Below are 215,596 nucleotides of genomic sequence, written 5' to 3' on the forward strand. Positions count from 1 at the left end.
GCAGACAGGAGAGTGGGGCTGGAGAAACTGACCTGCTTGAGAAACGAGTTTCCCTGAACCTGCAACCTCTCCACCCACCATGCACACACAATTCAATCAGCATCCCAGCAACTTCCCCTTCTTTAGTGTATAATGTACCAGACAGATTTCCTGGGGCACAGCCCTCCCGCTCCTTTCCATAACCTTCCACCAGCAGCTTATTAGGTTGGGACTTGGGAGTCAGACGCTGAAGGTTCTCACTCTAGTTGCCCTCTCTGCAATGCGGAAGCAGCAATGCTGTTCAGAGAAATCTTCTCTGGGAAGCCCCTGACGCTCTGGGGAACAGATGACTGTCTGGTGCTGGGACATGCTGCTGCCCAAGGTCTCTGAAGTCTCAAAGTCTCCAGAGCAGAGCTACCCAACAGACACAGAATCTAAGTCACACATGTAATTTCAAATTTTCTAGTAGCTACTAAATTAAAAAATCAAAATGAAACGGATACATTTAAATACTTACTTTATTTAACCCAATATACCCAAACTATTATCATTTCAATATATTATCAATATAAAAATCAATCATAAAATATTTAACATTTTTTCATATTAGGTCTTTAAAATCCAGTGTATATTTTACACTTACAGTACATCTCAACGTCACAATTCAGTTACTAAATTTTCACCAGAAAAATCTATATTTCATACAGGTCACTGTTGAGAAAGTGGATTCACACATGTAAGTTTTTTCAAACATAAAACATTTTCCAATAACTGAATCGAATCTCTGTCTTAAATTTTAAATTAAATAAATTTAAAATTCCATTCCTCAGCTGTACCACCTACCTTTACAAGCATTCAATAGCCACATGTGGCCAATGGCTACCATATTGGACAGCAAAGCTTCAGACATTGCAACCTGGGGCATAGACTAAGGTCTCCTTGGCAGTGGTGGGTGGACAAAGTATCCCTCAAGAAACACATTTAATCTCAAGGAAATGCCTATGGAGTTAGTCCCATCACAGCCCCTTAGTCTCCTTTCACAGCTTTACCAGAACACTTTTGAGGGGTGAAGCCCATTCAGGTAACAAGCTTACTATGATGAGCACTTCCACAGCTTGTCCAAGCGTTAGCATGCCAGTCCCTCATCTTACCTGTCGGGAAGACTGCCCTCAGCTCAGCTGTGATGGCACAGGCTGCTGTGTGTGTGCTGATGAGTGTGCAAATGCAGCCAAGGACATGAGTGGGTGGTGTGTATGCAGAAGTTTTGTGGCCCATGTGCAGGGATGTATGGTACCACATCATGGGGACAATCTAATGGAGGCTCTGCCCAGGGTGGGACAGCAGTTCAAAGAGAAGAAAATAACATTTATTGAGGGCCTATTCTACGTCAGTGGCTTTATATATATTTTCTTATTTAATCCTTACATCAACCCTATAAAGTAGGGAGGCATCTTAGCTGGTGAAACTAAAGGTCAAATAGAGTAAGTGCTCAAGTGCACAGAGCTAGTTAGTAAATAGTAACTAGCTATTTGAGCTCATGGCTGTCTGATTGAAAACTCCCCCTTTCCATCACACTGCCATCCTCACTGCCACGCCCTCACGGCTCTCTCTCCCGGGGCCTTTCAGTTGCAGGACACGACCTGTAAGAAAGGAGAAATCTTCCAATGCATCCACTCTGAACTTTCAGGGGGGACTGGGCTAAGTTATTGGTCCTTACATTCTTCATTAACTCTAATGCACCTGATTCAGGATGTTGGGGTTTTTCTTTGTTTTTACTCTTTCTTCTCAGTCCCCTCTCCCAATGTCCTTACAGCCTCTGCCTCAGGGACTGATAGAAAGGAGCAGAAATTCCAGGGAGTAAATGGACTTCAGTGAAATGCCTGGCTTCCAGCAAAGGATTCTCTGAAATGGAGGCTTCACATTTCCTAGTTCTTTTCTGGGTTCTAACCTCAACAACCTCCTAGGTTAGAGAGAGGTTGCACAGATTGGCGGAACAATCTGTGAGCTACTTCAGATTGGAGAAGAATTTGACTCTGCCTACCTTCTGCCTACCCCTGCTTGACAGAACCTTTCTGAGGACATTCCATCCTGCTCTCCTTCTACCCCTCTCTCTTCCATCTCAGACATGGTCTTACCTAAGCTGAGAGAGAACTCTGGACCCAAAGATGCTGTGGCACCATCTCAGCACTTCACATTTCCGTCCCCCATACAATCTTTCTCTATTTCTGACTTCTATTTCCTGTGCTGTGCTGGATCCCTGATTCAGGAGATGAGAGCCCGGCTAAGCAATGATCCTCAACTTTTTTGAGTCACAGATCCCTCTGAGAATCCCTGATGCAAGCTATGAACAAAAATGTTTGTAAATTATCCAGTTATTCTGAAGCCATCACAGACTCCATAGAATATAGGTTTAAAATTCTGCTATAAGAAGCCACAGGTTGCAGCGAAAACTCTGAGGCCTCAAGCCACCTTTGCTCCCCAGGGTCCATTAGAGGCAAAGAGAAAAGGCTGAGAAGGACTACCGTTCAAAGTGGATGTTAGCACAGGTAAGAGCAGGTATTACAATGGGCCCAGCAAGAAAACACACAAAAATGCTCCATCATTCTCTCCTCCCCTGTCCCCTTCTCCCACCAGCACCCATCTGAGGGAGAGGCAAGAGACTTTGGGTGGAACTCTTGCTGTAAGAAGTCAGTACGGTGGTGACTCAGGCTGGAGAGTATCTGAAAACAGGGACTCCTGGGTCCTGTTCCTCCAAATTGCTTCATAAGGGGAATTGAGTAGGAAGATAGAGCTGGGTGGTGGTGGTCAGAGAGGCTGAGGAGAATTCTCTCCTAGGGCATCTGCCACAATTAAATCTGGCCTAAAGATTGAATAGTAGCACCAGCATAAGTGAGGACACTAAGGCTCTGCTCCCAGTCGCTGGTTTCTGGTGAAGAGACTTAAGTGGGGAGGAGGGGGTGACTCCGACGATGGGCAACAGGAGAGATGAGTGCTGTTTTTCAGACTCAGACAGCTGAACAGCACTTGAATGAATCATTCGTATGTTGTACAGGGAGGGAACTCTGTGGGCAGCCAAGGCTCCGGAGCCAGGCTCCTTGTATTTGAGAGCCCCTCACTGCCCAGATCCCTAGCTAAGATCTACTTTCCTGCTTCAGTTTACTAAAGGGAACACCTGCTCACTGAACTCTCTGGGCAACCCAGACCTTATCTTAACTCACTCCACCTAATGCCTCCCACAGCCTGTTCAGAACACCCTTCAGGGAAAGAGAATAGACTCTTAGGACTGGAGATGAGAATAAAGAAATTACAATTCACTCAATTCCAGCATCTCACAATTCAATCTTTCAATCCTGATTTGGGATCTGAGAGGAGAAATGAGATGACAAATCCCAAATGTACAGTGACTTGAGGGTGAGTTTGGCATCAGCTCACTCGAAGTTATTTCTTCTGCTCCCCAGCCTCCCTACCCAGCAAGTTAGAATTCAATCTGATTTTAAAATAAGATCAAATAAATCTTATTTTAAAATAAGATCACAGTGGCTCACACCTGTAATCCCAGCACTTTGGGATGCTGAGGCAGGTGGATCACCTGAGATCAGGAGTTCAAGATCAGCCTGGGCAACATGGAGAGACCCCATCTCTACTAAAAATACAAAAATTAGCCGGGTGTGGTGGTGTGCACCTATAATCCCAGCTATTCAGGAGGCTGAGGCAGGAAGATCATTTGAACCCGGGAGGCAGAGGTTGCAGTGAGCCAAGATCATGCCACTGCACTCCAGCCTGGATGATAGAGTCAGACTCCATCTCAAAAAAAAAAAAAAAAAAAAATTCCGGGAAAAGTGATGCCACCTGGCTTTTCACTGCTCTGATTAAGAAATTCCTCCTGTGAGGCTGAGCACACTGACTCACTCCTGTAATCCCAGCACTTTGGGAGGCTAAGGCAGGTGGATGCCTTGAGCCCAGGAGCTGGAGACCAGCCTGGGCAACATGGTGAAACCCCATCTCTGCTAAAAGACAAAAATTAGCCGGGTGTGGTGGTGCATGTCTGTAGTCTCAGCTACTTGGGAGGCTGAGGCAGGAGGATCGCTTGAGCCCGGGAGGTGGAGGTTGCAGTGAGTAGAGATCATGCCATTGCCTCAAGCCTGGGCAACAGAGCAAGACTCTGTCTTAAAAAAGAAATAAATTCCTCTTGTGGTTTAACTATAAAGTGTAACCTCCTTTTTGGACTTCATTTCCTCTTTTTTGCCCATCCCACCTTCACTGGAGCTAGAAGAAGATGGACCCATAAAGTAGGTCTGTATTTTTATAGCAACACTGGACACATTCTTCCTTGGATTTGAACTACCATTTTACTTTTTTTAAAGTAAAACAAGCTATAGCAATCAAGGCACTCAATACCTAGGAATAATTTTAATAAGAAGTATGTAAATTCTACATAATGAAAACTAAAATTCTACTGATGGGGTACCAATGACTTGAATGTATAGGAAGATAGGAAGATTCTTATCATACATTCTCCTTTAGATAATCTAAAAATATGTGATTCCAGCCAAAATAACAGTAACAGAATAGAAAAGTAAATTATGGTTCAATATAGCCTCACAATATTATACTACACAGTAGTCAGAATGAAGGGACTAAAACTATACACAATATGGCTGAATCTCACAGAAATAATTTGAACAAAGGAAGCCAGACACAAAAGAGTACATACTCTGTGATTCTCTTTATATAAAAAGCAAGAACAGGCAAAATTAGTTTATGGTATCAGGAGTCAGAAGAGTGGTTGTCCTTGAGAAGAGCAGTGACTGAGAGGGAACATACAAGTGGCTTCTGGGGCACTAGCAATGTTCTGTTTCTTGATCTGCTGCTGGTTACACAAATGTATTCCATTTGTGAAAATTCATCAAGATATATACTTGTCATTTGTGCATTTTTCTGCATGTATATTATAAATTAATTTTTTAAATTGTGGTAAAAAAAAAACATAATGTACACAATTTAAAAAATTTTTAGGCCGGGCGCAGTGGCTCATGCCTGTAATCCCAGCACTTTGGGAGGCCGAGGCGGGCGGATCACCAGGTCAGGAGACCAAGACCATCCTGGCTAACACGGTGAAACCCCGTCTCTACTAAAAATACAAAAAATTAGCCAGGTGTGGTGGCGGGCACCTGTAGTCCCAGCTATTCGGGAGGCTGAGGCAGGAGAATCGCTTGAACCAGGGAGTTGGAGGTTCCAGTGAGCCGAGATCGTGCCACTGCACTCCAGCCTGGGTGACAGAGTGAGACTCCGTCTAAAAAAAAAAAAAAAAATTTTAATGATCAATGGAACAAAATGAAAAAAATCCAGAAATAGACCCAAATACATATGGCAATGTGGTATTATAAAGGTAGCATTCAAAAACAATGGAGAAAACATGGGTTATTCAATAAGAAGGATTTGAATAAAACAAAACAAAGTTGGATCTCTATCTCACACCTTTACACCAAAATAAATTCCAGATGAATCAAATATTTACATATACAAAGACACTATCAAAGTACTTTTTAAAAAAACATAGGAGCTTTAAGAATAATCTTAAGTAGTGGGAGACTTTACTAAAAATTATATGAAACACGGAGGTTGGCCAGGCACAGTGGCTCACGCCTGTAATACCAATACTTTGGGAGGCTAAGGCGGGTGGATCACTTGAGGCCAGGAGTTTGAGACCAGTCTGGCCAACATGGCAAAACTCCAAGTCTACTAAAAAATACAAAAATTACCCAGGTATGGTGGTACATGCCTGTAATCCCAACTACTCAGGAGGCTGAGGCACGAGAATCTCTTCAACCTGGGAAGCAGAGGTTACAGTGGGCCAAGATCATGCCACTGCACTCCAGCCTGGGCGACAGAATGAGACTCTGCCTCAAAAAAAGAAAGAAAGAAACCCAGAAATTATCAAAGAAAATATTGATTAATTCAATTACATAAAAATTTTTAAAATTTGCAAAGAATAACCATAAACAGGCTGAGGGCAATGGCTCAGGCCTGTAATCCTAGCACTTTGGGAGGCTGAGGCAGGCTGATCACCTGAGGTCAGGAGTTGGAGACCAGCCTCAAAATATGCAATATACATAGAACAAACCTGGAAAAGGGAAAATACTTGTTATATGTATAAACAATATACATAGAACAAACTGGGAAAAGGGACATACTTTTTTTTTTTTTTTTGGAGACGGGGTCTCGCTCTGTTGCCCAGGCTGGAGTGCAGTGGCAATCTCAGCTCACTGCAACCACCGCTTCCCCAGTTCAAGCGATTCTCCTGCCTCAGTCTCCCAAGTAGCTGGGATTACAGGCGCTTGCCACCACAACCGGCTAATTTTTGTATTTTTAGTAAAGACAGGGTTTCAGCATGTTGGCCAGGCTGGTCTTGAACTCCTGACCTCAGGTGATTAGCCTGCCTCAGCCTCCCAAAGTGCTGGGATTACAGGCGTGAGCCACCACACCTGGCCGGGAAAATACTTTTAACTTACATACAAACAGCAAGTATTAAGAAATGACCCTATAACCAATAAAAATATGAACAGAATATAAAAACAGAGAATTTACAAAAAAATTGCCATTTAAATATATTAAAAGATGCTCAACTTTACTTATAAGAGCAATGAAATTTTATCTTGCAGTGAGATAGCATTTACACTATCAGATTGTCAAAAAACAGGAAGTTTAACAGCACCAGTGTGCTATCAAACAGGTTCTTTTCATACATTCCTGACGGGAGACAAAATTGGTAAAATTTCCAGGGAAGGCAATTTGGTAATACTAACTAAAGTCATTTTCAAAAATTGCTGGTGGGATTAAAATTATAAAAATCTTTGTGGGAGGAAGGGAATTTACAAAATTTTATCTATCCAAATGAAAAAACAATGCACACATTTCTTTAACTTGGCACTTGCATTTCTAAGTATTTATCATACACATATGCAAGAGGGAAATGAAGTATCCTTGCATATCAATCAAATGTTAAAGGACTGGTTAAATATATCTTCATATATCCCTCAGGCATACTATGAAACTATCACTATGAGGCAGATACGTATATGCTGCTACGGAAACATTTCCAGACTGTATCAAAGAAAGTTGCAAAATAGTATGTATGTTATCAACTGGGTTAAAAAATATATGTGTGTGTATATATGTGCGTGTATGTATATATATATATACACTTTATATATTACACATATACACACGTTAACTATAGAATATCTTGTGAAATTTTTCACAAGAAACTGGTAACCCTAGTTGCCTTGAAGGAAGGAAAATTTATTCACTATAATAACCTTGTTTCTTCTGAATTTTGTAGAATGTGAATGTATTACTTATTCAAAACGCATACACATTTTTATATTAATAGAAAGCAAAACCTGAGGCCCAAAGGCATCTGCCTAATTGACAAAAGATACAACCTTGCGTTCTTTCAGCAAATATTTATTGCTCATCACCTGCCAGGTATTGTGATGGAAGCTAGTGCGGAAGATCCCCCAATGACCAGGATCGCCCGACCCCTGTCCCCAGGGTGAGCCCCTAGCGCGGAGCGGGGACAGGGTGGACCGAGTAGGGCGCAGCGCTGGTCTCGCGAGGCTCCCCGCCCCACGGAGGCGGTAGCAGGACCCAACCGTTCCTAACGGTCCAGGGACCAGGACAGCGTCTGGAATAAAATCTTCCAAACTTCCGCCTGCGGAGACCCGCTCCCTTCCTCACCCCCACAGAAACGCCCCCCGCCACCACCCCCTCCCCCGGCGTAGGCCTTCACGCTGTCGCCTCGACCCGTTTCTTCGAATCCCCAGGGAAGGGTGGGCCCCTGGCGCCCCTACGGCCCGCCGCCCCCTTACCACCGCGGTCGGAGCCCGGGTCTCACTCTCCTGCCGCTGTTTCGGGCCACACCGTGTGTCCGTGCCTCCGCAAAGGAATAGAAGAGTGGGTCCTCGCTCTCTGCGGCGCACCGCTTGTCCCTTGACTTCCTGTCCATCTACAAAGCCTATTTCATGTTTTCCAGAAAGAAAACATTTTCCGTGTCTCTTGAGTCCTCATCGCCATATGCGGGGCCGGACCGATCTATGCAAAAGATCGCAAGAGAAAACTGATGGAGCATCGGCCATCATGAGGCTGCTCTCCCGATGGTCACTGAGTTGTGTTGTGGCACTGTCTTTGTACAAAGACACCAATTTTTGCGAACGGTGCCACTCATGATTCAACGCTCTTATGCCTCGGTCCCACCTGCTGCAGCGCAGATTTTCCCCCAAGGGTTAGAAGATAGAAAACTCCTCGGTAATTGGCCTAGAGGTGGTCTGCGAGGACGCCGGGAAGCTTGTAATTGGCTGTTTAATTCTCAGCAGGTGCGGTCTCAGTTAACAACATCTGCTTTTCCTGGATCTTATTGGCTGACAGGGTGGGCCTGCTTTGGATTCCATCCGGGTAATTGGGCAGCGGCTAGCAGCAGCCACGTCGCTCAGGGGCAGCCCGCGGAAGGATTGGTTGTGACGGGAGAAGGCGATTGGTCGGACTGCGAGCAGGGTGTTGATTGGTGCTGTCGGGCTGCGGGGGCGGGGAAGTGGCGGCTGAAGCGCCGCTGGCGGGGCTCACTGTCGTGGTGTGAGTGGGAGGCGGCGGCGCTGGTGGCTGCAGCTGGGGTGAGGCGCGAGGCGGCGCACTCGACGGCTGACTGGAGCAGCGGTAAAGGCGGGGATGGAGACCGAAGGTTTGGGGAGTGGGAAAGACAGGGTCATGGGCAGCCCTGGCCACTAGGAGATAGAAATGCGGGAGCGAGGGAAGGGAGGGGTCTGGCGTGCCCCGGGCGAGGGAAGGATGTGGGGCGCAGCGGGGGAGTCAGAGCCCTGGGCTGTGAGACGCCGCTCGGGGGCAACTTGACCCACTGGGAACTCGTAACTGTATCTGAGGAAGATGCTCCAGTCACCCGCTTACGCCACAACGGACCCGGTGCGGGAGCGTTTGTGTTTGCCCTGAGTCAGTTCAGACTCTTCCACTGGGCCTTTTTGAGACTGAGAGCTGCCATCCATATATCACTTTGCCTTTAACTTTCCCCAGCTTTTTCTTTAGTTATCGCTAATAGGATGGCTGTTTACAGTCGTCAGAATAATACATTGGGGTTTTTGTTTTTCCAGTATCCCTCATTCCTTAATCCAGGTATCATCGTGGGGGTTGGCTGGAGACCCCTATTTCAAAGACTGACTTTTAGACCCTTTCCTTGTTTTGAGAGAAAGGGGTTGACACTTTTTTTTTCTCCTGAATTTAAAATAAACGTACCAAGGATGAGAACATTGAGCTGCTTCGATTCAAGCATGTCACCATGTTGTAGGTTCTTTGTAGGTTCTGGTTATTAGGAGATACTGGAATGAGTTATCTATGCTTTCATGGAGCTAACAATGTGATTTGACTTCTGATCACATCCTATTTGACTCCTGTCATTTTAAATGATAAAGTAAGCCTTAGCGATGCATATCAGATAGTTTTTGGCAATTGTTCAATACAAATGTCAGGAAATTTCAAAGTTAGCTTTTACTGAAAACCATTATCTAACCACATTCCTCACTGAGCAATGATCCTCATCTTCTATTCTTAGCTTTCCCTAGAAACTGTGGTCTTAACTTCTAGTATTTTCCTCCTTCCCATTCAATTTTTAAGTAATAAAATCAAACACAAGCTAGCAGTCAGTACTATGCAGTTATCCCCGTTTACATTATATTATTTTCCATTTCTCTTTAAGAGAAACTTATAACTGAAAGGATATGAAAATTGTGAACAAAACCATAGTGACAGATCAAGTAGAGTCTCATTTTTTGAGACATCAGCTGATAACTCAATTAGCACAAATTCATTTGTAATGTTTGAAGAGGAGTTAGTGAAATTTACCTTTTGCTTCAAATGGAAGTCGGCCAAAACCGCACCTATAATCTCAGCTACGCCGGACGACTGCGGGAGTTCAAGGCTGCAGTGAGCTATTATCATTCACTGCATTCCATCCTGGGTGACAGACCAAGGCTCTGTCTCTAAATAAACAACAACAAACTCTCCAATTCATCTGTTCTCCATCTCCATCATTGACACCTGGACTAGGCCCTGATTGGTCTCCTGCAGCCACGGTTGCTGCCTTCAATTCATTCTCCTCACCACGGACACAGATGTTAATCAAGAATGACAAGCATGGCATGTGTTATCAAGGGATATTGGGGATTCTGTGGAAGCCCATAGCAATGTAATTCAACCCAGTGTAGGGGGTCGAGATTGAGGGGCCTTGGCTGCAGAGGCCCCTCTGCACTTGATAGTGTCAGAACTGGAAAACAAAAGTGCTGCTAGTCCTTTGGTCCTCTGTAAAGAGGTGTGATTATGACTGGCCATCAAAACAGACTTATTTCCATTGCACAGTGTATTGTGTAGAAATGACTAATGAGCTGTGTGACCTTAGATCAATCCTTTTCTATCCCTTAGCCGCAGTTTCCCAAATTGCAACGTTATTAATGGAATCAAATAAGTTCTGTAGTCCCTTCTAGTTATAAAATCTTGTGATTTCTATGCCCCATAAGCATCAGTTATGGCCAGTTTTTAAAAGCAGACAGCATGAAAATACAGATCCAGTTTATTCGTGTTCACAGGGCTAGATTTCAGTTTCCCAAAGCCCTTAAGACCTAAAGACTCCTGCCTGTCAAGATCTTCCTTGCCAGACAGGAAACTCCATGAAGGCAGCTGCCAAATCTATCTTGACTGTTGTGTCCCCAGGGTCAAGCACACATCAGAACTCGATATTTATTGGCTTGAATAAATGTCCATTTAGTGCAGTTCATTCATGTAGTATAGGTTTGCAGAAGAAAAGTGAGTTGTATTTTAATGAGATGATTTTCAACTATACACCATCTAAGAAATAAACCTTAAGGTTCTAGCTACTTTCAACTGTCGCATTGACCAAGAATTTATACAGTTGTCCCTCCCTTCGTTATTTGCAGGGGATTGGTTCCAGGAACCCTGCAGAACCTAAATCCATAGATGCTCATGTCCCTTGTATAAGATGCATATTATTTGTATATAACCTACACACATCTTGCCCTATACTTTTTTTTTTTTTTTAAACCCCTTGAGACAAATTCTCACTCTGTTGCCCAGGGTGGAGTGCAGTGGTGTCATCAGTTTACTGCAGCGTCCACCTCCTGGGCTCAAGCCATCTCCCACCTCCGCCTCCTGAGTAGCTGGAACTACAGGTGTGCAACACCACGCCTAGCTAATTTTTTTTTTTTTTTTTTTTTTTGTAGAAACAGAGTCTCACTATGTTGCCCAGGCTAGTCTTGAATACTTGGTCTCAAGCCGTCCTCCTACCTTAGCCTCTCAAAGTGCTGGTATTAACAGGCATGAGCCACTGTGCCCAGCCTGTTTTGGTGTTTATGTTTCCTAGACTATGAATGTTTCCAAGTAGAAATTCTTCTTCCTCCTTCTGTCCCCAATGTGCTCAGCACACAAGAAAGAGCTAGCACTATTTAACCAAGACGCATTAATAATGGAAACAAGCTTTGCACTTTAGTGGTCACATAAGAAAATACCTAAGCCAGGCGCAGTGGCTCATGCCTGTAATCCCAGCACTTTGGGAGGCCGAGGTGGGCGGATCATGAGGTCAGCAGTTCGAGACCATCCTGGCCAATATGGTGAAACCCTGTCTCTACTAAAAATACATAAATTAGCTGGGCATGGTGGCAGGTGCCTGTAGTCCTAGCTACTCATTAGGCTGAGGCAGAAGAATCGCTTGAACCCGGGAGGCAGAGGTTGCAGTGAGCTGAGATCGTGCCACTGCACTCCAGCCTGGGCAACAGAGTGAGACTCCGTCTCAAAAAATATATATATCTAAAGTAATCGGGACAAAAGAAGTCAAATTCTTTCTAGACACCAAGAATAAACCATCTCAGTGTAGGAAAGTAGCAGTTTGGGAGGTGTGTATTCAAGAATTATTTAAGTCAAAAATCTCCTTTATGAAACAACTTGTTTCCTTTCCTTTGGTATATACAACAATGCTTATATAATACCATCCAAACTTTCAGGATGGTGAAAGCTTTTATTTGCAGTGTATTTAAAAAAAGAGAAGCTTATCCAATGAGTTGGGGAAAGAACCTCATAAATGAAAACAAACAGTCTACATTAAACTCAACCCTTTCTGTCCTACATTCTAAAAAGGTCGGGAGAGAACAGTATTCCCTCAGATTGATAGTCTCTAAAAATGATATACTGAATTCACTGAGTAACTAATGACCCAAAATAGACGACACCCTTGAAAAGAGGTACCCATCCCCCACCTCGGGTAGTAAAAGGCCGTTTTATTTTTTGCTCAGGCTTTTGAGTCCGGGCAAGAAGGTGGATTAAATTTGTTTAAAACCAGGATATAGAAAAAATAGATTTGGCAAACTTCTGGTAGTTCTCTGAAGAACTTTATTCAGTTCTATTGATCAGTAAAGCTGTGAGGCCAGATGCAAATTCTGGTCATCTGTATGACAGTGTAGTAGTCTCCCCTTCTCCGTGGTTTTGCTTTCACTTACCCATAGTCAATCCTGGTCCAAAAAGATTAAATGGGAAGTTCCATAAGTAAACAATTCTTAAGTTTTAAATTGTGCACCATTCTGACTAGCATGGTGAAATCTCCATCCTGGCCCAGACGAGAATCCTGCCTTTGTCCAGCATATCCATGCTGTATATGCTACCCGCCTCTTAGTCACTTAGTAGCCATCTTGGTTATCAGATTGAAAAAACCTATAGTTTTCAGTACTCCAAGACATCCACTGGGGTTCTTGGAACATATTCCTCGAGGATAAGAGAGGATGACTGTTGTAAGAAATCTACCTCCAGCCTCCCTTACCTGACTATATCTGCTCCTCAGTGAGATTTCAGTGCTAGATGTTCTCCTTTCTCTCTTTACTCTTCCAGATTGACTGTGCTTTCCCTGAAAGCCTAAGTTTTATTCCAGAGTAGGTTTTGTATTAATGAGTATGTTTTTAGCCTTACCAGGATATAGCCAGCTTTTCCCCCCAGGGTGAAATACATTTTTGTTTATTATAATTATTTGGGTTGAATTTTTGTACCTGAAGGTAAATTATGGCATAAGTTACATTTACTCATTTTTAAGCAAATCTCATTTAAAGCCAGCTTGCTTTGTTCTACTAGATTGTAATATCTGGAAATACAGGTATTTAGTTTTCAGTTTTTTATCACCTATCTTTAGTTTTTTAGTCTTCAGTGTTTTTTTAACCACCTACAGTACTTTCTACCAGTATTAATTTTGAATTGAATATGTTGATCAAAATAAAGAATGAAAATACAGGTGCTGTTACCCTAAGAGTTTAGGTAAAAGGAAGAGTGGGGAAGGAGTTCTAAAATCACTTTACAAGGTTTTTTACAAGCAAGAATAACCCAGACTCTGGGTTAGAGATTAGATAACCTCTTCAAGCATGGGTACTCTTCTATGGGATTAATATTTCCTGCCTTACAGGGTTATATGACTGTAAAATAAAATTATGTAATTTGCCTGGCATAGTAGCTACTCAACACATTTATCTCTTCATTTTTGTGTCTTTAGTGCCACAGTAGCATCTAGCACATAGTACTTACTCCAGCTCTTGTGTTGAGAATAAACTGAATGGACAATGGCAAAGGCAGGAACGTAATTAAGCAATGCAGTAATCTAGGGGAAAGATAATGGTGTTTTAGAGCAGGGTCATAGAACTACAAAGAGAAAAAGTGGTCAGATTCTGGATAATTTGAAGGTAGAGCAAATAAGATTTGTTGACAGGCTAGGTGTGCAGTGTGAGAGAGAGGATGACTAAGGGAGTAAGAGAATGCAGTCGAGGCAGAGCACAGTGGTTCACACCTGTAATCTCAGCACTTTGGAAGGCTGAGGTTGGTGGATCACTTGAGCCCAGGAGTTCGAGACCAGCCTGGGCAACATGGTGAAACCCTTTCTCTACAAAAAATACAAAAATTAGCCGGGCATGGTGGCATGCACCTGTAGTCTCAGCTACTGGGAGGCTGAGAGATGGGAGGATTGCTTGAGTCCAGAGGTTGTGGCTGCAGTGAGCCATGGTTGTGCCACTGCACTCCAGCCTGGCAACAGAGAAAGACCTTGTCTCAAAAAAAAAAAAAAAAAAGGAATTGCCATTTGCTGAGATGGCAAAGATTATGGGAAGGGGGTGAATCAGGAGCTCAGTGTTAAGTTTGAGATGTCTATTAGACATCAAATGGAGATCCATGTAGGCAGTTGAGAAAGGTCCTACATGGATCTATTAATTTGGAAGTTATCAGCATATAGATAGGAGTTAAAGCCAGTCTGTGAATGAGACTTGAGATCACCAAGAAAGTGAGGTAGAACAGAAGAGGGCGAAGGACAGATCCCTGAGGCACTCCAGTGTTTAGAGGTTAGAAAAATGTGAAGAAACCAGCAACTGGGAGACTGATGGAATAGCCAGAAAGGAAAGAGGAAAACCAGGAGGGTGTGCTATGGAGAAAGTGTTTCAGAGAAGAGGGAATCATCAGCTGTGCCAAATACTGTGGGGACATCTGGTAAGATGAAAACTGAGAATCGATCTTTGGATTGAGCAGTATGAAATCATTGGTGACTCTGATGTGAGCAGTTAGAGTGGATTTAAGAAGAGAACTTGAGGACAGATATATTGACACTCAAGTTTTCCTTTAAAAGGAAGAAAAGAAATGGGAAGTAGTTGAAGTGAAATCCAGGAAGGGTTTTCTTTAAGAACAGAGAATGTTTGTCTGCTGATGGGACTATCCAGTAGAGAGGAAAGAAAACGTTAATCATGCAGGAGAAGCAAGGAGAACTTGTGGAGCAGTGCTTTTATGAAAGACTTCAGTGCTAGGAGCAGAGACAGTTCATCTGTGGTCACAGGAGAGAACAGCAAGCATTTAGGCACAGGTGGAGGAAGGTGGGCAAATGTGTAGAAGCTTGTGGATATTTTCTCTGAATGCTCTCCTTTTTTAGTGAAATAGCAAGGACCTCAGTTGAGAGAGGTTGGAGGAGGCAGCACGAGACGTTTGAGTGGAGAGGGAGGCTGAGAAACTATGTGGAATAAGGAAATATAATGAGGAACATGTTAAAATTTGCTTGGCAGCAAAATGAAGATACAGTGTCAGAGAGAAACTCAGCACAAAAGCCTGTAAGAAGTCCACTGCAGTGGTCTAAATAAGATTTGAGCTTCTGAATCAGGCCAGATGCAGCATTGTTGATGTCATTAACATATAGGTAGTAATTGAACCCACATATGTGGATGAAATGGTCTAAAGAGAGCAGAGTGACATTAACAATTGATGGCACAGGATGAGAAGCCCAAACTTGGAAGGACCCTCCAGGGAAATAAGAGGAAACCAAGAGAAAGAGGGCACAGAAACCAAGGAAAGAGTTTTGTGGAGGGAGTGGCCACCTTCCTGCTACCGCAGAGAGATGGGTGAGTTAAGGCTCCATGCATGACCTCTAGGTTGATAATCTGGGAAGTTACAGTTTGGGCGATGGAGCAGGGAAGAACCCCATTTCACTGTTTGTTAAAGAGTAAATAAATAGAAACCAAAAGTAGAGACAGTAAATGAAGACTGTACTTCCAACAAAGATAAATAGTAAGGCCTTTACTAAGCCTGGAATGGCATTTCTTGCAGAGGCAGCAGCTTCTGGAAAGCCCTGGAGGCATAAAAGGACTTAGATAAGTAATTTTAAATAATTTAATATGAAATCTAAGTATATATATTTCAAATATTTGATTCATTTAATTTTTTTTGTCTTTTAAAACTGACTTGGGTGGGGAAAGTGAAGTATGCTTCTATTTAATTCTATGTGTACCTTAGCTAACTTTTAAAAAATACCCTGAGCCCTTTTTATATGAAATAAATTTTGAAATTGCTGAAGCTCTTGAAATTGGAAGGTAGGCAGTAGTAGTCTTTTCAGTAATAATGTGCTCCCATGCCTCTCTGCTATTCATAAAAGGATTAGATGAAACCTCCCTCTTTTCCCTGCTTTGCTTGTTTCAGGATATAAGTCAAAGAGTACAGCAGAAAATGTCTACTGAACGGACTTCTTGGACAAGCCTGTCCACCATTCAGAAAATAGCCCTGGGCCTTGGGATCCCAGCCAGTGCAACAGTTGCCTATATCCTATACCGCAGGTATAGGGAAAGCAGAGGTACGTGAACCCTATGACTGTGTGTGTGAAAATGTTCAGACATGCTCCTGCCTTGTTAAATTGAAAAAAACTCTTTCCTTGCCAGGTATTGTGTGTGTTTTGTTTTGGGGTTTTTGTGGGGTTTTTTTGAGACAGGGTCTCACTCTGTCACCTAGCCTGGCGTACAGTGGCACAATCTTGGCTCACTGTAGTGTCGACCTCCTGGGCTCAAGCAATCCTCCCACCTCAGCCTCCAAGTAGCTGGGACCACAGGCCTGTATTTTTTGTAGAGATGGGGTTTTGCCATGTTGCCCAGGCTGGTCTTGAACTCCTGAGCTCAAGCAACCCACCTGCCTTGGCCTCCCAAAGTGCTAGGATTACAGGCATGTGCCTCCATGCCTGACCCAGGTATTTTAATTGACTTTCTGTGAGGAATCTTTGACTAAAATTATTTAGTCTTTTTTTTTTCTTTGAGACAGAGTCTCACTCTGTCGCCCACACTGGAGTGTAGTGGAGCAATCTCGGCTCACTGCAACTTCTGCCTCCCGAGTTCAAGCAGTTCTCCTGCCTCAGCCACCCTAGTAGCTGGGATTACAGGCGTGTGCCACCACTCCTGGCTAATGTTTGTATTTTTAGTAGAGACGGGGTTTCACCACCAGGGTGGCTGACCTCAAGTGATCCACCTGCCTCGGCCTCCCAAAGTGCTGAGATTACAGGCGTGAGCCACTGCACCTGGCCTAGTCTTTGCTATGTTCTTACATAGCAAAGTAAGCTAGTCTATGAAATGAACTCATTTTATAACTCCACTGATGTGCTTTCTTCAGCAACATCAACACAGCAAAGAGTTCTTTTTTAATTTCTATACTCATCTCTTTTATATATTCCTTTTCTCTAATTAGTTGTTAGTAGAAGGCACTTACCTCAAAGGCTGGATCTAGAGAATAGGACCTAGAGAAATAACTTATGTACCTATCAGTCAGGAGAAGTTCTGAGCCTAATGGACCCCTCAGGTAACTTTTGGCCTTCATTCTTCTCCAATAATCATGTCTTGGGAGAAGTAGTTTGCCCAAACCCCAGCACCTCTTTATTGCAGAATCTGCTTTTCCCATTTTAGCATCTGAAACAGTGTCCCAGAGAAAATGCCCATCTCTGATCCTTTGGGACCTTCTAATTCCCATTCAGATGCCACTTTTCCTTGTTGTTATGGTTGAGATCCTCACTTTATCTCTTGGATCAGTGTCTCTTTGACAGCCAGATTCTGGGGAGGACTGGTAGTTATAATAGCTTTGGGTGTTATCTAAGTCTGATCTGATGAACAATGATCTGTGCAGAAGAGCGGCTGACATTTGTTGGGGAAGATGACATTGAGATAGAGATGCGGGTTCCCCAGGAGGCTGTGAAACTCATCATTGGCCGGCAAGGAGCCAATATTAAACAGGTAAGTGTGTGAGTAGGCAGTCTGCTTTCCCAAGGATTGATTCTGTTTATTGATTTCTTGTTTCCTTCCACTGACCCCATATCACAAAACATTCACATGCTCTGTGTGTGTGTGTGTGTGTATATATATATATAAAAATATATATATATATATATTTTTTTTTTTTTTTTTTTTTTGAGATGGAGTTTCGCTCTTGTTGTCCAGGCTGGAATGCAATGGCACTATCTCGGCTCACTGCAACATTCGCCTCCTGGGTTCAAGTGATTCTCCTGCCTCAGCCTCCCGAGTAGCTGGGATTACAGGCACCCGCCACCACGCCCAGCGAATTTTTGGTATTTTTAGTAGAGACGAGGTTTCGTCATGTTGGCCAGGCTGATCTCGAACTCCTGACCTCAGGTGATCCGCCTGCGTCAGCCTCCCAGAGTGCTGGGATTACAGGTGTGAGCCACTGGGCCCAGCCACTATGTATATTTTTAAAAGAACAAATAGAGGAACTTTTTAGCTAACTAAACTTTTTAGCTACTTCCCTTCTAGAGAAGAGTACTTCTCCCTAGAGAAAGGATGACTTAGCTTGAAATATGGGTTTTTGACTTGGTGATTGTCAGCATGGTATAACTTGAATTATCCTTTTTTTTTTTTTTTTTTTTTTTTGAGACAGAGTCTGGCTCTGTCACCCAGGCTGGAATGCAGTGGCGTGATCTTGGCTCACTGCAAGCTCCGCCTCCCATGTTCACACCATTCTCCTGCCTCAGCCTCCCAAGTAGCTGGGACTACAGGTGCCCGCCACCACTCCCAGCTAATTTTTTGTATTTTTTGTAGAGACAGGGTTTCACCATGTTAGCCAGGATGGTCTCGATCTCCTGACCTCGTGATCCACCCACCTTGGCTTCCCAAAGTGCTGGGATTAGAGGCGTGAGCCACCGCGCCTGGTCAAATTATCCTTTTCTACTATGGAATTAATGAACTCTCATTAATTGACAGTAAATATTGAATGGCTACCTGGTTCTTCTTACCATCTTCCATTGTTCAGCTGAAATGTCAAGAAAACAAAATATTTGATTCTCTAATCCAAATAAAATTAGTAAGGGGAAAGGATTCTAAACACAAAGATAAATGGGTTTGAATTCACTGCTATTTGGGGTTACATTTGTTACTAATCTCCTTCCATAAAGTGAGGACTGGTTGTATAGATAGTAACTGAGGTTGTATATAAAGTAAGATAGTAACTGAGGTTGTATATAAAGTAACTGAGGACTGGTTGTATAGATAGTATTAGCTGATTCCTTTGGCTAATTCTATCTACCTCCAGGGTTTGTTTTAGAGTATCTGTAGCTGGGCTCAAATGGGAGCTTTTCCAGAATGTAGTGCCAAATGTCCTTTTCTTTGCAGCTGCGGAAACAGACAGGTGCTCGGATTGATGTGGACACAGAGGATGTAGGCGATGAGCGAGTGCTGCTTATCAGTGGTTTTCCTGTTCAGGTGTGCAAGGCCAAAGCAGCAATCCATCAGATCCTGACAGAGAATACCCCAGTGTCTGAGCAGCTTTCAGTTCCCCAGAGATCTGTGGGCAGAATCATAGGTACCACTGGATGGCTTCCTCTATTGTTTCCTTTATTCTTTACCTTTGCCCCTCTTTCACACCTTCCCAGGGTTTTTTCTGGCCTAGTTCCCCTTCACCATGTGAGGGGAAAAAAAGGGACATTGAGACCAGAGGTTTACTGTTTGTAGAACTGGTGGTAAAACCAAACCTGTTTCCTCAAGAAGTTGTATGATCTGAACCTTACAAATTCATTCTTTGAGGGTTCTAGTAGATGTATTATATTTACCTTATAATTGATTTTTAAAGGGAAGCTTGGGATGCTCATGTTATCTCAAGTCTTTCAAGACAGTGCTCTAGAGGGTACCTTTTATGCTTTCCCCTAGAGCATTGCTTAGTGCTGCTGTTAGAGGCAGAGAAATGTCCTGTCCTGGATCCGGTGTTCTGACACACTATGTAGCATATCTTCTTGTGACCTGATATGGCCATGCTGAGTGGTCAAAATGAAGATGACATGAAGTTAGCCAAAGTGTAGAGTTTAAATAAAATGGAAAAAGGAAAGAATATGGTATTCTCCTTTTCACAGTAATGATTTCAGTAGCTCCTGATTTCCATTCAACATCTTGTATTTTGTTCACTTTGGAAATGAGAACTGATTCTCTTCTCCTAGTATATACAAAACAGTGATTTCTCCAGTAGCTAAGGTTGGCCAGGAGGGAAGGGCAGGTTTTTATATATTGTTTAATGTAGGGAGAGGCGGCGAGACAATTCGTTCTATCTGTAAGGCCTCTGGAGCCAAAATTACCTGTGACAAAGAATCAGAAGGGACATTACTACTATCAAGACTTATAAAAATCTCAGGAACACAGAAGGAAGTGGCAGCAGCCAAGGCAAGTAGCTAATAGACTTGAATTATACCTGAGCATGAGAACATCCTTTTACTCTATCCCAGGTCAGAATATCATCCTTTCTCTTGTTTTCCACAGCATTTGATACTGGAGAAAGTTTCAGAAGATGAAGAACTTCGGAAGAGAATTGCTCATTCTGCAGAAACCAGGGTCCCACGCAAACAGCCAATCAGTGTGAGAAGAGAAGACGTGACAGAGCCAGGTGGAGCTGGAGAGCCAGCTTTATGGAAAAACACCAGTTCTAGCATGGAGCCGACTGCACCCCTGGTGACTCCTCCACCCAAAGGAGGAGGCGACATGGCTGTGGTAGTGTCAAAGGAAGGTTCCTGGGAGAAACCTAGTGATGACAGCTTTCAGAAGTCTGGAGCCCAGGCCATCCCAGAGATGTCCATGTTTGAAAGTATGTAACAAAGAGGGATCCCATTAATCATTGAAGATAGAAATACTGGCTTAGATATTGGAGAGATTAGAAGGAATGCTTTCTCAGTCTGAGCAGCCAGTATAATATGGCTGGGGTCAGGACAGAAGATTCAGTAAGATATTTTGAAGATGGGATGGAGGTAGAATCCACACCAACAGTTGCTGGACAGTTTGAGGATGCAGATGTTGATCACTGAAAATGATTTATGCAGGTATAAGATTCTGCTCCTAATTGTAGGAGAGAACTTGGTGCCTCTTCCACTCTGAAGCAAAGTTGATGAAAGTCTTCTTCCTTTTCCCAAACCCAACCTGAACTACTTCTTTCTTGAGACAGACTATATTGAGACAAGTTGTCACCAGCAAAAGATAGATACATGACCTTTATTAACAAAAATGAATTAACCAAGAGGATATTTGTAGTTTATTATTTACCCCAAAACTTTCTGTGTCTGGGTACCCTCTGAGTAGGCCTATAATTCCTGCCTTCACTATATGCATTTTCTGTAAGCTAGCAGACCTATGTGGTGAGAATGCACAGGAGCTTGGAGGTATAAGTAGACAGGGTGGGAAAGAGAGAGCTCCTTTCGCCATGTTTTACCAGCCCGCTCTGTTATAACCTCTTAGGTTATATCCTTTAATTTCCAACCTTTTAGGTTAGTTTCTGTAACAGAACAAATGAGTCTGGGATAAAGTCCTCAAAGTACTTCAAATGGTAATTGTTTTGTTTTTGTAACAGCTTAACAAATAACCTAGGTTTTCTGTTTAAAAAAAAAAGAAATACTGGCTTAGGGCATGGTGGCGCAACCTGTGGTTCCAACTACTTGGGAGGCTGAAATGGGAGAATCACATGAGCCCAGGAAGTCGAGGCTACAGTGAGCTGGGATTGCAACGTTGCACTCCAGCCTGGGTGACAGTGAGATCCTGTCTCAAAAAAAAAAAAAAATTAACTATTTTTTTAAAAAGAAATACTGGCTTAGATTACCCAAAATAGGAAGCAATAAAAAGTCTTTTTTCATGAATACACTTATGTCTATCATCACAGATATTCCTTACTGGTAATAATATTTTACTTGAATTAATACTAAACATAAATATTTTTCTAAATATAAAACAGCTGATGAAAATGGCAAAATAATGCTGACACAGGAAACAAATGAGTAATGCATCAAATAATTGGATTTACATGATATTGTTCCTCTAGACATACTTTTTTTTTTGAGACAGAGTCTTCCTCTGTCTCCCAGGCTGGAGTGCAATGGTGCATTCTCGGCTCACTGCAACCTCCGCCTCCCAGGTTCGAGTGATTCTCATGCCTCAGCCTCCCGAGTAGATGAGACCACAGGTGCACACCACCACACCCAACTGATTTTTGTATTTTTTAGTAGAGATGGGGTTTCACCATGTTGGACAGGCTGGACTCGAACTCCTGGCCTCAAATGATCCACCCACCTTGGCCTCCCAAAGTGCTGGGATTACAGGCATGAGCCACCATGCCCAGCCTAGACATACTTTATCAACAAGTAAAATTCTCAGCCAGATTTTATATTGCCTTTTTCATTACTGTTTTTAAAAATCATCACTATTGAAAAAGAAAAGGCTGTGAGCTTTCTCTTCTGTACATAGGTTTTGGCGTGGGCAAAGAGGACCTGGGTCCCCAAGAAGCTCACAGACTTGTCCAGGGTCATGTAAAGAGTCAGTGGTAGAATGGGATCTGGAACAGGTCCATGTCCGTCACTGTCCATGTAAAGATTGCTGTCCATATTACCATTTTACTGATCCATGCTGTAGCTAGCATATGGAGGTTTACCTTCTGTACAATTGGTGACTGATTTGAATATGTAGCACATGACAAAGAATGTAAGTTGTTATTACTCAGTTACATGGAAAGGTACAAAGGATAGCTTAGTATCTTTCTTTAGGATATTCTTGTTTGATTCATCCAGTTGCCTCTCCTGCCATTTTAAAATGGTAACAGCCATTGGTATTTGTACCTCTCACTACCCTGGTTAGTCTCTTCATTCCAACCAGAGATGGGTCTGATGTGGCCACCACCCTTATCTCTGTGTTCAGTCCCCAGTCCTGACTTCAGTTTTCATGCTGATGAGTACCTAGAAGTCTACGTTTCTGCTTCTGAGCACCCTAACCACTTCTGGATCCAGATCGTTGGCTCCCGCAGCCTGCAATTGGATAAGCTTGTCAATGAGATGACCCAGCACTATGAGAATAGTGTGGTGAGTTGCCATAGGGACAGGGCTGGGGTTTAATGAAAAGAAGGCATATCTTTTTCATTGTACTCTTCCTTTCCCTGTGGAGCAACTACTTTTCTTTCTTCCTCCTGCAATTCTGTTTATGAGCCTACCACTTTGTAACTCTCTGCCTTTCTCCTCCTTCCCACATACAGCCTGAAGACTTGACTGTGCATGTAGGAGACATTGTAGCAGCACCTTTACCTACAAATGGTTCCTGGTATCGAGCCCGGGTCCTCGGCACCTTGGAGAATGGGAACTTGGACCTCTATTTTGTTGACTTTGGAGATAATGGAGATTGCCCACTGAAGGACCTCAGGGCTCTCAGGTCAGTGCTGAGGTCAGCTCAATCCCAACTGCTGACTCAGTTCTCGCCATAGGGTGGTGAGCTGTTGGCAGTTGTCAGGGGGATTTGGAAGGGAACCTGTTTACAGAGAGCAGATGGTTATCGTCTCATGTTAGTTGGTTCTTTCTGAAAGCAGCAATATAAGAAGATGTTTTTGGCCCCAGGATTCTAATTTTAGTTTCTTTTACTTCAGGAGTGACTTCCTAAGCCTTCCATTTCAAGCAATAGAATGTAGTCTGGCACGGATCGCTCCCTCAGGTAAATTGGTCATGCCACCTATTGAGCTTACCTCCAAATAGAATAACTTCATACAGTTCATTGGAAGGAATTCTCACATTCCCAGGCTTTTTAAATTCTGGGGACTCAGGTGCCTTTTCCTCACCAGCACTAGCAGCAGCCAGAAACTTGCCTGGCAGACCCAACCCAACCAGAGAAGACACAGGTGCCTTCCTGAGTAGAAAAGGGTAGTTCCAACTTCCCTCCAGGGTATAAGCCCCACCCCTATCAGCAGTAACCCCTACAATCTTTTGCCAGGTGACCAGTGGGAAGAGGAAGCTTTGGATGAGTTTGATAGACTCACTCATTGTGCTGACTGGAAGCCTCTGGTAGCCAAGATCTCTAGCTATGTCCAGACTGGGATCTCAACTTGGCCAAAGATCTACTTATATGATACTAGCAATGGGAAGGTAAGACTGGCATTCACTCACTGCTTGCCATATCTTCAGTATATTTATAGCCTAATTTACTTTTTCTTTCTCAGAAACCCTTATCTGATATTACTCTTACTGTAAGATCCTTCTCACCATCTCACCAAAGGAATGTCTTTAAAGTATCAGTCCTTCTGCCTTGTTTCCTCAAATTTGCCCTTGCTTACTGAGAGAACATCATTCCCTTTTCATTTTTCTTCTCAGAAACTTGATATTGGGCTAGAATTAGTACACAAAGGATACGCAATTGAGCTTCCTGAAGACATAGAAGAAAACAGAGCTGTCCCAGACATGTTGAAGGACATGGTGAGCTATTGTAGTTATATAGGGTGCTGCTTCCAGGCAAATCTAGCACATAGACCCTAAGGGCTTCTAGTCCTGATACTGTGTTAGCTTTCCTAAGGACTTTGAGCTCCTCCAGTAGTTGACCAAAGGAGCATTTTGTCCCTCTTGGTAGCCAAATGCAGCTGCCTTAACCAGGTCCTATGAGAAGAATGAAAGGGTGGCCTCTTTTTTCCTAAAAGCCAACATGTTCCTCCTTTTTTCCTGTTTTCATCCACTCAGGCCACAGAAACAGATGCCTCTCTCAGCACGTTGCTCACTGAGACCAAAAAGAGCTCTGGAGAGAGAACACATACCCTGTCCTGCCTCAGCTTATCAGGTACAAGCAGTATTTCCTCCCTAGAGCATCTTTGGAGATTAACTTTTCTCACTCAGTCTTTCCAGAGTAGGGAGGTTAATTGAAGGCTTGGTTCCTAGTCAGGTCATTGAGTACCAAGAGGTCCATTTTTCTTTTGAGCCTCGCTGGCACTGCCTGCTAGAATAGGGCAGTGTCTAACTTTCTCCTTCTTATTTATCTTCAATAGAAGCTGCTTCCATGTCTGGTGATGATAACCTTGAAGATGACTACTTACTCTGAAGTCTGGGCTTCAGCTTGCTCAGCCATCTGCTTTGCTGTGTGAGTGCAGCTATCATCTATCTGTAGCAACAGGAAAGTAATGAGGGTGACAGTGGGGCACTTGCTTTGATTCCCTCTTTCCCGTGCCCTGTCTTAATATACTTCTCTGCAGCTGCTTTCCTGCAGCTTAACTTGCTCTCAGATTGAGCACTTTCAAGCTTTTTGTGTATTTCTGTCTTTGGCAGGATTTGGCATAGGAATTGGTGCGTGGAGGAGAGGAGTGTATGATAAAGGATCCATGCAGTCCTTCCTTTATTACACATATAGTCTGGCTTGCTGTGGACCAAATTAATATTCTCCTCCCATCAGACTACAAAAAAATTGGACTACCACACTACAAGTGTGTCTCCCCCATCCCACCTCCTGATCCCTCCCCAACCCTCCAGTGTTTGAATACTGCTGTGTTACTTCCAGGCTGTTCAACGTCAGGCTCAGTCCCCTCTACCAGTCATGATGCACATTACTACTAGGCTGTATCCTTTTCGAGGCTGGGAAACAGTCAGGCTTTCGTCATTGGAAGTGATTCTGCAGACTTCTGACTCACCTTATCAGGTGACTCTGGTTAAGGAAAGCTTTTGAGTGGTGAACTCAAAGACTCCAGTTGAATCAGGAGGCAAAGGCAAAAATTAGCATAATTATATTTAAAAGCCTCAGGAAGTGGGAAGAGAATACTGCCTCCCAGCCTCAATTGCTGATATGTTATTGGAGACAGGCTTTTGAAACTGCTCCAGCTATTTCTCTGTAACCTTTAGTTAAAATACAAGTAGAAAGGAGACAGGAGGCTCAGGAAATTTTCTAAATTGCTAGTATAATATCTATATGTATACACACATATACACCCGTGGAGAGAGAGGAAGAGTATACAGTCCTGTTTGAATCATTTGGAGGATTTTTTTGCTGAATAAAGTTCTCAAGAAAATTTTCTAAAACCAAATTCTGATTGAATCACAAGGTGGAAGCAGGCTGTGAGCCTAAATCTGGTGAAAACTGCCAACTGCCTCACAGAAAGGATCACATCTATGAAACAAGTGTCCCTCCCATATACACATTCATATTCTTTCTCTAAAGTCACTTCAGAAATAACCATTCACTGGCTGGGCACGGTAGCTCACACCTGTAATCCCAGCGCTTTGGGAGGCTAAGGCAGGCAGATTACTTGAGGCCAACATGGTGAAACCCTGTCTCTACTAAAAATACAAAAAATTAGCCAGGCATGGTGGCATGCACCTGTTGTCCCAGCTGCGTGGGAGGCTGAGGCAGGAGAATTGCTTGAACCTGGGAGGTGGAGGTTGCAGTGAGCTGAGATCGTGCCACTGCACTCCAGCCTGGGTGACAGAGCGAGACTCTGTCTCAAAAAAATGCAAAAATACAAAATACAAAAATTAGCTGGGCGTGGTGGCAGGCACCTGTAATCCCAGCTATTTGGGAGGCTGAGGCACAAGAATCACTTGAACCTGGGAAGCGGAGGTTGCAGTGAACCCCGATTGCACCACCACACGACCTTGTCTCATAAAAAAAAATTCACTAGGAACCAGAACCAATTTAGGTTTAGGCTGTGTGAGTAAGACCCCACCTATACTATTCAAAAGAAAAGGCCCAGATTAAGATTCTAGAAACCTGGATTCTAGGAGCAGCTCTGGTAAGTAGCTCATGTAGTCTTGGAGGAATCTTTAAGGAGTAGATCTCCACTGTAAACTTTTTGCAAAATTTTAACGTGTTTCCTTATAGCATCTTTCTGACAGTACTGTGAGGCTCAAATGAGAGGCTTGAAGTACTTGAGGTGCTTGAAAGTAAATATAAATGTATAGTAATGTGGATGGTAGAAAAATGGCAAGTGAATTTTTTTTAAGGATAAAGCAAGATAAACTAGAAAATTTAAAACTAGCACATAAGGATGCCTTACACAGGTCTTTTTTTAAAATTTAGGGATTCGTAATGTCTACCTCTATACTACATGGCAACTATATTTTCTCACAACCACGATTCTCAAAATTTATTTTCTCAGAAAAATCTCAGTATTAGCCAGGCACCAGTGGCTCACACCTATAATTCCAACACTTTGGGAGGCCGAGGCGGGCAGATTGCTTGAGCTCAGGAGTTCGAGACCAGCCTGGCACCATGCTGAAACCCCATCTCTACCAAAAATACAAAAAAATTAGCCAGGCGTGGTGGTGTGTGCCTGTGGTCCTAGCTACTTGAGAGGCTGAGGTGGGAGGATCGCTTGAGCCCAGGGAAGCAGAGGTTGCAGTGAGTGAGCCAAGATTGCACCACTCCACTCCAGCCTGTGTGACACAGCAAGATGCTGTCTCCAAAAAAAGAAAAGAAAAATCTCAGTCCCAATTAGCAGAAAGGCTCTAGTGAAGGAACAGTTCTGGTGAGTAGTTCAGGTACTCTTGGAGGAATCTTTAAGGAGCTTCCATTTATTTGATGTTTCAGATGTTGCCTGCAGTGAACTCGCTGAAGCATGCTCAGCCCTGGAACTGGTGCTACCAGAGTTCCGTAGGGAACCTTTACTCTTTAGAGGTCCCTGATATAAATCATTCATAAGACTTCCTACCCTGGAAAATGAGTAATGTCTCATTCTTACCTGCAGTTTGTTACTATGTATAAAAGTCTTTTTCTTTAATATGCCTTTAAGTCTTACCTGTTTACAGCCCATTCTGATGGGTTCTTTGTCATTCTGTTAGTATAACCCAGTACTTTTCCTGCTGCCTGGAATGCCCTCTTCTATGTTACCTATTCTGTCCGTTGAGATCCCCCAACTTGGGCCAAAGCCAAGAGATCTATGTGCCTTCTCTGGTTTTCTCCACATCTATAGCACCTCAACTGAAATATATGGATAAAAACAGCCTAACAAAGCTCAGTCTTTCTGAACTAGGGAGTTCACTGATTAGTGCTCAGTAAATGGTTAGAATAAATGGGGAAATAGTTTGGGGCATGGAGGAAGGCAAAGGGAACCAAAAATCCTTAGGTACTTTCCCTCCGTAGTTCAGGTCCCTGTGATCTTTTCAGTGAATTTAGCTCTGTAAGGTGTATGTCCCTCTCCAGTCAACCCTATTACCCACCCCTCCAAGAAACCGTGAACACTTGATGATTGCACTACCCTTTATTCCTAGGATGGAAAGTGTCCTGAATCACATCCCAGGCCCCTGATTCCATGTGTCAAGGCTTCCAGCCCCTCAAAGCATTGGAATAAGCATGTTCAAGGAGGCTCACTGGGCAGGTGGCCAACATCCCTTTCAAGGGGATACACCATAAAGATGACATTGTCCAAGGGAGGGAGGGCAGGGTGACCTGGTCTGACCACCTCAAAGCCCATGTAGCTGAAGGCCCGCAGCAGGGCACCTGTGAAAGGATAGAACAAATGATTAGAACATGCTTTAAAACTCAATACATGTATGCCCCCAGATTTGATTTCTTCCACTAGGGAGTGGCCCTGGGAAGCAGTGTAGTGCAGGCATATAGGATGTGCTTTAGTCCGACAGACCTAGGCTCTAACTCTGGTTTTAACACTTGTTCTGTGAGTTAGTCCTGCAGAACTTCAGTTTCCATCTATAGAATTTTCCATTTATAAATCATAGAACCTTCCTCCTCACAGAATTTAAGATGAAATGAGATGTTCATGAAGTGCTTAACACTAGAGATTAGTGAGGTCTACCTATATACTAATACAATGATGGCATAGTAAGCTCTGAAATAGTATCTATCACTTATGAATGGTTATTCACCATCCCTTATATCCAACAGAGTTTGAACTCCTTGAGGCAAGAGGCTTTGGTTTCTGTAACATATGCTCCAGGCATCCGGTTAAATATGTCCCCGTTCCCTTGGCCTTATGTCTGACCCTTTCACATTGTAGGTGCTCCATATGTTTGAGATCCATTTTGTCCTGCTGGCCACATCCCTTGAATGGATTCTGTGTAATCTCACCAGTGCTCCTTCAGTCTGGCCCCTAACACCACCTGCAGGGGCTTCCTCAGAGTCCAGTTGTAACTTGATGGAACAAGTTACAACTTCCCACCTTCGTGGTGGGTGGGAAGAAAAGAATCCCTGAAATGCCTGAGGGTGCATTTTTAAAGACAGGGGAAGAGGGTCTCCTATAAAGGAAAAGGAGTTATCCAGCTGCCTCAGCGCGAAAAGCAAGGAAGAACAGCAGATCCCCACCTCTGTCATTCCGATCATTCTGGAAGTTCACAAACACAGAGTCCACATTTGTCTTCTCTTCCACGTACTCCAGGGTTGCGGTCAAACTAGGAGCCACAGAAAAACAGTTAAAATGTTTGGCCGCTCCCTCTCCCTCTCCGTCTCCCCATGGTCTCCCTCTCCCTCTCTCTCCACGGTCTCCCTCTGATGCCACCAAAGTTGTGAAAGCCGAAGCTGGACTGTACTGCCGCCATCTTGGCTCACTGCAACCTCCCTGCCTGATTCTCCTGCCTCAGCCTGCTGAGTGCCTGGGATTGCAGGTGCGCGCCGCCACGCCTGACTGGTTTTCGTATTTTTTTGGTGGAGACGGGGTTTCGCTGTGTTGGCCGGGCTGGTCTCCAGCTCCTAACCGCGAGTGATCTGCCAGCCTCGGCCTCCCGAGGTGCCGGGATTGCAGACGGAGCCTCGTTCACTCAGTGCTCAGTGTTGCCCAGGCTGGAGTGCAGTGCGTGATCTCGGCTCGCTACAACCTCCACCTCCCAGCCACCTGCCTTGGCCTCCCAAAGTGCCGAGATTGCAGCCTCTGCCCGGCCACCACCCCATCTGGGAAGTGAGGAGCATCTCTGCCTGGCCGCCCATCATCTGGGATGTGAGGAGCGCCTCTGCCCGGCCATCATCCCGTCTAGGAAGTGAGGAGCGTCTCCGCCTGGCTGCCCATCGTCTGGGATGTGGGGAGCGCCTCTGCCCCGCTGCCCCGTCTGGGATGTGAGGAGCGCCTCTGCCCGGCCGCGACCCCATCTGGGAACTGAGGAGTGTCTCTGCCCGGCCACGACCCCATCTGGGAGGTGAGGAGCGTCTCTGCCCATCTGCCCCGTCTGAGAAGTGAGGAGCCCCTCCGCCCGGCAGCCGCCCTGTCTGGGAAGTGAGGAGCGTCTCCACCCGGCAGCTGCCCCGTTCGGGAGGTGGGGGGCAGCCCCCACCCGGCCAGCCGCCCCGTCCGGGAGGGAGGTGGGGGGCAGCCCCCGCCCAGCCAGCTGCCCCGTCCGGGAGGGAGGTGGGGGGCAGCCCCTGCCCGGCCGCCGCCCCATCCGGGAGGTGGGGGGCGCCTCTGCCTGGCCGCCCCTTCTGGGAAGTGAGGAGCCCCTCTCCCCGGCCGCCACCCCATCTGGGAGGTGTACCCAACAGCTCATTGAGAACAGGCCATGATGACGATGGCGGTTTTGTCGAATAGAAAAGGGGGAAATGTGGGGAAAAGATAAAGAAATCAGATTGTTGCTGTGTCTGTGTAGAAAAAAGTAGACATAGGAGACTCCATTTTGTTCTGTACTAAGAAAAATTCTTCTGCCTTGGGATGCTGTTAATCTATAACCTTACCCCCAACCCCGTGCTCTCTGAAACATGTGCTGTGTCCACTCAGGGTTAAATGGATTAAGGGCGGTGCAAGATGTGCTTTGTTAAACAGATGCTTGAAGGCAGCATGCTCGTTAAGAGTCATCACCACTCCCTAATCTCAAGTACCCAGGGACACAAACACTGCGGAAGGCCGCAGGGTCCTCTGCCTAGGAAAACCAGAGACCCTTGTTCACTTGTTTATCTGCTGACCTTCCCTCCACTATTGTCCTATGACCCTGCCAAATCCCCCTCTGCGAGAAACACCCAAGAATGATCAATAAATACTGAAAAAAAAAAAATTTGGCCAACTCAGAATCCAGAAAGACACCTACTTGGAGCAGAAAAAATCTTATTGGTCGTTTTCTGCCCTCCACCCACCCAAGCCAGGAAATGAAAGTTGCTAAACTAGTTTTGGTAGATTTTTCTTGGAAGCCAAGAGATTGCACACCACTGGATGTAAGCCACAGAAGGGGTCTGGGGAGAAAGGACTACTGAGATGAACAGCTAGAAAGTACTTCCCGTTATTCAACTATTTCTGGATCTGAGTCCAGCTTCCCATGGACTCTTATCCCTTGAACCCCAGATCCTGGCTCAGCTCACAGGCTTGTCTGCATGCCAGGTGAATGGATTGCTTATATCTAGCTCCAGAATTAGCCTTATGTACTATGACAGGATAGAAGGGTGAAATCCCCTACCTATTCCCTCCCCATTCTCCCATCCAGGCTCAGTCACCTTTCCCGGTTGCCTTGATCCAAGGCCTGATATGGGATATCCAGGAAGAGTCGATGGTCACAGAGAAGGCCGTGCCAATGGGCAGAGGTCTGGGAGGTAAGGCGGAAGTGAAAGTCTAACTGTACTGGGTCCTGGTGGAGCAGGGGGTCAGTAGCCAGCACCGTCAAGTTCCCAGCCTGGAAAAGGAGTAAAAATGCTCCTCTAGTCTTCAAATCAGACCTCAGGCAGATTGGGGTGTATCTGTTGAAGCAAGGTGGGCGTTGATGGGGAGAGCCTGGGAGAATTGGAGCCAAGATCTTAAAGATGCAATAATATCCCTTAGTCCCAGGAACTAATAGCCTATGCCTATTGTGGAGTTCTCCTTTATATCAAATAATCCAGCTGAGGCAGTATTACTGCCTGCTGACTTCAACCCAGGAGTACAATAACCATTTAGGAACTTAGAAATGTTTACATCAGAGAGCTTAGGATTTAAACAAAGCTTTATAATGTGCTTCCTTTCTCACTAATAATTTCCACTTTTTTCATTATATGGGTTTTCTCTAAATTCTTCTATTTAAAATGCCATGGTTACAACCAGGCTTGTTATTGCAATATGACATGTGGGTAAGTTCTGGATTCCAGATCCTGCTTAGCATCTTTAAGCAGGATCTTGGCATAAACAGCTTTATGTCCCAGAAGTCCTATAGAGTTTGTTTTACCTTTGTCCCCACTCCCTCTTTTCCCATCCTGATTTTCACTACCATCTGTATGACCTTGATTTTACAGTCTGTGGGCCAGAATCCTTGTCTATATAGCAAGTAGCTTTTACACATGCGTTCCAAGATTCCATCTACCTCTGTAATTCATCTTCCAACTTGCTAATGTCCCTCCTCTGCAAGGTATGCAAGAAAAGGGTTGCCCTGTCACAGCACTAGCTCACAGTCCACTTACCGAATACAGTTCTTTAAGCTGGTCGTGGTTACCCTGCTCGGTGCTTTTGCCCTCCTGGAGGCCTACTAGGGACTCAGGAGCACTGGAGGCAGGAACGGGGCTGGAGTGTCAAGTCCTCCTCTTCCTTATAAGTGATGCTGGTTGGGAAAGAGACCCAAATTAGTTTATCTTGGAATCTGAGGTGGGAAGATACACAGTACCAGGCTCTGGCATGATCTTCTGTATTTTCTGTTGTCCAGCCTGTTTCTATGTTCCTGGGCCCAACCAGATGGAAAAATTCTAAAGTTCCATGCCAGCTTTCCACCCCCTATTCTGTTGTTATTTCTTGCCATTTGGGAAATTCTTTCAAATTCTTTTACTTTTTCCTTACATTTTATATAAACAACTACAAATAGAGATGAAAACAAGTACCTTTTATAACAGCGAGGCAGCATCTTCTCCCGGAGGGTGATCCGGTACTTGTAACAATAAAGGTAATAGGCGTATGGTGACCAGATCGGGTAGAGGTAGTTACGTGTTTTTCCCCTCTTGATATAAGAAAGGGAGTAGACAGAGGGGCGACACCTCTTACAAGGCAGTTTTTCAGTTCAGTGCCTCCCTGTGGCAAAGTGAAGTTCACAGGTGGGTGGCAGAGGTTTAGGCAACCTGGTGGCATTGTGACCCGGTGGGCACTATGACATGGATAAGGGGTCAGCCCTTATGTCACCTCAGGACTCCACTCTGCTGCTTATCTACCCTAATCCCTTATCCAAGGCTCATATTCAACTAGTATGCATGTTATGGCTGTATGAATGATTAAAAAATAGAACTTGAAGACTTATGTACTGGTTGGCCAAAAGCCCTGCCTGAGCACTTGTGCCCACCCACCCTCCTCCTCTGTGGACACTCCCCTTCCCCCAAAATCCAGCAAGTAAAGAGTTGGTATCTGACCCTTCCAAGGCTCTGACCCAGTGGTGACCTGATTAGTTGGTTCCCAGTTCATACCAGTTGAGTATTTTTATTATCATCCCTACCCTTAATAACCCAGGATCCTTGTAGGGTAGGAATTGCAAACTAATTGTCTAGGCCCCTGAAGGGGGCTTATGGAAATTAGTGGAGTGGCAGGGTAGGGCTGTAGCAAAATAGGAAAGCTCACACCTTATCTAAAGGAAGTCCACACAACTCAATTCCATCCAGTTCCATGCAAGAATGCAGACTTGATGGTGCTGTATCGTATGATTTTTGAACAGAAACTGGAAAGACAGTTTTGTAGTAAATCTCACCAATTTTAAAAAATATCGACTACTGGGCCGGGCGCGGTGGCTCACGTCTGTAATCCCAGCACTTTGGGAGGCCGAGGCGGGCGGATCATGAGGTCAGGAGATCGAGACCATCCTGGCTAACACGATGAAACTCTGTACTAAAAATACAAAAAATTAGCCGGGCGTGGTGGCAGGCGCCTGTATTCCCAGCTACACAGGAGGCTGAGGCAGGAGAATGGTGTGAACCCAGGAGGCGGAGCTTGCAGTGAGCTGAGATCGTGCCACTGTACTCCAGCCTGGGCGACAGAGCGAGACTCCAACTAAAAAAAAAAAAAAATCGACTACTAAAAAAATTGTTGATAAAAAAACAACATTGTAAGCAAAATTTGCTTCTGGGACTGCCAATTTGAGACCTCTGCATATTTATCCATTCAACAAATATTTATTGAGGGTCTACTATTAGCCAGGCACTATTCTAGGTGCTTGAGATACATCAGTGAACAAAACAAATCCCTGCCCTATGGAACGTATCTTCTAAAAGTGAGAGGACAAACCTAGAAAATAAACATAGTAAATTATTTAGTACGTTAGAAGGTAACTGCTATGGGGTGGGGGGAATAGAGCAAGATAAAGGAAAATAAGGAATGTGAAGGGGATGGGTCAGGGTTACAGTAAGAAATAGGGTGATCTCTCACTGAAAAAAACTGACATTTAATTAAACACTTGGAGGATGTGAGGTTGTTAACCAAGCCAGCATCTGAGGATAAGAGCATCCAACGCAAAAGCAGCCAGTGCAAAAGCCCTGAGCAGGAAACGTGCCTGGTGTTTTCAAGAAACGAGGCCACTGTGGGTGGAGCAGTGTAAATTATAGAGGAGCTAATGGGGTCAGAGTATGTATGGCCTTGTAGACCATCTGATGGCCTTTTTCTTTTACCTTGAGTAAAGGAGGAAGTCATTACAAAGTTTTGGGTGGAAGAATGACATGATCTGACTTATGCTTTAAAAAGATCATTCTGGCTGCTATAAATAAGCTACATAGAATTATAAACTGTAGAGAATTAAGGGATATCTTTTAGGGGACTATTGCAGTAATCTAGGAGAAAGTAGTGTCTTATTCCAAGGTAGAGCATTGGAGGTGGTGACAAGTGGTTGGATTCTGGAAATACAAGTGCTCCTTGACTTAAAATAGGGTTATGTCCTGATAAACCCATAGTATGTTGAAAGTATCATAAGTTGAAAATGCATATAATACACCTACCAAACACCATAGCTTAGCCTAGCCTATCTTAAACATGCTCAGACAACTTAGCTGACAGTTGGGTAAAATCATCTAACACAAAGCCTATTTTATAATAAAGTGTTGAATATTTACTATTGATGTCCTACTGAGTGCACATCACTTTCACACCATCACAAACTCAAAAATTGTAAATCCAAGTCAGGGACTATCTGTAATTTAAAGGTAGAACCCACAGGATTTCCTGATGGAGTATGAGAGAAAAGAGTTAGAATGGAAAGAATGGAGTTTCTGTCAACTGAGAGGAAAAAGGCTGCAGATGGGGCAGTTTTGGGGGCGAGGGGGGAATAAATAAATTAGTTTGGGACAGTTAACTTTGAGGTGTCCTTTGGATACATAAGAGGAAAATGACGAATAAACAGTTGAATATTTGAGACGAGTTTGGGAGATGTCTAGGATGGAACTAGAAATTTGGGAGTCATTGGCATATAAATGGTATTGTAAGCCACGAGACTGGATGAGATCAACAGTGAGTGTATACTGAGAAGAGTAAAGGTTCAAAAACGGAGTCCCAAGGGCATTCTAAGAAGCGGGGGAGAAAAGGAGAAATCAGCAAACGAGACTGAAGAAGACCGGTGTCCAGGAGGCCAAGTAGTGTATTTAGGAGGAAGGAGGACTGGTCAGTATGTTTAAGGGCCAGTCTTTCCATAATCTCTGCCAAATGGACCTTCTTTCATCCAGTTTTTATGGTCTTCTGTCCAGTACTGAGACCCTCCCCAGAGGGAACTGTCGCGGCCTTACCATAGTTGCTTTTTTTTCTATGGTTTACATAGCTTGTGATTTAGAATTCTCCTTTATTAGCTTAAATACTGCAGTATAATGATTAAGGGTCAGGCTCCTCCTGGAGCTGGCAGAGTTTTCCAAGGGATCCCATCCTTTACCACTTTTAGGTAGATTTGAAGTAAGGAAAAGTGAGAGCATCATTCATTCTCCGGTCAGTATCCAGTCATCACAGAACGTTAGAATTAAAAGTTACCCCAGCAACTAGAGCTACAGCAAAGCCCACACTTTCAAGAGGAAGAGCGTCTTTTCCGACATCAGTCCACCTAACACTCATTCCATTATCAGTCAGTAATTCTAGGCGTCCGTCACCTCTGCCAAAAAGTAAAAATAGGCAAGCCGCGGTGCCATCTGTTCCCCGGCCCGCTCCCCATACCCTCGCTCAGCCCAGACCAAAGCCGCGCCGGCGCGCCGCAGGCAGCCCTGGCGGGGGCCTTTCCTGCCGCCCGACGCCGGGGTCCTCCGTCAGGTCTCACTCATTCTGTGCCTGTGAACATGGCGGCGCCCGTTGTCACGGCCCCGGGCAGAGCTCTGCTGCGGGCGGGCGCTGGACGGCTGCTTCGGGGAGGCGTCCAGGAGCTACTGCGGCCGCGACATGAAGGGAACGCCCCTGACCTGGCCTGCAACTTCAGCCTTTCTCAAAATCGGGTGAGGGCTGAGTCTGGGGTAGGGGGTAGATGATACGCTCGAGTATTGTTTCTGGAGGCGCACTGGGACCTGGAGGGGGCCGATGTGGGGGTGGCGGGCTTTCCTTGAGGGGCTGGCGGCCGTGGTGGAGGGAGAGGGTGTTCCTTGTGGAGACTAGCTTACCGTCGCTTTCCTGGCCGCCAGGGCACGGTCATCGTGGAGCGCTGGTGGAAGGTACCGCTGGCCGGGGAGGGCCGGAAGCCGCGCCTGCACCGGCGACATCGCGTCTATAAGCTGGTGGAGGACACGAAGCATCGGCCCAAAGAAAACCTGGAGCTCATCCTGACGCAGTCGGTGGAGAGTAAGGCCCGGGCCGAGGCGCTTCCTCTCAGGCTGGTCCGGTTTGGCATCAGCTTTTTCTAGCCCGTCCCCCTCAACTATTTGCCTTGCTTTTTCTTTGTGGAAACAATCCAACTCTATATGTGAGAAGAGGAAGCCATAAAAACTATTGTGATTGTGACATTGGCCTCCAGCATTGAAAATTAAAACATAAAGGCAGCAATATTATTAACAAACAGTGTGTGGGGAGAGGAGCCTGACAATTTGTGCCACAGATACTGAAATCCTCCATGGGACAACTCCTCCCTCTATACAGGGGATATTAAATTTATACATCAAGTTCTAAAGAAACTAATTAGCAGTCTCTTAAATCTTGTTCCTAGTGAATATGAATTAGCATTTCTTTTAGGAAAAATAAGCACTGTGAGAAAGTAAGAGGTGCTTCTCTCTTTGACATATTTTCTTTAGGGACTCCTAGATGGTTCTAATTCCCCTGTCTCTGTTCTAATTGACAGATGTTGGAGTCCGGGGTGACCTGGTCTCAGTGAAGAAATCTTTAGGCCGGAATCGACTCCTTCCTCAGGGACTGGCTGTATATGCATCCCCTGAAAACAAGAAGCTGTTTGAAGAGGAGAAATTGGTGAGCTCAAAGGAAGGACAGAGAGACTTGGAGAGATAAAACCTCTTTTCTCTCGCAGCTTCCTTCCCTTTGACATTTAACTTGAAAATGAAATAGGAACTAGAAGAACAGGAATGCAGAAGCCCAATGTCCAACATAGGAATAGTCTGATGCTATTTAACATGGGCTCATTTTTCTTTTACTGCTTTTCATCTTTAACTTTCTTTTCTAGCTGAGACAAGAAGGAAAATTAGAGAAGATCCAGACCAAGGCAGGTGAGGCGGTGAGTAGAAACGTAAAAAGTATTTATTTGTCACAAGACTTACCAACCTCACCCTGAGAGTCTCCCTGATTCCCTTGAGGTCTCCTGATTGCAGACCCAAGAGTGGGAGAAAGGGGAAGTGTTGTGGCTGCCCCACAAAACAGGTATGGAGACCTCTTGGGAGATCCCTGATGTGTTGGGTGAAGTGCCTTAAAGTACCAAGGGAGGTCCCAATCTGGGAATCAGGGAACCCATGGAATAGTCTGAGATGAGGGCTCTGCCTTCAAGGATATTTACATACAAGTTGGAGAGAACATAGACACATGAGAAGATAATCAGTACAGGCGCCCACGACCATGCCCGGCTAACTGTTGTATTTTTGGTAGAGACAGGGTTTCGCCATGTTGGCCAGGCTGGTTTCAAACTCCTGGGCTGAAGTGATCCACTTTGGGAGACCCACCTTGGCCTCCCAAAGTGGTGGGATTACAGGTATGAGCCATCTTGCTTGGCTTGCATACCTTGTGACCCTGACATGTTTCCTCTCCTTTGACTCAAACTCATAATTCCTTTCAGACAGTGAAATTTCTAAAAAGCTGTCGCCTGGAGGTAGGGATGAAGAACAATGTCAAATGGGAGCTGAACACTGAAATAGTTGCCCGCCACTTCTTCAAGAATGTGAGTGTTCCCAAAAACCACTCTACCCCTGAGGTGGAAGCTGCCTCTGGAAAGGAGGCCTGGGATTGATCCCTTTGTTAGCAAGGGGTGTGATCATCCAGTTGTAGTTAAGGGAAGTATTCTTGGTTAGTTTGCAGGAATATGGGAAGGAAATGGCTAAGGACTAAGGATGGTCACATAGAATTTGAAGATTGATAGGAAAAGGTGGTGGTTTCCATTTATTTCCTGTCTACCTAGGGAAATGCTGGGGATTTGTGACTCACTGGAGAATTGTTACTTTTGTGGATGAAGTGGTTTTGGCCTCAAGCCCTGTTTCTCTTTGTGAATCTACCTCCCTTTCTGAGAAATCAGAATTGAATTTCTCTACTACCATCTATGAAGGTGTATGCCCTTCTCTCCCATGGAATCAGCCAGAGTAGACACCCCAGTTTTATTCATCCCTGTGCAGGGAATCCTGTAACCCTCTTTATGAGGTTCCCTAGAGTGGCAGTCATGAAAACAGAGTTCATTTGAGCTGAGATTTTTTTTTTTTTTTTTTTTTTTTTTTTTTTTTTGCAGCTTGGTGTTGTGGTTGCCCCACATACATTAAAGTTACCAGAAGAGCCTATCACACGGTGGGGCGAGTATTGGTGTGAGGTGACGGTGAGTGTTTTGCATACTTTCTTTTTTCTTTTTTTTCTCCTTTTCCCCCACTTTTTCCTTTTTTTCCTTTCTCTTAAAGACAGGGTTTTGTTTCATTGCCCAGGCTGGATTCAAACTCCTGGGTTCAAGCAATCCTCCCACCTCAGCCTCCCAAGTAGCTAGGACTACAGGCATTAGCCACCGCACCTAGCACCTACCTCTCCCTTTTTTCTAATTTTTTTTTTTTTTTTCGAGATGGAGTCTCACTCTGTTGCCCAGGCTGAAGTGCAGTGGCACGATCTCAGCTCACTGCAACCTCCACCTCCCAGGTTCAAGCGATCCTTCTGCCTCAGTCCCCCTAATAGCTGGGATTACAGGCACACGCCACCATGCCTGGCTAATTTTTGTATTTTAGTAGAGACAGGGTTTCCCCATGTTGGCCAGGCTGGTCTCAAACTCCTGACCTCAGGTGATCCACCTGCCTCAGCCTCCCAAAGTGCTGGGATTACAGGCATAAGCCACTGTGCCCAGCCCTAGCTCTCCTTTTTCTGACTGGGAGAAAAGTCAGGGTGAAAAGCTGGGATTAGGTGGTGCTAAATCTTACCTACCTGACTGATCTCTGAGAATTCCCATTGTTTTGTGTGCAGGTAAATGGGCTTGATACTGTGAGAGTGCCTATGTCTGTCGTGAACTTTGAGAAGCCCAAGACCAAAAGATATAAGTACTGGTTAGCCCAGCAAGCTGCCAAGGCCATGGCCCCCACCAGCCCCCAGATCTAAATCTACTCTCCCTCCAAGGCAGCAAAGCAGAATCAGGAGCAGTGGAGCAGAAATGTGCAAGCACCCTGATCTCACTCCCAGCTCTGACCAAATACAGAATTTTAGAGAACATCTGAAGACATCAGACTGCACTGCGTATACATGTTGAATTCTTCATTTTTGCCATCTTTAACTGTCATCACTGGGGCAGGGCAGTCTTGTTCCAGAAGTACCAGGCTGTAGATTTGATAAGCTAGATGCAGTAGACCGAAACCATCCAAAACCTGTTTAGCTTCTTCCTCCATTGGAGTTTATTGGGACAAACAGGAGAGCCAGCCATTGTCTCCAGTACTTGCCTCATTCTCATCATCCAAACTGAACATTTGTATCCCAAGCAGAAATAAAGAGATTATGTTCTTTTTAAGTAAGTGTTGCTTACTGGTCTTGAGTAGATGAGACAGGACATCCAATGGAGATTTCCTTGAGCCACAGAGGTTTGCTGCTAAAAAGGAAAGAAGAGAATATCTTAGACTGCATCCCACAGTTACTGTGGTATGAACAAATTGTGCTGAACAAGTTGATGATGTGTTTGGTCTTAACACTCTTCTTAGATACATTGATGTAGTCATCAATGTGAATAAGCACAATGGATTCTGCTTCTCTAAGATCTGAGTAAGGCCCAAGGGTAATTGTTGGAAAGCTGGGATGAAAGAAGCTTAAAAAGGGAACTTTTTTCCTTGAACCAGCTCCTGAAATTCTGAAAAAGAAGTTACCTTAATTTTCTAGACCAAGATTAAGATAGGGAGCTAGTCATAAGGTAACTCTGGAATGGATGAATGGATGTCTTGATGGGAGATAAACGAAAGTAGATAGTTTTCTTTTCTTTTTTCTTTTTTTTTTTTTTTTTTGAGACAGAGTCTTGCTCTGTCACCCAGGCTGGAGTGCAGTGGCATAATCTCAGCTCACTGCACCTCCACCTCCCTGGTTCAAGTGATTCTCCTGCCTCAGCCTCCCGAGTAGCTGGGACTACAGGCATGTGCCACAGCACCCGGCTAATTTTTTATATTTTTAGTAGAGATGGGGTTTCACCATATTGACCAGGATGGTCTTGAACTCCTGACCTCATGATCCACCCTCCTCGGCCTCCCAAAGTGCTGGGATTACAGGCAGGCATGAGCCACCATGCCTGGCCTGAAAGTAGTTTTCTGTAAGTTCAGAGTTTCATTAGTAGAAAAAAACATTCATTTTCAGGTGGATTGTGCCAAGGTCACTCAAATACAATGTGAGGTCATGCAGTTTAGGGTAGTAAAGATGGGATCATTGACTCCTTTGCTATCCATACCAGACATTGGTTTCTTTCCTATTTGAGCTCACCTACCACTCTGAGTCAAACACTTTCATCCCATCTCAGCTAATGAGAAAGTCTGCCATCAGTAGTTGCACTGATAACTATAGCCAACTTCATACTTGACAGAGCTCTGTAACTCAAGTGTGGCACTGGCACTATCTGAAATTTAGCATTTCTTCCCTCCCCACCCTTTTCTTTTTTTTTGAATGGGAAAATAACATTATTTCACATTAGGGAGTAGGCAGGCATCCAGACTCAGAACTGGAATTGCTTCTTGGTGGCATTGGGGACCATGAGCGTGTTGAAGTGTACCATCTTGCTCATGCTGGTGCTTACCCAACCATGATGATGTTGCTGATCTGGACATCCCTGATGCAAGGGGATGGGTGCATGAACATGTTCTTGTGCTTCTTGAAGCAACTGTACTTACACATGTAGTGGAAATAGTCTTGGTGGATGATGTTGATCTTTTGCATCTTTTATCTTGGTCACCATGCCAGACAGGATCCACCCTCAGATGGAGACGTTACCAATGAAGGGCAATCAGTGTAAATATAGGTGCCCTCATAGCCTATTTGGGCATATTGAAGCCCAAACTGATTTTTTTTTTTTTTTTTTTTTTGAGATGGAGTTTCGCTCTTGTTGCCCAGGCTGGAGTGCAATGGCACGATCTTGGCTCACTGTAATCTCTACCTCCCGGGTTCAAGCGATTCTCCTGCCTCAGCCTCCCAAATAGCTGGGATTACAGGAGCCCGCCACCACGCCCGGCTAATTTTTTGTGTATTTTTAGTAGAGACAGGGTCTCACCATGTTGGCCAGGCTGGTGTTGAACTCCTGACCTCAGGTGATCCACCCGCCTCGGCCTTCCAAAGTGCTAGGATTACAGGCATAAGCCACTGCACCCAGCCCCAGACTGATCTTATGGTCCTATAGGAACTTCTCATTGCCAGTATCTCCCAGCAGGACCCTCTTGTTTTGAAAGATGGTTGACTGCTTTTGGTAGGTACACTCAGTCTTGGATTTAACAGAACTTCTGAAAGGTTTGAGCCTCCATTAACTTGCAGAGACCCCAGTATTTAGGAAGCGCTAATCTAGATTGAAGCAGATGCATACACTTCTGTACCCCAGTTAATCCCTAGTGAGTTGGGGACACCCAGAATTAACCCCCAAACTGAAGCACAGAGTTCTGCCATCCTGGACATGCTCCTGAGGTTTGGGGAGGACCTGCAGCCTCGGCATGAGCCCCAAGCCCACTGAAATTTGCCATTTCAATGATCCCCATTCCTATTGTCCTTGAAATGGTAGGCTAATTAAACACACACAGCATCTCTCAACATGACCATCACGAAACTCTCTGAAATTGAGCAACGAGCACACATTTCACACAGCTAACCTTAAAAAGCATTTAAATACCTGCCATAGGTTGAGTTCTTGGCAAAAACACTCTGTGTTGGAGATTCACATGCAGGAAGTTTATTGGGAGGAGTTATCTGCATCAACACCTATTGGGGAGTAAAGGCAGTAGAATTGGGTAGAGGGAGAAATTGAGCTGATGCAGTCTTAACAAACGCCTCAGTCAATCAGGAGCTCAAACTAGGATGGCTCTGCAGGATGCCCCAGTAGGGTAAGTGGGCTGGACCTTATCTCCCCACTTGACCAGGAAAGGGGTATGATCTTGAGTGAGGTGGCTAACTTCAGCCAAAGGCGGTCCCTGGATGGGGCACAGGTGACAGCTGTCAGCGTTCTTAGCAGCTTCAGTCCTCAAGGGGAAAATATGGGCAGCACACCACAGTCAACAGTACAGTCCACCCTTTGCACTGCTCAGACTGATTTGTTTCATTAGTTCTGGAATGGTTTCTTCAAGATTCTGATGGATCTCTTTCTGGGGAAACTTAAAAGAGGAAGGTCTGGAACAGGCCACAGCCTCTGCTGCTGTAGCTTGAGTTTGCAACTGGCATTCACCTCCCTTCTCTACTACCTATTGTTGATCTTTCCCCAACCCCCCTGAGGGGGTTGTACCTCTGGTTCATGTGGGTTACCAGATGAGGTACCTGGCCATCATGCCCTTCTCAGACTATGACTGCACTTGTTCATTTATCATCAAAATTGGGCAAGGAGAAACATACTCAAGTGGATGATCTGGGTGCCAGATATATTCTTCCCTGTCCCCACTGTGTAATAGCAGCCCCACCTCCTGATAATGACTCATTTCCTTGCCTTGTTTCTTGGTAGTGATTTGGAGTAATCTAGTGCCTGCCATAGCTTAAAGTTTAGTGAGATTCAGTGTGTTCACTGGTGCAAATATTCCCCTTCTGGGAACCAGGACTTCTAAACCCTTAGAGACCAGAGTTGGGATAGAAGGCACAGTTTCTTCAATTGGGTCACTGGGAGTGATGATAATGCGGGCTGCTCCTACACCCACCCTTTGTTCCCCAGAGCCATATATTTTCCTTAAGGATACACTATTCAATGGCTATTGGTCTCAGGTATGTACTGCATCATGAAGGATGATGGCTTCTCCTTACAGGTTATCATCTCCAATCCGGTGCCTTAGCTGTGCTTTTAATGAGCACTCTATCAGGGAGCAGCTTCTGCATAGTATGGTATGTGATTAAAGCCAATCCTACCATCATGTGCCCAGCATTGTACCTCCTTGCTATCAAGTGGGTCTCTTGGTTTGATGCAATGTTGCACAAGATTTCAGGCCAATGGATCAAAATTTTGTAAACCTTTGGATGGTGTTGCTGACCGAGGCTGTGCAGGCAGGAAAGGCAAACCAGTACCCATAATATACATCAGTGCCCCTTCAAGATAGAACACTTCCCCTTCCAAGGTAGCAAGGATACAGTGTAATCAACTTACCACCAAGTGGCTAGACGGTTTCCTTGAGGAATGGTGACATCGGGCTAAGTGTCGGTCTTTGTTGCTGGCAAGCTGGACATTCACTGATGCAGTAGTTAGATCAGACTTGATGAGTCCATGATGTTGAACACTTGGATTTGCTCCACCATGGCTCCTCCGTTCATTGATCATTTTGCCAGCATTGGGGTGCCAGCAACAAAGCCTGGTTAACATTATTTGGCTAAGTCATTCCATCTGCTTGGTTGGTACCTTTTCTGTGGTGGATGTTATCTGATGGGAATTAACCTGCAATACAAAAATCATCACACTGTATACCCATTCTCGGGTATGTTATGTTCCTTTTCCCCACACTTCCTTGTTTTTAATCTTCCAGTTTGCCTTCCAGGCCCATGAGTCTATATATATTCTTACTTCTGGCAGGTACACAGGCCATCTAAGTGGGGCCATAGTGCAGCCACAGTGTATTTCCAGCCTACTTTCACCTAATGAGACAACCAGTACATTAACCAAGCTCAGCCTTTTTCCTCTTCTGTCATCAGGTCATGAGGGATCTCCGATCCATGTGGCTACAGATGTAAACTGAGAAAGCACCACCAGTGCATCAATAGTGGGTGACAGGGGATCTGGGCACCTGCTTATGTAGCTCACTTTTGCCTTCCAGCCCTGCTTGTTCCCAATTCTACATATGCCACTTTCATTTTATGAAGGATGACCGGTCAACCCACCCAGCCTTATGACTTGTGGGTTTGACAGAACCCAGGTTATAATACATCATGACTTAACGTCCCATAGGTAAGCACGTTGTCTCAACTAGGACTCAGTAGCATTCCAGGAGCTATCTTTTGAAAGGTGTATAATGCTCTGTTTCAGATGGCATGGCATTGCTCCAGCACTATAGGGGGCTGTGTGTGACTTACTATTGGGATTTATCACGAACAGTGTATGATCTTTTCTCACCACTGACACCTCTAATATAATATGGTGTCTTGTGATCCAAGCCGCAGGGCCATTTGTACCACAGTCTTGACCTGCTACAGAGCTTTTACCTGCTCTGGGACCCACTCAAAGTTGGCAGCCTTTTGTGTCACGTATGATATTTGTGTCAAAGCAACATTTCCAAGTATGGAATATGCTAGCAATAGACCCCAAGACATTTGCAAGGCATTGTGCTTTTTAGTGGTGAGAAACACGAGATGCAAAATTTCTCCTTATCATCTTTGGAGGGAATGTCCTGGTATGCTTCAGACCACTGGACTTTTAAAAACTTCACTGATCTGGCAAGATCCTGAATATTTGTAGGATTCTTGCACTACTATTTGAAGAAGATTTATCCTACCAAGGCCTCTGATACAGGTATCATTTCAGGTTCATCCTGTACAATTACCATGATGTCATCAGTGCAGTAATGGGATGTCCTATGGAATGTCCTAATGGTCCAGGTCCCTTCAGACTATATTATGACAGAGGCAGGAGAGTTTACATGGTCCAGAGGCAAAACTGGAAATGTATATCATTGCTCATCTCAGTGAAAGCAAGCTTTTATGATCTTCCTTTCTACAAGGATGAAAAAGGGTGCATTGTCCAGATCAATACATACCATGTAGGCTGCGTTAATCTTTTCCAGCAAAGATATCACATCTGGAACAGCAGATAGAATTAGCATTATTTGTTGATTGAGATTGCAGTAATCCATACTCATTCTCCAAGATCTGTGTGGTTTTAGCAGTTGCCAGACTAGTGAATTAAATGGCAATATGATGGGCACCACCACCTCTGCATTCTTTAGGTCTTCAAGCAGGGCACTAATGGAGTAATTTTTATTTATTATATTGGTCTGGAATGGTGGAGGCAGTTCCGGACACTTCATGTTGGCCTTCCTCACTATGATATTTCCTACCTCACAAACCAAAAAACCAACCTGGTTGTTCTGCCAACTGTCAAATATGTCTATTCCAACTGTCCATTAAGGACTCATGAAATAACCACTAGGTGAGTCTGTAAACCTGGTAGACCTACTGAGAGTCAGAGCTGGAGCTGGAATACAATTATTACCTACCCTCCACACCCTGCAACTCTAACAGAGGTCCATAATGGAGCTTCCAATCCTAGGGTGTCAATGTCAATGGACTCTATTCAACAGTGCTTTAAATGTTTGCATAGTCCTCTTTCTCTCCTGTGTCCTATGAAAATAAAAGGTCATAAGTCCCTGTGGGTTAGGATTGGGAAAATTACTACCTTATATATTTGTCATGGTGTCTCAGGGTCCTTTCTGCTAGAGACGTAGCCTCTTTAACAAGTTGTTTCCAGCTGAAAAATTGGCCCAAGAAGACTTCCACTTCTCCCAAGAAGGAAGTACAGCTACAGAAATTGCCTTCCCATTATACAACTATGAAACCAGATAAAATTATGAAAGAAATATTTATAGACAATGGAAAGCCAGTAGTGCAGAATTGTAACTGAGAAAAGGGAAACAAGGTGAGCCACATCATTGCCTCAGCTTAGAGGCAGTTTCCTGCACTGCAGAGAGGGGAGCCCCAATAGAGCCAGCAGTCTCATTGAGTGGAGAAAACAAAGATTAGAGTTGGTGGAGAATGCGTTGGCTAGAAATTAAGAGGGAAGGCTGGGCATTGTGGCTCACGTCTGTAATCCCAGCACTTTGGGAGGCCAAGGCAGGCAGATCACCTGAGGAAGAGAGTTCGAGACTGGCCTGACCAACATGGAGAAACCCCATCTCTACTAAAAATACAAAATTAGCTGGGTATGGTGGCGCATGCCTGTAATCTCAGCTACTTGGGAGGTGGAGGCAGGAGAATTGCTTGAACCCAGGAGGCAGAGGTTGTGGTCACCCGAGATTGAGCCATTGCACTCCAGCCTGGGCAACAAGAGCGAAACTCCATCTCAAAAAAAAAAAAGAAAAGAAAAGAAAAGAAAAAGAAAAAGGAAAGGAAAGGAAAAAAGGGAAAACACTGGAGACGAGGGAATGACACAGAGCGCTTTGGACATCTGCCAAGAGGTCCCAGACCTTAAAACTTTGGCTGAATACTGATATGTACATTAATGAGGCAAAATTCCACAAGGCAGGGGGTTAAAAACAACAACAACAACAGAAAATGAAAGGCCAAACAATTCTCAGAACTTACACAGGATTGGGAATATTTTGTTTGTGTTCCTCACAGCCCATATGAATAGATCCTATAATACATGGGGCATCATATAGAGACTTTAAAAGGACTCAGTAGTGGACACTAGAATAAAGGCTACTCTGGAGCCACCATGCAAAGCTTGAAAGCAAGCACTGATGATCGAACTGATACCAAGCATGCCAGAACCAAGTCCAACACTCATTAGAGAAATGCAACAAAACCTATCACTGAACAAAATAAAATTCCCAAGGTTTGACATTCAATTTAATATTATTGTACTGGATGTGGTGGCATGTACCTGTAGTCCCAGCTACTCAGGAGGCTGAGGCAGGAGGATCACTTGAGGCCAGGAGATTGAGGCTGTAATACAGTATGATCACACCCAAGAAGAGCCACTGCACTTTAGCCTGGGCAACACAGTAAGACCCCATCTCTTTAAAAAATGATTATAAAAAGAGATAAGAAAACATTACCCAGAACCAAAAGAAACAGTCCCAGAAATGTCAGAAATGGTGGAATTAGTAGACAGGACATTAAAAGAGATATAAATATGTGTTGTTGTTGTTGTTTTTTTGAGATGGAGTTTCGCTCTTGTTGCCCAGGCTGGAGTGCAATGGCGTGATCTCAGCTCACTGCAACCTCCACCTCCCCGGTTCAAGTGATTCTCCTGCCTTAGTCTCCCCAGTGGTTGGGATTACAGGCACCCGCCACCATGCCCAGCTAATTTTTTTTAGTAGAGATGGGGTTTCACCATATTGTCCAGGCTGGTCTCAAACTCCTGACCTCAGATGATCCTCCCACCTCAGCCTCCCAAAGTGCTGGGATTACAGGTGTGAGCCACCACACCTGGCCTGCATGTTCTTAAGAATTAAATAAAGGAAATGAAAGTAGACCCTTATTTCATACCATATATAAATATCAACTCAAAATGGGGAAAAGACGTATATGTAAGACCGGAAACAGTAAAACTACCAGAAGAAAACACAGGGGGAAAGCTCCATGACATTGGTCTGAAAAATGGTTTTTTAGATATGAGCCCAAAAGCACAGGCAACAAAATCAAAAGTAGACAAACAGAATTGCATCAAAATAAAAAGCCTCTGCACAGCAAAGCAAAAAATCAACACAGTAAAGAGACAACCTACCCAGTGGGAGAAAATATCTACAAACCGTACATCTGACAAGGGGTTAATATCCAAAATATATAAGGAACTCTAACAACTCAATAGCAAGAAAGCAAACGACCTGATTTTAAAAATGGGCAACGGGCCAGGTGCAGTGGCTCATACCTGTAATCCCAGCACTTTGGGAGGCCGAGGCAGGTGGATCACTTGAAGTCAGGAGTTTGAGACCAGCCTGGCCAACATGGTGAAACCCCGTCTCTACTAAAAATACAAAAATTAGCCGGGCGTGGTGGTGCGTGCCTGTAATCCCAGCTACTGGGGAGGCTGAGGCAGGAGAATCACTTGAACCTGGGAGGCAGAGGTTGCGGTGAGCTGAGATCGTGCCATTGCACTCCAGCCTGGGCAACAAGAGCAAAACTCCATCTCTAAAAAAAAAAAAGAGAAAATAGATTTTATGTGCTCTTACCACACACAAAAAATGATAAGTACAAGAGGTAATACATATGTTAATTAGCTAGGTTTAGCCATTCCACAATGTATACATATATCAAAACATCACGTTGTGCCCTATAAATATATGCAAGTTTTATTTGTCAATTAAAAAAAATAAAAACAGACCAAGTCAGGAGAAAAAGTTAAAAAAAGGAGTTTGTACTATTAACTTCACCAAGGCGTCAGAGGAGACATAGTATTTTAGTTCCAAACTTAAAAATATGTGAAACTAGGGGTTATAGAAATAAATATTTAGCCATTTTCCTAGTTGTCTTTTTGTAAAGGTTAACAGTTTCATACTGAATTAAATGTAAAATGAACATATTTAATCTATTTGTTAAATAATGTAAAGAAAAACAAAAATATAATGAGGAGAGAAATAGAAGGTATTTTTAAAAGACCAAAATGGAACTTCTTGAGATGAAAAATACAATATCTGAAATGGAAAATACACTGGATGGAACTTCTGCCTCTGGAAGGTTGGGGTAATGTACTTTGACCACTCCTAGAACAACCATAAACCCTGGAAATTATTTATTAAACATAAGAAGACTTTGAAAAGTGGAGAAAAGAAAGCAGACTGGATAGAAACCTCAAGACCCAAGAAACACCACAGTGGTGAGTTCTCCGAGTTTTCTTTTTGCTTCATTTATTCCACACTTGGAGCTGAAGAAACCAGCAACCAGGAAATGTCAATGGGCACAGACCAAAAAGAAAAAGAAAAGCTCCAACAAAAGCCTGTTTCTGCTAGCCAAAGGCACGGGGCAGTCTGCAAGACAGGAACTTTTAGCCATGCTACAGGGTGCCTAGATTAAACTTTATTCTGGGTGGTCTGTGAGGTGTTTCTGGATGAGATTAGCTTTTGAATCCATGGACTCAGTAAAGCAGATTACTCTCCCCGGTGTGAGTGGACATCATCCAATCTGTTGAGGGCCTGAATAGAACAGAAAGGCAAAGGGAGGACAAATGTCCCTGTTTTGCTTCCTACCTGCCTACTTGAGCTGGGACATCAATCTTCTCTTGCTCTTGGACTGGAATTTATACCACTGGCTCCCTTGGTTCTCAGGCTTTCAGACTCAGACTGGCATTACACCACGGACTTTCCTGGGGCTCTAGTTTGCAGATGGCAGATCATTGGGTTTCTCAGCCTCCATAATCACATGAGCCAATTTATACATATATTCCATTGGTTCTATTTCTCTGGAGAACTCTATTACCGTGGCCCTACCCCAACCCATGCCAAAACTAAGTGGGAAACCTAGACTTCCACTCTCTCAAGGTTGTAACAGGCCACCCCAATACCCTTACTAGAGTGGTGTCACACAAGGCCAAGTAGGGAACTGGGACTTTTGTCCCAGCCAGCCAGTAATGAGCCCTCCTCTCTGTGTGCATGATGGCAATAAAGACCGTGGTGTCAGTGGGGAACCTGGATATCCATCTGGCAGAAATGAGGTACCCCTCTGCTTTTCTGCTCAGTTGGTATCAGAGGAGGCCTAGTAGAGAGTCAGGACTTTAACCATCACCCAGAGGTAATGAGGCCACCTCTACCACAGTATCAGTAGACACCATGTGGGGCTGGAACAAGCAGCCCTATCCAGCAGTAAGGAGGAGACCTGTCCCGCTTGAGTGTCAACAGAGGTACAGTGGGAAATCTGAACTTCTACCTTCACCTGGCAGCAATGAAATGACACCCCCTCTCATGCCAATGCAGTGACAGACAAAGTTAGTTAAAACAAAAGTTTTAAATTAAGATCCAAAGTCTTATAACATAATACAAAAATGTCCAGATCTCAAACTGAATGAAAAAAGACAATAGAGGTCAACACTGAGATGGCAGCTATATTAGAATATCTGACAAAGATTTTAAAGCAGCTATGATAGAAATGCTTCAAGAAGCAGTTATGAACACACTTGAAAAAAGTGAAAAACTATACAACTTCAGCAAAGAAATAGAAAGTATAAGGAAGAACCAAATAGAAATTTTAAAACTATAAAATACAATAAACAAATAGAAAAGCTCAGTGGATAGGCTCAATGCCAGAATAAAGAGAAGAAAGGGAAGAATCAGCATACCATAAGGTAGAACAATAGAAACTACTCAGTCTAAACAACAGAGAAAATAGAGTGAGAAAATGAATAGAGCCCCAGGGACCTGAGAGATGGTAACAAGAGATCTAACATTCCTGTCACTGGAGTCCCAGAAGAAGAAAAAAGAAGGCAGGACTGAAAAAGTACACCAAGAAATAATGACTGAGAACTTCCCAAGTTTGTCAAGAGACATAAACATAGTGATTCATAAACATAGTGATTCAAAAAGATGAGGAAGGCCGGGTACAGTGGTTCACGCCTGTAATCTCAGCACTTTGGGAGACAGAGGAAGGCAGACTGCTTGAGGCCAGGAGTTCAAGACCAGACCGGGAAATATGGTAAAACCCCATCTCTAAAAAAAACCAAACCAAAACAAAAACAAAAACAAAACTACACACACAAAATATTAGCCAGGTATGTTGGCATGCACCTGTGGTCCCAGCTGTGAGAGGATCACTCAAGCCCAGGAGGTCAAGGCTGCAGTGAGCTGTAATCACACCACTGCACTCCAGCCTGGGCAACAGAGTGAGTATCTGTCTCAAAAAAGAAAAAAAAGAAAAAATGCTGAGGAAACCTCAACCAAGATAAACCCAAATAATCTGTGCCAAGACACGTTAAAATTAAACTTTTGAAATCAGACAAAGAAAAAAAACTCTTGAAAATGTCACTATAAGGAAACAAACAATTCAGTGACAATGGATTTCTCATCAGAAATCATGGAGGCCAGAAGGAATTGGTACAATATTTTTCAAGGGCTGAAGGAAAATAGCAGTCAACTCAGAATTCTATACCCAGAAAGAAATAGAATTCTATACACAGAAAGAAAAATCCTCCAGGAATGAAGAGGAAACTAAGACATTATCAGAAGTTTTCTTAGGAAAGCAAAAAGAGTTTGTCACCAGTAGACCTACTCTAAAATTGGCTAAAAGAGATTCTCTAAATGGAAAGGAAACAAAGAAAAAAGAAATCTTGGAACATTAGGAAGAAAAGACACAGTTAGCAAAAAATATCGGAAAATCAATAGACATTTCTTCTATTGAATTTTCTAAACTATGTTTGACAGTTGAAGCAAAAATAACAACACTTTCTGATTTTATTCTAAAGGTATGTAGAGGGAATGTTTTTAGAAATTATAAATTAGAGAGGGAAAAGGGACAAAGAGAGGGTTTCCATACTTCACTCATACTGGTAAAATAATGACAGCAGTAGGCTATAATAAGTTATGTGTATATATAATATAATACCTGGAACAACCAATAAGAAAGCTATACGAATATACTCAAAAACACTGTAGAAAGTGCTCACTTCAGCAGTACATATATTAAAATTGGAATGATACAGAGATTAGCATGGCCTTTGTGTAAGGATAACATGCAAATTTGTGAAGCACTCCATATATTTTTTAAATGCCATAGATAAATCAAAATAGAATTCTAAAAAATGTTCAAGTAATCTTTAGGAGGTAGGGAAAAGAAAACAAAGAAACAAAAATCGGGAAAAAAAAACCAGAACAAAAAATGGCAGACTTAAGCCCTAACATACCAATAACCACATAAAGATTAGTAGAATGAATTAAAAAGCATGACCCAAACTATGTACTCTCTACAGGAAACTTACTTTAAATATAATGATATGGGCAGGCTGAAAGTAAAAGGATGGGGAAAGTTATATCATGCAGACATTAACCAAATTAGCTGGGCTTGGTGGCAGGCACCTGTAACCCAAGCTACTCAGGAGGCTGAGGCAGGAGAATCACTTAAACCTTGGAAGCGGAGATTGCAGTGACCCGAGATTGTGCCACTGGACTTCACTCTGGGTGACAGAGCGAGACCCTGTCAAAAAAAAAAAAAGCCACAAGTGGTGGCTCACACCTGTAATCCCAGCACTTTGGGAGGCCAATGCAGGCAGATCACTTGAGGTTAGGAGTTCGAGACCAGCCTGGCCAACGTGGTGAAACCTCATCTCCACTAAAAAATACAAAAATTAGCTAGACATGGTGGTAGGCGCCTGTAATCCCAGCTACTCAGGAGATCAAAGCACAAGAATCACTTGAACCCGGGAGGTGGAGGTTGCAGTGAGCCGAGATGGTACCACTGCACTCCAGCCTGGGTGATGGAGTGAGACTCTGTCTCAAAAAAAGACAAACATTAACCAAAGGAAAGCAAAAGCGGCTATACTAATAATAGGTAAAGTAAACTTCAAAGCAAAGAAAATTATCAGAGACAAAAAGGATCATCATATAATGATAAAAAGGGTCAATCCATCAATAAGACATAACGATCCTGAATGCATATGCACCAAACAAAGGAGCTGAAAAATGTGTGAGGCAAAAACTAAATGGAACTCAAAACAGACACAGACAAATCCACAATTATATTTGGAGACATCAACACCCCTCTATCAAAAATGGATAGAACAACTAGACAGAAAATCAGCAGGTATATGGAAGAACTCAACAATATCATCAAACCAACAAGACCTAATTGACATTATATAGAACACTACACCCAACAACAGCAGAGTACACATTATTTAATGCTCTCACAGATCATATACCAAGGTGGACCATATCCTAGACCATGTAACAAATCTCAACAAATTAAAAAGTATTACACTATACAATATGTTCTCTGACAACTATGGAATCAAATTAATAATAGAAAGATAGGAGGGGCCGGGAGCAGTGGCTCACGCCTGTAATCCCAGGACTTCAGGAGGCCAAGGCGGGCAGATCACCTGAGGCCAGAAGTTCAAGCCAGCCTGGCCAACATGGTGAAACCCCATCTCTAATAAAATACAAAAATTAGCCAGGTGTGGTGGTGGGCACCTGTAATCCCAGCTACTCGAGAGGCTGAGGCAGGAATTGCTTGAACCCGGGAGGTGGAGGTTGCAGTGAGCCAAGATCACACCATTGCACTCCAGCCTAGGTGACAAGAGTGAGTAAAACTCCGTCTCGAAAATAAAGAAGATAGGAGGAAATTTTTCAAATACTTATAAGTGAAACAACACACTTTGTAAGAACCCATGGGTCAAAGAGGGAGTTTCAAGGAAATTTTTAAAAAATACCTTGAATGCCCTGAGTGCAAAGGCACAAGCCTGAAGTCTCAGCTTCTCAAGTGGCTGAGGCAAGAGGATTGCATAAACCCAGGAATTCTACTGGATGATTTAAGAAAAAAAAAAAGAGTTTTGAAATACATTGAACTGAATAAAAATGAAAACACAACCTATCAAAATTTCTGTCACACAGCTAAAGCAGTGCTGAGAGAAAAATATGGCATTAAATGTATACATTAGGAAAATCAAAAACTCCAACATCAATAATCTAAATTCTCACCTCAAGAACTTAGAAAAAGAAGAGCAAACTAAACCCAAAGCAAGCATGAGCAAGGAATAATGAAGATACCAAAAAGAACAGGAAATCAATGAGATTTATTTTTTTAAAATCAATGAACAAAATCAATAAAACAAGTAACTGTTTCTTTGGAAAAAAATTATTAAAATTGGCAGGCCACTAGCAAAACTGATGAAAAACAAAAAGATACAAATTACCAATATCAGGAATGAAACAACATATCACTATAAACATCAAAAGGATAAGGGAATACCATGGATCTATACACGTAAATTGACAGCTTAGACAAAATGGACCAAATCGAAAAACACAAATACCACAATGAACACAATATAAAATATATAATTTAAATAGCTCTGTAACTATTAAGGAAATTAAATTCATAATGTAAAACTTCTCCCACTCCCTAGGAAAGGAAATCTCCAGGCCCAGATAGTTTCACTAGAGAATTCTACCAAATGTCTAAAGAAGAATTAACACCAATTCTACGTAATAGAAATAGAGGAGGAAAGAACACTTCCCACTTCATTTTATGAAGCCAGTATTACCCTGAGGGGGAAAAAGACAAAACAGTATAAAATAAGTACAAACCAATATCTCTCATGAGTATAGATGCAAAAAGCATTAACAAAGTATCAGTAAATAGATCTCAGTAATGTATAAAAAGCATTACACACCATACCCATCTCATTCCAAAGATGCAAGGCTGGTTCAATATTAAAAAATCAATCAATGTAATCCATCCTATTAAAACTCTAAAGAAGAAAATCACAAAATAAAATCAAGTAATGCAGAAGACTCATTTGACAAAATAACACTCATTTGTGATTTAAAGAAAAAAACAACTCTCAGAAAAATAAGAATACAGAGAAACTTCCTTAACTTGACAGAGTACCTGTAAAAAGCTTACAGTTAACATTACACTTAATGGTGAAAGTCTGAATGTTTTTATATTCAACATAGTGCTGAGGTAGTACAAAGGTACTACCTCAATTCAATGAAAAGGTACTACCTCAATTCAATTTAAAAATATCAATTCACTGGAGGAAAGCTAGCCTTTTCAACAAATGATGTTGGAGCAACTGGACAGCCATAGGCAAAAAATGAAACTCGATCTAAGTCTAATACCTTCTATAAAAATTAGCTCAAAATGGCAAAAGACTTAAATGTAACTTGTAAAACTATAAAACTTATTTTTAAAACAGAAGAACACTTTCAAATTGTAGGATTAGACAAAGAGTTCTTAGACATGATACCAAAAGCACAATCCATGAAAAAAAAATTGAGATTTTGAACCTCTCAAAATTAAAAACTTTTGCCCTTGGAAAGCCCATGTGAAGAGGGTGAAAAGACAAGGTACTGGGAGAAAATATTTGCAAATTACATATCTAACAAAGGACCAGTATCTTCAGTATATTAAAAAAAAAAACCCTCAAACTCAACAGTAAAAACAAAAAAAACTGCCTGTAATTCCAGTAAAAAAAAAACAAAAACCCTCAAACTCAACAGTAAAAACAAAACAAAACAAAAAAACTGCCTGTAATTCCAGCACTTTGGGAGGCCAAGGTAGGAGGATCACTTGAAGCCAGGAGTTGGAGAACAGCCTGGATAACATAAGGAGACCCCATCTCTACCAAACATTTAAAAATTAGCCAGGTGTGGCCGTGCACACCTGTAGACCCAGCTACATAGGAGACTGAGACAAGAGGATCACTTGAGCCCAGGAGTTCCACGTTATAGTGAGCTATGATCGTGCCACTGTACTCCAGCCTGTGCAACAGAGTGAACCCCTATCAAAAAACAAAACAAACAAACAAACAAAAAACCCCACAAACAATCCACTTAGAAAATGGGCAAAAAACATGAATATACATTTCACCCAAAAGAATATTCAAGCATATGAAAAGATGTTCAACATGATTAGCTATCAGAGAAATGTTAATTAAAACTACAATGTGTTACTACACACCTATCAGAATGGCTGAAATAAAAAATAGCAACAGCACCAAATCCTGCTAAAAATGCAGATAAACTGGTCATACATTGCTGGTAGGAATGCAGAATGAGGTAGGAACTTTGAAAAAGAGTTTGGCAGTTCCTTACAAAGTTAAAACATGTACTTACCATTTAACACAGCAATCCTATTCCCAGATATTTACCAAAGAGAAATGAAAAGTTACTAATGATATGTGAAAGTTCATTGGAGTTTTATTCATAATAGTCTCCAAATGAAAACAATCCAAACATCCATCAACTGCTGCAAAAACAGTGGAATACTACCCAACAAGAGAGAGGAACAAATGATATGTACAACAGTGATAAACCTAAAAGTATAATGAAAGAAGTTGAACACAAGAGACTACATGCTATATGATTCCATTTATGTGAAATTCTTTAAAAAGCAAGACTATAGTGGCAATTTATCAGTGGTTGCTAGGGGCCAGAGCTGAGGATGGGAATTGACTGCAGAGGGTAATGAGCAGCGGTGTCCTGGGAAATGTTTAACAACTGGCTCTTGGTGGACAGGGAGCCTGGTTTGTAGCATTTGCTGATTTCCGTGGTGTAAATACCCCTCCATTGCCAATTTCAAATTACCGATGTGACATGACCGAACATTTAGTAGAGAAGAAAGGCTAGTTAACAGCTGAATCTCCCAAGGTGGCATAAGTGGGATCCAGCGCACCACTGTCCACAAGCAAATTTGGGGGCATGATGGAAATGTTGCATATCTTGTGTTAATGGCTGAACAACTGTACATATCTGTAAAACTCATTAAAGTATATATTTAAAATGGGTGAATTTTAATGTAGGTAAATTGTACCTCAATAAAGATGAATTTTTTTTTAAGCTGAGCGGGTGCAGAAACAGTAAGGAATTGTAACTTTTTATCAGGGTGGCTGCCCTCCACCTCCTAATCATCCATCCTTAATTTCTTTTTGTTGTTGTTGTTGTTTGTTTTTTAATGCATTGAACAACGTATTTGTTGAGTGCCATCTATCTTGTCCCCAGGAAGCCATGCTCTATTAATGATCGCCAAATTTCTCTGCTGGTCAGACCCTGGCTACCTCTCCAACCTTTCTGCTCAGCACAATAATTCTGCTACTTTGACTCTGGCATCCTATTGTCCCTCTGCTACTAGTAAGCCCAGCTCTGTGACCGTATACCCTATGTCAGCCCTGGCCTACAGAGAACAGCCAACCCTGAGCTTCTCTTACCAGCACATTCTTCATCAGTTCAAGAAATTGAGTATTCTTTCCACGCCCAGCCTCGCATGCCCACTCTTTTGAGCCTTTTAAAGAAAGTGAATATTCTTTGGGATGTCTGATGAAACATAAGCATTTGGTGAGTTTTCTGACTTTACATATTAATTCTAGCATACCCACTCTTTTTTTAAAAAATAGAGATGGGGTCTTATTATGTTGCCCAGGCTGTGCTTGAACTCCTGGGCTCAAGCAGTCCTCCTACCTCAGCCTCCCAAAGTGCTGGGATTACAGGCATGAGCCACCACGCCCGGCCTAGCAGGCCCACTCTTTTGAGCCATTTAACACCTCTTCCACTATATGCCACAGCACTCCTCACACGCCTACTTCACTTAATGTGGGCCATGACTTTCTCCAAGCTTCCCAGAGCCATCCTACTGTAACCAAAACAGGTTCAGTTGCTTGCTGCTTACAGAGTCCAATTAACAAAAGCAAGGTCTGGTATAAAGAAAGCGACTTTTTATTCCAAAGCTAGCTTAGGGGAAGAAGGTATAGCCTCCGGCTTTTAGGGTACCACTTCGCTTTTGGAGCAGAAAACAGGTGCTTTTAAAAGGGGACCTGGCATGCTGACATGAATGGCATGCAGGGGAAGAAGCAGGCAGCTGGGGTGCCTGCATACTCGCTTTGGTGCCTTGTCTACTGGGTGGCCGAGCTGGTGACTACTGGCACCTTCATGGGCAGGACTAGGTTACCAAAGCAGCCAAAAACTCTCCAGGTGAGACAGTCTCATAGCAGGCATACATTGGCTTGTAGATGGACTTGTAGGTTGTCTCTTCAGGTAACCTCCTGCTTGGGTGAGAGTTCTGCTCTGGGACTTCTAAACACACAGTTAGATGAACTTGCCCTGTAGGGAGTGTCTGGTGAAGAGGAGGTAAAAGGCTATAACTGCATTTCTAAATGTAGTTATAGGGGAAAAGCAGAAAAGAGAAAAAGAGAGAAAAAAATAAACTATCTCTTGGAAAATGGGGTACTCAGTTACACTATCAGAATGTTAGCAACATCTCTTAGGGTCTTTGTCAGAGTACTAAATCCCATATCCTAAGAATGGGCTCCCATAGGCCAGGCGCAGTGGCTCATGCCTGTAATCCCAGCACTTTGGGAGGCTGAGGCGGGGCGGATCGCAAGGTCAGGAGTTTCAGACCAGCCTGGCCAACACGGTGAAACCCCGTCTTTACTAAAAATACAAAAATTAGCCGGGCATGATGGCAGGCATGTGCCTGTAATCCCAGCTACTCAGGAGGTTGAAGCAGGAGAATCGCTTGAAACCGGAAGGTGGAGTTTTCAGTGAGCTGAGATCACACCACTGCACTCCAGCCTGGGCAACAAGAGTGACACTCTGTCTTAAAAAAAAAAAAAAAAAAAAAAAGAATGGGCTCCCATATCCATACACTCTCCCTTATCAAACTTTATGTCCCACCCTCCTTGATCCAACACCCTCAGAATCCAGTCCCATACATCTCCAACCTGTATTTGCTAGTTAGGTCCTCTTGAACCTCCAGGGCATGGTGCATTTTTTCTCTTAGGGGAATCTTAGCTGAGTTCTAAAAGTACTTAATCCTAGTTATTGGTTTGCAGATCAGGAGAGGAGGTGGAGTAGGTTTTGAAGGGAACCTGTGTGGTCTTGCAAGCCAGAGGCTTCTCTATCATCCTTAAGCAAGGAAGTAGTGATAGCCTTTACCAGGAACAAGTGGGCACTTTTGCAGGCCCAAAAGATGGAGAATTTAAAAATTCAAGATTTTTTAAAGCATCAACCCAGCTGCCCCCACTCCTATGTCTCAGGGTCTCACTCCTTCTTGCCAGTGTTAAGAATTCAACCTTCTTTGGAGCCCTGCTACTCTTACAATTAAATATTGGACCTTATTCTCAATTTTGGGGGGCCTCTAAAGATAAAAAATGTCTTTTAAATTGCTAAGGAGGGCCTTGGGCTTTCACTCTTAGCCTTTATTTGGTGATCAATCACCCTCAACCTTTCATTGCCTTTGTCCAATGCATTGATTGCCTCCAGCTAGCCATCCAATTCCATTGTCTTTATAAAACCTGATATATTTATCAGACCTGATATATTTCCCCCACTAAGCATTGCTTTCCCCCAGGATCCCATCCCAGTTCAGCACTAGTGAAAGCTTTGACAGTTGCACTGATACCTTGCTGGGGAATCTCCATGCTCCACCTACTGCCAGTGGCCCTCCCTGCCAGCGGCCAACAAGTATTTCCAGTTTAGAATCTCATTTTAGAATCTGCTTCCTCAGCACTCTTGGCACTGCCTGTCAGGCTGGGTTCCTCGGGAAACATACTCTCAGATGGAGATTTGAGTAAAAGAAGTTCATTGAGTCGTGCTCTCAGGATCAACAACACTGGGAGAAAGTGAAGGCCTTAGAACTGGACAGCAGGAACTCAGGAACTGTTGTGGCCCTGCAGAGTTGTCCCCCACTGAGACAAGGAAATCAGAATCATGCAGGGGAATATACTTCCACATTGACCAGTAGATGCAGACTGTCTTAGGAGGGGGCATAATCTTGAATGAATTTTCACTTAAGGGTAACTCCTGGAGGAAGCCCAGCTGGGAACTGTCAGTCACCCAAATTCTTGGAAATGCTGGTGCAACTGGGAACTGTCAGTCACCCAAAATTCCCAGAAGTGCTGGGGGGAGGACAAGGATGAGTGCTTCAGTCCTGATGGGGGTGGGTATCTGGGTGGCACAACAGTATCCACTATAGTACCTTTTTTTCTTTTCTTTTTCTTTCTTTCTTTTTTTTTTTTGAGACAGAGTTTCACTCTTGTTGCCCAGGCTGGGCTGCTATGGTGCAATCTTGGCTCACTGCAACCTCCACCTCCTGGGTTCAAGCGATTCTCCTGCCTCAGCCCCCTGAGTAGCTGGGATTACAGGCATGCACCGCCACAGCCGGCTAATTTTTTGTATTTTTAATAGAGACGGGGTTTCACCATGTTGGTCAGGCTGGTCTCTAACTCCCAACCTCAAGTGATCCACCCATCTTGGCCTCCCAAAGTGCTTGGATTATAGACATGAGCCACCGTGCCTGGCCTATAGTACCTTTAAATATAAGAATTGAGATACATTTTTTGATACTTCTCACCTAGATAAGTATTTTTTAGATATTTCTTACAGCTCTAAACAGCTACTCTTTCTCCCTAGTTGGTTTGGTTGTGGAATTTCACAAGGTTACTTTACCATGTTACTTTGCCATTGAAGGGGCATCGCAGAGGAAAAGAAATCATACAGTGTTGTATTTCAAAGCCAAACAGACACTGTGTTTGGATTTTATTCAAGATTAGTCCTGGCTAGGTGTGGTGGCTCACGCCTGTAATCCCAGCACTTTGGGAGGCTGAGGCAGGTGGATCACGAGGTCAGGAGATCGAGGCCATCCTGGCCAACATGGTTAAACCCCGTCTCTACTACAAATAAAAAAATCAGCTGGGCATGGTGGTGTGTGCCTGTAATCCCAGCTACTCAGGAGGCTGAGGCAGGAGAATCGCTTGAAACAGGGAGTGGGAGGTTGCAGTGAGCTGAGATCACACCACTGCACTCCAGCCTGGCAACAGAGTGAGATTCCATCTCAAAAAAAAAAAAAAAAAAAAAAAATTTGGCCTAACGCAGCTATAGCTATTGTATTAGTCTGTTCTCACATTGCTATAAAGAAATACCTGAGACTGGGCAATTTATAAAGAAAACAGATTTAATTGGCTCACAGTTCCACAGGCTGTACAGGAAGCATGGCAGTATGTGCTTCCAGGGGGGGCCACAGGAAGCTTCTAATCATGGCAGAAGGCAAAGTTGGGGAGAGCATCTTACATGGCAGAAACAGGATCAAGGGTGGGGAGAGGTGCTACACACTTTTAAACAACCAGCTCTCACAAGAACTCACTATCACAAGAAAGGCACCAAGGGGATGGTGCTAAACCATTCATGAGAAACCCTCCCCCATGATCCAATTACCTCCCACCTGGCCCACCTCCAACACTGGGGATTACAATTTAACATGATATTTGAGTGGGGACACAGATCCAAAAATATCATTCCACCCCTGGACCCTTCCCAATTTCATGTCCTTCTCATGTTGCAAAATACAATCATGCCTTCCCAACAGTCCCTCAAAGTCTTAACTCCTTCCAGCATTAGTCAAAAGTCCAAAGTCTATCTGAGACAAAGCTAGTCCCTTCGACCTATGAGCCTGTAAAATCAAAAACAGATTGGTTACTTCCAAGATACAATGAAAGTACAGGCATTTGGTAAATATTCCTGTTTGAAAAGGGAGAAATTGGTCAAAAGAAAGGGGCTGCAGGCCCCACACAAGTCTGAAACCAGGCAGGGCAGTTATTCAATCTTAAAACTCCAAAATCATCTCCTTTGACTCCATGTCTCACATTCAGGGCACACTGATGCAAGAAGTGGGCTCCCAAAGCCTTGAGCAGCTCTGCCCCTAAGGCTTTGCAGGGTTCAGCCCCTATAGTTGCTCTCATGGGCTGGCATTGAGTGACTGGAACTTTTTGAGGTTGAGGGTGCAAGCTGTCAGTGGCTCAAACATTTCAGGGTCTGGAAGGTGGTAGCCCTCTTCTCATAGCTCCACTAGGCAGTGCCCCAGTGGGGACTGTGTCAGGGAGCTCCAACCCCACATTTCCTCTCTGCACTGCCCTACTAGAGGTTCTCTGTGAGGGCTCCACCCTTACCAGCAGGGTTCTGCCTGGACATCCAGACTTTTCCATACATCCTCTGAAATCTAGGCAGAGGTTCTCAAGTCTCAGCTCTTGCACTCTGTGCACCCACAGGCTTAACACTACATGAAAGCCACCAAGGCCTAGGGTTTGCATCCTCTGAAGCAGTGGCCCAAGCAGTACCTTGGCCCCTTTGAGCCATGGCTGAAACTGGAGTAGCTAGGACATGAGGAGTAGTGTCCCAAGGCTACACAGGGCAGCAGGACCCTGGGCCTGGCCCCTGAAACCATTCTTCTCTCCTAGGGGTCCGGGTGTATGATGGGAGGGACTGCATGTGGAGGTCTCTGAAATGCCTTTAAGGCATTTTCCCGATTGTCTTGGATATTAGCACTTGGTTCCTTTTTACTTATGCAAATTTCTGTGGCCTGCTTGGAATTTCTCCCCTGAAAATGGGCTTTTCTATTCTACCACATAGCTGGGCTGCAAATTTTTCAAAAACTTTTATGCTCTACTTCCCCTTTAAATGTAAGTTCCAGTTTTACATCATTTCTTTGCTCATGCATATGAGATAGGTTGTTAGAAACAGCCAGTCCATATCTTGAATGCTTTGTGGCTTAGAAATTTCTTCCACCAGATACCCTAAATCATCACTCTCAAGTTCAAAGTTCCACAGATCCCTTAGGGCAGGGGCACAATGCCACCAGATTGTTCACTAATATATAACAAAGGTGACCTTGCTCTAGTTCCCAATCAGTTCCTCATCTCCTTCTGAGACTTCATCAGCCTAGACTTTTTGTCCATATCACTATCAGCATTTTTGTCACAACAATTTAACAAGTCTCTAGGAAGTTCCAAACTTTCCTTCATCTTCCTGGCTTCTTCTGAGCCCTCCACACCACACTCTTCCAACCTCTGCCAGTTACCCAATTCCAAAGCTGCTTCCACATCTTCAGGTATCTTTATAGCAATGCCCTACTCCTCAGAACCAATTTTATGTATTAGTCTGTTCTCACATTGCTATAAAGAAATACCTGAAGGCCAGGTGTGGTGGCTTATGCCTGCAATCCCAGCACTTTGGAAGGCCAAGGTGGGTGGATCACAAGGTCAGGAGTTTGAGACCAGCCTGACCAACATGGTGAAACCCTGTCTCTACTAAAAATACAAAAAATTAGCCAGGTGTGGTGGCATACACCTGTAATCCCAGCTACTCAGGAGGCTGAGGCAGGAGAATCACTTGAACCCGGGAGGCAGAGGTTGCAGTGAGCCAAGATTGTGCCACTGCACTCCAGCCTGGGCAACAGAGCAAGACTCCATCTCAAAAAAAAAAAAAAAAAAAAAACCTACCTGTGAGCAGGTAATTTATAAAGAAAAATTGGCTCATGGTTCCATAGGCTGTACAGGAAGCATGGCAGCATCTGCTTCTGGGAAGGCCTCAGGAAGCTTCTAATCATGGCAGAAGCAAAGATGGAATGAGTATCTTACATGGCAGGACCAGGACCAGTAGAGAGTAGGAAGGTGCTACACACTTTTAAACAACCAGATCTCATGAGAACTCACTATCATGAGAACAGCACCAAGGGGATGGTGCTAAACCATTCATGAGAAACCACTCCCTAATCCAATCACCTCCCACCGGGCCCCACCTCCAACATTGGGAATTACAATTTGACCTGAGATTTGGGTGGGGACACAGATCCAAAACATATTAACTATTGAATACATGTAATCAAGAATACACTGTACATCTTACATTTTACTTTTGAAACTGTACTGTAATTATCTATGTATCTATGTATCTGTCTTCACTCACTAGACCATGAGTTCCTTAAGGAGTGTGTCTTATTCCCAAAACTTTGCATCTTGAGTACATAATACGCCCTAATATTTGTTGAATGAGTGAATAAGTGAATGAATAAATGAATGAATAATCAATTTGCAAGGTTTCTCTTCAGATACTCTAAAGAAGTAAACATTGAATGGGTATGGTGGCTCATGCCTGTAATCCAAGTACTTTGGGAGGCCAAGGTGGGCAGATCACTTGAGATCACAAGTCTGAGACAAGCCTGGCCAACATGGTGAAACCCCATCTCTACTAAAAATACAAAAATTAGCTGGGCATGGTGGCACATGCCTGTAATCGTACCTGCTTGGGAGGCTGAGGCATGAGAATCACTTGAATGCAGGAGGCAGAGGTTGCAGTGGGCTGAGATATCACCACTGTACTCCAGCCTATGGACTCCATCTCAAAAAAAAAAAAAGAAAGAAAGAAGTAAACGTCTAAGGTACTCATTGAAGCAGCACTGCCCAGGGCTAAGGCCCTGGTCTTTGTAACATCTAAAGAACTTTCTATTACAGGAATCTGTGTGTTTGTTACTATTTTCCCACTCCCAGCCCAGCCTTGTTTCCTCTTCTCTCCCTCCTGCTGACATTCCACTCAGGCCTTGAGCAGGCATTCTCCAAACAGCATGTCAACTCTGCAGACATGCCCAGGAGAGGGCAGCAGAGACCAGTCCAGCTAGACTGAGAGTGGCCTGCTTTCCAGACATTGCCCTTCCTTCCCACCCCGTGGACACAGCAAGGCAACCACACACTGAGGCAATCCTTACTGCAAGCCTAGGGAGAGCTACTGCTCCAATTTTGAAGATCAGGAACCTGACACAGAGGGGTTGCTGAAGGTCACTAGGTGGCAAAGCATGCCTGCCTGTAGCCAGCTTATTAGCTCGTGTATTTGCTCTCTGGATATCAGATCCAATCTGAGCAGCAATTCCAAGACACTCCTAACTTTAGCTTAAAAGTAAAATATATCAGAAGAGATGAAAGCGTCCAATTACTGGATGCTCAAGCATCTCCCATTACAAGAAACCACCCTTGACCCTGCTTCCCCCTCCAACGACTGCCCTTTCTCCATTTCCTCTCCCATCCATGCTCCTAGAAAGCTGTCTTCAAGGGCAGTGTATATCTACTTCCATGTCTTCATCTCCCAATTGCCACCAAGTTGACTGCAATCTGACTTCTGCCTACCCCACTGAAGCTATTCATGTTCACATCACCATGACCCAGATGCAAACTCAGTGGAAAACTTTTGGCCAAAATTCATCTCCCCATTTTCCCTGCCCCTACCTGCTTCCCTTCTGTATTAGTGAACGATTCCAGCATTCCTCTTCTTTCCCGTGCAAGAAACCTGGAAGTCATTCTAGAATCTACAACTTCTGTAATAACTCCACCCCATTCAAATTACAGGTCCTGCCAATTCCCCTTCCTAAATATGTCTAGAATTCACCTCCTGTTTTCATGCCACTGCATATATCAAGGCCTCATCCTGCAGTTCAGTCTTCCAACATCCCATCGATTTATCATTCAGCAAATGTGTATTGAGCAGCTGCACGAGGTCAGGAGATCGAGACCAGCCTGACCAACTTGGTAAAAATACAAAAATTAGCTGGGTGTGGTGGCACACACCTGTAATCTCAGTTACTCAGGAGGCTGAGGCAGGAGAATTGCTTGAATCCGGGAGGCGGAGGTTACACTGAGAGTGCAGGAGAGGGCATACTCTGATTTCAGTTTCTTAAAAGATCATTCTAAAAGATCGCTCTGTCACCCAGGCTGGAGTGCCGTGGCTCAATCTCAGCTCACTGCAACCTCTGCCTTCTGAGTTCAAGCGATTCTCCTGCCTCAGCATCCCAAGTAGCTGGGATTACAAGTGTGTGCCACCATGCCCAGCTAATTTTTTTTTGTATTTTTAGTAGAGATGAGGTTTCACCATGTTGGCCAGGCTGGTCTCGAACTCCTGACCTCAAGTAGTCCACTGCCTTGGCTTCCCAAAGTGTTGGGATTACAGGTATGAGCCACTGCACCCAGCCTACAAAATTTTTTTTTTTAAATCAGTGGTGGCATATACCTGTAGTCCTAGTACTAGGGAGGCTGAAGTAAGAGGACTGTTTGAGCCCAAAAGTTTGAAGTTACAGTGAGGTACGCTGTACTCCAACCTGAGTGACAGAACAAGACTGTCTCAAAAATAAATAAATAAAACTTAAAAAAAAGAATTATCCTAGCTGTTACATGGAAGATGGATCAGAAAGTGCAGGTGGGGCAGATGCTGATTTGGGGCTGACCCAGCAGTTTCCCTCCTGTTCCTGGTCTCTGTTGAGGATGGGCCGCAAGACCCTGGTCTGGCCAGTGAGGGAGAGGTGGGAGACCTTTGGAGAAAGTTTGTCTTTGCTGTTAAAAAGGGACACAGTCAGCTGGCGCAGCTCTCTGCCCTTCTCCCTGCCTGAAATGTAAAGAGGACACCTGAGAGTGCAGGAGGCCTCACAGCCATGACGGGACAGGCTAAGGCTGGCAGAGTGAGGACAGAAAAAACCTGGTCTGGGTACTTGTCAACATCATTGACCCTTTGACTCTTGCCTACTGCTGAACTTGTTAGGTGAGAAAAATGACCCCGTATTTGTTTAAGTCACTATAAATTTGGTTTTCTGTTACCTACAGCTAAATACATTCTCAACTGAAATAGTGGACAGAGAGTCAGCAAAGAGACCAGGGTAAGAAGCAACTGAAGTGGTGCAGGTGAGAGAAAATGACAGCTTGGACAATTACAAACAAACAAAAAAACAAAAACACAGAATCTCACTGTTGCCCAGGCTGGAGTACAGTGGCGTGATCTCGGCTCACTGCAGCCTTGACCTCCCAGGCTCAAGCGATCTTCCCATCTCAGCTTCCTGAGTGGCTGAGAACACAGGTGTGCGTCACCACACCCAGCTAATTTTAGTGGGTTTTTTTGGTAGAGTCAGGGTTTCGCCACATTGGCCAGGCTGGTCTCGAACTCCTGACCTCAAGTCTGCCTCAGCCTCCCAAAGTGCTTAGGATTACAGGCATGAGCCACCATGCCTGACCAGCTTGGACAATTATGATCGTCTCCCTACAGGTCTTCCCATTTCTAGACTTAGTTTCCCCTAATTTGTCTTCCACGCTATTATACTTTCTCAATGCAAATCTCTTTATAAATTCCCCTCGGCTTACAATTCTTTGCTGGCTCTCCATTGCCTACATGATGAAAACCTAACCTCCTTTGCCTAATACACAGCACCCTTTGATTTGTCCTACCTTCTCATCTGACTTTTCCTCTCACCACCCCTACCCTTGTACTTCATACATCACCAGGGGGCACACCACTAGCAAACACCTCCCATGCACCAGGTACTGTCCATTCTTTGTCTCTAATCCAAACGACCCGGAAAGGTGGGTATTGTAGGTCTTATAGATAAGAAACCCAGTGCTCAAGGAAGTGAAGTGATTTGGACAAGGCCAGACATCTAGTAAGTGGTGGATCAGGATGTAAACTCTGGTTTGATTTTGAAACAAAAGAGATTCACTATTCTCATTTGCCAAGAAGTCTGAAGGTAGGTGGGTGATTTCTGGGCTGTTTAAGTGCTCAAAAATGCCATCAGGACCCCAGGGTCTCCCCATCTTCCCTTTCTGCTGTTTTAGAGGTCTGGCTTTCACCCTCACACTGATTACCTCATGGTCTTAAGATGGCTGCTCAGGCTGAGTGTGGTGGCTCACACCTGTAATCTCAGCATTTTGGGAGGCCAAGGTGGGCGGATCACATGAGGCCAAGAGTTTGAGACCAGCCTGACCAACATAGTGAAACCCTGTCTCTACTAAAAATACAAAAATTAGCTGGGCATGGTGGCACATGCCGGTAATCCTACTGCTCAGGAGGCTGAGGCAGGAGAATCGCTTGAACCTGGGAGGCAGAGGTTGCACTGAGCCAAGATCGCGCCCCTGCACTCTAGCCTGGGCGACAGAGTGACACTCTGTCTCACGAAAAAAAAAAAAAAATGGCTGTACAGCTCGAGACATCACATTCAGGTCCAAATCAGAAAGGGAAGGGCTATTCCAACCTAATCTGTTGTCCCCAACTCCGGTTTTTCATTAAGAAAAGCAAAGGTTTTTGTAGAACCCGCAGCACACTTTTACCTCTAGCTTATGAACAAATGGCTACCCCAAGCTGCAAGGAAGCCTGGGAAGTCAGGGAATGCCATTGTTACGGTTGGCCCAGGTCAAATTCCATCCACTACCTGGGGCTGAATCCACTGCTGCCCTCAACAAACCTGGAGTTCCGTTAGCAAGAAAGAAAAGGATAAGGGCGAGCAGGTGACAAACAGGACCTGCCACCACCATCCTGCTCAGCAGATGGAAGCACCAAGGTGCTCTTGACTACCCTCTTCCCAGGTCTCCCTGGCAAACTCTTTTTTTTTTTTTTTTTTTTGAGACGGAGTCTCGCTCTGTCACCCAGGCTGGAGTGAAGTGGCGCGATCTCGGCTCACTGCAACTGCCGCCTCCCGGGTTCAAGTGATTCTTCTGCCTCAGCCTCCTGAGTATCTGGACTACAGGCGCGCGCTACCTCGCCTGGCTAATTTTTGTATTTTTAGTAGAGACGGGGTGTCACCATATTGGCCAGGCTGGTCTCAAATTCCTGACCGCTTCGGCTTCCCAAAGTGCTGGGATTACAGGTGTGAGCCACCGGGCCTGGCCAGCAAACCCTTTCTAATCCATCACATGCCAGTTCTCGTGGGATTGACCTCACCCTCCCAGGCAAACCTGGTGCTTTTTCTTCTACCTCCCCTTATATTATGTACCTACTTCCATCAGAGGTATGTAATTGCCAATATAGCAATTGATGTAATGCGACTGCTCATTCAATTATGCAGGCATCATTTTCTCTGCAAATGCTTGCTGAGTTCCTGCTATTTGCCAAAGACTGCTAGGAGTCAGGAATTCAGTAGTGAACCAGTTAGATTTTTAGGTTTGCTCCCTGCCCTCATGGTGCTTTCAGTCAAATAGGTGAGATATTCAGACAGAAAAGAAGCCCATCTCCTCAGACTATAAACAACTCTATGGCGGGACTGTCTTTATGTCTTGCCCCCAGGACATAGCACAGCATCTCACACAAAGCAGATGCCCTATGAACATGTGCTAAATTCATTCTTTACTCAGGAAGGCATTGAAATGTACCTTAAGTGTAAATGTTTTAAAAGAAATGCATTTCTTATTTCTGCCAGGAAACCACCCCAAGAATGAACCACTATACTCTCCCAGTATTAAATCATGTGCTACAGCATCTTGGAGAACACTTTGCTCTCTCCCCACATTGTTCCAGGTCTCTTTCCCCAGGAAAGGTTCTCGCATTGTCTAATCTAACACTCCACATCAGAGATCCTTAGTAGGTGTGTGTTTTTTGCTGAAGGGTTCGTCTGGATTTTCTAAAGAAGGGTATCTTATTGTCAGTGCCATAGCTCCCGAAGTGTGACTCTGAAGGCACTAAAAATAACTCCTCAGGTTCCTATTCCATAGCTTATTATGTGTAGTTTTAATAGTTCTTTAAACACCCTGTTTTGTTGCCCTTTCTGCTACTGCAAGTGATGGCAGCTAGGAACAAGGCCGACAGAGACAAGGGAAATAAAAATAATACAACCCCTGCTTTGGTCTGGGCTTCTGTTGCTATGGTGATGTTGACAAATAACGCACAGGTGAGAGGTTCTTTCTACAGTGGAGCCAGTGCATCGTGCAGGCCAGAGGGGTAGGACATAACCATGAAAGACCGCCCCCCCGCCCAAGCTCCTAGGCCTGAAAAGGACTTACTGAGGCCATCTGGTCCACTCTCATACCTCTTACCTGAAATCAAGTGGATGGGCAGCAAGTTCCCAAAAATCCTCAAGAACAAAGCTCACAACTCCCAAATCCCTTGTTGGGCACATATTTCACAATATCCATGACCCTGAATGGGTTTTCTGTGGCTAATCTCACATTCTCTTGATGTCCTTCCAGCCCGATTCCTCTTACAATTGCTTCTATGGAAATCAAAGTTAATCATCACCTTACACTCTGTACAGTAACCCAGGAAGTAAGATAAACAAGAAAACAAAACCACAGCTGAAGCATGGACTCGCTTGTTTCTGTGCCCCCGTGATCAGCTGTGTTCTTCCCAGGGGGTGGGCACGACAGCCCACTGACCCAGCAAGAGGCCCCTGGCCGCCCTGAAAGCAGAAACAGGCCGGCTGCCTCACACGTCAAAGTGGGGCGCAGCAGCCCTCCCCTGAAGGATGGCTTCCTCCTCTTGAGTGAAATAAAGCAGAGAGAGCAGGAAGGTCCGTGTTTAATGAATATCTTTAAAAGCTTTTGCGACAGTAGACAGAGCCCAAGGCAGCTTGGAAACCCACACTGATGGCAGTAGGGCTCTCATGCCTCCAGATGACCCTGCAAAACAGAAATGGTTCCACCAAATTAGGAGTGTGACCTTTTCCCACCTCACATTTTTTTTTTTTAATCCCAGCTTTCAATATCATTTCAGGAATCATTCTGCCTGAAAAACGTGTGGTGGCCTTAATGGCACAGCCTGGCTTGAAGATGAGGCAGGAGTGGGAAAGTGCCCAATCCAAGAAGCAAGGAGGGAAACTGCTCACACCCCTTCCAGAAGCAATGGAACCGTCTCCCCTCTCACCACCAAGGTCACACAGGAAAGGCCACCAGCAGGAACATCATATTGATGCTAATGGCCCCCTCCCCATTTCCCTGTTGCCATCTTTACCCCTGAACTACTGTACTTCCACTTCCATTCCCTTAATCCATTCCACTACATTAAGAAGCTTCCTGCTACTGACATGACAGATCAACCCTGGGCCTCTCTTCACAGTCCCTAATTCCCCAAAACAGTAGAGGAAAAACTAAACATTTACATTAAACTTCTCTTTAAATTCTCCATTTGATTTCTTTCACACCCTGGACCAATAAACCAGAGCTTATTTTCACAAGAGTAAAGAAGCCTCTGTCTGTAAGTGAGGTTAACACCCACCCCGAGGCTGGATTCCGTCTGGTCTCTCCCAACAGCTGAGCATCATGATTTTGCTAATTAAGCCGCTTTCTTGTCTTTAATTAGCTGTATGTGAATCTTGTTGGGAAGTCTTGGATCCGTGAAGTAGTCTGGGATAAAAATCAAAAAGAAGACATCATCTATACCCAAAGGGAAAAGATTTACCCATGGAAGGAGACAGCTTACTCCACCAAAAAGTTAGGATGGCTTGGTACTAGCAGGACTGCTACTACTGGTGGCCCTGCTTTACAATGTAATATGGTAAAATGAACGGTCACTGCCCCCACCCTAGCAGTTCTGATTCTGCCAGCTCCAACATTCCCAGGAAGGGCTCCCAGAGGCTGGCTGCCTCCCCTCCACGCTGTGCCTGCCCCCACCTCCCACCTACCCCGAGTCGCACCGTTTGCTCCTCCGCCTGCTGACGCACAGAGAGCCATCAGAGGGCTCAGGGATTCTCTGGGTTTTCTGCTCCAGGCCCATCTTGGGGCCCAAATAAATGCCAAGTATTATTCTTGTCTCAGCTCCGCTTGCCAGCTCCTGTCTCTGAGCTATCACGCCTTCTCTGAGAATACCCTCTCAGAGGAGAGCCAAGCTCTCGCAGGATGACGCCAGATGAGGGTTTTTATACACCCAGCATACTGTGAATCAGAGGCAGCATCTGCTGCGCTAGCAAAGGCGTATTGAGATTCTGTTAGCAATGGTTTGAGGTCTGGGATGTAACCAATTCTCAGGACTAACAGGAACCAAGAAATCATCCAATCCATCCCTTTCCCTCTAAATACCATTGACCTTAAGGCATCTCGGGAAGCCAGTCCATTAGAATCACCTGGGGAGTCTTTAAAGCTATGTATGCTGGGCCCCACCCCAGACTAATTAAATAAAACTCTCTGGTGGTGGGGACTGAGCATCAGTAGTTCTAAAAGCTCCCCAGGTGATTCTGATGTACAGCTAGGGTTGAGAACCCTGCTTTAAGATTCCCAAGGGAAAAACTGCCGCTATGTTCCTTTGGGAATCTCAAAATTCTTAACAATCCTCACCATGAGGAAGTTCTGCCTCATTTCTTGTCTGTCCTGATTTTGAGGAAATGATGATGGAGGAAAGAAAAAGCTGAAAAAAGCTCCCTTTGGGGATATCAGGTGAAGGAGTACCCCAGACTCTGCAGGGAGAATCCTGGGCTTATTCAAGTCTAAACTCACAATCATGCTCCCTGCGCTGGCTTTGTCAGATACCCAAAACCGACGCTGCCTTACTCACCTGCAGCAAATTCTAGGATGTTGTCTGGTCTTTTCAAAAATATTTCTCTGGAAAACATTAAGGGATAGGATGGGAGGTAAAGTAGACTTTAAGGCAGGCTGTGGCTACTGCTTCAGGTCCTGTACTTTCACAGATGAACCTGAGACACAACCATCTTGGGAGTCAATAAATCCGCAGACTCCTGACAAAGACCCTTTCATTCATGATTTTCCTTCAACTCCGTATCTAAGGCAAGGAGTGAAGCATCCTAAATGGCAATACACTAGGATATTGCTTACGTCGAGAAAGAGCTGTGCTGCAGCCAAGTGGGGCTTGTCATTCCGTCAACAACCTTGTTTATGTGTGCATTTATTTATTTATTTGAGACAGGGTCTTGCTCTGTCACCCAGCCTGGAGTACAGTGGCGCGATCAACCTCCCTGGCTCAAGAGATCCTCCCATCTCCAGCCTCTCGACTAGCTGGGACTACAGGCATGTGCGATGGCTAATATTTTTTTGTAGTGGCAGAGTCTTACTATGTGGCCCAGGCTGGTTTCTAACTCCCAGGCTCAAGCGATCCTCCTACTTCGGCCTCCCAAACTGCTGGGATTACAGGCGTGAGCCACGGCACCCGGCCTCAACGATCATTTTCACTGAACCAGATCTCAAGCCAGGGGCAAGAGGCAAAGATGAAGAACATGCCGGCCGGCCCACGAATGGTGGGAGATATGCAGCCCCACAATGTCCTGAGTAAGCTTAACCATGAATTCAAGGGGCAGAGGGAGATACAATAAACAGAGCTAAAAGATGGACCGCAGATGGTTATTGGCCCCTCAGTCCAGCAAGGAGACACTGTGGTAACACCTGCAGGGCCAATGCCACTAGAGAGTTGAAAATGCCTTATATTGCATAGAGTTTTATGGTTCATAAAGTATGTTCACAAATATTGTCTCACTTTACAACAACCCTGTGAAACAACCATTATTATGCCCCCATTTTACATCCAAAGAAACCAAGCCTTCAAAAGATTAATGATTTGCCCAAGTTCATAAACTTGGTAAATAAAGTAAAGAGGGCCCAGGTCTTGTGACTCCAAGGTCAGTGCCCTCTATAATATGTTCTCTTGGCCAAGGCCTCCCAACTCCCCAAGAAGCCCCTCCTTCCTAACCTTCAAGAATTTTGCCCCCCTTCTCCTTCAATTCATTTTGATAATTATTGGGCACAAATTATGTGCAAGTAATTGCACTAGATATGAGTGATTGCTTTTTTCAAAATAAAATAAAATATAGCCCTACCTCAAATAATTTACAGGTAAGTAAAAAGGAAGAGGTTAGTTTCCAAATGTCCAAAAGGCCAAGGAACCTCTGACAAGTGCTAAAGAGGGGTATTAAATAGTGCTCTGGGAGATCAGAGTGGGGAGAGAGGTTACTGAGAGGGGGACCCCAACAATCTTCACAGAGCAGCTGGCATTTGAGAGGACCCTTGAAGTACACATGGGATTGTAGTAGGCAGGATGAGGGTTGAGGGACAAAAACATTCCAGATCCAGGGAAACAGCAAGAGCAAAGGCCCAGAAAGAGAAACAGTTTGTGTTCTATAGACTATGACTTCCTTGAGAGTAGGAAGTGGGTTGTAGACACCTTTCTATCTTGAGTCCAAAAGAGCACTCAAGAGGCATCTGTGCCTGAGCTCCACAGGGTCAGCAGAATGAGCAGAAATGTGGTCTGGCTTGAGTGAGGGACGCATGCAGGGAGTAGTGGGAAACAGAAGAGGTTCTATTACGGAGAGCCTTGAATGCTGGGGAGGGACATTTATACTCAATTTGAAAGACAATGGAAATAGACAAAACATGGCATAACACATGCTGGAATATTATACAGCAGTGAGAATGGAGGATCTACAAGATACGACTGAGCAAAAGGAAACAGGCACAAAAGAGCACATAGTGTAAAATTCCATTCATATAAAATACAAAAGCGCACAATAAATCCGTGCTAGTAGAAGCCAGGATTTAAGGGGAGTGACTGGGAGGGGCACAAAGGATGTGAGGTGTTGGTAAGGTTCTATTTCTTCATCTGAACAATAGTACCATGTGTATTTTCACCCTCTGACAGTTCATCCAGCTTAGGATATGTCACTTTTCAGTATATTTCAATAGAATTTTAAAAAACAAACCCAAAAAAGCAACGTTGTGGAACTACTGAAGATTTTTCCAGCCAAGGAAGGAAGGACATGATTACTGCTGTATTTGTAATCCCAGCACTTTGGGAGGCCGAGGCAGGCAGATCACGAGGACAGGAGTTTGAGACCAGCCTGGCCAACATAGTGAAACCCCATCTCTACTAAAAATACAAAAAATTAGCCGGGCCTGGTGGCAGGCACCTGTAATCCCAGCTACTTGGGAGGCGGAGGCAGGAGAATAGCTTGAACCCAGGAGGTGGAGGCTGCAGTGAGCCGATATTGCGCCACTGCACTCCAGCCCAGGTGACAGTGGGAGACTTCGTCTCCAAAAAAAAAAAAAAAAAAAAAAGGCCAGGCGCGGTGACTCATGCCTCTAATCCCAGCACTTTGGGAGGCCCAGGCAGGTGGATCATGAGGTCAGGAGATCAAGACCATCCTGGCTAATACAGTGAAACCCCGTCTCTACTAAAAAAAAAAAAAAATGCAAAATAATTAGCCGGGCGTGGTGGCGGGTGCCTACAGTCCCAGCTACTCAGGAGGCTGAGGCAGGAGAATGGCGTGAATACGGGAGGCGGAGGTTGCAGTGAGCTGAGATCGCACCACTGCACTCCAGCCTAAGCGACAGAGCGAGACTCCGTCTCAAAAAAAAAAAAAAAAATACTTTCCACAATTTCATACCTGGCTATCTATCATATCTGCAGCACAAAACCTGAGGTTTCTGTGTACCTTAAAATAAGTCAGATTCCTACTCTTTCCATTTTTTAGGTCCAAAACTCAAGGTGTTAAGAGTTTGGTATGCTGTATTTACCAATATAGGCTGGAGAATTGTGGCTGAATGGCCATAAATCATTAGGATCTAAAAAACCCAAGTGGGGAGTTTGCTTCCCAGAAAGAACCCTTCAGAGCTTCTTTTGGCTTGGAATGTATCAACAGCAGATATCTGCAGAACAGACAAGGACAGGCACGGTGCTCAGGACTCTGCCCTCACTTCTCCCTTCTTCTTTTCTCATAGGAAGGACCATGTGAGGTGGCCAGCAGGGACAGAAGCTGATTCTGGTTCATCCTGGTACCAATCAAAGGGAACAATGACACCAAACAAACAAAAGTAAACCCTAAAACTTCAAACACTAAACCCTCTGCAAGCTCCACCCAGGAAAAGAGGTCAGAAGAATTTCAGGTAGAGTAGCTTTAGGGACAGCAAAAAGAAAAACCTGGTGGCCTACCTGGCCTTGACAGGAACATGGTAAGAAAGGAAAGGAAGTATCTGGGGCTGTTCCCACAGCAGCCAGTCTCAGACACCCAGACTGCTCCTGGAAACTGTTCCTGGACAAAGAGAGAATCAAGGCCATCTCTGACAGGTGACTGAAACAACTCATTCTTATTTATCAGCCCCAAGCATTCTAATCCTGTTGTTTGTGAGCAATGCAAATGTTGATTTAGTTTCAGCTTTTAACTTCTATCCCCAATCTCTCTGCTGGAACTACTACTAACTTGGAGAGCAAGCTCCCCAGGATAGGAACAATATCATCTTATTTCCCTTTAGAAGAAAAGTTGCAAAAGGTGACGGCCTGATCCTCAGGTCTGATATTGACAGAGGATCCCTAAACTCTCTTTTGCCCAAGGCTTATCCCTGGCCAACCTTCATAACTGGATAGGTTTCAGTTTTCTCTGTTTCCTTCCCCTATCTGCCCTCTGAGAATTTGTTGCCACTTGGAGAAACGTCTATAATATGAATAGTGAGTTTTTTTAATTTTTATTTCATGAGATAGAATCTTGCTCTGTCGCCCAGGCTGGAGTGCAGTGGCGCAATCTCGGCTCACTGCAACCTCTGCCTCACGGGTTTAAGCGATTCTCCTGCCTCAGTCTCCCAGGTAGCTGGGATTACAGGCACGTGCCACCACGCCTGACTAATTTTTGTATTTTTAGTAGAGACGGGGTTTCCTCATGTTGGCCAGGCAGGTCTCGAACTCCTAGCCTCAAGTGATCCACCCCTCTCAGCCTCCCAAAGTGCTGGGATCACAGGCGTGAGCCAACGCATCTGCCTGGCCAACTTTTTTTTGTTTGTTTGCGATGGAGTTTTGCTCTTGTTGCCCAGGCTAGAGTGCAATGGAACAATCTCAGCTCACTGCAACCTTTGCCTCCTGGGTTCAAGCGATTCTCCTGCCTCAGCCTCTCAAGTAGCTGAGATTACAGGCATGTGCCATCACGCCTGGCTAATTTTGTATTTTTAGTAGAGACGGGGTTTCACCATGTTGGTCAGGCTGGTCTCGAACTCCCGACCTCAGGTGATCCACCCGCCTCGGCCTCCCAAAGTGCTGGGATTACAGGCATGAGCCACCTTGCCTGACCTCGCCAACTTTTGAGAAGACAAGGGAGGGCCCGCCTCTGGCTATAAGCACACAGTCCAGACGGGAAATGGGGACCGACTGCTTACAGCACAATACAGTGGGAAAACCAGGGGTTTGAATCCTGGTTCAGCAACTTTGGGAAGGTACTTCACCTTTCTGAGCTTAAATTTTCTCACTTATAAAATAAAAATGACAATCACCTGTCTTTTGTGGAGGTGCTGGGAGGATCAGCAAAAGTGTTCCAAGATGCCACACACTGCGTGGGCACTGGGAACACAAACACACTCCACAAGCTCGGAGCTTTGGACCAGTAACAGAAGATTGACAGCTCAATTACAATACAGTGTGGTAAGTGCTAATGTAGGGAAACAGCACAATGCCTGGAGATGGGTGCCATTATAATTATTTAAACCTTGTCTATTTGTCTATAACCAAACAGCATTTGAGATAGCTCTATTGTTTTCATCTACTGATGCTCCGTGATTTATTTTTTTAATTCTCCTTCTTCATCCCATTAGGATATGTTTCCATTCAAGCAAATGCCAGGCTGAAAGGAGGGTGGGTGAAGGAAAGAACGTATTCCAGGATACGCTGGTAAATTGTCTTCTCTTCCCCAAGAAAAGAGTGGCTTCCAACCCTTGGAATTTTTCTACAGTAATGTTTTCAAGTAGGGAAGGGCCAACCAGACAACTGATTTTTGTTTTAAGTTCAACTAGTGATTTTGTTAAGCTCCTATGGTTGAGAATAGTGTTCTACACCCAGCGGATGGCTGTTGGGTTTCGCAACGCCAAATTCCCTCTTCCAAGTGTCATAAGGTATGTATTTATCCTTACGGTTAAAGTAAATGAATAGACATATTTTTAAGAATTTAGAGATAACTGAAGGAAACCTCTAGAGATAACGAAGAAAACCCTGCGTGCCACAAATCCCAGAGCCTGGAAAACCACCTACCTGAAGAAACCACTTATGAGCCACTCTACTTCTTTGTGGGTCCTTAGGTACTTTTCGTTAGCAATCCGAGTCTGAATCTGGGGGGCAAGAACAAAGGGTCACTTCCATTAGGAGACAGATTCAGGGTTCAGCCCTGGAGATGTGAAGGGCTGCGGGAAACGGCGTGCGCATTTAACCCAAGTCTTTCCCCAGGATGCTTGAAAGTTTAAGCCACCCATCTTCTTACAGATAAAATATCATTCTGCCGCCTGTTCAGGATGAGGGGCCTTAACTAAGGTCGGATGTGTCTGGCAGTAATTTCGGCCCATTTCTCTGGCCGAGTCCCTGAGTTAGTTCTTTCTGCACTCTCAGATGCCCGTCGCGCTCTGTGCTGGGATCAGACGCCTAGAGGTCCGCCGGGGGTCTCCCCTGCGCCCTCCCCACTTTATCAGGGAACAGGCTCCCGCTCCCCTTCTCTCGGCGGCTCTCTTCCCAGTCTGGGGCCCCAGTCCTGGGGGAGCCACACTTTGGTGGACGCTGGATGGGGGCGCGGGCGCACCCACCTTGAATTTTCGCAGCTGCTCCAGCTGCGCTATGCTAAGCGCCCCGGGGTCGGGCCGCTGCAGCAAGCCTGGCAGCGTCTCCATCTTGCTGCGGTCGTCAAGGCGACCGGCCGCGAGCTGACGAGGCCCCGCCCCCGGCCCCGCCCTGCCCCCAAGCCCGGCCCCTTCAGCGAAGCGGGGGCTAGGGGCTGAGGGAACTGAGGGGTGAGCTCCGGGGCGGGGGCTTGGGGGGGTGGGTCTCTAAAGGATCGCCTTTCCCGGATTGAGGGACTGATTTCTGGACTTAATTGTATGTGGAATGAGCCCTTTTTGACCCCACCCAACTTCAGGGTTTTTTTGTTAGCTCTAGAGTAAAACAGGAAAAAAGGTCTCCCCGAATCTGCTTCCAGACTCCCTCACTTGGACAGAAGCTAGAGGAAGCCTAGTACTGGGGAAAGAGAACCCAAGCTTCTTCCCTTTCCACTGGCCCAGAAGCCAACCCGTCCCTCTGTCCTGTACACATTCGACACTGGAGCCGTGGATTCTTCAAACAACGTGGAAGCACCCCAGAACATAGAGTGAGCTGAGTTCTGCAAAGGAAGGAACGTTCTGTCCGACTAAAGATGCTGGAAAGGACCTGGGGGACATTCTGCCAGAATTTCCCCCTCTTGGACTGACTTTTTTGTGTAGATTAACTTTCTCTTCACCCTGGGCTCCTCATAAATTCTAAATTATTTTCTTCCACTCCCAACTGAATACGGGAGGAGAAAGGGAATTTGGTCTTCAAGATTTGTTCTTCTAGTATCTAATTAAGAAGAGAAAGTGAAACATAAAGCCAGAGAGCTGAAAATAGCCACGAGAAAGGGCATGAGCCTGTCTGTCAATACACACATGCCGAGCTCCTACCCCCACAGAGATCGTGCTCAGCAGAGGCCTTCTGAGAAGCAGGAGAAAAAAGGGAGGCTGTCTTCTCAGATTTGTGAACAACTGCCCTAAGGAGCAAGAAAATACCATGAGAAACAAGCTCAGCATTAGGCCCTGGCGGTGGAGGGGTTATCATTGGTCTGCTTCTGTCCTTTCCAGCAAAGACTGAGGAAAAGAAGTGAAAGTGTTGGCAGTTCCCAAGCCAGGAAAAACCACAAGAAGTAAATTAGATAGTGGGCTACAAGCCACTTCCCAGGAACCCCATCTTGGTTAGTGATCATTTTGGTTGATTGTCTTTTTTTAAGAGAGAGAGTTAATAGAGTGAGAGAGAGATAAGCTGCCATCTGTCAGAAGTGATTTTTTTTTTTCCCGGCAGGAGCAAGAGGTTAACCAGAGATAATGGTTCCTCTTGGCCAAGATCTGTCTTTTCTCCCCACACTCCCTCCAGAGAAGCTGGTGGTGGCACCTCCAGAGCTGTGCCAGCCAGTACAGTCACCACAAGCCACCTGTGGCTCTTGAACACTTGAAAAGTGGCTGTAGGTGTTAAATGTGCAGCAAATATAAAATACACACAGGATTTTGAAGGCTTGGTATGAAAAAAATCTCATTAATAACATGTAATTGATTTACATGTTGAAATAGTATTTTGGATATATCAGGTTAAATAACATTTATTATTAAAAGTAATTTCTCTTGTTTCTTTTTGCTTTTATATATGGCTATTAGACATTTTTAAACCATATATGTGGCTTGTATTATATTAGACAATGCCAGAGCCTGGACCAGCAAACCTACACACTCAAACACACACAGGCATGCACAGTGTTCTCTACCTCCCCACCTCCAAGTAGGAAATGATTGATACCCTCCGTCTGCCAATCTGTGATCTTCTTGTGCTTTGATAATCAATCAAGCCTTTCTTCACTGATCACATCCTATGACCCAAATGCCCATGTATGAGAGGGGCTACTTTTTGTTTTTTTAACAGCGTCTCAGTACTCACTATTATGTATTGTGTTGGCCTGTCTTACCTTCCACTTGAGGTGGAAGCCACTTGAGGGCAGGAAGGTTATAGAATCAATTCTTTGTGCACTCTCATAAATTCTGCTGCAGATGTCTTCACTCTGTATTCAATCAGGGAAGCCAGTAAGTACTTCATGACTAGCCACTCTGCCCACACATACCACCACATTTTGCCCTTTCTGAAAAATATCCCAATTATCCAGCATTTCTCATTTCCTAAGAATCTAAAGCCAGGATCAGAGCTCTCCCTTTATAAATTCAATAATCTTTTTATGTAGGGCAGCCTAGGTTTGACTGCAGAGGAATAAAAAAGAGGGTGAGCTTGGGGGTGGTGGGCAGAGAAAGTATCCTGGAAGCCTCTCTCTCTCCTAGAGAGAAACTTTCCAGAATAGGCATCTGAGTCTCAGGGCTCCCCTGCCTTTACCTCACAGGACTCCCATCCCATGGCCTGAAAGAACACCAGAGATGTGTTCACAGTCACTCAGCAAGGAGAGTATGATGAGTGGTACCACTCTTCTCCCCTAAACCCTGCCTCTTCTCTCAGACTGACACCTTTGGGGACCACAAACTAAGCAAAGGACTGGACGCATTTTGCTGTCTGCAGCTGTCTCCCCAATTACTGACTGGGAGGAGGAGTGAGGGGAGTTCATTTTAATTCATTTTTGTGAATGTTTAATATTTCAATTAATATGATTAGCCCCAAGCCTGAATGAGCAGCAGGGTGGCAGATCTGCTGAGAAGACATAGAGTAATGAGATCAACAGGGCCATAGGGTCTTCCCCTTCTCCATCCTCAGAGGACATGATCTGTTTAGCATCTCCATAAATACCAAGATCAGATTAGAAGGCAAGGAAAGGAGCAGTGGGGGTGGGGTAGGTGAGTGGAAAGTTACTTTCAAGATGTGTGTGCCCTTCTTGATTCCCTGGCTCTGCCGTCATTCGCTTCTTCTGAGCACCCACCACTGAGTCCTCTAGCACCTCCCCCCACTGCCACCCCATCTTAGGGGACCCTACTTGGGGGACCCGGGCATCCATGTGATGAAGTGTAATCAAGTCTACACACATACACATTCACTCAAATGCAAGCACCTGCCAGAGCGTGGCTCCAGGCCACAACAAAAAAACAGGCTAAGGAAGGATGGGAGGTGGTCCACAGAATCAAGCAGTAAAAAGAAAGACTCTCTCTCATCCAGGGCTTAAATGGAGACAGAAGAGGAAGAAAGGCCAGACTTCACCACTGCTCCCATTCTCAAGAGGAATGTTTGATGTGGGAGTTAAATGCGTGGACTCAGGAGCCAGACTGCCCAGGCTCCAGTCTCAGCTAGACCTCTTTCTAGCTGCATGGCTTTAGGCAAGTTATTTCAGCTCTGTGTCTTGGTTACCTCCTCTCTATTTGGAGATGACAAAATCTACATCATAGGGGGGTGGTGAGGGTTTAGGAGTTAGTAAATATAAAGCACTTGGCACAAAGCCTGGGACACTGTAAGAGCCATGTAAGCACTGGCTGTTACTATTATTTCCCTTCCAGAAGAGAAGCCTGCCTGCCGTGATAGCTCAGGAATGGAGGCCCCTGGGACTCAGCTGGGACACAGTTTAGAGACACGAGTGCCTCTGTGGAAACAGCAGCCCTACCCCGGGGGAGAAGAAGGGAATGACAGGAAGACAGGGTGCTCTACAAAAGCCCAGAGCCCCAGGAGAGCCCCCGTTGCTGAGCACTGACAGAAAGCAAGGGCTGCCACCACTGACAAGGTTTGATGTCCACAGATAATCCCTGCACTGAGGGCGTGCTCTGAGTGGGCCCAGTGCATGGAGGGGTCACGCTCCCTCCAGATCGTGGAGCCTGCCAATCATCCATAGAAGTATCCATGGTCAGGGGAGCAATGGTCCCCGAATGTGCCTCCCCTGCTCTTCTGTGCTACCTGGCTCAATTTGAGTCCAACTCAAAGAACCCAACTGAAGAAAGAAGCAAAGGAAAGAGTAATTGGGTTTCTGCATCCTAAGGGGAAGCTTGACAGCTGTGGTTCTTCCCACTGAAGGAATCAGGAATCCACTGTTGTCAGAGGTTGTTTGCATGGAGTGTTTGTTAAGCTCCTGCTACGCATGAGCAAGACAGGGTGCTAGACTCTGTGAACAGTAAGATGCTGAATTAAACGATGTCCTGGTCTTCAAGGAGCTTACAAGTGAGAGCGCCCGCCGCGCCGCCTCCGCGGCCTCTCTGCCCACGCACTTATACACACAAACCCCCCAGAGGGAGAGAAGGGGGCATCGGCAAATGCCAGAAAGCTATCGTTTTTCTTGGTTCCTTTTCTGGAAAATATACAGTTCTCTTTCTGCATTCTTCTCATCCTGCTCTCCCCTTCCCCACGTCCCTTTCCATTTTTCCTCTCTGCATTTTTTCTTTTTCCCCCAGACTCTGCGACCTGCTTCCCTCTCCATCTATATCTCCTTTCCCTTCAGCCTATGCAACCGTCCTTTCTCATTTTTCTTTCCCCTGATTTCTTTCCTTGACTCTCTACTCTTGGGGCTCCCCAGATGCCGGGCTCCCCTCTTTCCCCGCCACCCCCCATCTGCTGAGTCTTCCAGCACCGGGGACAGCTCCAGCCCCCGGAACAATGGACCCCACTTTAGGGTTCCTCTATAAATTCTCCATCTTAGTGCTTTGCCCAACTCCTGACTGGGGAGTAAGATGGGGGAAGGGTTATTATCAACAGGACCAGCTGCTCTTCTGGGGGCGGGAAGGGAGTCAGGGAGGATGGAGATAGAAAGAGGGCGTGGCTCGTGCCTGGATTGTGCGTCCCTCTCCAGGGTAGAGAATTTGTTTTCGACCCCTGAGAGTGACATCACTGATGTCAGGGGAAAGGAGGTGGGAGTGGGGAGGGGGGTGTGGAGGGGGGAGGTTTTTGTTGAGGAGAGCGCGGCCGGAGAGCAGAGCTCCGGGACCCAGGTGACCGGGAAAGCAGGCAGCCCCAGCGGCGGGAGCAGCCGGCAGCAGCCCAGGCCCGGGGACTGGGGTGGGGGTGGGAGGGGGGCTGAGGGGAGGACCTGAAGGGGGGCGGCAGGGCAAAAGGGACCCCTGGAGCCCTGCCGCCATCAGAGATCAAGCATCTGGCATCAGGGATCTTCGGACCCAGCAGAAGGATCCGCCACAGGGGAGGTGTCCTCCCAGGGAAGCCAACGAGAGATTCACCTGCCCCACATCAGGAGTGGGCCCCACTCACTGACGCTGCTGGCAACCATAGCAGGCCCCTTAACCCCTCAGTCTCCTCCCCATCACCCTCCTCAGGCCCTTTCCCCGCCTCCAGCTCTCATCTCAACTCCCAGTTCCCAGCCCTCTAAGCCCTAGCACCCCCGGCTACCACCTAACCCTCCAGGTCTTGGCCATACTCACCCCCATCCTGGGACATTTGCCAGATCTCTGGGAGGGAGATCGTTTGTTTGGGCGATGCCCCCTGGTGGCATGACAGCGTCTGCCTAGACCCCTGACCCCTAGCACTCAACTCCCTGGGCCTCCTTTGTGTGAAGAGCCGCCCCTCTGCTTAGCAGCGTGGTTGGGGGCCAAAGGGAAAGCCAGCCCCGGCTGGGCCCCCGGGCCCCACCACTTATCTCCTTGCTGGGCAGCTCCCCTTGGCCTTTGGGCCTCTCCCTGCTCCTCTCGGCCCCTCCTCCTGGGCCGCCTCAATGAAGGAGCCAGATGCCATCAAGCTGTTTGTGGGGCAGATCCCGAGGCATCTGGAGGAGAAGGACCTGAAGCCCATCTTCGAACAGTTTGGTCGGATCTTTGAGCTGACTGTCATCAAGGACAAGTACACCGGGCTGCACAAGGGTGAGGGGTCGGGCAGGCTGAAGAGGCTTCGGGGTGGGCTGGGAGGCTGGGGGAAGTTAAGCCAGGCTGGAGGGGTGGAGCGGCTGGGAAGGGCTGATGTGGAAGGAGAAGAGTTCAGGCCTGAGGAAAGTGGATGGAGGAGCTGAAAAAGAACTCAGCTAGAGTGATCAGGAAACCCCGGTGAAGGACTAAGGAGGGCCTCTTTTGGCTGAAGAGTTGTCAAGACGGCTGCAAAGATGTGGATCCCAGACATATGGGTGTGTTGATGTCATGGGATGAACTCAAGAAAGAATGGAGGGACAAGAGAGCTGGTTTGGGAGATAAGCAGCTGGGTAGGGGTGTGTGTGTGTGTGCGTGTGCAGCAAGACTGAGAATCTGAGCAGCCTCAGATAATATTGGGATGGGGGTGAGGACACAGGGTCAGGTGTTCAATGTGGAAAGCGTGGAGCTGGACTGGGCAGGGCAGCTCCAGGACTACAGAGAGGGACTAGGAAGCAGGGCATGAAGGCTGGAGATTGGTAAAGATCTGGAAAGTGTGGGAGGCTTAGAAAGTTAAGAGAGTGGGGGAGAAGGGAGGGTGCTCCTCAGGCCTATCCAAGGGCTGTGCGGCTAAGTGGGGGCGGTCAGGGTCAGCACTTGGAGAGCTCCACGCACCGGGGATCCCAGGGGCCACACTAGCTCCCCCTCAACCTGGCACAGGGAAGAGGCACTTCCGGCTAACTGTTCTTCCCTTCCCTTCTCTATTTCACTCTCCGTCCTCCACCTGCCTATGGTGGAGGTGAGGAGAGATGAGGAAATAGGGAAAATGGGAGAAGAGAGGGATGATGGTGATCAAGATGGAGGGAGGTGGAGGTGAGGGAGAGAGGGGAAAGGAGAACAGCTCAGCAGGAGAGAAAGCCACACTACTCTTACTTGTCTGGCGGTCACATGGTCCTTCTCTCCCTACACAAAGCCCATCTCCTGACAGCCCAAGTGTCCTCCCTCTCCCATCACCACCAGTATTTAGGCCTCCAGGTGTCTGCCCCACTTCTGGGCTAGAGTGTCTACCCCTTGGAGACACCTCTCTACCCCAGCAGGCAGAAGATGACAAGAAGGGAAAGCTTCCCAGTCGTCAGTCTTTGGAAGGGAGCCTTTCAGAGAGGGGAGATGGAGGACTCACCCCCCGCCGTGTTTCTCTGCCCCTGCCCCTCCTCAGGATGTGCCTTCCTGACATACTGTGCCCGGGATTCAGCCCTGAAGGCCCAGAGCGCCCTGCACGAACAGAAGACGCTTCCAGGGGTGAGTCCTGCCCTTTGCAGGGCCAGGGGACTGAGAAGGGCCATAGAAGTGGCAGGAGACTCACCACCCTCCTGACACTGAGCATATTTTCCACCTCCTCTCATCACCAGGAAGTCCCCCTCTCTCTCTGTAGCATCCATCTTTCTTGCTGTAGATGCATGCATTTCTTGTTACCTGGAGAGAAGGAAAGCAGCGATTAGTGGCGTAAACATGACTTTTACCAGGAGCAGATGCAGCCCCTTCCCCACTTCCCAAGCTGCCCATGGGGCAACACTAGAGGGAGGACTCGCTGGTTGGAAGGTGTGGGGAAAAGTCTCTGGACACCAAGTGTGGATCAGGGTGAGCAGGGGGGACCCAGGCACTCTTTTGTCACTCTGGAAAGGCAGGCTGGGTGGCTATGAGATGAGGGAGGAGTGCCCGGAGAACAGGCAGCTGGTGCCGGCTAGATTGGCATCTCGGTGCTGGTTCTTGAGCTCTCATCTCCCTTCTGTCTCCCAGGAAGAGTCCCAGGAACAGAGCCACAGAGCATCAGGGTAGAGCAGGGCCTGGGCAGGCCTGGGCAGGTCTGGGCTGGAGGTAGGCCTGGAAGTAGCAGGCAAGGGCAGGGACAGACATTGTAGAGGATCAGGCCTGATGCCACCAGGTATGCCCAGGGAGGCAGGGGTGGCCTCAGAGGTGGCCCCTCTCCTGCAAGGTCCTATCTCTTTGTGTCTTCTTCCCAGCCAGCCTTGCTGATTGTCCCAAGCCTGGGCTGGCAACTGAGGGCAGGAAGAAAGAATCTTGGACTGTCCCCCTCCCCCGGTCACGGAAGCTGGGGGGAAAGGATGCCCCCACTCCCTTTGCTATCTGTCTGCCCTGCCTTCTCCCAGACTGTGAATCCCAGCAAGTGCCTTCCTGAGACCTAACTCCGTCCCCACCTTCAGCAAACATTTGCTCAGCAGGGTCTGGGTGCCAGAGACACATCTGTCCTGGCCTCTACTCCTTCTCCAACATGGGAAGTGGAGAATGCTGCTGCTCACCCATCTCTTCCTAAGAGGGAAATAGAAAAAACAGATGGGGAAAGGGCAGGTGGGGACCCGAGAAAATTAGAACTGCTGCAACCACCCCCAACTTCAAACCCTGCATAGGTCCATGACCCAGCCCTTCCATGGCCTCAACCTTTGAGTACTGCTAGGAAAGCAAAGCCAACTGCGGCAAATCCACCCAAACCCCCACGCCCACCAACGATCTTATCCCAGTCGGTGTCAAGAATAGGCATTGCCTGTCACAGCCAGAGTTAAGGGCCATGCACGTGTGTGAGCTGCAGGACCCAAGGCGAGCGTGTGTTTGTGCACACAGGCATGTGAGCTCTTGACAGGCCAGATGTGTGGGGTTTGGGCACACGTATCCCTGGGAAGCCTGGTCCCCATCCAGTCCCAACTTGCCTTCCCTGCTTTTCTCTGTGGAGGCCCCTCACAAATCAACAGTTTTCATCTCCATTGCTGTTTGTCTTTTTCTGTTGTCTCCCTATCTCAGAGCCCCTGCAGAAATGAGAGGGGGTCAGAGGAAAAGGTAGATAAAGAGGACTGGAGTGGAGACATGGATGAGAGACAGCCTGGGGATGGGCATGAGCCCCAAAGGTCATGTGTACCAGCTGCAGGTGTCCACCCTAGGTCTGTGCCCCTCCAGCTGCCTGGCAGCTCAGGCAGAGCTCCATCCTGGGTGTGGAGAGGCACCACCTGCCCTTCTTGAGGAAGTCCAGCCCAGGGTGGGGGTGAGGAAGAAGGGCGCCTGGCTAATGATTGTCTAGCCCTGCTCCAGAGCTTCTAGGTGACGCTGAATTCTCCACTTTAGCCCTTGTCCCAGGGGACAGAATCCAGAGGGACCTGACACAGCTTCCAGTAGGAAATGAGGGTTCCATCCTCCAAGAGGGACCCCCATCCAAGGGGTTTGAAGGAACAGACCCAGGGCAGTTGTGGGGAGCAGATGTCTGTGACCCTTTGTCTTCCCTAAGTCTTCTCCTGCTACCTGCATTCTCCCCTCAGTGTGTGTTTGCACGTGTGTGTGCATGCAGTGTGTGTGTGCATGCATGAGTGTGTGTGCAGTGTGTCAGCTGCTGCATAACTGTTCTTCCTACTGTTTAATCTCCATGCCTTCCTACTGCAGGTTTTTTTTAAAAATCAGACATTTAGCCCCCTCTCCTTGCTCCCCATCTCTGTCACCCCAAAAATCTAGAAGGTGCTACCATACTAGGGTGATATTTTGGGCTGCAGAGAGAAAGAGAAAGAATGGGGGCTGGGCCTATAGCTGTTGAGCCCCATTTCCTTTTCTCTCCCCTAAGAGTTCCCAGGAGTGGCTCTGCCACAGGTCCCTGAATTTGTCCTCTGAGCAGGGTGTGGCCTCATGGAGGTGGTGGAGCGGGGGTTGCCCTCTGTCCAGCTCTTCCCCCTTCACCCTGAACCAAAATCCCACTTGGGGGACATGGGCCTTCCCTGTCGGTCTGCAGTCAGGAAGGTGGATTCTGGCCCCACGGAGAGAACCTGTCAGTGGTCTGGGACGCCGGGAACAAGTGTGGAGCCAGGAGTGGCAGGACCCCAGGCTGTACCCTCAAAAGAATTAGATTTTGTGAGAACTGTGAGGTCTTCTTGGAAGTGGGGTTTTTGCTATTGGCGAGAAAGATGAAGGCCTTAAAAGTGACCGTGGTGGAGGGGCTCGGCTATACTGGGTTGGGATATAAATAGCCACTCCTTCTTTGGGAGGCCCGAGGGAGGGCTTGTCACCTGGTGGGTAGTAACTAGGGAGGAAAGGTGCTGCGCCTGGTTGCCAGGTAAACAGGGCACAGCTGGACTCAGGGGAGGGGGCAGGTGTGTCTGAGCTGAGCTAACGAAGCCTGAGCTCCCCACAGGAAGTGCCAGGCCACGAAGAAGGAGGCTGGGAAGGGGACACTGGGGCGCCAAGGGTCCTGTCTGTGAGGGTGTAGGGGGAGCCTACCGTCAGCACGGTCCTTGCTGTGGTCTGTACACTTGTGTGTCTCTTTGTGCGAATCCACATCAGCCGTGGGTATTTCTCGAGATGCTATTTTTGTGCCTGGGAGCCTATGCCAGGAGGGAACTGCATCCTTTCTCTCTGGGTCCCAGGTTCCCATCTCCATCTAGAACAGCAAATCCCCAGGCCTGCTGGGAAGGGGGCTAGCGCCAAGCGTAAGAATCCCCCAACCCTGGTTCTGATTCTGCTTCTTTTGGCGTGGGTGTAGGGGTGGGTGCCTGGCTGCGGAGGTGCCTGTGAGGGAATTTCCTGAGTGCTTTGGCTAGAGCACAGGAGAGAAGGAGGTGAAAGCCCATGCACCCTGAGCATCTGCCCCCACGACACGCTTTGCTTGCGCATGCGCACCCGCACACACATGCCTAAGGAGATTGAGCCTCCGATGGGATAATCCCAGATTGGCGGGTGATAAAGCTGGGGGCAGATTGGCTGGAGGATTTGTGTGACTGTTACCCTCCCTCCTCACCAGCTGCTCTCAGATTCAGAGATTTGGGGGGCGGGGGTGGGGCCCTGGGAAAGGAGTATCAGTTGAGGTGGGGCTTAGGTTTGGTCCGAGGCCGGGAATACCTAACTGGTGGAGTCGGCCAGACTGACTGGCATGATGCGACACCTGGGTGAGGATCCAGGGTGAGAAGGGGCAGGAGCAACTGTGACTTCTGCACTTCTCGGCGCTAAATGATGCCACACACAGGATCTCCACATGCTGGAGCCTGGAGCTGACCGGAACCTGATTAGACATCGCCTGGCCCACCCCGTTGTTTTACAGATAAGGAAGTTGAGGTCCAGAGGGGACTAGTGGCTTGTCCAAGGTCGCCCAGCTAGTAAGTGGCAGGGCAGGGCTAGTCCTCAAATCCAGGTCTCCTGACTCCCAGTCCAGTACCTTTCCTGAGGGTACCTCTAGCCTCACCCTCAGAATGTAAATTGAGGTTTAATTTTTCTGGTCACTGGAACTACTGCCCCACCGTCAGATGAGTGGGGCAACCAGGTGTGGTTCCAGCTGTCAGAGTCCTCAAGAGCGAAATATTTTCAGACACTAAATACTAAGTCCTTCTCCTCTTTCTCCAGTTCCTATAATACTCCCCACCCTGGTTAAGAAAATCAACCTGCAGGAGTAATTTCCAAGTCCTCTCACCAGACAAGAACATGGAGAGTGGAACTAGGAATTTCTCCATTTCCACTGAAGACTGAACAAAGGGAGATACTGCAGGGGTCAGGGAGAGGTTAGAGCTCTGGAGGACTTCCGTGCACAGGGTAAATTGTGAAGGAGCACGGGACAGCAACTCCTCCTTTAGAGCCCTCCAGGCACCAAGGATTTGCTCTGGAGGAGGGAGGCAGGAGAAGGGATGGGATGGCCCCTGCAGGGCCTGCTCTGCAAGCCTCTCTCCAGAATCAGGAAGGTTTTCTGGGCCCCTCCCCCACCTCCCAGCCCCCACCAAATCCTCCACCCCCAGCATACCCTGTTACCACCCCCCACCCCACTCCTTCTCTGGGTGTGTGGAGCAGCAGAAGTGATGACGTCACCACGGTCGCCAGGGCGACGGGGACGGATAAATCAGGCTGAGTGGGCGGTTGCCATGGTGCGCATTCTCCCGTTGCCACGGAGACTGGGCATCTGCTCCCTTTGTGCTGCCCGAGTGCCTTCCCCCTGGGGTCAAGGGGTATAGGGGGGCAGAAAGAGAGGCAGACACACCTCTAGAGGTCAGAAGGAAGTCTGGGCCTCTGTGGGGTCTCCCTCAGTCTAGAGTCCTCCTTGGGGCTTCTTCAGAGTGGCCTCTGTTGCGCCCACTTTGTAGAATTGAGGCAATTCTTATTAAATAACTCCTTGGTCGGGCTCTCTCTCAGGCCCCGGGTCCTATGTGCAGGCCCCCTTCTCCCACTCAAGACAGCAGCACCCATCCCTGGCCAAGTCATCAGGAGCCCAACCTGAGCCTGGAGCTGTGCCCATGAGCCTCTCCCTCTACATCCTCTCTCTCTGTGCCTCTGATCCCCTCAGGCCTTCATCCTGAACAGTGTTAGGCCCTGTACCTTCCTTCCCATCAGAAACTTAGAGGGCCTGGGGCTTGCCCCTCTAGTCTCTCTGCAGGGCCTGGCCTGGGAGGGCTCTTGGGTGTTCAGAGGAGGTCCCCAGCAGCTGCCTTCTCTTCTCTCCTTCAGATGAACAGGCCGATCCAGGTCAAGCCAGCCGACAGCGAGAGCCGAGGAGGTAGGTTCTGTGCCTTTGGACTCTGTCCCTCTCCTCCCACCCCCAGGCCCAGGGCCTGGAGTTGTCGAGGGGTAGCATTTCTTGAGGGAGAAAGCCTGATGATTCTGAAGAGTTCCCAGCTGCGGTGAGATAGGAGTCAGTGTGGCCAGAGGGGGTGAGATCTGGGGCGGGTACAGATGGCAAAACTGAGGCCCAGGGTGGAGTGCGAGTCCCTCAGAGCTGGGATGAGCACCCTCTGCAACTATACCCCATTCCCCAACCATCAGCCCCTACAGCCATTGGACCCTAGGGTAGCGGAAGTAGTGTTAGGAGCTCCAGGGAAGGGCGGAAGAAGGGCTGGGAAGGCAGCCAGGAGGCCCTGAACATGCCCTCCTCCTGTGCCCTACCACCCAGAAGACCGGAAGCTCTTTGTGGGGATGCTAGGGAAGCAGCAGACAGATGAGGACGTCCGGAAGATGTTTGAGCCCTTCGGGACCATCGACGAGTGCACTGTGCTCCGGGGGCCAGATGGCACCAGCAAAGGTAGTCCACCCACTTCCCCCTTCCCCACTGGGCCCTTCCCCTTCCTGTTCCACCCCCAAGGCTCCCTAGGCATCGGGTTCCACCGCGGGGTCCCGTGGGGATGGGTGCTTACCCCTCTCCTCCTCCATCTCAACCTCTCCAGGCTGCGCCTTCGTGAAGTTCCAGACCCACGCTGAGGCCCAGGCGGCCATCAACACCCTTCACAGCAGCCGGACCCTGCCAGTGAGCCCCACTCCCCTGCCCCCGGGCCTCTCCTTCCCACCCTGCCCACCTGCCAGGCCCTGGCCCAGAGAAGCAGTCCACTCAGGATGGGCTATTTGAATTTATTGGAAAGGAATGTCCTGGCAGAAGAACCAAACTGCCTAGGGACACCCTCACATTTCAAATGGCACTTCCCCACCTCCCCACTCCTCCCCTATTCCCCATCCACCTTCAGCCAAATTCCCTCACATCCCTCTCCTTCTCCCTCCATTCCCCAGCCCTCCCTTCACCCCCATCTCTTCTCCAGCCTTCCCATATCCCCCTACCCTCATTTGCTGGGGCGCCAGGACACTTGCTTAGAGGCCCCACGTGCACCCCTCTTCCCTGCCCCTGCACAGCAGCGTTAGGTCAGTGACCAGTCTAGAGCCCACCTCTAAATTGGAACTGGCTGACTCAGAAGGCTGTGCACTTCCCATAACTCACAGCTCTCCAGCAAAGGCTGGGCAGACATTTCACGGGGACTTGGTGGAGGGGACACAGCATTGGGTAGAGAACTGTGTCCAATGACCCTATGCCCCTTCCAGCTTTGAGATTCTAGGATTCTACCATCATCCTTGCAAATGCTCCAATTTGGTTTTTATTCAGCTCAGACTAGTATTAAGATTTGAGGCACACCATGAGGACTGGGGTGTGGGGGCAGGAGTCGTGGTAAGGCACGCAGGGCAGCTACAAGGGAAGACTAGCCTGAGATTAAACATTTGCTGTGGCGACCCAGGGTGGGGATGATTTCCAGTTCAGAGTCCTCACAGAGTAGCCAATGATGCCCTTTTCATTCCGGTAGGCCTTTCACTTTCCAAGCATGTGCCTTCACATTCCTCATTTTTTCTTCTAGCCTCTTGCACATCCTAGCATAGGGAGAGAGTGGGATTAATATCTCCCCATCTTTCATACGCAAAATGGTGGCCGCCCTCTCAGAGAGGCCAAGCCATGCCATGGGGGTGGAATGGAGACCAGGTCCTGAGGGCTTTGGGGAGGAGAGACCCTGACCCTGCACCTCTGACCTGTGTGTGGGCCCGTGCCCAGGGTGCCTCGTCCAGCCTGGTGGTGAAGTTTGCTGACACCGAGAAGGAGCGAGGTCTCCGCCGCATGCAGCAGGTGGCCACCCAGTTGGGCATGTTCAGCCCCATCGCCCTCCAGTTTGGAGCCTACAGCGCCTACACCCAGGCCGTGAGCACTGCCCCTGATGCCGGGCCAGCCCTCCTGACCCCCTGTATCTTGCCCCCACCCTCCCGATGCCAAGGCCCCGGGCTGGGAGGGAGCCAGGCTGGGGCACAGGGGGCCTGCCCCACTCTCCTCTCCCCTCCCCCCAGCTGATGCAGCAGCAGGCGGCCCTGGTAGCGGCTCACAGTGCCTACCTCAGCCCCATGGCCACCATGGCTGCCGTGCAGATGCAGCACATGGCTGCCATCAATGCCAATGGCCTCATCGCCACCCCCATCACCCCATCCTCAGGTATGGCCTGGGCAGGGCCGGGCAAGGGAGCTAAGCATGGTAGGGGTAGGGAGGGGCACAGGGCATTGCTCAGGGAAGCCTCAGGGTCTGGGAGGGACTCAGGGGTCAGAGAGGCCTGCTTCCTCCCCTCTGCCCACAGACTTGCTGACTGGTTCTCTGCCTGTGTGTGTGTCTGCTCCTCTGCTCTCTCCCTGTCGCTTTCTCCTCCCCAGGAACCAGCACCCCTCCTGCCATCGCTGCCACGCCTGTCTCTGCCATTCCGGCTGCCCTGGGCGTCAACGGCTACAGCCCGGTGCCCACCCAGCCCACTGGGCAGCCTGCCCCTGATGCTCTGTATCCCAACGGGGTTCACCCCTACCCAGGTGGGACTCTCTGCCTGCCCACTTCGTCCCAGCAACCATCTAAACCACCACTCCCATTAGGGAGGCAGGACACACCTTCCCTCCCAGCTTTGGGGGTTACAGGTGCTTCCTCCTGCCCTGCCATCCTGGGCGGGGATGATCCTTCCTGTTGGGCTCGGCCAGGAAGCTGAGGTGTAGAGCGGTGAAGCGACCTGTCCAGGGTTGCAAGACAGTCAGACCCAAGTCTTCCTAACGCTGGGCTCTTTCCCCTCTTCCCACTGCTTTGTGCATTTCCGCCTTCTCACTTCACACCCCATGCCCAGAGAAGCTCTGCTCCCCACCTGCCTGGCCTCGGCCCAGAGGCCCAGAGAGGCACTGAGGGCCCCCACTCTGTGCCAGGTCCACGCTCATAGTCTGTGCTGCTCTCCCCAGCCCAGAGCCCCGCGGCCCCCGTGGACCCCCTGCAGCAGGCCTACGCAGGGATGCAGCACTACACAGGTGAGGCGCCCTAGCCAGGGCCCCTGCTCAGGTGGGAGAGGTGGCAGGAGGAAAAGAGGCCCAGTAACTGGGTCTGGGCTTCTTGGCTCCCTGCCAATCACCCTCTTCAGGCTTTACTGACAAGCCCAACTGTGGGGAGGGGTCTTTAAGGGCAGCACACCCAGGGGTCTGAGGCAGCTCCTTCCCTGACCACTTCTCAGCCCTGCAGGTGCCACTGGCCTGGGCTAGGGGAAGGGAGACAGGGTTGGCTGAGAGGGCTCAAGAAGTCAGGGAAGCCCCATCAGCCTCTCTCTTCTCCCCACCCCAGCAGCCTACCCAGCAGCCTACAGCCTGGTTGCACCTGCGTTCCCGCAGCCTCCAGCCCTGGTCGCCCAGCAGCCCCCACCACCGCCTCAACAGCAGCAGCAGCAGCAGCAGCAGCAACAGCAGCAGCAAAGAGAAGGTGCTGGCTGGGGCCTTGGGAGACAGGAATGCCCTCGTTATGGGCTTGGGGACTCCCTATCACCCCGCGCTGAGCCCAGCTCTTGCCCACGTGTCAGGATGAAAGCAAGTGGGGAGGGAGTGGCCGGAGACTTGGCCCACACTGTCAAGGACTGGGACTGGAGGGCACTCCCAGGCTCTGCTTTCCCTGGGACATTTGCTTCTGGGGTGTGTGCCTCCCAGTCACTGAGCTCTTTCTTCTGTCTCTGTCGCCACCCAGGCCCTGATGGCTGCAACATCTTCATCTACCACCTGCCCCAGGAGTTCACTGACTCAGAGATCCTCCAGATGTTTGTCCCCTTTGGCCACGTCATCTCAGCCAAAGTCTTTGTTGACCGGGCCACCAATCAAAGCAAATGTTTTGGTAAGAATATGATATGGCACATTTTTTGCCATACTCCAAATCAGGACAAGGTCTAATATATTTGAAGGCATTTATGGTCACAGTGGACCCAGTATTTGAAATACTGATTATCCAAGAGTACAAAAGAGCCATTTTGACACACCCAACATGCCACACCCAGCTGCTGCCTCGGCCCACCTCTTCTTCCTTCAGCGTTTCTCTTAAAAACTGGCCAAATTCATGTCCCATGAGGTCTGAAATAGGCTTATGGTCTGGGGATGTTTGGTTTGCAAAAGGTGGGCTTGGGGAGTCGGTTTTAGCTGCCTTCACATCTTTGAAAGTCTTCCTCAGGGGAGAAAGGGAATGTTCTTCTCTGCTTCAGAAGCCATTTAGGGTCTGGAAGTGGCCGTTTTCAAAGGGCAGGCTCAGAGCTATCCAGGCAGAGGAAGGGGTCACCGGCACAGAATGCTGGGAAGAATGTGGTAGTTGGAGTGGCTGGACTGGATTCATCCATTCAACCCATCAATCAACAAATTCCTAAGGAATGCTGCTATGTGGCAGGCAGCTTTCTAGGCATTTGGGACACTTGGGAGACACAGGGTAGTGCCAGAGGTCTCCTAAGCACGGAAGAGCGAGGTGGGGCTGGGCCGGGCCTTATGCCCCTCTCACCCCAGGCTTTGTGAGTTTCGACAATCCGGCCAGTGCCCAGGCTGCCATCCAGGCCATGAATGGCTTCCAGATCGGCATGAAGCGCCTCAAAGTCCAGCTAAAGCGGCCTAAGGATGCCAACCGGCCCTACTGAGGGCCCCCAGGTGGGTCCCGCTCCGTTGTGGCCTCCCTCCCCAGCTTCACACACTGCAGCCAGGGCCCTCGATTGGACTACACACCCCACCCCTGTCCTCCACCACCCTCAGGGATGCCCACCCCACCCTTGACCCTGGGCACTTGAAGCAGGGGGCTGGGGCAGCTCCCTCAGCTGTTTTTCAATAATCTGAGTCACTCTCTCTCTCTCTCTCTCTCTCTCTCACACACACACACCCTCCGTGACCCCAGAAAGAGCCAAGTCTTTGTATATATGTGTCCACTCCCTGGACCTTCCACAATATCTGGTCTCGTTTGTCTGGTCAGTGTCCATGTCTGTGTGTGTCTCTTTCTGGTTTTCCTTCGGGTTAGAGTGGAATTAGGGGAATAGGACTGGAGGATTAAGGGGTTGGCTGAGGGTGCCAGAGGGCCCTAGAATCCTTGGCTCCTAGAATCTCTGTTGTCCTGAGAAGTGAGGACATCAGCCCTGGTTTCCCTGGACTTCAGGTGATTTTTCCCATGTAGCAGCAGACCCATGGGGCAGCAGAGTGCACAGGACAGACTGGGGGAGCCCATTTTCAGGCCTCTTGGGAGTTGCTCTGGTTTAGGTGGAAGAGGTTGAAATGTCGCGCCGCCTGTGAAGTTTACTTATCAGGTCTCCTCCACCCCATTGCTGGCCACCACCTCAACCTCATGGCCACAGAGCTGTGAGCCTTGGTTACTTTCGCACTGTTTAATCTCCTTTGGACCAAACCCTTGAGAAAACACAACCCAAGAAAAATACCCACATTTTCTGTTTCTCCCCTTTCCCCCCAATCCTGGCTGCTTAACTCCCCCAACCCTGGGGGCCCCCCCAGCCCAGGGCCCGTGTCCATTGTCGGCCGAAGCCCCCATCCCCGGACCCCTGCTCCGGGCCCCTGTAAGTTGCATGGAACGAGCGTGTTGTCTTTGGAGCCGAATGTTTGTTCTTTGGGGAGGGGCCGCGGAGGGAAGCACCCCCAAGCCCAAGGTCAGGGCCGGGGGCAGCTCGCGGGACGTGCTTGGTCTACAGTGGTTGGTGACTGTGGTCTGTGTTCTGTGCATTTCTCTCTTGCTTTCTGTGTTCCTTTCCAAAAAGGAATGAGAGCACTAACTGGGGGCCGGGGGTGGTCTCACCCCATGAGACTCCATCCCTGAGCCGTGACCTGGGCTCTGCCCTGGCCTTCTCTGCGGATGTTCCCTTTTTCCAGGTGTCTGTCTCTTACACGCACCCCCTTCTCTGTCTCTCTCTCCATTTCTCTGCCTGCCTGTCTGTTGTCATCTCTTTGCCTCTCTCCCCCTCCAGTCTTTATTTTTCTCATGGGCTGTCTATTTCCTTCCTAATACCGTTTGGTTTCCTGTATGGTTTGCCCCCTCCCTCCTGTCTCCTCTATCCCTGCTCTCATGGCTGGGGGGTGGGGGCAGATGGGTCCGTTTGGACTGAGGCCTGATGATCTGCCTTCCTCAGGCAGCCCCATCCTAGATGCTGTCGCTCACCCCAGCCCCCTCCCCTCCCCCAGAGCCCGTGATCCGCATCGGCGGTCTCTTCCCCATGCTTCACCCATGTTTCTTCCTTCACAGGTCTGGAGATCCCAGAGGAAGGGGCGCCTCACACCCTCTTCCCACGACTGGCCCCGGCCCTCTCCGCACACCTGCTCTGGGCCTTGACTGGGTTCTGGGGCAAACGCTGCTTCGTGGCCCCCGGGCCACAAGACACCGGCCCCTCCCACCCCCCTGCCTCTCTGAAGGGCCATGGCTATGCTTCCCTGGCTCCAAGGGCCCATTTCCTCCTAGATGCCCTTTTGGCCTTTGTGAGGGAGCGAGGAACAGGCTCGAAGGTTCCGGGGTATCTGCCTTCTGCTGGGCTCCTGTGACAGGCCTTCTGTGCCCAGCGTTTGTACTTGCCTCCCCCAACAGTGGGCCTGTTCTACCCGTGCAGGCCCCAGGAGAGCCGCAGGGGCCTGCCACACACTCCCAGCTCACCCTCACCCCAGCCTCTTCCCCACATTAGGGGTTTCTTGGAAGCTGGCTCTCACTCCCCTCCACCCTCAGCTAGAGGTAGGATATCCCTGATTCCTGGGCTCTCAGCCCTAAAACTCACTGCCTCCCCCAAGGGCCCCCTCTAAGGAGGGTGTGGGGGAGCCCTGAGGGCTGCCTCTCTGCCAGTCAGCCACAGAGACCCTCCTCCTTTCACGAGGAAAAGACCTTCCCCTGAACCCCTAAAAATGTTTACAGTCTCTGCTGGTTCCCTCTGTGTAAATACCACTACCACCCGTGCGTTATCCAGCCCGCCCGGCCTGGCCCGGACGCTGCCATCTCTCTTTCTGGGAGTTTAGACAATGTTGCCCTTGGATTTTTTTCTCTCTCTTAATTTCTCCCTTTGCTTTGGGGGGTAATTGGGTATTGGGAGGAGGGGTGTGGGGAGGGGTCAAGGGGTTTATTACCTGATCATTTTCTTTAGGAAGAGGTTTTAGGGAAAAGAAAATGGGGTGGGGGTGGGGGTGGTAAGGGGAGACCGGGGAGTCAGTTTCAGACAGTTCTCTATGCTTAACTTATTTATTTATTGCATTTTAAAGAGTTGGTCTTTTCTGTCTAAATAAAGAAAAAAGTTTAAAAGCATCAAATAAGAGTCTTGGAAGGTTGAGGGTAGGGGATTGTTCCCTACCCACACTGGGAAGGGGGAGGGAGGTAGAGAATGAGGTTTAAGAGAAAATCCCATCAGGGAAGGCCGGGCCCTTGCTTTTGAGCAGCATCCAGGCCTCGTTCATGGCTTCATGATCCTGTCCTTCAGCCCTTCTTTGGGGCTTAATACTGGAATGTCCTGCAGAGTTCGGCACAAGGAGATCTCCCCTGTCGGGGGCTCTCCCCTGTATCCAGCTCTGTCCCTCTGAAGGCTGAGGACTTGCAGTCTCACATCTGGACCTCCATTTCTGCACAGAGGCCAGTGTGGATACTGGGAGCCAGTTGTGACACCACCATTTACTAACCACTGCTCCATATGTGATTCTGTTCCAAGTCCTTATTGTGCATTTCCTCATTTTACCTCCTAACAACCTTGTGAGGCAGGCTATAGTTTATTTATTTTACTTATTTACTTTGAGACAGGGTCTCACTCTGTCACTCAAGCTGGAGTGTGATGGTGAGATCATAGCTCACTGCAACCTTGAACTCCTGGTTCAGGGGATCCTCCTGTCTCAGCCTCCCAAGTAGTTAGGACTATAAGCGGCTGCACCACCACGCCCAGCTCATTTTTAAAAATGGTGTTTTTTTTTTGTAGACAGGGTCTTGCTATGTTGCCCAGGCTGGTCTCAAACCCCTGGGCTCAAGCAAACCTCCCGCCTTGGCCTCCCAAAGTGCTCAGATTACAGGCATGAGCCACCACACCCAGCCTAGGTAGGATATAATTTTATAGATGGGAAAAGGAGGCTTGGAAGGTTAACTAACTTCCCTGGAGTCACAAAGCCCAGTAAGGCATGGCTGTAGGAGTTGAACCCAGTTTGTCAGATTCCAAAGCCCATGATGTTCTCTTCTTACCTGTTCTTTGACCTGAGGCAAAGATCCCAAGAAGTAGCAAGCAGGCTTAGGAGTGAGTCCTTCAGGTAGAGGGTGGACTGCATAAGCCCTAAGTCCCTCCACTTCCTAGATTCTTCTCTGTGAGCTGCTTTAGGGCAGGCTCAGGATCACACAGGTGTCTTCTTTGACTTCATAGAACATGTGCTTCTAGGCTGCTACCCCACCCTCAGTCTTCATCATTAGTAAGCAGCACCACTAGGTACCTACTCAAGCCAAAACTTGGATTACACCCTTTCTCTCATGTCTCCTCCCCAATCCAACTGCAAAGCCCTACTAAGTCTACCTCTAAAGTATTCAGCTGATTTACTTACTCATGTCTCTGCATCTCCACAGCCATCAACACTGTCCACGTCACATTGCTCTCATCTGTCTCCATGTTTCTTTTCCTGCTCTCCTACAATTTGTTCTCCCAAGAAGCCAAGAGTCATCTTTTAAAAGTTAATTCACCAACATTTACTACCCAGTCTGCTTTATCCAGCACTGTATCCTGGTCACCCTAAACAGTGCCCCCAATATTAGACATTGCTTAGTAAATAAGAAATGACTGTTGGACATCTATACTGGATTTCCCATCCGTATCTACATCATCATAGGGCCAATGCTAAAACTTTCTCCCATAAAGTCCTGACTCATATATTTCTATTTTCTAGTCACATAGACAGAAAACCTCAAGAGTTTTTAGTACTTTCGCATAAACTCAATGGTATTAAATCATTGAAGATTTCACTTCCACAAACTTTCTCATATCATTTCCCTCTTTTCAATTATCACTGCCTACACTTATTAACTGAGTAATCATAGCAATTTCCTAATTGGTCCTTCTGTCTATGTTCTGAAGCATCAATCTTTCTAAACTGCAGCTAATAAAAAATAAAACTTCTCTGCTGCTGTTTTTTTGTTGTTTTTCATAGAACACCTCAGCCTGGCATTCAAGGCTCTTCGAAGCCTTACTTTCCACTTCATTCCTACACATACCCAAATAGAACTATGCATTGTTCTCTAGGCAAGTTTGGTCCCTTTTCTCCCATGTCTTTTCATTCCCAGTTACTACAGTGTCTGGCACATAATGGCTCAATAAATGTTTGTTGAATGCCTTCTTGTTGAAATCCTTCTCACACTAAAACAGTTCACCTTAAACACTACTTTCTTCATGAAAATCTTAACGGCCCTCATCCACAGGTCTTTCTCCTTCCTTTTCTAGTCCTTATGGCACTTAAACCTTTCACTGCTGTGTATCATGGCCATGCGTAAGTGTCTCATTCTTCTGTGAGCCTGTAAGCTGGCAGAAATGTTTCTTTCTTTGCTTTTGTGTCTGTTGCAGTATCTCAAACAATCTCCCCACCCCACCCCCAACAGCAGATACCTAATAAATGTTTGACTTTAACCACTGTAACTCTAATTCTGGAATTCCACTTTCTTCTTCTTTATGGATTCTTTGCTTAGGAAAGGTAACACTTCCCCCCTCCATTAGCACAGTAGTGTTTCTTAGATTTTAAATATCCAAAGCTAATGGGTGGGTGAATGAATGAGCCCCTGAACAATGTCTCTTCCCAAACTGCCAAACAAAGTGCCACAATGGTCCTTGGTCTTATGGTCATCAGTTAGGGAACAAAAGCGTGTGATCGGAAGTTGTAAAAATAATAATAAATGAAGCTTTATAAAAAAATTAAAATGTCTCACCCACCACAAATGCTGAGCTTTTCAGACCAGAGTCAGCTCATAAACAAATGTGCAGAGAGGAACAGGTACTCTTGAGAGAAGGTAATTAGGCCCCAGCCCCTCAGATGCCTCTGTAAAAGCAAAAGGCAGTAGGACCACCCTTCTTCTCAGGAGTGTGGGAGCAGGGGAGAGTAAGGCTACCCACAGTGCGTAGTTTTGTGCTGGACAGTTCAATAGTCATAATGTGTTCCTTTCAGTCCAGATCCCAAAGAGAAAAACCTTCCCGATTTACCTGAAAAAGTATATACCTGTTGCTGGGGGTGGAGAGGAGGGTCCATTGCTAAGATCTGTACCAAAGGCTCTGCCAGGCTCTATCTGCATGGCAGAGAAAGGAATCCTGTGAATCTTCAAAGGATTTTTGTGCAAGCTTGCAGATGGGAGGGGTAAGCTCAATCACCTCTCTGAGATCTGAAGGAGAAGAAGGAATTTTCAAAGGAGCCACTGGGAAGAGAACTGCAAACCAAGGGCCTCCTGTGGCTTCTTTCCTCACCCTTCTCCATTCCCTGCACTCAAAAAACTGCCACACTAGTTACCTGGGAAAACTGGTTAGATGTTTCTTCTTTTCAGACTGACCACTCTGACTCAAATCTCAAAGGTCCCTGTTCACTTCTTCCCACACAACCCAAAGGATTTGTAGTCTAGGAAACCAAAGAAGTGTTTGATCAATAAATCAATTTATTTAAAAGAATATGTTACAATTAATTACACTAAGTGACATTACCAAACAATTTTAGAGTGGTTAGCTCTAGAACAAGGAATGAAAGAAACACTGTTAACCATTATTGTGTCTGTGTATTTTCTCTTCACATTTCTTAAATCACAAATAAAAAATACAAGATACTGCAGTGAAAATACAATTAGAGTTTCTCTGAAATAAATTAAATGTGCATGGCCTGGGAAAAACTGAAGCCCAGCTCACTGGCTTAAAAGGGGGTCATGATATAAAATTAATGTCCAAGTTTAGCAGGCGGCCAAGTGCCCCCACCCCGTATCACTCCCCTCTTTGATTCTATTCCTTACCACAGCCCTGACCTTCCCACATACCCTAGATTATTGCTGAGGAGTGAGCTGATGCTGTCCTGGCAGCAAAGAGGCCTGGCGTGATGTGCTCAGGTTTAGGGGAACAGGAAGTCAAGAGGTGGACCTGGAAGATGGGGAGCTAGAGAAGCATACCCACTATCTCTCTTCTCCCTCCCTCTCTCTGAGTGTTCTATCACATCATCCTCCCAAAGGAAGCTACTGTGACACAATGAAGCTGGTGAAGAAACAGCAGTATGCTGGGGTCAACAGATCAAAGAGCTTCTACTGCTGAATGAATCTAGCAAAACAGTATGATGGCGAGAAGGGAGAGCACAGCAGTCCCTCCTGGTCTGGAAAATTCAGGTCAACTAGGATGCAGTCCCCTTCAAGAAAACTACCTCCTAGGAGCCCAGCCCAGAAGTTGGCAAATTCTGAGATAGGAGAGAGTTTCATCTCCTGTCAGTGCCCTATTTTGCTGCTCCAAGTGCTGGGTTTGGAGCTACAGGAAGGGATAACCCAAAGCTACTGGCCTGGGTAACTAAAGGATGAAACTAAATGGGCCAGGCATGAGGATGTTGGAATATTTATCTAATTCCTCCCTGAGAGCTCGGTCCAGGCCTAGGAGCTGCCCTGAGCACGCACATATCTGTACCTGTGTTTAGGCCTAGGGTAAGGACGGGGTGGAAAAATGGAGAATAGAATAAACATATAAAGAGCAGAGGGCCCAAAGCATGGCCCAAGGGAACCTTTCTGCAAGGACAGGTTTCTCAGGGTCTACATTTTCTCCTGGGCCATAAAAAGCTCTGAGCTTCTACCCCTGAGGATAGAAACCAAGTGTGGAGGAAGGCCAGTGAGAGACCAGGAGGATCCTGCTGGTTCTGCTGGGATGAAGCTGGGGGCACTGGGAGACCCCCTCTTCCCAGGGACAAATTGCAAAAGAAGTCTGGGTAGAAGCCTCCCTGGGCAGAAGCTGGGACTAAGAAGAACAGTAGGGATTACAGAAAGGAAGTGCAGAGGAAGGGGAGAGAGAAGAGTCACAACTAACACTGCTTCATGCAAAGAAGGGCTTGATCCTATGGGATCCACGCAGCCACAGGGAACCCGCCTCCATCACCCAAGGCCGTGCATGGGTGGAAGAGAAGAAGGCGCTGTCCTTTGGGGTGCCCTCCTTCCCCACCTCCTTGCTGCAGCTGGGTGCTTTGTTACTGGGACACTTTCAAGAAGGGCTGTTCCTAAATAAATTCTGCCAACAGGCCAACTACCTATAGGGCCCTCACCTAATCTCCAAAGCACCAAGTGAATGCTATGCCAGAAAGGGAACATAACACCATCTACCCATTCTAAGGGGCCTCCAAATCCCTATGTCTCATGTCTGAAGGTCAGCATTCAAGCTGTCGCATGGAATCCCAGCTCTGCTCATTACTGTCCCACTCTGAGCGAGTAGGGGCAAATTGCTATTTTTACAGTTTGAACAATGCTGGTGCCAAGTCTCTTTAGCATCTAGGAGTGGGAAATCAACATGTCTTCTTTTCAGGGTCCTTTGGCTCATTTTAAATTCATTTAAGTCAAAAGAAGTTAGTTCTGTGTCAAAGTCTTCAAATTAGGGATCCCTCTGCAACTTTACACATTCAGCATTCTTACGTTTTGTACTCTGTGATTTCACCTAGATTTGGAGAAGGTGAGGGAGGAAAGGCTGTCCTCTTTGATCCCATACCATGCAGGGGCAAATGGCTGCCAGCATAACAAAATAAGAAAGAAAGAAAGAAAAGTGGGCCAGGCGCAGTGGCTCACTCCTGTAATCCTAGCACTTTGGGAGGCCGAGGTGGGCAGATTACTTGAGGTCAGGAGTTCAAAACCAACCTGGCCATCATGGTGAAACCCCGCCCTACCAAAAATACAAAAAATTAGTGGGGCGTGGTGGTGTACGCCTGTAATCCCAGCTACTTGGGAGGCTGAGGCAGGAGAATCGCTTGAACCCAAGAGGCAGAGGGTGCAGTGAGCCGAGATCGTGCCACTGCACTCCAACCTGGGCGACAGAGCAAGACTCTGGAAAAAAAAAAAAAAAAAAAAACAGAAAAAAAGGAAGGAAGGAAGGGGAAAGAAAAGTGGCCTCACAATGATTTGCAACAACAAATTACAAAAAAGAGATGAAAGAAGGAAAGCAAAAGAAAGAAAGAGAAAGAACGAAAGAAAGAAAGAGAAAGAAAGAAAAAGTGGCCTCACAATGATTTGCAAAAACAAATTACAAAAAAGAGACTTTCCAACCACCCCAACACTGCTTAGTAGAATTGACTACAACCAATTATGACTGTCTCCCAGTTAGAGCAAAAGATGCCATCCTAGGAAGGTTTTTGTTTAGAAAGGGGAGAAGGGAAAAAGAAAAGGCTCAAAGATGTGTTTTAGTTGCATCTGAGCCTGACTTGGTGCTTCTTATGCATTATCTACAGAGCTTAGGGGCTGGGAATATTGTCCTACCCCAATTAGCCCTGGCTTCTGATCCTGCGATGCAGCTCTTAAGTCTCAAAGGGTCTAGCTGCAAGATCAGATGAGGAGCTCTTTAACGGACAGAAAGCAGAAAGGTTTTCCTTCAGTCTCCTTTCAATTAAAACTTGGGAGATCCAATCTAATCAACCATATTCCTACTACTCCTTCTAGGTTCTCAGCTGGCTTGGATGGGGCTATGGTTTGGTTGGCACAGACCACTGACCCACTGCAAGTTTCCCCAAGGCCTTGAAGATACTATTGGATCCCTTCCCATCACTGCTGTTTAAGGAAGTCACAGAGAATGCCGTAGTTATGGGTGGTTATTGGTCAGGAATGGAGGAGGTAAAACCTCATGTACATAGGGCATTGCTTGCTTTCTTTCCTCTATGTAAGTCCAACCTGTGTGCCTAAGGTATCAGCTTAACTCTGGTCCTGAGTACTATCCCTGCTGCAAAAAAGGCAGGGAAGGACACAGTGGCTCATGCCTGTAATCCCAGCACTTTGGGAGGCTGAAACAAGAGGATCACCTGAGGCCAGGAGTTTGAGACCAGCCTGGGCAACATAGTGAGACCCTGTCTCTACAAAAAAATTTTAAGAAGAATTAGCCAGGTGTGGTGGTGCACACCTGTAGTCCCAGCTACTCAGGAGGGTGAGGCGGAAGGATCACCTGAGCCCAGAATTCAAGGTAACAGTGAGCTATGTTCATGCCACCACATTCCAGTCTGGGCGACAGAGTAAGACCCTGTCTCAGAAAAAAAAAAAAAAAAAAAGGCAAGGAAAACAGGAAATTACTACCATGAAGTGGTTCAGGTTCAGGTTCCCATGGCATCAACCTCCTGAGCCAGGGTCGGTTGAGGGAAAGCATACCGAGGCTCTAGGAAAGCAGGAAGGAGGTGCAGAATGTGGCTAGAAAGCCAGGAGTGAGAGAAATAGATGGATCAAAAAAATTGTCACGGAATCAAGAGACCATACCAGGACTTCAGGCTCTCCCTGCAGAACTACAGCCTGTTAACCTTGAGAAACACACCTCTTTCTCCTCCCCAACACCCTCTTGGAAGATAAAGAAACTATACTCCTTGTTCCTAGACTCTATGGCAACCCATGAGCCGGAATCTATACTCAATACAAAAAAAGGGGCAAAAATCCAAGCAGGTTGTAAACTTTTCAAGTCCTTCATGAGGAGAGGTATTTTTCCCTGTAAAATGCTTTTTTTTCCTTTTTAAAGTTTGTTTCAAAAGAAAGAGAGCACGAGGGAGGTCATGGATTCTAGTGAAAGGTGTGTAAAAACACAAGCTAAAAAAGGTACTGCCATCAATATGAAATTTAAAAAGAAATATATATATGTATATACGTGCAGCTAATTTGTGTATATATAATTTTTACATACATACATATATATGTCTGAACAGTGCAAATGGATGAAGTTCATAGTTCCAGTTTTAAAAATATAGTACAAGGAGAGGCTGTTGGTATGAGGCCCAGGTGAAAGGACAAAGATACCTTTGGCAAGTTGGTTGGGCTTATTTCTTTTCCTGCCTTAACTCAGTTGACTTCTGGTGCTGACCGATCTGCTGTTCACTACCACCTCAATTCCAGAGACATGAAATTCAGAGGGGGTTATTAATAATATTTAGTTTAGGGCTTTTGAATATAACGACTTTAACTTTTTCTCTTCTTTTTTGTTAATGGTTACTCTGTCTGAAATGGGACATGAAAGGAGTAAGAGGATGGGGGTGAAGGGAAGGGAAGGGGATAAGGAAAGGCTAGGTGGCCACATCTCTCTGCTGTGACCTCGCCATCTGGAAAATGTTCTGAAAGGAAAAAAAAAAAAAGAGTTATTGGGAAGCCACATCTCCTCTTATCTGGAGACAACTCCTCAAACAGAAGCTAAAAAGGTATGCCTGGATGACTCAATCTGATTGGCCACATCTTTCTTGATATAACTTCTCATCTAGAATCATAGCCTTTTAGAGCCGGAAGGGACCTTGGATATTAATTACGTGGTTCAGTCTTCCTGTTTCACAGAAGAGTAAACTGAGAGCTAGGGAGGCTGATTTACCCAAAATTACACAGAGGGAAAAAAAAGCCAGGAGAAAACCCAGATAAAATTCCCAGAGCCCAGTGTTCTTTCTACTGTACTAAGAATATAAATTTTCATGTTCTTGACTTGACCTCCTGATTCTTTCAAAGATTTTCTTTGAGAATAAGTAACTAATTATTCAGAATCTTCCAAATTCTGTTCCAGCACTGGCACATACAGACAGCAGTAAAGCAACAGCAAACACCTTCCCTCACACAAACATTCTTGGTTCGCCTAGAAAGACTGCCAGGACTCATCCAGTCAAGACGGCTACAACTGAGGACAGCTTCCCCTGTGGGTCAGGAACAACATGGAGGGTGATCTGATTTAAAAAACTGGCAGAGGAGGGTCCATGAAGTCATGAGAGATGGAAGAGCCTGTAGCCAATGTCCACCCTCTAGACAAGGGAAGAAGCAGGGCTTTTTTGCACAGCCCGTTCACCATCCAGAGGCCAACCTTGCTGGAAGAATGTCCTGGCTCACATGAGATAATCAGTCTCTAACTAATATTCCTAGAAAGACAGAGATGGAGGTGAGGGTCCCAGGTATTTGGCCACAGGCCTATAAATTTTAAAGAAACAAAAAGATGAAAAGGTCAATTCAAGGACTGTTCAGAATTACCTCTTTTCTCCACTTGAGCTCGCAGAACACCCTCTCGAAGCACTCATGCATGTAATTGAACTGAAAAAAAAGGTGGTGACACTCACTAACTTCTCAAGAGCAGGCATCTCAGGACTGTGCCTTTGAACTCCTGTCCCCAGTCATCCCATCTTCGAAACTCAGTCTAGAGAAAAACCCTGACAAGTACCATAAAACCCAGGCCTGGTTCATCCACTATTCTCTAGCTCCTTCTAGTGGTAACTACGAGCCAAGTGGGATAGGAAATTGCCAATTCCAGTCAGGCCTAAAGCAAAAACAGGATGAATCTGGGGGCTCCAGGATTCAAAGAGGTTCGGATCTCAAGACAACTACTAGCTCTATCTCTCTCTCCATTTATGCATTTAGCTGAAAAAAAAACAAAAAAACAAACTAAGTCCCAGTTACTTTCCCCAAATTGCACTCACATATGGCGTGAAGATTTTAACCCATCGGGGCTTCTTCTCTCCTCGTGCATATTCGAAACAGAAGGCCATCCCTTCTTCATCTGTGTCCCATCGCTGCATCTCATCCCATTCAAATGCAATTACCTGGTTCTGGACAACCAAGACAAGGGAGTAAGGTACAGTCTGTGTTTCAGAGTGCTGGGGAACTGAGGTAGGGGATTCTGAACCAGGAGACAGAAGAGAAATGAATGGATGTCTGCATCGCTTCAGAGAAAGGACTGTGATAGAAGAATACAAATCAGTGGAAGCAGCCAATGAAGCTGAGGATCAGTGTGGATTCCATGCCTGTTTATTTGCCCCAGTCAAAATACAGTTTTGATTTCATTTCCTCCTAAAATGGAATTAAAACGTCACAAGCAAGTGAGCATCAAAGTATCTCCAGTCCTCGCAGCCAGAGCCCTATGCTGAAAACTCACCTCCAGCTGTCCTTCTTCAGTGCAGGCATGCAGTTTAAAGTGCGTGATGCTGATGGCTGTGATAACGTGCCCCTTCCTCCTGGAGTCACAGGCACAGTGGGGAAAGATGATTTCATTGTAGCCCTCACAAGTCCTTAGCATGTTGAGGTACTAAAAAAAAAAAAAAAAAAAAAGGAAGGAGAAACAGGAAACAGGGTTACTATGGTATTAAACACAATAAAGAGCTATTGAGATGTGGTGCAAGAAAAAGAACAAAGAGTATTCTCACCCAACAACCTGAAGACCTGGCCTCTGGTCTCACACCCATCTCTAAGTTGGGAAAGGACTCTGAGACAATTCTTTTCTTTTTATTTTTTGAGACCAGGTCTTGCTCTGTCACTTAGGCTGGAGTGCAGTAGCATGATCTTGGCTCACTGAAACCTCAACCTCCAGGGCTCAAGCAATCCTCCCACCTTAGCCTCCAGTGATCCTCCTGCCTCAGCCTCCCAAGTAGCTGGGACCACAGGCACACACCACCATACCCAGCTAATTTTTTGATTTTCTATAGAGACAGGGTCTCCCTATGTTACACACGCTGGTCTTGAACTCCTGGGCTCAACTAATCCTCCCACCTCAGCCACCGAAAGTGCAAGGGTTACAGGCATGAGCCACCGTGCCTGGCTAGCAATTCTTTATCCCACTTTCAACTTCTACTTTTTTTTTTTTTTTGCCATAAGTAAGGAAACAACACCTTCATACTTCTAACCCTCCTTTCTCTACTTCAAAAAGATACAGGCCAGGCACGGTGGCTCACGCCGGTAATCCCAACACTTTGAGAGGCCGAGGCGGGTGGATCAGAAGGTCAGGAAATCAAGACCATCCTGGCTAACACAGTGAAACCCCGTCTCGATGGAGTGCAGTGGCATGACCATGTCTCACTGCAGCCTCAAATACCTAAAAATACAAAAAATTAGCCAAGCGTGGTGGCACACGCCTGTAATTCCAGCTACTCGGAAGGCTGAGGCAGGAGAATCGCTTGAACCCAGGAGGCAGAGGTTGCAGTGAGCTGAGATTGCGCCACTGCACTCCAGCCTGGGAGACAGAGCAAGACTCTGTCTCAAGGAAAAAAAAAAAAAAAAAAAACCAGAAAAACAAAAAGATACACAGATGAAAACCAGAAGATATACTATAACCAGGACTCACAGGGCTAGAAGGGGTCTCACAATTCTGTTTAGTCTGATCCTCTATTTTCATTGTAATCAAGGGATGGGCATCTAATCTATCCTTACAATTAAGAAAGGGAGTAAATATTTCTCTTTTTTTTTTTTTTGAGACAGAGTCTGGCTCTGTCACCCAGGCCGGAGTGCAGTGGCACATCTCGGCTTACTGCAAGCTCCACCTCCTGGGTTCACGCTATTCTCCTACCTCAGCCTCCTGAGTAGCTGGGACTATAGGCACATACCACCTTCTATTTCACTTTCTCTTTTTTATTGTCCTTCCTAGATCAGTGATAAACATGGATACTGCTTAATCCTGCCATTGGCACTATAAACAAAATAAATCTCTGACTCCTATACTTTGGTAAATATGACAGGGGTGGGTGGTATAGAACAGAACTCTTCTGGGGTTATAATAAACAGCAATGCCTGAAACACAGAGGAGTGAGGAAGAGGCCCAGACTACCCTGGGCTTGAATCCTGGCCCCATTACTTCCATTACTTCCTAACTGTGCAACCTTGCGCAAGCTACTTTAAGGCAGGCAAATTACTTAATCCCAGGTGCCTCAGTTTCCTCTTCCATAAATGGGAAATAATAATAACATCTAAACCACAATGTGATTTGTGAGCATTAAATACAGAGTATTTGGCTGGGCATGGTGGCTCACACTTGTAATCCCAACACTTTGGGAGGCTGAGGTGGGAGGATCACTTGAACCCAGGAGTTAGAGACCAGCCTAGGCAATATAGTGAAACCCCATCTCTACAAAAAAAAAAAAACAAAAAAAAAAATTTGCCGGGCACCTGTAGTCCTAGCTACTTGGGAGGGTGAGGTGGGAGGATTGCTTGAGCCCAGGAGGTCAAGGCTATGATGGAACCACTGCACTCCAGCCTGGCTGAGACTGCACCACTGCAATCTCAAAATAAGTGACCTGTCTCAAAACAAGAAATAAAAATAAAAAAGATATTTAACATAGTACTCAGCCATAATTAGGCATTTAATAAATGACAGCTAAAAAAAAACTTTTAAAGTATCTGGAAATTACTTTTAAAAATTCCTGGGGTGAGCTTCAAGTCAGTAACAGTAAAACAAACAAACACACAAATCTCCTGAGGGGAAAAAAGCATGTGAGTGAGATAGAGGCAACATGAATGGCAGAAAGTCGAAGGCTATCGAAGCTGGGTAATGGATACATGGGGATTAATTGTATTTTTCTTCCAACTTCTTTATGTATTTAAAAATTTATACAGCTGGGTGTGGTGGCTCATGCCTGTAATCCCAGCACTTTGGGAGGCCAAGGCAGGCAGATCACCTGAGGTCAGGAGTTCGAGACCAGCCTGGCCAACATGGTGAAACCCCATTTTTACTAAAAATACAAAAATTAGCCAGGCATAGTGGCATGCACCTGTAATCCCAGCTACATGAGAGGCTGAGGCAGAAGAATTGCTTGAACCTGGAAGGTGGAGGCTGCAGTGAGCCGGGATTGTGCCACCGCTCTCCAGCCTGCCTGGGCAACAGACTGAGACTCCATCTCAAAAAAAAAAAAAAGTATATATAGATACAATAAAATGTTAAAAGAAAAAGAACACCCTAGCAACCAGGCCTCTGGCACTCAATCCAAGCCATCTTCCTAACATAGTCATCAGAAACTTTACATGCTCGATAAGCAGCAATTCTGCTCCAGGACACTTAACACCTCTGTAAATGCCAGTGGGTGTCGTTGACCCTTGAAACTAGTACTACTCATGTCCTTTAACAAAATAGGATTACATACAGCACATCTGTTGAGAGTTCTCTTCGTTGAGAGGTACCACTACTGTTTTGACAAATATTTCTGCCACAATCTCTAATTGGGACTTATACTATAATAGATCTTTTAAAAAGAGAGAAGCATGCCGACAAAGGCAGGGATTTGGGAAAAGAGATCAGAAGAAGCGTGGAGCTCTGAGTATCTTAAACTCTCTCTTTGTGACCTTGAGTAAGTTATTCTACCTGGGGTCTTCTCTTCTGCCATCTGGAAATAAAAGACATTGCTGCTATCCTGTCTTCCCTGATGCAGGGAAAAATATATGCACTGGAGCCTGACAAAAATGGGTTCAAATCACATTTTCAAATTCTAGTTCCACTTCTGAGAAGCTACGTCATCTTAGGTAAGAATCTTAATCTCTCAGACTTCACTTCTCTGTAAAGTAGGAATAATACCTGCAGGGTTGTTATAAGGAGAAAATGAGACTTCATATAAAGTGCCTAGACCAGTCAGGCACATAATACATGCCCTCTCCGTCCCCTCTGAATCAAAAGACTAATTTATCCCTCCATATTCAAGAATGTAGTCCTTGAAAGCAAAAGACCTTCAGGGGACTTCTTAATGGCATAAGCTCTAAAAATAACCCAAGTGAAAACTAAGGGCACCTGTGCCCTTGGTGAGCTGATAAAGGTAAAGTCTCATTGGAAGACAAGGTTTTCAGAGAGCTCAGATTGGGCAGTATTTATCAGCATTAAGTGGGCAGTCTCTACATTCTTGGGCTTGCACAAAGCCTCAAAGAAGAAACATTTAAAATTTTACAGGAGAGGATCAGAAAAAACACCCAGGTAGTATCATGCTTACTACCTGGGTGACAAAATAATCTGTACACCAAACTCCCATGACATGCAGTTTATCTATGTAACAAACCTACATGTGTCCCTAAACCTAAAATGAGTTACAAAAAATTTTTTATATAAATCAAAAATTCGTAAAAACAGGTGAATTTTTTTTTTTTTTTTTTTTGAGACAGAGTCTCACTCTGTTGCCCAGGCTGGAGTGCAGTGGCATGATCTCAGCTCACTGCAACCTCCGCCTCCCGGGTTCAAGCAATTCTCCTGCCTCAGCCTCCTGAGTAGCTGGGATTATAGGCGTGCACCCCCACACCCAGCAATTTTTTGTACTTTTAGTAGAGACGGGGTTTCACCATGCTGGCCAGGCTGGTCTCGAACTCCTGACCTCGTGATCTGCCTGCCTTGGCCTCCCAAAGTGCTGGGATTACAGGCGTAAGCCACCGCGCCTCGCTGAATTTTTGCTTTTAAGCATGTTTACATAAGGATATTTAAAAGGGTATTTGGTATTTAAAACACCAAATCATCCTGCCCATTCTCCTTCAGGGACTTCCCACTTAAAGTTGATAAATACTACCCAACCTGAGTCTCTCTGACCACCCTGTCTCCCAGTGAGACTTTACTCTGTTGTCTCACCAAGGACACAGGTTCCCTTAGTTTTCACTTTAAGTTTTGAGTAACTAAATATGTATCCCGAATTATCTTCCTTTATTCATGTATCATGTAGAAAGTGGCCCATTTAAGCCACAGAATTGGACAGGTATAGTACAGGATATTTTATAAATGTTCAATATTCAGCAAGACAAATAAATACAGACATAGGGCAGTTTGTTTTTTTTGTTTTTCGTTGTTTTTTTTTTATTTGAGACAGACTCCGCTCTGTCGCCCAGGCTGGAGTGCAGCGGCGCGATCGCGGCTCACTGCAAGCTCCGCCTCCTGGGTTCACGCCATTCTCCTGCCCCAGTCTCCTGAGTAGCTGGGACTACAGGCGCCCGCCACCACGCCCGGCTAATTTTTTGTAGTTTTAGTCGAGACGAGGTTTCACCGTGTTAGCCAGGATGGTTTCGATCTCCTGACCTCATGATCTGCCCGCCTCGGCCTCCCAAAGTGCTGGGATTATAGGCGTGAGCCACCGCGCCAGGCCGACAGTTTTTAAAGCAGAGACTCAATGTTTAACAGAGCAGAACACTTTAGGTGAATGGGTCAAGGTCCACTCCAGAGAACTCTCTGTTCTCCCAAACAACCTGCTAAGGGTCAAACCAGGTCCAAAATAGAAGTAAGGGACTGAGAGGAACTTCAAGAGCCAACTCTCCCAAAACCAGAATCAGAGTAGTGATTCTGAAGCACCTAACGTTCCAGAATCACCAGTGTGCTTTTTAAAAATAAAGTTCCCTAGGTCCTACCCCCAGAGATTCTGGCTTAGTAAATGTGGGGTGGAGTCTAGAAATCTGCATTTTAAGCAGCTTCAAAAGTGTCTTCCATGTAAGTAGACTGGAGACCACACTTTGAGAAAAACTGACATACATGCTGCCTTGTGTGAAATCAATACAAATTATGTAGAGAAACACAAAAGCTCTTTATCTGTTCAGCAAGGGCAAAATCAGGCCACTTCAACATAAGAAAAGCATAATTTACACATGTCTACTGTTTGTGTGAGGAGACAGAAAGGGAGGGAGGGAGGAAGGAAGAGAAGAGAAAACATTGTTTCTTGTATATTATATTCTCAACCATCCAAATTTGAGATTCAGTCTAACTTTGTAAGTAAGTAAAAAACAAAAATGTTTTTGATCACACTGGGTATTATAAACAATGCACAGACATGAGCTCTCTTCTGTATTTGAAGATTTGGAGGACAGGGGAACTTACACAAAGCTTATTTATCTTCCAAGAATCTTGGTGTATTTTGTCAAGATTCTACTTAATAGCTGATAATCGGAATATCCCCATTTTACAGAAAAGAAACTAAAACTGAGAAGTTCATTGTGTTGCTGCAGTTCTCACAGTGATGTGACAACTACTAATTGTAGTGACCTGGCCTAATCGTAGGCCTGTTCACCACACTTAGTTGCTATGGTTAATGGCATCAGGGCCTATGGGCTCAGAAGGCCCATGTGAGAAGTTTCAGTGTATTGACCATGACCTAATATTGGCTAGGCTAATGCCTTTGAACACTGATACTTGAATACATATTATAGTTATAAAATTCAAACTTTGATGAGCCTTTCTTCAAAATCTGACTATCATATCATGTGGCTAGTACACAAAAATATGTTGGCACTAGGTTTTCAAGACAATCTAATTCCACAAATGTTTAAGCATATTTTATACACAATGGCAAAAGACCATGGGGAAACATATCTGTCTATCAACTATACTTGAGTTTTTACCTGGGTGATTACAAAATATAAACAAGTCTAAAAATGACTTCATAATAGATTACTGTGTTTATTAAATTCAGATTTTCTATATTTTGCCACAGCACAATGCAAACCTATGTATTTCTCTCACACCTTGCACTGTGCCTGGCACGTACTTGGTACTCAACAAATATGTTTTGTTGAATACATAGATGGAAAGATAATGTGTTTGGAGTACTATAAATGCAAAGAAACAGTATGTATTCCACACTGGTATTATCAGAAGACCTTATGAAATTATTTTGATTCTATTAACTTTTCAGAAACAAGAAAACTCTGTTGGCTTTAGCAAAGGCAAAGGATTACTGCAGAAGTTGATGGCCTGTTAGTATTTGGCCCTTTTCACCAAAAAGATGCAAATGTATTGGTCAGAATCATGCATTAATATATAGAAGACAATGCCATTATCTTAAAGAACAGGTGGAAGTCGTGTTTTAAAATTCTGTCTCACACACAGCAAAATTCTCCTAACCAAAATTCTGCCAAGATTTAATTACATTTAAAAGATTTTGCATTTTCTATGTCAGCCTGCTGATACGTAGAACATTGGTAAGGTGGCTCCCTGATCTTCGGCAATTTTCTAAGGTATAGAGATTTATTACTTTTCATCACATAAATGATTAAAATAACTAACTTAGCTAGACATAAGATTACAGGCTAAGTTCAATGGCTGACTGGTTTGCATTTTTTGTTGTTGTTGTTGTTGTTGAGATGGAGTCTCACTGTGTTTTCCAGGCTGAAGTGCAGTGTTGCAATCCCGGCTCACTGCAACCTCCGCCTCCCGGGTTCAAGCGATTCTCTGGCCTCAGCCTCCTGAGTAGCAGGGATTACAGGCACATGCTACCACGCCCAGCTACTTTTTGCATTTTTAGTACAGATGGGGTTTCACCATGTTGGCCAGGCTGGTCTCGAACTCCTGACCTCAGGTGATCCACCTGCCTCAGCCTCCCAAAGTGCTGTGATTACAGGTGTGAGCCACCGTGCCCCGCAGCTGTTTGCATTCTTATTCCAACCCAATTAATGTTCATGAATCAATATTCTCTCCTGAAAAGTACACAGAAGGTACAAAAGAATTCAAATGACCTATCAGAATCACTACTAAAGAATGAAAATGATACAGATGGTCACTAACTTACAATGGTTAACTTAATGCTTTTTTGACTTTATGATGGTGTGAAAGCAATGTGTGTGCAGTAGACATTGTACTTCAATTTTTTTTTAACTTTTCTGCTGTCTTTACAAGTACCTCAAATTTTTGTTCAAAACTTTAAATAACTTTAGGCCTGGCACGGTAGCTTACGCCTGTAATTCCAGCACTTTGGGAGGCTGAGGCAAGCAGTTCACTCAAGGTCTGGAGTTCGAGACCAGCCTGGCCAACATGGTGAAACCCCATCTCTACTAAAAATACAAAAATTAGCCAAGCGTGGTGTTGGGTGCCTATAGTCCCAGCTACTCGAGAGGCTGAGGCAGGAGAATCGCTTGAGCCCAGGAGGCGGAGGTTGCAGTGAGCTGAGATCACACCGCTGCACTCCAGCCTGGGTGACACAGCAAGACTCAGTCTCAAAAAAAAAACAGTCTAAATAACTTCATTCTAAACTGGGCTTTGTGTTAGATGATTTTGCCTGACTGTAGGGTAATATGTGTTCTGATCACATTTAAGATAGGCTAGGCTAAGCTATAATGTTTGGTAGGTTAGGTGTATTAAATGCATTTTTGATTTAATATTTTCAACTTAAGATGTGTTTATTGGGATGTAACCCCATCGTAAGTTGAGAAGCATGTATAATTGAAAAAACTTCGACTGCATGTGAATCTGCCAAGAGAGAAATTTAAAAATGTTATAATGAGTAGAAATTTTTATGTGTTCTTTACTAATTTTATTTTTGACAATTTCCATCCCTGTATCTATGGCAGATACAAATTGAAAATGAATTTAAAGCCATTTAAGGAATACTCTAGGCAGCCCTGTTCGGCAAAACTTTCAGTGATGATGAAAATGTTCTATACCTGCACAGTCCAATATGCTAGCTATTCACTGTGCACATATGGCTGCTTAGCATTGAAATGTGGCTAGAGCAGCTAGAGAACTGAATTTTAAATTGCATTTAATTTAAATGAATTTAAATTTATATTTAAATACCTACATGAGTCTAGTAGCTATTGAATCAAATAGCACAATTCTAGGATGATATACTAACCAAGAGCACTACGGAGCATAAATGTTTAAGCAACTGCAGAAATGGAAACTGTAAAAACAAATGATTTTGCTATTGCTAAATCATGACTAAAATAATTCCTAATGTTAAAAAGCTAAATATCAGGTCTTATACAATCTTATCTATATCCTATTGTAATGTTTTACACAACTTTTGTTTTAGCACTTTTTAACCAAAAAATAGTTATTATTAATAATAAAATTATGGGCCAGGCTCAGTGGCTCAGTCCTGTAATCCCAGCACTTTGGGAGGTCGAGGCAGGTGGATCACCTGAGGTCAAGAGTTCGAGACCAGCCTGGCCAACATGGCAAAACCCTGTCTCTACTACAAATACAAAAATTAGCTGGGTGTGGTGGCACATGCCTGTAGTCCCAGCTACTCAGGAAGCTGAGGCAGGAGAATCGCTTGAACCCAGGAGGCAAAGGTTGCAGTGAGCCTAGATCGCGACACTGCACTTCAGCCTGGGCAACAGAGCAAGACTCTGTCCCTCCCCCACCCCACCCCCCAAAATAATAATAAAATTACGTACCAATACACAGTAATTCAAGATCTTTGTGTGTTAAATAGAGAAACACAATGGACTTTGCATCAAGGTCCCTATTCCCCTCCTTTTTTAAAATTAGTTAAGCCACTAACCAGGTTGTAATCCTTTCAAAAATGACTAGGACTATAGGTTTTAAAGGTAGGAAGGGACATTTTATAAAGGGATTATGGGGACATAAACTTACCATGACCATTTTTCTTTGTTCGTATAGCTTCTGTAATTGATAGGACTTTTCTTCTGCTTTGATGTAACCTTTCTTCACATCATCGACTGCCTATCACCAAAACAGAAGTAGAGAAGAAAGGAGCGTAAAAATCATTATTATGTACATTCTCGATGAAAACAGACACAGACGCATTTTCAGAAAATCTCTTATCCACTTGGACCACCATCATTACCAGTGAACTCTGCCACATGTCCAGGGATATGGTCTGGCTCTGTGCCCCCACTCAAATCTCATCTCAAATTGTAGTCCCCACATGTCGAGGGAGGGACCCAGTGGGAGGTGACTGGATCATGGTCTGGTTTCCCCATGCTGGTCTCGTGATAGTGAGGGAGTTCTCACAAGATCTGATGGGGTTTTTTGTTTGTTTTGAGACGGAGTCTGGCTCTGTCACCCAGGCTGGAGTGCAGTGGCACAATCTCGACTCACTGAAACCTCCGCCTCCCAGGTTCAAGCAATTCTCTTGCCTCAGCCTCCAGAGTAGCTGGGACTACAGGCATGAGCCATCACGCCCAGCTAATTTTTGTATTTTTAATAGAGATGGGGCTTCACTACATTGGCCAGCCTAGTCTCCAACTCTTGACCTCAAGTGATCTGCCCGCCTCGACCTCCCAAAGTGCTGGGATTACAGGCATGAGACACCGCACCTGGCCTAGATCTGATAGTTTTAAAAACAGCAGTTCCCCCTGCATGTGCTCTCTCTCTCGTCACCTTGTGAAGAAGGTGCTTGCTTCCCCTTCACCTTATGCCATGATTGTAAGTTTCCTGAGGCTTTCCCAAGCCATGCGAAACTGTGAGTCAATTAAACTTCCTTTCTTGCACTTTGGGAGGCTGAGGCGGGTGAATCACAAGGTCAGGAGTTCGAGACCAGCCTGGCCAACATGATGAAACCCCGTCTCTACTAAAAATACAAAAAATTAGCTGGGCATGGTGGCAGGCAACTGTAATCCCAGCTACTCGGGAGGCTGAGGCAGGACAATCGCTTGAACCCAGGAAGCAGAGGTTGCAGTGAGCTGAGATCATGCCACTGCACTCCAGCCCAGGTGACAGTGCGAGACTCCATCTCAAAAAAGCACAAACAAACAAAAAAAAACCTTCCTTTCTTTATAAATTACCTAATCTCAGGTAGTGTCTTTATAGCAGTGTGAAAATGGACTAACACATCCAGTAACAGGTATACTTATTGGAATAACTAGCATTTAAAGAATATCTGGCAAGCGCTCAAGCATTGTTTTAGGTATATGTGAGAGATCTGGTTTCTCGTGTCAGAGGACTTAAATTCCAGTTATTTTATACATGTGTAAACAATTAGAGAGCACTGAAAGACAGTATATAATGCTGCATTACAATGAAATAGCAAACATGTATGGTACAGACAGTGATATAGGCAGTCAGAATGGAAGCACTTATTGATAATTACAGTTATCAGGGAAGCCTTAGGTGGATCCCCAAAGAACAGAATGAAGAAGAGAAACTATAAGCTAAAGATAGGAAACAGGAATGAGTCTGTGCTTAAATACTTTGAGAAAACAGATTTGCCTGATTTAAATAAGGGAACAGGAGACAATTAAAGATAATGCTGGATAGGCAGACTAACACTAGATTATGAAAAATCCTAAAAAGTAGGCACAGGAATTTAGACTTAAGGAAATAAACAACAGGGAGCTAAAATAAGCAATAAGAAATGGCTCCTTCTTTATTAAAGAAAGTTTGATTTGTGTTTGAAAGCCACATGAATTAACCTGAAGAGAGAATGAAATAAGGAAGATCAATGATGTTTGGTACTCAAGGTAGAAATCACTTCCCAGAGTATTTTAAGGAAAGATAGTTGGATAGGCAAATGAGTTCAAGATTAAGTCAAGAGGGCCAGGCGCGGTAGCTCATGCCTGTAATCTCAGCACTTTGGGAGGCCGAGGTGGGCGGATCACGAGGTCAGGAGATCAAGACCATCCTGGCTAACATGGTGAAACCCTGTCTCTACTAAAAATACAAAAAATTAGCCGGGGAGAGGTGGCAGGCGCCTGTAGTCCCAGCTTCTCAGGAGGCTGAGGCAGGAGAATGGCGTGAACCCAGGAGGCGGAGCTTGCAGTGAGCCGAGATAGCACCACTGCACTCCAGCCTGGGTGACAGAGCAAGACTCCATCGCAAAAAAAAAAAAAAAGATTAAGAGACTAATTCAACTTCTAGTTCTGTCACCTACCAATGTGCACTTGCATAAGTCATGTAAACCCTTTAACTGTGTAAAACTGGAATATCTCATAGATATACAAGAAAAAGATGACAGATGTTAAGAGTTTTGTAAAGTATATATCAGTAGCTATTATTAGTATCATTTAGCTATTAAGTTCTTCTAAGAACCGTACAAGGATATGAATGTCCTGCCAGGAAGTGACTAATAGAAAGATTATGCCAGTCTCTCCCCAACCTGGCCATACAAGTGAGGGCTCACTTAGGCACCGAGGATTATAGCCACAGAGGGGATGTTCAAGAAGAATCACGATGCAATGTCAATGTCCTGAAGATCCTGAACACTTTCCTCTTCATCACCAAAACACTGTACTGCTCCAGCCAAATTTAAACCAATTATTGAAAAGCCAGCAGAGAAGTAGAGGGGGGGGGAATAAATAAACAATACTGGTCTATCCAATTTCCAAAGAAACTTACAGTGTTATTTAGCTCAGGGAAAAGGCTTTACAACTATTTTTCTTTATTTCTGTATTGTTTCGATGAGAATAAGAATATAAGAATACTGTCTTTCTGTTTTGTTTTTACCCCTAATGCCTAGAACTATGTCTGACTCACAACAGTACTAATATTTGATGAACACTTTCCCAAGGCAGAGGTGGGTCACAGTGATTATCTACTCCAGCAATTCCAAGTGAGCTCTTTTACACATGGGGCAGTAAAAATGGTCTTCTTTCATTTCTAATCAAGAAATTGCTTACCCAGGTGTGGTAGCTCATGCCTGCAATCCCATCATTTTGGGAGGTGGAGGCGGGAGGATCACTTGAGGTCAGGAGTTCAAGACCAGCCTGGCCAACATGTTGAAACCCCATTTCTACTAAAATACAAAAATTAGCCGGATGTGGAGGAGGGAGCAGGTAATCCCAGCAACTCGGGAGTCTGAGGTAAGAGAATCACTTGAACCCGGAAGACGGAGGTTACATCTCCGTGAGCCCAGATCATGCCACTGCACTCCAGCCTGGGAGACAGAGCAAGACTCTGTCTCAAAAAAAAAAAAAAAAGATTACACTGCTTGACTGACTAAGTGGAAAACATAAATATCACCACCCTAGTTTCCTTTTCTTCTTAAATTTTTTTAATTAAAGTAAAAGATGTATATAGTTTAAAAAAACAAAACATATAGTACTAAAAGGCTCCTAATAAAAACAGCAGCCTCTGATCCCAGAGCGTCATTCCACAAAAGCAACTACTTTTAGGCACTTTAAACAATTTCTTGTGATAATCCCTCCATAATTCTAAATGGCATGCTTACATTGACAATTCCTGACTTACCAATTTTAGACACTGTTGACTTACTGTGTTGAAAATATTTGGTTTTAACTCTCTTGTAGCACCCAAACACTCCCACTTCCTCTTCCCCCAACTTCTCAATAAAAAATTAAATACTCAATAACTGCATTATTATAAATATGTAAACACTATTCACAACTAAGCTATATACTATGCTATGACTTCCTTTCTTGCAAAATTTTTTATTTCCTCTGAGGTTAAATGCCTCGTGTTTTTGTTTGTAACTTCCCATGTACCTATCACCAATTTTTCCTCCACAATAACCAAATATCAAAACTCTTTTACTTAGACATTCATTTTCTAAAAACTGTCAACAGTTGTCATTTGCTGTGGTATCCTCCCTTGTTCTCTTTGTCCTTGCAAGTTTACGCTTTTTAAAATTCCAATACTGCTACTTTTGTGAGCTTTCAGGAAACAGCAGCTTAAATGTGTGTACACTTTGCCAGGTTTAGCCAGAATTTAAATATAAATGATTAATTTCTACTTTATTAATTTTTAAGGAAAAGGTTCATTATTACCATTAGCAACTAACATATAATATCTCATCAATTTAAATGAATATATTATTTCATATTTTAACATTTCTGAAATTGGGATGTATCTTACAATCAATGATGTATCAGTTTAACTGACAGCTTTTTTCTCTTATCAATACATAAAATAATGGTGCATCTTATAATTGATAACATTTTAGAACTGTGAAATTCATTAAATATTCCTACCATCAAAATATGATACAAAAATAATTGAAATTAAGTAAGAGAAATTTAATATACTTTTCAAAAGATACAGTTGTTTACTTAGTCCATCAAAAAACAGCTGCCAGGCACGGTGTTTGTGGCCAGGTGCGGTGGCTCATGCCTGTAATCCCAGCACTTTGGGAGGCCAAGCTGGGTGGATCATTTGAGGCCAGGAGTTTTGAGACCAGCCAGGGCAACATGGTAAAACCCCATCTCTACTAAAAATACAAAAATTAGCTGGGCTTGGTGATATGCAACTGTAGTGCCAGCTAGTTTTATACTTCAAAAAGGCTGAGGCATAAGAGTCATTGGAACCCAGGAGGCACAGGTTGGAGTGAGCCGAGATCATCCCACTGCACTCCAGCCTGGGAGACACAGCAAGACTCTGTCTCCAAAAAATAAAAAACAAAACAAAAAAATAAGTCACTTGAGATGGTGCAGTCACTATGGAAAACAGTATAGCAGTTCCTCAAGAAGTTGAAAATAGAACTGCCATATGATTCAGTAATCCCACTTCTGGGTATATTGAAAAAAGGATCTCAACAAGATATCTGCACACCCATGTTCACAGCAGCATTATTCACAATAACCAAGAAATGAAAGAAACCCAACTGTCCATGGATCAATGGATAAATTAAATGTGGGATATACATACAACATATTATTATTCAGCCTTAAAAAGGAAGGAAACCCTGTCATATACTACCACAACACATATGAAACTTGAGGCCATTATGTTAAGTGAAATAAGCCAGTTATTACAAAGGCAAATAGTGTACAATTACACTTACATTAAATATCTAAAGTAGTCAAATTCATAGAAACAAAAAGTAGAATGGTAGTTGCCAAGGGGGAGAGGAAAACGGGGAGTTGTTTGATGGGTACAGAGTTTCAGTTTTAATCTTTTGCAAGATTAAAAGAGTTCTGGGCCAGGAGCAGTGGCTCACGCCTGGTAATCCCAACACTTTGGGAGGCTGAGGTAGGAGGATCGTTTGAGGTCAGACGTTCAAGATTATGGTGAGCTATGATCGCAGCACTGCACTCCAGCCTGGGTGGCAGACTGAGATTCTGTCCCCTCCTTTAAAAAAAAGAATTCTGGAGATCTGTTATACAACATTGTGAATATACTTAACACTATTGAACTATACACTAAAAATGGCTTAGAAATTTAAAAAATTATCAAATTGTATACTTTAAACATGTACAGTTTATTGTATGTAAACTATACCTCAATAAAGCTGCTTAGAAATCATTTGAGGCAACAGGAAAGTTCAGAAAAGTTGCTGGATATAAGATACTGCTCCAAAAACATTAACTTTTCTAAATACTTAAATACTTTTGTCTTCTAGTTTTATACTTCAAAAAGCAATTTCACATGCTCTGCCCTCACTTAAATTTTGATAAGCATTAAAAAAAAACAGCCAGGTGTGGTGGTTCATGCCTGTAATCTCAGTGCTTTGGGAGGTCAAGGTGGGGGGATTGCATGAAGCCAGGAATTCAAGGCCAGCCTGGGCAACATAGCGAGACACCTTCTCAATTTTTTAAATAAAAAATACATTTAAAATAAAATAAACAAACCCACCTATGAGACACACCACTGTTCCCCTTTAACAGATGAGAAAACAGATCTCAGCAATGTTATGCAAAGGATTTACCCAATGTAGAGCTTATACTTGAATCAGATATTCTGACTCCTAGCTAATGATTTTTCTACTCCAAAAATACAAAGATAAAATATTCCATTCATAATAGCAATAAAAATATAAAATCCTTGGTGATTAAGGGGGCATTGATAAAACATAAAACCACGTAACTTTTTTTGAGGAAACAAAAGTCAACTTGAATAAAATAGATACTTTATGCATCTATTATTATAATACAACATTTAATTAAAATGGTGATTCTTCTTCAGTAAACTATAAATTTAACAAAATTCCAGTTGGAATAGTAATAGGATAGATACTTTATAAAGTGTTATGAAATGGGTTAAAAATTATTAGAAAACATAAAATGGGAAAGAATATCAAGACTTTTAAAAAAGGAAGGCTTAGCCTTACCAGATATTAAAATATATTATATAGAAACAATAATCAAAAGGGAATACTGAGGCAAAAATAGAAATACAGATTAAGAGCAGAGAGATGCTAAACACAGGCCATACACACACACACACACACACACACACACACACACACCAGATATAAATTTAATGAAAGACAAGTTAAGCATAATGTATTAGAAATGAATCATTTAATGTATCCTGATGTGCTATGTGGATAGCAATACCAAGAAAATTTAACTTAGACCAACCATTCATACTACACACCACAATAAACCTTGGGTAAATTAAAGCATTAAATATTAAAAATAAAATATTGTGACAAATGCACACCAAATATAAGCGTGCTATTGTCCTCTTATATTGAGGAAAGAAAACGTTAGTAGAAATCACAATGGAAAAGATAGATAAACATTGTTATACTAAATGTTAAAACTTCTCTAAAACAAAATTCCTGGCCAGGCGTGGTGGCTCACACCTGTAATCTCAGCACTTTAGGAGGTAGAGGCAGGCAGATCGCTTGAGCCCAGGAGTTTGAGATGAGCCTGGCCGATATGGCAAAACCCTGTCTGTACAAAAAATACAAAAATTAGCTGGGTGTGGTAGTGCAAGCCTGTAGTCCCAGCTACTCAGGAGGCTGAGGTGGGAGGCTCACCTGAGCCCAGGAGGCAGAGGTTGCAGTGAGCCGAGATTGTGCCACTGCACTCCAGTCTTGGCAACAGAGCCAGACTCTGTCTCAAAAAAAAAAAAAAAAAAAATTAATAGCACTAAGATAAAAACAAAAACAATGGAACAGAGTAAATATCTATTAAAATGGCAAAGACATAAAAGTTTAACAAAATACAGCAATTTTTGTACAGCAAGGTACAAAAACACAATCAATAAACAGCTGTATTCAAAAGAAAAATATATCTGGGCACAGTGGCTCACACCTGTAATCCTAACACTTTGGGAGGATTGCCTGAGCCCAGGAGTTCAAGACCAGCCTGGGCAACACTGCAAGATCCTGTCTCTATTTTTTTAAAAAAGTAAAAATTAGCTGGACATGGTGGTGAGCACCTGTAGTTCTAGCTACTTGGGAGGCTAAGGTGGCAGGATCACCTGAGCCCAAGAGGTAGAGGATGCAGTGAACTATGATCACACCATTGCACTCCAGCCTGGGTGACAGAATGAGAGCCTATAAAAAAAAATAAAAAAAAAAGAAAGAAAGAAAGAAGGAAGGGAGGGAGGGAGGGAAAGAAAGAAAGAAAGACAGACACCAAAACGTGATATTACAAGAGTTAATCACAGCATCATTTAAAATCACATACTCAAAAAACACCCTGGCTCTAGCCAGGCACACATGTAGTCCCAGGCACTCTACTTGAGAAGCAGAGGTGGGAGGATTGCTGGAGCCCAGGAGTCCCAGGCCAGCCCCAGCAACATAGGGAAAACCCATCTCAAAACAAAACAAAACAAAACAAAAAAACTCTGGAACAAATAACAGGGAATGACTAAACAACATATACTACATTAACTCAGTCATAAATGACATATAAAAAACTGTATGAAAAAGTTAAAAAGAAAAGAAAAAGGTTGTATCTGTATTAGAATTATAACTATGTAAAAATTATACATCCATATAAAGACCTAAAGCCAAATATACATGTAAATACTTGTAGGAAAAGTTCCTAAAAGAGGGCTTCCAATTAGGGATGGCAGATTAAAAACAAGTATCGACTCTTACCTCCTCCTAAAACCCCATTAAAATTTCAGTAAAGGAATAAACCCATGAGATCAAAGAGAAACAATCAGGACAAAATTTTGTAATCTGGAACACGGATATATAAGTAGTAACTTACAAAACCTGAAAAAAAAAAATGGATTCCCTACCCAGTAGTAGGAAAAGTAGAGAACCACTCAAATTTATATAACGAAATTCCCAAAAGACCGAAGAATCTGTAGCACCAGGTGGCCATCTAGGAGAGGTGGTAGATGTGGCTAAAATAAGGAGGACTGACCGAAAGCATATTTAAGAAACAATCAGTGCCGGGCGCGGTGGCTCACGCCTGTAATCCCAGCACTTTGGGAGGCCGAGGTGGGCAGATCACAAGGTCAAGAGATCAAGACCATCCTGGCCAACATGGTGAAACCCCATCTCTACTAAAAAATACAAAAATTAGCTGGGTGTGTTGGTGGGTGCCTGTAATCCCAGCTACTCAGGAGGCTGAGGCAGGAGAATTGCTTGAACCCGGGAGGCAGAGGTTGCAGTGAGCCAAGATCGCGCCATTGCCCTCTAGCCTGGCGACAAAGCGAGACTTTGTCTCAAAAAAAAAAAAAAAGAAACAATCAAATTCTGAGATCCTTTCCTTTATTCCCTGGAACCAGATGACTGCCCTCTTCAATGCCAGTAGAAGACTAGTGATTTGGCTAGGCACGATGGCTCATGCCTGTAATCCCAGCACTTTGTGAGGCTGAGGAGAGAGGGCTGCTTGAGCTCAGGAGTTCAAGACGAACCTGGGAAACATGGAAAATTCCCATCTCTACAAAAAGCACAAAAATTAGCTGGGCATGGTATGCACACCTGTAGTCCCAACTACTCAGGAGGCTGAGGTGGGAGGATCACCTGAGCCCAGGAGGTCGAGGCTGTGGTGAGCCATGGTTGTGCCATAGTCAATAAGATGTACTCACATGCTGAGCTCCCAATCAGCTGTGCAGTGTCTCAGTCTTAAATCTGAGCAGATATCTGTGTTAGAGGAACACTTCTAACATGTACAACAGAGACCAAAACAAACAAGCAAACAATAGCGGGAGGAAAAAGATAACTTCAAAATAAAAAAGTATATTAATTTTTTTTTTTTTTGAGACAGAGTCTCACTCTGTCACCCAGGCTGGAGTACAGTGGCATGATCTTCACTCACTGCAGCCTCGGCCTCCCGGGTTCAAGCAATTCTGCCTCAGCCTCCTGAGTAGCTGGGATTACAGGTGCCCATCACCACACCCGACTAATTTTTATATTTTTAGTAGAGACGGGGTTTCACCATGTTGGCCAGGCTGGTCTCGAACTCTTAACCTCAGGTGATCTGCCTCAGTCTCCCAAAGTGCTGGGATTACAGGCGTGAGCCACCACACCCAGCCTAAAAAAGTATATTATTTTTAATATCTTCAGAAAGCCAAGAAAAAAATACCATACAAAAGAACAGAATACTATATATAAAAAAGGATATTCAGAGAACAAAAGAAAACCTTTAGAAATTAAAAATATAGGCCAGGCATGGTGGCTGACACCTGTAATCCTAGCATTTTGGGAGGCTGAGGCAGGTGGATTGCCTGAGCTCAGGAGTTCAAGTACAGCCTAGGCAACATGGTGAAACCCCATCTCTACTAAAATACAAAAAAAATTAGCTGGGTGTGGCAGCATGCGCCTGTAATCCTAGATACTTGGGAGGCTGAGGCAGAAGAATTGCTTGAACCCGGAGGCAGAGGTTGCAGTGAACCAAGATCGCACCACTGCACTCCAGCCTGGGTGACAGAGAGAGACTTCGTCTCAAAAAAAAAAACAAAAAACCACACACTCACACACAAAAACTGGCATATGTAAAAAAAAAAAAACTTAAGAGGGCTAGAAGAGAAACCTGAGTAAGTTTTTTAGGAAGTACAGCAAGAAGACAAAGAAATTAAAAATATGAGAGAAGATAAGATGATGACGGGGCCGACCAAAAAACTGCACATCAAAATAATAGGAATGCCAAAAAGAGAGAACAGAAAATGAGAGAACAAATTGTCAATTTAATAATTCAAGAAAATTTGCCAGATCAGAAATACAAATTTCCCACAGAAAGCCCAACATAATAAATGAAAATAGATCCACAGCAAGGCACACGATTGTGAAATCTGAGACCCATGGAGACAAAAAGACCTCAGTTTCTGGAAAGAAAAAGAGGGTCACATAAAATGGTACAGATATAAGATGGCTTTTTTTTTTCTTAAGATAAGGTCTCACTCTGTCTTCCTGGCTAGAGTGCAATGGTGTTATCATGGCTCAATGCAGCCTCAAACTCCTAAGCTCAAGTGATCCTCCCACCTCAGCCTCCTGAGCAGTTAGGACTTCAGGTGCACACTACCATGCCTTGCTAAATTTTAAAGTTTTTGTAGAGACAAGGCCTCGCCATGTTGCTCAGGCTGGTCTCAAATTCCTGGGCTCAAGTGATCCTCCCACCATGGCCTCCCAAAGTGCTGGGACTACAGGCATGAACCATCACACCTGTTGGTGGAACATAATTCTTTAAAATTCCTGAAGTTAAATCATTTTCAACCTAGTGTTCTATACATAAATGTGACATTTACCAAGTGTGAGGGTAGAATAATGGCATTTCCAGGCATTCAAGATTTTTAAATGTTGTCTTCCCATGTACCCTCTTCTCACAAAGCTCTTAGAGGACTTGGTTCTTAGATGGCATTTCTGGACTTGCCCTGGGCCAAAGTGGAGCCCACTACCCTGAAGGGAGAGTTCCAGGCCAGGCAGCATTCACCACAAGCTGACTGAAGAGCCCTTGGGTCTTAAGGGAACATTGTCAGGAGTCTGGCAGTACTCCCCATGGGCCTGAGGTGGCAGTGTCCATGGGGTGAGGCTTCTCTGACTTTGAAAAGAAAAGAGAAGAGTGGGAAGGACTGTGACTTGTGGTGTGAATGCCCGCTCAGCTGTAGAACAGTAGAACACCATGTAGACTTCTAAGGTTTTTGACTATAGTCCCTGGCTCCCAGATGGCACTCTGGAACCTCCCAGGGTTTGGGGGAACTCACCACCTTGAAGTTTAGGACACAGGACTGGCTGGCTTTGCCACCTGCTGACTGACTGTAGAAGCCCAGAACCTTCAGCAAACATAGGCAGTAGCCAGGGAGTAGCTACAGGCCTTAGGCAAGACTCGGTGCTGTGCTGGCTTCAGGTCTGACCCAGCAAAGTCCCAGTGGTAGTGGTTACGGGGTGCTTGCATACCCTCACCCCCAGCTCCAGACAGCTCAGCACAGAAAAGACAACATTTGTTTGGGAAAAAGTAAGAGAAGAGAATACGAGTCTCTGCCTGGTAATCCAGAGAATTCTGGATCTTGTCCAAGACAACAAGGCAGTACCTCTAAAAGTCTGCAAGAACCACAGCATTATTGGGCTTGGGGTCCTTCCTAAAGCAGATATAGCTTAGATCACAAGACCCAAGTCCCTTCAAATATCTGGAAAGCCTTCCCAAGAAGGACAGGTATGAACAAGGCCAGACTGCAAAGACTACAATAAATACCTAACTCTTCAATGCCCAGAGACAGACAAACATCTGCAAGTATCAAGACAATCCGGGAAAACATGTCCTCACCAAAAGAACTAAATAAGGCACCAGGGACCAATCCTGTTGAAAAAGAGCTATGTGACCTTTCAAACAGAATTCAAAATAGCTGTTTTGAGGAAACTCAAAGAAAATCTAGGTAACACAGAGAAGGAATTCAGAATTCTGTCAGATAAATTCAACAAGGATGCAGTAAGCCAAGATTGTGTGACTGCACTCCAGCCTGCGCGACAGAGCCAGACTCTGTCTCAAAAAAAAAAAAAAAAAAAGAGAGAGAGAGATTGAAATAGTTAAAAAGAATCAAGCAGAAATTCTAGAGCTGAAAAATGCAATTGGCATACTGAAGAATGCATGCATCATCAGAATCTTTTAACAGCAGAATTGATCAAGCAGGAGAAAGAATTAGTGAGCTTAAAGACTGGCTATTTGAAAATACATGGAGGAGGCTGGGCGTGGTAGCTCACGCCTATAATCCTAGCACTTTGGGAGGCCGAGGCGGGTGGCTCATCTGAGGTCAGGAGTTCGAGACCAGCCTGATGAACATAGCAAAACCCCATCTCTACTAAAAATACAAAATGAGCTGGGTGTGGTGGCGTGCACCTATAATCCCAGCTACTCAGGAGGCTGAGGCAGGAGAATCACCTGAACCTGGAAGGCAGAGGTTGCAGTAAGCCGAGATCGCACCATTGCATCAGCCTGGGCAACAAGAGTGAAACTCTGTCTCAAAAATAATAATAATAATAATAATAATAATAATAATAATAATACATGAAGGAGATAAAAGAAAAAATAATTTAAAAAAAACAATGAAGGAGGCCTACAGGATCTAGAAAATAGCCTCAAAAGGGCAAATCTAAGAGTTATTGGCCTTAAAGAGGAGGCAGAGAAAGAGATAGGGGTAGAAAGTTTATTCAAAGGGGTAATAACAGAGAACTTCCCAAATCTAGAGAAAGAAATCAATATCCAAGCACAAAAAGGTTATAGAACACCAAGCAGATTTAACCCAAAGAAGACTACCTCAAGGCATTTAATCATCAAACTCCCAAAGGTCAAGGATAAAGAAAAGATTGTAAAAGCAGCAAGAGAAGAGAAACAATATACAATGGAGCTCCAATACATCTGGCAGCAGACTTTTCAGTGGAAACCTTACAGGCCAGAAGAGAGTGGCATAACATATTTAAAGTGATGAAGGAAAAAAAATTTTTACTCTACAACAGTATATCCAGCTAAATTATCCTTCAAACATGAAAGAGAAATAAACTTTCCAAGATAAACAATAACTGAGGGATTTCATCAACACCAGACCTGTCCTACAAGAAATGCTAAAAGGAGTACTTCAATCAGAAAGAAAACTATGTTAATGAGCAATAAGAAATCATCTGAAGGTATAAAACTCATTGGTAATATTAAATACACAGAAAAACACAAAATATAACACTGTAACTATGGTATGTAAACCACTCATCTTAAGTAGAAAGACTAAATGATGAGCCAATCAAAAGTAATAACTACAACAACTTTTCAAGACATAGTACAATAAGGTATATATAAATAGTAACAACAAAAAGTTAAAAAGTGTGGGGATATATTTAAGGCATGGAGCCTTTATTCGTTTTCTTTTTGCTTGCTTGTTTGTTTATGCAAACAGTGCTGTTACCAGGTTAAAATAACAGATTACAAGAGAGTATTTGCAAGCCTTGTGGTAACCGCAAACCTACAAACATACAACAAATACACAAAAAATAAAAAGTAAGAAACTAAATCATATCACCACAGAAAAGCACCTTCACTAAAAGGAAGACAGGAAGGAAGGAAAGAAGGAAAAGATGATCACAAAACGACCATAAAACAAGTAACAAAATGGCAAGAGTAAGGCCTTACTTATCAATAGGAACACTGAATGCAAATGGACTAAACTCTTCAATCAACAGACATACAGTGGCTGAATAAATAAAAAAAAAAACAAGAACCACTGATCTGTTGTCTACAAGAAACATACTTCACCTACAAAGACACACACAGATGGAAAATAAACGGATGGAAAAAGATACTCCATGACAATGGAAACCAAAACAGAACAGAAGTAGCTATACTTATATCAGACAAAATAGATTGTAAGACAAAAATATAGGACAAGACAAAGAAGGTCACTATATAATGATAAAGGGGTCAGTTCAGCAAGAGGATGTAACAATTTTAAATATATGTGCACCCAAAACTGGAGCACCCTGACATATTTTTAATATCTAAAGCAAATATTATTACAGCTAAAGAGAGAGACAGACTCTAATACAGTAATAGCTGGAGACCTCAACACCCAACTTTCAGTACTGGACAGATCTTCCAGACAGAAAATCAACAAAGATACAATGGACTTAATCTGCATTATAGACCAAATGAATCTAATAGACATTTACAGAACACTTCATCCAATGACTGCAGAACACTCATTCTTTTCCTCAGCACACAGATCATTCTCAAGAGCAGACCATATGTTAGGTCACAAAACAAGTCTTAAAACGTTTTTTAAAAATGGAGTATCAAGTATTATTAATATCAAATAATATCAATATGATCAAGTATCTGACCATAGTGATATTACAATAATATCAAGTATCTGACTATACTGGAATAAAACCAAAAATCAAAAATGAGGAATTTTGGAAACTATTCAAGTACGTGGAAATTAAACAATATACTCCTGAATGACCAGTGGGTCAATGGAGAAATTGAGAAGGAAATTTAAAAATTTATTGAAATAAATGATCATGAAAACATAACATGCCAAAACCTATAGGATACAGCAAAAGCAGTACTAAGAAGGAATTTTATAGTTATAAATGCCTACATCAAAAAAAAGACGAAAAATTTCAAACAATGATGCATCTTAAAGAAATAGAAAAGCAAGAGCAAACCAAACCCAATTAGTAGAAGAAAAGAGATAATAAAGATTAGAGCAGAAATAAATTAAATTGAAATAAAAAAATACAAAAAAAGAGCAATGAAACAAAAAGTTGGTTTTTTTGAAAAGTTAAACAGACAAACCTTTAGCCAGATTAAGACAAAAAAAAGAAGATCCAAATAAAATCAGAGATGAAAAAGGAGATATTACAACACTGAAGAAATTCAAAGAATCATTTGTGGCTACTATGATTAACTATATGCCAATAAATTATAAAATCTAAAAGAAATGGATAAATTCCTAGACATATACAACCTACAAAGATTGAACCATGAAGAAATCCAAAACCTGAACATACTAATAACAAGCAACAAGATCGAAGCCATAATAAAGTCTCCAGTAAAGGAAAGCCCAGAACCCAGTGGTTTCACTGCTAAATTCTATCAGACATTTAAAGAAGAATTAATACCAATTCTAGGCAAACTATTTCAAAAAAAGAGAGGAGGAGGGAATACTTCTAAACTCATTCTATGAGGCCAGTATCACCTTGATACCAAAACCAGACAAAGACATATCAAAAAAGGAAACTACAGACCAATATCCCTGATGAATATTAATACAAAAATCCTCAACAAGATATTAGCAAAATGAATTCAACAATACATTTTAAAAATCATCACGAGCAAGTAGGATATATCCTTGGGAATGTAAGGATGGTTCACAAACACCAATCAATGTGACACAGCATATCAACAGAGTAAAGGACAAAAACCATATGATCATTTCAACCGATGCTGAAAAAGCATTTGATAAAATTCAACATCCTTTCATAATAAAAACCCCTCAAAAAACTGGGTATAGAAGGAACCTCAACATAATAAAAGCTATATATGACAGATCCACAGCTACTACCATCCTGAATGGGGAGAAACTGAAAGTCTTTCCTCTAAGATCTGGAACACAAGGATGCCCACTTTCACCACTGTTATTCAACATAGTACTAGAAGTCCCAGCTAGAGCAATCAGACAAGACAAAGTTATAAAGGGCATCCAAATTGGAAAGGAAGAAGTCAAATTATCCTTGTTTGCAGATGATATGATCTTATACTTGGAAAAACCTAAAGACTCCACCGAAAAACTAGTAGAACTGATAAATAAATTCAGTAAAGTTGCAGGATACAAAATCAACAACAAAAATCAGCAGCATTTCTATATGCCAACAGTGAACAATCTGAAAAAGAAATTAAAACACTATGAAAGAAAGGTGAAGAGAGGACACCAACAAATGGAAAAAGTATTCCATGTTCATGGATTGGAAGAATAAATATTGTTAAAATGTCCACACTACCCAAAGCAATCCACACATTCAATGCAATCCCTATCAAAATACCAATGACATCTTCACAAAAATAGAAAAAAAAAACTATCCTAAAATTTATATGGAACCACCAAAGACCCAGAATAGCAAAAGACATCCTAAGAAAAAGAAGAAAACTGGGTGGGGTGTGGTGGCACACATCTGTAACCCAGCAATTTAGGAGGCTAAGGCAGGAGGATCTTGAGCCTAGGAGATCAAGCCAGCCTGGGCAACACAGCAAGACCCCCCACCTCTACAAAAACTTAAAAAATCAGTCGGGCATGGTGGCATGGGCCTATAGCCCCAGCTAGTGGGGAGGCTGAGGCAGGAGGATAGCCTGTGCCCAGGAGGTCAAGGCTGCAGTGAGTTGTGATCACGCCACTGCACTCTGGTCTGGGTGACAAAGCGAGACCCTGTCTCTGGAAAAAAAAAAAAAAAAAAGAACAAAACTGGAGGAATCATATTACCTGACTTCAAATTATACTACAGAACTATAGTAACAAAAACAGCATGGTACTGGCATAAAAACAGACACACAGACCGATGGAACACAATAAAGAACTGAGAAACAAATCCACATACCTACAGTTAACTCATTTTCGACACAGGTGCCAAGAACGTGTACTGAGGAAAAGACAGTCTCTTCAATAAATGGTGCTGGGAAAACTGGATATCCATGTGCAAAAGAATGAAACTAGCCCCCTAACTCTTGCCATATACAAAAGTCACATCAAAATAGATTCAATAATTAAATCTAAATCCTCTAGCTATGAAACTACTACAAGAAAAAATCGGGGAAACTCTCCAGGACATCAGTCTGGGCAAAGATTTCTTAAGTAATACCCCACAAGCACAGTCAACCAAAGCAAAAATGGACAAATGGGATCACATTAAGCTAAAAAGCTTCTGCACAGCAAAGGAAACAATCAACAAAGTGAAAAAGCAACTCACAGAATGGGAGAAAATATTTGCAAACTACTCATCTGACAAGGGATTAATAATCAGAATATATAAGGAGCTCAAACAACTCAACAGGAAAAAAAAAGAAATGCACATAGAAACTACAATGAGATATCATCTCACCCTAGTTAAAATGGCTTATATCCAAAAGAGAGGCAATAACAAATACTGGCAAGGATATGGAGGAAAGGGAACCCTTGTTTACTGTTGGTGAGAATGTAACTTGTACAACCACTCAGAGAGCAGTTTGGAGGTTCCTCAAAAAACTAAAAATAGAACCATCATACGATCCAGCAATCCCACTGCTGGGTATATACCCAAAAGAAAGAAAATCAGTATTTTGAAGAGATATCCACATTCCCATGTTTGCTGCAGCACAGTTCACAATAGTCAAGATTTAGAAGCAACTTAAGCATCCATCAATGGATGAATGGATAAAGAAAATGTGGTACTTACACACAATGGAGTACTATTCAGCCATAAAAAAAGAATGAGAGTCAGTCATTTGCAACAACATGGATGGAAGTGGAGGTCACTATGTTAAGTGAAATAAGCCAGGCACAGAAAGACAAACATCACATGTTCTCAATTATTTGTGGACTGTAAAAATCAAAACAATTGAACCCATGGAGATAGAGAGTAGGATGGTTACCAGACTCTGGGAAGGGTAGTGGGGAATTGGGGAAGAGTCAGGGATGGTTAATGGGTACAAAAAAAATAGGTAGAATTAATGAATAAGGTCTGGTATTTGATAGCACAATAGGGTGACTATAGTCAATAATAATTTAATTGTACATTTTTAAATTACTAAAAGAGTATAACTGGATTGTTTGTAACACAAAAGATAAATGTTTGAGGGGATGGATATCTCATTTTCCGTGATGTGATTATTACACACCATATGCCTGTATCAAAACATCTCATGTACCCCAAAACATATACACCTACTATGTACCCACAAAAATTAAAAATAAAAAATTACATATATAAAAAGAGGAACAGCTCTGAAAATGTATCCTACAAAAATATGGGAGTAAAGCAAAACAAAACAAACAATGTACTCTCACACTGGAAACAGGAGATGGTGGTAGTGAAGGGCAATCCCAGAAGGCAAGCTGTGCACCACAGTAGAGAGCTGCCACTTCACACGGGGATAGAGGAAGAGGCTCCACAAGAGATTTCTTCAGAAAGTGGAAATCATGAACTGCCTGATGGGTCTGAACTGAATGTCTTTAGAGGAAATTTAGACAACTGGTGAAGAGTATGGAGCTAAATTAATTGTAAGTACACAGAAAATTAAGCAAATGAAAAAGGAGGGCAATAATTAGCTGGGGAAAAATAAAATGTAAAGAAAGTGAAAAGTAAAGACAGTGTTTATTATATGGCTCTGTTGTAAATTTCACTATTTACAGTCATAATATTGTAAACACTGCATATTGACCTTACAAATATTATAATTTGACTATATTAAGGGGATGGGAGAGATGAAAAAGGTATGGGTATATGGTAGGAATGGAGAAGGAAAGACAGCTGGTGTCTCATCTTCAATAGTGGGAAATGAAGAGATGCTGCTGGAATCTGAAAAATTAAGTAGGAGCAATATAACCAAGTTATAATGGAGACATAGAAGTAAATACCAAAAAAAAAAAACCAAACAAACAAACCAATAAAAAACAGAGCTAAAAGAGGTGAAGGTGGTTGCCTATGGGGGGAGATGGAAATAAGTAGGGGCAACTACTGTTTTTCACAATAAACTGTGTAGAACTATTTGATGCTTTAAACTCTATGTATGTATAATATTGGTGGAAAATTTTTGAACAGGTACACAGCCACAATGCTCATTTTCTATTGTTTAAAAATATTAGAATACATATTTTAAAAATATGTATTTTTAAACTCCAGGATATCTTTACTTCTAAAACTTATCTATTATTTATCTTTCGTGAAATGGGATAGAACATTTTACAAATGTAATTCAGACCCAGGAGCAAAGCAGCCTGTCTAAGGATTCACAGGGAATTGGCAAAGTACCAACTATATTCAAACATAAAAAGAAATTGTGCCTTTCAAGAAGATCAATTCACCTACCTGATGAAAGAAGTAGGTAACAGCAAGGTCATTGTCATTTAAGAGAATTTCTTCTTCTGTTGTAAAAAGCCACTTTCGAATGGTCAAGCAGGTGCCTGGCACAGCTGATGTATAATTCTGAATGTAGAGTTTGTGAGGAAACTCATTAGGTGCCAATTTACGTACTAAAGGAAAGACAAAACACAGAAAGCTCGAGTGAAAAGATATAAGAAACTTCCCTAGTATAAACTATGTAAGGCAGATCAAGAATGGTATGTTATCATTAACCAGAACATCATCTCAAATCCACCAAGGAGTTCTGCCTTGGGAGCACAAAACAGCCTTATCTGTCCAGCCAAATATCCTTTCTAGCTATGACCATGGCCAGTCAAGTCTCAAGCTAACTGAAACCTATCACTTGAATGACAAGTGCTGTGGTTTGGATATTTGTCACCCCGCAAAGTTCATGTTGAAATTTGATCCCCAGTGTTAGAGGTGGGGCCTAATGTGATCTCTACACACACCATAAGTGGAAGAAAACAGCCTGAGGACCTTACCAGATGCCCAATTTTGAACCCAGTCTTAAAGATGTTTGGTAGACATCAGCTGAAAACCAGCAGAATCATGAAACAAATAGACCTTTTTTCTTTATAAATTACCCAGCCTCAGGTATTCCTTTATAGCAACACAAAATGGACTAAGACACAGATCAGTTAACATGACAACTCTGCAAACAGCACCAACTCCAAATTTAGTTAAAATATCTAATCCATTAGCTAGTTACAGCTCATGTCCACTAAACATCTTTAAAGCAAGCCTCTCCTCTTACCCAGCTACGGTACATTCAGAGTCTCTCATGTGGCAATTCTCAATGAACTGCTTTTATTGTTAAGGCCAAAAGGTTTTTTCCAGCCCACCTCCAAAAATCCTACAGCATTCCTCAAACTGAAAAATGTCTTCTGAGTAATGTTACTTCCTCTTTCTAACAGCCACTCAAGCAGGATAAAAAAACTACCACTTTTAATTTCTAAATTGCCTTTTTGTGGAAAGGCTGAGAGCCTGAGTTTTCTTTTCTTTCCTTTTTTTTTTTTTTTTTTTTTTTGAGACAGGGTCTCACTTGTTGCCCAGGCTAGAGTGTTGTAGCACAATCATAGCTCATTGTAGCCTTAACCTCCTAGGCTCAACTGATCCTCCTACCTCAGCCTCCTAGCTTGGACCACCTGCATGTGTCACCATGCTTGGCTAATTTTTAAAATTTTTTTAGAGATGGCAGTCTCACTATGTTGCCTAGGCTGGTCTCAAACTCTTGGGCTCAAGCAATCCTCCTGCCTCGGCCTCCCAAACTGCTGAGATTACTTCCTCTCTCAATGTTTACTTGGCTTTATAACACTACAAAAGACAGATTTAATATTTTCCATTTTATAGAAAGTGAAACTAAAGCTTAGAAAAAAAATAAGTTTAGGATCCAGATGTCCTGGTACCTTAGTAATCCTTTGTAACATAATTTACATCTGTCTAGTTACACTGCTGTGAGTTGGGAAGAAAAAAAATATTAGGGAGATGGCTGCTTTAGGGGAATCAAAGTTATTCTACCTGGACCTGAGATAGCAAGGCAACCTAAATCTACCAAACTCTCCCCCTTTCTGGGATAAGGAAGGTCTAATCAACCAATATTATCTATATCAATTTTGGCCTTAGCCCTGTATAAATATATATGATATGGAAGAGACCCATAAACTGTAGGAAATCTATGTCATTCAGAGAGAGCCCTCAGACTCTCTCCCCTTTGTAGTCTCAATGCAACCAATGTGACCACCATCCCTAGCCTTTATAAAATAAAATATAAATTTCCTGTCACCACACAATAAAATTTCCTTGGAAGAGGAAATTTATTCACACAGAAACTTAAATGTATGCATTAAAACAAGGCTTTTAACCAACACATATCTTCCTAACTTCTGAAAACAGAAAGCTACGCTTAAGAATCTTTACAAAAATCCTATAAAGTACACTAAAACAACATGTGGCTAAATAGAACATCCCATTTTTAAGCCTGTTTTATTAGAATATATGAATTTTGAACCTCAGATTTAAAAGAACCTCATGAAAGCATCTTCCGATTCATTGCTAGTTATAACCTATACTTACAAAAGAGGAAAAAGAATCAACAGTGATCAGACATGCTTATGACCTGAGTTTAATGGGATATGCTTGGTCTGATTGTTAGAGACAGTTCTAATGAGTGGGATCTCCCCTTGTCTTCAAGCTCTTCTCTAGGTAAATGCTTCTTTCTCATAGTATTAGAAAACAAAACTTAGTATCAGCCACTGGTACTTACCAAAGGAGTGACTGATCACTTCAAATAAGGCAAAGTAATTCACTGTCGTACTGTCCATGCCAACCTTTGCTGCAATAGCCTAAGGTTAAACAGGATAGATTGGTTTCAAGAAAATTAAGTCAGACAATGCTGTAGGAAAAAGCAGGTGTATGTCTGTGGAGGAGGGAAAGGGGAGAGGTTCTGCCATCTTGGCCTCACAAAAATTGCATTAATGGTCCATAGCTATCCTTCTTTGTATGTATGTGTACATGCATGCACGCATACATATATATGAAAGAAAAGGGAAAAAACACCTGTATCTGCCCCAACAGCTATTATCTCTAAATACGAGCTTCTCCCTTCCAGTGTAAGCTGATAATAGTCTCTCCTTAAATATCAGCTTCCCTCTCTAAAATAACTTAATTCTATTTTTAACACCACTTACAAGAAATGTACTTAATAGCACAGATCTTAAAAAGAAAACAAATTCTTAAATATCCAGTTTCACACATTCAGCCTACATTTAATACATTAACACAAAAAAACTATATATTTGATTCTAGAGCGTAAAATATTGTTTGTCAATTATATTCTGGCTAAACAAAATTTTTTTGTTTACTTTTTAGATGATCCATGTCTCATGTTGGGATCATTAGGCACCTCCATTTCCTAAGAACTACCATCATAATATCTACATAAAATAGCAAAATGCTGGGACAATAAAGGCATATTAAACAAGAATCACTCATTCTCTCTAGGAACTCAGGTCCTAATATGACAAATAAAAAAGAAATTGGAAAACTGTGTGCAAATAAATGACAATTACATACAAACAACAACAAAACATAAACTGGTAGTAACAAAATTTCTTTTCAAGATCAACCTCAATATAAGTAAGGTATCTCTTTTTCATGCCATTGTTTTGTTGATAAAACAAAGATAAAACTGTTGATTATTAGTATCTCAGTAAGCCAAATGTGATTATATCCCTTCTTCTCATATCTGCTCACATATGATGCCTAGGTTCATCCATTATGTGATAGAGGAACTGGACATTATAAGCATTCTAAATTACCATTGTATATTGCACTGGATAGAAATTAAAATGCTTTCAAGGTTTAGAAAATAGTTTATAGCTAGAAGTCTCAGTAACAGAGTTGGGAGGAAAGTGTAAAAAACCTAAGCCTTGCTAGAGGAACACTGGAAAAAAGCAATCAAAACAAAACAAAAAGATCAGAAAGCTGTAAAAATAGTACTTTTCTTGAAATTCCCTACCATTGTATAATTTCATAAATGCCTGAGATCCTGCATATATCATTTGCCATAAAATACAGTGAATGAATAAATGTATGGGGGATAGATTTTTTAATGTTTGCTACAAAAGAGAAATATAAGCATTAGTACCCAGAAACCTGCTTGTCTCCCTGAAAATTCTGATCAAGTTAGGATTAAAGGCCAATGAAAAGGCATATACAGGCAATGATTACACCCAGCACGCAGATCATGATCTCTAAATACAGTTTCTCACTAAAAGAATAGGACTCTTTAGGGAAATGTCCTATTCTAGATATCTAGGGTAAGAAATATACAAAGATGAGGCCAGGACATCTTATTGTACCAAAAAGCAAGGATAATATGAAAATACTAGGTTGCATCAAAAGCATACAGGAGCAGACATGAAGGAGCATTCACTGGCCAAAGATGGAACAATCTGAGCATCAAAAATATAATATATGTTATCGATTAAATCACATTGAATCTAAAAACCTGAGACTAAATTATTATATATAATATATACTATTTCATAGTGCATTATATATTAAATATATATTATTTGTATATTATTATATTATTTAGTATATTATATAATTATATATAAAGTATATATTGTTTAATATGTAACATATCTTATATATTATTAATATATATAATTATATTTATATATAATGATATATTTACTCTGAAAATCAGCAATGAAAGGAAAGGCTTAAATATGTATCCTGTCTTTCCCACAAACTGGGAAATTATCTATTTCAAGATAATTAAATAGCATTAGTTGACAAGGAAAAGTTATTTTCAGAAGAATTCTAGCTAACCAGTGGAAGAAATGAGAGTATTAGAAAATCAGCACTTTGTAATCTTTAATGAAATCACTGGTTAAGGCAATAATCATCAATGGATCGATTCATTTGATCAAAGATCAGTGGTGAATTTTACAAAGAAAACATCAGATTTCACTACCTAAACCTACTGCTTAACCTCAGTACCACTAAAATGGGATAACCCAGTATTGTGTACTTGTTGTTGAGAAGCAATATAAAGTATACAGGACCAATTATGAAGTATTATCAAAAAAGCAGAACCTGAATCTAATTGAGCCTCTAGAGCAAACTTCCATTTATAGAAAATATAGAGACACAGAAGGACATTATTAAATGACACCACCAGAAAACAAACAGATACATTCAGAATATGGGTCATTCCACAGGACACTGACCCATTTCTGCAACAAAACAATGGCATGAAAAAAAAAATGGGGAGAAGTGGGGACTGTTCTATATTAAAACAAACATAAAAATCAAATGTGAGGCCGGGGTGGTGGCTCATGCCTGTAATCCCAGCACTTTGGGAGGCCAATGCAGGAGGATCATGAGGTCAGGAGATTCAGACCATCCTGGCTAACACAGTGAAACCCCATCTCTACCAAAAATACAAAAAATTAGCCGGGCGTGGTGGTGGGCACCTGTAGTCCCAGCTGCTCGGGAGGCTGAGGCAGGAGAATAGCGTGAACCCAGGAAGTGGAGCTTGCAGTGAGCCAAGATCGCACCACTGCACTCCAGTCTGGGCGACAGAGCGAGACTCCGTCTCAAAAAAAAAAAAAAATCAAATGTGATCTAAGGACCTTGTTTAGATTCAGATTTTAACAAGCCAAATGTAAAAAATCATTTTTAGACAATTGGAAAAATGTGACTATGGAGTAGTTATTAGGCAATACCAAAGCAATAGTGCTAATTTTTAAGGTTTGATAATGGCACTGTGGTTTTGTAAGAAGATGCATACTGAAGTACACACAGGTCCGATAACATGGGATTTGCCTTTAAATACTTAAAGGAAAAGAAAAAAGACATACATAACGCAAATGTGGCAAAATCTTGATAATTATTAAATATAAATGATTACTATATGGAGATTCATTATACTATTCTGTTTTCATGTGTGTTATGGTTTTTTTACAATAAAAAAAGGAGGGGTTGGCCAGGCGTGGTGGCTCATGCCTGTAATCTCAGCACTTTGGGAGGCCGAGGTGGGTGGATCATGAGATCAGGAGATCAAGACCATTCTGGCCAACATGGTGAGACCCTGTGTCTCTATTAAAAATACAAAAATTAGCTGGGTGTGGTGGCGGGCACCTGTAGTCCCAGCTACTCAGGAGGCTGAGGCAGGAGAATCACTTGAACCCAGGAGGCAGAGGTTGCAGTGAGCGGACATTGCGCCACTGCACTCCAGCCTGGGTGACAGAGCAACACTCCATCTCCAAAAAAAAAAGAGGCGTTAATCACAACTACTACAACCTGGGATATTTACCGTACCTTTCTTTTAAGGAGGGCAAAGTACTTTCACATTAATAATAACAATAGTAGCTAACATTTAATAAACGGATTATGTGCCAGACACCCTAAGCACTTTATATGTATTGACTTATTTAATCTATCTTCCTTAGCTTCACACCATCCAATGTCAAGTCTACGTGTTCATTTAATTTACCTGATATACTTGGTCTGTAGTACTGTTCTTTTTAACCCTGACTGTAACCGTTGTTCCATCTGGTAATGCTACTCTCAGCTCTACGTCGGACACACCATTGTAGTTCTGGGGGAAAAGACATAGAGAAATAATTTATGGCCCAGTATATCTTCACTCTCCCTGTAACAAGCTAGCTAGACAATAACCTAAAACGTGGTAGAGAAGAAGTGAGTTCCAATGAAAACGGGAAAAAAATCAATACATTTACAAGTCATAAAGCTGACTTCAGGGCTGCAGCAGAAGTTAATCTTTAAGATAAGCAGGAAGGAAAGAAACATATTGAAGCCAACGTGTTCACATTTCAAAACAGGAAACTTGCGTGAAACAGTCTAGGTCAAACACAGATGAGATTTTTGATTCGCTTCCCTTTCCCCATTCAGAATTCACAAGTGAGAGGAGAAAACAACTGAAAGCAGTAGTTTCGATGTATATTCTCTGGTATTAATGGTCAGGCATATAGACTGGATCAAGAGATATACTAAGTTTCTTTCTGAACCCTGAAATAATCAGGAGATTGTTAAAAGAAAAAATGGATACCTGAGTCTCATCCATTTTTCCTTTCAAAGTTAGCCTGATGCCCAATTTTCTTCTAGCAAAAGGTAAACAATTCTTACTCTCCTTAATTCAAAAGAAATCCTCTTACTGCTTTTGATGATTAACACATTCTTCTAACCTTGTAATTTTTGACCTTGTAATTTTTACTAGAGAGAAAATTATTTCAGACCAAGTCCATTTTCATTTACCACTTTTAAAAAAGTACTACTCATTGCCTGAAACAATCATAAGCATTGCTTTATTGTAAGCCCTTGCCTATAAGAAATTTATAATCTAGTGGGAAAACAAGGCATATACATATAAAATAAGTAGTGGATAACACACTACTATATTAGCATTAAATATTCATTCTTCTATTCAATTAATATTTATTAAGCACCTACAACATGCTTGATGCTGTGGTAAGGCACTGGGAATATAAAGATGGTCAAGATTTAGCTCTTACCTACAGGTAGCTCACACTCTTGTAAGCTAAAAATATAAAGCGACAATCTGATTATATGTACAAAAATTAGAGAATGAGATAGCAACATGTGATCACTGAATGGAACTAATTGCAGAAGTTTTTGGTGGAATGAAAAATTGATGAAAACTCATCAGGGATGGTTTCAAAGAGAAAGTGGGCCTGGCACTTCAAAGAGAAAGTGGACCTAGGTCTTAAAGGATAGATAAGTAGGATACATATAAAAAGGAAGTAGAAAAAATGGAGTCCTTTGGAGAGCTTATGGAAATTTAACGCATAATCAATACCTTTAACTTATTTTCCCCCACAAGGAGCCAAAAGGAAAATAATCACTAAAGGAGATATTCACCTACCTCATCGGATTCTGATAGGAATTCCTGCATGATGTCACTCTCACCAATTACTCGTATTGAACACACTGTAGAAAATAAAGATAAAATCTGGCATAAGGCCTTAAAATCAAGAATATAAAGTCAAAGACGTATCAAAGTTTTAAGTTTAAATCATCAGTTTTAAGTTTAAATCATCAGTAGCAGGCAATAATGAGGCAGCAAACCATGTCTGGTATATAAGATTTTAAGGCATGACAAACATTCATCTAAATATGATCAGAACAAAGAAATAATAGAAAATACAAAGATGTAGCTTGCTGAAAATATTAAACATAACCAGAGGGAGAAATAAAAGTTCCGTAAATATAACTTTGCAGTCTTGTGTGACCTATTAACAAGCAGAACAACAGAACATGGGGTAAAGAGGTAGTGGTAGGGAAAAATTAATCAGGAATAAACCAAATATAAAATTGAAATACTAAAGGAAAAATATTTATTTGGCCTAAAAACAGGCCAGTCAGAGAACCACAAAAATTAAAAGCTATTTTGGGAAAACTGGGATAGGTAATTAAGAATTCACATAATTTCACCTTTAACTTTAGCTTCAAAACAACCACCAAAAAAAAAAAAAAAAAAAAAAATGGGGGGAGGTGATGGGATAGGAAAGCAAGCCGGCAGGTAAGGTAGGTAGCTAACCCTCTAAATTTAAGAAAGTTAATTTCCTGACACTCTCATGAGAATGGTAAATTAAACTGGTGACTTTACTTCGTTTGATTTTTAAAAATTGTACCCTTTCTCATTTCCCAAGGGCTTTGTTCAGAGAGGCCAGTCCATGTTAGAAAAAGCTAAAAACAGATAAAGAAGTTCCACTACCTTCTATGGGGGAAATGGTTTCTCTTCATGATAAGGCTCCCTACAAAAGTTTTTAAAATATTCAACTAGGTCAGTTAGTTACAAGGAAACAGAATGATTACATATCACGTAAAACTGTTATTCTATAAACCAGTATTTTAGAGAAAAACCTACTGAACAGCTACCAAATAATATAACTTTATAATGTAGCAAGGAAAGGTCTCTTCCCTGAGCCAGAAGATGAGCTATCTTATTGAGGAGATCTGTGTCATTTCCCTGCCTTTCTAGACAAACAAATGTTTCACCATCCACATCCACAGACTCCTGATGTATCATTTGGAGGCACTGAGATAACAAGTAAATTTCAATACAGGGCCAGGTGCAGTGGCTCACGCCTCTAGACAAATGTTTCACCATCCACATCCACAGACTCCTGATGTATCATCTGGAGGCAGTGAGATAACAAGGAAATTTCAATACAGGGTCAGGTGCAGTGGTTCATGCCTGTAATCCCAGCACTTTGGAAGGTGAAGACGGGCGGATCACCTGAGGTCAGGAGTTCGAGACCAGCTTGGCCAACATGGAAAAACCCCGTCTCTACTAAAAATACAAAAATCAGCCGGGCATGTGGTGCGCTTCTGTAGTCCCAGCTACTCGGGAGGCCGAGGCAGGAGAATCGCTTGAACCTGGGAGGCAGAGGTTGCAGTGAGCCAAGGTCACACCACTGCACTCCAGCCTGGGCAACAGAGAGAGACTCTGTCTCAAAACAAAACAAAACAAAACAAAAAATTCAATACAGAAGTATTAGTATCTACCTTTAGCCTGCTTAGAACAAGGGCACTCTAGATTACCTACAACTCAGCAAACCTATCTATGAATACCTGTAAAATGAATAAAGTTTTCATGTAGGATACAGCAGTAAGCCAAGAATCATTTTAATGAAAATGTCTTAAATATTTAAAATGTCCTAATATTGCCCACTTAGTTCCCAAATCAATTCAGCATATTGCTGAGTTTATATGTGTTTGCTGGCAGATAGTATAACCCTAAAAATAAAGGTCCATGTAATCCCAGCACTTTGGGAGGCCGAGGTGGGCGGATCACGAGGTCAAGAGATCGAGACCATCCTGGCCAACATGGTGAAACCCTGTCTCTACTAAAAATACAAAAATTAGCTGGGCGTGGTGGCATGTGCCTATATAGTCCCAGCTACTCAGGAGGCTGAGGCAGGAGAATCACTTGAACCCAGGAGGCAGAGGATGCAGTGAGCCGAGATCGTGCCACTGCACTCCAGCCTGGCGACAGAGCGAGACTCCGTCTAAAAAAAAAAGTCCATTAGGCATCACCAAATGCATCAAAAACTAAATATTCATTTTTCTGTTGTTGTTAAGCATTCAACAAACCAATGAAACAGGCTACTGATCACTGTAGTGGACATTTCAGTTTTGCCTTCAAAGTTCAGATCATTCAATACTTAGTCAGAAACCTGACTTACATTCACTATTGAGGTTCTGGAAATTCAGCTATGCAGTTTAGAAGTTGCATATCTAGAACCTACGTCTACTCAATATAGTAGAGTTTGATGGTTTGGATTACCTTTTTCTAGATATTCTTCCAATCCCCGACGTCGGGCATCTAATTGTTGTTCTGATAATGAAAATGGCCACTTCCCTGGGAGTCGAGGAAATGTAAAGTTGGCAAACTCTCTCTTCAGGTTCTGGTGTAGGATAGCAAACTCCCGGTACCGCTTAGAACACAGCTGCCTCCCTGCCATGTAAACATTATATACCTGGTGAAGGAGAAGAACAAAAGAAAAGCATACTTAATACAAATTAAATCACAAAATCATCTAGTCAGGCTTAGATGATATTGGTTAGATGCATCCTGCTATGCATTTAACAAAGACTATATTCAAGCTCACTTTAAAGTAAGACTTACATTTTGACAAACATGCATAAAGTTATATGCATAAAAAAGGACTACCAAAGGAGCATGATCTTGTTTTTGTTTTTTGGGGTTTTTTTGAGATGGAATCTCACTCTGTTGCCCGGGCTGGAGTGCAGTGGCATGATCTCGGCTCACTGTAACCTCCGCCTCCCGGGTTCAAGCAATTCTCCTGCCTCAGCCTCCTGAATAGCTGGGATTACAGGCATCCGCCACCATACCTGGCTAATTTTTGTATTTTTAGTAGAGAAGGGGTTTCACCATGTTGGCCAGGCTGGTCTCGACCTCTTGACCTCAGGTGATCCACCCACCTTGAACCACCGCACCCAGCAGGAAGAGTGTGATCTTATTTTTGCTATTAAAATGACCTCTAGCATACTTTTAAATATCTTCAAAGGCAATTATCAGTTTTTAAGGGTGGATTTTATTTTCAGAAAGTTAAAAGTCATTTGAAGCCAATGTGGTAAATATAGTGAGTCAATAAGCAAGCAAATTTGAAGGGAGCTGAAAACCTAGGGTTGATTATAAAGCAATGTAACTGATACTCGTGTGTGGCCTAAACTGGCTCTAAAGTTGATTCCAAAGAAAAGGCCTAAAAATGATTTAAGCGGCCTGGGCACGGTGGCTCACGTCTGTGATTCCAGCACACTTTGGGAGGCTGACAGGCAGGCAGATTGCTTGAGTCCAAGAGTTCGAGACCAGCCTGGGCAACATGGTGAAACCCTGTCTCTACAAAAAAATACAAAAATGAAGCTGGGCATGGTGGCATGCGCCTGTAGTCCCAGGAGGCTAAGGTGGGAGGATTGTTTGAATCCAGGAGGCAGAGGAAGCAGTGAGCCACGATCCTGCCACTACACTCCAGCCTGGACAACAGAAGGACACACTGTCTCAAAAAAACAAAATGATTTCAGCAACAGTGGAATTTTTGTTAGTAAACAGATAATGTGAAAAGCAAAATAAAAGCTAAGCTAAGATCTTGAAAATAATTTACTTTAAACCATATAGTCTCCGCCTCCTCTATTCCACATCCTTATGTCCCTGTTTCTCTGACCGCAAAAAGTTATCATATCCAACCATGTTCATGATTCCCTTGCTTTTCTTTTTATATATTTTTTGCATTTATATATAATCCTTAAATTTTTATTTTTATTCTAATTTTAAAGGATATTTTGGTTTTATAAAAATAGAGTATCAAGATGAATGATACTTCAAAGGACTTACTTTTTTCAGTTAATATTATACTATAGTTTCATCACAACATTATATGTCTTTGTGGTATACTCTGCTGCATACAGCATTTTGTTGTGTGAATATATCATAGTTGCTCGTTTGTTTCTAATCTGTTCTCCCACTCATGAGCACTTGGGTTGTTTCTGGATTTTAGCTACCGTGAATAATGCTGCCATTGACATTTGTATAAATGCCTCCTGCTGTACATGCAAAAGATATTCTTCTGAGTACAACCCTGAGTGAACTGCAGAGTTATATGCATATTCAACCTCAGGAGATAATGCCGAAATGTAAGCTAAAGTGGTTGTACCAATTTATTCTCTTTCAGCAATATATAAAAAGATCCTCTTAATTTTGCCAATGGAATTGGTGTGAAAAGATTTCTGTGATCCTAATTACTAATGATGTTTAATATCTCTTCATATACTTATTGACCATGTGAGTGTCATTTTTTGTAAAGTACCTACTCATGTGTTTTGCCTACCTTCATATTAAGTTTTTTGGCTTTTCTTATTGATTTGATTTATGGAGTTCTTTATATATTGACATAATCTGTTTCATTTGTGTGTATTGTGAATATCTTCTTCCAGTTTGTCACTGGTCTTTTTTTTTTTTTTTTTTTTTTGAGACAGAGTCTCGCTCTGTCACCCAGGCTAAGAGTGCAGTGGCACGATGTCTGCTCACTGCAAGCTCCGCCCCCCGGGTTCACGCCATTCTCCTGCCTCTGCCTCCCAAGTAGCTGAGACTACAGGCACCCACCACCATGGCCGGCTAATTTTTTGTATTTTTAGTAGAGACGGGGTTTCACCGTGTTAGCCAGGATGGTCTGGATCTCTTGACCTTGTGATCCACCCACCTCGGCCTCCCAAAGTGCTGGGATTACAGGTGTGAGACCCGTGTCCGGCCAAGAGCTTTTAATTTTTTGTTTTGTCATTTAAGTCCTTAATCCATCTGGAACTTATTCCTCTATATAATATGAAGTAGAGTTCCACTGGCATTTCTTTTAAAGCCAAGAATATTTAAAATCAACTTTTAATCAAATCATCCCTAAATAAAAAACATTCTCCATTTACAGAACAATCTGTGGACTTCCAAGTGGTAATTAACCTCCCATTAAATACAACCAGAAAACTGGACACAATGTAGGCAACAACTATTTTCAGACACTGGACAAACAGGCAGCTAAGAACGGTGATCCCTGAGAAAAGGGAAGCAAACAAGATGATCCCTAACATAATCTCAGCTTTCTGCCTAGAGGTAACTCCTAAACTGCAGCTCAGGGAGGGGTACCCAAACAGAGTTTGGCAACTTCACTGAGTTGAATAAACAGAAACTGAAGTTCGAGGAGGCCAAAGCAGCTACAATTTGCAGGACTAATCATGCAAGAGGGAGCTAAAGCAAGACATAGCTCCAGAAATCTGTATTAAGTTCCCTTGAATTTTGACTGAATAACGATCTAAGGAAAGAACTATTATCAGCCAGGAGCAGTAAATAAACAATTCCCAGAGTTCACACAGGTTATGGAATCATTCAACTTCCCTCCAGCCAGAATAAAGAGACCTCCCTAAATCTGCATGGAATTTAGAAGGGAACTCAAAAAGACCATGCTTTAGGAATGGAGCTAAATTGGTTCTAGAGTAAAAGGTACTCTAAACTACTCAAAAAGAGCTTAAAAACAAAGCTAAAAAGGACCAAAGTAATCTTTAAGTAGCTTAACTGTATGCCAGGAAAAAAAAAAAATCCAACACTCTTTAAAGAAATGTAACAAAATCTAGCACCCAATAACACTGCATTCACAATATACAATATCCAATCAAAAATTACTAGACATATAAAAAAGCATGAAAATTTGACCTATGACCAGGATAAAAATTAGTCAGTAGAAACAGGCTCAGAAGTTACCAAGACAAAAGAATCAGTAGACAAGGACATTAAGCAGCTATCATATATTAAGAAGTGGGATTACAAAGTGTATTAAGAAGTGGGATCTTTAAGAGGTAATGGCAAAACTCTCGTGATTAATGTCATTATTGAGGCAGTGGGTTATTTATCTCAGGAGTTTGGGCCCCATTTGCTCTCTGTCTCACATGCACTTCCCCACCAGGGAATGCCTTCCTCCATGTTATAACACAACAGAAAGGCCTTCACCAGATGTGGCCCCTTGATATTAGACTTCTCAGGCTCTAGAACTGTAAGCCAAATAAATCACTTTTCTTTATAAATGACCTACAATCTGTGTTATTCTATTAAAGCAGTGAAAACAGGCTAAGACAGGCAGTAAATCCTCTCATTCAGAGTGCACAGGCAAAGATCCACTTCTTCAGGGGAAGGAGTAAAAGTAAAATACTCTATACCCCTGGGGAGAGGCAGGAAACCATATTAGGCCCAGGTTCCTCCACTGTTACCAAGCAGAGGTCGGCTATAGCTGAGGGAGGGACAGGAAACGCTTTCCCAAGACTAACCACAGATACAAGGCCGAGTTTGGCTGCAATAAGAAGGAAGGGCAAAAGAATCAGGACACAGAGACACAGATTCTGCCTAAGACTAAGGGTGAACTACACAACATCTACCTCTACCATGAGTCTAGCCCAAGTAAAAAGCAAGAGTAGTCTACCAGTAGCAGAGGGGTAAGAATGTAAAGAGAGAACTTGCCTGTGGTACTGGTATGCACAGGTGGCTGAAAGCCTGAGGACAAAACACTGAAAAAAACCCTCCAGGGTCGGCCAGGCACGGTGGCTCACGCCTGTAATCCCAGCACTTTGGGAGTCCAAGACGGGTGGATCACGAGGTCAAAAGATCGAGACTATCCCAGCCAACATGCTGAAACTCCATCTCTACTAAAAATACAAAAATTAGCTTGGCGTGGTGGTGTGCGCCTGTAGTCCCAACTACTAGGGAGGATGAGGCAGGAGAATCACTTGAACCCGGGAGGTGGAGGTTGCAGTGAGCCAAGATTGCGCCACTGCACTCCAGCCTGGTGGCAGAGCAAGACTCCATCTCAAAAAAAAAAAAAAAAAAAACTCTCCAGGCTGGGCACAGTGGCTCTTGTCTATAATCCCAGCACTTTGGGAGGCCAAGGCAGGAGGATCACTTGAGCCCAGGATTTTGAGACCAGCCTGAACAAAATAGTGGGACTCTGTCTCTACAAAAAGTAAAAAAAAATTAGCCAGATGTGATGACGTGTGCTTGTGGTCCCAGCTACTTGGTAGGCTGAAGCAGGAGGAATGCTTAAGCCAGGAAGTCAAGGCTGCAAAGAGCCATTATTGTGCAACTGCACTCCAGTCTGAGTGACAGAAGGAGAGCTTGTCTCAAAAAACAAAAAATAAATAAATTTAAAAACCTTCAGAACCCCAGCCCTCACTCTAAGCACAAGGTAATAGCAACCCATTGCTAGAGAAACTTGAAGCCTATGGCACAGTAAAGGTAATGATAGCTATAACAAAATTCAAGCCCAGCTTAACTGACTACATTCCGTAACAGAAGAGTATTGCCCATTTCCAAGTTCAAACACTATTTACTTCAGTCATCTCTACTATTATTCCATACATGATGCTTGACATTGTTAAATATTACAGAACAAAAATGGAAAACAAACAAACAACAACAAAAAAAAACAGGCTGGGTGCGGTGGCTCACACCTGTAATCCCAGCATTTTGGGAGGCCGAGGCGGGTGATCACCTGAGATCAGGAGTTCAAGACCAGCCTGACCAACATGGAGAAACCCTGTCTCTACTAAAAATACAAAATTAGCCAGGCATGGTGGCACATGCCTGTAATTCGAGCTACTCAGGAGGCTGAGGCAGGAGAACTGCTTGAACCTGGGAGGCGGAGGTTGCAGTGGGCCAAGATCGAGCCATTGTACTCCAGCTTGGGCAACAAGAGCAAATCTCCATCTCAAAAAAAAAAAAAAGAAACCCAACATTATGTCAAGAGATAAAACAGTCTCAGAGATGACCCAGATGTTGAAATTATCAGGCAGCATATTATTAGAATAACCGTGATTAACAATGCTAAAGATCTCATGCAAAAGGAAAAGGCAGAAAACATGTATGAACAGATACAGAATTTCAGCAGGTGTGAAAATTACAAGCAAATAACAAATGAAAGTGACAGAAATAAAACGCATGGGCTGGGCGCAGTGGCTCACGCCTGTAATTCCAGCACTTTGGGGGGTCGAGGCGGGTGGATCACAACGTCAGGAGTTCGAGACCAGCCTGGCCAATATGGTGAAATGCTGTCTCTACTAAAAAAATACAAAAATTAGCCAGGCGTGGTAGCGGCTGCCTGTAGTCCCAGCTACTCGGGAGGCTAAGGCAGGAGAATTGCGTGAACTTGGGAGGCGGAGGTTGCAGTGAGCCGAGATCACGTCACTGCACTCCAGCCTAGGTGACAGAGCAAGGCTCCGTCTGAGAAAAAAAAAAAAAAAAAAAGGCGTGGTATCAAAGATGAAGAGTTCCTCTAACAGTCTCATCAGCAGACTGGACACAGCTGAGGAAAAAAATCAGCAAACTTAATGACAGGTCCATAAAAATTATCTAAAGAGAAAAATTAGAGCTAAAATAGAATAAAACACCCAAAAGCTCTAGGACAATATCAAACAGTGTAAAACACAGGTAACTAGAACCTCCAGAAAGGCAAGAGAAAAAGAATGGGCTGAAGAAATGTCTGAAAACATACTGGCTGATAGTTTTCCAAAAATAATAAAAGATATCAAACCACATATTCCTCAAGCAGGACAAATAAGAAACAAACACCTAGACATGTAAAAATGAAACTCTGAAAACTAAAGATAAGGAGAAAATGCTGCAGGCCAGGTGCAGTGGTTCAGGCCTGTAATCTCAGTGCTTTGGGAGTCTGAGGAAGGAGGATTGCTGAGGCTGAGAGTGTGAGAATAGCCTGGGGAACATAGCAAGACCCCATCTCTACTAAAAATTTTTAAAATTAGGTGGCCAGGTGCGGTGGCCGACACCTGTAATCCCAACATCTTAAGAGGCTGAAGTGGGCAGATCACTTGAGGCCAGAAGTCCAAGGCCAGCCTGACCAACATGGTAAAACCCTGTCTCCAGTAAAAATACAAAAATTAGCCGGGTGTGGTGATGCACACCTGTAGTCCCAGCTACTTGGGAGGCTGAGGCAGGAGAATTGCTTGACCCTGGGAGGTGGAGGTTGCAGCGAGCGAAGATGGTGCCACTGAACTCCAGCCTGGGCGACACAGTGAGACCCCATCTCAAAAAAATAAAATAATAAAATAAAATATAAAAGTTAGACAGGTACAGTGGCACATTCCTGTAGTTCCAGCTACTCGGAAGGCTGAGTCAGGAGGATCACTTGAGCCCAGGAGGTCAAGGCTGCAGTGGGCTATTACTGCACCATTGCACTCCAGCCTGGATGACTGAGTGAGACCCTGTCTCTGTTTTTTAAAGAGAGTAAACTTTGAAGGTAGCCAGAGAGGGTTAAAACAATCCGTAGAAAAGACCAAAAAATAAAACAAGCAGGCTTCTCATCAGAAACTATGAAAACCAGAAGACTGGAGTGATTTTGTTTTAAATTGAGACAGGGTTTAGCTCTGTCTCCCAGGTTGGAGTGGAGTGGCATGACCACAGCTCACTGCAGCCTCAACCTTCTGGGTTGAAGTGATCCTCCTGCCTCAGCCTCCCAAGTAAGTGGGACTACCGGCATTGTGTCACCATGCCCAGCTATTTTTTCATTTTTTGTAGAGACAGAGTCTCAGTATGTTGCCCAGGGTGATCTCAAGCTCCTGGCCTCAAGCAATCTTGCTGCCTCAGCCTCCCAAAGTGCTGGGATTACAATGGAGTGATTGTTTTTTTCTTTTGGTACTTTAAAAAAACAAATAAATAAAAATTTAAAAAATCGGCCAGGCACAGTGGCTCACGTCTGTAATCTCAGCACTTTGGGAGGCCAAGGCGGGTGGATCACGAGGTCAGGAGTTCAAGACCAGCCTGGCCAACATGGTGAAACCCTGTCTCTACTAAAAATACAAAAATTAGCTGGGCGTGGTGGCGGGTGCCTATAATCCCAGCTACTCGGGAGGCTGAGGCAGAGAATTGCTTGAACCCGGGAGGCAGAGGCTGTAGTGAGCCGAGATCGTACCACTGAACTCCAGCCTGGGCAACAGAGCAAGACTCTGTCTCAAAAATAATAAATAAATAAAAAGAAAAAGAAAAGAAAAAAACAATCCACCCAGAATTCTATACCCTGAAAAAATCTTTCAAACATAAAGGTGAAATGAAGACTTTTTCACATCAACAAAAGCTAAGAGAATTCATTGCCAACAGACCTGCACTATTAATGCAAGAAATATTAATGCAAGTTCTTCAAGCAGAGGGAATCTAATGCCAGACAGAAACTAGATTTACACAAAGGAATAAAGTGCATCAGAAATGGTAAATATGGGCTGGGCATGGTGGCTCATGCCTGTAATCCCAGCACTTTGGGAGGCCAAGGTGGGCAGATCACTTGAGGTCAGGAGTTCATGACCAGCTTGGACAACATGGAGAAACCCTGTCTCTACTAAAAATACAAAATTAGCCAGGCGTGGTGGTGCATGGCTGTAATCCCAGCTGCTCGGGAGGCTGAGGCAGAAGAATTGCTTGAACATGGGAGGTGGAGGTTGCAGTGAGCCAAGATCACGCTATTGCACTCCAGCCTGGGCAAAAAGAGCAAAACTCCGTCTCAAAAAAAAGAAAGAAAGAAAGAAATGGTAAATATGTGATCAAATATAAAATAACTCTTTTCTCATGTTTAATCTCTTTAACGCCAGGCGTGGTGGCTCATGCCTGTAATCCCAGCACACTTTGGGTGGCCAAGGCTGGCGGATCACTTGAGCTCAGGAGTTCAAGACCAGCCTGGGCAACATGATGAAACCCCATCTCTACCAAAAATACAAAAAATGAGCTGGGTGTGGTGGTGCGCACCTGTGGTCACAGCTACTCAGGAGGTTGAGGTGGGAGATCACTTGAGCCTGGGAGGCAGAGGTTGCAGGGTGCCAAGATTGCACTACTGCATTCCAGCCTGGGTGACAGAGTGAGACTCCACCTCAAAAAACAAAAACAAAAAACAAAAAACAAAAAAACCCCGACTCTTTAAAAGGCAATTGTTTAAAGCAAAGATAACAATGTATCATTAAGTTTATAACACATATAGAAGTCAATGTATGACAACAATAGCACAAAGGATGGCGGGGGGAAATATACTCTTGTAAGTGTCTTAAATTATATATATAGTGTGTGTTTGTTTGTGTGTGTGTGTGTGTGTGTGTGTCTGTGTCCAGCCTGGGCAACAGAGAGAAACCCTGACACACGCACACACACAAAAGGTATTATGCTAAGTATCTTCTATAACTACAATGGGGTAAAGTTAGAAATTGGTAACAGAGGGAAAGCTAGAAAACTCACAAATTTGTAGGAATTAACATCTGACGGGGGGACAAAATGGCCAATACAAATATATATTATATATTTGTATATTATAAAATTAGATATATTAGATATACTTACCTATATACAGTGTTATACTATATATAATATATATGTACTATATATTATGTCTATACAACTACAAATTCAAATATATAATTTGAAGGTAAATGTTCATAAATTATAGATATATACTGTAAACCAAGAAAAAACAAATTATACCTAATAAAACAATAGTAGAGATAAAATAGAATCATTTAAAAATACTCTATCCATCCAAAAGAAGGCAGGAAATGAGGAAAAAAATAAATAATGATACAACATAGATAGCAAAGAACAAGATAGTAGATTTAGCCTAACTATAGCAATAATTATACTAAAGGTAAGTAGTCTACACATTCCAAATAAAAACATTGCCAGACTGGATAAAAAAGCAAGACCCAGCTCTAAGCTTTCTATGAGAAACCCAGTTTAATTATAAATGTATAAATAGGTTAAATGGAAAATATAGCAACGAAAACAATAACCGAAAGAAAGGTGACATGGCTACTAGTGGCTATATGTTAGTGGCTCATATGTTATATGAGAGAAAGACTTCAGAACAAAGAATATTACCAGGGATAAAGACAGATAGATATATTACAGATAGAGACTTATATAAAGAGATAAATAATGTTAAAGGGATCAATTCATCAAGATATAATATTCATTATAAATAAAGAAAAACCTGACAGAACTGAAAACTCCATTTCAAGTAGTGCATACACTTCCTGTAGACCAACCCTTCTGCTGTAACCACTATAAATTCTGGACAAAATACAAAAACAATGATCTGAGGAGTCTGAATTACATACTAAAAGCAGGCAGACTGTGGAGGGGACTCAAAACATGGAGCAATGATGCACAGGGTGGGGTACACTCCTGCATTAAGAGGGCTTTGCCCTGCTTGTGGGCATAAGTTACAAAATAGCACAATTTAAGTAACTAAAACTCAGAAAGTGACATCTTTCTGACTCAAACATATAGGGAAAAGATTCTAGGTAACCATGGCTGCTACCAGAGTGAGTGGAGAATCCAAGACAAGAGAAAACCAGAGAAGGTGATCCTTAATTCTAAGAATAAACACCACATGTATCTCAGACTAATCCCTTCTTGGATGTATACAGACTCAAAGTAGCACAGCAAAGGCTGAAAGAATTAAACTGAGATTTGAAGTTTAACCCACAGAAGGCGACACAGCTTACAGCTTATTGCCAGCTAAAACAAAAACATCGATACTCCTCAGAGGAATATTACAGAACCCAGAGTCTCCACAATGTAACATTCATAAATATGCAAGATACAATCCAAAATGACTCAATACACAAAGAACCAGAAGAATATGACCCATTCTCAAGGGAAAAGACATTTAACAGAAACCAATCCCAAAATGACACAAATGTTCAGACACATAAGGAATAGACCAATGAAACAGAGTAAAAAGTTCAGAAATAGAACCACACATAGTCAATTGATTTTCCACAATGATGCCAAGATATTTCAATGAGGAAAGAACTTTCTTTTCAACACAGGTTGCTGTGAAACAACTGGATATCCATATAAAAACAAAATCAAAAACAAAACCTTGACCCTGGTCAAGGGCTCACACCTGTAATCCCAACACTTTCGGAGGCCGAGGCGGGTGGATTACCTGAGGTCAGGAGTTTGAGACCAGCCTGGCCAACATGGCAAAACCTCACCTCTACTAAAAATACAAAAATTAGCCGGGTGTGGTGGCGCATGCCTGTAATCCCAGCTACTCAGGAGGGCTGAGGCAGGAGAATCGCTTGAACCCGGGAGGCAGAGGCTGCAGTGGGCCAATATTGCGCCACTGCACTCCAGCCTAGCTGACACTCAAAAACAAACAAACAAAAAAACCTTGACCTTTATATCACAATATACTAAATAAATAAATAAATAAATCCCTCAAAATGGATCACAGACCTAAACGTAAGAGTAAAAACTATGGTACAGCCACTTCGGAAAACAGTTTGGCAGTTCCTCAAAAGGTTAAACCTAAAGAGTTACCATATGACCCAGCAGTTCCATTCCTAGGTATATATCCAAGAAAAATGAAAACACATATCTACACAAAAACGTGTACACAAATGCTCATAACAGCATTATTCATAATAGTCAAAAGTGGAAAGAACCCAGATGTCCATCAATTGAAGAATGGATAAATAAAAGTGGTATATCCATATAATGGAATGTTAAAATGAAGTACTGATGCATGCTACAACTTGAATAAGCCTCAAAAATATTATGCTGAGTGAAAGAAGCCAGTTACAAAAAAAACCATGATTCCATTTCTATGAAATGTCCAGAATACGCAAATCTATAAGACAGAGGATAGATTAGTGCTTTCCTAGAATTGGAGGGGATGGGAGGTTTGGAAAATGATGGCTACAAGGAATGAGATTCTTTTTGAGGTGATGAAAATGTTACAAATTTGTTTTATGCTTCAAAAGTGCTAACTTTGAGTCATAAGACATGTAAGAAGTTGAAATCAAGGTCACATCCTAAAAGTAGAGCAGACTGGATGTTGAGACCTTTTGGGAATTACCTAAAACCTTGGGAACTTGAGAAAAGGAATGAAATTACTAATTGTACTTTTATTTATCTATTTTTTTTTTTGAGACGAAGTCTCACTTTGTTGCCCAAACTAGAGTGCAGTGGTGTGATCTCGGCTCACTGCAACCTCTGTGAACACACTAAAAACTAAATTGACCAGGCGCAGTGGCTCAAGCCTGTAATCTCAGCACCTTGGGAGGCCAAGGCGGCGAGATTTCATGAGGTCAGGAGTTCAAGACCAGCCTGACCAACATGGAGAAACCCTATCTCTATTAAAAATACAAAATTAGCCGAGCGTGCTGGCACATGCCTGTAATCACAACTACTCAGGAGGCTGAGGCAGGAGAATTGCTTGAACCCAGGAGGCAGACATTGCGGTGAGCCGAGATTGCACTATTGCACTCCAGCCTGAGCAACAAGAGCGAAACTCTGTCTAAAAAATAAAAAAATAAAAAAACCCCTAAATTGTGCACTTTAGGTGAACGTATGGTATATAAATCATATCTTAATAAAGTTCTTATGGCTGGGTGCAGTGGCTCACACCTGTAATTTCAGCACTTTGGGAGGCCGAGGCAGGCGGATCATGAGGTCAGGAGTTCAAGACCAGCCTGGCCAACATGGTGAAACCCCATCTCTACTAAAAACACATAAATTAGCTGGACTCAGTGCTATGTGCCTGTAGTCCCAGCTGCTGGGGAGGCTGAGGCAGGAGAATTGATTGAACCCGGGAGGCCGAGGTTGCAGTGAGCCGAGATCGCACCACTGCATTCCAGCCTGGGTGACAGAGGGAGACTCCATCTCAAAATAAATAAATAAATAAATAAATAAATAAATAAATAAATAAATAAAAGGCCAGGTGTGGTTGCTCATGCCTGTAATCCCAGTACTTTGGGAGGCAGAGGCGGGCAGATCACTTGAGGTCAGGAGTTCCAGACCAGCCTGACCAACATGGAGAAACCCTGTCTCTACTAAAAATACAAAATTGGCCGGGTGTGGTGGCACATGCCTGTAATCCCAGCTACTCTGGGAGGCTGAGGCAGGAGAATCACTTGAACCCAGGAGGCAGAGGTTACAGTGAGCCAAGATCACGCCGTTGCACTCCAACCTGGGCAACAAGAGCGAAATTCCGTCTCAAAAAATAAAATAAAATAAAACAAAAATAAAAAATAGGCCGGGCGCGGTGGCTCACGCCTGTAGTCCCAGCACTTTGGGAGGCCGAGGCGGGTGGACCACAAGGTCAGGAGATCGAGACCATCCTGGCTAACACAGTGAAACCCCGTCTCTACTAAAAAATACAAAAAAATTAGCCGAACATGGTGGCAGACACTTGTAGTCCCAGCTACTCGGGAGACTGAGGCAAGAGAATGGCGTGAACCATGGAGGCGGAGCTTGCAGTGAGCCAAGATAGCGCCACTGCACTCCAGCCTGGGTGACAGAGCAAGACTCCATCTCAAAAAACTAATAATAAATAAATAAATAATAATAAAGTTCTTACAAAAAAAGATAGCTGAAACTATAAAACTGTAAGAAAACATAAAAGATTGGTGTCCTTGGGTTAGGTAGATTTCTTAGAACACAAAAAAGCATTATCCATAAATTTAAAAACTGATAAACGAGACTATATCAAAATTTAAAATTTCTGTTCCTTGAAAGATACTGTTTTAAAAAATGAAAAGGCAAGTCGCAAACTCAAATATTTACAAAACATCTAAGTCCCTTTTTTTTTTTTTTTTTTTGAGATGGAGTTTCACTCTTGTTGCCCAGGCTGGAGGGCAATGGCACGATCTCGGCTCACTGCAAGGTCAGCCTCCCGGGTTCAAGTGATTTTTCTGCCTCAGCCTCCCGAGTAGCTGGGATTACAGGCTCCTGCCACCACGCCCGGCTAATTTTTGTATTTTTAGTAGAGACGGGGTTTCACCATATTGGCCAGCCTGGTCTCGAGCTCCTGACCTCAAGTGATCCACCGATCTCAGGTGATCTGCCCACCTCAGCTTCCCAAAGTGCTGGGATTACAGGCATGAACCACTGCGCCTGGCTTATCTAAGTCCTTTTTCAAGCTACTGGAAAATATCTCATATATATCTATATCTGATATATATATATATCTCATATATATCTATATCTGATATATATATCTATATGAGATATATATATCTCATATATATCTATATCTGATATATATATCTATATGAGATATATATCTCATATATATCTATATCTGATATATATATCTCTCATGTATATCTATATCTGATATATATATCTCTCATATATATCTATATCTGATATATATATCTCTCATATATATCTATATCTGATATATCTCATATATATCTATATCTGATATATATCTCATATATATCTATATCTGATATATATATCTCATATATATCTATATCTGATATATATCTCATATATATCTATATCTGATATATATATCTCATATATATCTATATCTGATATATATATCTCATATCTCTATATCTGATATATATATCTCTCATATCTCTATATCTGATATATATATCTCATATATATCTATATCTGATATATATATCTCATATATATCTATATCTGATATATATATCTCATATATATCATATATAGCAATATATGATATATATGTATCTGATATATCTATCTGATATATCTGATATATATCATATGCTATATATATCATATATATGCTATATATATCAGATACATATGATATATATACATCTGATACATATGATATATATATCTGATACATATGATATATATATGTATATATATATATATATCTGATAACGGACTTGTAGAACCAGAATGTATAAAGAACCCCTACAATAAAATAATAAGACAACCCAATTTTTTAAACGGGCAAAAGAGTTAAACAGCTACTTCATCAATGAAGACACATGAATGCCCATTAAGCACACAAAAAGCAGCTCATCATCATGAGTCATTAGGTAAATGCAAATTAAAATCACAGTAAGGTATCACTATGTCCATGAGAATGGCTAGAATTAAAAAGACTGAAAATATCAAGAGGTTATGGAACCACTGGAACTCTCCACTGCATATGATAATGTAAAAATGATATAGCCACTTTGGAAAACTGTTTGGCAGTTTTTTATAAAGTTAAACTTACACTTACCCTGCAATTCCACTTCTTGGTATATACTCAAGAGCAATGAAAACATATGTCTACATAAAGACCTGTACATTTAATATTATTTCATGGCAGCTTTAGTCATACTAGTCCAAAACTGCAAGCAACCCACATGTGCATGAACAATGAAAAGATGAACAAACTGTAGTAAATCTATACAATGGACTACTACTCAGCAATTAAAAAGGGACAAATATTTGGTTTAAATAACAATGTCTGCCAATCTTAAGCACTATACTAACTGAACAAAGCCAGATACAAGAGAGTACAAATGGTATGATTCCACTTATTTGACATTCTGGAAAATGTAAAATATGGTGACAGTAAGCTGATCCGTGGTTGACAAGGGCAGTGGTAAGGGGTGAGGACTAACTGTAAAGGGCATGAGGGAACTTTTGAGGGTATGAAAATGTTCTAAATCTTCATGGTGGCAGTGGTGGTTATAAGACTATGTACATTTGTCAAAACTTGTAAAAGTGGAGACTTAACATGGGTGAATGTTAATATAGGTAAACTATGTTCAATAAAGTTGATTTGAAAAGTACAATTAGTGGGCTGGGCGCAGTGTCTCATACCTGTAATCCCAGCACTTTGGGAGGCTGAGGCAGGTGGATTACCTGAGGTCAGGAGTTCGAGACTAGCCTGGCCAACATGGTGAAACACCATCTCTACTAAAAATACAAAACTTAGCAGGGCATGGTGGTGCGCACCTGTAATCCCAGCTACTTGGGAGGCTGAGGCAGAATTGTTTGAACCCGGGAGGCAGAGATTGCAGTGAGCCAAGATCACACCACTGTACCCCAGGCTGGGGGACAGAGTGAGACTTCGTCTTAAAATATATATATAATAAAAATAAAAATAAACAAAGGTACAATTGGTGGTATTATTCCTTTTCTCAGGTTTCCAAGGTTTTAGGTAATTCCCAAAAGGTCTCAACATCCAGTCTGCTCTACTTTTAGGATGTGACCTTGATTTCAACTTCTTACATGCCTTATGACTCAAAGTTAGCACTTAGGAAGCATAAAACTCTAAATTCTGTGTGTGGTTCTAAGACTACAGAAGTCTATGCTGAAATAAAACCTATATGCCATTATCTACAGCTAATTACAGATGCAACCAAGCATTATGTGATCCTCTGCAACTCTTTTAGCTTCCTTGCTTTTCTTATCTCTTCACTAAAAAGAATTTACCATAAATGTTTAGTAGCTCGTTCCTATGCAGAGGATAAATCTCAGTTTTAGAGACTGTAACTTTAGTCAACTGTTAAGCTTTAAACACCTGTAGTCTGTTTGCCAGCATCTAACAGAACCCACTGCATTTTCTACTAAGAATAATGAACATTTCTCATTATATCAACACTCCAAATAATTAAAGGCAAATAAAGCATATTGCAACCAAAAGAAAAATTAAGTAGACTGAGCTATCAGTGGCAATTAGGCTTTGAAGAACAAAGGCATTCAGCAAAGGGTCTAGCACACATCACTAAAAATTCAAGATGGGCTTTCCTGCATAGCTACAACAGCAACAGATTAGAAATGTGTGAAACAGCTCATGGGAATTGCATTCAGGAAACTCGTGGGAAAAACCACAGTTAACCATTCACACGGATATCTCCAAAGAAAATGAAAAAGAACATGATGTGGAAAGAAGAGTAGAGACATCTAAGTTCTGAAATGGGCGAACCTCTCTATTACCCAAATATCTTGAAGGACACCATCCTTTTAAATTAATCTTGCCCTATAGCACCACAGAATCAACAGTAAATAAGATACTATTAGCAAAGAGATACAGCAACCAACAAAAGAACAAACAAAAAAGAAACTAAACAAACAAAAACTGACACGTTTACGACAAACCAGAATGCAAACTTGAAACTACCTAAAAATAAAATGGAATTATACTCAAGCTGAGTAGGACTCTTTTCCACTACTGTAATTCACCCCCTGCAATAAATCAGGGTCAGTGTCTTTTATTTATGTGTGAACTCATCCTCCTGGTAGACAAACTGACCTAGGTTGCAGCCTTTTATCTACCACTATAATAGTTTCATAATTATAAGACTAGGGGAAACAAAGCTAGATGTTCGAGGATCGAGTTGGGCTGACACTCACCACAAACTTCTCACCATTCTGCTCCACATGTTTGTATCTGGGGACCGATATGGGCACTGCTTGCTTTTCTGTGTAATCATAAAATGATTGTCCCAACGAGTCGTCACTGGGATCTAGGTTATCTGCCTCATGAGGAGGTACAGATAACACTGTCAAGATCAATTCCTTCTCGCCTGCTCGAATCAGGTCCACCACCTGCTTGTGTGTCGCCCCCTCAACATTCACGTGGTTCCTAAGGGGAAAAAGGGAAAAAGACAATCCCATAAACCAGAAGGGTCCAAACACCTTGTATCTCCACCCTCCTGCCCCCACTCCAGTGTCACACGGTATGAACTATGAAGTCAAAAGATTAATTTGGTTCCAGAAAAGTTGTTTATGTTTTTACAGTTTCTAATGTGAAAAACTTTGTGAACTTATGGCGGGGGAAAAAATGGAAAGAGGTGAGAAGACCTCCCCTTCCTCTATACTAATATCCCACACATAGCTTCAGGAACGCACATGGAAAGAGGCTGAAGCTGAGGAGGAAACAAAGCTTTTTCAGTCAAACAGTCCAATTTCCTCATTCTAACTAAGCATGTATACAATTCAATCAAAGTGGCTTTTGACAGCCCTGCCACTTGAATTGTACTTTGTCCTTTTTAAACTTCAAAGGAATTCTGTTACAAGAACCTTCACAAAATAAATTCTCTTAATTTGTAAATAGAGACTCAAAAAAAGTTATGACTGAAGATAATTCCTTTACATTTACATCCAATTTCTCTCCATATCTCAAATCAGTCAACTTAATTTTCCTTTATGCCAAGTTTCATTACTTTGGGAGCTAAATGGTATTACTCTTCACATACACTAGTTTCCAATTCAATTAACCTCTTGGGATTCCATCAACTTTTTTCCTGCTCTATGCTATCTCATTTAGAGTCCTGTGTAATCAGTCCAAACTAAAAAATATACACCTATAATTATATGGTCAGCCTACTAATTTTCCTTCCTGTTTTGCTGTGTACAAAAGGCTGAAATAAGGCAAACAAAGTACAAGGTTTAGATGAAGTATTTTGTCAAGAAAGATGCTGAGTCTCACAAGACTCCCTCAGCAAACCAAACTACCTTCCAGAATGCTGATCCAGCTGCTCTCTCAGCAAAAACCACTGGGCAGCAGGCCTGGAGGTTCCCTCCCATGGCTATCCCAAGAGAGGTAGGAAATACACACCTGACCTCTAATCAATTTAACATTTAAAGCTTATCTACCCTTTAGAGTTAAATTCTTTTTCAGTCCTGTTCCAAACCATTAGGGATTTTCCTTCCTGAAAAATGATACTAAATTTAGTAACAAGCCTTCCATAAACTTTTCAGTCACTGAAATTGTCTCTGTCAGAGTCTGGTATCTGAAATATCCATTTATATAAACAGAACAGTCAGGAGATCCCCCAGCTAGCCTCCTGGGATTTAATTTAGGGTTTAACAATCTAGCCAGTAAATTCAGCACTCCTGACATTTCACATCCTACAAGTCTAACTTATATACAAAAAAATCAGTAATTTTACAATAAGCTAGCTATAGAAAAAAATAAAGAGCCCCTTTCACTGATGGAAACTTGGGCTTTGAATTCATTCAGTCAGACCTGTGATCAAAAAACATGATCAGGGGCCGGGCGCGGTGGCTCAAGCCTATAATCCCAGCACTTTGGGAGGCCGAGGCGGGTGGATCACAAGGTCAGGAGATCAAGACCATCCTGGCTAACACGGTGAAACCCCGTCTCTACTAAAAATACAAAAAATTAGCCGGGCATGGTGGCGGGCGCCTGTAGTCCCAGCTACTTGGGAGGCTGAGGCAGGAGAATGGCGTGAACCCAGCAGGCGGAGCTTGCAGTGAGCCCAGATCACGCCACTGCACTCTGCACTCCAGCCTGGCGGACAGAGCAAGACTCTGTCTCAAAAAAAAAAAAAACAAAAAAAACGTGATCAACTCTGATCATACACCAGCATGGTAAAATGGAAAGAAAATGGGCTTTGGAGCTACTTACAGGAGTTTAAATCCTGATCCCGACTATTAGTACCAGAATTGGTCTTGACTGAGTTTTTAACCTTTCTTAGCCTTGCTTTCCACATGTGTAAATGGAGACAATAAGTTCCTAACAGAGTTGCTGTGAAGATTAATGTAATAAAACATGTAGAACAATTCCTAAACATTTATATCAGAAGGTTTAAGAAGTAAAGAGGTACTATGTATATAGATTTTGATTAAAGAAGAAATGGAAATCTTAAGTAAGGAACCGGCAAAAGATTTTATCTAAGTATTTGGCCTTACTAGTTCTGAGAAAATGATTTGATGGTATAAGAAAAAAATGAAAAAGCAAGTTTAGAAATCACCATACATTCTTATATATCCCTAGGAACCTTAGCTAACTCATGAATATCCTTTTTTTTTTTTTTTTTTTTTAACAAAAGTGGCAAAAGCTGACACCTTAAAGACTGGCCAAAATACTAATATCTTGGATACAGGCTAGGCACAGTGTGGCTCACACCTGTAATCCCAGCACTTTAGGAGGCCAAGGCAGATGGATCACTTGAGTTCAGGAGTTTGAGACCAGCCTGGGCAACATGGTGAAACCCCGTCTCTATACGAAATATACCAAAAGATTAGCCAGGCCTGGTGGCACGTGCCTATAGTTCCAGCTACTTGGGAGGCTGAGCTGGGAAGATCACCTGAGCCTGGGAGTTCAAGGCTGCAGTGAGCTAGATCATGCCACTGCACTCCAGCCTGGGTTACCAAAGAAGATCCTGTTTTTTAAAAAATGAAATAAAATAAAATCTTAAATACCAAAACAAAATTTCTGTTAATGCAATCAATTTTATGAAATGCACATTTGTGAAAAATAAAAACTGATGCTCAAATCTTACTTTTCGGTTCCCTGATTTTTTTTCCTTTAAAGAATTTTTTATCTAGGGCACTCTGTTGGTAGACTTGAGAGTCACTGGATCTACAAAATTTGTATGTAAAATTCTTTTTATGTGCCTATTATGTGTTTTTTTCTGGGGAGTTTCCCTAGCTTTCATCAGCTTCAAAAAGGAGTATATGAACTCCAAAAAGATTCAGAACTATTGCTTTCAATACACACCTCCACCCATTCAGTTTTCAAATCAAAATACACCGTTCCTTGGGTCACTCACAAAAATAAACCCTGAAAATCATCAGAGAAACTTAAGTGAGACTTATACCAAGAGCCATCAGGGAGCAAGGGAGCTCACTTAGGTTTCACTTCTTTATTAGTAAGACCAAGTTTCAGATTGACTATAATTCCAAAAACCTCTTTTAAAAAAAGACAGGAAAAAACTTCCAGTGTCATATTCTAAACAGACTTGCTAATATTTATCTGGTTCAACTATAGAAGGAATGCTATACATTCCATGACTTACTACAAAGTGGGAAATTCCTTCATTCTTCAGAGAATGAAATAAGGTCAGTAAAAACCCCAGGATGTCTGATTTGAAAAAGGGCCCTCCTTCCTGAAGAATTAAGAGGTCTTCACAGTCATAAAAATGTTATATGATATAATTTTTTACAAGAAGGCTACTATACCAGACTCAAATTTGGTGTGGCCCAATACTTTGTATAATTCTGAAGACATAAATTAATGCAAAATATAAATTCTTCAATAAGGAGAAACTTTCAGCAGTACAGACTTCAGGTTCAAAGTATGGGTTTGGGAGTCAAACAGACTTGGGTTTGAATACCAATTGTGCTGTTTAATGGATGAGCCCTTAAGTAAATTACTTTATCTCATTAAATCTCAATTTTCTAATCCATAAAATGGGGTTAATATCATCGGCTAATGGAGTTGTTGTGAAAATTAAAATGAGAGGAAGCTCTAGAACATGGTAACTACTCAATAAATGGTAGCTATTTGTGTTATAGTATTTGTATCAATTGGGCAAACAAGTTGGTAGTATTTTCACCTCCTTGATGATACAAACCTTTTCTACCAGCAATTTCCCTTGCCTTTCAATTCTGTCTTTGTAACATAATCTAGCTGAAATTCATTTGAAAATAAATAATTAAGCTCTCAACCAATGACAATGGGGTTCACAGATAGCCAGCTTCACAAGACCACTGGATCAGTGAAGCACCAATTCTCTTATCACACAAAAGTACTGACTGCACAGTAGGATCTACCAATATATACTGCTTTTATAAAGAAAGGCAGCAGCTTAAATACATCATCAAAAATGTCTAACACATATGCGATTAAGCAAATACAACAAAATGTAATTATAGAATCTAGGTGATAGGTATACAGGTATTCACTGTACAATTCTCTCAATTTTTCTGTAGGTTTGAAACTTTTCATAATAAAATGAAGGAAAAAATTAAGGGGGCCAAAAATTCCAACAATCCACAAATAAGATGAAAATTTGCTTTAGTTACGCAGATGATATCTAATTTATTTTATGTCTTTGGCATTGTAAAGACACACGCGATAATTTTAATAAAATACTTACTTTTACATAAGACCAACATTTGGCCCCAAAAGAGAGAGGCCTTAAGCTAGCTAATCGGAGTGGCTTCAAATAAGACTTCTATTCAACCAAAGTTGGCCAGCTAGGGAAACTGCAAAGCTAACATAAACATTTCCAAAAGCAGGAGAAAAAGCTCTAGTCAGGATTTGTATACCACTTGTGAAGGAAGCTATATACAATGAAAACTAGGTATAAATGGAAATATGACAAACCCAATCACTATATATACCACAGCAAAAAGCCATTCTACATAGTAAGCAAAATACTATTTTGACCCTCTGTGACATGCATGAAAGTAATAAAAAAGTAATTAGTCTCTCAGAGGCAGCCCATTAAAAATGGATAATAAATTCCTATAACTGCAAGTGCTAAGACATACATTTCAATTTTGTAGATGGCTATATGCCTACACAATGGCTACATGTCTATAAGAATGGCTAAAATAGAGTGGCAATACCAAGTTTTGCCAAAGATGTGGAACAAGTGCCATTCTTATATACAGCTGATAAGTGCATAAAATAAAAACAATCTAGCAGTTTCTCATAATGTTAAACATACATTTACTACAAGACCCAGCAATTCCACTCCTAGGTATTATCCAAGAGAAAAAAAAACACACACACACACATCTACACAAACAACTGTAGTTGAATGTTCACTGCAGCTTTATTCAAAATAGTACAAAACTAAAAACAACCCAATGTCTATCAAAAAGCAAATGGATAAACAAGTTGTGGCATATTCATAAAGTGGAGTATCACAGCAATAAAAGGAAAAAGGAATAAAAAGGAAAAACTACTCATCCCCAACAACACAGATAAATCTCAAAAATACACTCAGGGGGAGGAAAGTGAGACAGAAAAGAATCCGACTCATTTGACTCCATTTATTTGAAGTTCTGGAATAGACAAAACTATTCTTTAGTGGTAGAAATCAAATCACTTGTTGTCTGGAGGGGAGGGGATAGTACTGAATGCAAAGGGGCACAAAGAAACTTTCTTACGTGTCACGCCTGTAATCCCAGCACTGTGAGAGGCAGAGGCAGGGGGGATCACTTGAGCTCAGGAGTTTGAGACCAGCCTGGGCAACAAGGCGAAACCCCATCTCTACAAAAAATACAAAAAATTAGCTGGGCATCCTGGAGCAGGCCTGCAGTCCTGGCTACTTGGGGACTGAGGTAGGAGGATTGCTTGTACCTGGGAGTCAAGGCTGTAGTGAGTCAAGATCTCACCGCTGCACTCCAGCCTAGGTGACAAAGTGAGACACTGTGTCAGGAAAAAAAAAAAAAAATGATGGAACTGTCTATATCTTGACTGGGGTGGTGGTTAAATGGATGTATACTTTTGCCAAAACTCAAACTCTATGCTTCATATGTGTGCATTTAACTGTATGTTAATTAAGCCTCAGTAAAGTTTATTGGCCGAGCGCGGTGGCTCAAGCCTGTAATCCCAGTACTTTGGGAGGCCGAGGAGGGCAGATCACGAGGTCAGGAGATCAAGACCATCCTGGCTAACACGGTGAAACCCCATCTCTACTAAAAATACAAAAAAATTAGCCAGGCGTAGTGGCGGGCGCCTGTAGTCCCAGCTACTAGGGAGGCTGAGGCAGGAGAATGGCGTGAACCCGGGAGGTGGAGCTTGCAGTGAGCCGAGATTGTGCCACTGCACTCCAGCCTGGGCGACAGAGCCAGACTCCGTCTCAAAAAAAATAAAAAATAAAAATAAATAAAATAAAAATAAAAATTATTATATAATATCCACATCTGTAAGTGTGAAATAGGAGTCCACCATCTGGGTGAAAAGCATAACCCCTATCCTACTTTTAGATTACTATGAATGTTTTGCTATTGTGAATAAATTTGTTAAATATCTAGTAGATGAATCTGTACATATCTGCAGCATAAAACTGCTTAAATAAAATATATGCTTTTTCCTTCACCTCCCATGTCTTGTGGAAAATAAGCTAAACTTTGGCTATTTCCAAGTCTTACAAGGTTATTTCATGGAGGTAATGAAAAGAAAATTAAGCCACAGCTAGTTTACCCCTACTTCTGCTTTGGCTTTTTTGTCTTAATCTCCTATAAACAATAGGACACATATTTCAAACCTTGTATAGTTAAAAACCTCAGCAACATGTCCAGGTGCGGTGGCTCATGCCTGTAATCCCAGCACTTTGGGAGGCTGAGGTGAGCAGATCACAAGGTCAGGAGTTCAAGACCAGCCTGGCCAACATGGTGAAACCCCGTCTCTACTAAAAATACAAAAATTAGCCGGGCGTGGTGGCGCATGCCTGTAATCCCAGCTACTTGGAAGGCTGAGGCAGGAGAATCACTTGAAACTGGAAGGCAGACATTGCAGTGAGCCGAGATCGCACCACTGCACTCCAGCCTGGGCAACAAGAGCAAAACTCCATCTCAAAAAAAAAAACAACCTCCGCAACAAATTATAAAGTTAAGTCAGATAACAGCAGCATCTCTCAAGTTTATCAAAGCCATAATGTAAGGGACAAAAGTTAAATTCATCAAACACTGCAAAAATACCATTATAGTGCATTACAAACATAATTCAGATTCTTTTTCTTAGGAGGCCTAGATTTCACTTGTTAGATTTTTAAGGGTCAGGCACAGTGGCTAACAACTATAATCCCAACACTTTGGGAGGCCGCAGTGGGAGGATCACTTGAGCCCAGGAGTTCAAGACAGCCTGAGCAACATGGTGGGACTCTGCCTTTACAAAAAATATTTTAAAAATTAGCTGGGCCTGGTGGTGCACACATATTGTCCCAGCTACCTGAGAGGATTGCTTGAACCCAGGAGGCAGAGGTGCATAAGTGAGCTGAGATTGCGCCACCGCACTCCAGCCTGGGTGACAGAGGAGACCCTGTCTCAAGGAAAAAAAAAAAATTTAAGCATTTAAGATTGTAAAGCATTTTCTTCTGACCAAGTATTTGAAAAGTAATTTGTTCAGCCAAATAATATCCAACATTAGAGAAACCTTTAAAGACACTGAAGTACATCAAACATATGGACTATAAACATCTTAAAAATATTTATGAAAACTATATGCAAACATGGAAAAGTTCTTATGTTAAATGCAAAAACGAAAATTACAAATTGTTTCTATTTTAGCCCATAAGGCACATTATGTAAAATACAAAAATAGTTGAGTTAGGGTGACTGGAACTATGTTTAAAACTTTAACACAGCTATTATATCATCTCCTCAATTATACAGAGCTTTGTAAATGAACTCCCTACCTTCTCCACAACATATCTTCTTAAAAATTAGGAGATCTCTGAAGTTGAAGGAAAAAAGATCCCTGGCATATGAGAAGAGAGACATTTCCTTTGACTTTTCACTGGTTCACTGCTTAGTTGTTCAGTACAACTGTACTAGAAACTACACTGTAAAGACAAGGAACTACTCTACCAAAATGTAACAGTCTGTCCTTTCTAATTTTTGCAGTTAAATCATCTGACTGGTTCAGTTTGTCTCCTTTTCATCTAACTCTGCCTCCTTGCTATCTTACTTAGGCAAACAAGTGGAAGAATATTCTTTTTTTTGAGACGGAGTCTCGCTCTGTTGCCCAGGCTAGAGTGCAGTGGCACGATCTCAGCTCACTGCCAGCTCCGCCTCCCGGGTTCACGCCATTCTCCCGCCTCAGCCTCCCGAGTAGCTGGAACTACAGGCACCCGCCACCACACCCAGCTAATTTTTGTATTTTTAGTAGAGACGGGGTTTCACCGTGTTAGCCAGGATGGTCTCGATCTCCTGACCTCGTGATCCACCCACCTCGGCCTCCCAAAGTGCTGGGATTACAGGCGTGAGCCACCGTGCCCGGCCGAAGAATATTCTTACTGACTAATTATATAAGCAATCATACCATACTTTGCCCTTAAACTCTTGAGATATAAGATTAGACATGTGTAAGCAATGAATGCAGCCAAAATAGTTGTGAAGCTTGAACAGATTTAAACAAAATTTCCATTCTGGATCACTAAATATCAAAGACATTTGGAATGTTGTTTTAGAAATAATAATATTTTGCCCCTCACATCTTAGAGCATCTTATTTATTGATGGATGATAAAAGCACAACAAGAGAAAGTAAATGGCCAAAGTTTTCCAAAATGCTTGCATTTTCTAATAAATAGTAAAATCTGGTCAACAACTTTTAAAATAAAAAATTATTATCTTAATTATTTTTAATATCAACTTTTATCATCTAGAATATGAGATGGTTTTATAAATAGGTAAAATCCTTTAGAAAGTAATTTCACTGGCAATATGCATCTAAAGATATAAAAATGGTCATAATATTTTAACTAATAATTGTATTACTGAGAATTTATCCTAAGGCAATGACCAAAATATGAGCTTCGTAAGGGCAAAAATTTTACAATGGTATGCAGAACACTCTCAAGCATTTCTTCTAAGAATAAATGAAATAATCCCAAACACAAAAAAGTTTCTTTTTTTTTTTTTTTGAGACAAAGTCTCACTCTGTCGCCCAGGCTAGAGTGCAGTGGTGCGATCTCGGCTCACTACAACCTTCGCCTCCCGGGTTCAAGCGATTCTCCTGCCTCAGCCTCCTGAGTAGCTGGGATTACAGGTGCAGGCCACCACACCCTGCTAATTTTTGTATTTTCAGTAGAGACAGGGCTTCACCACGTTGATCAGGCTGGCCTCACAAAAAAATATATATATATATGGAACAGTGGCCGGGCACACTGGCTCATGCCTGTAATCCCAGCACTTTGGGAGGCTGAGGCAGGCAGATCACCTGAGGTCAGGAGTTCAAGGCCAGCCTGGCCAACATGGTAAAACCCCGTCTCTACCAAAAATACAAAAAATTAGCCGGGCATGGTGGCACGCACATGTACACCCTCAGGAGGCTGAGGCAGGAGAATCGCTTGAACCCAGGAAGCAGAGGTTGCAGTGAGCTGAGATTGCCCCACTGCACTCCAGCCTGGTCAACAGAGTGAGACTCTGTCTCAAAAAAAAAAAAAATTATATATATACACATATATACACACACATATATACAAACATATATATACGTATACATGTATATATACGTATATATACATGTATACATGTATATATATGCATACGTGTATATATACATGTATACATGTATATATATGCATACGTGTATATATACATGTATATATGTATATATACGTATACATGTATATATGTATATATACGTATACATGTATATATGTATATATACGTATACATGTATATATGTATATATACGTATACATGTATATATGTATATATACGTATACATGTATATATGTATATATACGTATACATGTATATATGTATATATACGTATACATGTATATATGTATATATACGTATACATGTATATATGTGTATATACGTATACATGTATATATGTGTATATACGTATACATGTATATATGTGTATATACGTATACATGTATATATGTGTATATACGTATACATGTATATATGTGTATATACGTATACATGTATATATGTGTATATACGTATACATGTATACGCATATATGTATATATACGTATATATACATGTGTATATATGTGCATGTATATATATGGAACACTTCACAAATTTATGTATGATCCTTCCACAGGGGCCATGCTAATCTTCTCTGTATCGTTCTAATTTTACTATATGGGCTGCTGAAGCAAGCGCCTAAACACAAAAAAGCTAAGCACAAACATATCCATTATTATTTAGGTTGTTTCCAAATTTGTTTTTATAAAAAGTCAATAGGGGGATGAAAATCTAAGAAAATTGTAGTACAATAATTTAATAAACTAGGAAGCAATCATGTAAAATTGTAAACACGAAGAACAAAATAATCTAGAAATGTTTGAGCCAATGCTGCCTAAAAGTGGATTACAAAAATACAAATCTACAAAACTTCTAAAAGATAACATAGGAGAAAATCTAGGGGGTTGGCAATGAGATCTCAGCTACAACACCAAACAGCATGATCCATGAAGGAAAAAAATTGCTAAGTTGAACTTTATTAAAATTGAAAACTTCTGCTCTGCAAGAGACACTGTTAAGAGAATGAAAAAACAAAACAGACTAGGAGAAAATATTTGCAAAACACATATCTGATAAAACACTTGTATCCAAAATATACAAAGAGCTATTAAAACTCAACAATAAGAAAACAAACAACCCAATTTAAAAATGGGCAAAATATCTGGACAGATACTTCACCAAGGAAGATATACAGATGGCAAATAAGCATATAAGATGCTCAATATCATTCATCATCAGGGAACTGCAAATGAAAACAAGATACCACTACACGCCTATTAGAATGCCTAAAATCAAAAAACCTGATAATACCAAATACCAAATGCTGGTGAGGATGTGGAGCAACAGCAATCCTCATTCACTGCTGGTGGGAATACAAAATGATAGTCATTTTGGAAGACAGTTTGGCAGCTTTTTACAGTCTTACCATAAGATCCAGCAATCACATTCCCAGGTATTTACCCAACTGAGCTGAAAACTTACATCTACACAAAAACCTGCACGTAAATAAATGTTTATGGCAGCTTTATTCATAATTGCCAAAAAACTGTAAGTAACCAAGATGTCCTTCAATAGATGAATAAACAATCTGTGGAAGAGCCATACAGTTGAGTATTATGCCTCTAAAAGAAGAAATGAGCTATTAAGCCATGAAAAGGTCGGACGCAGTGGCTCATGCCTGCAATCCCAGTACTTAGGTAGGCCAAGATGGGCGTTTCACCTGAGGTCAGGAGTTTGACACCAGCCTGGCCAATACGGTAAAAGCCCATCACTACTAAAAATACAAAAATTAGCTGGGCATGGTGGCGGGCGCCTGTAATCCCAGCTACTCAAGAGGCTGCGGCAGGAGAATCGCTTGAACCCAGGAGGTGTAGGTTGCAGTGAGCCAAGATTGCACCACTGCACTCCAGCCTGGGCGACAGAGTGAAATTCCATCTTAAAAAAAAAAAAAAAAAAAAAAAACAGTCATGAAAAGACATGCAGGAACCTTAAGTCCATGTTGCTAAGGGAAAGAAGCCAGTCTGAAAGGCTACTATTTATGTATTATTCCAATTATATGACATTCCAGAAAAGGCAAAGATCAGTGGTTACCAGGGGCCTATGGAGAAGACAAGGATGAATTAGCGAAGCACAGGGAATTTTTAGGGTAGTGAAATTATTCTGTACGATACTGTAATGGTGCATATATGACATAATGCATGTCAAAATCTATAGAACTTTATAGAACAAAGAGTGAACCTTGGCCAGGCGCAGTGGCTTACACCTGTAATCCTAGCACTTTGGGAAGCCAAAGCGGGTGGACTGTTTGAGCCCAGGAGTTCGAGACCAGCCTGGGCATCATGGCGAAACCCCATCTCTATTTAAAAAAACAAAAACAAAAAACACCAAGAACAGTGTGAACCTTAATATATGCAAATATTTTAAAAATCAGTTAGTAGGTTGGAAGAATCCCAGACTGTGACAAGAGAACCTAACTGTATTTCAAAGGTATTTTTAAAAACCTTACTAAAGTGAGTAGAGGAAAAGTTATGGATCTAAGTGACTGTAAAGGAAAAGAGTCCATAAGACTAAACGCAAAAGAGACTACCAATAAGTACTGTACTTTAGTCAATAAAGTTGTTTTCCACGAGGGTACTCGTTAACAATTCTGATACTGCTAAACAAGTGTATTGGAATTGAACAATTAAGTAAATGGGTGGCAGATGGGAAAAGCCAAGTTTCTCACTGTGGAATGGAAATTCACGGAAGATCAGCAAGGGGAGGAGGCTAGAATAATCCATGTGGTAATGCAGTAGAGATGAAGAATCAGAACTCATGTTTAATTTAATATAATACAGAGGGTTACATAGAGAAGTATTTATAGATATGTATATACACAAGAGTTAATATACACACACAAATTTCTTTGCTGTCAGCCGAAATGGCCTAAAAGAAACCACACCCTAATGCCCAGAATGCCCAGATCTTGGTCTGTAAAACCAATAAAGGAACCAGGGACCTTTAAATAAATGGTTGATTCTAGGACTACAGCAGGAAATATACAAGATGAGCCTGGAGCACTTTACAGTATTAGAAAACAAAACAAAACAACAACTATCTTGTCTCTCTTCAGTCATGATTTAGTGTAACCACTGCCCAGCCTTAGCAACTGCCTAAATACAAGTGAGCAGAAAACAACAACCTCAAAGTTATAGGGTCCCAAAATTTCAATCAATTTAAGTTTTCTCTTCTTCATTTTACATTTATTTATTTATTTATTTATTTAGACGGAGTCTTGCTCTGTCGCCCAGGCTGGAGTGCAGTGGCACGATCTTGGCTCACTGCAACCTCTGCCTCCCAAGTTCAAGTGATTCTCCTGCCTCAGCCTCCCAAGTAGCTGGGACTACAGGGGCACGCCACCACACCCAGCTAATTTTTTGCATTTTCAGTAGAGACAGGTTTCACCATGCTGGCCAGGATGGTCTTGATCTCTTGAATCTCATGATAAAACAGTATTCTCTTCCTGATTTTTAAAACCACTATCATAAAACATTCTTTTAATGCAATAATTCTGACAAATTATTCTTTTTTAGAAAGACACAATATCAAAGTGTCTTGGCTCAAAATAAGTCCAAAAATAAAAACAAGCCAAAAAAACCTTCATTTAATTCTAATTAGGTCTCATCTTTGGCAAATGTAGGGAAAAACAAAAAAAAAAAGTTAATCACATACAGACCAAATTGAACAAATTTCCAAGGTTTTACAGAGAGAGCTTTACTTCTCAAATCCTTTGGTACCTTTTTTTAAGTATGGAAAGTAAGATTCAATCTTTTTTAATTTTATTTTTTATTTTTTTGAAATGGAGTCTCGCTCTGTCGCCCAGGGTGGAGTGCAGTGGCGCCATCTCGGCTCACTGCAAGCGACACCTCCTGGGTTCACGCCATTCTCCTGCCTCAGCCTCCAGAGTAGCTGGGATTACAGGTGTGGGCCATTGCGCCCAGCCCAATCTTTTATTTTTATTTTATTTTTTTTTTGGTGACACAGTCTCACTCTGTTGCCCAAGCTCTGGAATGCAGTGGCCTGATCTCGGCTCACTACAACCTCTGCCTCCCAGGCTCAAGCAATTCTCCTGCCTCAGCCTCCCGAGTAGCAGGGATTACAGGTGTGTGCCACCACACCCAGCTTTTTCTGTTTTTTTTGGACACAGAGTCTTGCTCTGTTGCCAGGATAGAGTGCACTGGTGTGGTCTCGAATCACTGCAACTTCCACCGCCCCGGTTCAAGTGATTCTCCCGCTAATTTTTGTGTTTTTAGTAGAGACGGGGTTTCACCATGTTGGTCAGGCTGGTCTTGAACTCATGACCTCAAGTGATCTGCCCCTTCGGCCTCCCATAGTGCTCAGATTACAGGCATGAGCCACCGCACCTGGCCAGATTCAACCTTTATACCAATATTTTTTTATTTATCTTTTTTTTTTTTTTTTGAGACAGTCTTGCTCTGTCACCCAGGCTGGAGTGCAGTGGCATGATCTCAGCTCACTGCAATCTCCATCTCCTTGGTTCAAGCAATTCTCCTGCCTCAGCCTCCCCAGTAGTTAGGATTACAGGTGCATGCCACCACACCTGACTAATTTTTGTATTTTTAATGAAGACGGGGTTTCACCATGTTGGCCAGGCTAGTCTCAAACCCCTGACCTCAAGTGATCTGCCGCTTCGGCCTCCCAAAGTACTGGGATTACAGGCGTCAGCCACAGCGCCTGGCCTACACCAGTATTTTTAAAGCACCTACGTCCAAAAATTTAACACTGGGCAAAAGCGCGTATTAATAACAATAAAGTTTGCCCCTGGCAAAGCTGAGAAACTGAGAAGTATGTTAATTGGCATCTGGTCTTCCCAAAAAGGAAAAAAAAGAATAAATAACTTGTCAAATAAGTTGCTTACCATCACTGGGACTTTTTACCTTTGACTGGGTGTTCTATTTACAAAGAATGCTGCCTGAGGCAGAAGAAGTACAAATAAGACTCATCTGTTCTTCAACCTTAATACCTCCAGCCAGAAGTAACAAGAGTTTATTACTGGGGAAGAAAGAATTACAGATTCCTCAAACCTTCTAACTCCAAGGCAATCAGTATACAAACATAATCAGGTAGATTTATTTCCAAATAAATGAATCATACTTGTCATTCAGAGAAAAAAGTATAATAAGGCTAAGGATTTAAGATATTTAAAAAATAAATATAAAAATATAATCAAGCTGGCTGGGCGTGGTGGCTCATGTCTGTAATCCCAGCATTTTGGGAGGCCGAGGTAGGTGTATCACCTGAGGTCAGGAGTTCGAGACCAACCTGATCAATATGGTGAAACCCCATCTCTATTAAAAATACAGAAATTAGCCGGGCGTGGTGGCAGGTGCCTATAGTCCCTGCTACTTGGGAGGCTGAGACCAGAGAATTGCTTGAACCCAGAAGATGGAGGTTGCAATGAGCCAAGATCACGCCACTGCACTCCAGCCTGGGCAACAGAGCAAGACTCCGTCGCAAAAAAAAAAAAACATACATATATATATATATATATATATATATATATATATATATATATATATATATAAAATCAAGCTATTCAGAAAAAAAAAGCTCATTTATTATCTGATCATTACCTGAAAAGCCAATGTAACCACTTGTCACCAAGAATAAAAACAAACCTGTCCATTTCACTCTTAGTAGAATACAAAATTCTAGTTTTAGAATTTTAGGCCAGGTGAGGTGGCTCACTCCTGTAATCCCAACACTTTGGGAGGCCAAGGCAGGAGGACGGCTTGAGCCCAGGAGTTTGAGACCAGCCTGGGGAACATAGCAAGACCCTAACTTTACAAAAAAAATTTTAAAAATTAGCTGTGTATGGTGGCACACACCCATAGTCCCAGCTACTCAGGAGGCTGAGGCAGAAGGATCACTTGAGCCCAGGAGATCAATAGCTGCAGTGAGTTATGATTGTGCCACTGCACTCCAGCATGGGTGAAAGAGTGATACCTTGTCTCTAAAATAAATAAATAAATAAATTTTAAAAAAATGTAAGCACAATGTCTTTATCACATGTGAGAGGCTAAAGAATTACCAGTGAGGTCTTAAAGTAAGTTCTGATGCTCCAAAAATATAAAACACTGATTTATTTTGTCTGGATAGGATTTTTTTTTTCATTTTTATCTTTAAAAACTTGATCAATATAGAGCAACCCTATAGTTCTAGCCTATCATAGAGTAGACATGACAATGGGTTACTTCTTTGTACTGGAGGACAATAAATGTTAGAAATGGGAAAGGGTCAGGCGCAGTGGCTCATACTTATAATCCCAGCACTTTGGGAGGCCGAGGCGGGAGGATCATTTGAATCCACAAGTTCAAGACCAGTCTGGGCAACAAAGTGGGACCTTGTCTCTACAAAAAAAATATAAAAATTAGGTTAGGAGTGGTGGCTCATGCCTGTAATCTCAGCATTTTGGGAGGCCAAGGCGGGCAGATCACTGAGGTCAGGAGTTCAAGACCAGACTGGCCAACATGGTGAAACCCCATCTCTATTAAAAAATACTGGGCGTGGTGGCTCACGCCTGTAATCCCAGCACTTTGGGAGGCCAAGGTGGGCGGATCACGAGGTCAGAAGATAGAGACCATCCTGGCTAACAAGGTGAAACCCCGTCTCTACTAAAAATACAAAAAATTAGCCAAGTATGGTGGCCCGCACCTGTAGTCCCAGCTACTCGGGAGGCTGAGTCAGGAGAATCACTTGACCCTGGGAGGCAGAATTGCAGTAAGCCAAAATCGTGCCACTGCACTCCAGCCTGGGCGACAGCGAGACTCCATCTCAAAAAAAATATATATATATATATATTAGGCGGGTATGGTGGCATGCGCCTGTAATCCCAGCTACTTGGGAGGCTGAGGCAGGATAATCACTTGGACCCGGGAGGTGGAGGTTGCAGTGAGCTGAGATCATACCACTGCACTCCAGCCTGGGCGACAGGGCGAGACTGTTTCAAAAAAAATAAGTAAATAAAATAAACAAATAATATAAAAATTAGCCAGGTGTAGTAGCACATGCATGTGGTCCCAGCTACTTGGGAGGCTGAGATGGGAGAATCCCTTGAGTCCAGGAGGTCGTGGCTTCAGTAAGCTGTGATCGCACCACTACACTCCAGGCTGGGCAAGAAAAATAAATTAAATTTAAATTTTAAAAAAAAGAAATGGGAAAGAAAGTTGCTAATAGCCATGATGATTTTCCTAAAGTAACTCATTTTCCTCCTACACATTTCTGAGGATCCCCCACTCAGTTGTTCACCACCAAAACACAACTAGTCCTAAATCATTTCCCAACACCAACTCAGTGTTTGAGAGCTGCTACATTTTGAATCATTGTCAACATGGCCAATTTAAGTGCTACCCCCAGATGATTTTAACTTGGTATACTGACCACAGTGAAAGTTAATTAAAGAATAAAATATACTTGTTTTATCAATAACCTTGGTTTGCAAGTCAAGTAAATCATCAAAGGAAAAAAATTTTTTGATATTTCTGAAGTTCTATTACACTACTATTTCTGAATTACTACATAATGTAATTAAAAACATTATCCCTCACGTGATCTGGTAAATTTGTTCTGGGGCCGCAACCTGAACCCTGAATCTCAACCACCCATTTCCTATATATTCAATTAATCCCAAGTGGTCCTGTACATGAATGTGAACAGATAGTGTAATCTATCATGACAACTGAAAAAAACAGCTGAAATACCTTCATTTATGAAAGACAGTCTTTACAAATTAGTAACAAGATATACTTTTGAAGGGATATGACTCTTTGACGATCAAATACCATCTTTTAATCCAAATTAAATTTGAGCAATTTATTTTGGAAATGAGAAACACAGACTACAATTTCTGTAAGTCTGTAGTCCATTCCAACATATTGAAAGAGAAGAAAGGTACAGTCGGACCTTTTCCAAATGAGGAATATAAAAGATAACTGGGTAAGACAGGGAAATCTATAATAATCTACTAGCACATAACTCACAAACGAAACTTCAGTGTCACATTTCCTTGATACAAAACCTCAGGTAGAGAGAACAAAACTCATTGCTGTTTCCAAGTAAAGACAGAGGCAGGAACAAACGTTCTAGATGATTAAACTGATCAGCAAAATAAGTAGAAAAAGTTTCCAAAATTCTCAGAGGCCATCATGTTTTCCAAGATCTCCAAATATTCATTTAATCAATCTCCCAATTTTTAAAACATAATAAATAAATATAAATAAAACTAGATCAACACATAGATATAAAAGTACTGTGGTATCTGCGGGTGGAAGAGACAACCTTCCTAGTTAATAATCTTATTGAAAGTTCTTTAAGAGTAATCAGCCTCTTGAAAGCAGCTGGGAGAGCATGCACCAGAGCAGCTGACTCTCTGCAGACTGCCTGTACTTTTCCAGAGGGAAGTAAGCTAATTCCTTGTGTATCAGGCCTGTAGAAAACATAGGTCTATCATTCTGGTCTTGCTCTGAGGTTTGACACAAGAATCTAAAAAGTTTCAGACAGCTTAAGCAAAAACAGACCATTTCTTAAAAGATGTTTTCGTATCAGTGGAAGTTCACTGAGGAAGTACACATAAGAGTACTCAAATACAACTCCTTATTCAGCAACTCAATACCTTGCAGAAAGGCACATTTCCTCAACTATTATGAGAACCTTATTTAGTTGGCAGGGAGCAATAAATAATAAACAAGAGACTACACACATACTACCTAGCATTTGACTAATACCATACCATAAAATTTAACCCTGGAGTACGAATATTATGAAAGAAAGCAACAATTCACTTTGTGATCACCACCAGGTCTTAAACTTATTTGAAGGAGCTTCACATGAATTTTCATTTTGAAGGTAGGTATTAAGTGTAAACTTTAGTACCACATTAAGTTTCCCCCCACCCCGTCTTCAGTCCACTCAGCTCCCAACATGCTGTATGCCAAAATAAAAGATTTAAATTAAAAGAAGCATCTTCGGCCAGGTGCAGTGGCTTATGCCTGTAATCCCAGTACTTTGGGAGGCCGAGGTGGGTGGATTATGAGGTCATGAGTTCAAGACCAGCCTGGCCAGCATGGTGAAACCCGGTCTCTACTAAAAATACAAACAATTCAGCTGGGCATGGTGGTGCACACCTGTAATCCCAGCTACTCAGGAGACTAAGGCAGGAGAATTGCTTGAACCTGGGAGGCTGAGGTTGCAGTGAGCCGAGATCGTGCCACTACTCTCCAGCCTAGGCGACAGAGCAAGACTCTGTCACACACACAAAAAAAAAGCATCTTCAAATCAGAGGAACAGACTTGGAGGAAAGTAGAGCTAGAACACAACAGGCTTGTAGCACACAAGGATGAAAGTTATCAATTGTAAACACAATAGTAAGTATAGTCATTTAAAACAGAAGAGAAAGAGAAAGGATAACTGAGAAGCTGGATTCGATTGTGAAATAAAATACAAACACAAGTTAAAGGCAACCAGCTCCTCACCAGCTGTTCCCAGTTCTGGGTGTCAGAGCTTAGTTGTTCTTAGTTCCCTTCTTTATATAGTACAAGACAGTCCAAGAGACTAGATGGCTCTGAAATTACTCTAATTCTAATAGTGATTTTCCTCTTTCGCCTTGGAAAAGTTATTCAACTTCTTTTGGTAAATAATTATATAAAACTGAATTCACAGGAAGTCCTGGGTATTAATGCACACACAGCTATATTCTGAGCTCATAAAGAGAAAAAAATCCAAACTTCTTGGGATTACATTCAAAGCCATCTTTTTAAAATCTTACTGCAACCTTCCTTTCCAGTTTCTATCATCACAAATGTCTACAGACAAACAGCAACTTTAAGCCCCTTGCTAGCCTAAGAGCTTTTCACATTTTCCCCTCTTTGGTCACAGTTTTCCTCAACCTATAAAATCCTTGCCCCTTCTCTGAAGTTTTATTTGTTCTTCAATCCAGTTTAAAAGCCTTGTATGAGCTGTCTCCCCACCAGTCTTCTTAGGCATATTCACTCCTGCCTCTATACTTCGATTGTGCTTTTCATTTATCTCTATTACCTCGTTTAGCTTTACACACAGTAAATTGTTTACCTTCCCTACTGCAGTGTAAGCTTCTCAAAGGCAGGGATGCAGAGACCCTGTGACTCATACAAGCCAAGCAGTTCTTTATATACAGTGTGTGCTTACTTGTGGAACCAAACTGAGTATGAAGTAATATTTAGCATGCCAATATCAGGAAAAGTGATGCCCTAAATTACTGTTTTTCAGACAGTGGATCACAACCTAAAGAGTTGTGAAATTAATGTACCAGGCCACCACCAGCACTCAAAAAAACAGAACAAAGAAACTCAAAATATGAACAAACTAAAAAATACCAGAGTGGGCCCGGCACGGTGGCTCACACCTGTAATCCCAGCACTTTGGGAAGCCGAGGCAAGCGGATCACTTCAGCCCAGGAATCTCAGACCAGCCTGGGCAACATGGTGAAACCCTGTCTCTACAAAAAATACAAAAAATTAGCTGGGCATGGTGGCATGCGCCTATGGTCCCAGCTTTCTGGAAGGCTAAGGTGAGAGGAAAAAAGAAACCAAAAAAACTGTATTTACTGGTATCATGCACTCTGGTGTTCGGTTTTGTTTTATTTTTGAGACAGGGTTTCTGTCTCCCAGGCTTGAGGTCAGTGATGTGATCATGGCTCACTGCAGCCTCAACATCCCAGGCTCAAGCAATCCTCCCACCTCAGCCTCCTGAGTAGCTGGGACTATAGGCATGCGCCACCACACGTGGCTAACTTTTGTATTTTTTGCAGAGATGAGGTTTCACCATGTTGCCCAGGCTGGTTTCGAACTCCTGAGCTCAAGTGATCCGCCCACCTCGGCTTCCCAAAGTGCTGGGATTACAGGCGTGAGCCACTGTGCCTGGCCAGTAAACATAATTTTTGTGAAGCTTATTTCAGGTGTTTTTTTTTTTTTTTTTTTGCATATATATTAGGTTATAATGTAAAATGTATCTCTCACTATGAGCTGCAATTTTTTAAAAGATATTTTAAAACTGCCTAAAATTTTTTTCCAAATGTGGGCTGAACTGTACCAACCCATCCATGGGCTCTTACTGGATTGCCCAAGAAGCACAGAAAACATCTGTATAGCTGAGGTGGAAGAAAAGAATGAACCTAAATGGCTCTAACCTAAACCACCACAATATCCTTTTGTCAGCAATGCCATCATCTAATGAATGAAACTGCCAAAGATTATGCTCAAAAAGCATTTTGAGCAGTGATCATAAATTGTTAAGTGTCTGCTTGTCAATTAAGTCTCTTTGCTTATCTACAAGGTCATAAGAATTATTCCCAATGGGACTTACCTAGAAAAATAATTATCTTTGAGAGCATGGTAACAGGCCGTCATCTGAAAAAAACTGGTCAGTGGTGGATGGAAAAAGAACTGTTCTTCACAATAAGTTAAAAGACCCAGACAAATCGTTATGCTACTAATAAAATATATTTTCCTGGTTACAGCAATCTGTGGAAGTGATTTCTGAGGGGAAGGTAATGCTATTTTCAAATTTAGTTTTATTTGTTTGCAACCTCAACTACCTGTGAAATTAAAAGGAATTTAAAAATGATTGTTCTGCTGTCTTCACTGATAACCAACAGGGTAAAGATAGCAATAATAAAGGCAAAGAATGCCTGCTTTAGTCTCCTGTCTCTCATCCAATTTAACAATGGGTAATAGTGAGTAAATAAAGATATAAAATAGTTACATTTCACAATAGTAGAACCAAAGTTCAACCACTATCGACGTTTATACGAATGTAACTGAATTTTAAGCAGCCAGGTGCTCAAGCCTGCAATGCCAGCAGTTTAGGAGGCCAAAGTGGGCAGATCACTTGAGGCCAGGGGTTCAAGACCACACTGGGCAACATGGCAACCCCATCTCTACAAAAAAAAAAAAAAAGTACAAAAAAATTAGCCAGGTGTGGTAGTGCATGCCTGTAGTGCCAGCTACTCGGAAGGCTGAGGTGGGAGGATCACTTGAGCCCAGAATTCAAGTACAGCCTGGGCAACATAGTGAGACTCCTATCTCTTTAAAAGGAAAAAAAAAAAAAAAACAGCTCTAAAAAGAGAAAATATTCAAGATCTAGAATCCAAAGATCTGGATTTAATTCTGGTTGCCATTCATTGGTACAACACTCAGTTTCCATTTCCTGTCTTATAAAATAGGGATAATACTCATATATTCATTTGGCAAGTATTTATTGAAGAATACTTTCCATGTGCCACCAGACATTTGGCTAGGGATACAACAAATACATAGTATTTGATGTAGTCCCTGCCCTTGATGAGCTTATAATCTTCCTATCTCACAGGACTGTGTGAAGATCAGATGTAAAAACACTACAAACTGACTGGGCGCAGTGGCTCATGCCTGTAATCCCAGCACTTTGGGAGGCTGAGGTGGGGAGTTTGAGACCAGCCTGGCCTGACCAACATGGAGAAACCCCATCTCTACTAAAAATACAAAAATTAGATGGGCGTGGTGGCACATGCCTGTAATCCCAGCTGCTTGGGAAGCTGAGGCAGGGGAATCGCTTGAACCCGGGAGGCGGAGGTTGCAGTGAGCCGAGATCGCACCACTGCACTCCAGCCTGGGCAACAAGAGTGAAACGCTGTCTCTAAATAAATAAATAAATAAAACTACAAACTATAACACACTATACACGCTGCAAAGCAGTAAAATGATTATTATAACTATTAATATTAACTTGTGCTACCTCTTAACCATCCATCTTTATTTCAAGAGCTTAGCAAGATCCAATAAATAAAGTATAGATGATCAGATAGAACAGTTAGTATTTAACTGATTTTCCACTTAGGTTGGAATTCGAGAGCCTAACAATTCACTATTTGTTGGTATAACCTTAGCTCATTACTCTCAATATAATCATGAAGATAAAATGAACTGAGAATCCAAGGCCTACAACCTACTGCATCACCCTGGGCATGTAACTGAGTATGTGGGTTGCATTACCCACACCTGGCAAAGGAGTAAAAAAATAAAGATTTCTAGGCCCTATGAAAGATCTACTGAATCATAACCCTTAAAAGGTGAGCCTGAGAATCTGTACTTTAGATAAGCACACCCAAGTGCTTCTCATGTACCCTAAAGCCTGAGAACCGCTGCCAAACAAATTTCCTTTGATCAATAACCATGATTTCATTATTTCAAACATTACCAAAATCTACCTAGAAAATATCAGTCAAATAGAATTCAGTTGCAATTGAGAAAGCGGCTTTTGAGACGGTACTTAGTCTGTGTTACATGACTCACACTTAACTCATAAAAATACTTCTTGTGGCACCAGCCTCTTTAATTCATTTTCAAACTCTCACATAAAATGAAGTTAAAAAACTGACTTTCAAAAAACAAATTGATAAAGACAGTTTTATTTTATCTTATGACTTTAATGAGGGAAAGCTGATGGGTCTATTATCTGGTGGCTATCAAAGAGGAAAGCATATATACTGACTAGCATAAATATATCATGATTTTGAATGCTTGCAAGCCAATCTTAGTGGTCCATGCTTAAACTAATCCTTCAAAAATACAGACAGTTTTATATCCATATCCACCACACACTAAAACCTTCCAGCAGCGTCTCTCGAGAAATCAATCAAGAGTCCTTGGAACTACTTTAACCTTAAGAAAATTAACCTGAAGTCAAATGTTACTTCACATACTATATAATTAGTGCAAAGACATATTTATTTTGGTTCTGTTTGTTGAAAGCATTCTTTACTCATTAGCCTCCAGGTACATACACATCAAAGGGAAAACACTCAGTATATGTTACACTGGGAAAAATTACAAGGTGGAAACCAGTGTTGCTAGTCAAAAAAACTTTCCATCTGCAGTAAAATTTAGAGCCCAGAGGGCTTGTTCATACTGCAGTACCAAGCCCTGTTAGAATCTAGACAGTTTTGAAAGGAGAAAAGGCAAACTGAACCATATGGGCTCCAATTTAGTTTCAGGACTAAAGATTAGGACAGAGCCTTGGTAAGCCGACTTTAAAAGAAACACAAAGAAACTGAAGCTCTTACTTGTGTCCAAGTTTGTATGCCCTTAAATTTCAAAGTTACTCTGTTCTTTCACACCTCTGTCAGTTGTCCAAACAACTGAAAAATACGAAAATTGTTACAAAAACAATTTGTAAACACAATAGAAGAATCTAAAATAGGGAAAAGTCTTAAATAGCAATTTTCAAGGTCCATACATTCACCTATGACTTGATACAAACTATATCCACACAGTGATAATCCACCTATCCCTAATTCTGACCCCACCTGGCTCTTCAGCAACATGCAAAGCTTTCCTGGGACAACAGAGGTAAACTTTAAGAACTTGGAGGACAGACAAAAGCTCTAAGGAGTATTGCCTAAAAAATGCTTTAGGAAAATTAGCATCAACCTAACCAAGATCGAGACAAGTAGCGGGCACAGATATCCCTCAAGAACCACATCTACTTGGTTGCTCATTTCCCCTCTCACTTGAAACCCTAAAGAGAAGGCACAGACTATCGAAGAAACGAAGAAAAAAAAAAAAGAAAAGAGAAAGACACTGTATAGTTGGGGTCTCACAGAATGTACCACTAGCTTGGCTTTGGGCTGTAATTATCATTACTTCCCCTATAGTACCAAAGAAGGTTCAGAGAATTTGGAAATCAAAATACAGATAGTTGGAAGAGTGAGAAACCAATGCCAGGAAGATTTCTGATTATCACAACCTTCCAGAGAGGTCTTCTAGGCAGAGTATTCTTTTCCCCTGCCCACTAAAAGTGACAAAGTTCTCTACTTACCACAAAGGATGTGCCAAAAAGTAATGTTTTTTCTCTAGAAGGCAAAGATTTCCCAGCTTCCTAGTCTGGAACCTGAGCCTAAGGCAAGTCCTTCTACCTTTCCTAGGGGATTATCTGAGGTCTCCTTTACAGTTTATATCTAGGCTCTTGGGCAGAAGCCACAATAAAGGCAAGAAGCCACTAACTACGTATGTTGGGATGTGTGCGTGTATCTGCAAAGATAGATCATATTAACTATAGTCTCCTACAGAATTATTCTTTTTGGTTTAGTTCCTTTAGATCCTGTGAAGAGTAAATAATGTAGAACTTCATCATAAATTTATAATTATAAATGCTTTAGTTTTAAATTTAAAAATAAGAAGCTGAGTCCAAAATTAACTTCCAAAGGGAAAGGAAAGTGACAATTCCGAGACCTTCTATTGGAAGAAAACATCAGCCACAAATTTTGAGTTATCTAGAAAGAAAATAATTAGGTGCCCAAGTATAAGAAATCTGAAAGTCATTATTGTAATCCCAGCACTTTGGGAGGCCGAGGCGGGCGGATCACCTGAGGTCAGGAGTTTCAGACCAGCCTGGCCAACATGGTGAAACCCGTCCTACTAAAAGTACAAAATTAGCTGGTCATGATGACACATGCCTGTAATCCCAGCTACTCAGGAGGCTGAGGCAGGAGAATCGCTTGAACCCGGGAGGCGGAGGTTGCAGTGAGCCGAGATCGCGCCACTGCACTCCAGCCTGGGCGACGATCAAAACTCCATCTCAAGGAAAAATAAAAAAAAAAAAAAAAGAAGAATATATTGTCAGACAATACTAGGAATACTAGGAAACAGTATGTAGGACATTAATGAAACAAGAAAGCATCTATTTACAGAAAGGACAGAGGAAAGGTATACTGTCTCCAAACACTGGCCTAGGTGAGCAACTATTTCTTTTTTTTTTTTTCAATCAACTCTCCCAGGTTAAAACCAACTATTTCTTGAGGTGGAAGAGGTGAGGAAACAGAATGAATGGACACCATAGAGTAAGAATGTCAAGGATAAAGGTAGATGGCACGAGATGAGTAAGAAGGAATGGATTTCTCTATAAGGCAGATTTTCAAAAAACTATCCCCTTTGCAAACCTACTGTTTTACAAGAGGCAACAGAAGGTTGCGGAAATTACAATTAAAATAAAATTTATAAAAAATGAGAACGATTTCAAGTGGGCAAATCGAAATATGGAGGGAGAGAGTAAAAGTGTAAAAAAGGAATGCACAACATAGATTCAGTAAGCAGAAACACAGCACTGAAGACTGCTGAGGAGAACGGAGACAACGCGAGCACACACCACCTGCAAGTCAACCGGCAATCACTATCCGAATTTCAATACGAAGTACAAAAAGGCAAATGTAACACCTAGATTAGGGTAATGGAGGAGGTGTGCACAGAGATTGCAAGACAAGGCAGCATCCGGCAAGAGCATGGAGGGATGTGGTGGGGGAGGCGTATGAAGGGGGAGGGACTGCAGCAGGGGAGAGAGGGTGGGCTGCAGCAGCAGAAGGCGCCTTAAAAAACAGAAGAAAGGAAAAGCAGCCTAGGGGAGGGAAAGACTAGGACAAAGTCAAGTGTGGGATCACAGGAGGATAGAGTAGAAGAGGCAGCAGAGACGGGCATGCCCTAAAAAAGCAAAGCGGTCAAAGACCCAAAAAGGGCTTGAAGTAGTTTTGAAGGAGGAGGAGTTACAAGGGGTCTACCATAAACCTGACTAGGAGGAGGCATGAGTATAGAGCAGGAGTGAAGGCAGGAGGCCAGGGAAGGGATGCTCTCAGAGGGGTGTGCTGATGGAGACGCTAGATTCCAAATTAGGGTGTGATACGGGGCCAACCGAGAAGAGAAACTACAGTGTCAAATCCCACGCCCCCCACCCCAAAGGCATGCAAGGGTCAGAAAGCAAGGTAAACTCTTGGAGTAGAAATACAAAAAGGAGGGGAGGAAAGGGGCACACGGTGGGATGGAAAAATTTAGGGGCAGCGTAACCATGAGGAGAGGGTAACTAAGGAAAGAAAAAGGAGACGAGCGGGGAGGGATGGTGTTTCCGGAGGAAAAGTAGGAGCAGACCAGAGGTCCTGCCTACTTGGTCTGGAGGGCAGAAGGGGCAGTCCACGGGGGCGGGGGGGAGTGGTAGAGAACGAAACTGCGATGCTGAAGATGAGAACTTGGGGAGGACACGGTACTGGCTGGATCAGAAAACGAAACGCCGTCAGTAAGGAGCAGATGAGGTTCCTTCTGAGCAAGACGAGGGGGAGTGAGGAGCAGAATGCAGCACGCCAAACGGGAAGGCAAAGGGGCGGAGAAGAGCCCAGAGTAATCGGGGCACAGGGAGGAGCAATGGGGGCGCAAGGGCATCAGCTGGAGACGACGGGGTGGGAGACCGGCGTCGCAGAAGCCCCGGGGCGGGTGGTGGGAGGGCAGCCCACAAGGAGGGGCCCGGCTGCGGAGGCCTGAGGGGCGGGGGTCCGGAGGCCGGCTCGGAGCTCGGGGGAGGTGCGGCCTGGGGGTGACAAGGGTAGCGAGGAGTGCAGGGGCAGGAGGGGCGCGGGGAGGATGGGGCGGCGGGTAGCCCCGATACTCACACCTCCAGGATGCGGTCCCCCTTGCGCACCCCGGCCCGATCGGCCGCCCCCCCGGGCAGCACGGCGCTCACATGCTGCAGCGGCGCGTACAGCTCCCCGTTGATGCTCCGCAGTTGCCCGCCCTCGCTCACTTGGCCCCGCACGTTGAAGCCGTAGCCGGACTCGGACTTGACGATGCGCACGACCCGCGGGCCGCCGCCTCCCCCGCCGCCGTTCCCGGCGCAGTGGAGCCCAGACCCCCCGCCGCCGCCGCCACCTCCGTTCCTGTGAGGGGCTGAGGGGTGAATCCCTTCCCCGTCCTCGTCCGCCATCTTGCGAGCAGGCGAGCCGTACCCCCGCCCCCTACGCCTCCAAGGCCTCCCGGCGCGTGCTCGCCCTGCCCGGCAGCCGCACGACCCCCGACGCGCGCGCCCGATCCGCCGGCCGCGGGACCGACTCGGCCACCGAGCTGCTGGCACGGGGTGAAGAGGAGGCAGGGGGCGGGCGAAAAGCGGACAGTCGGGCACTGTGGGGCCTCCTGGGAGTTGTAGTTTATGGGTGGCGGGGGCGGGGAGCGGTCTGGGCCCGGGCCTGAGCCGAGGTTATAAGACGCAGTTCGGAAGCAAGGCCTGCCGGGAGTTGTAGTTTATCTTTCATGCTGGGTTAGGAGTTTGATCTGCTGGGTGGGGAGAGTATAACCCAGCACCCAGCGTGGTAAAATGATTCAGTTCTTGATGCGGACCAAGTTTTTCGCCCCCCCCTTTCATTTCATAACCTCTAAAAAACAATAATGTTAGAATAACTTAACGTTTGTGATTCAACACAGTCTTAAATTATATCAACTCATTTTTTGGCACAGTAACTTATATGTTGACCAGGGCCCAACAACCTGTGAGGCAACCGGATCACGATTAGCTTCCCTATTTTACGTTATTAGGAAACAACCTTAGAGTGCTCAAAGTCATCCAGCTACTAAGTATCAGGAACTAAGGCCCAGTTATTGTGCAACTTTCTTGTCCTGTATTGCAACTACAGTCATGTGCCACATAAGGACATTTTGGTCTACAATGGACTGCAAACACGAGGGAGGCCCCCTAAGATGATAATGGAGCTGAAAAATGTCTATCACCTAGTGACACAGTAGCCACCATAAGGTCATAGCACAAGCATTACTCACATGTTTGGAGTGATGCTGGTGTTAACAAACCTGCACTGCCAGTCATGTGAAAGTATAGCACATATGATTATGTACAGTACATAATACTTGATAATGGTAAGAACTATGTTACTAGTTTATGAATTCACTGTAGTTTTTATCACTATTTTAGAGTGTACTCCTACTTTTTTTTTTAAGTTAACTGTAAAGCAGCCTCAGGCAGGTCCTTCAGAAGGTATTCTAGGTATTCTAAGTATTGTGATTTTTTTCCACGTATTCCAAGTATTGTGTTTTTTTGTTTTGTTTTGTTTTTTTGTTTTTAAGATGGAGTTTCGCTCTTATCGCCCAGGCTGGAATGCAATGGCACGATATCGGCTCACTGCAACCTCTGCCTCCCAGGTTCAAGTGATTCTCCTGCCTCAGCCTCCCAAATCCCTTGCGATTAAACGCATGCACCACCATGCCTGGCTAATTTTTTTGTATTTTTAGTAGAGACAGGGTTTCACCATGTTGGCCAAGCTGGTCTCGAACACCTGACCTCAGGTGATCCACCCACCTCAGCCTCCCAAAGTGCTGGAATTACAGGTGTGAGCCACTGTGCCTGGCCCCAGTTATTGTTACCATCAGATGACAGCTCTGTGCATGTTATTACCCATGAAGACTTTCCAGTGAGACAAGAGATGGAGGTGGAAGACAGTGAAATTGATGATCCAGATCTGGTGTAGGCATAGGCTATGTTTGTGTTTAAGTCTTAGTTTTTAACCAAAAAAAAAAGTTTAAAACATAAAATTAAAAATTGCCTTAAATAGAAAAAAAGCTTATGGAATAAAGATATAAAGAAAGAAAATATTTTGTACATCTGTACAATGTGTTTGTCTTTTAAGCTAACTGTTATTACAAAAGAGTCCCCCCAAATTTTTAAAGGCTGGGTGTGGTGGCTCATGCCTGTAATACCAGCACTTTGGGAGACCGAGGTGGGAGGATTCCTTGAGCCCAGGAGTTCAAGACCAAACTGGGCAACATAGTGAGACCCCATCTCAACAAAAAATAAAAAATTAGCTGGTGGCTGAGCGAGACTGTATCTAAAAAAAAAAAAAAAAAAAAGCAGCTGGGCATGATGGCACATACCTGTAGTCCCAGCTACTTAGGAGGTTTAGGTGGGAGGATCGCTTCAGCCTAGGAGGTCAAGGCTGCAGAGAGCTGAGATCACACCACTGTACTCCAGCCTGACCATCAGAGTGAGATCCTGTCTCAAAAAAACAAAGATGAGATCTCACAAAATATGGGATGAGGACTCAAAGTCATTATAATTAGAACATAAAAATTAATGTGACCTTATTTTACACAAGCTAATGAAGAAGGATCTTGACTAGTTACACAATAAAGTTGGTATAAGAGTTTTGCTCCAAAATAATAGTGGCATTTGGATTGAATATGAATAATTTGGTTTGAACTGAGCACTGGATGGGGAAAGCAAGGCATCAGAGAAAGGAAAAAGAAGGGAGCCTCCCCTAAAAGAGTTATTTTTTCATTGGTTTATTAGATAAAAATATACTGAATGCCTACTCTGAATTAGATAAAAATATACTGAATGTCCCTGAAAGGCAACAGGACATGGTCAAACTTACAAATACACATATTCCTCAAACTGAAGGCGATTCCACTTCCAGGAGTTCATTCTACTGTTACACTTGCACATGTGTGAAGTGATGTTTTTATGAAGTTAAGTCATTGCAGCATTGTTTGTATTCACAAAAGACTGAAAACAACCTAATGTTTATTCGTTAAATCATAATGTATCCCCAATGGAAAATTGAATCAATGTAAACCCAGAATAAGGAAGCTCTGTATGCACTTACATGGAATGATCATATCATCAATACTATATATGATTTGGTGAAAACAAAGTGCAGCACAATCTATACAACATGATACTATTTGTATATAAAACGGGAACCATGGGCCAGGCACGGTGGCTCACGCCTGTAATCCCAACACTTTGGGAGGCCGAGGTGGGTGGATCACCTGAGGTCAGGAGTTTGAGACCAGCCTGGCTAACATGGCGAAACCCCGTCTCCACTAAAAATACAAAAATTAGCCGGGTGTGGTGGTGCACACCTGTAGTCCCAGCTACTCGGGAGGCTGAGGCAGAAGAATCACTTGAACCGGGGAGGTGGAGGTTGCAGTGAGCTGAGATTGTGCCACTGCACTCCAGCCTGGGCAACAGAGCGAGACTCTGTCTCAAAAACAAACAAAACAAAACAAACACAAAAATTAGCCGGGCATGATGGCAGGTGCCTGTATTCATCAGAAGGCTGAGGCAGGAGAATCGCTTGAACCTGGGAGGTGGAGGTTGCAGTGAGCCAAGATCACGCCACTGCACTCCAGCCTGGCGACAGAGCAAGACTCCATCTAAAAAGATAATAATAAAATAAAAGGGAACCATATATATTTTTATATCTCTAGAAGTATTCACAAGAAATTGATAACACTGATTGCTGCTGGGGAGGGAGACTGGATAGCTAGGGTGTCAGAGGCAGGGACAGAGGTAGGAGAGAGACTTTTCACTTTATACCTTTATGTAACTTCTGAATTTTCAGTCACATGAGTGTTGCCTATTCAAAAAATAAATTTAAAAATATTTAGAAAGGATCAGGTTGGAAGAAAAGATGATCAGAGCATTAAAATAACAAAAGAAAATAAGACACCATTACTGCTGGTGAGAATTCACAATCTAGCAGGAGAGAAAACAAAAGAAAAAACCATTGCAATAGAGCGTGATGAGAGCTGTGAGGAGAGTCCTGCACAAGCTGCTAGGAGTGCACATCGGAGGGACTTCCACGTATCCAGAGGGAGGAGTTAGGGAAGATGACTCACGAAATGGGAGAGCTGAGCTAAGTGATTACAGATGAGAAGAGTTAGCAATTGCGGCAGAGAAGGATAGTGGTGGAAGGGCATTTCTGACAAAGGAAACAGCATATTCAAACACACAGAGATTTGAAACAACACGTACAGTGTGAGACCACACAGTTCAGTAGGACTGGAGCAGAGGAGACAGGAAGTGGACAGGGGAGGTGGGCAAGAGTCAGATCCAGGAGGGCTTAAAATATCGAATATCGGCCGGGCGCTGTGGCTCACGCCTGTAATTCCGGCACTTTGGGAGGCCGAGGTGGGCGGATCACGAGGTCAGGAGATCGAGACCATCCTGGCTAACATGGTGAAACCCCGTCTCTACTAAAAATACAAAAAATAAAAAATAAAAAAAATTAGCCGGGCATGGTGGCAGGCACCCGTAGTCCCAGCTACTCGGGAGGCTGAGGCAGGAGAATGGCGTGAACCTAGGAGGCAGAGCTTGCAGTGAGCCGACATCGCACCACTGCACTCCAGCCTGGGCAACAGAGCAAGACTCTGTCTCAAAAAAAAAAAAAAATCAAATATCATGCCCAGGAGTTTGAATTTCATTCCTTATTAGTGAGGGGCCTCTGATTGCTTTTAAGCAGAGCACAGGCATTCACAAATCTGTGCTTCAAAAAGTTCATGCTGCAGGATGTGTGGAGAATGAAGTCAGATAGAAAGATCAGTTATGAAGCATTTGCAGTGATTCCGGTGGGAATTAATGAGGTGCCAACTAGGGCAGTAGTGGTGGGAATACAAGGAGGGAGATGCACAGGAGAGAAGGGACTTGGTGACCACTAGGATCTCGGGTGCAAAGGTAGGGGAGGAAGGAATGACATAAGATTCCTGACATGGTGATGTGATTCCCCAAGACATGGCATAAAAAGGAAGCGGAAGAGGTTTGCAGGGAAAATTAATTTAATTTGTTTAAATTTGTTTGATTTAAACAAGAAGAAGATTAGTTTCATTTGGGGCCTTTGGGAAAGCCCAGAGGAATTGTCCAACAACTGGTTGAACACATGAGTGTGGACCTGGGGAAAGGAGTCTGGGCCAGAACTTAGATTTGGGAGCCATCAGCCCTGGGTGGTGGTAGATGAGAACCCCAAAACATACTGTGCAGTCAGATGAGAGGAGTGCCAAGTCCAGAACCTGGAGAATCTGCTCCCATGGTCACCCCATTTAGGAGACTGAAAGAGGGAGAGCATCCAGTGAAAGAGGAGCCAGGGGGCTGGGGGACCCAGAGAGAGTGGGAGTCAATGATGCTGCTTTCAGAAATAGGATCTGGACCATTTACAGAGCACTTTGCATCCAAGAGCTTGTTTCGTTCTCACAATAACAAAGTCAATCGAAATGGTCACAAGAAGCTAGGCTCAGATAACCAGCAGGTCCCAGTCACACTGCTAGTTAATAGCAGACCTGAACCTTGAACCCAAATTTTCTGACACTAAGCCAGGACATTCTCCTTCCCCTACCCAGCTTCCCTTTGGTTCAATAAGAAAAAGTTCCTCCTACCCCTTGTGATCTGCAAGGTCGTCAGGTTTCTGTTACCTTTTTGTGTAGGAATTACTTAGGTGAGAATCCCACCTCCATACTTTTGCTCATGGAGTTCTTTGGTCCTAGATGTTCTGCCTCTTTATTTCCCTTTGCTGAACTAAATTCTACTCTTCCTTTAAGACCTGGCTGAAGTCCTTCCATAAAGCCTCCCCTGGGGACTCCAGTTCACTCTGACATCCCTCTTTTCTAAATTCCTGAGGCAAATATACCTTCAGGTGATCCCCCTCAGTGAGTCATGCTCTTGTGTAATCCCTTCCTCTTGAGTGTGGGTAGAACCTGTGACTTGCTTCTAGGCAATAGAATATGGCAAAGGTGAGGATGTGTCACTCCCATGATTATATGACATTATACAACACTTCTTAGCAGACTAGAGCAGGAGACTTGTGCCAGCCTTGAGGAAGCAAGCTGCCATGTTGTGAAGTGCCTGTGGAGAGGGCCACACAGTAGGAACTGCAGGGCCCTCTCTAGGTGCTCAGTGTGGCTCTGGGCTGACACCAAGAAACTGGGGTCCTCAGTCCTACACCCTCAAGAAATTCTCCCAGCAACCACATGAACTTAGAAGAGGATCCTGGGCTCCACAAAGAAACACAGCCCAGCTGGCACCTTGAAAGCAGTCTTGTGATGCCGTGAGCCAAGGACCCAGTTAAGCCCAGCCCAGACTCCTAATACCAATAGAAACTGTGAGATAGTATATACTTGTTGCTTTAAGCTGCTAACTTTGTGGTACTGTGTTACACAGCAATGGGTAATTTAATGTAACTCTTACTGCATTTAGGTCAGTACCACTCCGTTTAATTTTTTTTTTTTTTTTTTTAAACAGAGTTGCCGGGCATGGTGGCTCATGCCTGTAATCCCAGCACTTTGGGAGGCCGAGGCAGGCACATCACCTGAGGTCCGGAGTTCAAGACCAGCCCAGCCAACATGATGAAACCCTGTCTCTACCAAAAATACAAAAATTAGCCAGGTGTGGTGGCATGGTAGCTGTAATCCTAGCTACCACTTATAATCCTAGCTACTCGGGAGGCTGAGGCAGGAGAATTGCTTGAACCTGGGAGGCAGAGGTTGCAGTGAGCCAAGATCGTGCCACTGCACTCCAGCCTGAGACTCTGTACCCCCCCAAAAAATAAAAAGAAATAAACAGAGTCTCACTCTGTCACCCAGGCTGGAGTGCACAGTTTAGACCATAACAATTTAATATCTAGTTTAACTTTACTTTTCCAATCTGAATATAAGCTTCTTGAAGACAAGGAACTGGTCATACATGACTTGTGCCCTGACAGTGTATGAGAATAAGAAGCACAGAGAAGGAGCTGAACAAGTGTTTCTAGAATACAAGTCTAGGAAAGGACAAAAAGTGGCTAATACGGCCATGGTGGGGATCAAATCAGCGATATGTAGAAAATGCCTAGCAGAATGCTTAGCACATCACCTTTTTTTTTTTTTTTTTTTTTTTTTGAGACAGAGTCTCACTTTGTCGCCCAGGATGGAGTGCAGTGGTGGCGAGATCTCAGCTCACTGCAACCTCCACCTCCCAGGATCAAGCCAATCTCCTGCCTCAGCTTCCCGAGTAGCTGGGATTATAGGCGTGCACCACCATACCAGCCTAATTTTTGTATTTTTAGTAGAGATGGGGTTTCACTGTGTTGGCCAGTGAACTCCCGACCTCAAGTGATCCACCCATCTCCACCCAAAGTGCTGGGATTACAGGCATGAGCTACTACGCCCGGCTGCTTTTATTTATAATTCTAACAAATATCACATCTAGCCCCATTTGCTCATTTTTTCTGATACAGAAATATCTCCCTCTACCACTACCCTTCAGAAAAAGCAACATACCCAGCAAGGTACAGCGATTTGTCAAAGGTCACTCAGCAAATCAGTGGCCAGAACTCAACCCTAAGGAGAAAAATTAAATAGTTTAAAAGAGGCAATGAACTGGACACAGTGGCTCACACCTGTAATCCCAGCACTTTGTGGGTCCAAGACGGGAAGTATCACTTGAGTTCAAGACCAGTCTGGCCAACATAGCAAGACCACATCTTGCCACAGAATTTTAAAAGTTGACTGGGTGTGGTGGTGCATGCCTGTAGTCCCAGCTGCTCAAAAAACTGAGGCGGGAGGATCACTTGAGCCCAGGAGGTTGAGGTTACAGGGAGCTATGATTGCACCACTGCATTTCAGGCTGGGTTACAGAGGGAGACCTTGCCTCAAAAAAAAAAAAAAAAAAAAAAACGGCAATGACACATCCATTATCCATGGGTTCATGGGTTAAAGAGAACAAAAAGGGGGTCCTTGTTTTAGGCCCTTACCCTAATTCTCTCTTCTTTCCTCTTCACTACCTTTCTATACTTTTTCCATGAACACCACATGAAAAATTACCTTTTTGGCAATCTGAGTAACTGACTCACAAAGAGTGAATAATACCTAGAGACTAGAGAGTTTATTAGTCAAGATTCCTTGCAAGTAATTGTCAAGATTAGTTGCAAGTGACAAAAACTCAATTCAAACTAACTTAAGCAAAGAATACGTATTGCTTCACATAGCTAAGGAGGACATTGAGTATTCCAGTTAATTGTAGCTACATAACAAACCACACAGCCAGGTGTAGTGGCTCATGCCTGTAATCCTAGCACTTTGGGAGGATGTTTCAGGAGGATCTTTTGAGCCTAGGAGTTCAAGACCAGTCTGGGAAACATAGCAAGACCCTGTCTCTACAAAACAATTTTAAAATTAGCCAGGCATAGTGGCACATGCCTGTAGTCTTAGCTACACAGAAGGCTGGGATGGGAGGATCCCTTGAGCCCAGGAGTTGGAGGCTGCAGTGAGCTATGATCCCACCACTGCACTCCAGCCTGGATGACACAACAAGACTCTGTCTTTATTTTGTGTTATTTTATTTTATTTTATTTTATTTATTTATTTTGAGATGGAGTCTCGCTCTGTCGCCCAGGCTGGAGTGCAGTGGCACGATCTCAGCTCATCCCGGGTTCATGCCATTCTCCTGCCTCAGCCTCCCGAGTAGCTGGGACTACAGGCGCCCGCCACCACACCTGGCAATTTTTTTTTTCTTTTGTATTTTTAGTAGAGAGGGGTTTCACTGTGTTAACCAGGATTATCTCGATCTCCTGACCTCGTGATCCTCCCGCCTCAGCCTCCCAAAGTGCTGGGATTAGAGTCGTGAGCCACCGCACCCGGCTATTTTATTTATTTTATTTATTTATTTATTTATTTTTTTGAGATGGAGTCTCACTCTGTCACCCAAGCTGGAGTGCAGTGGCATGGTCTCGCCTCACTGCAACCTCTGCCTCTGAGGTTCAAGCTATTCTCCTGCCTCAGCCTCCCAAATAGCTGGGATTACAGGTGTGTACCACCATGCCCAATTAATTTTTGTATTTTTAGTAGAGACAGGGTTTCACCATGTTGGCCAGGCTGGTCTCGAACTCCTAACCTCAAGTGATCCGCCCACCTCGGCCTCCCAAAGTACTGGGATTACAGGCATGAGCCACCATGCCTGGCCGAGACACTGTCTTTAAATAAGTGAATAAGTAAATAAATAAAGTTTCTAGAAGAAATATGATTATCCAAACCTGGATCCCATGCCCAGGTCATGTGCCTAAGAAGAAAGCTTGCTGGGTAGACGCTAAACAATAGCTAATACAATCAGCACAGGTTTAACTTGAGGGAGAATTTATGTCAGCTTAGCTTGTAATTATCATTCTGTTGGCTCTCTATCAGCATTCTATATAGCTGTAGTGTTCCCTTTCCCTGGTCACCTTCATATCATGCCCGTCTTCCACTTTGCCATAACATCACCTCTCTGAGGTTCACTGGGTTTCCCATTGGGAAGAAAAGTTCCCTGGCTTTGGCTGAGCGCGGTGGCTCACGCCTGTAATCCCAGTACTTTGGGATGCCAAGGCGGGCAGATCACCTGAGGTCAGGAGTTCGAGACCAGCCTGACTAACATGGAGAAACCCCATCTCTACTAAAAATACAAAATTAGCCAGGCGTAGTGGTGCATGCCTGTAATCCCAGCTACTCAGGAGGCTGAGGCAGGAGAATCGCTTGAACTCAGGAGGCAGAGGTTGCGATAAGCCAAGATTGCACCATTGCACTCCAGCCTGGACAACGAGAGGGAAACTCCATCTCAAAGAAAAAAAAAAAGAAAAGTTCCCTGGCTCTTACAGCCACACTGGCTGGCTTTTTTTTCTGTCATGCCCTCTCACTACATCAGACTGTCATGCTTCAAAGGCCACTCCCAAATATCATTATCATTTTTCACTATCCTTCCAGCAGCAACTATCTAGGCAATTGTCACTCTATTAACTGTGTTTCTCCCTCTTTTCCAGTACTTCCCCCACTTTTTTTCCTTAAAATCAAACTCAATTTTCCAAGGGTCCCTTTTCCTAGAAATTACCTCCCAGGACCAACACTACAGAAATAATACAATAGATCAGGAGACCTCATAACAAATAGACCAATGAGGTTTCTGCATTGTGGGCATTATCCAATGGGAAAATGTGTGAGACTTGGGTCCTCTGCTTTGGTTCCTGTTTAGCTTTCATCTTTAATACGTCCTTAGAATGCTTTTGGCTACAAGCACAGAAAATTCAAAAGTGTAAGTAATAAAGAAATGTATGGTCCCACATAAATGTCAGGATTAAAGGTAGAGAGTTCCAGAGTTGGTTTATTTTTTTTTATTTTTATTTTTTTTTTTTGAGACAGAGTTTCTTTCTGTCACCCAGGCTGGAGTGGAGTGGTGAGATCTTGGCTTACTGCAGCCTCAACCTCCTGAGCTCAAGTGATCCTCCCACCTCAGCCTCCCCAGTAGCTGGGACCACATGCACATACCAGCACGCCCTGCTAATTTTGTAGTTTTTGTAGAAACGGGGTTTCGCTATGTTGCCGAGGCTGGTCTTGAACTCCTGGACACAAGCAGTCCAATTTGCTTTGGCCTCCCAAAGTGCTGGGATTACAGGTGTGAGCCACTGCGCCCACCCCTAGAGTTGGTTAATTTAGTGACTCATTCACGTAGAAGATCCAGATTCCTTTTCATCTCTCCCCTCTGCCATCTTTGGTGTATCATCTGGGCCATTGGCCAATTCCTCTCACGGTGGCAAGATGGCTTGCTGAACTCCAGGTATCACCAACACACATGGCCACAACACTGAGAAGCAGAAAATAGGAAATTTCATCCTGAGTCTATTGGAAAAGCAAGAAACCCTTTCCAGTAGCCTTGCATCAGCTTTCTCTCATGTCTCATGAGACAAAAGTATATCACATGATAATCTGCTAAACTAATCATTGGCCAAAAAAATGCCATGATTGACTTAAACTAATCAAAACTTACCCCTGGGTCAAAGAGTAGACCCATCCCAGTGTGAGGAGCTTGCCAGTGAATACCAGAACAAAACCGGGGGTCAAAGAAGGATGGGAGTGAGGGGGACAGGGGAGGATGGAGTTGGACAAGCAGCCAATTATATTCAATGCACTTCTCTTTAGTTTGGTCCCTCCAACTATAAACTACAGATGGAGAAATTTCAATAAATAAGATTTTGCGGGACATGCTTATCAAAATTGTTTAATTAAAAAACAGTGAGACATGCTGGGCGTGGTGGCTCACACTTGTAATCCCAGCACTTTGGGAGGCCAAGGTGGGTGGATCACCTGAGGTCAGGATTTCAAGACCAGCCCGGCCAACATGGTGAAACTCCATCTCCACAAAAATACAAAAATTAGCCGGGCATAATGGCGGGTGCCTGTAATCCCAGCTACTCGGGAGGCTGAGGCGGGAGAATCGCTTGAACCTGGGAGACGGAAGTTGCAGTGAGCCGAGATCGCGCCACTGCACCCCAGCCTGGGTGACAGAGCAAGATTCCGTCTCAAAAAACAAAACAAAAGCAAAAACAGTGAGACACATGCTACAACATGGATGAACCTTGAAGACATTATACTAAATGAAAAAGCTAGTCACAAAACGACAAATATTGTATAACTCCTTTTATATAAGGTTCATAGAGTAGCCAGATTTATACAGACAGAAAGTAGAATGGCTGTTGCCAGAGGGAAGGAGGAGTGGGCAATGGAGAGTTGTTATTTAAGGAGTTCAGAGTTTCAGTTGGGGAGATGAAAAAGTTCTGGAGATAGATGGTGGTGTTGGTTGCACAACAATGTGAATGTACTTAATGCCACAGAACTGTATGCTTAAAAATGGCTAAAATAGGCTGGGCACAGTGGCTCACGCCTGTAATCCCAGGACTTTGGGAGGCCGAAGCAGGCAGATCACGAGGTCAGCAGATCGAGACCATCCTGGCTAACACGGTGAAACCCCGTCTCTACTAAAAATACAAAAAATTAGCCGGGCATGGTGGCGGGCGCCTGTAGTCCCAGCTACTTGGGAGGCTGAGGCAGGAGAATGGCATGAACCTGGGAGGCGGAGCTTGCAGTGAGCCGAGATCCCGCCACTGCACTCCAGCCTGGGCAACAGAGCGAGACTCCGTCTCAGAAAAAAAAAAGGCTAAAATAGTAAATTTTATGTTATGTATATTTTTCCATGATAAAAAATGTTTAATACAATGGTGAGGCTATTTAAGATATAGAGCAAAAAAATTGTGCTAAACTTGAAAAAATTTTCACTAATAACCTTAATGTTGGGCTTTTGGGCTATTTTAATATGTGAGTGACAGCCATTTCCCAGCCTCAGCGATCACTTCTGTCCTACTCATGTGCCATCCTCTCCTCTTTCCTCAGACCCATGGTTGTTTTGACTAAAGCACAAGTCAAAAAATTCCACCCCCAAGGAACGCCCTGCAAGGGAGTCCCCAGCACGGAATGGAATCAACCATGACACCCACTTACCTTTCCCCTTGAAGGTGACCCTCACCTTTCTTCTTTTGTTGTGTAGTCATCCTTTTTCAATACAGCCGGCTATCCCCATATCCACGCCAAGAGCCTTTGGGACCAGGAGGCAGAGAGAGCCAAAGAGAAGCACAAGCACAGAGCACCAGCTGATACTGGCAGCTCTGGAAAAGTCTATTTACTGACAACACATATGTACTCATATGGACTGATCCCTCCGAAGTTTGCAGATGAGGCTAAGCTGTGGGGAGCAGTACAGAGAAGTGGCAGCCGTGTGTCCAACCTCAACACTCATTCATGGAGGGCCAGGTCATTCCACCTGAAGCTGCCAAAGCCCCACACCATGTCCAATGCCCAGAGCGAGCAAGAGACCTATCCAATCCCATTACATAACCTTAAAATCAGAGGTCATCTATTCACATTTCAGCTACTCACTCCACACAGTCTTTTCTGAAAAAATCAGAGACTATAAAGACCTTCAACATTGCAACACCCACCACCCCTTTAACTCATGTCCCAGAGCTTAATCACACTATCAGAAAATTTCTCCTTACATGTCATCTTCTGGGATTAAAATAGATTCTAAACAGCCTCCATCAAATTTTGAATGATGTGTGCCCTCCAGTGCACAAACATTAAACATTAGCATTCAGTTCTCTGCGTTGAGCTCCTGATGCCAGGCAAGTGCCCCAGGGCTGCCTCACGGAGTGATTGTCTTTTGCTCAGTGATCCTGGTCAGCCACCTGGAAAAACACTCTGCTGGTTACAGGAAGGAGAACTTACTTCAGTTCTGCCAGCACTGACTGGGTCCCTACTACCTGCCAGGCACTGGGCCAGGGCTGCAGACATGAAGATGAATAATCAACCCCTTCCCTTAGGAATTCTCAGGCCTGGGGGAGAGGCAGACATGAAAACAAACAAGTAGTGTACACTGTGATAAGTTTTGTGCCAGCTGCTGTGGGAGCCCTGATAAGGGATGATTAACTCTGTCTGGGGATTCTCTGGGGAGTCAGAGAAGACTTCACCAAACAGATGTCATTTGAGTGGGGTTTTGAAGGATGACTAGGAGCTTCTCAGAAGGATAAGGCAGGGAAAAGAATTTCAGGCCGAAGGAAGCACACATGGAAAGGCAGAGAGGTGAAGAAGGACATGGTGTGTCTCAGAAACAACTGGCAAGGTAGCAGAGGTCCAGAAATGAGACTGAACGAGTAAAGCCACAGGCAGCTTAATCCCGACCACGACCCCTCCGTGGCCCAGGGAGAAGGAAGGCAAAAACAAAGTGAAGTTCTAGTCCTATTGCTGATGAGTAAGCAACACTATTTTTCTAGATGAAGATGATATCCTTAAGTCTTTGTTCCATGAGTGTTCTAGATCTTCTACAAGATTATAATCTACTAGTGAGAACTGTCTTCTCAAGGGATCCAGGCCTTCTACATTTGGAAAGGCCATTGGACAGGTCATCTGGAATCTTTTGGGAAGCTGCGTTGATTTGAAATGTCATTATTGCTGATTGGAGCTCTGAAGAACCTGCCATTTGACAGAGGAGGGAACCGAGACTCAGAGAGGTGAAGGGGCCACTTGACCTCATCATGGTAGGATGAGCCAGGCCAGCACCCAGCCCTCCTTGCCACCCTCACTGAGCTTCCTGTCCTACCTTTTTTTTTTTTTTTTTTTTTGAGACAGAGTCTCCCTCTGTCACCCAGGCTGGAGTGCAGTGGTGCCATCTTGGCTCACTGCAAACTCCGTCTCCCAGGTTCAAGCGATTCTCCTGCCTCAGCCTCCCAAGTAGCTGGGATTCAGGCATGCACCACCACGCCCGGCTAATTCTTGTATTTTTAGTAGAGATGAGGTTTTGCCATTTTGGCCAGGCTGATCTCGAACTCCTGACCTCAAGTGATCTGCCTCAGCCTCCGAAAGTGCTGGGATTATAGGTGTGAGCCACCGTACCTGGCCTGTCCTTCCTTTTATCCCCTTAAGGAGCCCAGGTTGGTGCTCTTTTATTCAGTGGATATGTAATAATTCTGGTTATTTCATCCTCTCCAGAAAAAAAAAAAATAAGTGTATGGTTTGGTGGACTTTCTGGAAACTTCCAGAACCAATTCTTCCTGAGTAAGGGCTTATTAAACATGAGCAGGCCGGGCGCGGTGGCTCACGCCTGTAATCTCAGCACTTTGGGAGGCTGAGGTGGGTGGATCATGAGGTCAGGAGTTGGAGACCAGCCTGACCAACATGGTGAAACCCCGTCTCTACTAAAAATACAAAAATTAGCCAGGCATGGTGGCACGTGTCTGTAATCCCAGCTACCCAGGAGGCTGAGGCAGGAGAATCACTTGAACCCAGGAGGCGGAGGTTGCAGTGAGCCAAGATCGCGCCACTGCACTCCAGTCTGGGCAACACAGTGAGATTCCGTCTCAAAGATAAACAAACAAACAAACAAACAAACAAGCATGAGCAAAATGAACTGAAACTTCCCAAGGAACTCTAGGAAAAGCTGGTCTAACACATGAGCCTTATAAATTAGTTTTTTTTTTCAGTCACCTTTCAGTCTACCAAAATTTTTACCAGTCTTAAAATGCTCCCAGTTCTTTTCTGTTTTTTGGGGTTTTTTTTTTTTTTTTTTTTTTGTCTGTCTGTTTGTTTGTTTGTTTGTTTTGAGACAAGGTTTAACTTTGTCACTCAGGCTGGAGTGCTGTGGCACGATCTCAGCCCACTGCAGCCTCAACCTCCTGGACTCAAGCGATCCTCCCACCTCAGCCCCCCAAGTAGCTGGGACTACAGGCGTGCACCATCATGCCCGGCTAATTTTTTTGTATTTTTAGTAGAGACAGGGTTTTGCCATGTTGCCCAAGCTGGTCTTGAACTCCTGACCTCAAGTGATCCGCCCACCTCGGCCTCCCAAAGTGCTGGGATTACAGGTGTGAGCCACTGCAGCCGGCCTAAAATGCTCCCAGTTCTTCTCAAAACTCTGCCTCTGATGATGTGAGCTGTAAGGCAGACTAAACTAGGACACGGACACATTTTCAATTTTTCATAAAATATTTGCTTTCCTAGAATCCAGTATCTTTTTAGGCCTCTTTTTTTATCCTTCTGGTGCTAGGCCTAATTTACAAAATTGCTCCCTCATCTCATCCTAATTTGGCTGGCTGCTCTTTGCTAAAGAACTGAGTTTAGGATTTACAACATGAAAACTACAGAGACCCAGGCAGATCTGAAGAGACAACTTGCTTGTCTTCCTGTGGGGCCCGGCGGCGGCCACCTGCACAGGTGCTGGAAGACTTGCTGCCCTCTAGTGGCTGCATCCTGGGCGCGCAGGAGTACCTCCACTTCGCAAATGAAAAAAATCCTCGTTTTCAGGTTCACCGGCTAAACGTTCTCTGAAAGCATTGTCTTCCCCTCCGAAGACCCATGGAATTTTAGAGCTAAAAGGGAACTTAGTCCATCCCCTACTTTTCTGGTTTCTCGTTTTGTTTTGTTTTGTTTTGAAGGAGCCTGAGGATCAGAGAGATTGGGTCCTTCAGCTAAGAACCTGCAACAGTTAGAGAAGTAGACAGGAATAGAATCTCCCCGCTACCCCACACCCTTATTAAAAGACAGGGAAGGGAGAGGAAGTCACCATTTGAAATTTAGAAGTACACAAGATGCAAAAGAGTTGTGTACTCGAGTGAGCCAAGTGATCCCAGGGGATCCCGGAGGGTCTGGCTAAAGGCTGAGCTCTCCCCGTCAGCCACTCCCCTGGCCCGCCCCCTCCCCAAACCGCTTCTGCTTCCCCAGGAAGCTACTTTGTAAGTGCACGCAGGCCTCGGATAGGGACCATCTCTCTGCCGCTTTTTGAACTTTCCTTAGGTCAAGGACACTGCACTCCAGTGTAGATCTAGATTTTTGTCCAAATTTCAACCTAAAGTAATTCACTCCCCCACCCCCGCCATTGATTGGGCCTCGGTTTACTCATCTGTCAAATGAGGGAGTTGGATCGGATGCTTTCTAAGGTTTCTTTTAGCAGTGGTAGTTTATGATTGTCTGTCTCTTGGCATACAAGTGTCAATGAAAAGAGACAAACTATAGAATATTTGAAGAGATTTATTCTGAGTCAAATATGAGGGACCAATGGCCTGTGACATAGCACTCAGGAGATCCTGAGAACATGTGCCCAAAGTGGTCAGGCCACAACTTGGTTTTACACATTTTAGGGAGACATAAGGCATCAATCAGTACATGTAAGGATGTACATTGGTTTAGTAAAGAAAGGTGGGACAACTGGAAGGGGGTTGGGGGAGCTTCCAGGTCATAGGTAGATTCAAAGCTTTTCTGATTGGCAATTGGTTGAAAGAGTTAAGTTATTGTCTAAAGACTCGGAATCAGCTGGGCACTGTGGCTCACGCCTGTAATCCCAGCACTATGGGAGGCCGAGGCGAGTGGATCACCTGAGGTAAGAAGTTCGAGACCAGCCTGGCTAACATGGTGAAACCCCGTCTCTACTAAAAATGCAAAAATTAGCCAGGCATGGTGACGGGCCCCTGTAATCCCAGCTACTCGGGAGGCTGAGGTGGGAGAATTGCTTGAACCCGGAAGGTGGAGGCCACAGAAGGCTGAGATCGTGCCACCGCACTCCAGCCTGGGTGACAGAGGAAGACCCTGTCTCAAAAAAATAAAATAATAAAATAATAAAAAATTATTCCTTTCTATTGGAATCAATAGACACTTCTCTATTAGAAGGTTGGTCTATTAGAAGGTTGGAATCAGCACCCAGCTGATTCCAAGTCTTTAGACAGTAACTTAACTCTTTCAACCAATTGCCAGTCAGAAAAGCTTTGAATCTACCTATGACCTGGAAGCTCCCCCAACCCCCTTCCAGTTGTCCCACCTTTCTTTACTAAACCAATGTACATCCTTACATGTACTGATTGATGCCTTATGTCTCCCTAAAATGTGTAAAACCAAGTTGTGGCCTGACCACCTTGGGCACATGTTCTCAGGATCTCCTGAGTGCTATGTCAGGAATCAATAGAATTAGAATCAATAGAAAGGAATATCTGAGTCAAGATAAGGGATTGTGAGACCAACCTTCTATCATACAGATGAAGCCTCCAGGTAGCAGGCTTCAGAAACAATAGATTGTAAATGTTTCTTATCAGACTTAAAGAGTCTGTTCCATCAGTAATTCCAAAAGGGATGAGGGTATGATGAGGTATGTCTAGCTCCTGCTTCTAATCAGGACCTGAACTAGTTTTTCAGGTTAACTTTGGAATGCCCTTGGCTGAGAAGATGGGTCCATTCAGATAGTTGGGGAGGCTTATATTTTTATTTTTGGTTTACACAAGTGTCTGGTGGCACTACTAGACTGGTGGCAACTTGAGAGCAGAGTCTGTGTATCTTTTCCTCTTCACATCCTCAAAGCCATGCCCTATATCTTTTCTGACATTGAATGCTAAAAAAATTTATTTATTTATTTATTATTTATTTATTATTTGTTTTTGAGACGGAGTTTCACTCTTGTTGCCCAGGCTGGAGTGCAATGGCGTGATCTCAGTTCACTGCAACCTCTGCCTCCCAGGTTCAAGCAATTCTCCTGCCTTAGCCTCCTGAGTAACTGGGATTACAGGCACATGCCACCACACCCAGCTAATTTTTGTATTTTTGGAAGAGATGGGGTTTCACCATGTTGGCCAGGCTGGTCTTGAACTCCTGACCTCAGGTAAAATGCCTGCCTCGGCCTCCCAAAATGTTGGGATTATAGGCATGAGCCACTGTGCCGGGCCAAAAAATACTTATTGACAATTATTAACATATTTAGCATGTGCTACATGCCAAACGTGCCACATAGGATCCCCTCATATGGCTTTGTGCTGGCCACTGCCACACCCATGAGATTGTCAGGCATGGCACTAAGCACAAAGGCTCTGGAATCGAATCACCTATGACCTAGAACTGGTTTGACACTTTCTACCTGTGCATCCTTGGACAAGTGACTTACTATGTCTCAATCCCTCATCTGTAAAATGGGGATTAAATGACAGTGCATGTAAGCACTTGGTAAATGTTCTTATTAGATAGGCATTATTATTTTGGTTTTATAGATTAGGAAATTAAGGCTTAGAGAGCTTAAATAACTTTTCCAAACTAGTATGGCCAGTAACATATCTAAGATTATGAGCAAGATCCAAAGCCCATGCTAACTCCTTAAACTCTATGCTACACTATTCCCCTATTGTTGAATGACTGAATACAAGAACAAGTGAATGAATGCATGAATAAGATTATTTATTGCTGATGGCAATGATAATAGCTGGCATTTGACTCTCCCGTAAGGAGGATATTGGTCCCAGAATCTGTCTCTTCCTCATTCCCTAGGGCCAACTAAGAAAGAAAATGAAAACAATAATTAAAAAAAAAAAAAACAGAAATGCCTCTTTATGATGAAAAAAATACAGGTTTCTTCTAAATCAGGGCTGTTCAATCTTTTGACTACCCTGGGCCACAATGGAAGAAGAAGAATTATCTTGGACTACACATAAAATACACTAACACTAACAATAGACAATGAGCTTAAAAAAAAAAACTGCAAAAGAATCTCAATGTTTTAAGAAAGTTTACAAATTTGCATTGGGCCACATTCAAAGCCATCCTGATGTGGCCCAGGATGGCTTGATTGAATAAACTTGTTCTAAATCAGTAAGCACTTATTAACCATCTACTTTGTGGCACTATTAGGGCTAGGCACTGTGGAATTAGAGATATCCCTGACCTTTAAAAGCTTGCAGTCTCTCTGGGGAAACAAACACATGCAAAGTCCGAATTATAATGGAAGACAGTACATTATGACATCCTACAACAGGGTAATACAGATGATCTGTGTTGAGCAGAAAGGGAACACAACACAGGCTTGAGAATTCTGGGAGGGCTTCACGAAAGAGAACACAGGCTAAGTCTTGAAAAATGAGGAACTTTCTTTGATGTTATCTTTCATTATTTCCTCTCCTTTTCTCCTACACCAGTTGGTCAGTCACCAAGGCCTATCAGTTCTTTCCCAGTGACTCTCACACTACCAGTCCCTTTCTTTCCAGTCCAGTGGCCATTATCGCAGTTCAGCCCCTCATTGCTTCATGCCTGGAGGTGCCCTAACATCTATTACTTGTTTCCTTGCTGCCAGCCTTTACCTTTTCAATCCATGCCCTTTGCCTCTTTGGGATTAGCCTTCTTATTTTATCATGTCACTCTAGTGATTCATTCATTCCAACTTCTCTTCAACTAATATTTATTGTGCATCTACTATGTGCCAGGGGCCACTCTTCTAGATACTAGGGATTCAGTGTTGAACAAGACAGGCAAGAAAAATCCCTGCCTTGACAGAACTTACATACTAGTTTAAACAAAAACAAACAAAAACCTTTAATGGAGACCTTTCACTTTAAAGATTAGAGTCCAGGCTGGGTGTGGTGGCTCATCCCTGTAATCCCAGCACTTTGGGAGGCCGAGGCAGGCAAATCACTTGAGGTCAGGAGTTCAAGACCAGCCTGGCCAACGTGGTGAAACCCTGTCTCTAAAATTACAAAAATACAAAAATTAGCCAGGCATGGTGGTGCGCACCTGTAATCCCAGCTACTTGGGAGGCTGAGACGGGAGAATCGTTTGAACCAGGGAGTAGGAGGTTGCAGTGAGCTCAGATTACACCACTGCACTCCAGCCTGGGTGACAAAGCAAGACACTGTCTCAAACATAAAATAAAATAAAGTAAAAATAAGAATAAAGATTAGAGTCCAGACTCTTCCCAGAAGGCCCACTCCATTTGTCTCTCCTTGCCCTCTTGCCACTTTCCCAAAGGTCTCTTCAGCTGGGCTCACCATCCCCCACATATGCCACATTCATTTCCAACTCAAGCTTTCTTCCTGCCCATCTACCTGCCGAAATCCTTCGGAGCCTAGTTCTAGCTCCACAGCCTCCCCACCCTTCTCTCATGTTAGAATTTCACATGTTCCATGACTATTCACCTATTTCACATGCTGCTGTTTTTCTCCCATCCATCTGACGAGTGCAAACTTCTGGAAGGCTACAACCCTGTTCTATATTTTCCATCCAGACATCCCCTACGGTACCTGGCTCAATATCATGCAAATAATAGGTTCTTTCTCTTCCTCCTCCTCCTCTTTTTCCACCTAACAATAACAATTAACATCTGTGAAGCACTTTACAAAAGTGTTTTCAAATACATTATCTTGCATAAGCTATACAATACCCTTGATTCGATTATCAGTAAATATTTAATGGATTAATAGGTCAAAAGAGGAAGGCACTGCTGGTAAAAGAAATAACACCAGCAATTGTACAAAGACAGGAATGATCCCAGTATGTGCAGAAGGCAGTGAGAACACAGCCTAGCTGGAGAGAGAGTAAACACTCTAGAAAATTTAGATAAAAGAATAAAGGTAACAGAAGACAAAAACAAAGGCAAAACCCACCCCGCTAACATGATTAGCATTTAGGTATATTTATTTCTAGGCTTTCCAGAAACATTTTGTTTTGCAAAGCTGTCATAAATGTTCATAAAATTTTATGTCCTACTTTTTTCATTTAACATTCTAAGCACTGCTCCCTGATGCGACATAGTCTTCATAACAGCCATTTGTAGTGAATGCATAATGTCCCAGAGTGACTGCATCCTCATTTACTTACCCACTTCTCTATTGTTGGACACATGTTGTTTCCCATTTTATATGATTATAATAAGCACTGCAACAAACCTCTTCTGCAGAGAGAAGAAATGAAAAGAAGCTGGATATTTGGTGAGACCTCAAGCTTCTCTATGCAGGCTCACTTGAGTCTAAAGTGTCTCTGAACTTTTCTGTCACCTCAACCAGTAACACTGGTCCTTTGTTGTTTAAACCAATTGCAGTCACATTTTCTCCAACTTTTAGCCCATGTTATCCTACCTAACACAAGATGTTTGAGGGCAAGAGCAAAGTTGTATTGTTCGCTGCTGTGTCCCTACCTGAATCCTTGGTCAAAGACACGGTGGCCTGTAGAGAGCAGGAGCTTAATAAATATGTGCATTAAAAATAATACGAATTTATTTACTTATTTTTGAGATGGAGTCTCGCTCGGTCGCCCAGGCTGGAGTGCAGTGCCACAATCTCAGCTCGCTGCAACCTCTGCCTCCTGGGTTCAAGCGATCCTCCTGCCTCAGCCTCCTGAGTAGCTGGGACTACAGGCACGCACCACCACATCCAGCTGATTTTTGTATTTTTAGTAGAGACAGGGTTTCATCATGTTGGCCAGGATGGCCTTGAACTCCTGACCTCAGGTGATCCACCCACCTTGGCCTCCCAAAGTGCTGAGATTACAGGCGTGAGCCACCATGCCTGGCCAGAATATGAATTTTTTGATGAACTATTCTTTTCCTGACCACTGATGTAGTAAAATCTTAGTAATTGTATCAATTTGTTTGAGCTGATCAATAAAAATGTTGCCTATTCACCACATTTGTCACTAATAATTCTTCATTCTTTGGGCCTTTAGTTTAATTCAGAAATTTTACATTTTTATGAACTAAAAATATTTTCCTTCATGACCTTCAATACTAACATTCTAAATGTATTTCCTTTTGGATTTGATATTCAATTTTATTTTCTTGTAGTTTTTCTACAATTTGTAATATTTAATTAATTTATATAGAATTTAGGTATGCTGTTTAGTTTCTTTTTCCCAATTATTATTATTATTATTTTGAGATGGAGTCTCACTCTGTTGCCCAGGATGGAGTGCAGTGTCACGAACTTGGCTCACTGCCACGTCTGCCTTCTGGGTTGGAGCAATTCTCCTGCCTCAGCCTCCTGAGTAGCTGGAATTACAGGTGTGCACCACCATGCCTGGCTGATTTTTGTATTTTTAGTAGAGACAGGGTTTTGCCATGTTGGCCAGGCTGGTCTTGAACTCCTGACCTCAGGCGATCCACCCTCCTCGGCCTCCCAGGGTGCTGGGATTACAGGCATGAGCCACCGCGCCCAGCCTTTTCCCAAATTTTTAACCAACTGTTCAAATACCTTTTTCCCCGTTAAGTTGCAATGCTTCTTTTATCCTTTTTAAATGCTTATACTGTATAATTGAGTCTATTTCTGCCTAGCTAGTCTCTTAAATTGATGTATAAGCTACATAATGTTTTGCTATTTGCCAAGGCTAATAATCCTCCCAAATTAGCTCTGCCTTCCAAATTTTCTTTACCATTTTCCCATTTATTCTTCCAGATGAAATTTTAAAATAATTATATCCAGTTCTAAAAAGACTCTATTGAATTACAATGTAACTCACTGTAATTACACAAAGCCTAAAAATAAAGAATTGACATCTTTACAATTTTAATTTTCCATCCAGGAAAATTTTTCTTCATTGTTTTCCCATCTTTCTCCACAAAATGTGGTCATTTTCTTCACATAGGTCATTGACATTTCAAATGAAGGTTATGCCTAGGTATTTTCTATCTCTTGTTATATTTTATGTTGTTTTCTAATTGAGATACTGCTGGTGTGTGTAGGAAAACTTGCTACTTGCCAAGACAGCCCACCCTCCTCGAATTGTCAATGGATTCTTTTGTTTCTTGGCTATCTCCCTGCAACCACCCCACACCATCCAGATTCTGCCCTCTGGAACAAAACTGCTGCTGCTCCTCCCAAGAGACCAATCTTCATCTCTTTGGAAACTGCTATCATCCTCCTTTTGTCCTGGCTAAATAGCCCTGACTGACAGAAAGAACACTGCATTCCAGGAAGATTCAAATGACAGTGGTGGGGAGGGTAGATGTGGGGTAGGTAAGAGGCTAGAGGTAGAGATCAGCAAGGACTGGCTTCAGTGGTCATCTAGGCTTCAAGAGATGAGTTGAGACTGTCAACATGGGAAGGCGCACTTCTGAAATATATTCTTTTTTTTTTTTTTTTTTTTTTTTTTTTAGCAGAGTCTCGCTCTGTCTCCCAGGCTGGAATGCAACGGCGCAATCTCAGCTCACTCCTGGGTTCAAGCAATTGTCCTACTTCAGCCTTCAAAGTAGCTGGGATTACAGGCGTGCGCCATCACACCCAGTTAATTTTTGTATTTTTAGTAGAGATGGGGTTTCGCTATGTTGGTCAGGCTGGTCTTGAACTCCTGACCTTAGGTGATCTGCCCGCCTTGGCTTCCCAAAGTGCTGGGATTACAGGCATGAGCCACCACGCCCAGCCCCTGAGAGATATTTCAACAGAGGAAACGTGAGGACCTGTTGACAAACTGGATATAAGGGATAAAGGGACAGGGAGAAGTTTGGAAGGAAGTCCATTTTGGACCTCGACCCTGAGATTACAATACAGCCAAGGACAGAGGTCTGTCCTCTAAGCCAGTGTTCTTCAGATTTGTTCCCACAGTAAGAAATATATTGTACATAGCAGGCCAGTTCACACACAAGCACATATGGACAGATATAAAACAGACACAGGGCCGGGCGTCATGGCTCACACCTGTAATCCCAGCACTTTGGGAGGCCGAGGAGGGCAGCTCACCTGAGGCCAGGAGTTCAAGGCCAGTCTGGCCAACAGGGTGAAACCGTGTTTCTACTAAAAATACAAAAATCAGCCAGGCATTGTGGCACGCACCTGTAGTCCTGGCTACTTGGGAGGCTGAGGCAGGAGAATTGGTTGAACCTGGATAGCAGAGGTTGCAGTGAGCCAAGATCATGCCACTGCACTCTAGCCTGGGTGACAGAGTGAGACTCTGTCTCAAAAAAATAAATAAAATAAAAACAAAACATACTTAGGAGGATAAAATTCCTGCAGACATATACAAGTTTGGGCCTGGAATCCTAGTGGGAGGAAGGGCTGGGTGTGGAATCAGCACTGAATTGATAGATTAAGTCACGAGTACTCATGACTTCCTTTCCCTCAGCTGTCTGAGGTCCTGTGGTCTAAGACTTGGCGACCAACACCTTTTAGGAAATTAATTATCCTGCTACTATCTACCCTCAATTCTGTGTCTCAGGGGGCTCCAGGAGAAGAGAAATTCCAGCAGAAAGGCCACACACATTTTGTGTTTAAAGTAGGTCTCACTGCTACAGAGCATGCTGTGCTAGAAATTACCTTTAAGAAACATCTTTATCTTCAGCCTGGGTATGGATTTTCCTTGGAGAAAGAGGGAATAGAGAATATTTAGGTCTCCAACTTTGGAGTTTCAAGGTCATCCTGCTTAGAACTTGGACAGGGAAGACAGGAAACAATTTCTCCTTGCAAAGCTAAAGTCCTAAATTGAAATATGAAAAAAGAGGCCAAGGGCCCTAGGCTAACACCTGTTGTTGAGTCATAGCCTGAAGGAGCTCAGGCCCAAGCTCAGTGATGCTTGGCTCTGAGGAATGAGGAAGCCAGGGGATTATTAGAGGCCCTGCAGAAAACAGCAACACACACTAAAAAGCTGGTTAAAGAGGGAAAGCTGCTTGCTTTTCCAACCCAAAGGCTGTTACCCTCCTCAAATTAAGTTGCTTTTCTTTTGTGTGTGTGTATGTGTGTGTGACGGAGTCTTGCTCTGTCGCCCAGGCTGGAGTGCAGTGGGCGATCTCTGCTCACTGCAACCTCCGCCTCTGGGGTTCAAGAGATTCTCCTGCCTCAGCTTTCTGAGTAGATGGGACTACAGGCACCCGACACCACACCTGGCTAATTTTTTTATTTTTTGGTAGAGACGGGGTTTCACTGTGTTGGCCAGGCTGGTCTCAAAACTCCTGGCCTCAAGTGATCCGCCCCCACTCAGCCTCCCAAAGTGCTGGGATACCAGGCGTGAGCCACTGCGCCCAGCCTAATTAAGTTGCTTTAACTCCTGCCATGTCAGAGCACCTTTCCTTTCCAAAGTGGAAACACTTCCTAGTGGGACATATCATAGCAAAAGGTACGTTTAAATAGAGATGAAAATGAGCCAATCAATTCTTGGCCTTAGAAATTTAGTTTGAAAAAGGTTCCAATGCACCATTTGGTTGAAATACTGTGTCACTGCCAGGCTTTTTTCTGTGCAGGGGAAAGAACAGACGAAGATGGGGAAGACGGGGCAGTTGTTCGGCAGGCAGGGTGCTGCTGCTTCTTTTCCCGTGCTGGGCTGACGCTCCAGGTTTACAGGACGCTGTTGATGACGGCTGCATGTCTGAGCAGCTCTCAACACCCAGCTCAAAGAAACAGGCCTTCATGGCAGAGGTCCCAGGGAATCAGACTCTATCCTCCCTCCACAAAATATTAAGGCAGCACAGAGGAGTTGGCTTAAAAATGACAAAACATAGGCAATAAACAGGCCACTAAAGCCAAGAGCACCTTACTCGCCACACCTTTTCTTTAGGCCCTGAACACTATCTCATTCTCCTGCAGTCTCCCATTCTCCGTCTCTAATTGACAAGATCACCAAGATACAGACTGTATTTCCCTGACTACATTCCCTTCCCAAACCTGTGTCCCCCGCTCCCCTGTGGCATGCCCCTACTCTCTTTGGTTGTGGCATAACTAAACTCTAGGAAATATACACCAGTGGCATGTTTTTGTCCAAGGACTCTCTTAGACCCCTGGTTCGAGTCTCTGGAATGCCTCCAGACTGCTCCATTATCTGCAACCCAAATCTTGGTTCCTCCCACTGAGCACAGGAGGCCCGGCGGGAGCCTCCCTTTCATGTATGGCAGCACACTCACTCCAGTATTCCTCCAGCCCTGTGAGTCTTCTTGGCACCTTGGTCAACCCCGCCCTGCTTCCACCCTGTTAATATTCTAAGAGCAAGTACAGTCTAGATCTAGCCATGCCAAACAAGACTGTCAGAGAAAGAAGAGAGCCACGGGTGTCAGAAGACAAATCCGGGTCTGCAAAGGAAAGAGGTTTCCAATGTGTTTGAAGCCTGTGGTGTGAATTGGCTGAGAAGCAGGAGAAGGGGGAAGAAAAGAAATCAGAGAAAAATGTACACTCTTTCAATTGAAGAAGAGAAATGGGAGCTAGAAAGGAAACAAGCCAGGGATGAGGGGTTGTTGTGTTTCTGGTTTCTTTGGCCCAGAGAAGATTCATGTAAATTCAGCTATGTCCCCATTTGGCCCTGCAGTCAACTGCCTTCTTGGCAGAAAGGAAAAAAAAAATCATGAGACTAATTGAATGATGCCCAGAGACAGCCAGAAACGAACCCCCTTGAACAGCTGCAGTCAGCATTTCCAGGGTGCTTTTCATTTCTGCAGAAG

The 215,596-nt window shown here is 43.5% G+C and overlaps 6 protein-coding genes, 1 long non-coding RNA gene and 2 other non-coding genes across 39 annotated transcripts; 4 read left to right on the top strand and 5 right to left on the bottom strand.

Moving 5' to 3' along the window:
• Positions 1–7,430: 7,430 nt before the first annotated feature.
• On the bottom strand, positions 7,431–8,487 carry LOC134808777 (uncharacterized). Its single transcript, XR_010152514.1, has 2 exons — positions 8,236–8,487; positions 7,431–8,073 (listed from the first exon to the last, which is right to left on the bottom strand). It is a non-coding gene; the product is annotated as an uncharacterized LOC134808777 (long non-coding RNA).
• Positions 7,636–28,890, top strand: TDRKH (tudor and KH domain containing). 10 transcript variants are annotated; one of them, XM_016927177.4, is made up of 14 exons: positions 7,636–8,354; positions 16,033–16,183; positions 17,494–17,600; positions 18,990–19,179; positions 19,888–20,027; positions 20,124–20,445; positions 22,536–22,696; positions 22,867–23,039; positions 23,251–23,315; positions 23,592–23,743; positions 23,969–24,070; positions 24,329–24,425; positions 24,631–24,722; positions 27,159–27,348. In XM_016927177.4, exons 1-13 carry the CDS (start codon positions 8,136–8,138, stop codon positions 24,681–24,683), a joined length of 1,932 nt encoding a protein of 643 aa, XP_016782666.2. In that variant the 5' UTR covers positions 7,636–8,135; the 3' UTR covers positions 24,684–24,722; positions 27,159–27,348. The 10 variants fall into 10 exon arrangements, with proteins under 10 accessions (XP_016782666.2, XP_016782664.2, XP_016782653.2 ...); XM_016927175.3 differs by lacking the exon at positions 27,159–27,348 and adding an exon at positions 24,908–25,656; XM_016927173.4 differs by lacking the exon at positions 27,159–27,348 and adding an exon at positions 28,582–28,694 and having other exon boundaries at positions 8,066–8,354.
• On the bottom strand, positions 27,814–32,532 carry OAZ3 (ornithine decarboxylase antizyme 3). Its single transcript, NM_001172571.2, is given in 5 exon segments — positions 27,814–28,067; positions 28,887–28,972; positions 30,990–31,165; positions 31,923–32,059; positions 32,334–32,532. Coding segments are annotated over 5 exon segments (708 nt in total). The 5' UTR covers positions 32,501–32,532; the 3' UTR covers positions 27,814–27,924.
• Positions 32,533–35,434: 2,902 nt separating this feature from the next.
• On the top strand, positions 35,435–39,565 carry MRPL9 (mitochondrial ribosomal protein L9). Of its 2 annotated transcripts, XM_513803.9 has the most exons (7): positions 35,435–35,888; positions 36,072–36,228; positions 36,722–36,846; positions 37,058–37,108; positions 37,661–37,762; positions 38,321–38,404; positions 39,031–39,565. In XM_513803.9, exons 1-7 carry the CDS (start codon positions 35,736–35,738, stop codon positions 39,160–39,162), a joined length of 804 nt encoding a protein of 267 aa, XP_513803.2. In that variant the 5' UTR covers positions 35,435–35,735; the 3' UTR covers positions 39,163–39,565. The 2 variants fall into 2 exon arrangements, with proteins under 2 accessions (XP_513803.2, XP_009429790.1); XM_009431515.5 differs by lacking the exon at positions 38,321–38,404.
• An 11,929-nt stretch (positions 39,566–51,494) lies between these two features.
• LOC112207023 (U6 spliceosomal RNA) lies at positions 51,495–51,598 on the top strand. Its single transcript, XR_002941509.1, has one exon. It is a non-coding gene; the product is annotated as a U6 spliceosomal RNA (small nuclear RNA).
• Positions 51,599–69,617: 18,019 nt separating this feature from the next.
• RIIAD1 (regulatory subunit of type II PKA R-subunit domain containing 1) lies at positions 69,618–89,146 on the bottom strand. Of its 7 annotated transcripts, none has more exons than XM_063785408.1 (11): positions 88,222–89,137; positions 87,599–87,758; positions 86,053–86,148; positions 85,546–85,657; positions 84,693–84,802; positions 79,537–79,629; positions 77,061–77,137; positions 74,985–75,084; positions 71,604–71,650; positions 70,332–70,459; positions 69,618–69,736 (listed from the first exon to the last, which is right to left on the bottom strand). In XM_063785408.1, the coding sequence occupies exons 5-10, from the start codon at positions 84,711–84,713 to the stop codon at positions 70,408–70,410; spliced, it is 390 nt and encodes a 129-aa protein (XP_063641478.1). In that variant the 5' UTR covers positions 84,714–84,802; positions 85,546–85,657; positions 86,053–86,148; positions 87,599–87,758; positions 88,222–89,137; the 3' UTR covers positions 69,618–69,736; positions 70,332–70,407. The 7 variants fall into 7 exon arrangements, with proteins under 7 accessions (XP_063641478.1, XP_063641448.1, XP_063641534.1 ...); XM_063785378.1 differs by having other exon boundaries at positions 88,782–89,058; XM_063785464.1 differs by lacking the exon at positions 74,985–75,084 and having other exon boundaries at positions 87,599–89,146.
• On the top strand, positions 82,413–96,274 carry CELF3 (CUGBP Elav-like family member 3). 12 transcript variants are annotated; one of them, XM_009431420.3, is made up of 14 exons: positions 82,413–82,471; positions 83,245–83,350; positions 84,546–84,628; positions 89,804–89,852; positions 90,246–90,374; positions 90,517–90,596; positions 91,659–91,802; positions 91,946–92,087; positions 92,300–92,449; positions 92,861–92,926; positions 93,234–93,368; positions 93,627–93,770; positions 94,424–94,561; positions 96,150–96,274. In XM_009431420.3, exons 4-13 carry the CDS (start codon positions 89,804–89,806, stop codon positions 94,549–94,551), a joined length of 1,167 nt encoding a protein of 388 aa, XP_009429695.3. In that variant the 5' UTR covers positions 82,413–82,471; positions 83,245–83,350; positions 84,546–84,628; the 3' UTR covers positions 94,552–94,561; positions 96,150–96,274. The 12 variants fall into 12 exon arrangements, with proteins under 12 accessions (XP_009429695.3, XP_016782596.2, XP_009429686.2 ...); XM_016927107.2 differs by having other exon boundaries at positions 90,249–90,374; XM_009431411.4 differs by having other exon boundaries at positions 82,423–82,471; positions 83,245–83,607.
• A 4,241-nt stretch (positions 96,275–100,515) lies between these two features.
• On the bottom strand, positions 100,516–189,507 carry SNX27 (sorting nexin 27). 4 transcript variants are annotated; one of them, XM_003949545.6, is made up of 12 exons: positions 188,961–189,507; positions 161,898–162,129; positions 145,005–145,197; positions 142,578–142,642; positions 141,168–141,272; positions 137,424–137,502; positions 135,107–135,270; positions 116,116–116,205; positions 106,963–107,112; positions 106,508–106,636; positions 106,065–106,124; positions 100,516–105,175 (listed from the first exon to the last, which is right to left on the bottom strand). In XM_003949545.6, exons 1-12 carry the CDS (start codon positions 189,269–189,271, stop codon positions 105,128–105,130), a joined length of 1,626 nt encoding a protein of 541 aa, XP_003949594.1. In that variant the 5' UTR covers positions 189,272–189,507; the 3' UTR covers positions 100,516–105,127. The 4 variants fall into 4 exon arrangements, with proteins under 4 accessions (XP_003949594.1, XP_009429738.1, XP_054542447.1 ...); XM_009431463.5 differs by having other exon boundaries at positions 189,032–189,306; XM_001172517.8 differs by having other exon boundaries at positions 104,980–105,955; positions 188,961–189,454.
• Positions 171,993–172,099, bottom strand: LOC112206985 (U6 spliceosomal RNA). Its single transcript, XR_002941463.1, has one exon. It is a non-coding gene; the product is annotated as a U6 spliceosomal RNA (small nuclear RNA).
• Positions 189,508–215,596: the final 26,089 nt, after the last annotated feature.

Source organism: Pan troglodytes, chromosome 1 (assembly GCF_028858775.2).
Source record: "Pan troglodytes isolate AG18354 chromosome 1, NHGRI_mPanTro3-v2.0_pri, whole genome shotgun sequence".
Classification (NCBI taxonomy): domain Eukaryota; kingdom Metazoa; phylum Chordata; class Mammalia; order Primates; family Hominidae; genus Pan; species Pan troglodytes.

Bases quoted from the DNA above. Each gene is read 5' to 3' on its own strand.
- CELF3 (XM_054686475.2), top strand. From the start codon at position 83,206: ATGAAGGAGCCAGATGCCATCAAGCTGTTTGTGGGGCAGATCCCGAGG. The intron at 83,351-84,545 runs GTGAGGGGTCGG...GCCCCTCCTCAG, and splicing joins GTACACCGGGCTGCACAAGG to GATGTGCCTTCCTGACATAC. The intron at 89,853-90,245 runs GTAGGTTCTGTG...CCTACCACCCAG, and splicing joins CGACAGCGAGAGCCGAGGAG to AAGACCGGAAGCTCTTTGTG.
- SNX27 (XM_003949545.6), bottom strand. From the start codon at position 189,271: ATGGCGGACGAGGACGGGGAAGGGATTCACCCCTCAGCCCCTCACAGG. The intron at 162,130-188,960 runs GTGAGTATCGGG...TTTTCCCCTTAG, and splicing joins GGGGACCGCATCCTGGAGGT to GAACCACGTGAATGTTGAGG. The intron at 105,176-106,064 runs GTAATTCTGAAC...TTTTCCTTTCAG, and splicing joins AGCTCAAGTGGAGAAAAGAG to AACATTTTCCAGATGGCGAG.
- TDRKH (XM_016927177.4), top strand. From the start codon at position 8,136: ATGGTCACTGAGTTGTGTTGTGGCACTGTCTTTGTACAAAGACACCAA. The intron at 20,446-22,535 runs GTATGTAACAAA...CTCTGTGTTCAG, and splicing joins AGAGATGTCCATGTTTGAAA to TCCCCAGTCCTGACTTCAGT. The intron at 23,316-23,591 runs GTAAATTGGTCA...ATCTTTTGCCAG, and splicing joins GGCACGGATCGCTCCCTCAG to GTGACCAGTGGGAAGAGGAA.
- RIIAD1 (XM_063785408.1), bottom strand. From the start codon at position 84,713: ATGCTCAGTGTCAGGAGGGTG. The intron at 79,630-84,692 runs GTGAGTCTCCTG...GATTGAATACAG, and splicing joins TGCTCAGTGTCAGGAGGGTG to AGTGAAGACATCTGCAGCAG. The intron at 77,138-79,536 runs GTAAGACAGGCC...CTTGCCCCCCAG, and splicing joins GCTTCCACCTCAAGTGGAAG to ATTCAGACTCGGATTGCTAA.
- MRPL9 (XM_513803.9), top strand. From the start codon at position 35,736: ATGGCGGCGCCCGTTGTCACGGCCCCGGGCAGAGCTCTGCTGCGGGCG. The intron at 35,889-36,071 runs GTGAGGGCTGAG...CCTGGCCGCCAG, and splicing joins TCAGCCTTTCTCAAAATCGG to GGCACGGTCATCGTGGAGCG. The intron at 36,847-37,057 runs GTGAGCTCAAAG...TTTCTTTTCTAG, and splicing joins TGTTTGAAGAGGAGAAATTG to CTGAGACAAGAAGGAAAATT.